The sequence below is a fragment of the Candoia aspera genome, chromosome 4 (assembly GCF_035149785.1).
Source record: "Candoia aspera isolate rCanAsp1 chromosome 4, rCanAsp1.hap2, whole genome shotgun sequence".
NCBI classification, from domain to species: domain Eukaryota; kingdom Metazoa; phylum Chordata; class Lepidosauria; order Squamata; family Boidae; genus Candoia; species Candoia aspera.
In genome coordinates this window covers 116,858,195-117,133,653 of record NC_086156.1, presented here as the reverse complement: position 1 = coordinate 117,133,653, position 275,459 = coordinate 116,858,195, and the positions used below count along the sequence as shown (strand labels likewise).

The 275,459-nt window shown below is 49.1% G+C and overlaps 12 protein-coding genes and 11 non-coding genes across 24 annotated transcripts; 13 read left to right on the top strand and 10 right to left on the bottom strand.

Moving 5' to 3' along the window:
- Positions 1 to 10,455: 10,455 nt before the first annotated feature.
- TRAPPC1 (trafficking protein particle complex subunit 1) lies at positions 10,456 to 13,925 on the bottom strand. The gene is made up of 5 exons (XM_063301645.1): positions 13,776 to 13,925; positions 13,483 to 13,581; positions 11,651 to 11,721; positions 11,350 to 11,488; positions 10,456 to 10,626 (listed from the first exon to the last, which is right to left on the bottom strand). The coding sequence occupies exons 2-5, from the start codon at positions 13,579 to 13,581 to the stop codon at positions 10,498 to 10,500; spliced, it is 438 nt and encodes a 145-aa protein (XP_063157715.1). The 5' UTR covers positions 13,776 to 13,925; the 3' UTR covers positions 10,456 to 10,497.
- A 1,015-nt stretch (positions 13,926 to 14,940) lies between these two features.
- Positions 14,941 to 37,783, top strand: CNTROB (centrobin, centriole duplication and spindle assembly protein). The gene is made up of 19 exons (XM_063301644.1): positions 14,941 to 15,378; positions 15,470 to 15,560; positions 16,945 to 17,023; positions 18,862 to 19,027; positions 22,776 to 22,892; positions 23,758 to 23,874; positions 24,039 to 24,137; positions 24,542 to 24,757; positions 28,119 to 28,265; positions 28,622 to 28,755; positions 30,786 to 30,911; positions 31,632 to 31,812; positions 32,241 to 32,598; positions 34,823 to 34,986; positions 35,783 to 35,876; positions 36,111 to 36,287; positions 36,385 to 36,520; positions 36,705 to 36,783; positions 36,970 to 37,783. Exons 1-19 carry the CDS (start codon positions 15,037 to 15,039, stop codon positions 37,105 to 37,107), a joined length of 2,961 nt encoding a protein of 986 aa, XP_063157714.1. The 5' UTR covers positions 14,941 to 15,036; the 3' UTR covers positions 37,108 to 37,783.
- Positions 37,784 to 46,556: 8,773 nt separating this feature from the next.
- Positions 46,557 to 64,818, top strand: GUCY2D (guanylate cyclase 2D, retinal). Its single transcript, XM_063301671.1, has 18 exons — positions 46,557 to 47,444; positions 51,787 to 52,088; positions 52,858 to 53,212; positions 53,388 to 53,472; positions 53,623 to 53,719; positions 54,510 to 54,617; positions 56,281 to 56,361; positions 57,066 to 57,242; positions 57,967 to 58,123; positions 59,059 to 59,208; positions 59,983 to 60,131; positions 60,221 to 60,384; positions 61,861 to 62,053; positions 62,782 to 62,956; positions 63,119 to 63,217; positions 63,642 to 63,736; positions 64,050 to 64,135; positions 64,698 to 64,818. The coding sequence occupies exons 1-18, from the start codon at positions 46,736 to 46,738 to the stop codon at positions 64,783 to 64,785; spliced, it is 3,270 nt and encodes a 1,089-aa protein (XP_063157741.1). The 5' UTR covers positions 46,557 to 46,735; the 3' UTR covers positions 64,786 to 64,818.
- A 7,598-nt stretch (positions 64,819 to 72,416) lies between these two features.
- On the top strand, positions 72,417 to 85,327 carry LOC134495966 (hydroperoxide isomerase ALOXE3-like). Its single transcript, XM_063301673.1, has 14 exons — positions 72,417 to 72,577; positions 73,929 to 74,133; positions 75,309 to 75,390; positions 75,785 to 75,907; positions 78,482 to 78,585; positions 78,858 to 79,030; positions 79,130 to 79,273; positions 80,526 to 80,723; positions 81,921 to 82,007; positions 82,105 to 82,274; positions 82,800 to 82,921; positions 83,193 to 83,293; positions 83,701 to 83,871; positions 84,994 to 85,327. The coding sequence occupies exons 1-14, from the start codon at positions 72,431 to 72,433 to the stop codon at positions 85,210 to 85,212; spliced, it is 2,046 nt and encodes a 681-aa protein (XP_063157743.1). The 5' UTR covers positions 72,417 to 72,430; the 3' UTR covers positions 85,213 to 85,327.
- A 4,442-nt stretch (positions 85,328 to 89,769) lies between these two features.
- On the bottom strand, positions 89,770 to 104,147 carry LOC134497247 (hydroperoxide isomerase ALOXE3-like). The gene is made up of 14 exons (XM_063302915.1): positions 103,986 to 104,147; positions 101,935 to 102,139; positions 100,996 to 101,080; positions 99,194 to 99,316; positions 98,328 to 98,431; positions 97,587 to 97,759; positions 96,675 to 96,818; positions 94,135 to 94,338; positions 93,628 to 93,714; positions 92,774 to 92,943; positions 91,989 to 92,110; positions 91,723 to 91,823; positions 90,964 to 91,134; positions 89,770 to 90,144 (listed from the first exon to the last, which is right to left on the bottom strand). The coding sequence occupies exons 1-14, from the start codon at positions 104,145 to 104,147 to the stop codon at positions 89,965 to 89,967; spliced, it is 2,031 nt and encodes a 676-aa protein (XP_063158985.1). The 3' UTR covers positions 89,770 to 89,964.
- A 9,433-nt stretch (positions 104,148 to 113,580) lies between these two features.
- ALOXE3 (arachidonate lipoxygenase 3) lies at positions 113,581 to 128,904 on the bottom strand. The gene is made up of 14 exons (XM_063301669.1): positions 128,720 to 128,904; positions 128,018 to 128,222; positions 127,457 to 127,541; positions 126,430 to 126,552; positions 125,630 to 125,733; positions 122,369 to 122,541; positions 121,848 to 121,991; positions 120,867 to 121,070; positions 120,196 to 120,282; positions 119,441 to 119,610; positions 117,219 to 117,340; positions 116,086 to 116,186; positions 115,290 to 115,460; positions 113,581 to 113,833 (listed from the first exon to the last, which is right to left on the bottom strand). The coding sequence occupies exons 1-14, from the start codon at positions 128,864 to 128,866 to the stop codon at positions 113,654 to 113,656; spliced, it is 2,016 nt and encodes a 671-aa protein (XP_063157739.1). The 5' UTR covers positions 128,867 to 128,904; the 3' UTR covers positions 113,581 to 113,653.
- A 4,176-nt stretch (positions 128,905 to 133,080) lies between these two features.
- Positions 133,081 to 165,488, bottom strand: LOC134495962 (polyunsaturated fatty acid lipoxygenase ALOX15B-like). Of its 2 annotated transcripts, XM_063301668.1 has the most exons (16): positions 165,356 to 165,488; positions 156,519 to 156,663; positions 153,167 to 153,327; positions 148,657 to 148,863; positions 146,846 to 147,050; positions 146,313 to 146,397; positions 144,793 to 144,915; positions 143,369 to 143,472; positions 141,898 to 142,070; positions 141,444 to 141,587; positions 140,381 to 140,584; positions 139,551 to 139,637; positions 138,018 to 138,187; positions 137,065 to 137,287; positions 135,769 to 135,939; positions 133,081 to 135,520 (listed from the first exon to the last, which is right to left on the bottom strand). In XM_063301668.1, the coding sequence occupies exons 2-16, from the start codon at positions 156,604 to 156,606 to the stop codon at positions 135,341 to 135,343; spliced, it is 2,325 nt and encodes a 774-aa protein (XP_063157738.1). In that variant the 5' UTR covers positions 156,607 to 156,663; positions 165,356 to 165,488; the 3' UTR covers positions 133,081 to 135,340. The 2 variants fall into 2 exon arrangements, with proteins under 2 accessions (XP_063157738.1, XP_063157737.1); XM_063301667.1 differs by lacking the exon at positions 165,356 to 165,488 and having other exon boundaries at positions 156,519 to 156,703.
- Positions 165,489 to 169,611: 4,123 nt separating this feature from the next.
- LOC134497245 (hydroperoxide isomerase ALOXE3-like) lies at positions 169,612 to 189,642 on the bottom strand. The gene is made up of 14 exons (XM_063302914.1): positions 189,457 to 189,642; positions 184,432 to 184,636; positions 182,349 to 182,430; positions 181,192 to 181,314; positions 179,587 to 179,690; positions 178,850 to 179,022; positions 177,744 to 177,887; positions 177,340 to 177,543; positions 176,659 to 176,745; positions 175,622 to 175,791; positions 174,218 to 174,339; positions 171,810 to 171,910; positions 170,424 to 170,594; positions 169,612 to 169,791 (listed from the first exon to the last, which is right to left on the bottom strand). Exons 1-14 carry the CDS (start codon positions 189,640 to 189,642, stop codon positions 169,612 to 169,614), a joined length of 2,052 nt encoding a protein of 683 aa, XP_063158984.1.
- Positions 189,643 to 200,294: 10,652 nt separating this feature from the next.
- Positions 200,295 to 200,366, bottom strand: TRNAQ-CUG (transfer RNA glutamine (anticodon CUG)). The gene has a single exon. It is a non-coding gene; the product is annotated as a tRNA-Gln (tRNA).
- A 1,347-nt stretch (positions 200,367 to 201,713) lies between these two features.
- TRNAQ-CUG (transfer RNA glutamine (anticodon CUG)) lies at positions 201,714 to 201,785 on the top strand. The gene has a single exon. It is a non-coding gene; the product is annotated as a tRNA-Gln (tRNA).
- Positions 201,786 to 209,632: 7,847 nt separating this feature from the next.
- On the bottom strand, positions 209,633 to 212,237 carry HES7 (hes family bHLH transcription factor 7). Its single transcript, XM_063303135.1, has 3 exons — positions 212,032 to 212,237; positions 211,251 to 211,338; positions 209,633 to 210,415 (listed from the first exon to the last, which is right to left on the bottom strand). Exons 1-3 carry the CDS (start codon positions 212,125 to 212,127, stop codon positions 210,012 to 210,014), a joined length of 588 nt encoding a protein of 195 aa, XP_063159205.1. The 5' UTR covers positions 212,128 to 212,237; the 3' UTR covers positions 209,633 to 210,011.
- A 2,087-nt stretch (positions 212,238 to 214,324) lies between these two features.
- On the top strand, positions 214,325 to 214,395 carry TRNAG-GCC (transfer RNA glycine (anticodon GCC)). Its single transcript has one exon. It is a non-coding gene; the product is annotated as a tRNA-Gly (tRNA).
- Positions 214,396 to 214,879: 484 nt separating this feature from the next.
- Positions 214,880 to 214,950, bottom strand: TRNAG-GCC (transfer RNA glycine (anticodon GCC)). Its single transcript has one exon. It is a non-coding gene; the product is annotated as a tRNA-Gly (tRNA).
- A 2,337-nt stretch (positions 214,951 to 217,287) lies between these two features.
- On the top strand, positions 217,288 to 217,358 carry TRNAG-GCC (transfer RNA glycine (anticodon GCC)). Its single transcript has one exon. It is a non-coding gene; the product is annotated as a tRNA-Gly (tRNA).
- Positions 217,359 to 220,148: 2,790 nt separating this feature from the next.
- TRNAS-CGA (transfer RNA serine (anticodon CGA)) lies at positions 220,149 to 220,230 on the top strand. Its single transcript has one exon. It is a non-coding gene; the product is annotated as a tRNA-Ser (tRNA).
- An 11,267-nt stretch (positions 220,231 to 231,497) lies between these two features.
- On the top strand, positions 231,498 to 231,568 carry TRNAG-GCC (transfer RNA glycine (anticodon GCC)). The gene has a single exon. It is a non-coding gene; the product is annotated as a tRNA-Gly (tRNA).
- A 536-nt stretch (positions 231,569 to 232,104) lies between these two features.
- On the bottom strand, positions 232,105 to 232,178 carry TRNAT-AGU (transfer RNA threonine (anticodon AGU)). Its single transcript has one exon. It is a non-coding gene; the product is annotated as a tRNA-Thr (tRNA).
- Positions 232,179 to 232,538: 360 nt separating this feature from the next.
- Positions 232,539 to 232,610, top strand: TRNAA-CGC (transfer RNA alanine (anticodon CGC)). Its single transcript has one exon. It is a non-coding gene; the product is annotated as a tRNA-Ala (tRNA).
- A 905-nt stretch (positions 232,611 to 233,515) lies between these two features.
- TRNAS-UGA (transfer RNA serine (anticodon UGA)) lies at positions 233,516 to 233,597 on the bottom strand. Its single transcript has one exon. It is a non-coding gene; the product is annotated as a tRNA-Ser (tRNA).
- Positions 233,598 to 235,032: 1,435 nt separating this feature from the next.
- Positions 235,033 to 238,788, top strand: TMEM107 (transmembrane protein 107). Its single transcript, XM_063302913.1, has 4 exons — positions 235,033 to 235,243; positions 235,899 to 235,992; positions 236,904 to 236,971; positions 238,572 to 238,788. The coding sequence occupies exons 2-4, from the start codon at positions 235,906 to 235,908 to the stop codon at positions 238,786 to 238,788; spliced, it is 372 nt and encodes a 123-aa protein (XP_063158983.1). The 5' UTR covers positions 235,033 to 235,243; positions 235,899 to 235,905.
- Positions 238,789 to 241,766: 2,978 nt separating this feature from the next.
- AURKB (aurora kinase B) lies at positions 241,767 to 252,831 on the top strand. Its single transcript, XM_063302912.1, has 10 exons — positions 241,767 to 241,851; positions 242,295 to 242,391; positions 247,276 to 247,345; positions 247,821 to 247,974; positions 248,187 to 248,250; positions 248,388 to 248,585; positions 248,927 to 249,065; positions 249,356 to 249,504; positions 249,643 to 249,817; positions 252,223 to 252,831. The coding sequence occupies exons 1-10, from the start codon at positions 241,767 to 241,769 to the stop codon at positions 252,427 to 252,429; spliced, it is 1,338 nt and encodes a 445-aa protein (XP_063158982.1). The 3' UTR covers positions 252,430 to 252,831.
- Positions 245,038 to 245,167, top strand: LOC134498133 (U8 small nucleolar RNA). The gene has a single exon (XR_010068000.1). It is a non-coding gene; the product is annotated as a U8 small nucleolar RNA (small nucleolar RNA).
- Positions 252,832 to 254,921: 2,090 nt separating the features above from the next.
- Positions 254,922 to 269,565, top strand: VAMP2 (vesicle associated membrane protein 2). The gene is made up of 5 exons (XM_063301643.1): positions 254,922 to 255,038; positions 263,109 to 263,229; positions 265,282 to 265,440; positions 266,423 to 266,474; positions 267,236 to 269,565. Coding segments are annotated over exons 1-5 (351 nt in total). The 5' UTR covers positions 254,922 to 255,036; the 3' UTR covers positions 267,253 to 269,565.
- Positions 269,566 to 275,459: the final 5,894 nt, after the last annotated feature.

The window sequence follows — 275,459 nt, the reverse complement described above, 5'->3', positions numbered from 1 at the left end:
CTATCCCTGCACCCGAGGATGGGCGCTGCAGCTCACAAAAGCTGCTGCCTTGGATTAAAATGGGCTAGTTGGAAAAGGTCCTATAGGACCCCTCCTGATTTTCTGCCACCATGGGATAAGGTGACTCTCCTCCTGCAATTCAATTTAATTCAATTTAACTCAATTAATTCAAGTCCAAGTGAAGTCAATTTATAAATGTTATATTATATACAGGATATTTCAATTTGGATGCTGCCTGATGCTGTCTGCAATGTCTACAACAGTGTTCCTCAACCTTAGCAGCTTTAAAGATGTGTGGACCTCAACTCCCAGAATTCCCCAGCCAGCATCACTGGCTGGGGAATTCTGGGAGTTGAAGTCCACACATCTTTAAAGTTGCTAAGGTTGAGGAACACTGATCTGCTGCCTGCTTAAAGCCAAGACTAAAGAGACTCACTCCCGCAAAAGAGGAGGTCACAACTCCCGTTGGGGGGTGATATAAATTTAAATAAGAAGTAAATAAATAAATAAAACAGGAGTAAAGCTCCATTAGCTGCATTTATTAAGGCACCGCCTTTCGAAGGAAGAAATGGCTCCTTGGGGACAGCTAAGGCTGGAATTAAACTTGTTCCCCTGGAAAAATAAATGGCTTCAGTTAATCACTCGCATGGAAGAATTCACTCAATGTGTTCGCCCTTAAAAATAAAAATTGCATGCCGGAGCTCTTGATGGCTATCACAACATTCCTTATCTGCTCTTAATGAAAGTAAAATTAAAACAGATGCTTAAGACAGTTGTCTGTAATGGGAAAGGGCCTGCCAGAAGTAACACCATTAAGTAATTTTTTTTTTAAATGACATAAAAATAGCAATGAGGGGGGATCTGTAATTAATGTCTCCTTCCCCTTCCGAGTACAGAAACCGACTTAATTAATAATGGTGCTTCAGGAAACAGTAAAACAATAACATACCAGAATTTGGTGGCGGGGTGGGGGGAGAGGGAGAGAGTTTTAATGAACAGGGTAGGATCTTCTGAAAGTCTTTTAAGACATCTTACCAATCTGGAAGTGGTATGCTACCACCGCAATGCTGTTTTAAGTAAGAAATTTAAAAACCCTCCCAGGCTGGGAGAAAAAGAGAGGAACTGCATAGAAGACGGAATGGCTATGGGGGCAGGGCACCATGGGTCCTGGAACTGGAGGGATTAAATCGTTGAGTCTGCAAATGGGTCCTGCTTGAAGAGCAGGTGGAAACTCTGGCCAGGGGCGGCTCTGCACCACCTTTGTCCTGTGTACCAGCTGTGCCCATTCCTGGACTGGGGGACCTGCTCAGTCGCTCACCCCTCAGTCACCTCCTGACTGGACTATTGCAACATGCTCTACAAGGGGCTGCCCTTGAAGACCATCAGAAGCTTCCACTGGTCCTGAGTGCAGAGAGAGATGGGCCTTCCTCCTCATGCCCGTGGAACACCGGTGCTCTGCAAGCTGCACATAGTGTTTTCTGGGTGCTGTTCAAAGGGCTGGTTATTGCCCATGAAGCCCTGCGTGGCATAGGACGGGGTGATTTGGAGGGTCACCTTCTCTTCACCCCTCTACATGCCCCAGCAGGGAGGGCACACTCTGGCTCCTTCACTGACATAATGTCACTTGTGGGACCCAGGAGATGTGCCTTCTCAGTGGGGGCTCCTGCCCTCTGGAGCGATCTCCAGTGGAACCCACAGTCTGCCTCTGGTCGCGGTGAATTAACAGAGGGAAAAATTGGGGGTGTTCCAGGCCAAATGGGAAAGGATGAGATGGTCATTAGGATTTTTTCCTCCTCACAAGGAAGGAGGTTCAGACTAGATGTCAGGCTTGTTCCTGACCAATGTTTCTCGACCTTGGCCACTTTAAGACGAGTGGACTTCAACTCCCAGGATTCCCCAGCCAGCATGGCTGGCTGGGGAATCCTGGGAGTTGAAGTCCACACGTCTTAAAGTGGCCAAGGTCAAGAAATACTGTTCCCGACTGTGCAAGCTCAGTCAGTGGAATGACACAGCCCAAGCCACCACCTTGACTCTTTTGACGCCCCCTGTGGATGCTTAAATCTACGTGGCACTCAGATCCGTGTATATAAAAACACTCCTTTTGGATGCTACTCTGTCTAAATCTAACACAGTAAATAAATGTCAATCACCTGAACACATCGCATCTAAAGGGGAAGAGGATGCAAAATCAAACCACGGCCCTTGGCGTGGCCTTTATTCGGAAGAAGGCCCTGGCCCTTGGGGACCCACTCCATGCAGTCCCTGCCCTGGGTCTCTCTGGAGGTCTCTCCCATAGAAAAGGACAAATGCAACCTTGGGGGAAGGGCTGGAGGGGGTTAGCAGCATGAGGGCACATAATCAATCAATCAATCAATCAATCAATCAATCAATCAATCAGTAGAATAGGCGGCTTAAGAAAGCGATTTCCCTCCTGCACAAAAGAGGGCAAAATGTTTTGGTGTTGCCCCGTGGGGGCACACTGGGGTCAGAAAAGGGGTGCTACCAGAGGCATGACTCCAAAGCCACAGGAGGACGCTTGTGCTTCTAACGCAGGGGCCTATACCTTTAAGCTATCTGGTAGTGCAAAGCACACACACACACACACATGCACACGCACAAACTCACTCTCTCTTGTAACCAGCCCATCGGCATGCCCCCAGGTGACCTAAGCAAGGAAAGCTGTCTCCCATCCTGCAATCCCCGGTCACCTGCAGACGGTCTTGACTCACCATACGTGAGGATGTGAAGGGCCACCGAGGACCGCGTGTGCGCTTGAGACCCTGCGTTTAGGCAAAGCTTCCCTCTTTAGGCACAAGCGTGACCTGGTCCTTCCACAGCCTTCCCAACCTTGTGTCTCCTCCTCCGCACAATACCCAAAGCCCCGGGCAGCAGCTTCGTTTCTTGCATTTGAACTGAAATGAGTTACTTTAGGCCAAGCCAACAGAGATAATCCGTCCTCGCTTTCAAAAGGGGAGCAGAGCAGGGAAGCGTTCCTGTTAATCTCCTTTTAAGCCTCTCTTGTGGGTTGGGGCACCGCCAAGCTGGTGGTGGGAGGCTGGTGGCGGCGGTGTGAATTTCCCTTCCTTAGCCCTAACGCAGTCTGCTGTGGTCACCAAAAGCATGAAACTCTGGTCACAGGTTGACGGATTCATGTGGTGGGGAACAAATCCAGCTGGTAGGCTGGATGGATTACCCGCTCAGGCTCGCGGCAGCACCCCACCACGCTTGCAGACGTTCAAACTGAGAGGCCCAGAGTTCTCGGACGCGCACGTGAATCAACGGGCTCCCCGCAGGGGAACATGGAGGACCAGATGGGTGCCTTGGGAGGACATTTCCTAATGGAAATATTTCTTTACGTATTTCTCCACCATTTGAAGTTGCAGGAGGAAAACTTATGTCCGAACCCCACTCCCAAGCCTGTAGCGGGGGCGTTGGCTGGAGCTGTCCCAGCCAAGGTTGGATGATGCAATAAATCTTGAGTGGGCCTCCCCATTTTTCTAGCCCCCTATAGTTTTCCCCTTCTGAAACCCTCCAGGCGTGGGGATCACCCCTACAATGCCCAATCTCAGCAGAACAGCCTCAGCTTGTGGAAGATGCCCGAAGTAACTCCCACTTTCCGAGATTTCAAATTCTCCTCTCCATCCTTCTCTCTCTCCAATTCTGGAGAGTTTTGCAAGGCAGGTGCTCCATAGCAGTGTTTCTCAGCCTCGGCAACTTTAAGGTAGGTGGACTTCAACTCCCAGAATTCCCCAGCCACTGGCTGGGGAATTCTGGGAGTTGAAGTCCACACCTCTTAAAGTTGCCGAGGCTGAGAAACACTGCTCTATAGCCTAGCGAAAATGGCATCTTTGCTTGAAAGGCAACTCGGTTTGGCTGGTTGAAGCTTTTGCTTTAGAAAATGGTGGATTCCCGTCAGCAAAATCTGAGTGATTTTGAACGATTCCTCGCAGGGCTGGTTCTTTTTAAATGCCTCTGGATTCTTGGTGCTATTAAATCCAGAGGCATTTAAATCCGATCGGTTGCATTACTGCCATTACTTATTTCATGTTTAATGAACCCACGCAGGCCTGCTGCTCTATTTGGTTGGAAATGTGTTATCGAAATTAATAGTTTCCAGATTAATACTGGGTTTTCTAAGGCTCATTTGCCTTCCAGAAAGATATTGTGTCTTCCTCTCATTTCTCTTCCCTTCCTCTGGTTTCTTCATCCCCGTTTTTAATTTTAGATCCTAAATCCCTCTAAGTATAGGCTTCCATTTGGAACTGTGCTCACCATTATAAATAAATACTTACAATATATATATATATTTAAATGAACATGTTCTTTTAGTGGCAAGGAAGGGGGAAAAAAGCACAAACAGCCAGCCATCAGCAAAGGAAAGGACTAATTAAGGACTCTTTCGGCAACAGCATGGCTGGGACGGCCGTGGCAGAAATCTTCAGAAAACTTAGTAACAGCTTTTGGCTAATCAGTCCAGCTGCCAGGGCAGACTGCAGCAAACAAATGCTAAAATTCTTTTTAATTTTTGCTCTGTCGGGATTCCTGCTTTCTGGTTCTTGTATGGCTTGTTGGTTGGAAGTGGCAATTAAGTTTTATCAATGGAGTGCTGTTTTCTACCGTTTTATAAATTGTTGCTTGTTAAGAAACCAAAATGGAAAGTCATGGAAGGAACCCATCGCACGTCATCTGGATTGCAAACTGAGCAGACGAACGGTCTGTTCCGGAAAATAGAAGGAAATGAGGCTTGCTACACTGCCTCTTCCTTCAGTACAGGTAGTCCTTGCTTAACGACCACAATTGGGACTGGAATTTTGGTTGCTAGGCGAATCAGTCATTAAGCGAATCTGACCCAATGTTACAACCTTTTGTGGTGGTCGTTAAGCAAAACATGTGGCCATTAAACAAATCACACAGTTCCCCATTGATTTTTTTTTTGCCAAAAGCTGGCCGGGAAGGTTGAAAATGGCAATCATGTGATCGCATGACACTGTGACGGTCATAAATGCAAACAGGTTGCCAAGCGCCCAAATCGTGCTCACATGACCAAAGGGATGCTGTGACGGTTGTGTGAGGACCAGTCATAAATTGTTTTTTTCAGCACTGTTGTAAGTCTGAACCATCACTAAATGAATGGTTGTTAAGCGAGGACTGCCTGTATCGGTGGTCAGATCCATCTCTGATGTGGTGAGGTGGCGACAGGTCAAGGCGTCCTTTGACCCCAATCCACCAGGCTGCTCTTTGATCTTTCTGAGCAAGAAAGATCCTGCTCAGATCCAGCCTGAGAATCTGGCTGCTTGCTATCGAACAGCAAATACCTTCTTTTCTTTCTGATATCCTGCCTTTCCCCTAAGAACTCACAGTTCTTAGCATTCTCCAGTTTTCCCCACAACCACCACCCTTTATGGTAGGTTGGGAGGAGAGGAGCGTGCGCTTCTGCGGCCGAGGGTGGATTTGAACCTGCGTCAGCACCACAGAATAGGGCTTGGTGCGTTTTCCAAAAGCAGACAGATTTTTCTGGCAGGAGAGGAAAAGCTAAAACAAAATCCTACCGGCAGCAAACCCAGTAATTCATTAATGAACGGGTTCGCGGGTCTTTCACGAGATCAGAACCGGCCGTTCGAGCTGGCCCACTGGCTACGCTGAAGCCGCACCGGGCAGCTGGCAAAAGAGGCAATTCACGCCAAGAAAGCCAAACCAGGGAAAAGCTCTTCCCAGCTAACAGCCGCCCAGGTGGAAGCCAGGAGTATCAAGCCCCTTTCTGCAGACAGCACCCCTGGACCAGGGCTTCTCCGGACACGGGTTCAAAGGGAAACCGTGCTTTTGGGCGCAGGAGCGGGCAGCTTGCCTGGCCCTCTCTCTCTGTCTGGGAAGAGCAGCGGCATTCACAGCTTCCCTCCTGCAGACAAAGGACCTCCCTTCGCAACCCTGGTTTGGGGCTCCCCGCTTGTTCGCCTCACACCAGATGTCTCTGGTTTCTTCCCAATCCAGGCCCTTGGCCAGCGCCAGCCGTTTCATGGGCCCTGCTGACGTCTCCATCGGTCCTCCCCCACTGGTGTCCTCCAGGTGGGTTGGATTGCAATGCCCATCATTCTGCAGCCAGCCTGGCCCAGGCCATCTGGCGCACCCTCCCACAAGACCCCCCCCCCATGACCATGCCCCCTTTATTGCTTGCTTATGTATCTCTTGCTGGGCTGATCCTTTGGCATGTCCAAGCCCCCAAAGCCTGGTGTGTTCAGAAACCCGTTTCCCAGGGAAGGGAAGCTGTTCTGCCTGTAGCAAACGCCTTTTCTTGCCTTACCTTCCACCTGGGTAATCTTCAGCCCCTCCCCGCTCAGAATGTGGAATAAATTGGCACCGACTGCAAGTCAAAGCGGAGGGCTGAGGCCTCTGAGTGCTCAGGATGGGGGCGGCTGGGGACCGAGGATGTGGCTGAACTCCAGCCTAACCCAGCGCCTTTCAACCCTGGCCAGGAAATCTGGTCCCCCTGGAGGATGAACCTCACTTGGACAGGAAAAGATCTCCAGCGCCCGAGAGGGAAAAGCAACACACCTCTTTCTTGAGTTTTGGGAAGCTTTCCCACCCCAACTCCTGCAGATGGGACACTTAAAAAAAACATTCTAGCCCGCTGCCATGCTCCCTCTGGCTCACCCAGACTCCCGCTGCCCTTTACCTGTGTCTCATGCTGGTCCAGTTCCTCCCCGCTTCTTCCACTGTCAACCCAGCCTCCAGAAGGTAGCTCTCCAGCTGCCGCTTCTCCATCAGGCCCTTGGGGGCCCCCAGCACCTGAGCAGAATTCAGGGCCTCCCCATCGTGCCCCAGAGGGGCCCCTGCGTTCCTTAGGCTTCGCCGCTGGACGCTCTCACCTCGCCCTTTGCTCTTCCTGGCCAGGCCATAGAGATCCTCCATGCTGTGTTTGCCCCCTCCTCCAATAGCCCCCCGCCCCAGAGGGGCTGCCCCCCCCCGGGAAGAACTGGCAAACATAAGGCCCCAACAGGAGCGGGTGGGAGGCAGCCTTGGGGAAGGACCAGCACCGTGGACAGCAGCCTCAGCTTCCGCAGTGCTTGATATCCGGAGACTGCTCCCCTCACTGCCTGCCTCCCCCAACCTGCAGGGGGGACACGTGGGGGATTTGTAGGGCTGGCAGCTGTTGATGTGCGGCCTCTGGCCTGGCATTCTCCGTTGGGTCCTCTGCTTCCCCTCCCCTCCCCTCCTTTCAACTGCCTAATCCTTCTTGCCAGGGATGGTCCTTTTCTTTTTGGGGTGGATTATTAACCCATTGGGGATTCTTTTACACATGGGCAGGGTGTTCTGTAAGGTATGGTAAAAAAAAGTCCAGATGGCTACTATGAGGGTGCGACTGACACTCCACCTGTTTTCTATGAGCAACATGGGGGGCGAGAGTGGGGAACGGTCCAGCCTTCCCTCTCAAGGCAAACACAGTCTTGGGGGTCTCATGGCCTGCCTCTGAAAGCAGCTATGTCAGGGGTGGGAGGGGAACTTGCCACACACACATGCCGTTCTTCTCTCAGTTGTCCTGTTTATTGTCATGGTGCTTACAGGCAGGTGATTTATGCTTAATTCCAGTAGATAAAGTGGCCTTGGCTTAACAAACTATACAGATACAGTTCTAGAAGCCCAGTGTAGCTTTCCGGAACCTCTTGTCTGTTTTCCTCCCTCCCTCCCTGACTCAGGCAGCTTCACCGGTACTTTCACTTTTGGGGTCACTCAAAGCTTGTGCGGGGGGGGGGGGAGCGGGAAAAAGGAAAATGAACTTTTTCTGGGGCTCCTTGGATTCTGGCACCTTTGTCTATCTTTGCCAATGTCCTCCAAAAGCTGGGGAGACATCTGCAGTCAGTTTGCTCAGCAGATCGCTCCCCTGATCTCCTGCTGCATCTTCAACCACAGATTCCACCTCCACCTGTTCCTCGATGCAGGCAAGATCTCCAGGCATGCTCTATGGAAACGACTCCAGAAGCCTCCACGGATCTCCAGGGCTTACTACTTCTGCCTTTTATGTATTTCCTGCTAAAAGACAGACATGCTCCAGATGGTTCAGTCAGGCACAAGGCTTCCTGGGGCCTCTGTGGTCATGAGCCTGGCTTTGGCACACAGAACATTCCTTCAGCCTGGAGACCATCCCATTGTCCCATGTCCATCAGAGCAACTGGACCTGTCACCAGCTGTTTGAAGCTACAGGTGCAGATTTCAAATGGTTAAAATCCCTGGGCCCAACCACCGGCAGAGTTCACAGACGTTGATGTTGACATCTGGGGCTTTATAGGAATTAAAGCTGGAGAATTGTGAAAAATTTAATGCTTCTCAGAGTGAGCAGAGCACCCAAGCGCTTGGCTGAGTGCCACCTGGCCTGTTTGCTGGGATCAGAGGGCGTGCGGTGGGAGGAAGAGAAAAGGGGAGAGTAATGTGTAGTGAGGCTCAGATCCAAGGGGAAGAGCAACATTCTGGATTCCCTTCGCTGGTAAGCATGAGGAGAAACCCCAAATCATCCTGATTTCCCTGTCACCTTTCAAAATACCAATCTTAATGGCTCCAGACCATGAGTAACTCTTGCATAAGACCCTTCGCAGGGGGCTGTGTGCCAGAAATTTCTGCAACATAAAAATAAAAAAAATTGGAGGATGGGAGATCAAAGGCCTCAGCTCACACAGAGCAACGCGCAAGCTCCCCATTGAACAGGAAACCGAGAACAGATTAAGCCTCAATTATGCACTGCAGCAACTCAGAAAGGCATCCACAGATGCATTTTTTAAGGAAAGAGAACTACTAACCCGCCCAGACTCAACCACACATATTCAGGTGACCAAAACGTCTTCCAGAAAACATAAAAGCAGAGGGGTCAAGAACATGAGATCTTGAGCTGCACAGCAGAGACTGCACTGTGAGTTAGGGGCCCATGGCCAAGATTTCAACACTTCATTCACGGGAGAGACCGACATTCTCTGCGCAAGGCTCTTCCTCTCTGATGTGGGAATTAAATTATTTTGTTTCAGGAGCCACCCCATGGCATCCCCCCAGCGCCATCCACAAGGACTCAAGTCCCCGAAGGTTGTCACCTCTCTCGCGCTCTCTCTCTGAGATTGGTCGGGGTATTCCCAAGGCAGATCCATCAGCCTCTGGATCCAAGCGATCGGCCACCTTTCCTCAAGGGAACATGATCTGGCCGCCTCTCCAGGCCCAGCGCAGAACTCTGAACGGGTTGAGAGCCACCCACAAACACAGCACCGCAGCTCCCCAGCCGCACAGAACCATTCATGACGAAAAGGGGAGATGGAGCATCTTCGCTTTTGATCAACGTGTATTCAAGAGGCTGGAAATAAGCTGGGCTCTGAGCCCCCAGAGCGAAAGACGCTTGGAATGAAAAGACACGCGCAAAGGCATCACCTGGCCACATTTACCACTTTTCTCAGCAAAGCCGCAAGACAGCATTTAGTTTCCAGCCTGGAGGCACAGCTGCTGAAGGCTTTCATTTTCTGTTTATGGACCTCTAAGCCCAAGGAAGCAAAAAAGCAGAACAAAATACCCCCGGGCTGTGTAAAAACTTGCGAGCTATTTTTCAATGTGCTTCAATACCGTTCCTTTTCACAACCTGTTTGTTAGAATCAGCAGGGCAGGAACGCCACTTTCCCAGGGAGCACTCAGTGGGGCTGTGCTAAGGGAGGCATCCGAGGGGCCGATATCCACCGCAGGAATGGTTCAGAGAACAGTGCCAACAATTAGGCAGCCTGCAGGACGCGCGTCCTGTCTAGAGCGGTGTTCTCAACCTCAGCAACTTGAAGGTGGGTGGACTCCAACTCCCAGAACTCCCCCAGCCAGCATCCGGCTCTGGGAGTTGGAGCCCACCCACCTTCAAGTTGCTGAGGTTGAGAACGCCGGTCTAGAGGAGCAGAGATCAAAATCATTTTTAAAGAGAAGGAAAGGAATCACTGATGCTTAAATCATGAACATGAGAAAAACGTTAACCCCGCCCCCAAATCACTTTTCAGCCTTTGGTGTTCTCTTCTTCCCAGCAATGGAAGAACCGCATCACCAACTCATCTTTTGGCAAGATGCGCCGGGAGAGGAAGGCATGGGCTGCATCTCCCGAAGTCCCAGCAGCCTCTGGGGTACGTCACGCCCAGGCTGGGAAAACCCTGAAACGTCTGTGGATGGGAAGAGAGACCAGGAGCCGTGAGCCAAAAAGGGCGGTCCCGATGGCCAAGACGGTGCGTAACCAGAGGAGCACGGTCAGGACATCTTGGAGTAACCGAGATCCAATTAAAAAACCAGAAAAGTCTATGCCACCGTAAACAGAGCGATACCCAGCTACGGGGCAACATCCAGATCCAAAAGCCGGAAGAGCTGTCCTTCAGGAGGGAAACTGCTCCTGGAGACAACTCCTGTTGAGAGGTATACAAGCTGGTCCACGCGCACGAGTATCACGGGAGATAACGCGGCTTGCTCACGCTCACCGTAGTCCTTGGGGCGGTCAGGAAAAAAGAGCTAGCCAGCACGAGCCGAGAAGAAGGGCAGGGCGCGGACGAAGCTGTCCAGCTTGCTGCGGAAAAGCTCACTCTGGATGGTCTCGTTCAAGTTGCAGAGAGGGTTTTTGACCACGTACTCCACGTAAATCTAAGGAGAGACGAGCAGCAGGCCAGGCGGCGGGTAAGCAGAGATCCCTTCTCCCCAAGCCCACTCAAACGGCCCTCAGAGAGATGGAAAACGGAGCAGGAGCACCACCTTCCAAACAAGTGTCCCCAGTTTTATCTCTTCCTCATTATGCAGGAACTTCAGTTTACAACCTTCCCAGCAGGAATTAAACAGAAGCTTTTAATTCTGCTTGTTAAGATTACCCGGCCATTTTAAACGAGAGTACAAAAACATTTCCTAAATGTGCTAATGCTCGATTTTTTTTTTAAAAAGAGGCTTTTTCCAATTTTCTCAGCAGTCATATCTAAGGAAACACCCACCAACAATTTTCCATGGCAAAGGGAATCCCTTTTTATCCCTTAAAGCTTTGAATAATTCGGCCATTATGTCTGCCTGCTGTTTATGATACTGCAATTTTTACCGAAAGCCACCCTGAGCGATGCTTAGGCACCAAGCCTGGGAAGAAAGTCCCATGCATGCTGTTGAGGATAAGTGCCTATTACTGCCTGGCCTCCATGGAAGCAAGCTTTGTGCGACTCAGCATCACAGGTAGCGAGCAGTCAAGGGCAGCGCTGAATAAAAGTGTTGCTGCTCTGTCAGGCCAGTGCACCTAGATTCACCAGCCGCTACTACCACCTGTGCATGACAAGGTTATCCCAGGAAGGGGAGGAAGTGTTGCAGGGGAGACAGAACAGAAATCCTCACATAGCTGTAGATCTGGTGCAGGATGTCCTGGATGTTGCCCACTCCCAAGTCCGTGTTCATGACCACCTTGAGCCCGGTGGGCGTCTCGTAATAGTGCAGCTTGTACTTGCTGGTCTGGAAGGAGAGGAAGCCATCCTTCCTGGGGGTGCTGAGATTAAGGCAAACGGGAGGAAAATGTGGCGGTCTTCACCGTCCCACCAGCTCTCGGTCTAGAAAGTGTGGCTTTGGGTACTATGAAGAAACCCCCCCATGGAAGCCATCTCCCAACCTGCCATTGATTGCCCAATGGGGGAAAGGATACATGTCCACAGGGCTCATTTTGCTAACAAAGGAACGGATGGAGAAGAGCATCCCGTACATCAGCTTGAACTCCTGGGACGGGGAGGGGGAGGAGAGGATGAGCAGAGAGGAAAGGGATGAGAGGCCTTTAGCATCATTCTGCAGCAAGTCAGTGCGAGTTTATTCAGATTAGGACAATTCAGCTTTTTCAGCTCCATCACACACACAGGAAATTGCGCCATTATGTTTTTCCAAGCTTTAAAGGTTTCCATCCCTGCTTAACACAGTAGACAGACAAAAACGACTTAAGGCTCCGCAGATGCACTCAGTGCCCAGCTGGGACTGGTGCTCAGAAATTCTTAGGAGACTCTCTGCCAGTGTTAATCTTTCCCCCGCTGAACATGATGCTGCAGCACCGTGTCGTCTACTTCTCCTGATCAGGATGCTGTTGTGGGAAAAACCGGCGACATACACGCATACATACACGCATACATAAATCTTGTATGGAGTACAGGACCCAGAACCATGAATTAAAATTATAGGATGGCAGATTGCAAGCCAATGTGGGAAAAAGAACTTCCTCACAATTAGGGCAGTTCAAGGGTGAAACCAATGATCCAGGGGGGACGGGTTCCTCTTCAGCGGATGCGTCAAGCAGGGTGGCCAGCCATCCGAGGAATGTTTTGATTTGGAACCCTGCACTGGGCAGGGTGGTGGACTCACCGGCTACACTGCCCCATCCAAGTCTGGATCTACGATTCTACTTGCACACCCTTCCTCTGTCCTTCAAACGCAAAATAAAGAGCGGTAGCCAAAGCAGCTCTTATACCTGGCTGAAAGCAAAAGCACAAGGCTAAGCCGTTGCTCCTCTTGCCTCTGAGAGCCAGAAAGGGTAGCTGGGCATGTAAGCACCGCATGCAATCAGCTTAACGTTTTTAATCCATCAACAGCTAAGCCATGCTCGCTTGGAACGAAAGCAAATTTGTGAAGGATTCGTATCAGACGGGATCAGCAGAGGTGAGCTTGCCCAACTAGAAAGACACCTAAAACCCAGGCCAGACTGAAATAAACTATCTGTAAGCGTTGAAGCTTAAAAATCGGCTTTGGAGATGCCTGGCTCCGCCTAGAGGAACTAGAACTCCCATCATCCCCCTGCCCCACAGCAACTGGCCATGTTGGCTGGGGATTAGGGTTGGCCGGATTCTCCTTGGTTTGGAATGCGCTTTTAATGGCCCTGTACCCCAGGTCCGACCAGGCCAACCCCGCTGGCATCCAGCAAAGTGCTAACCGAGGGTGCTGGACAGCCCTTGTGGACTCACGGATGTCAGTCCCCGCCCTGCAGTGGGGGTTTATTTCTGCGACAGGTTCAATAGCCCCGACACCTCAAAAGGCCCTGGGTGGGCTTACAAGAAGTTAACGTTATAAATGCAACGGACTGAATCGACCTTATAGCGAAAACCGCAGTTATACATAACGCACCGAGACTCCCCTAAGATGGGGGCTGCTAAAACGTGGGAAGGGTTGAAGGTCCAGTGAAATAAAGGCGCCTTTCAAGACGGCGATGGGCTTGGAGGCTGCATGCCTTTAGCCCAGTGTTTGTCCACCTTGGGAACTTCAAGATGCCTGGACTTCAACTCCCAGAATTCCCCAGCCAGCCATGCTGGCTGGGGAATTCTGGGAGCTGAAGTCCAGGCATCTTGAAGTTCCCAAGGTGGACAAACACTGACCTATTGTAACGAAAGCGAGTCAAGAAATGGGAGCGCATACCGGACCCGCAGCGGGGCCTGGCGGAGGCCCCTGAGCGCGTGCAGAGGGCCTCGCCGCCCCCCCACCCCGCGCGCGGCTCAGGCTCACCTCCTCTTTGGAAATGCCGGCCTGCTTCTTCCGGTTCCACTCGCTGTAGTGCAAGCAGGCGCCATTGCGGTCGAAGAGGTAGAGGTTGTGCACCGTCATCTGGGGAGGGAGGGAAGCGGGGCAGCGAGGCCCCCGTTGAGGCCAGAGGGCAGGAGAGGCCGCGCCGCGCGTTCCCACCCCAGACAGCCCCAAAGCCACCGAGGGGTATAAATGCGGTAATGAAAATGATAACGCCACCACCGCCCCCCGCGCGGTCAGGCGTCTCGGGGCCAGAAAGGACCGCCCGGGCCTACCTCGGCCGCGGCGCCTCGCCTCTCCGGTCTCTATGACAACCCCGACGTCTTTAACTTCCGGGAGGGGTGGTGCGTGCCTAGGCAGTGCCGTGACCCCTCTCGCTGATTGGCTGCTGGCGCGCGGGCGGACGTCCCCGCTCAGCTCGCCCCCTTTCCGAGCATGCGCCGTGGTCGCCCTTTCCACTGCCCACCGGACGGGAGGACTTGCCCGAAAGGAATATGGCGGCATCGGCTTCACCCCGCACCCGCCCTGAGGCCTTGCCCGGCGCTGCGCGGGGGCGAGGGAGCAAAGTGGGGCCCCCTGCGAGGACCGGCGCGGCAGCCTAGAGCCTGGCGGGGGAGCAAAGTGGGGCTCAAGGCGAGGACCCAAGGCGGGGACGCTAAAGTACCGGGGAGGAGGCGCCCGAGCCCCGAGAAGGGGCTCCTCCAGGTGGGGGAGGGGGCGCGGTTTACCTCCGGGGTGGGGGAGGGGCCTGCGGGAGGACCTCCCCCGCGTTGGCGCCCTCCAGATGTGCGGGACTCCAACTCCCATAACCTCCCAGGCAGCGTGGCCGCGCTCGCCGGGGATGATGGGAGTTGGAGTCCAACGCGGTGGGACAGCTGAGGAGGGTCAAGGGGGAGGCTGTGAGGTGAGATGGAGTAAACGGGAAGGCTTCTTGGAGTCCAGAGCAGGGTTGGGGGGGGATCGCACCAACTGCTCTGTAACCCCTTTCTTCCAGGATCTTTTTCTCCGCTTTTATAACTTCCCATCCAGGGATTTCCTGGTGGTCTCCCATCCTCCCCCCCAACTGAGCTTTTCCAGGTTGGCTAGGTGACGCTGTGCCTGGCTGAGGAGGAACCTGGGAGTAAATGAAGAAGAGGCGCCCTCACCGGGGCAGTGGCTTTATCTCCCCCCCACCCCCTGTGGCTGCCCAATTCCACCCGAGGCTTCCGGGCAGCCAAGCCGAAGCGCCGACCTGCATTCCCATTCCTGGAGGCTGGCAATATGAATGGTGTTTAAAACATCCAGGGGAAGGCAGGAGTTGTCTGCCTGCCTTCTTCCTTTGAGCTCCGAATTTCAAGCTCTCTTTTTCTTCTCCTAGGACCGGCTTGGGGAGCTCACACGTGCCCCCTACTTTCCCGGTGGCTCCAGCCTCCTTTGGCTGTCCGGCCCAAACGTGCTGCCCACCGGCGTTCGGGGCTCCATTATGACAGCAGCTCCGGCCTTCTGAGCCCAGAATGCTGGCCCTGGCCACAGCCCTCCTTTCAGAACCCCGGGACCATGGCTGAGAAGCGCGTCGGCCGGGCTCTGAGCACTTCCCTCCGGAGCGACGATCTCTTGAGCGACATGGAGCTGCTGCCGGCGTCAGACCCCCCCACCCCCGGGCAGCAGGTGCCCTGTTCTCAGCCGGCTACCCCGTATACCTCCAAAGTGACCACCCAGCTCTACGCCTCCCTTCAGCAGAGCAGACAGGCCGAGGCTCAGGCCCGTTCTCGCCTGGAGAGCCAGCACAGCTCAGCCCTGGCCCGGAAAGCCGTGGAGGCTGACGTCGATCTGGATGCTCTGGCGGAAGAGCTGAGCCACCGGCTTTCGGCCGGCGTGGAGGCCAGCGCGTTTAGGCAGGTAAGGCCCCCTCCTTCAGGAAGTGACTCCTGGGATGACGACAGCTGGATTGCCAGAAGGCTCAATGGCTGAGTCCCTTCCCCTCTTGCAGGGTGCCGCGACTGAGTCCCGCCACATTTCGGAGATGGAGAACGTGCGGAGCCACCTACAGAATATGCTGCGGGGATCCAGAGATGCGCACGGTGAGCGTGGGGAAGGGGGGGATGGCTTGGCTGCCGTGGGGAATGAAGAACTAAACGAAACCCTTGTTCCATTTCTACGGCTGCCTGAGAACAGATGTTTTCTAAGAGAAGTATACAAAACAAAACGAGGTTTCTCAATTTAATGCCCTTCCCATGAGCTGGACTGTGATACTCTTCATTCCCCAGCCCAACATGTGAGAAGGCACCAGGCCAGGGAAGGCTGAAATGCATTAACAAAAGTACAGCACTCGGTCATTAAAAGCTGAATACAGTAAACCAGTGTTTCCCAGCCTTGGCAACTTTAAGCCGTGTGGACTTCAACTCCCAGAATTCCCCAGCCAGCCATGCTTTAGTACAGGCTAAACCCTTGCCAAGGTTGGGAAACACTGTACTAAAGCGTGGCTGGCTGGGGAATTCTGGGAGTTGAAGTCCACACGGCTTAAAGTTGCCCAGGTTGAGAAACACTGCTGTAAACACTCCATCAAATCCAGTGTAAAGCTTTTTTTCTGTAGGAGACAAAACGATTAGGGAAGCCCAGCATAGCTTTATTTCAAACGCTTCGGCGTCTTTAATAATCTTGAACCAACTGTCTCACATATAGCTTGCAGTCTGTTGAGCGAACTGAATTCCCAACGGTTAGGAATGCATTTCTTTTAGCTCCTAATTTGCTTTATGGGGTCCAAGGGCCACTAACTCTAGGCTTCTGTTCTCTTGGGATGGTAAAAAAAACAAACAAACCCTGGGAGAACCTCACACTTCACCCCCCCAAAGTGAAGCACGACTTGATGCTAAAATGGGGGGAGGGGCAGCAGTTCTGGCTATGCAGGTAGACCTCACTTAACAACCATTTGTTTAGTGACAGTTTGGACCTATGATGGTCGTGGAAAAAATGATCCTCACGCTTAACGACCGTCACAGTGTCCCCCTGGTCACGTGATCATGATCTGGGCGCTTGGCAACTGGTTCGCATTTATGACCGTCACAGCATCCCACGTTCAAGTGATCACCATTTTTGACTCTCCTGGCCGGCTTCTGGCAAGCAAAATCCATGGGGAACCACGTGATTCACTTAACAACCACATGGTTCACTTAACACCCACGGCGGTTCGCTTAATGGCTGCCACAAAAAAGGTCGTAAAATCGGGTATGATTCACTTAACGACCGCGTCGCTTAGCGGCCAAAATTACGGTCCCCGTTGTGGTTGTTAAGCTAGGACTACCTGAAGTGATTTGTTGGAGGCTTGCGATCAGTTGCAGTAGGATCCCTTAAGTCTTTGGTCTTGCACTCCCCTCCTCTCCTGCTCCATTAAGGGTTGCAGGGGAAGTACTTGTGAAAGCCACCCTGCTTGCTTTCAGCTGTCCCTGTTCCTCTCTCTTCTCGCAGGGGGTCCCACTGCCATGCTGGAGACCTTGGAGCGGAAAGATGACTCTTTTGAGAGTGACAGCACGGCTGCTCTGCTCAAGTAAGGTGGTCTTAGCGCAGTAGGTGGTCTCTTACTGTAGAGCAGGGTTTCTCAACCTCGGCAACTTTCAGATGGGTGGACTTCAACTCCCAGAATTCATCTGAAAGTTGCCGAAGTTGAGAAACCCTGGTGAGGAGAGTAAGGAAGATGACCTTGATAGAAATAGGCAGGAACCGTTACCCAAGAGGGGCTGAAACATTTTTTCAGCCCAGAGCAACAGGATAACATTTGGAAACGGCTCAGGCAGATGCCTCCCTGATTCGCTGGCGGTAAGAAGGAAGAGGAGGGCCAGCACAATTGCCTGCAAGGTTCTGCTACAGGTGGTCCTCACTTAATAACCACAATTGGGACTGGCAACTTGGTCGCTAAGCGATGGGGTCGTTAAGTGAAACATCACATGACCGATCCCAGCTTACGTCAGTTCCTCTGCGGCTGTTAAGCAAACGACACGTGATTGTTAAGTGTGACATCACATGACCACCACTTGCAACTTGCTGCTGGCTTCCCCGTTGACTTTGCTTGTCGGAAGCTGGCTGCGAAGGCCGCACGTGGCGATCGTGTGACCGTGGGACGCTGCGACCATTGTAAATGGGCGCCTGTTGCCAAGCACCTGAATTGCAGTCATGTGACCATGGAGACGCGACCGTCGCTAAGTTTGAGGAACGGTTGTAAACCTACTTTTTCAGCGCTGTTGTAAGTTTGAATGGTCACTAAACAGGGCAGTCGTTAACCAAGGACTACCTGTATTAGAGCCAATCTCAATAAAAGTAGTTTTGGCCTTCCTGTGAAGTGAGTTTCCTGGTCTGGTCTACCTACTGGGGCTGATTCTTAGCGGAGAAAGAATTTGGCATTTTCTGGGCCTAAAAAACTGAAGATTTGAACATCTTTCTCTCTGGTTCCCTTTGGCACAGCAAGCCACCTGTTTGCTCACAGTGACCAATGGGTAAGACCCTTCCCTCCCCTCTGGCAGAGCAACGGGCACATTCAAAAGCAGCATCTGCATTTGTACCAAAGGCCCAGGCTGGGTTCACGTGGCATGTTAAATCATGAGTGGTTTAGGAAGCCTTATGATTTAACTTAGCACGTTATACGCAAGTTAGAGATGGCAGCTTTGGGGGCAGTTCCTTGGAAGCAGCTTGCCCTTCCTTTTGTGAGGGGTACTTTTGATTTCCCACTGACCCTGCTTAGCTTCTGAGGTGGGGGTCAAAAAAGTCAAGATGGCGCCACAACTGTGGGATCGAAGCTCCGCGATGCTCGTCCAAAGGGGCAGGGCTTCGACCCCACGGTTGTGGTGCCATCTCGGTGTTTTTGGCCCCCTCCCTGCCCACACCCATTTGGGGATCAGCCCCAGCTGAGTCTGGCCACCTGGTGTGGCTTTACACAGGGTGCTTAACGTCAGACGTGGGTCCCAAGCCAGAAGGCTTGGGTTCGTTTTTCAGCCACATCCAAGCCAGCCACGTTTCAGCTTACTCCTGTGTGTGAGTCCCGCCCCAGCAGAGGAACTGCATCGCAGGGGAGCCTCCCCCAGATGTGCTAGAACGCAACATTTGTAGTTGGCACGCTGGAGTATTCGGTGAGCAGATGAGAAGGCACCCAGCGGGAGACAGCGTAAGGCCGGTAGCTGGGATCAAGGCCCAGGAGAAGGGGAAGAGGATGGTGGCCCTCGGGGTGGCTAGGAGAGGTTCCATCCAGGCCAAGAATTCAGGATGTGGTTTTCAAGGCAGAGACGCTGGAAGCTCGGGAGAACCGTCTTTATCCTGCCCTTCCCAGCCGTGCAGGGTGGCCGAGGAACGGCAGTCCCTTTTCCTCGCTAAGGCGCTTCTTCTGGGTTTGTTCAGTGCCCGTCCTCTGCACGAAGTCTCCCCTCCGGGATCCCTGACGGGCTTTGAGGAGCTGTTTCCCCGCTATACCAGCCTGCACCTGGGCCACTTCCATGAGCAGCCCCTGCACCTGGATCCCCACTTGCTGAAAGACACGTTGGAGAAGGAGCAGGCCCGGCGGAAGGTGAGTCGGGCCAGGGGACCGCCTGTGGGTTGCAGAGGATGGGGGCTAAGCAAGGGCATGAGGTGGCTAGGCCACGATCCCCTGAGTTGGGTGAGAACGGCTAGAGTTGTTTGGGGTGCCTTCTTTGCCCTAAGCTTTTTCAGGTGGGGGAGTTCGGCAGGCAGAGGCTTACCCAGCAGCCTCTGCTCGCCCACATTGCACCGGAGCCCCTCCTAACCGCTATGGTGATTGCTTTGCACCACCAGCCGAAGCGTTCCTGAAGGCTGGACCAGGATGGCTTAGGGGAGGTCATGTGATCTGGACATTAAGCAAAGCTCCTTGGCTCAGCAGGTGGAGTGACCTCTAATGACCTTTTTGTGTTTCCAGCCACTTGCTCCCCCCTCCTTCCACTTGCGGTCGGGGAAGAATCTCTCCTCTCCCTGTGGGAAACAAGGGAAGCAGCCTAGCTAAATTGAGCAAGCTCTCTGGCAGCGACGTTTAATCTCACCTTGCTCCCCGTGGCTCTAACGTTGAGCATGCCAGAAAAAGAGAAGATGCTGCAGACAGTGCCTTAACCACCAAGAGAAAATAACCAGGAATTAGGGAGCCCCCAAAGGGTTGTTGGGGAAATACAAACTTTTTCCAAAGAATCGGAAAAGCTTGCCTTCCCCAGGTGGAAAGTAACATTCAGACAGCCACCTGCTTAGTTCCCTTCCTTCCTCTTAATGTTGCACATGCAAAACCAAGATTATTCATATCCTTAGAAATGTAGAATTTGGGATCTTAGGTGGAAATTGGCATTAAGATATGACAACTTGTAAGAATAGCCCATAAAGCTGCAAAGAGACATTTGTAAACACAACAGCAGTGATTTCAGGCTGTCCAGCCCCTGAGCGGGACCCCCAAGGATATATGTGGCAGTTTATCTCCTTTCTCCATCCTCATCCCCAATTGGGAGCCCCAATTATGGGCTTCATAATGGAGGTTGTAAAACCTGGCTGTGTCATGTTCACGTTCATCGCACTTGCTTAGGGCTGAGCTTGCGAGAGGCAGTAAGGGACTCCAAGTTTTTCTCATGAAATCTGGGTTTATGTTGTTGCACAAATTACACACTGTTCTGCGCAAGAACACAACCTTTGGTTTGTTGTAGGAGGAGAGCCGTATTAGTCTAAGGTAGCCAAAGATCACTTTACGCCTTTTAATAACATTGATGAGTCTAAAAAGGTGCTGCCAGACTCCTGATTTTTAACCTTTGATTGAGTAACTGGAAAATATTTGCCCCACCTTGGTTAGTGTGGGGTTAGGTTCTTGCTCATTTCACAAGACCACACTGGTGTAGAAAAAGTTACCTTTTTACCACTCTTTAAACTGTAGGTGTGCTGACTTTTTGGAGACCCACTGATTTCTTTTATGCTTGCAAACTCAAGCGTGCCTTCTTGAGTGCCCTTAGAAAATCAGGATGCTCCTAATTGCATGCAAATGCTTTGCTGGATCAGACCACGGCCCTCCTGGTCCAACACACTCATTTTTATTTATTTGCGTAATTTATATCCTGGCACATTCCCATAAAATGATCACAGTTATGCGTATAGGTATCTTAGCTTAGCTTGTATTCAGTCTCTCAACTTTTATTTATTTTCTATCCCTCCTTTATTATTTTTTTTATAAATGACTCAAGGCGGCGAACATTCCCAATACTCCTGCCTCCTTCTATTTTTCCCCACAACAACAATCCTGTGAGGTGAGTTGGGCTGAGAGAGGGGGACTGGCCCAAGGCCACCCAGCCGGCTTTCGTGCCTAAGGCAGGACTAGAACTCACCACCTCCTGGTTTCTAGCCCGTTCCCTGAACCACTAGACCCAACTGGCTCTCTTGTTCTCAAACCTACAGAATCTCATTTTCCTTATTACGCATTCCTCCACCTGTATGTCCCATTACTTTTCAAAGCGTGGGTAATGTGTGGCTGGGGATATACAGAGTGGGATCCCAGGAGGTGGCACTGGCATTCTACAGACATTGCCTGTGGGGCACTGAAAGGGCCCTAACCTTGCAGGAGTTGCTGCCAAACGCCTCGTGCAGCTTTAAGCTGCTTGCTGTGGAGCGGGGCGGAGAGCCGGCCAGCACCCCCGGCTCCATTTAGGCCTGTAAGCCTATCAGGATCTAGCCTGCCTTCTCTGGCCCAGGTGCCATTAGGGGCCCTGAGAGAAGCTGCAGGCTCTTGCTGCTACTCTTCCAGAAGTGTCTCTTCCTGCCAGGGGGAAACAGCTGGGGAACTCGAGGATCGTGTTGAAGTCAAGGGTTGACTCCTGTCTGACAGTTGGCCGTGCAATATATGACGCAGGAATCATCCCTACCCTGGAATTGTTTGGCCCATCCTTACACAGAGACAAAGCCATTCCATCTTGGAAGGATTAGTCTGATGTGTCTGTTGCTCCCTATCCAGACCATGGACTGGGTTGGCACTTCTGTGGCATCCCCTCTTCTGTGCGGGACTCAGTTACATAAATGGGTATCGTCAGCACACTGACGATTACCTGACCCTGTGCCGATGGACGATCCCTTCCAGATGTTTCATGTAGATGTTAAAGAAGTGGGGCAAAGAGAGCCATGGGGCACACCCTAGAACAGAGGTCTGCAGGCAGAGCTCTTGTCTCTACCCCAGCTGGAATCGACCCCTAAGGAAAGAAGAGAGCCACCAAAGAGCAGTGCTCCCCACTTCAGTCTCTCAGAACCAATCCAAAAGGGTACCGCGGCTCTGATGGAGTTTTTAAAGGCTAATAAAAGAACTCCAGGCAGCTAACAACAACCTTGCAAAGTAGAAGCGTGAACCAAAAAGAAACTTGCACATTAAGCTTAATTACTTTCAGAAAATAATTCAGTCTTCACACACAGGAATTAGATGGAGAGAGAAAAAAAAGGTAGCTTACATTTATTCAGTAGATCTGGATGCAAATAGCTTCATAGTGGAAAGCACTTACTCATCACTGGTTCTTTGCAGACACTTTCTATGGAAATAGAAAGTCTGCATGCAAGCGAGATGAGAGGTCGGGAGCTGCATTCGGCAGCACCTCCTGCTTGCATGTCTGCCCAAGAGGTAATGGAGATGGTTAATCCCCAAACCCAAGGAGGAGGAGGAAGTGGAAATCAGGTGACCCACGTGACATCCCACAAGCACAATAGAGATGCGTTTGCTAGAGCGACACCCTTATGCTTATGAGACAATGCTGAGTTGACCCCCGATAATTCCAACAGGCTGATGGTACCAAAAATACATTTCCCCCAGTCCCCGTCTCTCCAGAGTTTCCATGCTGAAGCCCAGCTGATGAGTGACAGTAGTTTTGTTCTGGCACCTTCAAGGAAAATACTTCCAGGGAGCCAAGTCATGGGTATATTAAAAGCAAGTGAACCCCCTGCCCAAAAAATACCAACCATCACGCAGTCACGAAGGCGTTTTGACTGCGTTGTTCCTGGGAACCTGGCAAGAAAAGTCTCACTTTGGCCTCATTTGCATAATGATGTCACAATGCCCCTGAACATTAATGTGGCTTTCTTGCGCCCTGTGCTCAGGAATAGAAACCTTGAAAACCTGCAGAGTCTTTTTTTTAAAGAAAAATTCGTGTTTCCGTCCCTCGTGGGTGCAGGGTAACTTGGGCGGAGTGCCAGGGGTGGTGTCCGAAGCCACGTGCCGCTGCCCCTCCCAGCCTCCCTCAGCTCCTTCCATCCTGCTGCAACCGGTCTGACTCTCTCCCCCCGTCCCCCACCTTTCTCAGCACTGCGAGCGGCACATCCAGGCTGTCCAGAACCGTATCCTGGAGTTGCAGCAGCAGCTGGCTGTGGCCGTCTCGGCTGACAAGAGGAAAGACGGCATGATAGAGCAGCTGGATAAGGTGAGCCCTCCGCCGGGCGAGGGGGGCGGAAGGGGAGGAGGCCAGTGGAGAAGGACCTGCACGAGAGCCACGGGGAGCCTTGGCCGAGAGGATGGTTGTCTGCGGTTTGGCTCAGCACAGGGGCTCTTCAGCAAACCTTGGCTGAACGTCGTGTGGCTAAGGGAGCAATTTCAGAGAGCCTTTCCCCGAAATTTTTACTTGCCTGCCTCGGCCTGGATCCACACGTGGTGCTGAGGCTGAGCTTATCCAGTCACGGCTGAGCGAATAAGCTGTCGCTGGCTGGGTTCGTATAATAAGGTCAAACAATCCACCGGCTGGCTGGGGAATTCTGGGGGCTGAAGTCCACACGTCTCAAAGCAGCTAAGTTTGAAAGATACAGCCCCAGACTGTTCTGCGAACGCTGGGCTGCTTCCGAGAACATTGCCCCGTCGCCCCTGGGCTGTTCCCAAGATCAGGCTCCCGTGGGCCTTTCTGGCTCTCCAGCAACACCTCCTCTGCTCTAGCAGCAGCCAGGCATCCACTCGCTCCCAGCTGCTGCCTTACTTCCGACCTCGGGCCCTCCTGGCGTCCGAGAAGCCCCCGCATGGCTGATTTTTCCCTTGCCTTTAGCAAGTCTCACTTGCACCATCACTGGCTATCGATGCCAGAACATTACCCTCTTCCCTGTCTTTCAGACCCAGGAGCCCGCACAATGTCTGTCTTCCTTGACCCTGGATTACACCTCCCATCCACCCCAATCGTGGCTGTGCCATCTGGGGGTCGTGAGAGGTGCAGCCTCTCTCCCCTGGCATCAGGCTTTCCCAGAAGATAAGGAAAACGGCCAGGGCGTTGTTTCTAAGCAGACCTCCCTTTCTTCCCTCTTCAGACTCTGGCCAAGGTGGTGGACGGCTGGAACCAGCACGAGGCCGAGCGGACAGCGGCGCTGCGCAGGCTGCAGACCGAGAAGGAGGCTGCGGAGCAGGCCCTCGGGAGGCAGAAAGAGGTGGGTCTTCTTCCGCAGGGCTCGGTCGTAAGGCCTCCCGTCAACCCCTGCTCCTGAGCACGGGGGGCCACCAGGCGTCTCTCTTCTTTGTGGCTGCCCCGGGGGTAGTTCAATGCCAGTTTGGTTTCTCCTGCTGTAGAAATGCCTGCTTTGTTCTTCTTTAGAAAATAGCAGAGATGGAAGGGCGCCTCCAGCAAGTCTCGTCTGCCCTCAGCCGAGAACAGCAGGTGGCCAGCCAGTGCTGCAAGGAGAAGGCGGCCTTGGTAAGAGCAGGCTCCTGGGAGTGAAGGTGGTGGCTTAGGCTGAGGCTGGCCTGCTTTGGCTTGCATTAAAGCAGTGTTTCTCGGCCTCGGCCGCTTTAAGGTGGGTGGACTTCAACTCCCAGAATTCCCCAGCCAGTGGCTGGGGAATTCTGGGAGTTGAAGTCCACCCACCTTAAAGCGGCCGAGGCCGAGAAACACCGCACTGAAGGTTTAGCCAACCGTTGCAATTTGTAAACCGATGGCTCAGCCGTGTCATGTGAACCCAGCCAACTATGGGTTGTTCAGTAAACCATGCTTAAGCCTAAACGGTGAGAGCTAAGAATAAGGCTTTCATCTTCAAAGGCGGGGCACCAGCTGCCCAAACCTGAGTCCTGTCCTCCCCCTCCTCACTCCCCCCACCCCAGGAGGAGGAGAAGGCCTCTCTGTCGTGCAGGTTGGACATGGAGCGCACCCGTGTGCAGAGCCTGGAGGCCGAGTGGGACCTGGAGCGGCGCCAGCAGGACGTCCTGCGTGCGACCCTGGAGGATCAGCAGAGGAGTTGGGCCCAGCGGGAGAGGCAGCTGGAGCAGCAGCACCAGGCTGCGCAGGAGGAGAGCCGCGCCCATCTCGATAAGGAGAAGGTGGGGGCGCAGGTCTCTTCCCCGCCCGCCTGGTCTGGGGGGCCCCCCTCCGCGTTCAGAATCGGAATTTGCTTCGATTCATAAGAACTCAGCCCAAGCTGCTTGCTACCCTCTTTGCAACCTTGCTCCTTTTCTCTTGCTTATAGGTGGGTGCAGGAGGGAGTTGACCCTCTCGTAGGTTGACTCCCGAGGAGGCCTGCTGGCCTCTGGGCTGCTTGGTGACGAGAAAGACAATATCCTGAAGCTAAGTTGTAAGAGAGCGGGCCCATAGAATTCGCTTCTTTTGTGGAATCCTTGGTGCTCTCTGATCATGGTGGTTCGATTGCGGACGTTTCGTTACCCAACTAGGAAACGTCCTCAGTGCGAGGGAGGGCGGGCTTTGCTCCCTGTTGGTATCCAGTGGCTTGCCCTGCCCGCGTCGGTGGGGGTGGGGGTCTTCTCCTTGGGAGTTCTTGATTGGGGTCTTGTTTTAGAGTATTGTTTGTCTCCTTGGTATTGCATAAAACCAATATTCTAATCAAGGAACTACCAAGGAGACAAACAATCAAGCAGACAACAATACTCTAATCAAGAACTACCAAGGAGAAAACCACACCCCACCAACACTGGCAGGACAAGCTACCAGATATCAACAGGGAGCAAAGCCCACCCTCCCTCGCACTGATGGTGTTGCCTAGTTGGGTCATGAAACGTCTGCAAGCCAACAATCAAGCTAGAGAGCGCCAGGGACTCCCCAGTTCAACCCTGAGCCACAGATTCGCTCTTCCATTGGCCAGCTTCTTTTCTTGCATTCTTTTAATATTGCCTTGTGAACATGGCAGCTTTTTCACTCACCTTCTTTCTTCCGCCGGGGTCTCGGTGCTCTTGAGTCTCTTCCAGAACAGGCTCCCTAATTCCTGCTCCGGTTCTTAACCGTCCTCTTGCCTTCCTTTATCACTGCAGCTGGGGAAAGCGGGCTTCCAGGAGGAGAAAGGGGCCCCGCCCGCCCGCCCTTTTTGCAGGGTGATGGCCTTTCCTGGCCAGGCTGCCCCTGGCCCCACCCTGAAACCAGGAACTCCTGGGCTGCTGCCACGGGGAAGGCCTGCTTTGCGATGGAGCCCCAGGTCTGGGAGGAGTTGCAGCTGCTTGGGCCTCTCGGCGCGGGGAAGAACCGGCAGCCCTCCCAGACAGTGAGTGGTGGGGCGGCCGGGCCTCTCCTTGTCCTTTTAAATAGCTTTGTTTTATAAATTGAGGGTGAAGAGACTATCTGATCTGAGGGTTCAGGCCTGAGAACGAGGTTAGACTCATGGTGATTAGTGGGGCAGTTCCTTGGGTCCCTTCGCTGCCTTTCACGTTTTAAGGATCCTCGCCTCCGCTCTCCTGGGAAAGTTCCTGGTCCTCAGTGATGCAGAGAACGGCTTGTTCTGTTAGCGTTTTCTGTTCCAGGAGCGGTTTTGAACAGAGGAGCTTGCCGGTTTGTGATTTACGGCTCCTCCGTGTAGCTTCAGACAGCTTCCTGGAAGCTTTTAAGAAGTTGCTTAAAGAGAACAGCGCTCTTTATCGGCTGAGCCGGGCTGGGGGATCTGCACGGAATGTGAAAATATAATGCCAGGTTGTGTGTGTGGATGTGGATTTTCTAAACTGGTCCTTCTAGATAAACTGTTATCATCACCCTCAACTATCCTGGATATGGGCTGGCTGGGGATACTGGGCGCTGTAGTCCAGGACTTCTGGAAGGGGGGGTGTTTGCTTAAGGTGCATTTTCTCCTTGAGTAAAGGAGGCCACATGGATTGGCGCATGGATCTGCCTCTGAGGTTGGGGAGGCGATCCGCAGAGTGCTTCCGCAGGCCTGACCTGTAGCCTCAGATCTTGGAAGTAGCCGGTCACCCTTGTGACTGGGGCCGGCTCGGGCCTCGGCAGCCTACCTTCAGTTTCCAAGCCTGAAATGGAGCAGGGCAGGAAAAAGGAAGACGGGGGTTTTGTGCTTTTGAAAACGACACCCCCACACGGCGCAGCCGGGCAGGGCCAGGCAAGGGGACTTCTCCTCTCGCTTAGATCAAAGTCAGGGAACTCCTGAATATCTGAAGTAATCCCACTTGTGATTTTCAGGGATTTTTATAGTATAGGGGAGCCGGTTTGGGGTAGTGGTTAAAGCACCAGGCTAGAAACCGGGGGACGGTGAGTTTGAGTCCCTCCTTAGGCATGAAGCCAGCTGGGTGACCTCGGGCCGGTCCTTCCCTCTCAGCCCTGGGAAGGAGGCAAAGGGAAAACTCGTCCAAAAATTTGCCAGGAAAACTGCAGGGACTCGTCCAGGCGCTCGCCAGGAGCCAAGGCTGGCTTGAAGGCACAAAAATAAATTACAGTACAGACCAAAGAATACAGACATAGTTAGGTCAGTCATCTCCTTTCCTAACCAAAAAAGGTTCCTGTGCCTTTAACGTATCCCTGAATGTAAGATTCAACAGGTATACCAATGTGGGAAAATCTGCTCCTGTTAAGTGTGCTGTTTGCAGCTGTTGGATGACTTGCATACATTTAAAATCTGAGTAAAGAAGGCAGCATTGGCCTCATGTTGAATATCCTGTCATTGGGCTGGACCCAGACAGCCTTGGCATTAAATGTGCTGAAATTATTCGCTGTTGCAGTTCAGGCTGTTATACCTTCTCTCAGGATGCAGTTCCAGTGGCATTTAATAAACTCACAAGCCACCCTTACCTTGTTCTGCAAGATGCGTGGAAATCAATCTTTCTTTTCTCACATTATGGGTTTTAGGTTTATTACAGGTAGTCCTCACTTAACAATCATTCTTTTAACAATGGTTAAGACTTATATGATGGTGCTGAAAAAAACCAACTTACGGCCAGTCCTCACACTTACGACTGTCGCAGCGTCCCCCAATGTCCCGTGATCACAATTTGGGCACTTGGCAACCGGTTCGCATTTATGACCGTCGCAGCATCCTGTGGTCACGTGATCGCCATTTTTGACCTTCCCGGCCAGCTTCTGGCAAGCAAAATCAATGGGGAACCGCATGATTTGCTTAATGACCACATGGTTCGCTTAACACCCATGGTGATTCACTTAAAGACCACCACAAAAAAGGTCATAAAATTGGGTCGGGTTTGCTTAATGACCGCTTTGCTTAGCAACTGAAATTCTGGTCTCAGTTGTGGTTGTTAAGCGAGGACTGCCTGTAATGAGCTTCATCTTGTGTTGTCCCTCATGGTCACGCCAACTCTGGGCCACAGAAAACTTGCTTTCCTTCTCAAGGCAGACATAAATAGGCGCAGCCCTCCAGGCTCCTTCCCTGTGAGAAAGAGCCATCCCGGGGTCCAGGGCCCCACAGCTTCCCCATCTTGTCCCCCGCTTCTCTCTGTCTAGATGGTGGCCCAGCGGGAAGCTCAGAAGGCTCTGGACGCTCAACGGGTCTTGGCCACGGTGCAGTCAGAAATGCAGGGGCTCCAGGGAGAACTGGAGGCTGTGCGCCGCGACAGAGACACCCTGAAGATGGAAATGAGCTTGTTGAAGGTAACCGTGTGGATTCTCCCACGCACAAAGGCTGGTTTGGGATCGAGAAGGGGAGGAATAGATCAGCCTGGGCGCTTTGTTGAAATTCCTGCTACTTTGCAGGGAGGAAGGCATGTCTTATTCAGGGGAAGAAGCCTTGTCCTCCACACCCCATTTTGCTGCAGTCGTTAAGGGACCAACGTCGGATCTTGGGTGGAACTCATCACCCCCCTCGCCCCGGTCCTCAGGCACCTTTAACCCACGGGCTTGGTTTTGGCCGGAAGCCGGCAAGATGGGCCTCGCTGGACACCTAGAGGAGCGGGAGCCGTCGATCCTGGGAATGTACGATCAGCGCGTTCCTTCCCTTCTCCTTGCAGGCACGTTTCGAGGCCCAGAAGGCCAAGCTGGAGTCGGAGCTGAAGGTGGCCTTAGAGCAGCGAGTGACGGAGCGCCTGGCAGAGGTTCACGAGGACAGTTTGCGCCAAATGAGCGCTACGCGGGAGCAGCACAGGTGGGAAGGCTTTGCCCGTCCCCTCTTTGCTCCCGGGGGCCACGGCCTCCCAGCACCCATGACCTTTCTTTGCTGCTTTGGTTTGGCTGGTAGTTCGCATCCTTTTTAAAATGAGATGGCTGGGGTCTCCCTGGAAAGCCCCCCCCGGCCCCAAATCTTGATCTTATTTTCACTAGAGCCGCCTTGGGCATTTTCCCCCTTGCAACGTTAAGATGCGTGCTTATTTCTTTTTTCAAAAGTCCAGGCTGTTGGGGCCAGAGTTCTCCCATCTGTGAACTGGGCAGGAGGTGTACCCAAGGTCACTCTTTCCTGCCCTTCTGCCTGCAGCTCTTCCCTGCTTGCCCTTCGTTAGCTCTGTGTACTCCTAAAACGCTCCTGCCTGTCTTGATGTTTTGTAACCTTTAACTGGGCGAAACGGTGCATCGTAGGACAACCGTTTTTGAACCAAGGTACCTCAAACAGGCTAACTTACTTACAGGATGCATCCAAAATCCAGGACCCGTGACTCCCGCGGAATGGAAATTTGGCAAATTTTATGGAAGATTTTATGACATAAAGTTGAGCACAAGACATTTTATGACATAATGCACGATGTCATAAAACATTTCCTGTGGTCAACTCCTGATGTTTGCCTGTGCTGTGCAGTTCAGTATGAATGACACGGGCTATTTTCAAGGCAGAGCCGTCTCTGAAGGTCGCCCTGGATTTTTAAGAACTTTTCCAGTGAAGGCAGGACGTTAGAAGCTCTGCCCTTGTTGAAGGCACTGGGGAATCTGGTGAGGAAATATCTCTGAAACGGTGACCCAACAGGCCACGGGTTGTCTAGCGAAGCCTAAATTTTGCACACTCTTCATCAGGATTTGAAGAGGTGGCTGCAGGCCTGGCCGGACAACATCGCAGCGTCTCTGGCTGGCTGGATTGGCTGCAAGTTGTGGTTCAGCGACACAAAAAGCCACAAATCCCCCCTCCCTTCTTTAGATACAGGGTAGTGGAAAGGTGTTGTGTAAAACAGTGGATGAAGTCAGGCTATAAACCAGCCTTTCTCAGCCTTTTTATCCTGGAGGAACCCTTGAAATAATTTTCAGGTCTCGGGGAACCCCTGCCTAAAAATGACCAGAAATGACTTCACCGTACAATTTACTTCTAGCTTACACGATCCGCTTTTTGTGACAAAATTTACAACACCAGCAAAGCGGTGGGTCAGCAGCTTAGCCGTGGTATGTAAAAATTCCACGCCCGGCTCCAGCATTGTGCAGTGTGTGAAATCCAAAAAGCAGTGCTTGCTTTTTTTCAGTCACGACTTCCTCTGGAAGCCCAGTTGAGAATGCAGGACCTGAGGGGCCTTGTGCTCCTTCATCAGCACTAATGGATGATTTACTGATTCATTTATCCTTACGATTTATTTATCCTTTCATCGCTCAGATGTCCTTAAACCTTCCCTGTTCTTTGGGGCTGCAACGGAGCAGCTCCACACCCACCAAGGAGAACCTCTGCGCCGTGTTGCTCAGACCACCTGAATTCAGATGCTACAATGTGGTGGTGTTGCACGTATTCCTTTCCTCCATCTGTTGCTGCTGATTTGGGATTAACCTCAAGGCTTTAGAGAAGACTGGAGGGGGCTCAAAACTTTATCTAAAGGATTTATCCCCTACTCTGCCCCGAAGGGTTTTGAGAGATGCATGAGCATTAGTAAAAACAAGAAGTCCACACCCTGGTTTGTATTTTAAGATGGGGGGAAAAAACCTCATTTGAGAAATTAACAAGGAATCCTCGCTACGATCTCCTTTATTTTTTAGGCCTGGACAACAGAATGGAGGTAATATCACAGTGCAATCACAGGCTGCTTGCTAGGCAGGGTCTAAAATCATGTTTTGAGTAAGGAGAAGCGATCCTTATTTCTAAGTAAAGTCTTTCTAATTCTTTTAGAGAGAAGACGGGTTCTCTCACGGCTCATTAGTTGCAACTTTCTGGGATCTGCGAGAGGCATTTGCTTTGTGGAAAAGGCCTCTTTTTTTCCCCCCCCTTTGCAGGAAGCAGCTGTTAGAACTGAGCAGCCACCATGAGAAAGAGCTGGCCAAACAGCTCGCTCAGTTCAAATCTGATCTGGCCGAGAGGGAGGAGCGCCAGAAGCACCTTGCTGAGGACTATGAGCAGAGGTATCCTTCCCAGCGGTGGGGTGCTGTTGGGATGCCAGCAAAAGCTCTTCCTTGGGTCTGGAGGGAAGGAGGCGTGGGAAGGGAGCTTCTCAAGAGTCTGAGACCAAAAATGCCTCTTCTTTAGAAACATTAAGGGTGAGCAGGCCATTTTGGGGGCACTTTTTAAAGCCATGGCCGCTGTAATCTATGGTTTTAGGCTGGTTCCTGCTGGAACAAAACGACTTTGTTTGGGTACATATAGTCCTCGCTTAACAACCATTCATTTAGTGACAGTTTGGACTTATGATGGTGCTGAAAAAACGACTTACAACTGGTCCTCACTTATGACCATCGCAGCATCCCTACGGTCACGTGATCACGATTTGGGTACTTGGCAACTGGCTCACATTTATGACTGTCGCAGCATCCCTTGGTCACGTGATCGCCATTTTCAACCTTCCTGGCCAGCTTCTGGCAAGCAAAATCAATGGGGAACATGTGACCACAGGGTTCGCTTAACGCCCACAGTGATTCGCTTAATGACCGCTGCAAAAAGGTTGTAAAATTGGGTCGGATTCACTTAATGACTGCTTTGCTTAGCCACCAAAATTCTGGTCCCAATTGTGGTCGTTAAGCGAGGACTACCTGTGCTTGAGTTGGGAAAACGTATTTGAGAGCATGGCTGCTGCCAGCCATCTTCCTGTTTGGGGCCAGCTGATCCCCCCCTTCTCACCTGTCCAGGACCTCCAAGCAGCAGGAAGAGTTGCGGGAGCTAAAAGCGAAGTACCGGCGGCTTGAGGCCCAGCGAGCAGAGACGGTCAGCCAGTTCCAGGCCATGATGCAGGCGCACTGGAACGAGGCCCTGCGCCTCTTCGCCACCAGCAGCGCTTCCCTGCAGCCTTCTCCCAAAGCCCAGCGGCAGGTGAGGCCCTGCAGCCTTGTGCCTGTTCTCTCGCGCAGTGTCAGGTTTCCTGGTCCTGTAACCCTAACCGGGGGCCCCAGTGAGTTGGGGAAGCTGAGCTGGCTCTGAGAGCGAGCTGAGAAATGGGGCGTTTCTGGCTTGAGTTTTCCCTGCCCGTTGAATTCATGGAGGGACCCCTCCCTGCTCGGCTTTGCCTTCCCTTTCTAATTACACTCGGGAGGTCCTAATTCTGGCCTGCTTTAAGGGGTTGTTGGAGGAAGGACCTCAGCAAGATATTGTAAAATTGAGGTATTATCTTGCCTTCCAGTGGGCCTCTTACAAAACTTGTTGGACTGCAGAATGGTGCAACAGCATGTCCTATTTATAACACGTTCAGCAGTGCTTGGATGAACTGGCATTTTCTTTCACCCGCCTCCCTTGCTGTCCAGGAGGCTGTCGCTGAGCCAGAAGCCACCTCCAAGCCGGAGTTTCAGCAGCCCTCCTGTTCGCTGAAGAAGACCCAGAAGGCGGAGCCTCTCGGCAGCAATCCGGGCGCGGGCGATTGCAGGGAGATGGCGTGGGCCAAGGCGGTGCCTCTTCAGCCCGTCGTCCAGCAGAGCCAGCTTCAGGGGGCTCCCGAAGGCTCCGAAAAGCCCGCGCAGGGTTCTTCCCGGCATTTTCTTCCCCTGATGCCCGACGTGGGCCGCCTCTCCTCCGAATTCAGCCACGTTCTCAATTCCAGCCTCCTCAGCCAGCAGGGCTTCCAGCAGCTGGACCCTCAGGTGGACACCACCGTTGCCGGAGCAGGTGTGCAAGCAACGGCTGAAAATGGTTTGATGGAAGCGGCCGCAACAGCAGGGCCGGTCACGTATTGTCCCTTCAACTTGTCCAACCAAACGGCGGCCTGCCTGTTTCCACCTGCCCGAAGGGCGGCCTTTTTGTTCTTTCCAGCCCAGCCAGAGGTTGCAGAGAGATTACGTACAGGGCTCAGGGCGCTGTCTACCTGTCAGCAGGATGACGCCCTGAAACCTGAGCTGATTGGGACCAGCTTTGGGGTGCAGGGGGAAGCTGGCGAGAGAAAGAGTTCGAAAATGGGCCGGATCTGGCTGGGGGCTGCCATGAGAAAAATCTCCCCCCCAGTCCCCCCAATGCCGCTCTGTGGCAGAGGGAGACGGGCAGCCACTTGGAATGTCCCCGACTGCTCCACTGTGAGCCCCCCTCCTGCCTCCTGGTCCGCCGTGCACACGTCACACACAAACACACACTGATGCAACAACACAAGAAGAGAGCAAAGATAGGCCTGCAGACACGTTACCTTGCTGCATAGAAGGAAGAGGCGCCTCATACGGCTGCTGCTGGTGGCAGGTTGGCCCATTCCTCAGGTTCTTCCTGCCGGGTTTAAATGCTGTTCGGGTGGGATTGGCCTGTCGTGGCATCTGCTTACCTTGCCCCCTCAGCCTGCAGTAGCCGAGGGCAGCCTTGGCAGCAGAGCCGGCTTTCTCCCCGCTCTTAAAATGACTGATTCAAAATGGGTCTGGTGCTCTCCATCGGGGCTCCTCGTAATGCCCTTGTTGTTTATTTGTTTAGTCGCTTCCGACTCTTCGTGACTTCATGGACCAGCCCATGCCAGAGCTTCCTGTCGGTCGTCAGCACCCCCAGCTCCCCCAGGGACGAGTCCGTCACCTCTAGAATATCATCCATCCATCTTGCCCTTGGTCGGCCCCTCTTCCTTTTGCCTTCCACTCTCCCCAGCATCAGCATCTTCTCCAGGGTGTCCTGTCTTCTCATTATGTGGCCAAAGTATTTCAGTTTTGCCTTTAATATAATTCCCTCAAGTGAGCAGTCTGGCTTTATTTCCTGGAGGATTAATTGCTATTAATTGCTACCCACTATTGGTACCCATTGTTGTTTATTCGTCCAGTCGCTTCCGACTCTTCGTGACTTCATGGACCAGCCCACGCCAGAGCTTCCTGTCGGTCGTCAGCACCCCCAGCTCCCCCAGGGACGAGTCCGTCACCTCTAGAATATCATCCATCCATCTTGCCCTTGGTCGGCCCCTCTTCCTTTTGCCTTCCACTCTCCCCAGCATCAGCATCTTCTCCAGGGTGTCCTGTCTTCTCATTATGTGGCCAAAGTATTTCAGTTTTGCCTTTAATATAATTCCCTCAAGTGAGCAGTCTGGCTTTATTTCCTGGAGGATTAATTGCTATTAATTGCTACCCACTATTGGTACCCATTGTTGTTTATTCGTCCAGTCGCTTCCGACTCTTCGTGACTTCATGGACCAGCCCACGCCAGAGCTTCCTGTCGGTCGTCAGCACCCCCAGCTCCCCCAGGGACGAGTCCGTCACCTCTAGAATATCATCCATCCATCTTGCCCTTGGTCGGCCCCTCTTCCTTTTGCCTTCCACTCTCCCTAGCATCAGCATCTTCTCCAGGGTCTCCTGTCTTCTCATTATGTGGCCAAAGTACTTCAGTTTTGCCTTTAATATCGTTCCCTCAAGTGAGCAGTCTGGCTTTATTTCCTGGAGGATGGACTGGTTGGATCTTCTGGCAGTCCAAGGCACTCTCAGAATTTTCCTCCAACACCACAGTTCAAAAGCATCGATCTTCCTTCGCTCAGCCTTCCTGATGGTCCAGCTCTCGCAGCCATATGTTACTACGGGGAACACCATTGCTTTAACTATGCGGGCCTTTGTTGTCAGTGTGATGTCTCTGCTCTTGACTATTTTATCGAGATTTGTCATTGCTCTTCTCCCAAGGATTAAGCGTCTTCTGATTTCCTGACTGCAGTCAGCATCTGCAGTAATCTTTGCACCTAGGAATACAAAGTCTTTCACTGCTTCTACATTTTCTCCCTGTATTTGCCAGTTATCAATCAACATGCCCTATGGCAGGTATAAATCTGATCGTGGGTGCGGTGCGGCCAGTGAACAGGGCAGAAAATGGGCCTGGTTTTGTAGCTGAACAGAGATCGCAACCCGAGCCTTCCCTTTCTTCTTTTGTCCTCCTTCCCCTTCTCCATTTTCAGGTTTGATTTTCCACCCGGAAAACCTCGCAGAACACCCCTTTGCAGATGAGAGGGATGACTCTGGTCCTGAGTTGGCTGGAAATGAAAGTGAGGTCACTCAGCCCAGCACGGCAGAGAGTGGTGCTCAAGGGCCACAGCTGGACTTAAATTATTACATGCGCCTGGTAAGAGTCCATGTCCTTGCCTGTAGGGAGGGAAGCGTGCGTGTGTGTAAGGCCAGCTGGCTGGATGGGTAGCAGAATTCTAGATCATTGTTTATCAACCTCAGCATGTGTGGACTTCAACTCCCAGAATTCCCTAGTCAAGAACAAGCGTCGTTGGATCGGAGTGATGCCACACACACAATAACATCAGTGCAGACATGATGCAATTACGTGCCTACATAATTTCAGCATCTGTGCCATGACATCATGGCACGAGGGGTGTCACGCTCTCCCCCTCCTCCTGTGAACACCCAGCATCTTCAGGTCTGGGGCTTTGCTAGGTTACAACAAGAAAGTGTCGTGCCCAATTGCCAGGCGTCTTTAGTAAAATGTGGCTTTGGAATCTAGATACTTAACACAAAGTGCTTGATACATTGATCAAATTTCAGTTTTAAGTATCCCATGTGTGTTGCACAAAGATTGGCTTTGAAGTGGCTGAACCATATTACAGAGCGGTGTTTCTCAACCTTTGCTGGCTGCGGGATTTTGGGAGTTGAGGTCCACACAGCTTAAAGTGGCCAAGGTTGAGAAACACTGTTATACAGCAAGCTTTAAAAGGCAAGAATAGGCTGTCTTTTCTCCCTGAAAACTCCAACTTTTATCCACCCTAAGTGTGCAATGTTTATTATTTTTCTTTACAGTGTTGGCTTCTTTCTTTTTTTCTGGGGTCTGATCATTGGCCTTGAGAGGGGTGGGGTGGGGGAAGCTGAGGTCTGCATCCTTAACTCTTGTCCAACTGCGACCCCCCTCCTGCCAGCTTCTGGACCGTACCACGTTTGAAAGCAATGCTCCGCAGCAGGAGAGGTGTTCCGCAGACAGCCCACCATGTACCACGAATCGGATGCAGATGGGTAAGCACCAGCCCAGCCTCCTCCCCTTTCCCAGGCAGGAGCTCTTCGGTTGTCTTCTAGCCCCAACGTGGGCAGGGGCCGAGGGATCAGAATGCTTGGCACGGTGCGCACTGTGTGGATTTGGGTAGCAGCCAGCGTGAAGAGGGACGCTTTGCCTGGAGGGTGCACCAAACTCTTGATGGCATTTAGGTCTGTCGTCCCTCCCCCCTGAAGATTTCTTGACTACCCCCTCAGGTAGTTCGCAGTCTTACCACGAACGGTCCACGGCCCTCTGGGATCCGGCGCAGCCATCCTTCAACACGATTCGCATCCAGCCGCCCAGCAGCGCCGCCGTCCACAAAACCAAAGTGCCGAAGGCCGGACCGGTGTGTTTAAGCCTGGAGCCAGTCAGTCCCTCCAAGCAGAATGTCGGTGCGTGCTCATCCCAGGAGGAGCGGCGAAGGCCTCCGAGTGTGTCCGGTTGGCGAAGGTTAGGGTTCCAGGCTGACTCTTCTCTTTCCCTCCCCAGCCCACGAGGAAGGGATCCTGTCGCCAAAACACGTGGCGGCAGTCTCGCGCCTTCTGAAGCAGTACCAGGCCAAGGGGAGGCCGGTGCCCTCGACTGACGAGCTCTATAAATACTTACACGGTTTAGGCCAGAACGGGTAAGGCGGAAGGAGAGGGTCTCCGCTCGGGCCCAGCGCATTCCGGGTGAGGCCCTTGCCCCCCTTGAGCTCTGTGGGGCATAGGAAGGGGACGGCTCCACCTTTTAGAGGGGGAGAGAGCCCAGCGGGTTCGGGACCCTAACCCTGATGGCTCTCCTCCTGCGTTTTGGGATTGCATATCCAGTCCAGAAGCAAAAGGCGACGGGAGCCTGCCAGCACGCCGGAACCTTGATCCCAAATTGACCGAATCGATGAGAAAAGAGGTAACGTTTTCCCCTTCAGGTGAGGCAGGCCAAGACTGTGACATAAGTGCAAATTCCTCTTTTCCTGGAGCAGGGACCGGCTTGGGAAAACAGCCAAGGGCCCCAACCCCGAGCAAGGCATGGCGAGGAAACCCTGATCGGTCCCCCCAGGAGAGCAGCTGCATCTCTCTCTCTTTCCTTCCTCAGGGCCCCCCCAGCCGGCGGTCGGGCAGCTCAGGACCCGGGCGCGAGAAGTCACATGCGGCTGGGAAGGCCGGGAAGAAGCTTTCCGGTTCGCTGGCCTCCCACCCTCGCAGCAGCAGAGGAGGAGGCGCCTGGAGATAACGGCTTTGCGGCCGGGCCGTCTCTCTTTGACCCAGTTTGCCATTTTGTCTCCATCTCTTGCCCGGTTTGAGGAAAATGCCTTTTGTCACCAGCTTTACTATCAACTCAGCTAGGAATCTAAAATACTGCCTAAAATAAGGCTGAGAGCGGTCCTGCAGAAGTTTGTTTTACTTGAACGCTTTGCCTCGCTCTCACAGAGGCAGAAATGGGAGTGACAGGAGAGGCGTCCGTGTTTTAAAATTCTTCTCAACGGGAGATGCTGCCAGACCCTTGTAGGACCCAGCTCTCAGGGTCTCTGCGTCTCATCCTTTTGCGTTCCCCTGTTCCCTTCCTGAGGTCTGTCTCTCCAGTCCATTTGCTGAAGAAATCCTGGGAAAGAAGGCTGCTTCCCCTACAGCTTAGTTCCACGTGTCCCCAAGCAAGATGCTCTCTAGTGTGAACTTATGGGATACGCACCTCCTGTCTTCCTAAAACCACCTGTGCTCCTTCCCCTGATATTTCCCTGCATCCTGACACTGGTTGGAGTGCTTTCTTCTGGATGCGCAGTTTTAGAAACACCTGGCTTAGCATTATATGTTCGCTCTTTTTTGCAGAGTTAATTATTTTTGTAAAAAGTTATTTTCTAAATAAATGGAATTGTGAGTTATTTTTAAGCAAAGGACTCCCCCCCCCCCTTCCTGTCATTGGCACTGATGGTATTTTCCGCAACACGTAAGCTTCCAAGCCTGTTAAGGGTCCCCTCCAAAATACTTTTTGAAAAACTGGTCTGTCAAAATTGGGGGTCTTAGGGAAAATAATTAACTTCCACTCTTACTGGCGCAGTCCTGCTGAGGTTTAAATCCTTAGATGTTGATTTAGCTCCCTTGGAGATGCAAAGTTAGAGATCCCGTTTTTTTCAGCGTTTACACACAACATTTGCTTGCTTCCTTCCTCCCTCCCCTGCACCTTGCAAGCATTGGCAAGATGCACGCACACACAAGTAGTCCTTGCTTAACAACTGTTTAACAATGGTCTGAAGTTACAACGGCTTTGGAAGCAGTGCTTTACAACCTGTACTCACACTTACGACCTTCACAAACTGTTGTACCACCCCCACGGTCACATGATCGCAATTCGGGCACTTGGTAGCCAGCTCGCTTTTACAACCAGTTGCAGCATCCTGCGGTCACATGATCACGATTTGCAACCTTTTTTGCTGGACAATGGGGAAGCTGGATTCACTTAGTGACCGGTGTTTCGCTTAACAACCAGGACAACCTGTATTCTTGGTGCTCCAGCAACTTGCCTGCATGCTTTTGTATCCTTCAACTTGCATAGGCTGCCTTCAGATACCCCCCTTTGCATGACACCACATTTGAGCAAGCATGCTCAACTTGAACAAGGTGTGGTTGGATGAATACACATTTCCATTAGGCAAGCGCACATTAAATGATAGTCGACTTTATTGCAATTAATCATGTTCTCGACATTTAAATGAGCTTTCCCTGGGACTTACGTGGTGTATCACCGGGGGGTGACCCATCTCGGGCTGAGCGGCCCGCTGCTGAGCTGTGCGCTTTTCCTTGTCTGTTTCCTTCGCTCCCTTCTGTGCTACGTCAGCCTCCAAGGATGTTAAGAGGAACAGAATCTCGGAGGCTGGAGTAAAAAGGGTTTTCCCTTTTGTCATCCCAACTGTGCCGTGTGGGAGGCTTGGGTTTAGACGACGAGACCCCCGTGCTTTCACATCTGCAGATGTTTAGGTGCAAATGCCACCTCCCATATCGTACCTTCCTATTTTCAGGGTGTTTCTGTGAAACCAGGTTCTGCCAAAGATGCAGCTCGGAGCCCCCGGCACGATGGTAATAGAGGAAGCTGCTGAACCAAGGATGGATGTCTTCCAGAAAGAGTCTCCTGCAGAAGTATTAATCTTCTGCAAGCCAAGCTGGGCTATGTGTGAAAGGAATAGGCTCTGCCTGATCTTGAAATGCCGGCTAGATGGGCCACTCCAGATCCCACCCCTGCGTTGCTTCGCATGTCCTCTGGTTACCTGGCAGCCATGCAAAAACCCCAGCATTTTGGACTTGCCGTGCGCGCCTCAACCTCTTCTGCGTCATCTTGCACCTTTCTCTTGCAAGCCGCCTCTGCTGGCTGTGTCCGGATCTGCGTGAGCAGCCAAGCAGCACTTTCTCGAACGGGCTTTCTTTCCAAATCTCTGGCCAATTCGTCGCCTCTTAGCCCACGGCTCCATTCTCCCCAGTTGCCCGGCAGAACCTGTTGTCCTGGCTTCCCCTCCTCCCATCGCATCTCTTCACCCTTCTGCACCCCTCCTTTGCCCCCCATACTTAGCTTTGCATGCACGCTGCTCTACTTCCCTTGCCCTTGGGTTCTGCCACCATGCAAACGTTGAACATCTCCTGCTGGGTCAACCTGTTCCTTCATCTCCACCTCCTTGCTCCATCTAGACTGCCCACGTCTCTCACCCTGGCCGCGGGGTTATTGCGTCTCTCCTGCCAGCCTGTCAGTCCAGTCTACCTTCCCCCTCCATGAGGATCTAATCTGATTAGCTATTAAGGGACTGTTGAACGTGGATTATGGGTTTAAAAAAACCCACTCTGCTTCCCCTCCTCCACGAACACCAGCCTGGAAGCTTGCAAGCACCCGTCCACTGCTCCACTCTGCTCCTTGGATCCAAAAAAGACCTGCATCCAGTGGCCACCACTGCCCCATATCCTGTGCCCCACAAGGAAGAACTGGGGGAGGGAAGAAGCCCTGAAACACTCAGCAACCCCCCATTTTCTCCAAGCCAGTCTCCCCAAATGGGGGATGAGTGCTGGAATTGATTTTTGGCTTTTGCCTTTCCTTGGACTCCCTTCCTCCCTTCCTCCCTTCCCATTATTCTGATTTGATTTCCTAAGAACGATTCTCTTGGATTTTATCAAGTGGATTTTTTGCTTGGTTTTTTTGGAACCATTGAGGCTCGGTAAGAGATGTGTAGCGTAACAAGCCTGATACTTTGGCTCTGGACTAAGGATCATGATGGACCTGGGAACTAGCAGTTATGGCTTATACAAGGAAAAGGGTAGGGGGGAGACCAGAATAGTTTTTTTAGTTTTTTTCACAGCCTGAACAAACGGGGAGGCCAAGAACAGGGCAGCGGCAGCCTTTTTATTGTTCACGCCCCAGCGCTTGGTCAACATTTGGCCTTTTCTCTTGCGCCTTCATGCACCCGGCATAAGTCTGCTGCTCCGAAAAATTTAATCTGTGTGTGTGTCTGTTGGGAAATGTGTTTTGCTTGGACTGGGCGATGGAACCAGAAGGGGAGGGAATTGAGAAAGGTGACCTTTTAAAAGGGGGAATGTCTGTGGATTTGAGGGCCTTCTGATGGAACTAAGAGTGTCGGCAGTAACAGAACGGAGGGAGGGTAAGCCGCAGGAAAGGCGTCATGCAGAAAAGGTGGCACTGTCCTGCTAGACGGAGAAAGGATGCGGTGGTGCTGGGGATCCGTTTTATGTCCAAATCAAGGCTTGTATATATTCGACTCTCTTCAACCCCCCGAGGCGATATAATGAAGTTGTATAGTGAATAGTGTGTATCCCTTCTCTGCAATTGTTACCCTTCCGTTTTCGATAGCAAAGTCCTCTAGCTTGGCAGTTATGGGAGGTAACATCTCCCACATCTGGAAGGCTTCGGTTGAAACAAAACCCCTGCCTTATTCCGACCTATGTTGACGTGACAAGAACTAGCAGGTTGTTCTTTTTCAAGCAGGGCCCAAGATGGCCCAGGCTCTGTGAAACTTTCCAGGCCTGCTCCTTTTGACGTGTGTGTTGGTCTGCCTATGCTTTTCCGTCTGTTTTTGTCTGTGTGCCTTTCTATCAGCCCAAACCAACCAAGCCTTCCTTTTTCTGGTCTTCTCTCTCTTTCCATTCCTGTAATTCTGAGAAGTTGGTCCCACTTGGCCAAGGGGATGTGGGTGACGGTGTTCCAGTGGTGAAGAGGGACCTTCACTGCAGGGAGCATCTGCTCATGTGTTAGCCTCCTACTTTACAAATGTACTCTTTCTTCTGTAGGGTTAATCTTACCCCTTGGCTGTTTGGGCTCACACACTGTGCTACATCATGGTTTTTAATCATAGGTGGTTGATTAACCCACAGCATCTCACTATACACAGTCAAACCACCTTATGCCCGTAGGAAGCCAGAAGGCTTCTTTTAAACTTCCTTTTATTAGACGAAGAAAGTTTCTAAGAGCAACCGAGATCTTCTTTTATGATCCCATCAGGTAAAATGTTGCAGTGCATGATATCCAGAGGACACCAAATGGAAGGAGGCTTCCATAGAAAATATTTCGGGGACCTAGGATCCTAATTGCTATTAGACATGGTTTTATTAAATGTGACATTTCATAGTTGTTGCTGGAAGTCTTAGGAAATCAAGGAAACTGGAGCAATAGTTTATTTCCTGCTGTTATGAGGTTACTGAAGAATTGGAAATAGCAGTCAAATCATTTCCCAACGACCCAGAAACAATGATCTCGGTTAGGTTACCCTCCCTATTGTCATTAACTCCTGCTAACTTTATAAACATGCCCATGCAGTTTCCATGGCAAAACTGTAGAAATTATTTGCCAGAATGTCACATTCTGGGATTTTCTTTAACTGTCCAATCTACAGCCCTGTGATTCTCTGGTGGTCTCCCATGCCCACCCACATATTCACCAAGTCTGTCCCTGCTTAGGTTCCCAACCAAGACATGGTCAGCCAAGTTCTTCCACAATTCTTCTCTCCGTGGGAGAGAAAGCCAGCTTGACAAGCATTGTGACCAGTTAATTGGCCCGGTTTGCAGGTCATTTTGATGCCAACTGCATTCTCTACAGGATTGGAAATGGGTATTGGTGGGAAGTCTCAGCAGATTTTAGGACTTGGCCAACCCAGCCTGGACTTGGAAGCTAAGTAGTAGATTAATGCTTGGTTGGGAAGGAGAGTCCCAAGGAACTTAGGTAGATCTGGATCTTGAAAAAGTCCTGAAAAAAATGTAGCGGTGAACCACTTCCATGCTGTGGCCAAGAAAACTGCATGAATGTGTCCCAGGGTCATGAGGAGTTGAGCTTGGAAGTCATAGCAGGTGCACTCAGTTGACCTTGGCTGATCTGAGAAAGCTAAGCAGGGTCAGATCCAGGGAGTGCCTGGCTATACTGTGGTTACGGGCTAGACATGGACCTCATAAAACAGACACAAACATTCTAGAAGAAGGTATTGTTGCCGAGAGCACAGAACGGTCGCAGCTCAGTTTAAAAACATATTTTCCTTATAGATGAGAAAGCTCTACAGCAGGAGGAATCTTAGCCTCAGTGACTTTGCGCTTGATAATTGGCTGTTAAATACTCAGTGTGGTGTCTTGTCCCTCTCCTCCCCATCCCTGAAATGTAGGAATGGTCCTGGGATCAATGTATTCTGAACCCTAATGCAAAGTTACTAACGTGGTGCTGACGCCACTCTCCTGGGAGGTTATTTAAAGGGGGGTTAGACACATATTTGGAGGACAAATCTATCAAAGGCTAGAACTCTTGAAGAAGATTCCACGTTACCTCTGGGGGAGGGAGCAGATGCCACCAAATACCACTTGCAGGGGGACAGTGGCAGGACAGGGGAACATCTCCATTGCCTTCCAGAGAAGACCCTGGAAGCATCTGGTAGGTTGCCATGAGAAGCCAATCCTGAACTAGGATGGGCCTTGGCCTGATCAAACAGGGCTAGTCTTAGGTTCTAAGGTTTTGATAACGAGTTATTGTTATCTGTTTGAAGGGCATTGTGGCTCTCGCTCTACCCTCTCTGCTGCACAGCCACTGTTGTGGAATGGGTGGCCTTTTACGGAGAGAGAGTTATTTTAGTCTCATTGGTGTCCAGGCCTGGGTAAAATAAGATCTCAAGGGACAGATTAACTCCTTAAATCTCCCTGAAAGGATTCTCATTTATCCAAGCTCATTTAGAAGGTGGGTCAGGCTCTATTTAAAAGTAAAATAGCCTTTACTCATAACCAGGACCCAGGGTAAGACAGGAATGCTAAGGTTATCAATCCTGAACATCTTGATGGATTCCTGCTTTCCTTCGTGGTTTTCTGGGGTCTCAGCAGCTACCAAATGCTCCTGAAGGCTGCTAAATTGAGAGGGGTTCGGTTAACACATTTAGAGGCCTTTCCATGCCGTGGGGTTGAAGCAATCTTCACCCATCCTGGAATTGGCAGAAAGCTATACTGGCAAGATACTCGTCCCTGTTTTCAATCCCTGGCCTTTACTGCCTTGTTTCCAGATTCTCCTCCAAGGTTACATGGGAGAAGATGCCGCGGTGACAGCTAAAGGCAGTTTAAGTTGGTCTCACTCCTGAGCTGGGGATGAGATGAACACAGCTTTGATGGAGGGCAGCAAGAAAAAAAAAAAAAAAGTTTTCCAGGTCATGTTTGTGCACACATTACGGCCAAGCAGCATTTATTTATTTATTTATCTATCTATCTATCAATCAAATTTGTCACCGCCCATCTCCTCCGACCGGAGGGACTCTGGGCGGTTTACAACACAGAATAAATATACAATAAAAACTCAAATAAATACACAGTAAAAATCCAATGAAATCCCATGAAAACCACAACAATTTGGTTTTACTGTCTTACAGCATCACGGTCTTTGGGTCTTATCAAAGAGTCCACAATCACGTGCTAAATCCAGTCCTGGCCAAATCGAGCAGGAGTTCTATGGTGGGTTTCTTCTGTGAAAAAAAAAATCAGCAGTGATGAATGGGCTGAGGTCTTCCCATCAGCATCATAGCCTTCTATGCATGCAGGGGAATTTCTTTTGGCGGTGTGGAATCATTCCCACCAAAGCCATCTTTGTATAAAGTGACCCAAGCGGTTGTTCTTACTCTGAAGATAGTCAAAGCATCTTCGGAAAGTCCTACTTTGATAAGGCTATTACGCCCAGGAATGTGTTGTTCTGAAGGCACATCTTTTCTGGGATCGGTCCGTGCCTTGTTTTGATCGAACCATTTCCTCCCTAGTACAGTTAATTCTTCTTAGTTGTATCTCAGATATACAGCCCCTCGTTTTCCTTGGTAAAAACTCCTGCCATGTTTACCTTGCAATATGCCCCTTTCATCGAAAGCAGTGTTTCTCAACCTGGGCAGCTTGAAGATGGGTGGACTCCAACTCCCAGAATTCCCCAGCCAGCCTTGCTGGCTGGGGAATTCTGGGAGATGGAGTCCACCCATCTTCAAGCTGCCCAGGTTGAGAAATGCTGATCTAAAGACTGGGTCATATGGCTTAGCTGTCTGCATGTTTACTCAGCTGAATCTTGGAGCTGTCTCTGGTGGGGCATGTTGCCTCCAGAGCTAATCTATCCCTGGCTAATCAACGGGTGGTGAAGAACGGGTGGTGGCCAAGCCATCCAAGGAAGCTGTGATCCCATAGGACCATCCAAGATGGAAAGCTGCCCATGTGTGAGCTGGTCCAAACACAAAACTTTTTCTTTGTACTACAGCTCTGGGTCACCACCTCCTATAGGCTTCCGCGTCAAGACCTGTTGAGTTCCCAATCACGTCAAAGAGGCAAAACTTAAAGAACATCCACAGCAGGAGTGGAGACATTAATAGGCAAGGCCCACCCTTTGGAGAAGAATCGTTTTGGGTTTTTTTTCTGTTTTTGGGGTTGCGTTATGCCTTTTTTTAATCTGTTCAGTCGTGTCTGATTCTCAGAGGCTGCCTGGACACCTCCCTGCAGTTTTCTTGGCAAGGTTTTTCAGGAATGGTTTGCCATTGCCTGCTCCCTAGGGCTGAGAGAGAGGGACTGGCCCAAGGCCTCCCAGCTGGCTTTGTGCCTAAGCTGGGACTAGAACTCACGGCCTCCCGGTTTCTAGCCTGATGCCTTAACACTGGCAGCTTGAAGATGTGTGGACTTTCCTGGCTGGGGAATTCTGGGAGTTGAAGTCCATACCTCTTCAAGTTGCCAAGGTTGAGACACACCATGCACAACTACTACAGCAAGCTGGTTCTCTTGTGTTATGCCTATTCTAGGGCAAACACTACAGATGTGATATCTTCCTGTCTTTAAATAATCTAAATAACTAAACTCCTATCATCAGATGGTGGGTAACTGCAGCCAGTTTTTAGCCATCATTGTCAGGGCCAAAAAGGGAGGTTTAGCCACAGGACCAATGTGCAGATCTGGGGTGTTATGTAACCCTAATGGAACAGCATCATTCTGACCGGCTGTGCTTGTTCTCATGACTGAAGACACAATTAGAAAATTTGTCAGTGTAGTTTTGTCTTCCGTTTGAGGAAGGTGCAATGTCTGAATTGGGACTGAACATGTTCTCTGACTCAAGCTGTTCTATTTACGACAAAGAGGCTGGGCTGTGAGGGATGGGCAGCTTGTCTCAGACCTGTCTGCATGATGGGCAACTATCTTGTCATCCGATGTCATTCGGTGTCGGCCTCATGGAGTAAACCAGACAGGAATCACGACCAGATGAGCTAATTCTACTTTATTGTAAAGCTACATTGACAGAATCTGGCAAGTCTGAAAGTACAATCCTCCCACTGTCTCCTTTACAGCCCAATAACTTAGGGAGGGTCCCTTCTGAGCCTCTTTCTCTACCCATTAGGCAGCTGAGGGCTACGTCCTCTCTTATCCGACCGTTCCCTTGGCAGCGTCTCTTCGCCCTGTCTCCCAAGGCCTTTCCCACATACCATTACATTTAGTTCCCTAAAAGAGGCAGGCAAATGGTCCTCAGAGAAAAACAAAGCAGGAGTGTGCACCAGGGGGAGGGCAAAAAAGTCAAGACAGCAAGTTCAGTTGTGCAGTCACTGTCACCATCTTGATTTTTTGGTTCCCCCCCCCCCCCCATCTCCATAGACACCTCTGGCGTGGAGTGTTGGAGACGGCTTGTGCAGGGCTAGACAGAATACAATGACTTTGGGCCAGTCCTCTCTCAATCCAGCTTCACAGGGCTGTTATTGTGCGGAGAAAACTTCTGACCCACCATTGGCTGGTGGTCTTCAAGAGGAAGAAAGTTCCCTACTCTGGGGTGGTAGGGATGGAAAGGGATGTTTTCCACCTCTGATGAAATTTGAAAGGATGGCCAAATCCCAGAAAATCTGGCAGCCAGGTGAACCCATGGTGACTGACCCCAAAGACAATATGATTTTGAGAGGCTGAAGATGGTGACTTATGGTGGGAAGGTGACTGGTTTGGGTGGGACACTAACATCATCTTTGTAATAGGAGCAAAAGAGATGTTTGATATAGCTGACGTTTGACATATGTTCAGTTTACCCAGCTTCCTGTAGGTAAAATACTGTTTTCCAATATAATAAAATAAGCTGCAGGAGTAGGAAAAATAGGAGGAAGAACACTGAATTATTCTCCAGCCTGCTCTGATGTTCCTCTTGTCTTTCTTTTCCAGCTTCATTCTTCCCTTCCTTTCTCTTCCTTTCTCTCCCTCTTTTGACGATGAAGAACAGCCCTTAATCAAGCTGATGGCAGCAGATGGACCCAAAGATTTCTGGGCCTGGTCCCTGAGGAACTGAAGCTCTGTGAGCTTTGCCTTCTCCCACTTCCCTTCCTCGCCTCTTCCACCGCATCATTTGATAAGTCTACAACAACAATATGATGCTAGTTTGGCTGGGCGTCCTTCTCCGGCTTTCCAACCACCCCAGGTGGGCCTATTGTAGAGGGCCTCCTTGGTGGGCCCTTCTGTTCTGGCCCTTGGTTCTTTGCCTTCCTCTCAGTATCCACGCAGCTACCTTCAAAGTTGGTGTGATGGGTCCCTGGCACTGTGACTCCATCTACGCCAGAGCCTATCCTGATGCAGCAGCTAAATTGGCCATTACCCGGATCAACAAGGACCCAACCTTAAACAAGGGATATTGGTTTGATTACATCCTCCTCAGTGAAGACTGCCAGACATCCAAGGCCCTTGTGGACTTTGTCAATGCAGAACATTATGCCTCTGGTTTTGTAGGGCCAGTTAACCCAGCGACCTGTCAGGCAGCTGGGTTGCTGGGCAAAACATGGAACAAGCCCATCTTCTCCTGGGCTTGCTTGACTGATGATGCTGAGGCTGAACGTTTTGGCACTTTTGTCCGGCCATTACCACAGGCCTCTGCTGTGCTCTACACTGTGCTTAAGTACTTCCAATGGGCTCATGTGGCTGTGATTACCTCTGAGGAAGACCTCTGGGTAGAAGTGGGACAAGGCCTAGCTGACTCATTGCGGAACTTGGGCCTGCCCGTCACTACAGTGACCGCCATGGAAGATGAACCTGGTGGGGTGGAGGATGCCCTCCAGAAGATAAAGATGGCCCACAATGTACGAGGTATGGTTGCAATGGGCAGGTGTGCCTCATGAAGAGGGAGAGATCTAACATAAGTGTGTTAAACCCTAGGTTTGAAAGATCTGGAGTCTGTCTCTTCTGAGTAAAGGGCTACAGGTCAGCTTATGGTGCCTTCTGAGATGCAGAAGCCCAGCTTGATTGTTTCTCCACTTCTGGCTTGACTTGGACTGTTCAAGCTCCTCATTTACTCAAAAAACTATCACAGGAAGAAGATTGAAACCTACTTTTCCTTGATCCAAAGCCACAGGAAGGCTGATTCTAGTAGAACATTAGGGGGGAAAAACTTTCTTCTTAGTAAGAGAAGTTGGACAGTGGGACCACTGGGCCAGAAAGTGGTGGGTTCCCTGTTGTTGAAAGCCTTCAGACAGAATGAACAGCCACCTGTGATTTGAATTTCAAGTCTGGTGGGGTTGAACTCAGTGGCTGCATGGATCCCTTCTGACTCTGGGATTCTATAGAAGTTGGTTTATATGATGAGAAGCATGCTAGGTGACTCATTTCCATGTTTAAGCAGCTGCTTTGTCAGTCAAGGGAGCCTATCCTCTACCCAGTGCAGGAATCCAAATTCAAACATCTCCGAGAGGTGGCTGTCCAGCCTTCGTTGCAACTCTACCAATGAAGAGGAACCCACTACCACTCTCTGGTTCCATAGGGCCATTGCTAACCTGACTTGTTCTTAGGATGGTTCTAATGTTCCATCAGTATTTGCTCCCACCTATTTCAAACCATTGTTCTGTGTTCTGCCCTCTGGAAAGACAGGCAAGAGGTCTTGGCCCTCTTCTTTGTGGCGTCCTTTCAGTGCTGCTTATCTCACTTCTGTTCTGAAGACTAAAAAAATATTTAACGTCTCCAGTTTCATCTCCTAAGGCTTCTTTCCAGGCTTTTGATCAGCCTCGGTGCCATTTTCTGCATTCCTTCCCATTTTTCTGGGTCTTCCCTTGCCATAGGGAAGAGTCTGTTTATATCAGTGTTTCGCCACCGTGGGAACTTTAAGATGGGTGGACTTCAACTCTCAGAATTTCCCAGGGAGTTCTGGGAGTTGAAGTCCACCATCTTAAAGTTCTCAAGGTTGAGCACACTGATTTATATGGATGTGATCCTCCTTCCTTCTCCTTCTCTAGAAGGAGGTGGGGTCCCCATTGGGCAAGACCATTATGAAGGGAAAAAGCTGGGAGGGCTGTCTGCAAGTGGGGTCAAAAAAGTCAAGGTGGAGTCTTGACCACATGACGGAAGCCAGGAGTGTTGCACCTAAGAAAGCGTGGGGCTTCCATCATGCAGGCACGGCCACCATGTTGACTTTTTTGACTCCACCCTCTGCAGACACCCTTGAGAAGTGTATGAAAAAGGAGAAAGGAGAGATTCTAGGCTGAAATGATTTTTTAAAAGTTAAAAGGGGAGCTAGAGTAGCACCTTCTCGGCTTCCTCTGCTTGGTGGAGAGCCTCATTGAAGATGTCAAGAAACAGTTTGTTCTGTCTTAAAACTACAAAAAAGGTGGAGTGCAGAGTTGTTAACAAATATAGCAAGTGTATGATTTTAATTCAGTGAAGTTTGTCTATCTCATCCACCCTGCTGCTTATTTAGGGGTTCAATTCCTATGTGCAGCTTTCGTGGGTACTTTATGTACCTTAAAGTTTGAGAAGTGGTGGAATGAAGTTACGTTTTATGTGCAGTAGCAGAGAGGATGTATTTAGTTATTTCTTTAAAAAGTTTATATAGCTGCCCGTATTATAACCACAACCCTGGGTGACTCACAAGACAATAAAAACAGCAACCACCCAACCAATCAAAATAAAAGCTCAATAAAAGCTCAATAAATGCTGAATAAAAACTCAATGAAAACTCAATAAAAGCTCAATAAATGATGAATAAAAACTCAATAAAAACTCAAAAGCTCAATAAATGCTGAATAAAAACTCCACAAAAGCTCAATAAATGCTGAATAAAAACTCAATAAAAGCTCAATAAATACTGAATAAAAACTCAATAAACGCTGAATAAAAACTCAAAAACTCAAAAGCTCAATAAATGCTGAATAAAAACTCAATAAAAGCTCAATAAATGATGAATAAAAACTCAATAAAAACTCAAAAGCTCAATAAATGCTGAATTAAAACTCAATAAAAGCTCAATAAATGCTGAATAAAAACAATAAAAGCTCAATAAATGCTGAATTAAAATTCAATAAATGCTGAATAAAAACTCAATAAAAGCTCAATAAAAACTCAATAAAAGCTCAGTAAAAGCTCAATAAAAGCTCAATAGAAACTTATGGAGCCTGGGGCAACACTCTGCCATACATCAACATACCACCTTGCTGGGCCCAAGCCTCATCCTACCCCAATGCTTGTGGGAAGAACCAGCTCTTCAAGGTCTTCCGGAGGGCAAGGAGGGTGGGGGCCTTCCAGATCTCTGGGGGAAGGGTGTTCCATAGGGCAGAGGCCATTATGGAGAAAGCACACTTCCTGGGTCCCACTAGATGACAACACACATGTGCGTGTGGAAGGCTGCTCATAAGAGAGAAGAGTGCTTATGTTAAGGAAACCTATTCCAAATTAGGCTGTTGCCCCACCTAGCTCAAGAACATAGCATCAGAGATTTGGAAGGGGCCTCAGAGGTCATCTAGTCCAACCTTCCGCTCAACGATCTCTCTCACATCTGGGCGACACAGGCCTGTGGCTTAGCTGCGACCCCAGTTTGCAGCCCATGCGCTCTCCGAGAGTTTTGGACACATCCACAAAGCTTTCTTGGAAGCAGTATGAAGATGGCTTACCGTTGCCCTTTTCTGGGATGCGTTTTGACCTCCAAGTCTAGCACAGAGCTCTGGGGTGCCCTAGGGGCTTCCGCCCAAGTCCTAGCCAACATCACCCAGGATGCCAAGGTCTTGAAAGGCATTTTAGTGGCAACCAGAAGAAATACCAATGATAAACTTACTATTCTTTCGTAAAAATTTATTGCCCTTTTGAAGACAGCTTCACATCCTTACAGACAGAACTCTAAGCAGATCTACAGGAAGTGCGGGGGGACTTCTCTGCCTCTTCTTCCAGCTGGACAGATGATGTCTTTGTCTTGGCCAAAGTATTTTAGTTCCCTTTGCAGCCCCAGAGGTTTCCCACAGGGGGAAGGATGGGGCAGACCCCCAAAACAATGCTTTTCTTGCCCCCGAGATCCAATTATTTGGAGAGCCTTCCTCCCTCCTCCTAGAAGCTGGAAGCTGGAAGGTGTTGCTTTGGTGCAATGACAAAATGCCGATCAGGCGCATCTCGGGACTTCACTGAGATCCAGACCTCTGTCTGGTGGCATCTCAGAGCTTGAAGGGGACCTGGTGGGGCTTTGGGACTTGAGTTTGCCTGGAATCAACATTCTGGGCGGAGAGCCTGAGATGGATGCACTTAGCAAGGACACAGGGGCCTAATTTCTTTATTATCCCTGAAGATGGAGATTCGGCTTTGATAAACTCTCTTAATCTTCTCACCTTCCCCACTTTTTTTTTCTTCGCCCAATCCTCCTCCTCCTCCTCCTCCTCCTCCTTATCCTTGTCTACGTTCTCCTCCATCTTCTCCTTCTCCTTGTCTATCTTCTCCAACTTCTCCTTCTCCTTCTCCTCCTCCACCTTCTCCTCCTCCTCCTCCTCCTCCTCCTCCTTATCCTTGTCTACCTTCTCCTCCATCTTCTCCTTCTCCTTGTCTATCTTCTCCACCTTCTCCTTCTCCTTCTCCTTCTCCTTCTCCTTCTCCTTCTCCTTCTCCACCTTCTCCTTCTCCTTCTCCTTCTCCTTCTCCTTCTCCTTCTCCTCCTCCTCCTCCTCCTCCTCCTCCTCCTCCTTATCCTTGTCTACGTTCTCCTCCATCTTCTCCTTCTCCTTGTCTATCTTCTCCAACTTCTCCTTCTCCTTCTCCTTCTCCTCCTCCACCTTCTCCTCCTCCTCCTCCTCCTTATCCTTGTCTACGTTCTCCTCCATCTTCTCCTTCTCCTTGTCTATCTTCTCCAACTTCTCCTTCTCCTCCTCCTCCTCCTCCTCCTCCTCCTCCTCCTCCTCCTCCTCCTCCTCCTCCTCCTTATCCTTGTCTACCTTCTCCTCCACCTTCTCCTTCTCCTTCTCCTTCTCCTCCTTATCCATGTCTACCTTCTCCTCCATCTTCTCCTTCTCCTTGTCTATCTTCTCCACCTTCTCCTTCTCCTTCTCCTCCTTCTCCCCCTTCTCCTCCTCCTTCTCCTTGTCTACCTTCTCCTCCATCTTCTCCTTATCCTTGTCTATCTTCTCCACCTTCTCCTTCTCCTTCTCCTTCTCCTTCTCCTTCTCCTTTTCCCCCATTTCCTATACAGCGGTCATCATGTGTATGCACTCTGTCCTGCTGGGTGGGGAGGAGCAGCGTCTCCTGTTGGAGAAGGCCACAGAGATGGACATGACAGAAGGGAGCTACGTCTTCATCCCCTACGATGCCCTGACCTACAGCATGCCCTACCAGAAGGAGGCCTACACGGTGCTGGATGACAACATCAAATTGCGCCAGGCGTACGACGCCGTGCTTACGGTCACCATGGATTCCCCAGAACGCTCCTTCCGGCAGGCCTTTGAAGAGGCTCAGGAGAAGAGAGAGGTCCCTGGCCACCTTAGTGCTGCCAAGGTGCCTGCCTGAGAAGGGAGGACATGATGCTGGGTGGTGGAAAGAAGCACTGACCTGTTGGGGTCAGAGAGGCTGTGCAAAAAAGCTCTTTCTTAGTCATGAAATCTGGCACAGAATTCAGCTTCCATTAAGTTTAAGATTCTAAGTTGGAAGTAAACAAAGAGAGGAGATTTTTAGCCTGTACAGGTAGTTCTTGCTTAACAGCCATTCATTTAGTGATGGTTTGGACTTAGGATGATGCTGAAAAAACCGACTTACGCCTGGTCCTCACACTTACAACCATCACAGCATCCTCATGGCCACGTGATCACAATTTGGGTGCTTGGCAACTGGTTCACATTTATGATCATTGCAGCATCCTGTGGTCATGTGATCGCCATTTTCAACCTTCCCAGCCGGCTTCCGGCAAGCAAAATCAATAGGGAACTACGTGATTCGCTTAACAACTTCATGGTTTGCTTAACGCCTACAGTGATTCACTTAACAACCATCGCAAAAAAGGTTGTAAAATCAGGTTGGATTCACGTCATGGCTGCTTCGCTTAGCGACCAAAATTCGATTCCCCATTGTGGTTGTTAAGTGAGGACTACCTGTAGTCTTGTGAACATCACTTCAGAGGCGTCTCTCATTCCTGGGGAACCTTCAGACACTAGGACACATGGGCGAGTAATGCCCCTGTGCTTGCAGAGTGAGCAAAATGTACGAGGCAAAGCAAATCCTTCATTTGTGTAGTGAAAAGACTCTGAGCTCTTTTCCCTCCTCTTTTCAGGCACATCCTCTCTTTGGCACCATTTTTAACTCCATCTACTTCCTGGCCAAGGCTGTGGAAAACGCTCGTCTGGCTGGCAAGAGGGTGGTGGGCACCAGCGTTGCCGACCACGCCAAGAATTTTGAGCTGGAAGGGTTTAGCCAGACCGTGTCAGCTGACGAAAGCCGAGGCGCTGGGCTCCCTTACGTCATCCTGGACACGGATGGAAGGAGCAACCATCTTCAGCCCACCTACCAAGTCGACCTGGCCGCTGGGATCTTGCACTACCTGGGACATGCCATCCACTGGCCTCGCCACGCCGGGCCAGCTTCGGACTCCCGTTGTTGGTTCGACCCAGCCACCATTTGTACTGGGGGTGAGTGTGGTAGCCCAGTGGGATGGAACGGGTGTAGCTGCCAAAAAGTGCAGCTCCCAGGTGGCCGGTGGCTCCGTAATCCACCACCGGAAATGGAGTGCGGTGCATAATCCAGTTGGCAGTAGTGAAGGTGGGCCTCGGGCCAAAGGAAATGACAGAGTTTTCCTTCTTCCAGGGGTGGAAGTTGGTTTTCTTATCCTTTTCTTCCTGGTGGTCGCTGGCTTGTTCCTGGGTGGATCTGCCCTAGGATACTGTCTTCGGTGAGTTTCACATAAGCCTGTCTCATGATTCCCCACTCTAGAATGGTTATTGGCAGTCAGTCTGGACAGGGTCAGCGCCTGCAGGTTTAGGATATGGGTGGGCATTTGTAACGTCCGACATTCCAGCTGCTCTTCCCTTGTTCTTCACAGACGCCGGTTTCTGCATGCCCAGCTAATGAAGGGACCCAACAAGATTGTCCTGACCATGGATGACTTGACTTTCATCAATGCCCAGAACAGCAGGAAGGTGAGTGAGGTTTTATGCAATAACCTGGAGGAGAATACAGGTAGTCCTCGACTTATGACCGTTCGTTTAATGATGGTCTGAAGTTACAACGGCCTCGGAATGGGTGCTTTACAGCCTGTGAAGCACTTCCAAGCATCACTAAATATTACACGACAACCCCCCCATGGTCACATGATTGCATTTTGGATGCTCAGCAACCGGCTCGCATTTACAACCTGTTGCAGCATTCCGTGGTCACATGATCATGTTTTGCAACTTTTTTGCTGTTTTCCAGCAAAAAATGCCCATTGGGGAAGCTGGATTAGCTTAATGACCATGGTGATTCACTTAACTAATGGCCCATGATTCGCTTAATGACCCATGATTCGCTTAACGACCGCCGTGAAAATGGTCATAAAATTGGGTCCAGTCATGTGGTAATTTGACTTACGACTGCAATGACTTATGATGGAAATTCTGGTCCCAATTGTGGTTGTAAGTCGAGGACTACCTGTACAAGCCATTGGGGGACAGGAAGCCTGTCCAGCATTCCCAAGTCAGAGGCAGGGCAAAGCGAATACTAACTGACTCAGGTCAATGGAATGAGGTTGCATCAAAAGAACATAGTTATTGGCCTTGCAACACTGGTAGAGATGGCCAAGTTTGGGACCATCAGGATGCAGCTATTCACCAAAAGTTACGTCCATAGTAATAGTAATAGTAATCCCCTTTCTTGTTCTTGAATGTTGCTCAATGACATTATTTCAGAAGGTTCTGTAGCTAACCATGCTCTGTCCAATTCCTCCCCCAGAAGGTGGGCGACAGCCGCTCCAGTCTTGCGGGCAAGACCTCGGTGGACCGGAAGAGCTTCAAGAGCGTGACGGCTGATCTGGAAAACTCCAACTTAGCTGTGGTTGAGGTGAACACAAGTTCCTCCCTGCGCTGTCCCACCTTCTTCCAGCCTTGGAAGGCTGGGGAGGAGGGAGGGCTCACTGGAGTGGGCTCGAAGGACCCTCCGACACAAAGCCGTTTCCTGCAAAGGCTGGGGTCCCTGCTTGCTCCCCTGCCCAGCAGCCTATTGTGGGGCAGAGCCAGCCTGATGTCAGCCTGACATCCTGGTACCGTGGGAATACCAAGAAGAAGGCACAAATCCGGAGCTTGCCATCCGTAATGGGAAAGTCATGGAGGGTCTCGGTCTGAGCCTCGGTCGCTCCGCTGTGGGCTGCCCCAGGGCTTGGTCCCCTCCTCCTGACGTCTAGATGAAACCCCTTGGTTAGGCCATCCATCAGTGTGGAGTGAGCTGTCGTCCATGCACCAAGGACACGTGATCGTAGTTGCCACCATGGCTGAACTGGAGACGCTGTGGAATTTTAGGACCACGTCTAAAGGCCGCCAGGGACCGGACGGGCTCCCGTTTCCTTCTTGTCAAAGTAGGGAGAGTAACAAAACCACCTTTAATCCTCTTCTACTTCTTGGATCCTGCTGGCTCGGCTTTGCCCGCCTGGGTCGGGGATTTTAACTCAGTTCCTCTGGTTTCCTTCCAAAAATCCGCCGCTTCTTCCTTCTCTGGCTCTTTCATGACAAGGGGCCGGTGTCTGCTTTCCTTCTTTCTGGCTTCTTTTGAGAACCCTCGTCCAGCCTTTCTCAACCTTTTGACCCTGGAGGGACCCTTGAAATATTTCTCAGGCCTCGGGGAACCCCTGCCCGTCCAGGCTCAGATATAGGCTGGAAGTTACAAAATGATTACAGGTAGCCCTCACTTAATGACCATTCATTTAGTGACAGTTCAGACTTCAGAGGGTGCTGAAGATACCAACTTACAGCCAGTGCTCACACTTACGACTGTTGCAGCATCCCCATGCTCACGTGATCATGATTTGGGCGCTTGGCAACTGGTTCTCATTTATGACCATCACAGCATCTTGTGGTCATGTGATTGCCATTTTTGACCTGCCTGGCTGATTTCTGGCAAGCAAAATCAGTGGGGAACCGCATGATTTGCTTAATAACCACGTGGTTTGCTTAACAACTGCAGTGATTCGCTTAATGACCACCGCAAAAAAGGTCGTAAAATCAGGTTGGATTTGCTTAATGACCACTTCACTTAGCAACGGAAATTCCGGTCTTGTGATCATTAAGCGAGGACTACCTGTATATTTGTTTCCTGGGTAGGCCTGTCTATGTGCATTAACAGTGTTCTTAAACTAAAAATAAAGAATGAAACTTACCTCTTTAATGTGAAGTTGCCCAAACTTGGAACAATTTTTTAAATTTTTTATTTATTTATTTAATTTTTATCCCGCCTTTATTATTTTTATGAATAACTCAAGGCGGCGAACATACCTAATACTCCTTCCTCCTCCTATTTTCCCCCCAACAGCAACCCTGTGAGGTGAGTTGGGCTGAGAGAGAGCGACTGGCCCAAGGTCACCCAGCCACAATAAATCGTGATCTCCCAGGGACCCCCTAGTGACCTCTCACGGAACCTGAGGGTGCCATGCAACCCTGGTTGAGAAACCCTGATCTAAGTGACTGAGGGTAACCATTTATGCCCTTCCTTGTTCCGCCTTCCCCGCCTTTAGGGTGACTGGGTATGGCTGAAAAAATTCCCAGGAGGAAAAAACACTGAAATCAAACCAGCCACCCAAAGGATGTTTTGCAAGGTGAGTTCTGGGTATCTTTCATTCAAAGGTGAGCAGAGAGGGGGTTAGGGGGCAGTGGCAAGGAGAGATGCAGTAGATAATAATTCCTGGTTGACGGGTCAAAGTGGCTTCCTGAGCCTTTCCCCATTTCTCCCCCCTCCCCCCGGGCTTGGGCTAATCCGCCAAGGAATTTCAGCTGGTAGGAAGGATCTCTCTGCCCTTTCTTTCAACTGTGGCGCTCTGCATTGAGTAACAGATTTTGGACAGTCAGTCAAGGGGGAACTGCACTGATTTCTGCAACCAACCATCTGGGCTTTGCCCTGCAGCTGAGTTGGGGCATTCTCCTCCCCGTCCTTGAGTCAGCAGAAAACTCAGTCGGCACTTGTCCCTGCCGTTGCTGATCCCTCGCCTGCCTCTGTGGTCTTCCAGGGGAACAGCCGATGAAGCCTACAAGGTTCTGTGCATCTTGAGGCTGTTCTTGGGCAGGGCTGGCGTGAAACACTACTTTAAGCTCAGTACCCTTAAGGATGCCTTAAGGCTGTTTGAGGCACGGACTGAGGTCGAATTATGCAGACACGAGAGAAAAAATAGGTGGCCAGGACTCTGGTGGTAAGGTGCAAGTAGGGACACGGCCTTAAGACGAAACACTCCCCAGCCATTCCCGTCATGCTGGGTGATGGGGGCCCCTCACTTCTTCATTCCCTTTTGTTCTTCCTCATCTTCAGCTGCAGGACCTGAGGCACGAGAATGTGAACCTTTTCCTGGGTATCTTCCACGACTGTGGGATTTTTGCTATGGTCTCAGAGCACTGCGCGCGCGGGAGTCTTGAGGACCTTCTAAACAATGAGGACACAAAGCTGGACTGGATGTTCAAGTCGTCGTTGCTGCTGGACCTTATCAAGGTGCCTGGGGAAGAGAGATCTAGCCGTCCTGAGATCCAGCTTAGGAGGAAAATGAGGCTGGGATGAGGATTATTCACTCACACTGAGAAAGGGGTTGGTGCCTCCTGAAGGTGCGTCGTAGGAGGATTGACACAGCCAGGGAATCAATGGGTCCTTTCTGCAGTAGCCACCAGAAGGCTTGAAGAAAGCTCTCAGTTCTTGCTTTCAACCACCATCATTCAGGGACTGTGGGCATCGGAAGATCATAAGATAAGTATTCAAGATCATCATCAAGGCTTCACCATGGAAAGATCTACCTGTCATGACAAGAGATGGTTTTAAGAGGGAGAACCTGTAGAAAGACCCACTGATAGTTAAAAATATTTTTTAGGATGACCAGAATGCTCCATTCCTCAGACTAAAATTGTATAATCTCCTTATATAATTGTAAAGATCTCCCCGGTCAGAAAGTACAGGTAGTCCTCGTTTAGCGACTGCCTTGCTTAGCAACCGTTCGCAGTTACGACGGTGATGAAAAAGTAACTTTCTGACCAATCCTTGCAATTACAGCCTTCGCAAGCCTGTAAAGAGAAGGAAAGCTGAAAGATCATAAGCAGAGTCATGGTTTCACTTAGTGACTGCTTTGCTTAATGACTGAATTGCTGGTCCTAATTGTGGTCGCTAAATGAAGACTAACGGTATTGAGACATTTGCAAGACCACTCACCTGTTCTTTTCTCCTCCAGGGAATGAAGTATTTGCATCATCATGAAGTTGTTCATGGCCGGCTGAAGTCTCGGAACTGCGTGGTGGATGGCCGCTTCGTCCTCAAAGTCACTGATCATGGATGCAATGAATTGTTGGAGGCCCAGAAAATTATCCGACAACCTCTGAAGCCTGAGGGTTAGCAGAAGACGGGAATCAGAAGGGAATTAGATGGGCCGATAAAGTGTCTAGGACAGAGTTCCTCAACCTTGGCAACTCTAAGCTGTGCGGACTTCAACTCCCAGAATTCCCCAGCCAATTTTGGGTGATGCTGATTGTCCAACATCGAATCACAGCTGATTAAGTTGCCAAGTGACAGCAAAGACAATGAGCTGAGCCAGCAAGAATCCCTCCCTTTCTCTCTCCATCCCACCATTTTCTCTCTCTATCCCTCTCTCTCTCTTTATCTTTGGGCTCCTTGGTATTTTTGGAAACATGCCCTGAGTTGTGAAGGAGGCTGAATGCTCCAGTGCCCAGAAACTGATTATCCACAAATCCAAAGATTTAAACTCCTCCTGGTTGGGTCTTGTTCATAATTATTTTAAAGGTTGCTTAGAGTATTTTATTGTCAACATCTCCCAACTGTGAACATCTGCTGGGGAGGTCACAGCATAAATGTCACAAATTGCATCATTTGCACAATGACTTGATTGTGGCTTGAACTCTTATCACCCAGGCTCTCGGCCCATTGCCTTTTGGATGTGCTGAACCAATTCCCACGATACATACGTCAGTATAGCCAATGGCTACAGCAGCTGGGAGTTGAAGTCCAAGATAGTTTATCAGGTGGAGGAAAGCTGGCCTACCAGACTGTTGGAAAGGAGAAAAATCTAGATGGAACAGAACCTAGATAGGTAGATAAATAGATAAACATTGCCAATGGCGTCCCTGGACTTAAAGCTCCAGCTTTCTTTCAACTTGATCCTAGAGAGAAAGACTATCCTAAAGGGACGGACACTCAGTGGGATTTCTCAATGTGCATAAATGGGGGATAGGGGCAGAAAGTTCCATGGGGAGGGTGTGATGAGAACAGAATTAAGGAAGTTATTGGAAATTTGCATTTATTCTACCAGACCGGTTCTGGACCGCCCCGGAGTTGCTGAGGAATCCGTTGCTGGAACGAAAAGGCACCTTCTGGGGAGATGTCTACAGTATTTCCATAATCATTCAAGAAGTTATATGTCGTGCTGCCCCTTACTGTATGCTGGATATGACCCCTGAAGGTATTTAGAGGGTAGCGATGAACAGAGAGGGCAGACACGGGGGTTCGGCTCACTGTCCTGGCACGTGGGCTGGGGACAGACCAGCAGACTGTCGCCCAGGTTCTCTTAGACGTGGGAGTCTCATCACAGCTGACTGCGTCCGCTCTGCTGGCTTGGATTGAGACAGAAGGCCGGCCCATTTTGCCTTCCGACTTCATCCCTGGCTAAGGGTGGTCCCCCGGTCTTCTTCCCAGTTCAGTGCTGGGAAAACTGGGTGCCCCATTTATGCTCTGCCAAACGTCTATACTTCCCTTCCCTGCAACCTGGTTTTACTACGGTTGTTTTACCTATTCAAGTTTTTGCAAACTTTAAAGTCTGCTGTTTCCTGCACGAGGAAGTTCGCGATGAACTTGTGACACAATCGCAAGAATTTAGGCTATCAGCCGAGGTATCAGACGATACGTCACAGATAGACCTGTCATGCATGCATCTGAATTTCTGGGAACACACATGGTTGGCCTGACTATAAATTCACAGACTTTCATTTGGCAAGAAATGAGACATCACACAAGTTAAGAAAAGAGGTACAGTGTAATACCAGAAAGAGCTGAATTTATTTATATTATCCAAATGGACAGGTTTAGCTTTGGCTGTATAGAGAAATGTGGCCCTTCAGAGTTCCTAGCACCAGCTGGGGTATTTCTTTGGTGGGATATCTGAATCAAGGTGGTGATGGAATGTGTGTGGCAGGTGGCTTGACCAGAGCAAAAGTGAGTTTTGTCTTTGTCCAAGCAGAGATCATCAAGAAAGTGGAAAAACCACCACCTCTGTGCCGTCCCTCTGTTTCTGTAGACCAAGCTCCAATGGAGTGCATTCAGCTGATGAAAGAATGCTGGAGTGAACAGCCAGAAAGAAGACCGAATATCAGTCAGATTTTTGACCAGGTGACTGGAGCTCAGGGATGGTGGCTGGCACACCAGGATCCCGGAGGGAAAGAGTTGGCTCCTAATTCTCTTCTGTTCTTCTCCCACAGTTTAAGAACATCAACAAAGGTCGGAAGACCAATATCATTGACTCCATGCTACGCATGCTGGAGCAGTATTCTAGCAATTTGGAGGACTTGATCCGGGAGAGGACGGAAGAGTTAGAGATTGAGAAGCAGAAGACGGACAAGTTGTTAACACAGATGCTGCCCCCGTGAGTCTGTCAAAATCCAAGGGAGCTCTAGCAGGGAGGGTGGAGACCATGTCCCGACTGCAGAAGTCCACTTACGTTCCTACAGAATTATAGGAATCTAGAATTTCAGGGCACCATTTAGGCCGCTGAGGCCAACAACCTGCTCAGTGTAGGGATCCAAATTAAAGCAGAAAGCGGTTCAGACTCCACCAGAACATATGCAGGGAAGGGGGACCCACCTCCTTCCTGGGTCAGTAGTCCCTCTGTTGAACTGCTTAGCTGGGATCTCCAGTAACTTTAATCCACGATTCCCTGCCCTGCATTCAGAAACTATGGGAACAGATCCTGATTTTCAGATCTCGGGTGTTTGAAGAGTGATGTTCTATCCCACCTCCTGCTGGCCTTGTCTTCTCAAGACTAAACATTCAGGGGCATCTGCAGGGGGAGTGGGTCAAAAAAGTCAAGATGGCAGCCAGAACAGTAGGTTCAAAGCTCTGCCCCTCTTTTACATAGGTCACATGTGTGATGCACATAAAAAGCAGTTGGGGCTTTGATTGCATGGTCAGGACTGCCATCTTGACTTCTTCACTGCCCCCATGGATGCCCCTGTAAACATGCCCAGTTCCTTCCGTCTCTCTCCAGTACTTCTTGCCTGAACCCCTCCTGGTTTGTTTGAATCTTTCTTAAAATTCTGTGTCCAGAAATGGGACAGATACTTGAGGTGAGGTCTTAAAGTGGAACTATAATCCCCATGCTTTTGTAAGTTCTTCTTGATGGAGCCAGATTTGCATTTGCCTTTTTGCAAGCATAGCAGACCTCTGATTCATATCTCAAAAGGAATTTACAAAGCCAGGTATCCTTTATGCTATAGCTTTGCATTTCAGTTCTGTTTCCTAATTAATTAACTTTGCATTTATATTAAATTTCATTCTGCTATTTTTAACCCATTCCTCTGATCTCTCAAGTTTGTTTTGAATTCTATTTCTATCTTCTATGATATTGGCCATTCAATTTTGTATTTTCTGCCAATTTGATAAGCATTCCCTCCATCCCTTCATCAAAATCATTAATAAAATATTGAAGGATATAAGATACAAAACAGAACCATGTGGCATCCCACCCTGTATCTCTCTCTGTTTTGATGAGGAACCACTGGTTACCATTCCTTGAGCATCATGTTTGATCCAAATACGTATCCAGTTGATTCACATGCTGGTTTAGCAATCTCTGGGATACTTTGCCAAATGGTTTGCTATAATCAAGATATATTGCATCTACAGCATTCCCACATTCTATTAAGGAAGTTAATCTATTGAAAAATGCAATCAGTACATGCTGGCTAAGAATTTTGGAAGGTACTAGGATGAGCAAGGCCACCTTTCAGGAATACAATATTTTTGCAAAAGTGTCAATCGTTTGTTGGGTATCTGCAATCTGATCTGTTTTCTGCAGACCTAAAGAGGTATCAACTGCCATTTATGCTTGTAATCTCTTCAGTTCTGTGGCTGAGGCCCTGAAGACAGGTGTGCCAGTGGAACCAGAGTATTTTGAAGAGGTGACCTTATATTTTAGCGACATTGTGGGCTTCACCACCATCTCAGCCATGAGTGAGCCCATTGAGGTGGTCGACCTTCTCAACGATCTTTACACCCTCTTTGATGCCATCATCGGCTCCCATGACGTCTATAAGGTGAAGATGGATCACCCTTGTTTGCTATCATTGTTATGGGCAGAAGACGGCTATAGGCTCGGTGGAGGCAGGGATGGGGGGAAGAGAATACTAGGTGGTCTTGATGCTTGGTAGTATTGTTCAAGGATCATATTGTCTGCACACTGGCTTTTCAGTTAGTTGATGAATCTTGGAAGTGAAGATGTAGACCTGGGGGCCTAGATTTCCACAAAGTGAGTGGCGGGGGGGGACGTTAGGAAAAAAGAGGACAGTGGTGCCTGTCCTCCTGGGCCACCTTGGCTGTCTGGCAACTGAAACACCTCTTTCCTTTCCAATTCAATCTCTGTTAGTATGACAGATTATGGAAAGGTTGATAAAGAACTGGGAGGAATGTTAGACATAAACAACCAGCAGAAAAGAAGGGGGTTTGTTAGGAGCTTATAAGCAGCAGCCCAGTTCCGGCTACAAAAAGCTCAGGAAGAAATGATCAAAAACGTCCAAAGAGACTCTGCCTTGATGACTTAATGGGTAAATGAGGGCTGAGAAGTTCCTAATGTGGTTTCCAGGATTTTGTACTTTACGCCCAACCCTTGCATTAAAACGCTGAAATCTGGGTAAGTCTTGCTTGTGCGACTGGGTGCTGCGGTGAGGGCTTGACACCTCACTTCCTGCCTGTCTTCTGGAGCTGAGCTGAGTTCCCCCTTCTAAGATCTTGTGGCCGTTTTCCCCGCTCCTGTTCTGACCGGCAGGTAGAAACCATTGGCGATGCCTATATGGTGGCTTCAGGACTGCCGAAACGGAACGGGAACCGACACGCGGGTGAGATTGCCAACATGGCCCTAGATATTCTCAGTGCGGTTGGCACTTTCAAGATGCGCCACATGCCAGAGGTACCCGTTCGGATACGCATCGGCCTGCACTCCGGTAGGTCATCACGAATGGCAAGGCTGAAGGGCTTCCCTTTTCTGTGGCTCTCCGCCTTTCCCTTCTCATCCTTAAAAAAAATGCACAGCATGGCGGTTGAACACCGCTACTGATGTTTAAGCATATCCGACTGACAACCAATCTGTACGATGTCCTCAACAGGGCCCTGTGTGGCGGGCGTGGTGGGACTGACAATGCCACGCTACTGTCTCTTTGGGGACACGGTCAACACGGCCTCGCGGATGGAGTCCACCGGCCTTCGTGAGTAACGCATGCTTGTGTTGGAAGATGCTTGCCGATTGACCCGCCAAGAGTCTGCAGGGAAAACCACCTAGGGAACATGGCTGAACGTGCTTTGCAAATCCAGACGCAATCTTCTGCCTTGGGCAACACAGCTTTGTTGATTGCAGAGGGTTGTGGATCATCCTGTTCTTTGGCTGTCCTCCAGGAGTGCCTGAAAGGCAGTGCCAAAAAAGTTGTTGATGGTGTGACTGCACAATCGAAGCCCTGCTTCTTTTTATCTGCGTTGCAGGCACCATCTTGACTTTTCTGAACCTCCCTGCAGCACCCCTGCATTTGTGGTTTGCCAAACCCTGTCTAGACTTGGTTGTTGAGTGCTTCAAACTCTGTGCGTTTCACAGCATGTGTTGTTGGTACAGTATGTGTATATATATATATTTTGCAGCTTATCGAATCCATGTCAACTTGCGCACAGTTGAGATCTTGCATTCACTCCAGGAAGGTTTTAAGCTTGATCTACGAGGGAAAACAGAGCTGAAGGTATCAAAATTCTACCTGGAAAAGTGCACATTAAGCAATAGCTCAGAGAGAGAGAGAGAGGGAGAAGGAGAATGAGAGAGATGAAAAAGTTTGCACATTGTATATCAGAAAAGGGCAATCAAAAACAAGCCACTAAGGAAGAAATAACGAAAGTGCCTGCAAACTTGCAGGCAAATTTTTGAGAAGATACGAAAAAATACATTACATGATATTGCTGCAGCAGGATGAAACCAACTTGAGGGTGGAAAATATGAGCAGTGGGTTAAAACCAGACAGGGTTACCTCGATCTGATGCATCTCGCTTCCTCTTTAGGGAAAAGGCACGGAAGACACTTATTGGCTGATTGGTCGGGATGGCTTTACCAAGCCCATCCCTACTCCCCCAGACCTGAAGCCAGGGTAAGAGGTCACCTTCTTTGGAGCAGGATGGGGATCAAAGAGATTTATGGAATCATAGCCTCAGGAGTTGGACATTTAGTCCAACCCACTGCTGAGCACAGGGATCCTCCCAGACAAACAGCTGCCCAGACTTTGCTTCAACGCCTCCAGTGATGGAGCCCCCGTGACTCCAGATGGAAGCTGTTTCACTGCTTCAGGTCTCACAGCCTGGAACTTCCTCCTTATTTCGAGTTGGGATCTCTTGCTGTCTCCAAAACTTCCACTTGTTGGTTCTTGTTCTACTCCCAGGCCCTCTAGTGACTCAATCCACACCCCCTGCCCTGTGATATCCCTTGGAAGTATTGGAAGTCGCTCTTTGAGTGAGATGGGAGATGACAAAACTTGAAATATAAACAAACAAACAAAGACGGCTAACATGTCTCCCCTCAACTGTTTTTCTCTGGGCTAAACACACCCAGTTTCTTTAAATGTCCTCTATAGGATTCAACCTCCAAGCCCCTCACCATCTTCGTCACGCTTCTTTGTGGTCCAGACATTCCTGAGTTTGCTCTCTTCCCTTCAGGGCAAGCAGCCACGGGATAAGGTTGGATGAAATTCCCAAGGAAAGACAGAAGAAGCTGCAGAAAGCTCGTCAGGGACAGCAAGTATAGCCCGAGGAGAAGACCGTAGCACGAGGCCCGTTGTGATGGCGGTGAGACCGTGGTGGGGGAATGAAATGCGTACCACGGTTGCATTCTTTAGTCCTTCGTATAGTATAGTTCATTCCTGATTAGCCATTAGGCCTTATCAAAGTACAGGATATAGATCATAACACATCAGCGAGACTGTATGTAAAAACAGAATAAAAGAAACAAATTAGGTAACAAAAAGAATAAAAACACAAATCGTATTTCTGAATCACCCCTACGGTTCACCCCAACCAGGCTCACACGTGCAGATCTCAACTGAACTGTTTTATTCAAATAACGGGCCGTATTATATGTAATTTTCGGATTCTGCCCACATGTGAAATATGTTGTTTTAATAAAAGGCCGTTCGTCTAATGTGCGGCCCTAGACACTGACCTCCCTCTTCCTTATACGGTTGACATTCAGATAATATGTGTGTGACATCTTCTATCTCTGGAGCTTTGCAAATACAAGTATGTCCGTTATAGGGCACTTGGTTAAATCTTCCATATTTAACCTCTGTGTCCAGCTGCTTGGATCTTGCTGGGTAAATCCAGCCCTCAGATGTTTAGGCATTTCTGTGTTCAGATACCCAGCAGTTTGGAGGGTATGTTTTTAGCGGTTCATACGTCTCCAGGTGCCGACCTTACTAAGGATGGCTGTATCTTCCTGTGCTTCTGTATCCAGGTCCTTTGTGCTGCAATCTTTTTAGCTTCTTCTCCGGTTGTACAAGAGACAGGAGGACCACAGCTCCTAACTAAATTTCTCACTTGTACAATCCAAGAAGTCTCTAACGGAGTTTTTGTCTGTTCTAACGGACAATTTTGGGAGTCTGTCAGTTTCCATAGCATTAATATTGCACCAGTAACTGTGTGCCCTGATTTTGGACAAAGAACAAATTGTATAAATTCCCAATTCAGCTCTAACTGCAGCAGCTGAAGTCCTTTTATCCATACCCAATATACTGCTCAGATTTTCTTTCTTTCTTTCTTTCTTTCTTTCTTTCTTTCTTTCTTTCTTTCTTTCTTTCTTTCTTTCTTTCTCTCTCTCTTTCTCTCTTTCTCTCTTTCTTTCTTTCTTTCTTTCTTTCTTTCTTTCTCTCTCTCTCTCTCTCTCTCTTTCTCTCTTTCTTTCTTCTTTCTTTCTCTCTCTCTCTCTCTCTTTCTTTCTTTCTTTCTTTCTTTCTTTCTTATCCCACCTTTCTTATTTTTTTTAATAAATGCTGTGATTGTGTTTGTTCTAATAGTGGCACATGCTTTAAGCCCCAAACTTCAGCTCCCTAGAAGAGCACAGGGGTAAACTTGGCCTTGCATACTTTGTCAACTGGCACTAAGGCACCTGGGTAGCTGTGTTTTTTTAAATCTGAGCAATAAATTCACCCATGCCTTGCTCTTAGTGAGCTCCTTTGATGAGGAGGAAGCCAGGATCCAGTCTCAGAGAAAAATACCTCTAGGTAAGGAAATGTGTTGGAAAGGAAGCTTGTTCTGTTGGTCGACCATCTAATAGCCATCTATGGCTATGGTGTCGTTTCCCAGAGACTTTGATTTCTTCATAATCAGAGTTATTGTGACAGTCGGAGCCAAGTCTTCTTAACAGCCTATGCAACCCTACTTGTGAATGTGATAATAATACCATATCGTCAGTGTACAACGAGGTGTTACTCTGTGCGTTTAGTGCTTTAGGCATGCATACTCCAGGTTCCTTCGTCAGTCCTGGTAGGTGGCTAACATATAGTCTGAATAACGGTGGTGCAAGTTTGCGCCTTTGTCTTACCCCTTGATCCTATTTGTTACGGCTCCATTACAGATAGTCCTCACTTAACAACCATTTGTTTAGTGATGGTTTGGACTTACAGTGGTGTTGAAAAAAACGACTTATGACTGGTTCTCACACTTATGACCATTGCAGTGTCCCCGGGGTCACCTGATCACGATTTGGGCCCTTGGCAGCCGGTTCACATTTATGACCATTGCAGCATCCTGGGGTCAGTGATTGCCATTTTCAACCTTCCCGGCCAGCTTCCGGCAAGCAAAATCAATGGGGAACTGTGTGATTCACTTAACAACCACGTGGTTCACTTAGTGCCCACAGCGATTTGCTTAACACCACCACCACCACCACAAAAAAGGTCGTAAAATCAGGTCAGATTTGCTTAATGGCCACTTTGCTTAGCAACCAAAATTCCAGTCCCAATTGTGGTCGTTAAGCGAGGACCCCAAACCGCACTCTCAAACAAGTGCTTGTGTAAAGGGCTTTGTTGAGTGCCAGCAGTCTGGGTTCCCTTTTGCGGGCAGGCAAATATTATTCCTCCATAATATTTCTCTGTTTACTGTGTCAAGTGCTGCACTAAGATCCATAAAGGCAACGAACAGCTGTTTCCCCTTAACTGACATATTTTGTAATTAGGTGGGTCAAGGCAAACCAGTTGTCAATGGTGGATCGACTCTGTCTGAACCCTGCTTGTTCCTCTGCAAGAACACCCTTTCCATCTACCCAGCTCTCAGCTCTGCTCAAGGGGAGCCTAGCTTATATTTTAGCCACGATATCTATCCGACTAATGGGCCTGTAGTCGCAAGGGTCCTTTTTATCCCCTTTTTTATATATGGGAACTACTATTGCCATCTTCCACCCAACTGGGATAAATATACGTGTGAATAAACCTGCCAGTAGAGGCCCCCACTAGTCGGGGTTTAGCCCTTGCTTGAAAGCAATCAGAATAATTTAGAGCTCCTTCCCTTTCTGTGCCATGGAATAAAGCCTCCTCTTTTTTATTTCAAGCTTGTTTATTTATCTATTTTGTACACACACACACACACACACACACAGTATATATTAGAAGATTATGACCTCCATCCTGGAGGTTTTTACAGGCTGCACCTTCTTTTCACACAACCCCCCACCCCCCAATGCAGGGATGGAAGAAGCTGCTTTCATAATCCTGATTTCCTCATTTTGTTATAGCATGTGACTTCCCCCAGAAACGTTCCATTCCCCAAGCCAGGGAGATATGATCTAATGCATCCTTTCCCAGAAAGGTCCTTTAGGTCATCTCCCAGCAGCATCTTAATTCTGGTGTGGAGTGAGGCTGTGTAATGATCTGTGAGAGTGTCCTTGAGAGACTGGAGGAAGGGAGGCTTCCTCCAGATAAGGGAACGGTCAGATAAGAGGCGGCTGAGCCCGCAGCAGGAACGGGGGCCTGGCAAACATCGCAGAAGGGACCCTCCCTGGTTTCTGGGGCTGTAAAAGCGAGGGGGAGAGCTGTCCTTTCAGACTTGCAAGACTGACGTCAGCCCTCAGAGGCAGTCCAGACAAGAAGTTCCAACCATGAACACGACCCTTTATTGTAAGGTTACGGTAATAAAATCTTGCAAGTCTGAAAGTACTTCTCTCCCACCTCACCTTTATCTCTCAAGAAACTAGGGAGGGTCCCTTCTGGGACGTTTCCCATGCCCCCTCTTACCTTTTTAAATTTAAATTTAAATTTAAAAAATAATGATTGAATTCACAAAAAAACAGTGATAAAAGACAATGCAAACGAAACGCAGGAAGGAAAAGGAAAATAACGAAAAAGAGAATAGAAAGTGCAAGAGAAAAGAAGGAAAGAAAAAAAGAGGAGAAAGGGGAAAAAATTGAAAAAGAGGAAAGAAATATTTAAAGAAGTGACTTCCGATCCTCATCACAGGTACAAACTTAGTAATTCTTCACCCCTTATAAGGTTACATGCATGTATCTCTTCTGCCCGTGACCATACACAAATCCATAAATCATTAACATTTCAGTCCTGGTATCAGCACAAAGTCCATAAGAGTTCTCACAATATTTTAAAAACACTTCTTAGTTTAACCTTGGTCAGACAAGCAACTTTGTACTCCTTCGTTTTGCTTCTAATGATCTTGACCTTTAATTCATTCAGATGTTGTCACAGGATCTGATCTCTCTTCAGTTTTCCTTTTCTCATCTCAAAGGCTTCTTTGAGGCTTTAGCAAATCTGTAAATCCAGTAAGTGGTCATTATCCAGGTCATTCTCTTGGCTTCCCATTTGTATTTGCCCTTTAACTGTCATCTCTGTCTTGTAATCCTCTTTTTAAAATTTTCCAATATTTCAACAATTGCTTTATATTTTAATATTTCCACATCAGATGAGATTTGTTTCGGTATTTTATCCAGTAGATCTTTCCAAGTATTCTCTTTCACAGCTGTCGTTTCTTCGTTAACATCGTTTGGACATGGTCTGCCCATAGAAGCAGACATCATTGCTGGCATTGTAGCTGCTAGTTTCTGTCCCTGTTCTTCAAATATCTCCTGGACTATTTCAAATGTCACATCATTTTCTGTCATTTTGTCTCAATGCTGACCAAAGACAAAAGGCAAGCCTGTTTCTCTCTTTTTTTAATTTTTAATTTTTCCTTTTATGCCTGGAATCTTTAGTCTCCTTTAGTGTCCAATTTCTGAAACCATAACGTCTTGAATTTCTGTTATGACACAAGGCAGGCTAAACAATTTAGTTCCCACAAAGGTGCTGTTTATTTACATAATTCTTTCCAAAATCTTACAGCAAAAATCCTAATATTGTCTGCTCCCTTAACTGGTTTATAACTTTCTTGGATTAAAGTCTCATTTAACTTTTTGCTGTTTGTTTCAAATTCTTTAAATTCTTAAGCTTATAATTAATTTGGGTGAGCTGAAGATAAGCTCGCCCGATGAAGACTTTTCAAACTTGTTCTGAAGATCTCTAATAGCCTCAAGATGGTTAAATAGGTAATTTTCAGAAATGACTAGAAAATGAGGTTAGCGAACCCAGTGTCCTTTAAAAGGCTCTGTTATGGTTGGGAGCATGATGGCTTCCCTTTGTTTCCTGCCACTCAGACCTGTGGGAAACCACTATCCTGTGGTCTCCTTGCAAGGAGCAGCCATCTGGAGCACAGGTAGGTGATCTCCCATCCTGTCCTTATCTGGAGATGTTTGATGGGACCAGTCTACCACTGGTCCTTCGGTTGTGACTGCAACATTGTCTCTGCTTGTTTGGAGGTGTGCTACCTCGCCATTCCTCACCCAGAAGTCAATATGTTCTGCCTCTTATTTGAGCATTGCTTAGTTGTCTCCTCCTCCTCCTCGTGTCTCTCAAGGACATTCTCCCAGACCATTACAGGCTGGAAGGTGCCAGGCTGGGGAAGGCTGACATGGAATGTTGCGATGTAGAGAGGAGAGGTCTGAGGAAGCCCAAACTTTTTAATGAACTAACTTCATTGATCTTGTTTTACCAGATCAACCAGCTCCCAGGATTTGTGGCCTGCCACTGCTCGTGTTTTCTGATGAAGCGTTTTCAGCAAATCTGCAAGAAGAGGATGAATCCACAACTGGGCAGGCAACCATCCCATAGTAATCAAAAGGGACGCATCCCTTTCCATGCCGTATCTTCTGTTACTTCCAAGCTTCTAGTGGGTGATGGAACTTTGGCCGCTCTAGGACTTGTTATTTACCATTGTGAAAAACAGTGAGGTGCATTCTGGGATTTTGGCCAACCTGGTCTTCATAATTTGGGCTCTTTAGATCAGGGCCAAGTGCATGATGGGACTTTGGCCAAGCAAAGAATGGCTGTTGTTCTTGACTCTTGTGGGAGACTTGGCTACCTTTTTACAAGGACAGATACCTGGATTCTATAATATTGCTAAGAAGTCAGGATTAATGCAGGAGAAAGCCTATCCCAACCTCCCAGTGCGGCTGTCTCCAGGGAAGACTCATATTTCCTTAGCAAAGAGGGCATGATGTGGAGAGCAATGCGTAACAATGGAAGGTGGTGATTTCAGGGAAACTGCAGAGGGATGAACCTGCTGGAACTGACAGTGGATGGCTTTGGTTCTGTCTGGCACAACCCATCTACATTAGCAATACAGGGGTGAACAATGTCTACTGCGGTCACAACACAGCACAAACAGACCTTCAGGGAGGATACATTGACGGTCTTCTGATTTTCTAGAAGAAACAAATTCCATATGGAGATGAAACTGGAATTGAGATGTGCCTGACAATTGTGTAGTGAATGGACCAATGTTCGTGGACACCGATGTTCATAGAATGTTGAAATTCAGGTCCAACGGCTGACCATTAGATGTCAGTGTTGCCGCAAGGGAATATTTATGGCAATAAAAAATGGGCTTAAGAGCTAATTTCCTCTTCCAAGTCAGGAGTCTGAGTTGAATCGAATTGAATTGAATCTCCACCCCAAAAGCAGCTGTAGAAGGGGGCAGTTAGGGCAGAGGAATAGGAAGGGGCTGTGCCTCAACCCTTCCATGATTCACGAATGTAGTCTTTGACTATTTGGAGGAGGACCAGGAGAACAGGAAAACATATTCTTATATTTTTAAATATAACAACTTGAGGTGGCTGATCATTCTATACCAACCCGGCAGGCACCCCGGATGCAATGGGCTTCTTCCAGAATTTCTATGATGACTTGTAATTTTGAAGACTGCAGTCCAGTTCCTGCAGCAATTTTCAAACTTGGCAACTTTACGATGGGTGGACTTCAACTCCCAGAATTCCCCATGAAGTCCACACTTCTTAGTTCCCAAGCTTGAAAAACACTGTGAGAGTAGGGAAGGCCACTCCACAACAATGGATGATAAAAAAAGAATGTCAGGCTTACCTTTATCTAAGCCATGACAAAGGTGATTGGAAGCTACCTTCAGCTATTCAGCTAGGACAATAGTTTCAAACTCACGGCTAAAATTATTCCCTGGGTGATTCCTCTCTGTCTGAATTTCAAAGTTTGCTATATTGCATGGGTTTCTAAATATACAGATATATAAGATTATATTTTCTTGAAGAGAAAATATTTTGCTAAGAGGAGCAGACCCCTACTTCCTTACTGGGCATAGATGGTCCAGCTTCAGAATCCCTGTTATTGTCATGCATATCCTGTGTGGGAAATGTACGTTTTCTTTACTCTTATTAATGGGGTTGTCTATTTCATTGACTTAAATACATTTTTCAAGGCTGCTGTGCTACTGTTGTGGTTGCTTTCAGTTTGAGCAAGTAGACTGAGCCACCGCAGGACTCATGGTGGGACTGAAGAGGATGAGGGGTAGGTGTGTGTATGTGTGTTTGAGAGATCACATGGATTGTATGGAGATCCTAGAAGACACACTCCAAGTGCTAACCTCAAAAGTGAACCTACAACACGTTCTCCTTCAGATCTTTGAAGCACAATCGTTCAGAATTCCTGCAATATCTCAGATGTACCTTTTTGGAGGCCAAACACCTAGAGACGTGGCTTTCACCTGTCGTTTGCGCATCCAACCCATCCTTAAGAGGTGCTGTTGGGGTGGGGGAGACATTTGGAGGAGACCTCCTCCCTTCACCATGCCCCCATGTCAGCTAGCGCTTTCACAAGGTGCCAATATTGTTCCTCTTTTTCTAGGCTTCTGTTCCTGCTTGCCGATCATCTCAAGGATGGGTGGTGAGCAATTTGATGCAATAGGGTGGAGCTGATCTGGGAGAAGAGGTGGGGTTGTCTCCTTATGAGGACAAGTTGGCCCTGTTTTATACTGTAGGCTCCATCCTGCAAACTGTGGCAGGTTGCAGGAACTGGATGCAGAAGCCCGTCTGCAGCAAACCAATCTCCATCATGGCGACTTACAATGTTCGGGTTGCAACAGGCAACTTTCTCCATTCAGGCACCTTCGATGTAATTTCCCTCACCTTGGTGGGCACTCATGGCGAGAGTCCGAAAACCATTCTTAACACCCGGAGTCCTGATTTCTCCCGAGGAAAGGTGAGTTCTGAAGGACGGAATGCCTGGGTCCTAGACAGATGCCTTAAAATTTAGATCTTCTCACCTTTCCCTTGGAGGGCTGCAGGGTGATAGCGTGTGTGGTAGGAAATCTCTTCAAAGCATTCGACACACACACACACAGACACACACACACAGACACACACAACCTGCTAGTGCACAAAGCAAACCAAGGTACATGTTTGTTTGTTTGTTTCCCCTCTTGCAAATAAACGTAGCTGCAGGGATGTGAGTTTTAGCTAGCTGTCTATATGCCGGATATCCAGCTCTGCTTCAAAACTTTTCAGGTTCCAGCGTGGGTAAGTGCTCAACTCTTTGTGTTTTAATTTTCAGGCTTCACCGTTTTCATTTTTAGGGGAATGCCACGGGCAGAGGATGGGCTTCGGCAGTAGAAACATTGCGACAGGGTGCAATTTTGAGACATGAATTGACAACATTTCTTCCTGTGCAAATCATGCAAGCCTGTGCATGCCTGCTCAAGGGTAAAGTGAGCTTGGTGAAGCTCCCTTACCGATTTAAAAAGGAGGCTATTTCTTCCTTTCTCCCCGATGGCCTCTGTGTAAATCTGGGGTGCGTTCTCTCCTGCAGGACAAGCCAAAATGGCCGGGGAGGGCCTTGCCAGCAACCAGCGGGGAGGGACATGCCCACAGGAGCCTCCAGTCATTGTAGGGACCGGTACATCCCTGCCTCTGACTTCATCATTACTGGTATCACTGAGGGAGGTGTTTTTAATTGGTTGTACAGCCAGAACTGTGTTGGGAAAAGAAAAGAGGAGCACCACAATTTGTAGACCAGAACAGCTAAATGTGAATGTCTGCAGCCTTTGGAATGGGCTGGGAATGAGGCCACGGGGTCATTATGGAGACAGGTCCTTGAAAGATGGTTAGGGAAGCCATCTAGCAGGCTGTAAGGATATGCCCTTTCTTTCCTTCTTTGCATTTGCTGAACCCATGGCGAAACCTTGGTTCCTGTTGATTATTTCTGCTCAGGGCAGCATCTGTTGTGAAATTTTTTCTTCTTGCCTTTGAGGTTTCTGTTGCAAGCGGTGTTTCTTTTTTAAAGATTCGTATTTATTTCTTACTTCACAACATTTTGGTTCCAATATAAGGTGGATTGAGAACACATCACCACACCTACACACTAGTTTTTTCTCATCACAATCAAAATCTGTGATTCACTACCACCAAAGGTTGCCAGGTTAAGCAGAAGATGGAAGGGTGACTAGGTCCAACAGGAAGGTCACCCCTAGAGAACCAGTTGAGGTTCCTCTGACTCAGGATGTCCTCTCCTATTTTCCATGATGCCTCTGGATGCTCCAAATCGTCACCTGCAGGAGAGTGAATACAAAATCACTTGTGAGCACCACCTGGGAGAAATCCTTCTTCTCCACCTCCAGAAATGTGCTTTGATTAAACATCTTTCAAACAACTGGTATTGTAATTTTGTCATCGTGACATCGGCCAAAGGGGAGACCTACCATTTTCCCTGCTACCAGTGGATAGAGGACTCTCAGCCATTAGAGCTCAGAGAGGGAACCGGTAAGTAGGCCTACTCAAGGGAAAGAGGAGGTGGTCATGATCCTCAGGTTGCTGTTTACACTCAGCAAAGTCAACAAGGCATGGAAGTCATGCATGTGCACAGTAGGCAAGGGAAGGCAAGTGCCATCAAGAGCATCACCACACAGATGGCAGGGGTTATGTCATCTACGTGAGTCCCTGACACAAATTAAGGAATCATGGCTTCTTGGAGGCAAAGCGGTTCATGTAAATCCTGTAAGCTGCACTTACGAGAGCTCTCAATGGACAGGATCAACGGCTACTTGATCGGATGGCGTTTTCTCAACCTCTTTAGGAGCAAAAGATGAAACGGCCATGAGAAAGAAATGGGGCTGCATTTTGTTACATGCTGAAAGGACACCCTCAGTTGCAAATTAAAAGGGATCCGGAACCACCCAATGCTAGTCTAAGTGGGTGCCTTCCCAAAGTTAAGGTGGTGTTAGAAGGTGGAGGAAGAGGTGGCCATAAATGATCCCTCCTTGTCTTGATGGCCGTTGGGATAGGGGAAGAATGAGGGAGCTGTTAAGGAGGGGCTTTTAGAAAAGATTCCTCAGTCCTGAGAAAGAGTGAGAAAGAAACTCAAGGTAACCCCACCTTGATTCTCTTTAGTATAAGATGGGGCAGAAAGAAACTTGGAGAGGCTTGCAAGATTTTGTTCTACTACCTTTCTCAACCAAGAGCCTTCCAGGAATCTGTCTGTTTCTTGACCTGGGCTACCCCCAAGGGTTGGGAAGCCATGAGAACCTCAAGTACAAATGATTTGAATTACGTTATTGGCAGGAGTTACCGAAGCAATTGATGCAGCTGACATAATTCATGCCATCTGTGCAATGATGTCAACACACATGTGATATATGGCCCCCTCCTCCCCCGCCAGGGACACCCATGCTGATGGCTACATCCACCTTCTGAATGCCAGTTGAGTGGGGCATCCTGTGACCTCGCGTCTGGTTTGTGGACTTCCCCTGGGGACCCCTTGTTGGCCATGATGGGAACAAATGCAGCAGATGTTTGGTCTGACCCATTGGGCCTTCCTCCATTCATTCCCTGGTCTCCTTTGACCTTCTCCAGATGACGTCAGGGTCTACTTTCAGGGATCTCCTGAGGGAACAGCTGGTTCCTTTTGGTAACCTCCACCTTTGTTGCTATCCCCCCAGCGAAGATACCTGCCATGGATAGTTTGCCCAGGCTGCAGCAACATCGGAAGGAAGAGCTTCAGCGCAGACAGAATACGTACCAGTGAGTGCAATTTTGAGGCTGCCCAGAGGTATCCATGGGGTTGGGGTAGAAAAAATGAAGATTGAAACTCAACAGATGCAAGGAAGGGCTGGAGTGCATGATCATGGTCACCATCTTGACCTTTTTGACCCACCACAAGGGGCCCCTGATGCTGCTGGTTCAAACCCTGGGTCTCAGAGAAGCAAGGAATGAGTGTGTGTTTGTGTATGCGCGCATCCTAATGTCCAATGACATGAAAACAGCCTTCCCAAATTCTGATTCATCCTCCTTGTAAGCAGTGAAATTGGAGGCGCCATTTTCCCAAATATTTTTCAGTAGGAAAGAAAAAGTTCTTTTTTGACCTCCCCTCATGGAATCCTCTGATGCCACGTAATACTAATGTTTGCTGTTTTAGGTGGAAGGAGTTCGCTCCAGGCGTCCCTTACTGTCTGGATGTCAACTCTGTGGAGGAACTGGAGACAGACGTCAAATTTTCTTGCATCAAAGCTGCCGTCTTCAACAAAAACTTCAAAGCCAAGTAAGTTTTGGGCAGGAAACAAAAGATCTTAGCTCGCCTTGGGTCCCTGATGAACGTTATTTTTAAATGATGGAATTTGAAATGACTGTATTATATTGCTGGTTTGGAGTACCAAAATACCTTGGTCAGTGTTGAGTGGAGGATACAGCCAAAGTAGATCCTTATGGGCAACAGAGTTGGGTCAGGGGAAATCCAAAGGGACTTCTACAGGCAGAGAGGAAGGAGCTGCAACTTGTAGTACTGAAGAAGTCGGTGGCCTGTATTTGGGAGATGGTGAAATACTAGCTGTATCCTTCAGTGGGAAAATGCCAGCCTAGTTTCTCTCTTATTTTTTTTATGGCAATTTTATTTAACATTACAATTAAAAAGATAAAAACGAATGCAAACTAAAAATATAAAAGAAAGAGAAAGAGAAAGAAAAATAGAAAAGAAAAAAAGAATATAGTAAAGAAAAAGAAAATATATAGAGCATGATTTCCCTCTTCATCACAACAAGTATCAGTTATTTTAATAACTTCTCTTAAAATACAACAAATGATCTCTTCTTCCCATATCCCATTTCTTATCTAGAAAGAAATCCTTAAAACCTCGTCATTCAGTCCTGGTGAGCAAAAGTCCATTAAGGGTTACCAGAGATAACAACATATCCATTTTAACCTTGATCAAATAAACCCACTTTATATTCCTGCCTTTTACTTTTAATTATCTTGATCTTTGATCCCTTCATATAATGTCCGAGAACTTGATTTCTTTTCATTTTTCTTTGTCCCTTCTCACAAAAATACTTCAAGTTAAAGTTAACAAGTCTCTTTTGCAAACCCAACATAGGAAAGTGAACCCAGTTGCTCTTTTGGTTTGTTATTTGTATATCTTTTTTAATTATTAAGACATCAACTGCTTTCATTTGTCTATCCAGCGCAGCATCTTTTTCCATATCATTCTTATAGCCTGTCATTTTAAAATCCACTTTCAAATCAATCTCAATCTTGTCTGGTAAAATTTGTTCCTCTTCCATAAAAACTTTTAAAGACACTCTAATGGCAGACACTCTTAAAATTGGCTTCTGAGTCCCTTGTTCACTGATATCCTTCAATATGTCCAATGTTAAAGTATTTTGCTCCATTCTGAATTAGTACCTTAAATTTAAGTGTTCTTCTCCTTTAATTGTAATCTTTAGTTCCTTCTGGTTCCCTCTAGTGTCCAACCTCCGAAGTCCCATCCTATCATGGTTTTTTTTAAGAATTAAAAACAACAGCATTTTCCAACAGAAATGATTCTTGTAATTAATTTCAAAATCTTATTTCAGATCCACCTGGACCCCTTGGTCCCTTTGCAACTTTCCAAAATCGACGTTCGAATCACCCTTTTGCTGTTTATTCCAAAGATTTTTTTAAAAGTCCTTAAACTTGTATTTAAAACTTCTTTCGCTATGGATTGAAGGAAACTCACCTGGTGCTGTAAAAATAGTCATTCCAAAGGTTCCTAATAACTAAAAAGCAGGTAACAAGCAATTTCCAAAAGTGATTAGAAAAAAAAGAAGTAAGCGAACCCAGCATCCTTTTGAAGGCACCAACTGTGGTTTAAGCAAAGATGGCTGTTCCCTCATCTCTCAGAGCTCTAAACCCACCAGAGACTGCTGTCTTGTGGTCTCCCTGTGAGGTGCAACTGTCTGGAGCACTTGTGGGCAATCCCAAATCCTCTCCTTGTCCAGAAAGGAATTCCGAAGAGCTGGTCCACTCTCCAGCTCTTCATTCCACCGCAGTTGTTGGTTCTGTTCTCGGCATACCCATCTTCAGTTCGCCATTTCTTCCCCGGAAGTCTTTTTTCTCAAAGTACTTCCCGGAAGTAGTTTTTCTCAAATGACACTTTCCCAATGTTTTTTGGGGAGGTTCTGTAGTCCAAACACATTTGGAGACTACTAAATTGGGGCTGGTTGGCATGGAGCTGTTCAAAGAAGGCTTCCTGGAATGTCTTGCCAAAGCCCCAGGAATCTGAAGACTCAAGTCCACTGAGGACACCTCAACAGCACCGCAACATCATGCTGGGTGCTATTATTCTGAAGCAATCAAGAGATTGTAGCCTCACTGTCTTCCCAGATCTCCAAGGAATACGAGTTCAGAGCCAAGGAATCTCTCCTTGGGAGCTACAGGTCTACTTAAGAGAAAGACCGTGCTCATGAGGGGCCCTTCCTTTTCCTGAGTCTAGATCAGAGTTTTTCAATCTTGGCAGTTTTAGGATGTGTGGACTTCAACTTCAATATGCTGGTTGGCTTGCAAATGATCCAGCAGAGGGGCATCTTATAATATGATATGACGCAAGGAGAGAGGTAGCTGCAGCTCAGTTGGCTTGGAATAAGGTGAACTTTTCCGCATGGAAGTCACGGTCACAAGAATGTTCTACCTACTCTGTTGGTAGCTCACGATGTCTCCCTGTGATGGACTGCATGTCCTTTGCGCCACACGTTCTCAAGGTGGATGACCTAAACATGTTGTGGAAGGGGCTCGTCCCAATAGGAGGAATATCTGACAGGCAGGGAGACTGGTCTAAGCAATCCTGCTTTTCTACTACTTCTAGGCAAGTGGAACTCAAGCTGAGAGGGTATTCAGATAGTCAAGAATCCTGGGGGAAATTGGAGGACATCAAAAAAGTTTTCTGGTTCAACAAGACAGAGATGTCAGGTAATTTGGGGGCCTAGCTAGCTGCTAAAAGCCTATTAGAAGTGGCATCTGATAGATCTTCAATCTGCTAATCTCAGAACCCTCTTAGTCCCCAGATTTCTCTGTTCTACCAGTGTGGTAGAGCCCAAGAATCCTGCATGTGAATTCCCCTGGTGGAACCTGCCCAGTTTAACTTTGATTCCAGAGAGGGGGATACTGAACTGGATTCCAGTTCATTGGGCCATCCAATCTTTTGGGAAGCCAAATCCTCCCCTTGATATTCTTTGTTCCAGAACACGTCACGGAGCATTGGAAGAGGGACGAATTCTTTGGCTACCAATTCTTAAATGGACTGAACCCAAACATCATCCAGTTATGCACCAAGATCCCGTCTAATTTCCCTGTGACCCAAGAGATGGTAGCCAGGTCTCTTGGAGATTGCACCACCCTGCAGAAGGAGCTGAATGTAAGGAAGCTGGTGCTACACGCTTTAAGGGCCCTTCTAGGGGCACCTCCCCTTCCCAACCACTTCCACGTCTGAGTTTCTCCTGCTTTGCCTCTGCAGAAGCAAAGGATTTTCATTGCGGACTACCGCATCTTGGAGGGTGTTAGTCCAGGGCTGAATAATGGACATCTTCAGCATATAGCAGCTCCACTGTGTTTGCTACACTTGTCATCGGAAGGGCATCTCATGCCTCTTGCCATCCAGGTATGAGTTGGGTTATTGGAGACCAGGAGGTTGTTAGAGGGTTGTTGTAGGGATACAACTGGGAGGGAGGAAAGGCTGACCTCCCATGCTGTAGTGGTGTTGAGTGGGAACACTCTCTGTCCGGTGCCATAGGCTCATCGAACACAGGGGTGTCCACAGGACAGGGTCAAAAAGTCACAGTGGCAGCTATGGCTGCCCAAGTGAAGCTCTGCTCCTTTTTGACATGCATCCAGATGTGCAACACGCATTGGTCCAGGGGTTAAGGCGCTGGGCTAGGAACCAGGAGGCTGAGAGTTCTAGTCCCACCTTAGGCACGAAAGCCGGCTGGGTGACCTTGGGCCAGTCCCTCTCTCTCAGCCCAAGAGCCAATCAGGCGTGGTGGGAGAGTTCTAGTCCCGCCTTAGGCACGAAAGCCGGCTGGGTGCCCTTGGGCCAGCCCCTCTTCTCTCAGCCCAACCCACCTCACAGGGTTGCTGTTGTTGGGAAAAGAGGAGGAGGGAGGAGTGTAAGGTATATTTGCCCCTTGAGTTATTTATAAAAATAATAAAGGCGGGATAAAAATTAAAGAAAGAAAATAAATTAAAAGGGTTAATTATAACATTAAACAAAATACCATTTAAAAGGGACAGGGCTTCAATCGTCTGGTAGCAGCCTCTTTTGTGAGTTTTCTGACCCCCCTTCGTGCACGATGAACAAACAGACGGATCGTCGAGCGAATCAACCCGGAGTTCTCACTTGAGGGACAAATGACCAGGCTCAAATTATCCTCCTTTGGACACATGATGCGAAGACCCAGAACCGTTAATCTGATTTGGATCATCCAGTCGATTTGATCCAAACGGTCAAATGGATTTGGACTGAGCCGTCCCAGTAGGACCAATTCAGATTCAAAACGATGAAAACCCGAGTGCCCGTCTGCAGAGATTGTTAAGACTGCTCCAGAGCAAATAAAATTGATTCGGATGTATCTGATGCGATTTGGCAATTCAGACTGAATCAGGGATCTGAGCTGGGAAGTTATTTTGAGGAGGAGAATTAATCGCCCTTGAATCAAATCCTTGCTCGGCCGTTGTATTCAGCAGCCCAAGGGGAAATTCGACTGCTGCACCTGGGTCTGTCCCGTGCTGGTTGAAAGGACAGGTGCTGAGTCACAAGCCCCCAGTCTCTTTAACTGATATATTTATTTCAGAAGTTGTTTACACACACACATACACACCCCTTCTGACGGATCAGCCTCTGCTCCTTTTCACAGCTCAGCCAGTCTTCCAACTCACCCATCTTCCTGCCCAGTGACCCTGAATGGGACTGGATCCTGGCCAAGACCTGGGTGCGCAATGCCGACTTCCATGTGCACCAGGCCATGACCCACCTGCTCCGGACGCACCTCATCGCGGAGGTGTTCACCCTGGCAACTCTCCACCAACTTCCGATGTGCCATCCTCTCTACAAGGTGGAACTCCATTTGTCAAGCATGGTAGAAATCATGCGCTTTGGTTCAAATCTTGGTTCACTCAGGGTACCTTCCCTGCCAGCCCATAGTTTTCAGCAGTTAATGTGGCTTTACAGCAGGAGGATCGCATTAGCTTCCTTCTACTGGGTTTGGTAGTTTGATGGATGTCCTGCTGCGTCTGAAGGTTTGAATGATCTGCCATCTTTTGTGATGAGGTAATACAGCCTTCTGGAGAAGGGCATGGACTTTCCAAAGGAAGAGGCACACGACTCTCGTTGACACGACTGTAGATGGGTCTGCCTTTTCAGTTCTGCGTTGCACAGCCAGTCCGGCATGAAATTACAGGTAGTCCTCACTTAACCACAGTTGGGACCAGAATTTCGGTTGCTAAATGAAGCGGTCATTAAGCAAATCCAACCCAATCTGACCACCGTTTTTGCTGCGGTTGTTAAGTGAATCACCGCAGGCGTTAAGTGAACTACGTGGTCGTTAAGCAAATCATGCGGTTCCTGATTGATTTTGCTGGCTGGGAAGGCTGAAAATGGTGATCATGTGACCACGGGATGCTGCGACGGTCATAAATGTGAACCAAGTGCCCAAATTGTGATCACGTGAGTGCGGGGATGCTGTGACAGTCGTAAGTTTGAGTAAGTAAGCCATAAGTCAGTTTTCCCAGGATCATTGTAAGTCCGAACTGTCACTAAACAAATGGTCATTAAGCGGGGACTACCTGTAGTTACTTGCTGCCTGACAACATGCTGGGAAGAAGTCCTGCCTTTCTCTACCCTTTTCTTCGGCCTGGCCGGTTTCTCCTTTTTAAGCCTGTAATGTGGGCAGTCCTTAGGAAATACTCAGAAGCTCCCAGGAGGAGGAGGAGGAACTTGGCTTGTACACACGAAACTTGGCTTGTACACATGAAACCAGCAGAACTGAAACCAAGTTCATTCTGCTGCAGAATTTACTACGTTCCTTTTCTGGGGAAAGCATTTGAACTCGACACAGACCAAGCAGGTCACCTGGTGAGGAAGCCACCTCCCTTAACCTGTCCATGGCTGACGGCTGGGGACGATGGGGAACGCAATCCAATATATTTGGTGCCAGGCTGAGAAAGGCTGGTGTGAGACTGTGCCCTGTAGAAGTCTGGACGAGGTGGTACCAGGGAGGAAAATGCTTTGCCTCTCAATCTTTCCTCGGCAGCTCCTGATCCCTCACACCCGCTATACCCTTCACATCAACACCCTGGCCCGGACTCTCCTTGCTGCAAGAGGGGGAGTGTTTGACAAGGTAAGCTGGCCGGCAGCCCGCCAGACCAGACATGCCTTCAAGAGGTTCACCGGCTCCATCTGACGACGGGGGTTCCCTGTTCCTGTTTTCCTTCTAGGCAACGGGCACCGGTTTTGAGGGCTTGGTCCAGCTGTTGCAAAAGGGGACGGCGGCCATGACATATTCCTCCCTTTGTCTCCCAGAAGACATCGAGGCTCGGGGAGTGTCTTCCCTGCCCAACTATCACTACCGAGATGATGGTCTGAAGATCTGGGCAGCAGTAGAGAGGTTTGTTTGTTTATTTATTTGTCAAAATTTTCATCACAATTTACAGTTGTTTACAATAAAAAAGTTTGCAATAAAAAAAAGGTTAGGCCAGGAGGAGATGGGAGCACACAGGACCAAGGACTGGGCCCGATTTTGGCCCACGGGGAAGTTTAAGGCAAATTGGAAGGACGTATTTAGGGTTGGAGAAAGCAATTCGAGCATTGTGTGGGTCTTAAAAGGGGGACATGGGGGCAGAGGATATTACTGATGTGGGACACCAAAGAAACAACAACAACAACATATGCAGATGTAAGAAGGTTGCACAGACTGAATGTTTAGAAAAGGTTCTTTGGAAACTTGTTAAGCATTACGACCTACCAGCCCCAAAGGACTGGTGGAATCTCAGTATTGAAAACGTGCTTGGAAGTGGGTTATTGGTTGGGAATCAAGGAAATTTGGAATCCTTGACCTTCCTCTAAGCCAAAGTTGGAAGTTCTCAAGTCATTCCTGTAGAATTAATCTTTCCTCTTTGGTTCTTTCTCTCAGCTTTGTCTCCGGCGTTGTTGATTTGTATTACAAAGTGGATTGTTCGGTCCAGCAAGATTTGGAGCTGCAGTCCTGGATAGGCGAGATTTTTCAGAAAGGCTTCCTGGCACGGACATCTTCTGGTAGGGACCAGTGCTTTAATAAGATGTTGAGTGAGTGTAGGTGAGCTTCAGATAGCAATATCAATTGGGTCATGTTGGATTAAAAGTTCACCTGGAAGTCAGCTGAAAGCTGATTGTTTACAATGGATCGGTAAATAAATAAATGGGCAGGGGAATTTGCTGATTCTGGGGTGAAGTGGACTCAAATCAGTGTTGAGTCTCAGCGACCACATAGATGCATTTTCTCCTGAACAATTCAGTGTTTCCTGGTTTTCCTTCCCTATGTTCCCAGGCATCCCTTCCTCATTCAGGACTGTGAAAGAACTCACAAAGTTCCTGACCATGGTGATTTACACCTGCTCAGCCCAGCATGCCGCTGTGAACAGTGGACAGGTAGGAGCAAGCGTACCTGCAATCAGGTAAATCCGGTCAGGGTCCTTAACTTGCCTAGCCGTACCCTATAGACTCCGCTAGGTGGCAGCACTGAATCGTCGTTGGTTGATCTTGAAATGCTAAGCAGGGGCAGATCTGGTGAGGACTTGGATGGGAAAGCCCCTGGAAGTTCTAGGAGAACTAGGAGACTAGGCCGGGAAGGGAAAAAGCAGAAGAAGGTAATGGGAGATGATTTCCCATCATGTTGCAAGAAAAATTCCGGGTCATCCTTGGAGGCACCAGAAGTCTAGGGAACTTCCCTTGCAGAATCATGCAGCTGGAAGGGATCATCACTGAGGACCGGGATGTGGGATGTAACCTAGCAGGGACCATTTGGTGTTGTTAATTCTTGGAATGTTGGATTGCAGTTTGATATCGGTGCCTGGATGCCCAACTTCCCCTCCTCCATGAGGAAGCCCCCCCCGGAGAGCAAGGGCCAAGCAAGTCTGAAGAGCTACAAAGATACCATCCCAGCAATCAACATCACAGCCAGCATCCTGAGCACCCTGTGGCTGCTCAGTGCCCCTCCAGGAGACTTTGTGAGTGCATCCACCCCCTCCAGAAACTGAGGCCAAGATGACATGGGCATGAAAACAGCAAGGCCCACCTCCCTGATGCTTCATTGCCATGGGGGGAAGGCCACAGTGGTGGAGCACCTTGCTAAGGAGGACCCCTAGGGCAATGCCTGGCAGCTCCAGGTAGGCTGTGCAGTGGTCCTCTGAGAAGATCTACTCAGTGCCCGAATGACAATAACAGGCTAAAGTCTAAACAGTAATGACAGGAATGAGTTGGTGGACCCAACCATCCATCCCAGCATAAGGCAACGCTTGCAGACCAGGCCAGACTCTGCACAAGTAGATGGTGCTGTGATAATGGCCATAAGTATGACATGAAGTTGGGTTAAGGAGAAGTGCAGGATGGAAGGTTGTTTTCAAAGACCAGCTGGTCAAGGTGCTTGTTCCAGAAGTGAATAAAGTTTCCGTGGCTGCAAATGCAGTTTTAAGTTGCTTGAATGCACCTCTAGTTTCCAGATAATGGGAAACAAATCATTCCACTTCGTTCTGTCCGCCCGGTGTCCATATCTGGGCACCACCCTTGAAGGAAGATTTGGAGAACCCGGAACAGCTTTAGAGAAGAGAAATGAGGCTGATCAGGACTAGAAACCAAGTCCTCCAAGGAGAAATGGAAGGCACTGGGATGGTTGGCTCTGGAAGAGAAGGTGGGGTGACGTGGGGAGGGGGAATAGGATAGCCCCCTTGAAGGTCATCCCAGACTACAGAATATGCAATAATGGATTCAGGTTCTAGGGAGGCAGAATCTCCTGGAATGTGAGGAAAAACCACTTCATAGTGAGAAGTAGTTTGACAGTGGAACTGATGACCCAGAGAAATGGTGACCGCTCTTCCGTTAGGTGCCTTCAGGTGGACGCTGGACAACCCCCTGTCCGGGATGCTTTAGTTTGGACACCTGCGGTCAGCAAGGTTGGGCTCCATGGCCTCAGTGGCCCTTCTGTGGCTCAAGGGAAGGACTTCATTGGATGAATAATTCCCTCCCCCTCCTCCTCCTCTTCCTCCCCCTCCTCCTCCTCTTCCTCCCCCTCCTCCTCCTCTTCCTCCCCCTCCTCCTCCTCTTCCTCCCCCTCCTCCTCCCTTCTTCTGCAGATTCCCTTGGGTCGATACCCTGACGTGCACTTCACCGAGAAGGCCCCTAAAAAACTCATCGCAGCCTTTCAAGACGACCTGGACAGGATTTCCAAGGAAATCAAGAAGAGGAATAAATCGCTCACCGAGAAGCAGCCCCTCACCAAGAGGGATGAGTCTGTCCTTATCAGTTACAAATACCTCTATCCTCACGAGATAGAGAACAGTGTCAGCATTTAAGCAGAGGGGAGGCACTCCCTTCTGGGGGAGACTTCAAGCAAGCTGGATACTATTAAACGTTTTAGCACGGAGCTCCTGAGCATAGAAAGAGTGTAAACTCTAGCAGCAAATATTTAGCAAGCAGATAGGCTTCAAGAGGAGGTGGTTTCTATATTGTATTAATGGGAGGAAAGAGACGGTTGGAAAGACGCAAGAGAAAGCGGGCTAAATTGTTAGAGCTAGGGGCAAGTTTTGCTGTGGTAAAATGCAAGGTCAGCCTGACCACTACTACTCCTGCTACTTGTTGTTGTTGTTGTTGTTGTTGTTATTATTATTATTATTATTATTATTATTATTTTGTCTTTGGGCTTCTCGGTAACCAATCCCGTTTTCACCCGTCTGTCGTTCCTTGTTGCTTAATTATAAATACATCCAAATTGGCATAGGTTCTTTGCTTTGTGGGCTTGAGCACTGACAATAAAGCATCACAAAACGACAACCTCCTAGTGTGCAGTTGATCTTCTTAGCTAGATCTCTATTTGTGCAGGAAGGACCGCACTCCTTCCTCCTATTTTCTCCAGCAGCCACCTGAGAGGTAGGTCGGGCTGAGGGAGAGGGACAGTCCAGGGTCACCTGGTGGATTTCCACCGTTGAGAATGGACTGGAACCTGGGTGTCCCTTGATCCCAATCCGACACTTACCCGTTTTGCCCTTTGGGCCGAGACCAGTGGGATGTGGGTGTTCCAGAACAAGCAGGTGGTGCTTCTCCTATTGACGTTCTTGGGGATTAACTTCTGGGCAGCAAAGTCAGCAATGGCTTAACTCAAGCTCACCACAGGAAATCCTTTTTGCAGTCAAGTGAAGTCATACTGGTTGGGGTCAGGGGGTCCACCCAGCTGGGGTCCTCAGCAGGTGGCAGCAGGTGGTCTCGTCTGGGATAGGAAGCAAAGCTGGGTCAGGCCTGGTTAGGACTTGGATGGGAGGCACCAGGGAATCCCGGGGTGTCAGAGTGAGAAGGTGAAATCCACCCCGGAAAAAACTAAGGGCAAAGGAATTCCATGCAATCGCCAAGAAAACATCCCTGGAGGCCCCAGCAGCTCCGCTGAACTCAAAGGAAGTGTACAAACTTTTTTCAACATCCAGAGGTGTTTTCCTGGCAGACAATATGGCGGCAGGGGGCTTCTGGTGTGAGTCATGGCTGACTGGAGATGTCTCTGTGAAAGAGTGGAGATGGCGACTGCTGTGTAGAAGGAAAGACCGGAGGGTAGACTGGTCCTTCCAATTTCTCTGAAGAAGGAGAGATTGGGAGATCACCCACAGGTGCTCTGAATGAATGGCAGCTCCTCACGAGGAGACCGTAAAACAGCGGTCTCCCATGGGTTTGAGTGCCAGGAGCCAAGGGAGAAGACATGTTCCCTCTCAGCAGCAGAGGAGCCTTTCATAAGCCAGCCGAACTCACTTTCTAATCACATTCGGAAATGTTCAATTCAACCACCTGATGGATTAGAGACCTTCAAAACAGTGAGCTTAATTTGACACCTGGTGAGTTTTACCTTCTTCGGTGTTAAGAAATTTTAAAGAGAGTTTCAAAAATTTAACATAATATACAATTGGCGAAAAGCAGGGGAAAAAAAGATTTGCTTTGAGAGAGTTTTAAATGGATTGGGAGGCCAGAGAGATTTGGAATATGGGCTATTTTTGCTGCAGGGCTTGGAAAAACAAGTATGTAATTAAATAATATAGGGACGCGGTGGCGCTGCGGGTTAAACCGCTGAGCTGTCGATCGGAAGGTCGGCGGTTCGAAACCGCGCAGCGGGGTGAGCTCCTGTTGCTCATCCCAGCTCCTGCTCACCTAGCAGTTCGAAAACATGCAAATGTGAGTAGATCAATAGGTACCGCTTCAGCGGGAAGGTAACGGCGTTCCGAGTTGTCATGCTGGCCACATGACCCGGAAGTGTCTATGACGCCGGCTCCATGGCTTAGAAACGGAGATGAGCACCGCCCCCTAGAGTTGGATTCGACTGGACTTTACGTCAAGGGAAACCTTTACCTTTACCTAATTAAATAATACACTCATGGAAAATGACTGAAATGAAACTAAACCCTTATTAGGAACTGAGGTTTGATGAAAGGTTGCAAATGGACACTAGAGGGAACTAAAGGACCAGGCAGAAAAGAGTTAAAATGGCTAAGCCAGCTATAACATTTTCTTAAAGAGTTTTTTTTGTAACATGGATTAAGATATTAATAACCAATATTTCAGGAAGGATACAGATTTCAATGGATAAACTTTTAGAAGATGACAAGAAAGATTTTTAAAAAAACCTTTACCTGACATAGACTTTACAGAGTTTGAAGGCATGGAAGGCAAGGAAATTGAGATTACCAAAATGGGAATATAAAAGACAAATTAGGAAAAGGATCTGGACATGGAACAGCTGCAGCAAGAAATCCTGCATAATGGGATCTACAAAGTAGATTGGTGAAAGCTTTGAAGACTCCTTTTAGATACCAAAGAGTGATGAAAGATCAAATCTTGCAATGCCATAGGAAGGATTTAAAGGTCAAGATTGTGCAGAGCAAAAAGAAGGAATATGAAGTTGGACTATTTGACCGGGGATAAACTGTTTGTTGGATATTTCTGGTAATAACTCCTAATGGACTTTTTGCTGAACCAGGATTGAAAAGATGATGATTTCTGGATTGCGTATAGATAAAAGTTAGGCTATGGGGAGAAGAGTTTTTTTTAATTTATAACTTTAAAGGAGGGTTTTTTCTTCTACTTTTTTTCTTTTTTTCCTTTTAGTTTACTTCGTATTAGTTTTTACTATGTTTATTAAAAACGTTAATAAAATTATTTAAAATAGACAATATGGCAGCAAGAGGGGAGACTGAGAGCTGCTCTGTGGGGTACCTATGCCTTGCTTACATCCCCTTTGCGATGCACATAAAAAAGGGATGGGCTGTATGGTGGCGGTGGCTGCCATCTTGACTTTTTTGACCCCCCCATTCATGCCCCCCTCCAGAGATGATTCTGGAGCAGATCATAAAGAGATCAGTCTGTAAGCAACAGCGTGGGCATTACCTGACATGCATTTGTCAAGAACAAATCTTGCGAAAACAACCTTATATTTTTGGATTGGGTAATTTCCTTAGTAGGCAACAGGCATGCTGATGATATAACATATTTGCATTTCACCTAAGCATTTGTTGAAGTATCTCATTAGCAAGCTAATTAAATGTGGGTTGAATGGCATGACAAGTGAAGAGATTAACTGGAATATGAAACTGAAAGCTTTACCAACAGTCACAAGCCGCAGGTGAATTGCCAAGGCTGCAAAAAAGGCTGAATGTGGATTCAGTTGTTGCTTTAGCAGAGGTGTGGTTTCCAAATTTTGGGATGCCTCTACTTTATTCTATTCTGGTTGCTCCCACTTTGAGAGTTTTTTCTAGTTCTGGGCACCACATTTGAAGAAGGATTCGAAGAAAGTGCGACAGGGGCACCCTTGCAGAGAAAAACTATATTCAGGGGACTAGAAATGGAATGGTGTGAAGAGGAATGGAAGGATTTAATTGTGTATTTCTTAGATGCATATCCCTTCTTTATTTCAGGACCTCAAGGGGGTATACATAGCATTTCTTCTCCCCAGTATTCCCCACAACTACGTGCTGTGAGGTAGGTTGGGCTGAAATAAAGTATTTGACCAGGTGAAAATGATGGCCCACCATTGACTTGTCCTCCATGAATGTGTCCCAAATGAACTAACCCTTAGCCAGATCCAGCAGAACAAGTCTTATGACTTTGTAGGACCATCGATTTTTGGGAAGTTCAAGGTTACGAACGAACATTGTCTCGGTTGTGCCAAATAGTCCTTCCCTTGCTTTGAACCAGGATTCCTGGTCTCTTCTATGCTCCCCCAGTTCCAGATTTGTTCTACTTTTGCGTGTGTGTGCTGTGTGTATCTTGGCTGTGGAGGATGTAGGCAGATAATCACATCTGGAGGACTAGGTATGTTCAGGAAGAGATGGTAAAGAACTGAAGCAAATGGAGAAATCCTACTTCGCCGAGCTTAAAAATGCAAACTTGGAAGTCCTGGAATTTGAAAAAAATATTTTTTTTAATGAGTCAGCAGCGGCTGAAAGAACAGGAAGCGGAGAAGGAATTCATGACCAGACCCTGCAATGGAGGGATATACTGTAAACAGTGCCTTTTAAGCAGCAATGAAGATGGGAAGCCATCCACCAAGCTACACAGAAGATCCAATGCAGTCAGAAAGCAGCTGCTTTTCATGTGGCATACAATTGAACAAGAAAAGCTACATCCACAAGTCGGTTGCCCCTGTACCAGATCAAGCTGGAGCTGAAACAGCACTGGGGGTGACGGAAGATGATGGCACCTGTCAGTCCTGAAGCAATGAATGGGGCGGGAAAAGTAGATAAGAGGAATAGCTTCTAGTGAGGGACCCGGATGGTAGCTGAGCTAGGACTGAGCCTTTCTCTCAGGGGTGTCCCCAAGGAAGGAGTCAAAAATGTCAAGATGGTGCCCACACCATGCAGTCAAAGCCCATGCCTTTTTCACATCTGTCATAGCCATTCAAACAGTCTTCTGTTTTCCACAGCCAGATTTCTGGACATTGTTAGGCCAAGGTCCACCTCAGCCTAGCCAGCCCACACGTGGTGTCCCAACAATTGCCCAGTGTCTTCCAATGGGAGATCCTTAATGACTCGGTTGGCTGAGGAGCCTCATTGCACATCAGGCTGGGTGGCAGGTCCTTAGATGGATATGCTGTTCTCTATTTCAGGAGGGTTGAGATAATTGTATGGCATCAGCAGGCGCCTGTTCCTTTCCTCGATTTCCTTGGAGATCTTGGCCAGATGTTTTTGGAAAGCAGCAATAACCTTCTTGGGGCCTTCCTCCGTGAAATGTTCATCAGGGTAGTAACCCAGAGGTCTCTGGAAGGAGATGAAAGAAGACCACGGTGAGGTCCCATCTTTGTAGACCTGGGGAACCCTCTTCTTGAGGAAGTCAGTCTACCTAGGGACAGCAGAACCCTCAGCTGAAGGGAGATGCCTGGTGGTCATGAGAAGTATCCCCTTTGGAGCAGATATTCTGGAGTTGGGGCTCTATCAGTTTGAGGGAAATGCCTTAGAGCAAGGAAACCATCCCAGTGAGGGCCATCTCCTGGGATCCCTTGAAGGAAACATCTCCCCTCCTTGGGGGGTGATAACATTTGATAAATAAATTGTGTTCCTGGGGAATCCAGGAGAGATGGGGAACACGTCTTGATAAGAATAAAAGGGACGTTGCTTCTTGGCACACAGAGCAAGTTGCAGACTTTCTTTGCACCTCCCATTATATTTAAATATTACATTTATATGTCCTACCCTTCTCCCAAAGAATTCTAAGTGAGCCACATGGTTCCCCGGTTTCCATTTTATCTTTGTAACAACCCATGAGACTGAGAGGCTATGACTGAATTCAGACTTCACTCTAAGGCATGGTTTGTTCAGCTGTGGTTTATTAACAAAACCAGAATTGATTGGGCTTGTAAACCATGGTTTACAAATGACAGTGCCTGGACTGACATGCCACATTAAACCAAACCAACAAGAGCCACAAAAACTTATTACAGCGTAACCTGATTTGTGAATCTTGGCTGTGGGATTATCTAGAAGCCTCATGGCTAGATTACAGAGTGGGATCCTCAGTCCTTCCCCTCTGCGGCCTGCCTAGTTTGGATCTTTACAGGGTGCAGAAGAATTCATGCTTACTTTGTCCCCCGGTTCCCTGCTGAGAAGCCATAAGATGAGCAACATTTGGCAGCTGGTGCTGACGTCCGGCAAGGTCTCCAGGACGTCCGCAAAAGTCACATTGCCCTTGCATGCTGGGGGAGGCCTCCGCATGGTGGAAGGGTAGTTGGGCATCCAGGCCCCAAAATCAAACTGGAGAAGAATGGAAACTGGAGGTCAGAGCACCCCCAAACCAATGAGCCATTCCTTAGCTCCCACCTGGAAAGAGAAGGTTGCTGAGGAGGCCTAGAAGGGAGGGATCCTTTGGCGACCTGGGACGCTTTCTACAACCAAGGATCTCCCTCTTCCATACTGTAGCTCCTTCTGAAAATGAGATGTTTTTCCAAGCTGTCAAATGATATCAGGAAGTTTGCAGGGAGATGAAAGAGCAGGGGAGCCCTATTCCATTTTCCAGGATTCAACCACCTGTTGCTAACAGATGTTCTGTCCAATTTCTTCTGTCCTCACCCTGGGAAACGATTGGTGGTTTTGACAGTTGCACATCAGGTAGAGACACCACATTTCTCCACCTCCAAGCTTGAGTCATGTTTCTTACACCCATTCTTCATGTGTGTGGTGAGGTTTCCACCAATGATATCATATGGCTACCCTGGAGTTTACCTTCTGTAATATCTAGACAGCTTGGGAAGGCATTGGGTTGGGGAAAGGGGACATATGGACGGTTCAACCTCCACTACCCTTCCATAGATTTATGGAACAAGAAAAGAGGGTCCTCCAGACCTGGGCATTGTTGACACTGGCATGGTGGACGGAGCAGGTGAAGACCACCATTGTCAGGTACCTGGTTAACTCAGCAATAGTTCCTAGGTGTGCAGGGAAACCTGGAAGAACAAAAATTATTGGTGGGGAGGGATGGGCTAAAGGGTAATGCAATTCCCTCCATTCATCTGGCCTGCTATTCCCTTCCAGAATTGCACCAGGCAATTCTTGATTTTACACCTTGATGGCAGAAAAGCTGTGGTGGAACTGAGGGAAAAGAATTTTACCAGAGGATTGTCGCTGATAGAAACATTTCTCGAAGATTTCAGCCACCCAGGCCTGCAGCTCCATGTCCTTCTCCACAGCAGTGTCACTTGGGTAATAATGGCTGATAACTCCAGATACAAAGCTGCAAAGATGCAAAGCGTGGAGGGGTGGGGGAACAGACGGGGCATCAGTCCCAAGGTATGAAAGAGAAACTGGCATTCTCCTAAGCAGCAAGAACTTACGATAAGTAAAGATACCATAGAAAAGCTAAGAGGACATTATGAAAGAATTCTACTGACTGCAGTGTATTAAACACAAGCTCTACTTATACTGATCTCTGTTTAAGTTCCTTGTGCCTTTTTCCGAGCCCATAGATATTAACCTCTCTTACCCATCATGGCTTCTGTTAATCAAAGCTTGCACATAACACTTTTTCGTAAAAGAGAAAAAATGTAGACTAGGTTACCAGCTTTGGCTATATTCAACATTGCCTGCTCATAGTGAGGAATGATACCCATCAGTTTTGGCATATGTTGGTCAGGAAACCACAAGTGCAATCGAAGTCCATTTTTATCCCAAATGTGCTCACCTATTCCATGCAACCTAGGACCTCTAATCTAGAGATTGCCTTGAACCAAGATACTGTGATCTGCATCCCCTTATGGTATACTGAAACACACTTGGGATATGGGATGTAGGATGTCCCTTATCAAGCCTGGAATTCAGTGATTTGAGGATGGGGGTGCAGATAGACCTTGCTGGCTATATTCTCATCCTCCCCCATTCCCTTCTGCTGGGACCACACCTCTCTATAGCACCCCAGAGCTTCAACCCATCCTCCTTGTAATAGTAGTTGGGCAATGATTCGACTCCTCTGTCCCGGAGATCGTCAGGGAGGCAGAGAGTGGAGTAGGTCAGCTGCGAAAGTCCCCTGGCCACCAGCTGCGACAGACCCTGGAAACCTGTGCCCATCACCTGGAAAGAAAGAAGAAAGAAAGAAAGGAAGAAGAAAGAAGAAAGAAAGAAAGAAAGAAAGAAAGAAAGAAAGAAAGAAAGAAAGAAAGAAAGAAAGAAAACATTTGTAATAGACCTTCTCAGTGTAAAAAATGAATACAGGTAGTCCTTGCTTAAAAACCACAACTGGGACTGGAATTTTGGTTACTAAGCAAAGTGGTCATTAAGCAAATCTGACCAGACAATCTTTTTTGCGGTAGTCATTAAGCGAACCACTGCAGTCGTTAAGCGAATCACAGGGTTGTTATGCAAATCTTGTAGTTCCTCGTTGATTTTGCTTGCTGGAAGCTGGCTGGGAAGGTTGAAAATGGTGATCACGTGACCCATGGGATGCCGTGATGGTTGTAAGCGTGAGGACCAGTCGTAAGTCAGTTTTTTAGCGCCGTTGTAAATCTGAACCATCACTAAATGAACGCTCATTAAGTGAGGACCACCTGTAGTGCCTTCCATCTTCCATTTTTTGACATACACATACCTTCCAGACACCCCTGCTTTGTATGCCTGGAACACAAAGATATCTCTTTTCCCCCCATAACATCATTGGAAATGGGAACCTGCCCTTCCCTTCCCTTCCCTTCCCTTCCTGTCTGGTGCAGTTCCACCTGGGATCAGGATGATCAAGGGCAAGCAGGATCCATCCTTTACCTTATCAAGCATCCCACTGGGGCCGAGGAGGTTCGCCCTGCCAAGGACATTGATATGCAGTGTGTAGCGGAAGTGCGGGACTAGCAGCTGCGGGAAAGGAAACCACAAGCAGGTCAGACAAGAAATGAGGCAAGTTTTATGGAGTACCTAGGAGATCTGCCCTCTCTCTGCACCCCTCCCGAGGATACCTTGACTTCTACAGCAGTATTTCTCAACCTTGGCAGCTTGGAGATGTGTGGACTTCAACTCCCAGAATTCCCCAGCCTGGCTGGGGAATTCTGGGAGTTGAAGTCCACACATCTCCAAGCTGCCAAGGTTGAGAAATACTGCTCTAGAGATTTGTGGGTGGGTTACTTGAGGTGCCTTGAGCCGGTGAGCAGTGGCTCACCAAATCCGGTGGACCTCTTTGCCATCACGTAGCCAGGATGTTTGTTTCATCCCTGACCATTCGACGGTGCTGACCCCTCCCTATGGCTGAGGCTTTCTTTCCTCCCCACACATACACACCTTGTGTACTGGATGGCACCGGGGAAGCTGCCGGAGGGTGGCCAACAGGAAGACTTCCATGACCAGGTGAGTGTAAAGCAGGTGGGTGAGCATCTCATGGATGTAAAATGTGCTGTTGCGAACCCAAAACTTGGCCAGCGCCCAGTCCCACTCAGAATCAGTGGGTAGGAAAATGGGGCTCTGTGGTCCAGGTCGCTGAGTCAGCTGGAACGAGAAGGAACTCTTGAGATCCCTGCTTTTTCAAAGATCCTCTGGAGGAAGTAGAACGGTGTCCAATCTCCACTCAAGTCGACTCGAACTCACTCAATCTCAGTCGGTCAAATATCTGATGGTGTACAGTCCACCCTCCCTTAAGCTCTCAGATCAGAGAGATGCAGATGTTACATTACGCCACGTCCCCACGGACAAGGTTTTACATGACTGCCAGCCTCACCCCCTTTGCAGGGAAGGAAATTGGTTTATTTTTATACAGCGTATATCCTGCATGGTGTTTTCAGTTGCCCTGTCCACCAGGAGGCAAGCACTAAGTGACAGGTTCCTCCTGTTTGGGACTCGTCAGATGTAGGTGGCCAGATGTTATTTTATAGGGTTCAAACTCTCTACCAGGGATTGAACTCGTGGGCCTCTGCACCTTAGATGACAATCTGCAGTGCATTAGAAGTAAAACCCTGTACGCAGGGGCATGACATAACAAAACATCTGTATCTCTTTGCTTGGACAACTTAAGGAAAGGTGGGCTGTTTATACCATTTTGTGTTGGAAGTCCTGGCAAATCCAGCATGCCTCATTAGCATGTGAATTAGCATGTAAATTGAGTTGTCCCACAATGCAACTCTGAGGAAGCTGTTCGTTGCCATTCCTACTTCCTCTTTCTCTCTTCCTCCTTCTTCCACCCAGGGGGAAGCAAGCATGTTGCTCTGCTCTCCATTCATCAGGGCCATGTGCTCGGGCCTTGATGAAGGATCCTGCCCCTTTCTTCCACACAGCCCTTGGCAGCACAATGGGGCTGAGGGTTTAGGGCAAACTAAGTATTTAGAAAGAAAAGAAGAACAAAGGAACTTCATCTTTTCCACCAAGATGGATGTAACAGAAGCAACAATAAAGTCAGTAAGAATTCTTTTACTTATCTTAACCTAATCTGTCTAAGCGTGTGATTCTTTATGCTTGGGAGGGCTGAAGTGTGTAAGATCAATAACCTGTATTTCTCTGGCATGCTCATTGACGCTATCTAAGATAATTTTCTTTTTCTGCGCCAGCTTCTCAGCTGTGTTATAAGCTCTGCTCCGTTTCAGTGATTCTAGCAAGCCACTAAATTGGCTTCATCTTGATAGATTTTTTTCTGCAACACCCTCTGAGGAAAAGGATCTGGATAGCTTCTCAAGCGAATGCAAATATTTTCGGGTTGCATCTTTTGCGGAATCCGACTTCCCTATGTGATTGAAAACAATATATTTCAAAAGGGCCTCGGATTGCTATGGCAGGGCAGAGAATTGACCAAACCAGGGCTGTGCCAGGTTTAAGGAATTTTCTACCTATCTTTTGACTGCTTTATTCCTTGACTGATACATTAAAAACTGCTTAGAATTTTCTTCATTTAAATCACTGCTCTTTGGTGGTAGAGAAGACAGAGAAAGGAAGGATCACCTCCCTCTTCATTCAAGAGAGAGCAGCTTCTTTGAGCTGGAGAACAGCTGCAAGATGAATTGATGCTTGACCCAGGAGAGAAAGTAGATACTCTTCCAGCAGGAGACAGATACTTCCCTAACTTGGCCAATTTAAAACCCATTTTTTTTTCAAGAAACTTACATTGTTTCACAAGGAAAGCTCTTTCATTTAGTAGATGGTGAAGCACATAATAGTGGAAATTAAAAATAAATATGATTAACAACCTTCAAAATTTGTAGTGGAAAAGAGAAATAGGTCCAGAAGAAACAATTCTGGAAGTTTCCAGTATTGGTGATTAAAAGTCCTAGCAACTGTATTGCATTTATTCATTGCAAAGGTCCTACCAAGAACCATGCAAGTTTTTTTAGCCGTGGATCAGAAAATTACAGCTAGAGATTTAGTCAAATTTTATATCCTTTGTTAGATGGTAAAGGATTCCTCTCTCCTAGCTATTTTAATAAAGCTTTCAATCCAAGCCCAATTAATTTATGCTGTCTTTATTGAAGAGGCTAGGTACTGATCTTGAAACCTAAGCGTTGATAAACCATGTCAATATTTGGATGGGAGACCACTAGAAAATCCCAGGCTTGATTGGGACGTTGAAAAACATTTCAGAAGGAGGCAAGGGCAGAGAACTTTCACAGTGTTCCATCACCGAGGACGTAACTTTATAATGGAGCATGTTTCTCCTTGTTCAAAAATCCTTTTTTAAGTGCCTTTTTATTGTGTAATTTTATATCTTTTTAAGATATGCATTTCTGCTACGAGAGCTAAGTCTGTTCTCTATGCAGCCCCAGGTGACAATAAAACGGTTCTTCCAAGCAACGGGCATGACCCAGAGGGAGAAAGGAGCTTTAGTGAACAGGAGATCCTACCTGAATCGCGATGGGCATCATCTCCCCCCACGGAGTGAGGTGGAGGAGGCAGAGAGGAGCTGAGACGTGCTGGGGGCACCCGTTGATTCTTGTGGCCGGGATGCCGTCCAGAATCTGGCAGTCTATGAGGAAGATGTGGCCTTCCTAAAAGTCACAAGCAAAGTGTCTGAAATGGGGGAGGTGGAAGAGGGGACCTGGAAACAACTTTGCGCTTCCCAAATGAAAGATGTGGGTTTCTCTCAAACTGCCACCGTCCCTTCCCTTCCCTTCCCTTCCAGCTTCAGATCTAAATAATTGGACTGTTTGCAGTGAAGGAGCCTGATCAATCCACCATCTCTGGGGGAAAAGAATTAAATCAGGAGTACTTGGGGACTATCCAAGATTCATATGTTGGGTGCTAGAGGAAAGACGTCGGTTTGGGCCCAGTCTCTCAAAATCAGTCTGGTACCAGCTCCAGGTAATGAATAACAGCCTTCTTCTTTTCAGCGGGGCAGACGTTGAACTGTTTCCCATAGAAATGGGGCCCCAATGGATAACCAAAAGAGTCCATTTGGGATTTCCTGTCTCAGAACCCAACACCTTGGCCTCACCACTATATGAGGCAGTGAAGGTGTTGGACTGGACTGGGGAGGTCCCTCTCAACCACAAAAGCACCCTGGGTGACTTTCAGCTGGGGCTTCTCCCTCAACCCACCCTACCTCACAGGGGTGTTGTGGGAAAAAGGGGTGGAGGGAGAGTTAGGTATGCGATCTATGAAACCTCTAGAAGCTGAGTTCAACTCAGGGGAGATGTTGGCTTTCTATCACCTCTTGAGCAGAAGACCTTCTCCAAAACAGCATTCGGCTGTGCTTTGTGGAGCTGGTGCGGGCATATGCATCCTGGCTGGGTGTGTTGGTGTGTCCCTCATCTTACCTTCACCTCTTTATCCAGGGTGGTGTGGGTCCCCAAGGATTCGGCCACCATCTCCTGTGTAACTGGGAACTTAGCCGGAATCTCTGGGCATCGCTGAATGATCCCTGGGCTCGCGCCATTGAGATATTGGTAGCCAAAGAAGGCGTCTTCATCCCAGTGCTTGCTGACATATTCTGGGGACACAGAGATGTCCTTGAAAGGTCAGCGGGAGGGCTGGATTTCTAGGACAAGAAAGAGTTTGGCTGACTGTCCTCCAGGACAATATTCATAAAGCTCCGTCCCTCCCGTTTGAAAACTAGATCTCATGGTAAGTCTGCTTACGCGGCAGGGTTCCTGGGCCATCGCAGAAAACATTCCGAATCTGCAATGGGTGCAGAATTAAAATTTCGAAGAGTCTCAGCTTTTCCTTTCTTTGAAAGCCAAGTTATCTGGAAGCAGCCCCTCCCCTTAGAATCACTCTCATGATTCTAAGTTTCTAGTCCACATGGGTAGGAAACTGTGCCTGGAAATTCACCAGCTGTTCCAACACCAATGCTCGAAGCTGAAGATGGGCTGAAGGTTCTGTGGTCCTCACTCTGCTGAGTATACACAAGGCCAGGGTTGTCCACAGGGCAGTGTTTCTCAGCCTGAAGATGGGTGGACTTCAACTCCCAGAGTTCCCCAGCCAGCCACAGTACAATTGTGACTCTGTGAAGTGCCCTGCAGACGACCCGGGAAATAAGGCCGGGTGAGAAGACTGACCTGAGGTTGGGGTTCGATAGAACCAAAAGCACCTTCGGATGTCGTCCAATTTCTTCCAGGCCTTTTTATAGTTCAGCAACCCTTTTAGCTTCAACTCAAATTCCCTAGCATTGAAAAAGGGAAAATAAATATAAGGGAGACAGATTCCTCCTCTCCTCCCACCCTCTGTTCCCTGGCGCAGGAAGAGCCAACAGGCTTTCAGGAAATATGACCAAGTTTTCTCTGGCTGGGATGCAGGAAGGGGGAAAATTCCCTCTGCAGAGTTTCATCTAACATGCAGTTGGCTGGGATCGGGAAAAGGCTGAGCTGAGCTCAACTCCTGGTGTTGAGGAGAGACCAGTGTTTCTCGACCTTGGCAGCTTGAAGATGGGTGGACTTCAACTCCCAGAATTCCCCAGCCAGTGGTGGACTTCAACTCCCAGAATTCCCCAGCCAGTGGTGGACTTCAACTCCCAGAATTCCCCAGCCAGTGGTGGACTTCAACTCCCAGAATTCCCCAGCCAGCTTGCTGGCTGGGGAATTCTGGGAGTTGAAGTCCACCCATCTTCAAGCTGCCAAGGTCGAGAAACACTGACATAGACAGAAATATTAGAAATACAAATGCTGGCGAGGTCTGCTGATTAAAAGGAAGGCTTGATCCTGGGTTTTGGAAATTGAACTCAAAGCCCCAAACAGACCTATTAACCACAATATTATTCATTATCCCACCATCCACCTTCACAGCATTTCCTTCGTTGGCTGCAGAGATTTTACAAAACTTGCGGAAAACTGATCCAACCACGGCAGCGGATCGAACAGGACTTTTTCCCTGCAAGCCGCGCAGAATTCTTGGATTCTCCTCCTGCTCCATCCCAACGTGTACGTACGCGGCCGTCCGGTGGATTTGGAAGGCCCTGGATTCGGTGCTTGGATATTGATCGTTCAGGTGTAGTTGGTCCACAGAATCAACATCTAGGCATTTGGGCCATCCTGGCTGGTAGTCTTTATACCTGTGGCAAAGAGACACCGGAAAGGATTTGAGGATGAATAAAGAAGCAAATTTCTCCCCCTTTGGGATGCTTTCTGTTCAGAATGATCTTTTGGCTTTCCCAGTACAGGTAGTCCTTGCTTAACAACCACAGTTGAGACTGGAATTTCAGTTGCTAAGTGAAGTGGTCATTAAGTGAATCCAACTCGATTTTGTGACCTTTTTTGCGGCAAGCGTTAAGCGAATCACCACAGGAGTTAAGTGAACCATGTGGTCATTAAGTGAATCACGCGGTCCCCCACTGATTTTGCTTGCCAGTAACCAGCCAGGAAGGTCAAAAATGACCACAGGATGCTGCGATGGTCATAAATGCGAACCGGTTGCCATGCGCCCACATTGTGATCATGTGACCGTGGGGATGCTGCAATGGTTGTAAGTGTGAGGAGTGGTTGTAAGTCTGTTTTTTCAGCACTGTTGTATGTCCAAACTGTCACTAAATGAATGGTTGTTAAGCGAGGACTACCTGTACAGGCAGAACATTAATGCTGAAGATGGGGTCATTTCCTTCCTCCTTTATTTATTTATTTAGTCAATTTATATGCCCCCCCATCCCCATAAATGACTATTTGTCCTTTTCTATAAAAGTTTTGCTCTTCAGTAGCACATACAGGAACATCGATGCGGTTTGAGGCAGGGTGCTTCCAGAAAAATGGTTTCTGGAGCTAACGATCAAAAGAATTGCTCCACCTTTTCCATTTTTATATTTTTCCCCCATTAGCAGTGGGAGAACAAGGCTGAGCTCAAATGGAGATGGGCTTCATCTCAATCCCTGTAAAATTGTCCCAGATGTGAGAATGGCAATCGCTGCACTGAACTGCCTCTAAATGTTGTCTCCTCCTCCTTGGCTTGTCCTCAGCATATATATGATTGCACTTTTTTCCCCCTCTTGTCTTGTAAAAATAGGCCTTAGGGATATCAGCGACCCTTTGCAAGCATCAGAAATGGAGAAGAACATGGAATACACATTTTCCTATTAAAAATCAGGATTCTGGCAGCACCTTTTCCCACGAACCAATTTGATTAACTTGGAAATTGTGGGCAGCTCAAATTGGTGTGCAAAGCTTTACATGAGTGTTTCTCAATCTCAGTGAGTTTAAGACCTGTGGACTTCAACTCCCAGAATTCCCCAGCCAGCCAAGCTGGCTGGGGAATTCTGGGAGTTGAAGTCCATAAGTCATAAACTCCCTGTAATTGAGAAACACTGATTTAAATGACTACATCACTCCTTCATGTTTATTTATTAGCACATAGTCTTCTTTCCCTGGGGAAGCACACCTGCTGGGCTCCAGGTAGCCAACTCCAGACAGGTTTGATTCTAATTCCCCTCATTCTTAGCCAGATTCTGCTTTGCGGGGTATTGGGGGAGAAAGAAGTAATCAGTGATGGCATTTTGCAGACCTGAATCTGATACTGATGCCCAGATCTCAACCAACTCTGTGAAGCAGTGAGAGTAAGCGTCTGAAACTCCGCACCAAAAATTGGATTCCTTGGATAGTTTTTATGGCCTCAGGATTTTAAAAGACACTGGAGTGTGTGCCTTTGTGCATGCATGCAAGGGGGAGTGTTTAAATCTATTTGTGAAGAATCACACCCTTTTAAATATTTACAGGTGGCCTTAGCATTTTAGATAAGCTGACTCACCTATAGGCTTCCTGTTTTGCTAGTAGTTCGTACCTCCGATGCTCTAGCAGCAATTGATTATTTGCATCCATGTGAACAATTTTAGCTGCAAAAAAAGGAGAGGAGAAAATTGGCCTGTTGGAGTGATTTGTAACCTGCCTGCTTTGTTTTCTTCCTTCTGCCACGCTGAAAGAAGAGAAGTTCAAAATATCATTATCCTCTTCTATGTTAAAGAAATTAATTGTGACTGTAACTTATGTTGGAGCCCAGTTTCGGGGCAGCTGCATAGCCCTTGAATCTCCCCAATCGCTTTGTGCTTTTGAACAGCTGTCACCAAAGGCAGAAATTCCACTGGAAAAGCTTTCTGGGTCTCTCAAAAAGGCCTTTGCGTTATTGTCAGTTGGAATTCATGTCAGCTGTCCCTACAGTTTTTCTTATGCTGCATTCAGGTCATTTTAACTGTGTTTTGATCTGTTGGTTGTCTAGAGCCTTAATGGTGGGATGGGTGGCTGTACAAACCAAATAAATCAAATAATAAATTTCTGTACCAGGAAGGACAAAATTATACCTGCAGATTCCTGCCTGTCTTGTGGTAGAAGCTGGAGGCAATCCAAGGATCCTTGACAATGCTTCTCCTCTAGATCAGCACAAACTGCAGAGGATCCATTTCTGACACTTCTTAATAAATCATCCCCTGGTTTTGTGACTATCTTCACCCACTAGGGAAGTCTTCAGAAATAAATGTGACAAAGCCGCTGAGCCACATCTGGACTATTCATTATATAGAACTGTTTCTCAACCTCGACACGTTTAAGACGTGTGGACTTCAACTCCCAGAATTCCCCAGCTGGCTGGGGAATTCTGGGAGTTGAAGTCCACACGTCTTAAACGTGTCGAGGTTGAGAAACACTGCTCTAGGGCCTCCTTCCACAAGCCTCGTAGAAGATGCGAAGGTCTCACCGGTCCCTTCTCGGAGCTGCAAGGTGGAGTAGCCCAGGATCCACTGGTAGCAAGGGAAATGGTTCGTCTGCCCGTGGGGCGTCTCCACTTCAATGAAGCTGCAGTTCCAGTCTGTGCAGGGGAAAAACTTGTAGGCCTCCTTATGGAGATGGACCAGCAGAAGCGCCCCCAACTCCTTTGGAGTTTCAACCACAAATTCCTCAACCTGCGAAACCAAAGAGGAAAGTTTAAATGTATCTGGCAGCTGGAGAGTGGCTTCCCCCACTTGGGTGCCTTCCAGGTACCCTGGACTCCAGTCCCCATCAGCTCCCGCCATTGCTGGCTGAAATCCAGGATCAGCTATGAGGTTTGTTAGATGACAGCAGGCCACTGCACTCCTTCCGCTTAACCTACCTTACAGGGCTGTTGTTTTGGGGTTCAGCTGGACGGTAGGATCAACTATGTCGGTTGGGTTAAGCTCCACTGAGGAAAGTTAGGATGCAAATAAATAGGAAAATCTCCTTTCGGTTGAGGTTGGGACTACATAGACGCAATCACACAGATTTTTTGCCCACAGCGTGGAAGAAGGTTGCTTTGCCAGATGTGCACTTTTCAACTTCCCCGCCTAATCTAAGTCCTGGGCGTTCACTGTGGTCTCCCATCCAAGTCTTAGGCAGGCTGAACTGATTTGCTTCATAGATAAATCTCTCTCTATTTTCAACAAGCAAACAAACCAAAATTCAGCTAGGCTCCCTTGATACAGGGTTTGTATCATGCCATATCAGGTACAAAGCCCGCAGCGTCTGGCAGAGGCGCCCTAATTTTGGGCCTTCTTCTTTTCACTGCAAAACTTGACTTATTGCCGAACCCCAGAATGTATTTCTTCAATCACATGGAAGGTGCATGGCTTGGACAGACCTTTAGGGAGAGCTGCCTGTCAAGTGGTAGACAGATATATGCATTGCAGCAGAGATACCTGCAAGACCATCCCTTCCCATCCATCATATCCTTCCTGGGGGAGAGGAGGGAAATACAAGAACACGCACATAACAGAGCTTGGATTATGTCCGACCTTTCCTCCACAAATAAAAAACACGTCACAGACGTAAGTGGTGGAACAAGATTCAAGTTCTGTTCAGATCTGCTATAAGAAGGGAAAATTGCACCATTCTTAGGCTAAGGAGAAAAAAAAATCTCCAGCTCAGGTATTGTTAGCAAGAATGGAGAATTTGCTCCTCACAGCCCCTTATTTGTGGGTGGCAAACTTGGAGGGGGGGGAATAGATTTCAGCACAAAATGGGACCCAAATATTTTAAAGTTTGGCTCAGCTCTTTGTATGCTGGTAATACAAGCAGCTACTTGAATCTTAAGGAGTCTGACAGCGTCTTTTCAGGCTAACAAGTGTAATCCAAAGGCAGAAGCTTTCGCGAGCTCACGAAAGCTTCTGCCTTTGAATTACATTTGTTAATCTGAAAAGACGCTGTCAGACTCCTGATTTCGGGGTACCACGGACTAACTTGGCTCTTCTCCTATAATGCCTACAAGGAGAAGCACAACATTCAGCCCCATGGAGCAGAAATCCATAAAGCATCTGATGGAGTGAGCTGTGGTCCCCGTAAGCTTCTGCCTTTTTATAAAATTGGACACCGTAGTCAGAAATGGAGTTCCCGGACTCTTCCTGAATTTTGGCTAGCCTAGGCTAAGACATCTTCCTTCTACAAAACCTCTCCTTGAAGAGCAATAACAGGGTAAGATTAGCAGAGGATCATCTCTTCTCCTTCATCCTGTGGAGCAAGATCTGCCTGTTTTCTCAAAAAGATGGAGGCTATCCGACAGCCCAAGGCTCAGCCTGTTTTACGAGATTTGTGGATCTGGCTTGCAAATGTCAGACAACCACAAGACGTCGGCCAAAAGAGTGTCTCCTTTGCTGCCATCTAGCATGGCAAAGCAGATCTCACTCCTGAAGAACCCCCTGCCGGTCTGCAGGAATGAGGCAAAGGATGATGGGAGCTGTAGTAACCTCTGGAGGCTCGAAGGCTGCCTCCCACATTACCAAACTTCCAAGTACTTACTTCTCCGGGAGAAAAATCCTTCCCATATTTATCCAGCCGAACCTTGGGACTCTCCCCGTGAGTTCCCACCAAGGTGATGGAGATGGAATCCATGGTCCCGCCATACCAGTAGTTGCCAGTGGCCACTCGGATTTTGTAGGTGACCTTGAGAACTTCTGCCATGGTGGCCAGTGACCCTGATGGAGAAAGAAGGAAAGAGGAGAAAAAGAGAGGGAGAGAGAGGAAGGGAAAGAAAAAATATCACCACAAAAGTTTTGCCTTCTTTTAGCTCCTGAAATTTCTCAGTATGAACAAGAAAAGCAGCAAGTTCACCCACTGGTGTGCCTTGGAGGGATGAAGCTGGTTGTCCTGGTCATGAGGCTGCTGGATGGGGCCCGCCCTTCTCTGCCACACCTTTGTCCCTCCAGTGACAAATGCAACTGCTCCCTGGCAGACAGGAAGGGCCACAGCACGAGGCAAAGGCATCTGATGAATGCTGGAAGAAACCAGGTGCCAAGGTTCCTAGAAGACAGCTAAGCGCTTCCTACAATATATAATCATCAAGGCAGAAGGTTTCCCTGAGGGTCTTTGGTCCAACCCTCTGCTCAATGCATGATCTGCAGTCCAGGACGAAAGCATGAGCGCGCCTCCGGGATCTCCACCAAAAAGCGTCTGCCACCTCTTGAAGCACATGGAAGTCCCTTGTCCAGCAGCACTCACCATTCTGAGATTTTCCCTAAGGGCTCACTGCAATTCCTTAGCAATTTCACTTACTGGTGTAATCCTGTTCACTCCATCTTCCTCTCCCAAGTGAAACGTAACCAGCTCTTTCAACCATTCCTTACTGGACTTTGTCGACAAACATGTCACCATAGAGTCCTGGGTGCTCTCTGAGCCTTGTCGTTTTCTTGCAGACATTTCATTGCCAGACTAGGCAACATCTTCAGTGCGAGGAGGGAGTAGGCCTTGCTTTCAGTTTATATGCCGTCATATGAACTGAGAGCAAGGCCCACTCCCTCCTCGTACTGAAGATGTTGCCTAGTCTGGCAATGAAACGTCTGCAAGAAAACAGCCAGGCTCAGAGAGCACCAAGGACTCCCCAGTTCAACCCTGAGCTACAAATACTCGCTTCAATTGGAAACACTTCACCATTCAACTTGCCCGCTTTTATGACACTTGCAGCAGATAACCATCTGGCATCCAGAATTGGATGCTGATGTGGATTTGGCTGGTTGAGAATGGAGTGAAACCATGATTTCTGGAGTCCTTGAGTTGTGGTTAAGGCAGCCAAAGACTGAGGAGACTTCCGGTGAGGACACGGTGAGCTAGATGTCCTTGAAGGAGCGTGGATGGCAATGCAGCGGAGATCAGTGGCCAGAGAGTGGATCCTGGCCAGCAAAACCTCTCCTGATAAAGGAGAAATCGTGAGATTGCCCACATGTACTCTAGATAGCTACTCCTTCCAAGTAGCCTGCATGGACTGAGGTTTTTGCGGTCTTCTGGTGAGCTGACTGGCTGGGAGTTGTGGGATTCCAACTAAGCTCACAGTTGTATTGTAGCCTATATGGACCCAAAGTTCAGCCAAGCCTTATTTCTTAATCACTTTTGGAATTATTTCTTTACTGCTTTTCAAGTATTAAGAACCTTTGGAATGACAAATTTCATGCCATTCACTGGGTGAGTTTCCTTCCATCTTTGATGAAAGAAGTTTTAAGTATGAGTTTAAGGACATGGAAATATTCTTTTGGGAGGAATAAACAGCAAAAGGGTGATTAAAGTGTTGATTTTGGAAAGTTATAGTCCAGTTGGATTTGAAATAAGAGCTTGAAATTAATTAAAAGAATCCTTCCCATGGGAAATGGCTGTTGTTTTGAATTTGGGGGAAAAGAACGTGATAGGATGGGACTTTGAAGGTTGGACACTAGAGGGAGCCAGAAGGAATCAACAATTACAATTAAAGGAGAAGAACACTTACATTTGATTTGCTAACACAAATTGGAGCAAAATACTTTAACTCTTGATGTATTGAAGGATATTTTTGAATAATGGACTCAGAAGTCAATTTTAATAGTGTCTGCCATCATATATAGACTGTGTGTAAATGATGTTGTGGAAGATGAACAAGTGCTACCAGACAAGACTAAAATAGATTTAAATGTGGATTTAAAAATGACAGGCTACAAGAATGACCTGGAAAAAAATGATATACTGAAATCGGCTGATGTTTTAATAATTAAAGGGACATATTACACTGGACATACAAAACAGAGCAGCTTTTAATAATTAAAAGGGACATACATAATAACAAACCAGAAGAATGACTTGGATAATTTTCCTGTATTGGATTTACAAATGAGACCTGTTAAATCTGTTGAAGTTTTGAAAGACTTGGGAGAAGGGACAAAAAAAAAAAAGGAAAAGAAATCAGTTCTAGGATATTATTTGAAGGGATTAAGGACCAAGATTGTTAAAAGTAAATGGAAGGAGTATAAAGTTGGGTTATTTGATCAAGGTTAAAACAGATGTTGTTATTTCTGGTAATCCTTAATAGACTTTTGCTGGCAACAGGATTGAATGACGAGGTTTTATATTTGTTTATAGATAAAAGATGAGATATGGGAAGAAGAGATATTTTGCTGTATTTTAAGGGAAGTTGATCAGTTACTAAAATTGTTTATACTTGTTATGATGAAGGGGGAAGTCATTTCTTTACACATTTCTCTACTTTTACTTTACTACACAGGTAGTCCTCAACTTAACAGTCACAACTGGGACCAGAATTCCTGTCATAAGTCATTGTGGTTGTAAGTCAACTCACCATGGGGCCTGATTTTATGACCATTTTTACAACAGTTGTTAAGTGAATCATGGCCTCTTTCTTTTCTATTTTTTTCTTCCTTTTCTGCACTTTTTATTTTCTCTTTCTATTCCTTTATTTCTTTTTAGTTTGTATTAGTTCTTATCTTTTAACTATAATGTTCAATAAAATTATTATTTAAAAAAAGGCAGCCAAAGACTGCATGGCCCTATCTATCTGTTGCATCAGACATACAGCCTGGGTTCCCATTTGGCTCGCGACCTGTTAAGAGCCTTCTGCATGGCTCCCTTTCAAAACATAGATATATATTTTTAAAACCTACATGCAATCTTTGATGTTAATTGCCATTGAACTGAATTTTAGGGCCTAGACTTCAGTTGCCCAAAAGATTTTGAAACCTGATTTTGTCTCCTTGGGTGGACCCCTCCTAGCTTTGCATTGTTGCAAAATCTGATAAACATTCTCTTTTTTTTTTTTGCTCCCAGTTATGCCAGTCGAAAAGAGCATTTTGAGCAAGGAGTGAAAATTGCTCTGCTTGTCGGGATCTTCCACTGGCTTGACCCAGAGCCATTTGGGAGCCAGTGCTGGGCAGGGCCACTGGCCCAGCTATCCATTTAGTCTGCTGACACATTATTACAGCAGAAGCCTGAAGGATTTCATGGCGTGGCCAAATGCCCAGTTATTTAATTCTGCAGCTCTGCTCTGAGAGATCCCGGAGAGGGAAGCCAACATGCCATGCTGCATCAGCCAATTTCATGCTGCCTAATGCTAAAACCAGAAGTAGTCCTCGCTTAACGACTATTTGTTTAGCAACGGTTCAGACTTATGAGGGTGCTAAAACCTGACTTATGGCCGGTCCTTGCACCGTCATGGTCACGTGATCACAATTCAGGCACTTGGCAACCAGTTCACATTTACAACCATCGCAGTGTCCTGCAGTCACAGGATCGCCATTTTCAACCTTCCCAGCTGGCTTCCGGCAAGCAAAATCAATGGGGAACTGTGGTTCATTTAACAACCAGGCAGATCAGTTAATGACCATGTGCTTTTCTTAACCATCATGTGGTTTGCTTAACGACCACCACAAAAATCATAAAAATCAGGTTGGATTCGCTTAACAACCACAATGCTTAGCGAACAAAATTCTGGTCCCAACTGTGGTAATTAAGTGAGAACTACCTTTAGATTTTTCCAGCAGGCCGGCACACCGTGAAAGAGCCCCTACTCCAGGCTGGGGCACTATGAATGACCCTGAAAATAACCCGTGGCTTTGGAGGTGTCCAGATGAAGCTTTCCTTTCTGCTTGGAAGCTGCTGTGGCCAACACTCTGTAATGGTAGGTGGGAATGACCGTGGGAGACAGGGGGAAGAGCTGCAGACGAGGCAACAGTCGGATAAGAGGCAGCTGAGCCCACAGCAGGAACGGGGGCCTGGCAAACATCTCAGAAGGGACCCTCCCTAGTTTCTGGGGCTGTAAAAGCGAGGGGGAGAGATGTACTTTCAGACTTGCAAGATTGATGTCAGCCTTGCGAGGCAGTCCAGACTGCAAGCAGCCCCAGATGAAATAATTCTACTCTATTGTAAAGTTACACTAACAGAATTTTGCAAGTCTGAAAGTACTTCTCTCCCCTCTTGCCTTTATGCCTAGAAAGAAACTAGGGAGGGTCCCTTCTGAGACGTTTCCCACATCCCCATTCCTTCTGCATGTAAATGTGGTTTATCTCTGTCTTTCTACTGATGGCTGATTTGTCTGAATGCCAAGCTTTTTTTTTTAGATTTTTTAATCCACCTTAATTATTTTTATAATTAACTCAAGGCCATGAACATACCTATATACTCCTTCCTCCTCCTATTTTCCCCACAACAACAACCCTGTGAGCTGAGTTGGGCCGAGAGAGAGGGTTAGGGTTAGCCCAAAGTCACCCAGCCGGCTTTCGTGCCTAAGGCAGGACTAGAACTCTCCGTTTCCTGGTTTTTAGCCCGTTGCCTTAACCACTAGACCAAACTGGAATTCCAGGAATTCCCTAGTGTTTTGGGATTCATCTTAGTCTAGGATGCTCACAGTTTCCCAGTTGAAACTATGGTTGAGTCTGTCCATTAAGGAGTTGTGAGATTAAGGAAATTCCTTAATTAAGGAGTTAAATTTTGAGATTAAATTTTGAGATTAAGGAGTTGTGAGATTAAGTTTCCTTAATGATTAAGGAAACTCCTTAATCTCACACCTTCATTTTGTTCAGCTCCTTCCTTCTCTGGATCTTCAAGACTATTGGCCTAGATTTGCTTCTGGCCCGCTGGACAGACAGGCAGCAAATTTAAACCACCCAACCAGAACTGTGAGAGCAGATTTGTGGCATGGCCTTCTTCCAGGATCTCCCAGCCAAAAAGACAATTTGGAGCTGGATCGAAATCCAACAAGCCCAGCCGGTGGACAGATGCTGAGCCAGCGGGTGCTGCTGCAATAAAGGATTGAAATAGGCAGCACTTTGACCTCCCTTGTCTCTGGGATTTCTATCAGCCTGTTCATTCCCCCCTTTCCTATTCCAGCACTTGCCCTCTGTGTCCACCTAAGCAGTGATGCTCAAGCTTGAATCTTGGACATTCAAAGATGGCAAGGGGAGATGGAAAAACAGCCTGAAAGAGGTGCAAATTCTAGAATGCCCAGTTGCAAATATTTTGCTTAATTATACCTGGAAAAGCAGACTACCTCATTCCATTGTGAGATGAAAGCATCATTTTTCTTGCTTGGGGATGGAAGGCCAAGCCCTAAAAGAATCTTTTAAGATATTGAGAGCCGATCAGGAAAGTCTCTAGCCATTCTTTTGTCATCACTGTTCACTTATTTTTAAGTGAGTAGGAAGCAAATGAGGATCTAAGCCAGTGATTCCCAACTTGAGCAACTTTAAGATGTGTGGACTTCAACTCCCAGAGTTCCCCAGCCAGCCAGGACATCTTAAAGGAGCTGAGGTTGAGGAACACTGATCTAAGCAACAGCCCATCATTGTTTCTTGTCCAAGGCCTCCTTTTGCCTGGGGTGTGTTGTATGCAACTCTGACAATGGGTGCAGGCAACTTCTTGCTTTCTTGAGAGATCAACCTGGGTGGCCACAAGGGATCCTGGGTTTGGATGCATCTTTGGCTCAAAGCAGCTTGGGGCAATGTTGTGTTCCCAGTTTTGCCAGCTGTGGAATGCGAATAAGTGACACGGCATCACGGTGACGACTAGCAAGCACTTCAGGTGCCGAGCCAAGGAACACAGCGAGGAGAGGACAGAAGAATGAAACAAGGCTTGGCAGGCCATACCTTTTGATTTTACATTTTCTCTCTTATTCCCTCTCCAGTTTAACAACTCTAAACCAGGTTTTATTGAAGGCTTCTGGCCCAAGGATGGCTGAGAGGGTTTCTCTCTTCTTCACGGGTTTTAAAGAGCAGCCTCAAATCTGTTGGAAGTCCTGGCAAATCCAGCATGCCACATTTGCATGTGAATTAGCATGTAAATTGAGTTGTCCCACAATGCAACTCTGAGGAAGCTGTTCGTTGCCACTCCCATTTCCTCTTTCTCTCTTTCCCCTTCTTCCACCCAGGGAGAAGCAAGCATGTTGCTCTGCTCTCCATTCATCTGCTCGGGCCTTGATGAAGGATTCTGCCCCTTTCTTCCATGCAGCTCTTGGCAGCTGTAGGGCTGAGAGTTTAGGGCAAACAAAGTATTTAGGAAGAAAAGAAGAACAAAGGAACTTCATCTTTTCCACCAAGATGGATGTAACAGAACAACAAAAAATAAAGTCAGTAAGATTCTTTTTATTTCTTAACCTAATCTGTCTAAGTGTGTGATTCTTTATGCTTGGGAGGGCTGAATGTGTAAGATCAATAACCTGTGTTTCTCTGGCATGCTCACTGAAGCTATCTAAGATAATTTTCTTTTTCTGTGCCAGCTTCTAAGCTGTGTTATAAACTCTGCTCCATTTCAGTGGTTCTAGCAGACCACTAAATTGGCTTCAAAATCACAGGCAGCAGCAGGCTGAATCAAAGATGTTTCCTTCTTCAAATTGTGCCCAATGCACCTGGAATTTAATGTTTTAGGCACCCTCCACTCCTCCCTTTGACTTTATTAAACCTTGTTTGGGAATAGGAACTCAGCCTTCCCTGATAAAGGGCCCTCTGGGAGTTTTGACTGCAATGTCCATCTTCCCAACCAGAGCAACACATCAGGCTGGGGGTGTGTGCACAGCTGCCCTGGATCCATCACAGAGGGGCTGAGCCCAATTATGCATCAGCATTTTGTTATTCCCCTTTTTTTTTTGGCAGGGGAGGGGGAAGCTGAGAAGGCAAAAAGGAACTGGATGATGATGATGTGCAAATAAAGCGAAGTCCTGGAATCAAACTATGGTTAACACTAGCCAAGCTTCGTATGTTGCCTGAAGGTAGCTGCTGGGTCTAACTGGAGGTTGGCAGGGGATGATGGGAGTTGTCATCACAGACAGAGCCTATCAGGCAGGGAAAGGCTTGTAAAAAATCTATGTAAGCCTCAAATACTTTGGAGCTTTTTTTTTTCACCTGACCAAGACTGATACCCTTGCCCATTCCTACTGTGGATGATGGGAGGCAGAAGAATGTGGGAAGCATCTGGAAGTGTTTCTCAACCTTGGCCACTTTAAGGTGTGTGGACCTCAACTCCCAGAATTCCCCAGCCAGCAAAGGCTGGCTGGGGAATTCTGGGAGTTGAAGTCCACACACCTTAAAGTGGCCAAGGTTGAGAAACACTGGTCTGGAGTGAGCACACTTGGCGTGGCCACACACCATGGCAATTCCACAAGGCAACCGCCTGGATGTGACCGACGGAGGATTGTGGCTCTCCCAGGACAACTTAGCCCACACTTCAAAATGTGATATTCGCAGACTGAACGATGCAACGCAGGCGGAGAGGGAATTTGCGCAGGGCTTCCGAATGGGGCAATGCTTGTGCTGGGGAACTGGACCGAACCCCAGGTTGCTTGCATTTGACTAAGATGGAGCCCTGCCAGTGCTGGGACACCACAGCAAAGCCAGACTGGAAGGAGTGGCTGGAAGCGAGAAGCCCAGAGATCCCATTGGTCATTTCTTAGGTCTTCTGAGATGACCCTGAGTGGAAGGAGGTGGCCAAAGCCTGTTTCCAAAAGGAAGGGCCCATCAGAACATCTCCAGTGTCCTTTCCTCAGCCTTTCAAGGAGCTTGGATTCCAGCTGTCCTCATTCCCCCCACCCCAAAGGCGGGCTCTGAAGGACAAGATGCCTTGCAAGCCCCAGTTCTCTGCACTCTGAATGTGGGTCTGACGCCACCTGGATGGGAGACCTCTGGCATTCACGGGTCTCAGTTCTGTGATTTCTATAAGAAGATCCCAGAGACGGTTTCTGCACAGGGGCAGATTGGAAACCCACACACTTGCCTCTCCCGGCGCAGATGGACTGCCCCAGAAGCTGGAGGATCCATAGCCGTGATGATTTGCGACCAAGGGCAAATGTCTCATCCTCTGTGCATTTATCCAACTGCCCTTAAAAGCATCTAAGCCAGACTTCTACACTGCTGAGCTAGATACAATTCACACCGCACAGCCATCATAGCTACCGGGGAAGATGGCTGGGGCAGGGATGGGAATTGTTGGCCAGTACAGTGCTTCTTAACCTTGGCCACTTTAAGATGTGTGGACTTCAACTCCCAGAATTCCCCAGCCAGAATCACTAGCTGGGGAATTCTGGGAGTTGAAGTCCACACATCTTGAAGTTGTTAAGGTTAAGAAACACTGTTCTAGAGAGTGCCAGGTTGGGGGAGAATAATCCAAGCTATTGTCCACCACCACAACTTGGGAAGGCCTTAAATGCATTCATTATGGATTCTATGCTTCCTTTCTTTATTTTTGGTCACCTGCCCATCTGCTTCATAGGATGGCTCCAGTTTCCAGCATCACAACAGAGGGAGGAAAGTGTCTTCTTTGCTCTCAGGATTGGCTGAATCTGTGATCTGCAGATCAAGAACCGCCCCTCCTTGGGCTGGTCTGTCTGTTGAATCCTGCTGGATCCAACAGGCTTTGGGTTCCAACTACCACGTGCAAGAAAAACAAGTTTTTTTTCCTTGCTGATCTTGCCAGCTGTCGTCATTCCTCCTCTTTTTCAGCCCTGCCTGCCTGTCCACCTTGAATCTGGAGCAGTTTCTTGCCAGAATAATCCAATTTTAATAGATTCCACCAGGCGTTTTTACCTATGTAACAGCACCAAGCTTGCCCTGGGAAACCTGCTCATTAAATGAGCAAAACATTGCAGGGGGTGAGTAAAAACAGATGACGGAGCAGGGAAAAATTAAAGGCTTCCATCAAGGATCTCCTCATCTCCATCTGACAGAAGATGCAAAGAAAGAGCAGCTCACAAAAATGGTGGAACCTTGTTTACCATGTACTGATCCGCTGGAGGAGGAGGAGGAGGAGGAGGAGGAGGATTCTTGTTATTTACCATTACTAAGCTGGCATTACTAGTCCTGATGACATAGACTTTAAAAATACAGGGCGATTATTAAACATACAAAAAAGAGAACCAGTCTGGGTTGACTTTCCAAAATTAAGAGCATTAGTTTTGCAACAGAGACAATCCCTTTTCCTTCCACATTTAGGATACATCTTGGGATTTCTTTGAATCTTTTGTTCTGCTTCACGCTCCAGCCCATCCTTCCCCTCCTCCCAGCTCCCACAATAAGCAGCCGAATGTCCCTACCCCCAGCCCCCAGCCTCCTTCCCCCAGATCTTTTGCAGAAAGGCAGATTTCTCTGATGGACGAAACATGGCCTCCACGTTGCACGGTGAAGGTACAATACCTTCTGCCTTCTGCAGAGCTGGGCGGTGTTGCCCGATAGCTATATGGAGACGCTGTTCTGGATTAGTGAAGGGTTCAGGTAGAGATAGCCGATGGGCAGGGCCTTGTTTCTTTCCTCAATTTCTTGAGAGATTTCAGCCAGGCGTTTCTGGAAGGCAGCTATCAGATTCTTCGGCATCTGCTCGGTGAAATGTTCTTCAGGGTAGTGGCCCAGGGGTCTCTGGAAGAGAAAAAGAGGGAGAGGGAAGAGAATGTCACATTTGGAGGCAAAAGAGAGCAAATCTTCAAAGCCATAATCTCTAGGGTGGTACCACGTTGGCCTTTTTGCAAAAAAACTAAATTGCACCCAGCATATCAAATCACTGTGGAAACTTTTATTAAGCATAAGTGAGAGCATCCAGTTGATCTGGAATTGCTAAGCAGGACCAGACCTGGTTACAGTTTGGATGGGAGACCAACATACTACATGGAGGTGACCAGGAGCTGAGCTTGACCTGAAGAGGACTTGACCTTAAGTGATCATCTCAAGAAGTAGTGCATTATCCACAAAACCTTCAGCTGAGTTGAAATATGGTATACAGGTAGTCCTCGACTTATGACCACAACTGGGACTGGAACTTCCATTGCTAAGTGAGGCACCATTGCAAATGGTGATCACATGATGCCAGAATACTGCAACCATCGTAAGTGTGAGCCAGTCGCCAAGCAACTGAATTTTGATCACATGACCCCAGGGATGCTGTGACAGTCATAAGTGCGAGGACTGGTCATAAGTCAATTTTTTTAGCACTGTCGTAACTTTGAACGGTTGCTAAATGAATGATCATAAATCAAGGACTACTGTAATTTTGATACCTGACAGAATCTTAGAGGCTGGGTTTGTATAAAATATATGGAATGTAAAATATTATTAAAGTCTTACTTTGTGCTAATCTTCAACTTTTTGTGGGAATCCTGTTCTATCACTGTTGCAACAATTTACATTCCAGGACCCTGGAATGCCAAATCCCAGAATGTTATGGATGTGTTTGGGTAGGATTCTTAAATTACAGAATCCAGCATTATTGTGAGTCAGTTGTATTCCAGTGTTGCCTTACTGTTCTATCTTTCTACCTATTTGTGGGCAATATTTCCATTTAAAATGCAGTTTTGGTATCATCTTATCTAGAGCTAAATAGCAAAACTCCACTCTTGACAAGTGTTTTTGAGGCTCCTGTGCTTTTCATTTGAAGCTTTCTCCTATCACTTTCTCTTCAATGAGAGGAAGGTATAACTGAATTTTCCCTTAACGTGCTGTTATTTAGAAAAAAAGAAACAAGGGGGAAGGGATAATTAAACTCCCCTTTATAAACAAAGATTATTAATCTGTAGTCCTTCAGAGTGTCGAACAGGAAGCAATAAAAGACATAGAATGACAGAGGAAACTGTTAAATAACACTGCAGGGAATCCTGGCTGAACAGGACTTGCAAAGAGCATTATAAACGATTGTGGTGGGGTAAACACTACTGAGTCCACACACCTGGAAATGAGTAAGGCTGTGAAACACCCATCTGTGCAAACCACAGCTTTTCAGGTGTAGAACCTGGGACACAAAGGCCATCCGTTCCTACTCTTTGGGGACATAAGGCCACCATTCCATTTACCCCTCCGCCTTTGCTATCATCTTCTGACTTACCAGGTCCCCTGGCTCATAGCTGACGATGGACAGCAGTGACAGAAGGGCACACGTGGAGTTGACTTCAGGGAAAGTCTCCAAGATGCTTTTCAAGGAGGCCTTGCCCTTGATGGTAGGAGGAGGCTGCCTCAAAGTGGCCGGCGTGTTGGGCATCCACGCAGCGAAGTCGAACTGTCACAACACACAAGGAACACAAAACGGGAGGGTCTATAGAAGGTGAGACTGGACCTTTGGCTGTGGGCACCACAAACAGAGAGGAACCAAGGCAGGAATGGGGGCAGCTAGGGGTGAAGGCGAGGTTGCCCCAGGAAGCCATCAACTCGAAGCCAAGGCCAGAGCAACACCAGCTGGTCTGAAGATGTGAGTCCAGGGCTAAACCAGAATGCAGACCTGCTGTCATGCCCAGCTCGCAGGAGGTCTCAGCAGTGGGCAGCAAGGGGACATAGCAGTGCAGAAATCCTTCTCTTCTTGATATTTCAGGAGATGCTGAAGGGCACGCTACAGCGGGGTTTCTCAACCTTGGCTACTTGAAGATGGGTGGACTTCAACTCCCAGAATTCCCCAGCCAGCCATGCTGGCTGGGGAATTCTGGGAGTAGAAGTCCACATGTCGTAAAGTTGCCAAGGTCAAGAACCCATGCTGGCTGGGGAATTCTGGGAGTTGAAGTCCACCCATCTTCAAGTGGCCAAGGTTGAGAAACCCGGCTCTGCAGCTAGTCTGGCAGATCCTGCATAATCCCAGTGGCAAAGGATGGAGATCAAGGGAAGAAAACCGACTCACAAAAGGCATCTCCTACCTGCCCACTGTTGACCGCCGAATGCCGGGCAGAGCTGTTGAAGATGACCATAGTGAGGAACTTGGTCAGCTGAGCTCTGCTCTCCAAGGTGGATGGGACACCTGTTGGGGGTAGACAGGAAGTTGGGCACCCTCCAATTCAAAACACCGTCCAACAAAGTTACATTGACCACCATCAGGAGGACACTACATGACCACTGTCATCCCATTTGGGACTCATCCGACATACATAGCCAGGCGTTACTCTATGGGATTCGAATAACATCTGGATATCTCCATCTGATGAGTCCCAAACAGGACAAAACCAACCACATTGTGCCCAGCTCCTGATGGTCAATGTAACTGAAAACACCACACAGGGTATACAGTGTGTTAAAATAGAGAAATCCCCCCACTCCAAGTTGGGGGGGATGGAAGTCATGTAAAACGTTGCACGTGGGGACACGATGCAATATAACATCTGTATCTCTGAGAGCTTAAGGGAAGGAGGACTGTATATCCTATTCTGACAGATGTCCAAGAAAGGCATACAGGTAGTCCTCGTTTAGCAACCACTATTGGGACCGGCAACTTGGTTGTTAAGCGAAGCAGTCGCTAAGTGAAACCATGGCTGTGCTTATGATCTTACTTCAGCTTTCCTTTGCTTTACAGACCTGCGAAGGTCATAAACGTGAAGATGATTAGTCATAAAGTTACTTTTTCACCACCATTGTAACTATGGACGGTCACTAAACGAGGCAGTCACTAAATGAGGAGTACCTGTATATTATTCAGTTTGGTTTGTGCATGTATATTTCCTTTTCTCTAGAAAATGGAGAAGAGGCAAGGAAAATGATGGGTAGAGGAGGGAAGGGAAGCACCAATCGCTGGGGACCTACCACAAAGGTAGTCAAGCAAAGGTCCTCCTTTTAGCAGGAAGCATTAGGAGCATCAATGTTGATGGTGCATCTTCTTTCAGGCCATAATTTTGTCTGCTCAGCAAGGGATCGTTACTGAACCCAGCCAAGCAGAGTTGGCGTGGAGGAAGCATTCTTCAACTTGGTTCCCCCCATGTGAGTTCGACCCTCTAATGGGGGAATTCAGAGAGTTTCCCAAGAGGGGGCCAGGATGGTGACGGCTGGTGGGGAATATTACCTGAGGATGCCCTACTCAGGAAAGCCTCAGTGAAGATCTCATGAATCCAGGCCTGTAGCTCAGGATCCTTCTTCACGGCCTCATCTGATTTGTAGTAGAGTCCAACGATGCCAGAGACAAACCTGAAAATTACCCAAGCAAAATGGAGAAATGGAGTTATTTCTGATCCGAAATCCCAAGACTTCTTGGAGACTCGACAGCAGCATGAGGAACAGAAACCTGACAGATGTATCCAGGCAACTTTGGACTAGGGAAAAGCTCAGTTGTTGTTATCCTGCCCTCTGAGAACATCGCAAAGGGAGTGGAGACCTGTCAGGGGAAGTAGAGACTATTACCCTAAGGCCCAGGGATCCTTAAGGAGCCACCAAGGAGATCTTTCCAGGAAATTATAGTTTGTCAAGGTAACTTCTGACCCAAAAAAACCAGTAACTGAAAATCTTTTAAACCGGTTTAACTGTTTGCATTAATTTTTTAGCTTGCCAGGTGTTTTCTTAATCATCACCTTTGCTAATTAAAGAGGGGAACAAAGTTTTGGTGCAGGCCATCCATTCGGCTGAACTTGCAGGAACGCATCCGGAAGATGCAAGAGGGGAGATGTGGCTTTAGGACAGAACTTGACTTCCATAATTAATACCTTCCACCCCAAATAATTGGGGAACAGTGCTTGATCTCCCTTGCCTTTCTCATCCTCATTTGGCATGTCTTTCCTCCAGTTTCTTCCCTTTGAGGTTGAGCAGACTGTGACACAGACGCCAGGTGTGCCTGAAACTACTTTGATTAAGATTGGCTATGCTGTATTAATTTAAATTGAAGTGGTTTGGGGCACACCTGGCGTCTGTGTCACAGTCTGGTCGACCTTGCAGGGCTGACATTACCAGACATCTCCACCCAAGGACCTAGCATCAGTTAAAAGTCAGTCATGGACCCCTGTAAACCCCTAACATGGGGCAGCTGGGTGGGTCTCTTTGTGGGGGGCCCATGTTGCAAAAAGGAGAAAAAAAGAGGTGTTTGGGGGATCTTTTTGCAGCGGGGAAGCTCTGTGGAGACGACAGGGTTTCCATGCCCCACTGGAAGGAGTTTGCCTGCCATCCTTGGCAACTAGCATGTCTGCTTCGAAAGGAAACTTGGGCTGGTTTAGCTGGATTAAATTGGCTAAAACTCTACTTGCCCCTCTGGCAAGGGATCAATGGGTGGGCATCAATTTCCAGTTCTCTTCCTTGCTTTCTTGGGTGCAATGGGAGCACTGAGAAATTTGGTTTATTCTAGTGGCATGGAAACAGCAGTAATGTGGAAATGCTCTAACAATGAGCGTCAGCTTCTACAGCCGAAAAAGTACTGAATGCAGTTTCATTTAGAACTTGTTACCTTTTCACCCTCTGCTTTCGCTCACTGCTTCCACCTAGAACTGTGGTTGAAGGTGCAAAGCACCGGGTTGAAAAAGGGATGAGATGATATTGCACCACTTGGACAAGCCTCAGTGTGGAGCCTAATTCAGGGGAATGGAGGCTTTGCAGCCAGGCAGCTTCACCCTGTTACAAATGCCCAGATTTTTCTTCCAACACCCCAACAATGCACACACTGTGTACTAAAACAGAGGGCTGGGGGGGCTGTCTAGCAGTTTTTTAATTTTCTTTTTTGTGTGGTGTGAGGGATCTCTTTTAGTCACTCCCAGACCTGCAGTGGCTTGTGACAGGACACTGATTATTTTTTGTATGTTCTTGTTCATCAGGTTAGCTCACTGTGTTCTCAGCGTTCCAAATTTGACTAGAGGGAAAGATTGTGGACCACAAACACATTCCTTTGGAGAGATTTTTGGAGTTGGACACCTGCGCAGAGCCAGGTAAGAGGGACAAGACATTATAGGCAGGAAAAGTTGAGATATTCATGTCCCTTCTGCTTCAGGATATTTCAGAGCTGTGTTTCTCAAACTTGGCCACTTGAAGATGTGTGGACTTCAATTCCCCAAGCTGGCTGGGGCATTCTGGGAACTGAAGTCCACACATCTTCAAGTGGCCAAGTTTGAGAAACACTGTTTTAGACTACGTAAACCCTCTCCAGCTTTGAATTTGGAGAACTGAAGATGGTTGGGTGGGTTTCACTTCCCTACATGGTGGGTACAAAAGCGATCAAAGGCACAGAGAGCTCTGTTTTCAGCCAGGCAGAGCCATATTTACTCCTGCTGAAGACAGTCCCAAAATCCCAACTCCCCAAAACTCACTCACTTCTCAATAGCGTTCCAGATCTTCATCCCATCGTCCCGAAAGTAGTAGTTGGTTAGGGAGGTGACTCCCCTTTCTTCAAGGTCATCGGGGAGGCACAGCGATGTGTAGTTGGAAGCCTCCACCCCTTTGGCTAGGAGTTTCAACATGCCATCCCGGCCCGTTGCGGTGGCCTGGAGAATGGGGGATACGAGGTCAACAGCCATGAAAACTGAATCATCTTCTACAGAAGGCTGAAACAGACTCATCAGATGGTGTCTTGGGAGTGACCTACTGGGTCCCCCTCTCTTCCCGTGACGAGTTAGACATGGCATCCTTTAGTTCCACTGGTAAAAACTGAAGGGACTCACCCATTGGGGTGGAGACCATCTGAGCAGTAACTGCTGTATTTCAGAAATGGGTTGGTTTCTCACGCAGGTCTTCTATTCCATGGAACCTAAATCTGCTGATTCCTTGGCCACGTTTCCTGTCTATTAGAACATCCTGGTCTTTGACTACTTCTATATTTCCAACTATGCTTAGGAGAATTACACTTCTACATCTATCTAATTATGAAGAGTACTGCAGAGCAGCGTTTCTCAACCTTGCCAACTTTAAGAGGGGTGGACGTCAAGCCTTGCTGGCTGGGGAATTCTGGGAGTTGACGTCCACCCCTCTTAAAGTTGCCAAGGTTGAGAAACGCTGGTTTGGAGGAACATATACAGAAATGCAGAGCCTATCAAAGGGAGGCATTTCTGTTGTCAAAATATCTCTCTCACCTTATCAAATACCCCTCCTGGCTGGATGAGATCAGTCCGAGCAAGGGTATTAATATGGAGGGTATAACGAGTATGGGGTATCAGAAGCTGTAAGAAAGGAAGGAAGGAAGGAAGATGAAAGGGATACAAATTAGGCTTCACCACGGAATACAGTTTTATTCTATCTGCCTCCTAACAATGAGTTCTACCAAATTTCATAGAATCATAGACCTGGAAAAGTCAGGGATGTCCATGGGCTGTGGTCATATGTGACATGCCTAAAACCCAGGCAGAACTTTGATTGTACCATTATGGCCAGCATCTTGACTTTTTTTCACCATACCCCGCAGACCGTCCTGATTATGATCATCTTGTTCAATCCAGCTGGCTGGGGAAGTCTGGGAGGTGAAGTCCACCCATCTTCAAGTGGCCAAGTTTGGCCTAGACCAGAAAGGCCTTTTTAAGGCCAACCTAGTGGGGTGATCCCACAGTCCCTGGCTTTTCAAAATCTCCATGGTCCTCTCTCCAGGTTTGTTTTGAAAGCAACAACAACAACAACATCTTAAGAAGCAAAACAAAGATTTTAGTTCGTTCAAAAGAAATCCGTAGCTCCCTCAAGATTATCTCTGGGAACCACCGACATGTGCACCAGACCAACCACGTGCTGGGACACCCATTCTCAAGACAATTACCTTGTAAATAGGATGACACATTGGCAACTGCCGGAGGGTGGCCATGGTGTAGACTTCACAGTGAAAATGAGCTTCAAGAAGGTGGGTGTTGACTTCATGGACATGAAAGTTGGCCATTCTCACCCAGATCTTGGCTAAAGTCCAGTCCCATTTACGGTCTGTGGGCAGGAAGATGGGACTGTCCAGGCCAGGGGTCTGGCTGAGCTGTGAGGAGAGGGAAACAGTATTTCAGCACATTCATCCACATGCAACAGCTCTGTGGATCCATTTGGTTTCCAGTTTTCCAGTCCTTAATTGTAACAGATTCCAAAGCCTTCTACTGTATATGCCCTGCTAAAAAGGGACCTCTCTGAAAGCTGATTCTCTTCTAACTTGGATACTGTAATAAATTAAGAATTATTCCTCAGCATTGGAGCGACAGTCTCCAGGTTACACAAGCATTCTGTTCATGAAACCCTTGCGTAAACCCATTTCTGCACATGTCAGATCATGTGCCGAGATAGGCGCAAAACAGCTGTTGCACCCAGGGCTTAAAGTTGGGTGTGTGCAACTCAGGACTTGCCAATCCCAGAAAAGAGTTTATGGTGTATGGTACTATCAAAGGCAGATCTGCCCAGCTTTAAAAATTTAACAGTTCTATCCACCGGGCTCCCTAATTGGTTGGTTTCAGATTTTTGGCCAGGGAATTCAGAAATGATGGGTGTGTGCATATTTACTGGTTGTGCCTAAGCCAAGTTCCCTAGCAGGCTTTGGGCTGTATGGTGACTTCCTAGAGACCCAGTCAAGAGGGTGCACAGATGCAGGAGAAAAAACCCTGTTCAACCATCTATCTCACTGTTTCTCAATCTTGGCTGCTTTAAGATGTGTGGACTTCAACTCCCAGAATTCCCCAGCCAGCATGGCTGGCTGGGGAATTCTGGGAGTTGAAGTCCACACATCTTAAACTTGCCAATGTTGAGAAACACTGATCTATCCTGTTACCTGGATAGCTATAGGCATCATCTTCCCATCTGAGCTGAAGTGCAACAGGCAAAGTGGGGCTGCAAGATACTGGTGCTTCCCGTTCAATCTGCACGTAGGGATGTCCTCCAGGATCTTGTAGTCAACGATGAAGATGTTCCCTTTCTGGGTGGGAGAGAGAGTGAATTGAGCCTAGGTCTGTCAACTTCGGAAAACCCAGTTCTCACAATTGGGAACTGGAGGTTCCCAGGCCCTTTTCTCTTTGCAGCAATCATATGAGCCAAATCCCATGTTATTCCCATTTTTGAGAAGGGGGAATGGGCATTGACGAACCTATCTAGGGCTCTGCCATGAATTGGTGGCTAAGGAAACAATTGGAGACCTGACTCCCAAATTCAGATTCTGTCTGAGCTTCTATTTACCGTGCTACAGCTCAGATCTTTATGAGGACATCTCCTGGTGAGGTTTCCAGCGGCCAAAGGAATGTATGAACCCCCAAACCATCTATCTTCTCCAACCCATCAGAGGTGCACATACGTTACCTTCAGCTCTTCCTTGAGCGTGGTGGATTTTCCCAAACTACCAGCCACCATTTCCTCCGTCACAGGGAAATTAGTTGGGATCTGGGTGCATTTCCGGAGCAGGACAGGATTGACTCCATTCAGATATTGATAGCCAAAAAAATCATCATCCATCCAGTGATCCATGACATGTTCTGGATTTATAAAAAAGCTGTTTTAAGGAGGTTGTGAGTCCCTATTTGCTACAGCTTTATGTTTACGCATTTAAAAAGGAAAGAAAGCGAAGCATAGGGTGCTGGGGTGGGTTGCAAGGGAGAGGTTGATCTGCATTTCTTGCCATTGGGGGGAGTGTTTTTTTTGTTTAAAGCAAGGGGGGGGGAAATATCAGAAGCATCCTTCTCATGCCTTCATCGCAGAAAAGACGTCACAGAAACGAAAGGCCAGAAAGCCACAACCCAAGTGAACAAGCAACGCATCTACAGTAAAAAAAGAAAAAAAAACAGTGTTTGGGGGTCTGTGGCTTAGAAAGAAAGGAGAAAAATAGAAAGTGGGATGGAAATGCATACAATGGTATGTGGAGTGGAGAAAGTAGGAAAGGAAAAGTTCTCTCTCTCTTTTTCCTAATCTCCTGGGATAAGCCAATCAAGCTAAATGTTGGGAATACGGGAGAGAAAAAAAAAGAAACATTTCTCCCTCCCCCCTCTGTCTCTCTCTCTCATCTATATCTAACTATCTAACTATCATCTATAGATTTAAGGGACTGGACTTAGTAGATAGGGTCCCGGAAGAACTCTGGACAGAAGTTGGCAGCATTGTTCAGGAGGCGGCAACAAAATACATCCCAAAGAAAGAGAAAACCAAGAAGGTCAAAGGGCTGTCTGCTGAGACACTAGAAGTAGCCCAAGAAAGAAGGAAAGCAAAAGGCAACAGCGATAGGGGGAGATATGCCCAATTAAAGGCAAAATTCCAGAGGTTAGCCAGAAGAGGAATTATTCCTTATTTAAAAATAAGGAATTATTTTTAAACAAGCAATGCGCGGAAGTGGAAGAAGACAATAGAATAGGAAGGACAAGAGACCTCTTCCAGAAAATTAGAAACATCGGAGGTAAATTCCAGGCAAAAATGGGCATGATCAAAAACAAAGATGGCAAGGACCTAACAGAAGAAGAAGAGATCAAGAAAAGGTGGCAAGAACATACAGAAAACCTGTATAGGAAGGATAACAATATCGGGGATAGCTTTGATGGTGTGGTCAGTGAGCTAGAGCCAGACATCCTGAAGAGTGAGCTTGAATGGGCCTTAAGAAGCATTGCTAATAACAAGGCAACAGGAGACGATGGCATCCCAGCTGAACTGCTCAAAATCTCGCAAGAGGATGCTGTCAAGGTGATGCATGCTATATGCCAGCAAATTTGGAAAACACAAGAATGGCCATCAGACTGGAAAAAATCAACTTATATCCCCATACCAAAAAAGGGAAACGCTAAAGAATGTTCAAACTATCGAACAGTGGCACTCATTTCACATGCCAGTAAGGTAATGCTCAAGATCCTGCAAGGTAGACTTCAGCAGTTCATGGAGTGAGAATTGCCAGACGTACAAGCTGGGTTTAGAAAAGGCAGAGGAACTAGGGACCAAATTGCCAATATCCGCTGGATAATGGAAAAAGCCAGGGAGTTTCAGAAAAACACCTATTTCTGTTTTATTGACTATTCTAAAGCCTTTGACTGTGTGGACCGTAACAAATTGTGGCAAGTTCTTAGTGGTATGGGGATACCAAGTCATCTTGTCTGCCTCCTGAAGAATCTGTATAACGACCAAGTAGCAACGGTAAGAACAGGCCACGGAACAACGGACTGGTTTAAGATTGGGAAAGGAGTACGGCAGGGCTGTATACTCTCACCCTACCTATTCAACTTGTATGCAGAACACATCCTGCAACAAGCTGGGCTTGAGGAATCCAAGGCTGCAGTTAAAATCTCTGGAAGGAACATTAACAATCTCAGATATGCAGATGATACCACTTTGATGGCTGAAAGTGAAGAGGAACTGAGGAGCCTTATGATGAAGGTGAAAGAAGAAAGTGCAAAAGCTGGCTTGCAGCTAAACCTCAAAAAAACCAAGATTATGGCAACCAGCTTGATTGATAACTGGCAAATAGAGGGAGAAAATGTAGAAGCAGTGAAAGACTTTGTATTCCTAGGTGCAAAGATTACTGCAGATGCTGACTGCAGTCAGGAAATCAGAAGATGCTTAATCCTTGGGAGAAGAGCAATGACAAATCTCAATAAAATAGTCAAGAGCAGAGACATCACACTGACAACAAAGGTCCGCATAGTTAAAGCAATGGTGCTCCCCGTAGTAACATATGGCTGCGAGAGCTGGACCATCAGGAAGGCTGAGCGAAGGAAGATCGATGCTTTTGAACTGTGGTGTTGGAGGAAAATCCTGAGAGTGCCTTGGACTGCAGGAAGATCAAACCAGTCCATCCTCCAGGAAATAAAGCCAGACTGCTCACTTGAGGGAATGACATTAAAGGCAAAACTGAAGTACTTTGGCCGCATAATGAGAAGACAGGACAGCCTGGAGAAGATGCTGATGCTGGGGAGAGTGGAGGGCAAAAGGAAGAGGGGCCGACCAAGGGCAAGGTGGATGGATGACATACAAGAGGTGACGGACTCGTCCCTGGGGGAGCTGGGGGTGTTGACAGCCGACAGGAAGCTCTGGCCTGGCTGGTCCATGAAGTCACGAAGAGTCGGAAGCGACTGAACGAATAAACAACAAGCTATCATCTATATCTATCTATCTATCTATCTATCTATCTATCTATCTATCTATCTATCTATCTATCTATCTATCATCACCTATCTCTATCATTTATCTATCTATCTGGAAATTGCAACCACGAGATGTGGAAGTCATTGCTGGCGTGGCCAGCTTTGGAAGATCGTATCATCAACCCCACGGTCACCAGGAAAAAGGGGATTTGAGAAATTTATGAAAATACGGTTGTTCCTTGTCCGGTGTTTCCAAAATTCCAGTGCTGGAGGAATTGCTCACCTCTGGACCCCAGAATAATCTGTCTGCCCTGCGTGTCTGCCGATCACCCAGATGACTGACCGACATCACAGGCAGACAGACCGTTACACCCAGCGAGTCGGGCCCCTTGATCCAAAAGCCGGCTTGGGGGAAAATAGGCGAGTCAGACGGGCGGATGCCACGGCTAACAGCCCACGGCGGAGAGCTGCCTCGTTCTGGTCCGCTTGACAAAGGGAGACCCACCTGTGACGGGAGTTTTGTGGAACCAAAAGATTTTGCGGAGATCGTCTAGGTTCTCCCAGGACTCCGCGAGGTGGGAGAAGCCCTTCAGTCTCAGCTCCAGCTCCCTGCGAGGAAGGACCGCCACGGTGAGCTGGGAACGGTGGGCGGCACCTTGACGCCCACCAGCTAGGCAGGCAATTCCGATCCCGGGGGCATGGCCAGGATGAATGATGCCAATGCCGCAACCAGAACCCACTGCTGAAGAGCCACGCTGTTGGAAAGCCTTCCCATTCCCCGTAAGCACCTAAACTCAGACAAGCATACGTTGACACTCTTTTTTCCCTCTGTGCCCTCTTCATCTGCCCCAGCTGAGGAGTGAAACAGGCTGGCATTCTCCTTAGCAAAGTTATGGCCTATTCTCTAGCTCAGTGTTTCTCAACCTTGGCAACTTGAAGATGGTTGGACTTCAACTCCCAGGATCCCCCAGCCAGCCATGCTGGCTGGGGGATTCTGGGAGTTGAAGTCCAACCATCTTCAAGTTGCCAAGGTTGAGAAACACTGCAATAATCTTAAATTATAATTTAATAACAGTCCATTGGATGCGGTCAAACAGAGGCTGGACCGCCCTCTGGGATCTTCACTTTGAACTCCTGCGCTTGGAGGAGGGTCAGATTAGATGGCCTCAAGGGAACCTTTCCAGTCGAGGATCCTCTGCCTTTCCAATGAGAAAGATGCTATTCTCTCTCTCTTACTAGGAGAGAGCTGGAAGGCTGCAGCAGAAGCAGAAGCCTTCACCACGGCCCGCCACCCCAGTTACTCACGACTTCAAGGTGCGCATGGCAAAGATGGTGCTTTTGCTGAGCAAATACTTGGAATTCGAATGCAGGTCGTCGGTGGTGTTGGCGTCGACGCACCTTGGCCAGCCTGGGGCATAGGTCTTCCAGCTGTAATGAGAAAATGCAGACAAAAGGAAGTTTTAGAACACAGACGAAGCTATGGAACTCCTTGCCACAGGATATGATGGCTGAAAAGATTATTCTTTGGGGGAATTCTGTCACTGGCTCTTCCGCAACCTGATGGTCTCCAGAGACACTGGATTGCAAGGCTGCTGGTGTCAAGGAATTGTGGAAGCCCAAAATGACAGCAGGGGTGGGCGCCAGGTTGGAGGCCCAAGCACGTGACTCCAGCAAATCTTTCCGTTTTAATGTCTCCTTTGAATGCTCAGAGAGGCAGCCACAGATGTAGCTTTATCATTTCAGTCTCCTTTGTGCTGCACACACACACACACACACACGCAGACACACACACACACACTCCATTCACTTCAATGTCCACACTGAAATCCTTGGCAGACTTGCTTATGATTTTTGTTTAAGATTTTTTTATCCTGCCTTTATTATTTTGATAAATAACTCAAGGTGGGGAACATTCCCAATACTCCTTCCTCCTCCTCTTTTCCACACAACAACAACCCTGTGAGGTGGGTTGGGCTGAGAGAGGGATTGGCCTAAAGTCACCCAGCCGGCTTTCGTGCCTATGGCGGGACTAGAGCTCGCCGCCTCCTGGTTTCTAGCCTGGTGCCTTCACCACTAGATCCAACTGGCTCTTATGCAATCATGACTTTTGCTGTAACTGGCAGAGCTTGGGGTTTACCTAATTCAGGCCCCAAGTGGGAGGGTAAATCTGAAAGCTCCCTCGTGCAAAGCATCCATTCCCCCCCTTAGGAGGCTAGCTCCTCGAGCAAGTGGCAGTTTCTCCCAGCATCCCTCCTTCTTCAGGCACTCAGCCCCTGAGATCCAGCTGAGCAGCTGGCAGGTGCGAGAGGGAGGGGCCGGCCGCCTTGCTCACCCGTAGCATTCCTGACGCTTGTCCAGCTCTTTCTGGCGATGTTCAAGCAGGAGAGGTTTCTCCAAGTCATCATCCACCGTTTTGGCTGCCAGAAAGGAGAGCCATTGGGGTCAGAGGGCGGAGGTTGCCTGCAGAGGCAGTCCGCTTTGCCATCCGTGGGCCCAGCCTTCCCTAACGCGCCAGGGTGGCCTTCAGACACTGGGACCCCACTGGATGCTCAGGTCACCGTTCCGACCTGTTCCACCGGCTAAGGCTAAGTCCAAGTCCTGAATCCAACCTGGCCCCCTGCAGTATACCGGACATAGCTTATCCCCAGCCAGCCAGGGCGCTGGGGATGCTGGTTACTGCAATACCACACACCTGGGTGGCTTCAGGTGGGAAGGGCTGTCCTGGCCCAGCCCTTCTGCGTTGGGACCTCTCTCCTGGGAAGCAGGGAGAGAAGGGAAGGGCAGCGTCTGGGTCCCAAAGCTGGCACCACCCTCTGCCGTATCTTGCAGGCCCCTCTGCGGAGCACTCATCTGCCTTCTCCCCTCCCTCCCAGGCAGAAGAAAGAGGCCCTACCTGTCCCTTCCCGCAGGAGCAGGGAGCAGTACCCCTCCAGCCACTGATAGGAGGGGAAGTGGTACGTCTCCCCGCGCGGCGCCTTCACCCGGACGTAGTTACAGAACCAGCTGTCTTTGGGGAAAAACAGGTAGGGCTCCTTGTGAAGGCGGACCAGCAGGAGGGGGCCCAGATCCTGCTCGCACGGCACCACGTACTCGTCCACCTGGATGCAGGAGACAGTCCCCAAAGGGGCTCAGGCACTGTGGGATAGAGAGACTTCCGGCTTCTGGACAGGGCAGGAGAGGAGAACAAGGACTGATGGAAACTGGGGGTGTCATTTACCCCTTTTAAGGCTTCTATTGGCTTCTCCTCTGCTCCACTCCTACAGTTGTCAATCAAGCAACCATCACAACATCGATGTGAGCCCTCCTCCCCGGGAGAGCAAGCCTAACTCCTTCCGCTCTCTGGGGTGGGACCAAAGGGGTTGCATAAACGTTTGACGCCCCTCCCAGTTTCCAGACCCGATTCCGCTTGTTTCCATTTTGCAATCGAGGGGGATTCCTTTCCAGCCCCTGACTTGATGAACTGGCCCAACCCAGGATTAGTGATTAGGTTTATTATTATTGATAGGCATCAGAAAGTGACAAAAGATTGGCCAATCTGCTCTCTGCCACCCACCCCAGAGCCTCTTTTTAATCCCCGCCCGCCGGGCATACTCACAGCTCCCGGAACAAAATCTTTCCCGAGCTTGTCCAGGCGCTGCTTGGCGCTTTCTGCCCGTTCCCCCACCAGCGTGATGGAGATGCTGCTGTAGGTGCCCGCCAGAACCGTCTCGCCGGTGGCCACGTGGACTTTGTAAACCGCCATCTGGAAAGCTGGGAGAGGACGCACCGAGCACAGCCAGGGAAGAAGGATTTGTGCTGAGCCGATGACCGGACGGGCCGGAACACCCGCAGCAGCTCCTCCCCAAGAGGGCTTGTGCGCCGCACCTGCCGCGGATAATCTGGCCGCCTCCTGCGCCCGGGGCGAGAACCGCAGGTGTGAAACGGGGCCGGTGCCCGGCTTGGTGGCACAGGCCTGCATTTGCTGCTGTTGCTCCGGAAGGAAGACCCGCGTGCCGTTAGTGCAAAACCACGCTGGCTACTATTGCCCCGCCCTGGCGTTTCCACAGCGGAGAAGGCGGGTGCCATCTCTTTGGTGGGCTATCAGGGCATGCAGCGCGCCCCGCTCTCCCACAACCACAGGTGTTGTGGCGTCGGACACCTTGCTCAGCTGAGCGCCAGCCACGCCGGAAACACTGGCCGCCTTCCAGCGAGTCAAGGCGCAACCACCTTTCCCTTCAGCCCCAGTGGGTTGGAGGCTCTACCCGAAAAGGGCGAGCCCTTGGTCTCCCTTCTTCCCCGCTGCGCCCCAAGACCCCAGGCTGGAGATCTCGTTCTCTTCCTCCCTTTCCTTTGCCTCTGCACCGAAAATAAGGAGGCGGGGGGAGAGGGCAGGGGAACAGCAGCTTTGTAATTCAACGGGCGTAATGCTGGGCAACCCTCGTCGTATCCTTCCGAGAAGCCATCCGCCCGTCGGCCAGGCAGGGCGCGCAGTCTGGGAAGCGCAGATCGCTCTGGGCTGGGAGAGCAGAGCCCGCAGCGATTTCCAGGGAGTTACGGGGCAAGACAGGCATATGTGGAGAACAAGGAGGGTTATTTTTGGAAAAGTGTTTTTTGCAGCTCAACAATCACTGCGCAGTTTGGGATCCAGGAGAAACCCCCGAGCCCTGTTTTTCTAGTTTCAGCTTGGTTTTTCTGAGGATGAGGCCTCCCACCGGGCCCTGCTGGTGAGTTTTCCCCAGCAATCCGGACCCAGTCGCGACGCCCCCCGCCCCCGTCCTCATGGGCTTGTGTTCCTGAAAAGTGTCCAGAAACTCCCAGCAGAAACCGGAGCACCGATGCGCAGGCAGGAGAGAGCAATCGCGCCACCTGGAGGTCACAGAGGGTAAAACCTGACGCTGTGTTCCCTCCAGGTCCCTCGGTCCCCAGTCCTTTGCGGGAGTGCGGGTCATTTTTAAATTTTTAGTTTTCAACATTCGTTTTTCTCCCTCAGAGGATTTTGATCATCTGAGTTATCGTTTGCAGATTTTAAAAAGTTATTCTCCAATCTATGGTGCAGATTTTGATTCCAAGGTGAAGATGCTCACAAGTCCTACTGGATTCCTGGTGATTTCATGGATGCATTGGCAACAGTACAATGGCTGATCACTGCCTTCCTCTGGGACATCTTTTCATCCTCCCAGGCTTGCCCTGAGATTTCCTGGTGGCCTCCCACCCAAGCCCTAACCAGTTTTTGCTTGCTTACCAAGATGAACAGGTTGGCCAGGTTCTGCCTCCTGCTGGGGGCAATTAACATTTATTAGAATTTCTGAACGCCTAATTCAGCCTTTCCCAAACTCCCAGAATTTCCAGGCAGCCTATACTCATGCTGACTTGGGAATTCGGAGAGCGACAACTTGGGAGGGACCACAAGGTTGGAGGAGAAAGATTAGAAATTTGCTGTATTACCAGGTGCTTTTTCTTTTGATTTCCTGCGCAGAATAAAGCCTTCATTCTGCTTTCTCTTTCTACTTTCAGCATAGACTGAACAACACAGATAGCTGGTTCCTGTCCATTTAGGCCTCACTGGATGAAATACATCAATGGTCTTCCTGGTCCATTGTACCAGGATAGTGGTTCCCAATTATTCCTTGGCTGAATATTAAGATGCTGGCCCTCAAGACAGTCACCCAGAGAGCTCAACCTTCAGACCTGTTTAGCTTTGAGAAATGATAGAATGGAAGGGACCCAACGAGGTCATGAGGAGCAATCCCAGACGTATGACAACTAATAGGAACAGCTGGTGAAGTTAAGAAGTGGGTGCTATTAAGTAAAGGAGGGTAGCAGAAGCAGACCCAATCTTCCAAATTCTAGATATATATTTCTTCTCATCCGTTTATTTTCTTAGGGCACTTTTGTGTAAGTAATGCTGTTGAGTTTTAACTGGCACACATAAGGAGAACAGTGTACAGTTTTAGATCTAAGATGTATTTTTATTTTAAATATATATATGTCATGAGCACTGATGGTGAGCAGGAGGGGGCCCCTATCCAGGGGGGAAAACGCATGCGTAGCTTAGAGACTTTGAGCTGTCATTCAAAGAGACCCAGAACAGACCCACCTTGACTTTGGGGGTTTATCTGTCTGGGTTTTCCCACGCTTCTTCAGTTGGGTAGGATTTTCTGTCTACTGTAGCATTAATAAAGCACTAGAGACCTATTCCTCGTCTCGGTGTGGTTCCTGCTTGTCAGGACAATATATGTACTTTTCCATGTATTAAAAGTATAGTAATTTCCACACACACCGGAAAAGGAAGACAACAAAAACACCCTTAAGAACAAGCAGCCCTTAATTATGAATTACTTGCAACTCCTCTCTGAAACCCGCCTTCAAGATGCCATATATTTACTTCGTTTTTAAAATGTTCTGCAAAATATGCTCTGCATTATTTAAAGTCATGCCGTATTTTGCAACCTAATACAACTTCAAATAATTTAGCGAGCTTCAGAAAACACCCTAGGCATGGCTAACAGAGAACCCTGGCAAAACAAACATCCCTGGGTTCTCAGCAACCATTACACAAATGATTTTATATTTTCCTTGTTTAAAAGCTCAATCTGAGGCTCAAAGCTGAGGCCATTAAGAGCGCCATCCTTCTTAATCATGCGACTTGGAGTTTAAAGTTGGGCTAACTTCAAGTAGATGATGTTGCCAATTCCCATCTTCTGTGGCCAGCTTGTTCAGGTACGCTGATTTACCTACCCCTTACCATTTCAACCCCTTGGGAAGAGTTGTTCCCAGCCAGGGGGGTGTCAAAAGAGAGAGCCAGGGGGGTGTCAAAAGAGGGCAGCCATCTAATCGAGTTACAGAAATATCTAAATTATAATACATTATTCTCTTGCTAGTAATTATATATATAAATCTGTTATTTCTATTCCATAATGTTATTACAAAAAAACCATAATCATTACTTCATCTTTTTCAACCTCTAACGAACAGTCCACAGTTGCCATGATTCTATAAAACCAACAGTATTTTTGTCTCTTATCAAGTCCGTTAATTTAGTCCTTAGGGCTAAGTCCAATAGCTTAATTATCCCGTCCTCTGCTGATGGTGCCCGTGGGTCTTTCCAACATTGAGCATGCAACATTCTGGCGGCCGTCGTCATATATAGCCGCAGATTTCCATGATCCTTCTCCGATCCTTCATCCATAATAGCTAATAGGAACAGTTCTGGTTTCTTTGCTATCCTAATTTTTAATATTTTCTGAATTGAAATATCCATCTGATTCCAAAATTCTTTCACTTTTCCACAGCTCCACCAAAGATGGTAAAATGTTCCTACTCCTTGAGAACATTCCCAAGAAAGATTTGGTACATTTCTGAAGATTTTTGACAGTTTATCGGGTGTTAAATACCAGCGGAACATCATTTTATAGAAGTTTTCTTTTAAACTACAACTTAACGTAAATTTTAATCCTTTTGACATTTTTTCCCATTGATCCAATTTAATACTATAACCAAAATTTCTGGCCCATTTTACCAGGCACTCCTTAACTTGATCATCTTCCTGGTTCAGTTGTAATAATAGCTTATACATTTTAGTGACCGTGTGTTGATTGTTCATACATAATTGTTTCTCCAGGGTTGATATTTCATTTACAAATCTAGTTATTTTTGTCTAGTTTACAGCGTTCAAACAGTTGCCTATAGCTAAACCAGTGACATACATATCCCCCCGTCTCCAGTTTTTCTCATTTTCAATACTGGTTCTCCCCCCTCAAAAATTACCAGGTCTTTATACCGTAGCCATTTTCCCACACGCTCTTGCCTTGCAAATGCCTCTTGAGGAGACAACCACATAGGAACATCAGTCTAGATTTCTATTTATCCCAGACCCTTAATGACGCCTTTCTAATATAATGATTTTTAAATTCCTTGTTTATCTTAGCTTTATCGTACCATAAGTATGCATGCCATCCGAGTATCAACTCATGCCTCTCCAGCTGTGACATTTTTTTTATTTTCCAGCATTATCCAGTCTTTAATCCACATAAAACAGCATGCCTCGAAATATAATCTTAGGTCTGGTAGCCCCAACCCCCCTCATTATTTTGCATCCTGTAGTAATTTAAATTTAATTCTAGGTTTTTTACCCTGCCAAATAAAATTTGAGATATCCTTTTGCCATTGTTTGAGTATCACATCAGCAGAAATAATTGGTATTGTCTGGAAAAGAAACAGCATTTTAGGTAGTATGTTCATTTTAATTACAGAAATCCTCCCCAAAAGGGATAAATGTAAATTCTTCCATCTTATAAAATCTTTTTTCACTTAGTTCCAAATTTTATTACAGTTATTTTGAAACAATTCAATATTTTTAGTAGTCAGAACTACTACTAAACATTTTATCTTTTTCTCAATCTTAAACCCCATTTTTCTCATCAACAATTCTTGATTATTAGGTGTCATATTTAGTTAACATTTTCATTTTTTGTTTATTCACTTTAAATCCTGCCAGGGATCCATACTCTTTTAATTTTTTCATTACATATTCAGCCGATTCCACTGGGTCCTGTATTAGTAAAACTAAATTGTCAGCAAAGGCCCTGAACTTGAAAACCTCCTTTTTAATTTTTAGCCCTTTTATTCGCTTATCGCCTCTAATATCCCTATTAAAAACCTCCAAGACTAAAATAAAAAGCAGAGGTGATAGGGGGCATCCTTGCCTAGTTCCTTTTTCAATCTTACAGGCTTCTGTCATTTCCTCATTCACAATTATATTTGCGTCTTATACACTGATCTAATTCCCTGAATAAACGATGCTCCGAATTCCATGTTCTCCAATCCTTTAAACATAAAAAGCCAATTCAAATTATCAAATGCTTTCTCAGCATCTAAAAATATAAGGGCCATTTGACAATTGCTATGATACTGTAAATATTCTGTAGTGCCCAACACAATTCTTATATTATCTTTTGTCTTTCGGGTAAAAATCCACATTGGTCCTGATGAATAACCATCTGCAAAATTATTTTCAACCCTTCTGTTAGTATCAATGCAAATACAGTCACTATTTAACAATGATATTGGTCTATAATTTCTAATCGAGGAAGGGTCCTCTCCTTCTCTTAGTATAAGGCTAGTATTTGCTTCTTTCCATGTATCTGGTATAGGTAATCCTGAAAGAATTGAATTCATTAATTCCTTAAAAGGTCCGATATCTATTCACTGAAACATTTATAATATTTTGCAGAGAATCCATCTGGTCCTGGTGTTTTTCCTAGCTTATGTTTCTTTATAGCTTCTAAAATTTCCGATTCCGTGATAGGGTTATTCAATATTAGTCTCTGATTTTCTGGAAGTTTTGGAAGTTTTTGATTCACTAAATACTCTTCAATTTTCTCTACTGAAATTGCCTGTTTTTGATATAGATTGGAGAAAAAATTATAAAAACACTTTTTAATTTTATTTTCCACTAATTCTGTATTACCTGGACGGGCCGGGACACCCACAGCTGCTTGGTTGGGCGGGAGTCATTCTTTTTTCTTCTTTTTGTATGTATAAATGTGCAAGCAGTTTGTACAAGTGTGGTTACTTTTTCTTTTTTTCTTTTTCTCTTTTTTTCTTTTTCCCCCTTCTTTTGAGTTCTCTTATGTTTGGGGTCATTAAAGTTGGTTAATATTGTGTTGAATGATTTGTATTTAAAAATTTTGTGTTTGCTTGTTGTTTTTTCCTGTCTTTTTTTGTTTGTTTTAGTTTTTGAAAACAACAAAGTTTATATTTTAAAAAAGAGGGCGGCCATCACCACCCCCCTTCGTTATGCAGAAGTTTGACTGCATAGTTGCACCTGCCATCTTGATTTTCCGGGCAGATACCCCAGTTCCCAGGCCGAGCCATCCCCTGTGGGAGGCCAGCTACCTCTTCCCAAACAGGCCACTCTCTTTGGGACCCACCAGTGCGTAAAACATTTGCAGAATGGAAGAATTAATAGCAGACCCAAAGTAAGCATCCTCAATTCTTAGGCCACTGAATCCACCAGGTTTTTGGTAACGAGCCTCAGCAAACATTCTTGTGCTGCAAAAAGGCTGTTTTTCAGTTTTACAGAATTGCAGCCCGAAGACAGAGGACCGGGCGTCCCAAACGTGAGGTGTCTACAGTTCTAGGTGAGCTGCAGAAGGAATCCTGCTGGATTGGTAAATCCGGATGGGCTGAAATCGTCCACACTAGACTGTCTGGTTCACCTTCTCTGCCCCCAGGCCTAGATAGAGACACTGTTCTCAACGTAGGGTGGGTCGAGGTAGTTGTAGGGAAGAGGCAACGACTTGTTCCGCTGGTTAATCTCCTCTGAAATGTCAGCCATGCAATTCTGAAAGACCCCTATCAGCCTGTGGGCTTCCTCTTCGACAAAATATTTGTCTGGGAAGAACCCTAAAGGTCTCTGGAAGAGATCCACCGTAGAAACATTAAAGCACAAAAACACATCGGGTTCCCCAAATGCCCGTTGGCTTTGCATTTTACATGCATGGCTCAGTTGCGAAAGCTTGAACCCCAAATTTGCACCCTGGCATCAGGACACATATTTTGAGGTCATCCTGGTCATCCTTCATCTTGATGGGTCGACCAGAAACCCTGGTCCATTTCAACTCCAAATCTTCTCCCCTCCCAAATAGGAGCCCTGTCACTTACCCGATCCCCGGCTTCTTGGCTCAGGAGCCACAGGGAAGAGAGGGCAATGCAGGTGATGTTGACCGGAGGAATTGTATCGAGGATCCCCTCCAGGGTTGCAGAGCCCTTCACAGTTGGCGGGGGTCTCCTCATGGCCGGGGGGATGTTTGGCATCCATGCACCAAAGTCAAACTGAGGACAGGGAAAGGGCAGGGTGAGCTGATCCTTACAATACCCACCCTGCATGGCACATGTGGACACATGCCAAGGTGCAGGGGGCAATTTGCAGCCTGTTAGACCAGATACCATTCCCCGTCATCCAAGATGGCACTGCTGAAATTTGGTGCCCAAATGTTCCAAGTTTGAGAGCGTGGGTATCTCAGGGAGGGGGTGGTTATCTGTTTCCTGGGCAAATTTCAGCTTGTTTGGGGTGTTTTTCAGGGCTCGGGGGCTGAAAATGAGAAACTTCTGGCTCTTTACAGACACTTAACCCACCTGCAATGGGTTCAAAAATGACAGCTTAGTCCCTTTGGATCACCCAAATGCCTCCTGTGGCCATCCAGAAGATGGTGAAGGTCCTCCCTTGAGGACCATACCAGCTCCAAGGTTGCCCAACACAGTGCTTTATCCTAAAGCTGGGCTAGCAGAACACAACTGTTGGTTCACACAACATGTGGGCACTCAGATTGGGCTTCCTGAAATAAACTCAGCCACCAATATTTTCGCCTAAACTGACTTGGTTTGTGAAGCCCACCACTAAAAAGGAGAGTTGTGCAGGAAGATGTTTTCTGCCATGGATTGAATGATGGCTTCACAATACTTAAGATTAAACCTGCTGGAATCCATGTTTGTGTGGTGATTAATTTAATTCTTACTGAGTCACCTCTGCGCAGGACCAAATCTGAACCCAACGTTGTGTTAATTAGTCAGAGGTGGTCCACTGACACCCAAATACCACCTTCTCCCGGGACGTCCAGTGATGATCATTGGCTTCAAACTGGTTGGCTCGACTGGGCGATCAAAGCCCCACCCCGTTTCTATGTGTACACAATGCCTGTAATGCATGTTACAAAGGGGTGGGGCTTTGATTGTCTAGTTGTGTCCACCATTTTGAAGCCAATGACAATCGCAGCAGATGCCCCTGCCTTCTCTGTTGCTAGATCCAAAGCTTTTCCTGACCTGGACTGCAGAACAATGTCCATCACCATCTGAAAGCAAAGCAGAACTATAATTCCATCATGCAACCTGATGAAGGGTTAGCCATGAAATTGGGCCAGGTCAGAGCAGGTCATCTGTCCAGGGTGGGATGGTTCTCACCTGCCCACTATTGACAGCAGCATGTTGCGCTGAACAGGTAAAAATGACCATTGTCAGGAATTTTGTGAGCTCCTCCATGGTCCCCAGAGATGAGGGAGCCCCCGATGCCTCTCTGCTTTGGAAGGCTTCCGTGAAAATCTCCAGAATCCAAGCCTGGAGCTCAGAGTCACCTCGGACACGGTCATCATTCCGATAATAGAACCTGACAAGTCCTGTCACAAAGCTGCAACACAAAAGTTCGTGAGCTGGAAGGTCTCCCCAGCTTGAATCTCTAAGACAGCCTTCCACCAACCTGGTGGTCCCCAGATGTGTGGGACTTCAACTCCCAGAATCCCCAGCTAACCTAGGCAAAAGGTGAGAGATTCAAGTCCATCAGGTTCCAACATGTGGGAAAAGTAGGTGTAGATTTTCTGAAGGGAGCTTGGATTGGCTGAGGACCAAAACTGACCCATCAGAATTAGCCAAAAGAGGCCTCCCTTCCTCCTTGTCCCTATTCAGGATTCCTGATTGTGTTGACTACATCATTTAGTCTCTCCCTGGTTCTTCCCTGCAAAAGCTAAGCCAACCTTGACTGGGCTTAGAACTGACTAATACTTGGATCATGAAATCCCCAGGCTGGAGGCTAGACCCGGGAGTCAAAAAAAAAAAAATCCCACAAGGCCAAGGCAAAAAGGCTAACGAAGTCAGCAGGAGTCAGGCTCAACTTGAGGGAGATGTTCACTTGGTCCCACTATGTGGCACCTCTGCATTGACCTGGGCTAATGTAAAAAAGCTAAGCAGGGTTGAAAGGGGTTAGATTTTGGATCGGAGGCTATCAGGAAATCCCAGGCCGGAAGCTGGAAAACACTTGGAAGAAGGAAATAGCAAGACATTTCCATTTTGTTGCCAAGAGAACCCTGCGGTGATGTCCGTGGAGACATCAGAAAGTGTACAAACTCAAGACCAGACCTCACCTCTCTATAGCAGCCCAGATCTTTGTGGCATCATCCCGGTAATAATAGTTGGCAACAGAGTCAACTCCGCGAGCCTTGATGTCATCCGGCAGGCAGAGGGAAGCATAGGTCAGCTGGTGAGCCCCTTTTCCTACCAAGGCGCTGATTCCTTCGAATCCTGCCGAGGTGGCCTGAAAGATGGAGAGCATTGAATCATATACTTTATTCTTGCTAATACAATGTTTCAGCCTGGAGAGAACAGAATCATTCTCTCAAACCCTGGGTTACACAAAATGAGTATTTGGCTTTCAAGATCCATATTTCTCTCTCAAGCTCAGTATTTCTTTCCCAAGCTCAATATTTCTCTCCCAAGCTCAATATTTCTCTCTCAAGCTCAATATTTCTCTCCCAAGCTCAATATTTCTCTCGCAAGCTCAATATTTCTCTCTCAAGCTCAATATTTCTCTCCCAAGCTCAATATTTCTCTCGCAAGCTCAATATTTCTCTCTCAAGCTCAATATTTCTCTCCCAAGCTCAATATTTCTCTCCCAAGCTACTGATTCCCTCCCGAGGTGAGAAGAAACCCAGAAGCAGATGTACCTAGCAGAGAAAATACAGTTGGGTGCTACCTGGAGTGGTCACTGAATCCACAAGATGGGAAAATGTGGAACTTCAATACATGAATTATTTCCATTCCAATTCTTTCAGAATCATGAATCACAAAAACAATTCACTTAACCCTTGTGGGTTCAGCATTATATCCTTAAATGTTTGGTTTCTTTTGCCATACTGCAAATTATTTGAAGCATCTGAAAATCTTCAGTCAAAATCAGCAATTGAACAGTTTTGCAGCGCAAAAAAAAAAAAAAAAGGCAGATTCAAATTCAGTGAAATTCTGCTGAATTCCAAAATGTTTCTTTTAGGCAGTTTTTATTTCACAGAGATTAAAATAATGGGAGAATGTTTGGCTTCAGACAAATCTGCTTGCAAAAATCAAATATACATTCTCTTTAATTTTTTTCTTAAGGTGCAACATTGGTAGTCATGGATATTACTGGATTTGGCTGCTGAGTGTAAGAAAATATAAATATGTATTTTCATTTGACAGTGTAACGATACAAGATTTCCCTGACATTGAACTGAACACAAAAAGGTTTCTTAATTATCAGTTTTTTCTATTTCCAAACATGACTGTTTGGATTCTGATTTTGACAGATCTGCAACATTTTGATCAATGTATTGGGTGAAGCTGTGTTATGGTGGATGTGTCTTTCTCCTTCTCCTGGACTGGAACCTCATGAAGTTGGCAATAATATCTGAATGCTTCATCCGATGTTGATTTTAACTTGGTATGTTTTAAATGAGCCTTAACTCTTATTTGCACTTTTGCACAAACAGCTTATTTATGCTGTGTCCAAATAAACTTTCTACTGAATGCAAACCTTTCTCAAAGGCCTGGCTGCTCTGCTTGCAGAATCCCAAATGGAAGGAGCGGAGAGGTGCAGGGGTGAAAACAGGCTGGATGGAGAAACTGAGCCAGAAGGACCATCTTACCTGATCCATCATTCCACCTTTCTGGATCAGCCGGATCCTGGCTAATATGTTGATCTGGAGGGTGTACCTTAGGTGTGGAATAAGGAGCTGCAGAGGAGGAGTAAAAGCTATTAGATCCTTCAGCTGTTGGGTTGGAGAAGATTCTTGGATGCCAAGGAGTTCAACTGGGAAGCTAATGATTCAGAACTTCTAACAGGGGGCAACATGGTGGCCGACACAGTCAGTGAATGACCAAACCAAATGCAGACAACAGGTCTGGGCCTGCCAGGTGAGCAGGAAACCTGGATCTGCACACTCAGAATAGATGGAGATTGGGACAGAGACGAAACCTGAATGCTGGCCTGTTCCTGAGGCTCAAAATGGGGAGCCTGCCTGGTGGGACACAGCTCTCCAGCACACAGGACAATTTAGCAGCATGGACATTCCCTCCCCCTTTCCCCAATTTCCATCTGCACCAAAAGACATACCCCCTTAATTCCCTTAAATTTTATATAGACATGACATCATGGGGCGTTGGTCCAACTTGAAAAGATGGAGGTGGCCATATTTCAATTTAGAATATATTGGGCTTTAGGAAAGATGCCCAGGGAGGAAGATCAACAGAATAATTCCTTGTTCCTTCAGGGAAGAGTGGATGATATTATTTGGACAGGATGTCCCCTGTTATGTTGTACCTCATACCACATTGTGCATGAAGGTTCGTTGTATGTTTCAGACCGCTCAGAAACCCTTGCATTACGGGAAAGCTAGAGAAATCCAATGACAAGACTCCTGTTTGTGTGCATCACAACTTGTGTGAAAAAACAGCAGTCTGTCTCCCCATATCATACCTTGAAAACTGGGTGGCACATGGGTAGCTGCCGCAGAGTGGCCATAGTGAAGACCTCGGCCATCAGGTGGGTCCGCAGGAGGTGGGAGATGTTCTGGTGGATGTGGAAGTCGGCGTTGCGGACCCACATCTTAGCCAGGGTCCAATCCCACAGGGGGTCACTGGGAAGGAAGATGGGGCTCTCGGGACCCGGGATTTGGCTGAGCTACAGGAAGGAAGAGGGGAAACAACGGCAGATGTAGGCCGGCACCCTAAAGACGCTCCCTGGAAATTTTTTACCAGCCATCCTTTGGAATACATTATTTCTTAAGAAGACTGTTTTTACTGTATCACTTTACTGTTTTTACCACTTTATTGTATTTTAATTTAACATTTTTATTCCTATCTTATGTAACCCACCCACAGTTGCTCTCTGAGTGAGATGGGCAGGGAATAAATTTGATGAAGTAAAAATAAATAAACAAAAGAGATCAGCCGGGAGTTGGAAAAGCTTTAGTTCATAGCCCTGCAGATCACTAACTGCTCTGCCAGAGAACCATTTTTAGCAGGGCTGATCGGACCCTTTCAGTACAAGGGTGAGCCCAACGTTTTGATTTTACCTGTCTCAAATTTAAAACACCCAGTCTGGGGCTAAACACAGGTGGTTCCACGCATTTGTCAGCCCCTAAGTAGACCAGATCAGGAAATCAACTCCACAGAGAGGCTAAAACTACTTTTATTGAGACTGGCTCTAATAACAGCGCCTTGCAGGTCTGATTGGCTGGACCTCCTCCGCCTTCCTATAGCTCAGCAAATTAGGGACGTCTCCGCCTGAGCTTGCTCCAGACTTAAAACCGGTTTCAGCCCCTTTCCCATAATGGTTCCTTCCCCTTCCCATCAAGGCCATCTTCCTTACTCTCTGTCACGAGTGCCTCAAGCTCAAAGCAGGCTGCTTCAAACTTGAGATGGCTGGAATCAGAACGTTCTGCCCACCACCTCTTGGGACCTTCCTTGAGAAGACCACTCGGTTGATTAGAACAAGCAGACCTCCCAAGCGATCCACAGCACTTGGGCGCTTCATTTACCTGGATTGCAATTGGCACAAAGCTTCCAGAAGGCGTCTGGTAGAAGAGGCACAAAGGGGCGGCCAGATACTGCTGTTCACCTAGGATTGTGTTAGTCGGGATATCCTGTAAGATCTTGTAGTCCACAATGAAGAGGTTCCCCTTCTTTAAAAAGAGGAGAGAATGAGGCTGGGTGGGTGTGTGTTTCTGTGTCCTGGCTATCATCTGAAAACCAGCCAGCCTTCACTGTCAAAATGCACCCCATAACTAGATTTTTCTGTGCCACCGGCGTCCATGGGGAGAGTCCAAGAAGTCAAGATGGGGGTTTCAGTGGTGCAGGCTCGGCCACCATCTTGCCTGTTTGGACTTTCCCTGTGGACGCCCCAGTTCCTCCACCGAGAAAGCCACTCGGGCATTCCCACCTTGGTGGGAAACACAACCGCAGTTCACCAGGGCAAGTTAGAAACCAAACCACCTGCGTTTCTTCCTGGAGGGTGGTGGATTTTCCGAGGGACTCGGCAACCATCTCCTGGGTCACAGGGAAGTTGGCCGGGATCTCGGTACACTTCTCAATCACCACGGGGTTGACACCATTCAAATACTGGTAGCCAAAGAAAGCGTCTTCTTTCCAGTGATCTGCAACGTATTCTGGAGACGCAGAGAGGGTCAAAAGCAAAAGGTGGCTGACTTTCTGCTGGGCTATGAAGACGCTGATGAAGCAGGGAGGTTCCTGAATGGAGAATTCTTGGAAGGTTAAAAACACTGTCTTCCTCCATTCTCGCCAAAGGGAGAAGTACGTTATGAGGGAGCACGCTGGGATCTTGGATCCAATTTGAATACAAATACAATTTGGGGGATTAACGGCTTGGTGTTTCATATAATTCAGGTTGGGGTCCTTGGAAGAGGAGAAGGTCAAGGGCTCAGATTTTAGGCCAAAGGCCTGCTTACAGAGTCACAACCAGGGCAACAAACACGTGAAAGCTGCAGTGGTACAATTTGCTGCCCTTTCACAACATCCATGGTGACCGCCTTTCCCTTCCTAATAGCAGGGGCAGCTTAGCCTGGGCTGCGCGTGCCCATTTTATCTTTGGTGAATTCTGGAATTTTATCTTTGTCGTGAGAAGAAGGATTTTGGGAGCAGAAACTAATCAGCATCTTGGCTGCCACCACAGATCACAGAACCTGGTGTAATGGTCTGTGCGAGTGACCTTGGGAGACAGGAGGAAAAGCTGCAGAGTAGGCAATGGTCAGACAAGAGGCAGCTGAGCCCACAGAAGGAAAAGGGGCGCGGGAAGCATCTCCGAAGGGATCCTCCCTAGTTTCTTGGAGTGTGAAGGCGAGGAGGGAGAGACATACTTTCAGACTTGCAAGATGGATGTCAGTCTTGTGAAGTAGCACACCCAGAAGTACTAGCTCTGACTTTATGCTAAGGTTCTATCAGCAGTATCTTGCAGCACAACTTGCCCCCTCCCTCCTCTTTACAGTCCCAGAAACTAGGGAGGGTCCCTTCTGAAATGTTTGCCACATCCACATTCCTTCTGCGGACTCAGCTGCTTCTTTATCTGACCGTTGCCAATCTGCAGCTCTTCCTCCTGTCTCCCAAGGTCATTCCCACACTGGGAATATACTCGGTTAGGAAAAAAAATTAGGCAGCCACTCAATTCTGGAGCTCAGTGTTCTGTTTTCCAAAATAATCCCCATGCCCAATGTATTTCTTTCATAGCCACTGTTTATGTCTGTGGCCTTCCCACGTGAGGTGAAAGGTGAAAGGTCCCCTGGGCAAGCACCGAGTCATGTCTGACCCTTTGGGGGGACACTGCTTTCGTGACGTTTTCTTGGCAGTCTATAACATTGCCTTCCCCAGTCATCACCTTCCCCAGCAAGCTGGGTACTTCCCATATCGTTCCATATTTATCCTTCTCAACTACCTGCAGAGGGATACCAACCTGAAACTAAGGTTTTATTGAACCAGAAAATCTTGCGGATGTCCTCCAACTTCTTCCATGAGTGACGGTAGTTCATTAATCCCTTTAACCTCATCTCCAACTTTCTGAGGATCAACAGAGAAATGGAATACTGAGTTAGCCTGGATCACACTTCAATGGCCAGATCCGGGTAACAGCTGTTACTTGTCTGAGTGAAGAAAGAATAAATGCTAAGCTAAAAAAAATTGGATTCAGATGCATCCGTTGATACAGAGGATTTTAAAGACTAATATTCAACTGAAGCCAGAACTTTTCCTTTTAGGACTGGCGGACAAAGAGTTATCAAAAGGCCGCGGAAGACCATTTCAGCAGGTGATTACCGCGGGGAGATGATGATGTGCCCAGAGGTGGACAGATGGGGCAGCGCCCACCACGGAGGAGACGGCTGGTGACACTGATGGATGGATCTTGCTGAGAGGGATAAACTAACTTCTTGATTAAAGACACTATCTACATTTATTGGTGACTGGAAACCTGTTAGGGACTTTTTGCGTAAAAATGAATAAATACGGACCTGTGATTTATAGCTTTGGTGCTTAGACGGGATAGATGATGGAGTCACGATGTGACTTTAGAGAGAGAGAGGTGAAAACACAATTGCACTTATAGCTGCTGTGAAGATCGGAAGCTACTGCTTTGCACCTTTTTTCTTCCTTTCCTATTTTTCTTCAACTTTTTCCCCTTTTCTTGCACTTTTTCCTTCTCTTTGCTTGCTGCCTTTTTCTTTTTTCTTCCTCACTTTCTATCGGTTTGTATTAGTTTTTTACCTTCTCTTTTAAAAGTTTTAACGAAAATTATATATAAGAAACAATAAAGGCTCTGAATGGTCTGATTCAGGAGACTGGGATGTATCTTCAACAGCCACCTGCTTTTACAGTGCTGAGTTCATGGTTCAAGACCTCTTGAATTCAGAACCCCCCAAACAAAAGGCATCAGACAAGCAAATAGAAATATACCATCTCCTTAGAGCTGGGGCCCTTCCCCCCTTCTTTGCAGCAAATACCCAAAACAAGGAGCTGAGTCGTAAATGCCTTTGCACACAGGGGCAATGACATCATTTTGTGATCACGTGACTGCGGGACGCTGCAACCGGTCGTAAAAGCGAGCCAGCTGCCAAGCACCCAATATGCACTCAAGTGACCACAGGGGAGGGAGCGGGGTATGATGGTTTGCGACGTTCAGAAGTGTTTTCCAGGCTGTAAAGCACCCATGCTTACAGGCCGTCGTAACTTTGGACCGTCATTAAATGAATGGTCATAAGTTGAGGACGACCTGTACCCTGCAGATACCAGGGTGGGCGAGCCGGGCATGAGAGAGAAAGGTGAGGCGAGAACAGAAGCAAACTCAGATGCCAGCTGGTTTTGCTACGAGTGCTCAGGACTCACGTCAGTTTCGAGCGGACCATGAAGGTGCTCATCTTCGTCAAGGAGAACTTGATGTTGGTGTTCATCTCTTCAACGGTCTCCACTGCCACGCACCGGGGTAAACCGGGGGCAAACTGGGCCCACCTGGTGTTTCAAATGGAGATATTAAATTCATTTTCAGTGTCGTTTTCGAAAACATGCCCATGTGAGTAGATTAATAGGTACCACTTCAGCGGGCAGGTAACGGCATTCCGTTTAGTCATGCCGGCCACATGACCACGGAGGAAGTGTCTACGGACAAACGTCGGCTCTTTGGCTTTGAAACGCAGATGAGCACCGCCCCCTAGAGTCGGACACGACTGGACGTAATGTCAAGGGAAACCTTTCACAGAGGGAATGACTTTGTGCCAGAGATGCACCATTGGGTGACAAGAGACTTTGACATGATGCAATGTTTTTCCATAAGAAAGGAACAAGATCCAAGTAAGTGGAATCTGCAACAGAATGTTGCGGGGTAGCATTAAGATGCCTTCCTATTAAGATGCTGGCTGGCCAGCCACGGCCTTTCTTAAGAAACTCAACTCCATTCCATCTCCTCCCTCCTTTCCATTCCTAATTAACAGAAACTTAGCATTCAGTGGCCACTGAACCAAACCAAATCCAAAACCGCTAGGGAATTGCTGGCATTCAGACAAATCAGCCATCAATACACATAGAGATAAACCGCATTTATACACCATTCAAAGAGACAATTAAAAAAAAACTAGGAAGGACATAAAAAGATAGTGAGATCAGCGCCAGGCAAACGATCAGGCAGAAAACGATGCTCTAATTAATTACACCCCCACCGACACGGGCAGGGCAAGCTACTGGATATAAACAGGAGCAAAGCCCACCCTCCCTTGCACTGATGGTGTTGCCTAGTTGGCTTGCAGATGTAATGAAACGACTGCAAGCTAACAACTAAGAGAGTAAAAGGGACTCCACTGAATCATGATTTGGGGATCCCCCCCAATAAATTCTTCTGCAAACAGCCAGTTCTTATGCATGGCTATTGCACCTTCTGTAAACAAGAACGCTGGTAGGCTGAATGCTGGAAATCAAAGGAATTTATTTTATAAATGCACAAGGCTACACAACTCAAACCCCTGTGACCGAGCTCTTCCTCGGCCCTGGTCTACAGCTGCAATATGCCCCAGCCAAGATGGCGAGGGAGGAAGAGCATTGCCGTTTCTCACTTCTGGAAGGCGCTGACTGCCAGGAAGCTGCATGAATACAATTTAAGCCCTGCCCTTGCCAAGCGCAGCCCTTTCCCGCCCGGCGCTTCACTCTTTTAACATCTCCTGCCCTGAATGTGGCTCAAATAAAGGGAACGCAGGAAGTGAGTCACTCTGCATCTCAATGAGCAAATTTGCTGCTTGTCTGGGTCTGTCGAAGAGTATTCGCAAGATTGTTTGCACAGAGGCCCCAAAAGGTGTGTGTGTGTGTGTGTGTGTGAGCCTCTTGTGTCAAAAGGGATGGATTGATGGAGAGAGGCCTACCTGTATGTGTCCTGTCTGTTCCTCAGTTCTTCCACTCTGTGCCCCAGAAGCCAGGGGTTATTGCCATCATCACAGATTAATTTGCCTGGGAGAGGTGAAAGCGAAGGAAAATTTGCTTTGCACACAAGGGTTTGAATGCCCCTTGCATTTCTCCCAGCAGAGTTCTCAGATCCACCAGGAGGGGTGCTGGCAAACTCTGCGGGTGGGTCCTCGCTCCCTTAGGGGGCCTCCTTTTTCCAAAAAGTGGGCCGTGACGCTCCTCGGAGCCCGGGACCAGCAAGAGGGGTTGAGCTGGGAAGACCAGGCTCAAGGATCTCATTCAACGTTCTGTCTCTGCCCAAACCACCTTGCAAGGCGGACAAAATGTTGGGGGTACAAAATGAGGGGTCACCTTCCCAACATCCTGAGCTTCCAAAGGAGGCACTGTGTTACCATAAACAATACATAATTAGGGGCTCTGAAGATGATTTTTTTTAAAAAAAATCCAAGAGACTCAGCTGGCGGACGGGGAGGAGTGGGCTGGCTGTTCTCACCTGTCCCCTCTCTTAGCTCCAGGGTCTGGTGACCCTCAATCCACTGGTAGCAGGGAAAGTGGAAGGTCTCATTATCCGGAGTGGTCAGCTGGACAAAGTCACAGAACCAAGAGTCTTCTGGAAAAAACTGGTAGGGCTCCTTATGAAGCCGGACAAAGAGGAGGGGGCCCAGGTCACGATCGCTCAAGATTTCATAGTCATCCACCTTTTGGAAGAAAAGAGCCTGTTGCTGGTGGAAGGCACCACCAGTTGGACATCAGCCTGTTGAGCACCCACTAAGCCGCAAAGGCCCAAACTAGGGAAAAGATGGTGGAGCAGAGGCCCAGGGAGGCTTTCTCTGGCTGAGAAGTGCCCCTGCAGGAGTTTAGGGGACAGGTGTGTAGACCTGAAGCCTTCTTACTATCCCAACCTGGTGCCCTCCAGGATCATGGAGTAAGTGTTGGAAGGAACCCTGGAGATCATCTGGTCCAACCACCTGCCTAGTCCACGAATCCATACGTAGAACATTCCTGTCCAATGGTCATCCAGCCTCTTTAGCCGGCTGACAAAGGAGAGGCCACCACTTCCTGTCCCATTGCTGAACAGCTCTTAAGACATTCCTCCTGATCTCCAACCAAAATCTATTAATTTGGAATTGAAACTCATTCTTTCTCATCCTGACCAAGCCTGTCCCATCTGCTGTCTGACAGTCCTTCAGGAAGATACAGGCAGTCCTCAACTTACGACCATTCATTTAGCGACCGTTCAAAGTTATGACAGCACTGAAAAAAGGGACTTTGTGCCTTCCCAGCTGGCTTCCGACAAGCAAAATCAATGGAGAACTGCATGAGTCACTTAACAACCACAGCAAAAAAAAGTTGTGAAATCAGGTGCAGTTGTATGATGTCTCGCTTAATGACTGCACTGCTTAATAATGAATTTTCTGGTCCCTACAGTATTGTGGTTCTAAGTCGAGGACTACCTGTAGTTTTTATGTCTCCCTGCAGCTTTCTCTTCCTGCAAGCTAAGCATATCTCATGCCTCCGACCATTCCTTAAACGACTTTCCTTCCGGGCCCTTAACTCTTTCGGCTGCTCTCCTCTGGATGTGAACCAGTTTCCCCGTGCCTTTACTAAAAGGCAGTGCTCAGGACTAGATGCAGTGTTCTAGGCGCAGTCTGCCCAGTGCAAAACGAAGAGGAGCTGTCACTTTTCTTAATACTGATGCTGTATTTCTATTGCCGCTGCCTAGGATGGCATTTGCTTCTTTTGCAGCTGCGTCACACAACTGGCTCAGGTTCAGCTTATGAGTCACTGAGAACCAGATCCTTTTCACATGCCCTACTGCCCGGTCTATTCCCCCAGCTCATGCCTTCAATTTTTTTCCCCAGCCAGACTTTCCATCTGTCTGTCCTAAAACCTATCTTGGTGTTTTCTGCTCATTCTTCTGGCTCGCTAAAAAAAAATCCTCCTATATCCTGGGCTCTAAGGTGCTTGCTATTCTGGCATCCTTCTGTCATTTGCAGATTTAATAACCACATTTCATAACCCTTCCTACGTCATTTAGAAATATGGCGACCAGCCGGGAACCTAATGGAGCGTGGTGCTGCGTGGAACCACCGATATTTGCTCACGGGGCAGACTTGTTCAACCAGGTTGGGAATAGTCAGGCTCTGGATGGTCTTCTGCAACCTGATGCCCTCAGACAGCTGGGGCATTGTGGAAATTGCTGTCAAACTGGGGCATTATGGAAATTGCAGCTCAGCCTTGCAGAGCTGCAAGCACTCGAGACGGCCCCCTTCCCTCTCTCATCGAACAATGCACTTATCTTACCGCTCCGGGGGTGAAGTCCTTCCCGGTCATATCCAAGAGCTGCTTGGGACTTTCCCCCTTTAAGCCCACCACGGTGATGGAGATGGCGTCGAACGTTCCCGAGCCCCAAAGCTTTCCGGTGGCCACTCGGACTCTGTACAGCAACGGTGACATTTCTCCCCTGCTGGACTGAGCTCGCCAATTTCTCCAGAAACCCTTCTTTTCACGCTTTGGAGGCAAAAGGTGAGACAGGGATAGTGTGATTGAGAAAGCAGAAACTTATCTAACTGGAATCCAAAGAGCCGAACTCTCCCCAGAAATCTGGCCTCAAGGAGGCATCTCAACAATGATCCATATTCTGCAAACTTGACCAGTTGTGCTCACCAATAAAATGGTGGTCTCAGCGTAGGACACTATCCAGCAGAACTTGGTGACTGCAGCAAGCAATCGCTAGGGTCCCACCCCCACCCCGGGACATCCTATTCCTTTTAGCAAAAGGAATGAGCTGTTTTCAAAAAAGAACTGCTTATCTCAGGCTGTTGTCCTAACCACTCTTTTTTTTTCACTTCTGTGAATTATTTCAATTCCAGCCGGTCATTTTAAGGTAAGAACATTATAATTTCAAGAACTGCTCCCTGGATGTGCATGTTTTTCCTCCTCCCTCCTCATCTTTGTTTCCTTTTGTGGTGTTGCTCCAGACAGGAGACAGGAGGCTTTTATCAGTAGCATTATCTTCCATCAAAGAATTCTGGGTTTTTTTTTTCAGAGGATGGAGTGACATCTTTTAAGTAAATTTTTAAAAAAATCTTTCAATTACATTGCCCACAAAAGGACAATCGAAACAGAAATCCTTGACAGTAGTGTAGGTGCAACAAATTTTGCAGGAGAAGCAGAGTGGAAGGACACAGGCAGCACAGGAAGTGTTGGAAGACCTGGCAAATCCAGCATGCCTCATTTGCATGTGGATTAACATGTAAATTGAGTTGTCCCACAGTGCAACTCTGAGGCAGCTGTTGGTTGCCACTCCCACTTCCTCTCTCTCTCTTCCTCCTTCTCCACCAAAAGCCAGCACAGGGATGTGTGCTGCTCTCCTCCATTCTGGGCACCACGTGGTGGGCCTGGAATTCCCCTTTCTTCCCCGCAGCTCTTGGCAGCTGTAGGGCTGAGAGTTTAGGGCAAACAAAGTATTTAGAAAGGAAAGAAGAACAAAGGAACTTCATCTTTTCCGCCAAGATGGATGTAACAGAAGCAACAATAAAGTCAGTAAGAATTATTTTACTTATCTTAACCTAATCTGTCTAAGCGTGTGATTCTTTATGCTTGGGAGGGCTGAATGTGTAAGAGCAATAACCTGTGTTTCTCTGGCATGCTCGCTGAAGCTATCTAAGATAATTTTCTTTTTCTGTGCCAGCTTCTCAGCTGTTATAAGCTCTGCTCCGTTTTGGTGGGTCTAGCAGGCCAGCTAAATTGGCTTCACACAGGAAGGTGGCCTCACCAAGCCTCTGCCTTTTTATCTGTCTAGCCACCAGGAGAAGCCAGCAAGACTTCAAAATGAAATTGTGTGCATCAATATCTGGTCACACAAATAATGCCAATTAGGTGATTCCCCATTTTTGGGATGACCTCAACTCCCAATTCCCAGGATGGGCGAATTTAATCCAGGTGACCATTATATCTACTACTGTGGGCAAGAATCCCTTGGAAGAAATAGAGTGGCCCTCACAGTCAATAAAAGAGTGGGAAAAGCAGTACTGGGGTTCAACCTCAGAAACGACAGAATGATCTCAGTCCGAATCCAAGGCAAACCATTCAACGTCGCAGTAATCCAAGTCCGTGCCCCAACCGCTGATGCCGGAGAAGCCGAAGTTGACCGTTCTGTGAAGACCTGAAACACCTTCCAGAACTAACACCAAAAAAAGATGTCCTTTTCATCACGGGGGATTGGAACACTAAAGTAGGAAGTCAGGAAATAAATGGAATAACAGGCAAGTCCGGCCTTGGAGTACAAAATGAAGCAGGGCGCAGGCTAGTAGAGTTTTGTCAAGAGAACACGCTGGTCACAGCAAACACAAGAGAGGACTCTACACATGGGCATCGCCAGATGGTCAATACTGAAATCAGACTGATTATGTGCTTTGCAGCCAAAGATGGAGAAGCTTATATGGTCAGTAAAAACAAGACCTGGGGCTGACTGTGGCTCAGATCACGAGCTTCTTATTGCAAAATTTAGGCTTAAATTGAAGAACGTAGGGAAAACCACTTGACCGTTCAGGAATGACCTAAATCACATCCCCTGTGAATATACAGTGGAGGTGGTGAATAGATTTAAGGGACTAGATCTGGTAGACAGGCTGCCTGAAGAACTATGGGCGGAGGTTCATAACGTTGTACGGAGGCAGCAACTAAAACCATGCCAAAGAAAAAAGAAATGCAAGAAAGCAAAGTGGCTGTCTGATGGGGCTTGACAAACAGCTAAGGAAAGAAGGAACGCCAAAAGCAAGGAGAAAGGGAAAGAGATAACCAACTGAATGCAGATTTCCAGAGAATAGCGAGAGATAAGGAAGCCTCCTTAGATGAACAATGCAAAGAAATTGAGGAAAACAATAGAATGGCGAAGACTAGAGATCTCTTCAAGGAAATTGGAGATATCGAGGGAATGTTTTGTGCAAAGAGGAGCATGATAAAGGACAAAAAAGGCAGGGACCGAACAGAAGCGGAAGAGATTAAGAAGAGGTGGCAAGAAGACACAGAAGAACCATACAAGAAAGATCTTAATGTCCCTGATGACCACGATGGTGCGGTCACTGGCCTTGAGCCGGACATCCGAGAGAGCGAAGTCAAGTGGGCCTTAGGAAGCATTGCTAACAACAAAGCCAACCGAGGTGACGGTATTCCAGCTGAGCTATTCAAAATCCTAAAAGGTGATGCTGTTAAGGTGCTGCACTCAACAGGCCAACCAATTTGGAAAGCTCAGCACCGGCCACAGGATTGGAAACGGTCAGTTTACGTCCCAGTTCCAAAGAAGGGCGATGCCAAAGAATGTTCAACCTACTGCACAATTGTGCTCATTTCACACGCGGGCAAGGTTGTGCTCAAAATCCTACAAGCCGGGCTTCAGCGACATATGAACCAAGGACTACCAGAAGCACAAGCTGGGTTTCGAAGAGGCAGGGGAACGAGAGATCAACCTGCCAACATCCGCTGGACCATGGAGAAAGCAAGAGAATTCCAGAAGAACATCGACTTCTGCTTCATTGACTACGCTAAAGCCTTTGATGGTGTGGATCACAACAAACGGTGGGAAATTCTTAAAGAGATGGGAGTACCGGACCACCTTTCCTGTCTCCCGAGAAACCTGTATGCAGGTCAGGGAGCAACAGTTAGAACCGGACACGGAACAACCGATTGGTTCAAAATTGGGAAAGGAGTACGACAGGGCTGTATTTTGTCACCCTGCTTATTCAGCTTACATGCAGAGTGCGTCATGAGAAATGCCAGGCTGGATAACTCACCAGCCGGAATTAAGATTGCCGGGAGAAATATCAACAACCTCAGATAAGCGGACGATACCGCCCTAAAGGCAGAAAGTGAAGAGGAACAAAGAGCCTCTTGATGAGGGTGAGAGAGGAGAGTGCAAAAGCTGGCTTGAAACTCAACGTTACAAAGACTAAGATCATGGCATCTGGCCCCACCACTTCCTGGCAAATAGAAAGGGAAGAAATGGAAGCACTGACAGATTTTATTTTCTTGGGCTCCAAGATCACCGCAGACGGTGACTGCAGCCATGAAATTAAAAGGCGCCTGCTCCTTGGGAGGACAGCTATGGCAAACCCAGACAGCGTATTAAAAAGCAGAGACATCACCTTGTCGACAAAAGTCTGTATAATCAAAGCTATGGTTTTCCCAGTAGGGATGTATGGCTGTGAGAGTTGGACCATAAGGAAGGCTGAGCCCCGAAGAATGGATGCTTTTGAACTGTGGTGCTGGAGAAGACTCTTGAGAGTCCCTTGGACTGCAAGGAGGTCAAATCAGTCAATCCTACAGGAAATCAACCCTGACTGTTCATTGGAAGGACAGATGCTGAAGCTCAAATACTTTGGCCACCTAATGCGAAGAAGGGACTCACTGGAAAGGACCCTGATGCTGGGAAAGACCGAAGGCAGAAGGAGAAGGGGACGGCAGAGGATGAGATGGTTAGATGGCATCACCAATGCAATGAACATGAATCTGAGTAAACTCCAGGAGACAGTGGAGGACAGGAAGGCCTGGCATGCTGTGGTCCATGGGGTCACGAAGAGTCGGACACGACTTAACAACTGAACAGCCACAACAACGTCTCCCAAGGACCAGGAGCTCCCTATTATTGACCAAGGCTTCTTCCTGGAGATTCTACAAACTGCGTCTCCTGCCCACGAAGGCTAGATCCCAGCTCACAAAACCAGCCCTAACTGCCCTCGATTTCAAGAGGAGAATTTCAGCAATCCTTTCCAGAATGCAAATACTCTCTTGTAAGAAAAACAGATAAAGTTACCTGCAGTTCCTCCTGCAAACACGTGGCTTTCCCCAGCAGCGGGAAGCCACATCCTTGAGTCCCCTGGAATCTGGCAGGGACCTTAGCATCTCTGAGCATCATCCGGTTCAAACTGGGGCTCTTGAAGGAAGCCAACTTTCTCCCCCAGTCAACACCGTAGGCTGCAGAAACAGGACATTTTTTAAAAGACCCTCGGTCGTCCGCGGACCATTTCCGGCTTCGGAAAACAATGCACTGCTTCATTGCAGTGGGAAAAGCCCCTTTTGAACATTCTCCACATTTTTTGGCTGGAAAGCCAAGAAGCAAAGGAACTTTTGACACCAAATGGCAAACAGCATGTTGACTTTGCCTGCTTCCTGCCAGGAACTCATTTGTGCTCTGTGCTGTTGAGCTATTGTATCATTGCTGCAATAACCATTTTTATCATCCTCTATTATTCCTAAATCAATCGCCTTTCATAGTATTTATTCACAAGGTTCATTCAGTCAGGAAGAGAGAGTGGGAGAGGAAAAGCTGTTTTTAAGACTGCATCCTGCTGCCTTGATCATTTTTAAAAATGAAAAAGAAAAACCCTAACTAAGAACAATTATGTGGAGCCCTGCTCTCTGAGCCCGGCTGTTGGCTTGCAGACGTTTCATGACCCAACTAGGCAACACCATCAGTGCGAGGGAGGGTGGGCTTTGCTCCCTGTTGATATCCGGTAGCTTGCCCTGCCCGTGTCGGTGGGCGTGTGGTTTCCTCCTTGGTAGTGCCTCACTTAGGGTATTGTTTGTCTGGTGTTAATCCCTGCTTATCTGGGTATTGGCTGCTGGAGAGGATACATTCTGGCCTTTCTCTTTCCCTCTTAGCTTTTTTATTGTCTCTTTTGAATGGCGTCTCTTTTGAATGGTGCCCACGTGTTGTGAGAGTAAGTAGTTTTGAGATTAAGGAGTTTCCTTAGTCATTCTCACAACTCCTTAACGAGATTAAGTTTCCTTACTCTCACCTCCTTAATCTCAAAATGATTTTAATCTCAAATGATTACTCCTTAATCTCACAACTTAATCTCAAAATTTAACTCCTTAATTAAGGAGGTTCCTTAATCTCACAACTCCTTAACAGACAGACTCAGCCGTAGTTTCAACTGGGAAACGGTGAGCATCCTAGACCAAGCTGAATCCAAAAATATTTGGGAATTCCTGAGAGCTTGGCATTCAGACACATCGGCCATCAATAGACACATAGAGATGAACCACAGTTACACGCCGTTCAAAAGAGACAATAAAAAAGCTAAGAGGGAAAGAGAAAGGCCAGAATGTATCCTCTCCAGCAGCCAACACCCAGATAAGCAGGGATTAACACCAGACCAACAGTACCCTAAGTGAGGCACTACCAAGGAGGAAACCACACGCCCACCGACACGGGCAGGGCAAGCTACCGGATATCAACAGGGAGCAAAGCCCACCCTCCCTCGCACTGATGGTGTTGCCTAGTTGGGTGATGAAACGTCTGCAAGCCAACAACCAGGCTCAGAGAGCACCAGGCACTCCACAATTCAACCCTTACAGATATATATATATATATATATGTCACAGGCAGAAGAGGTGAAAATAACATCCACCTAGTTTTAGTTTCAGAACCTCAAATCCCAATGAACTTAATAAAGACCACACTGCAAATTCCCAAAAGCTATCAAGTTCTTCTATTTTCTGCAGCATTAACCGGTTGGCACAAGGCTGCTTTGGCAAATCCCTCCGCCCACTTCTTGTATACACGCCCATTGTTTTGGCTGTGGAGCCTTCAGAGTGTTATTCCAACCTCCATTTATTTTAAACAAAACAGAAAATTGCTCCTTAGCTAAGCCTGGCAAAGGGACCTTCCCAGATGGCTAACAGTGAGGGCAAAAATCAAAGGTTACCCCCCCTTTTTTTTTGGCAGGGCAGCAGGTAATGTTAACACGATTTTGCCCCAAGAACATTTCATCAGCCCAATACAATTCCCACGTCTCTAGCAGCTGAATCTGCGAAGAGAAAATATTCTGCAACAGAATCCATTTAAATCCAACTGAAACCGAGCTGCGTTCGTTGAGGCCGGCGACCGCTTGAACTCCAGGCCAGTAAGACCTCCGGAAACATCTTGCTGTTTTGGAAAATTTGCCAGATGCTTCCAGAAAGCTCAGCAACAGGACAGTGGTTGGCGGATAGTGCAGAGTGCTGGAAAGCGTTTGGCCGGAGGGATCAGAAAGAAGGGCACCAGGCATTTGTACAAAAATAGTTGTATTTACAGAAAAACACTGATCATAAATAGTTCCACCTCGAGAGCCCTAGAGGGGCACAAAAGCTTCTTAAATACAACAAGCCACATTCACAAGGACACGCACGCCAGAGAGGCTGCTGCAAAGAGGAGGAGGGAAGAGCTGGCTCTGGCGAAGCTGGCTTATTCAGAGTCAAATTGGCAAGCAAGCCCGGATAGTGTTGGTTTCCCATATACGGTCATTCTTTCCACACCCCAGCCTGAGGACAATTAAGTCTGAACTATTCACCCTGCCAAAACGATTTTTTACTATGGTTCTCTGCAGCTTCCAGCAGAAAAAAACAAATACTAGTAAGACTGGCCCATTAATCTATCTGAACAGCCCGCATTTGGTTTGTTTAAACATCATAAATCATTACTGAAAGAACTTCAGGGGAGAAGTTCTTGTGTTTGAGTTAAGACTATGAGAGATAACAGCCCGGAGAGATTCCAAGCTACAGGTAGTCCTCGTTTAACAACCATTCATTTAGTGACAGTTCTGACTTACAACAGTGCTGGGAAAACCGACTTAAGACCAGTCCTCACACTTATGACCGTTGCAGCGTCCCTGAGGTCCTGTGATCACGATTTGAGTGCTTGGCAACTGGTTCACATTTATGATCGTTGCAATCTCCTGTAGTCATGTTATCTCCATTTTTAACCTTCCCAGCCAGCTTCTGGCAAGCAAAATCAATAGGGAATTGCGTGATTTGCTTAACAAACACATGGTTTGCTTAACACCTGTGGAGTTTTGTTTAACAACTGCCACAAAAAAAGGCCATAAAATTGGGTCAGATTTGCTTAATGACTGCTTTGCTTAGCAACCGAAATCCTGGTCCCAACTGTGGTCGTTAAGTGAGGACTACCTGCATCAGCAGCCTGAAATTCCACAGATCTGGCTTTTTCCCAGCATGGAGAAAAATAGGATTTCCCCTGTTGGATGTTTGCCTGTCACATTAGAAAAATGACTCACCCAAGAGGATATGCACTGTAAGTGAAAATTCAAGCATGGTACAGGAATTGATGAAGAACATTGCTCCTTTAGGCTGTTTGATTTCTTGCCAAGAATAAGATGCCTTACCTCTGGCTGGCATCTTGCCGAAAACTCGGTGGGCCCCACTGAGAACCATCCAAGGCCCCTGCAACTTCTGGAGCACTTTGAACTGCATTTCTGGACTCTTTGGGCAAAGAAGGATTCAGGGAAACTCAGTAGGGATCCGGCCTTCCTAGATGGACAAAAACGTCCCAGAGAGAATTTTTTTCCAACTTTAAATGCTCATGTTGAAATTGCAAAAGCGCTTTCACTTTTTTCCTTGACATCCAATACTAGCTTTCTTGGTCATCTCCCATCCAGTGCTAACCAGGTTTGATCCTCTGAGTCTCCAAGTACAGACAAGTCTGGACATTTACGGAGAGGCAGATAGTGATCCAGTCAACCCTGTTTCACTGCAATTCTGCAAATCTAATTTCACTTTCAAGGAACTTATTGACTTGGGCATATACAGGCACAGAGAGCCAGTCTGATTAAGGGGCTGGGCTGGGAGGGGGGAATCTTGAGAGCCAGGCCTGCCTTGGGCACAGGAGCCAGCTGGGTGGCTTGGTGGCAGTCCCTCTTCTCAGCCACTTCTGAAAAAGGCTGCCAAGAAAACTGCATAGACTTGTCCGTGGAGCCAAGTCTGACTTGAAGGCACAAATATATTTAGCCACAAGACTGCACTGCAAAGCTCCGTTCCTGTCACTGCTGGGGCACCCGAAGTAATAAAGATGACGATGGTGATAACGATTAGCTGTCCCTGTTGAATTTCTGCCCCTCCTGCAACGGCGCGCGGCTTCTCTCTGCAGAGCACACGCTGGCCCTTACCTTGCAGGGTTCCCGGCTGGCTCTCCAGGCCTGCCCGGAGGTGCTGCAGATCTAGCCGATCGTCTCCCGGTTCCTTTCAACAAGCTGAAGGCGCGGCCAACCCGCGGAGACGGTTACGCCTGGAGGGGAAGGAAAACAGGGCCAGGGCCCGTCTGTCGTTCTGCGCAGGAGCTTCTCTGGGCTCCCGGGCAGCCCAGGGGCCCCTACATCGGCCCTGCCGCCCACGGGGGAGCAGGGTATTGCTCCTCGGCCCTTCTCCAAGGCGGCGCCCCCTGCAAGCTTGCAAGCGCCAACTCTGGCACCCACCGGGCCCCGCCGCAACGCGCAGGGCCCCTCCCAACCCCTCTCCCCGCCGGGCGCGATCCCGCCCAGGGCTGCGCTTGGGCGGAGGCGGCGACGCCACCGGCGAGGAAAGGGGGAGCCCGCCGGAGGACTCCCCGCCTCCCGCCGCGCCCACCCTCGGGAGCCCAGGGCCCGGGCCCGGCGCCGCCCGGGAGCCGCTCACCCGCCGCCGCCCGCTGCCAGCACGAGGCGCCGCGGCGGGAGGGTCCCGAAGGCGGGCAGGAGAGGCGCCCAGTCCGCGGCCGCTGCCACCTGCCCGGCCGCCTCTGCGCCGGCGAGCAGCTGGCCGGGCGCTCCACCTGGGAAGGGCGCGGCGGCCCCGCCCCGCCCCACCCCGCCCCACCCCGCCCCGCCCCCGCCTGCCCCGCCGCGCCGCGCCGGCCGGCCGGCCGACCCGCGGGTCCCTTCGCGCGGCTCTGAGCAGCCGCGCCTCGGGGAGCGCGACCCGGCAGCGCGACGGGCTCCGGCGGCCGGACGGGCGGAAAGTCCAGGGCGCGAGGGAGGGAGGGAGGGAGGGAGGCAGGGAGGGAGGGCGCCGCCGCCTGCGGACCTTCCGGAGCCCCTCGACTCCGGAGCGGAAAGGACGGCAGCTTTCCTCCCCGAAGACTTTCTGAGCCCTGGAGCTTCCTCGTGGTCTCCCCTCCAGAGCCGACCTGTTAAGCGCCAGCCGGGGTCGGATTTGAGTCTCGCTGGGTTAACAGGAGATTTTACTTTTACACTCCACCCACACACACACACACACCACTCCGTTGGAGGTGGCCTGTCTTCTGGGTGACCCAGGACTCCAACAGCAGAAGAAGCGGTGGGGCGGAAGGACTTCAGCGTGGGTCCAAGGTGAAAGAAGCCCTCTGAAGGTAGTTGCAGGATGCCATTTGATGAAACTGTATCTCTTCAAAGGAAGAAAGAGCCCGTTGGCATCTGAAAGGGGGGCAAGGGTGACCACAGGGTCTGATAAAAAAATTAAAATGCACCGTCGTGGCTGCCATCTTGACTTTTTTTACCAGAACCTGCAGACACCCCAGAAGGCAGGTAAGAACCTCTGCTTTGGGAAATAAACATCAAGACAGAGGATGGTACTATGGCTTGGGACCATAGTTGCTGTAAACTGAATATGAGCCAGCAGCGTGGTGTGGCTGCAGAAAAGGCAAACACCATCTTAGGCTCCATCAACATAAGTAGAGTTTCTGAATCGTAGGAGTTGGCCTACGATTCAGGCCTGCCAAGAGTGCTGTGTTTATGGCATACCTTTTTGGAGGGTAGTTGAAATTGGAATTCCTAAGCAGAAAATACAGAGTAGGGCCACTGTGGTAAGAACCTGGTAGCCAGAAAGCTGTTGTTTCTGATAACAGGCATTTTACTGTAGGGTAAATATAACCAAGTGACAGGAAAGACTTTAACTTCTTGATGATCTGTAACTCAGTTTTCTCTAATCTCTCTTTGAAGTTTTCCTCTTGTTTTGAGGTTCAGTTTTATCTGTTGTGGCCTGGATCACGCTGTTTGTCTGCATCTATGCTTTGCATTGCATTGCCTTGTGATCTAGCAGTTCACAACCCACTCAAGCCGTTTTGGGGTAGTATGTGTGCTGGTATCTTCATGCAACCAGTGGCTTCCACAAAAATTTCTGCCTTAATTTACCAGCTGTTTTCTTGCTGCAGGAGACTAGCAGTTGGGTATGGCTTGTACAAGCCAGGTGTCTTTCCAGACTATCTCATGTTTTGACAGGGTAAATTCTTTAATAGATTGTGGGAATGTGGTAGACATAATATATCTTGGATTTAGCAAAGCATTTGACAAAGGACCTGTGATCTGCTGATGGTGTGTCAATTAAGTAAACATGTAGTTGGCTCAAAATCATATTCAAAAAGTGCTTGTCCATGGCTTTTCCTCAAGTTTGAGTGGGGTGCCATAAGGAACGGTGCTAGGTCCTCCATTCTTTCATATTTTCATTTATGACTCAAATGAAGATGTGGAGGGAAGGTGTATCACATTTACAGATGACACAAAATTGGGTAGAAAGCTTAATAGAGAAATAAAATTCAAAACTATCTTAATAGATTGGAAAATTGGGCTGAGAATAACAGTGACATGTAATATAAATGTGCACATTTCATTCGGGAAACAACAAACAAATGCACAGGTACAGGGTGAGAAAGATACACCTTGACAATGTTGCTTGTTTACAAGGTCTTGAAGTAGTATTGACTGCAAAATGAATATGAGCCAGCAGTGTGATAGGGCAGCAAAAACAGGAAATATGATTTTAGGCTGCATCGACAAAGGATCCAAATCACGGGAGGTCATTTTTCTACTTTATTCTGTCCTGGTCAGAGCCACTTCAAGTCCTATGTCCAGGCCCAGGCACCTTTGTAAAGAACCAGTTTGATGACAGCCAGTTTTGTATATATGGTAGTTAAAGGGCTGGCTCAGAAACCAGGAGGCGGTGAGTTCTAGTCGCACCTTAGGCATGAAGGCCAGCTGGGTGACCTTGGGCCAGTCCCTCTCTCTCAGCCCAACCCACCTCACAGGGTTGTTGTTGTGGGGAAAAGAGGAGGAGGAGGGAATATTGGGTATGTTTGCCACCTTGGGTTATTTATAAAAATATAAGGATAAGAAATATAAGAATGAGAATCTGGACCAGGTTTGGAATCAAGGGCTGGAACCTTAACCCTGCAAAGAGAAATTGAAAGAACTGGACTATTTAGCTCTGGAGGTTGGGGATGTGGGAACAGGACACTCCCCTGAAATACCAAGGAGGTCAGAGACCGGTCCAGGGGGCAAGATGCAGAAGAGTGGACTGAAGTTGCAGGAAGGCTGATCCCCAAGGAATGGTAGGGAGCGCTTCCTGGGAGTAAGACCGGCTGGAGCGTGGAAGCAAGGGACGGGGGAAGCGACGGTCTCCCCTTTGCCGGAGGCATTCAGGCAGAGGCTGGAGAGCCCTTTTGTCAGGTTGCTTTTGAGAGGGGTTCCTGCCCTGAGCAAGGGGTGGGCTGGATGGCCTCAAGGGTTCCTTCCCACTCATGGATCCTATGATTTCAAGGGCCCTGTGGGTGAAGGTTGGACTGAACCCTAGGAAGCAGCAGATGGTTGCAGAGGAGGAGAGAGGCAGTAAATCAACCAGATGGGACCGGAGGAGAATCAGCAGCTTTTGACCCTAAGCCATGGTGATGTCAAAATGACAATTTCAACAGAATGGGAGGATTTCTTCATGACGCCTGTTGCAAGAATGCAAATCACATGATGTCATGATGCAAGAACCTGCTTCATCGGCTTATCTGGGGATGTTGCAGGGGTGTGGGCTGGGAGGGGGTCAAAAAAGTCACGATGGCGGCAGCAATGCAACAGCTGGCTGGGGAATTCTGGGAGTTGAAATCCACACATCTTAAAGTTGTCAGGGTTGAGAACCACTGGTATAAACCATCGTATGGCTATTGTGATGGCCCGGTTTTCATTTCGTGCTAAGACATGGGTTCCCCAGATAACGCTGGGCCACTTTTAGCCAGCCCTTTTAGCCACGTCTGGTCTGCTGGTTGTGTGTGCATTGAGCTTAAACCAATCTCCTGTCTCCATACCCAAACGCAGGTTCAGAGGAATGCAATGCAGGCTGCAACTGGAAGATGCTATCAGTTGAACCATCTCTTCCGGCTGTGGCTTCTTCCCACAATCTAGTTCCTCCCTGACACTGGTTAGAAAAGTACAGCCCTTCCCAATGGTATGTATCTGCAGGGAAGAGACAAGATCCTCTTGGGCAACACCCTTCTGTTCACGAGAAGGTGCTAGATCTTTGTGGGGTGAAGCCAAAGACTTGAATAATTCAGCCCCTGCTGAAAGCTTCCGGGAAACCTGGTTGTGTCAGCACCCTTCTCCTCCTCCTGTACACCGTGCTCCTGGGTCAGATCTTCCAGTTAACAGGTGTACCTGTCTGCGAGTCAAAGGCACGGGAGGGGGAACATCGTCGGAGTGTGAAATCGTACTGTTTGGACTATCTTGCAGGGCCAAGGTCGTTTGTGAGGAGCCACGAGACACAGCTGCAGATTCTTACACTAACTGGCACGAGAGGGAGGGGTGCATACCTGAGAAGGGGAGTGGGGGCGGATTTGAATCCACTGAAGACGTTTAACGGGGTAAAAGCGCGGGATTTTCCATTTGCAACTTTTTCCTCTGTACTGAATGCTTTGCATCACTCAAGAGAATTCTAAGTAAATGCTTATGAGCCGGATTTAAGGGGAAGGTGTTCCAGTCATCACACTGTATTTGCCTATATTCAGACAGAGTGCTCCTGAACGCAGAGGGTCATTGTGGCTAGCATGCCGTAGCTTGTGGACAGACCCGTCTATCTTCTACGAAGTTGGAGACATCCACTGTCTGAACATGCTGGATGTCCTAACTGCCAGGAAACACGCTGAGACAAGGAACCGGTCTCTAATGTTTTATTGCTTGTACATAACAGGAATCCTAACAAACTGAAGAAGCGTGGGAAAACCCCAGCCATATAAACCCCAAAGGTTAAGGCGGTCCCGATCTGTGTCTCTTTGAATGGCTGAACAGTTCCTCAGTGCTACGCATGCGCTTAACAGTCTGGGTGGGAGCCCCCCGCTCACCATCCTCACTCATGACACTGGACTACAGCTTCACCCCGCCTCCGGGCAGCATGGTGAAAGGCCAGGCTGGCTGTGGATTGTAGGTGGTCGGAATCTAACCGTTTGAGTGCATCAGGTTAAGAAAGTCCCATCTAACTTTTTAAAGCCTTGTGGAGCGTTCCTGGTGAATCTTGGCAAGGCCTGTCTCCAAGGATGCCAAAACAGGTGAGCATCCAGATGTAGCTCCAGATTAAAGCAGGACCACTGCCACCTTTTCAGCCTGGAACCAAGCAGAGGCGGTGGCAATAAATGCTATTGAAAAGCGAAGCCAGTATGGAGGAGGGGGCTGGAATGAACCACTTGGGGATCTGCATCCCCCCACAGGGGTAGATGCTTTCCCCACTCCGCCTGTTCTCTGGCCCCACCAGCAAACCACTGCATCCTGTGGCAGTGAATTCCACAGATTCCTTCCGCCCTGCGTGTGAAAAAGGGCTCGTTGGTCATCCTTCTCTCTCTCTCTCTCTGCACCCTCTTTCAAATGCCTTGACTCCTCCATTTGCCTTCAGCCGTCCACACATTCTCACGTCCAGCGCCTTGTCGCCCGAGATCTGGTTTTGTTTTATGAAACAGGCCCTGCTAACAGGCCTACCAGGTTTCTAAAGCTTAAGATGTGTTGCGTGTCTGATCTGAAGGCAGATTGTTTGCTGTTGCTGCAACACAGATCCTCTGCGGATCATGATTACAGGTAGTCCTTCACTTACGACCACAATTGGGACCGGAATCTCTGTCACTAAGCGAGGGAGTTAAGTGAGTCATGCTCAGTTTTAGAACCTTTTTTGCAGTGGTCATTAAGCAAATCCGGCTTCCTCCATTGACTTTGCTTGTGGGAAGCTGGCTGGGAAGGTTGCAAATGGCAATCGCGTGACCCCGGGACACCGCAACCGTTGTAAATAATGCCCATTGCCAAGTGCCTGAATTTTGATCACATGACCGCAGGGATGTTGAGACAGTTGTAAGTGCTAGGACCAGTCATAAGTCATTTTTTTCAGCATCGCCGTAACTTCGAACAGTCGCTAAAGGAGTGGTCATAAGTCGAGGAGTACCTGTAATTTTTTTCCTCCTGATTTCACAGAGTCAGCTCAGCTTTTCCCAAGCTGATGAGCTGGATTGACTGAATCCTTGGCCTGATTCCCAGCAAACAGGGTTCTTACAATCCAAACAGGGACACAACCCACCAAAAAAGGGGGAATGGCTTTGATTTTAGGGGTGTGGTCACCGTTTCAATTTTTTTTCCCTGCACACGCGCGCACACACACACACGCATGGACACCCCATCTCCTGAGGTCACCAGCTTGGAACAGACTGTATTGGGTTGAAAAGAGGAAGGCTGTAGCATCCTTGGATGCCTGCCTCCTTAGCGTGGCTATTTTCAGGTTTCTGAGAAAGAAGAAATTGGAAGCAACTGAGAGGTCAAATGACTTCCTCCCAAGGTTCTTCAGAGTCCACCTTCTGCATCTTCCAACATCCTGTTTCACTTCCTGTCCTGGCTGCTGCCTCAGCAGCTTTCTGCTACATGATTCCCTTCTTTGTCTCTGCGTTTTCTCCTGCAAACCAGCCGTGTGCCGTTTTCTGATGCTGCCAAAAAGGCCTTGAGCTTGCTCTGTCAAAGAAGAGCCCTGGAAGTTAGGTGGAGGAGGTTGCCTTGGCGATGGCGAGATGTAGGGCAGGTGGAACATGGTGATGGGTCAGACAAGGGACAACCACACCTTGCATTTCCCAGGGATCAGTTTTCTTTTTCCCAATAAACCACCTGCTTTTCCATCCTTCTCTCCATTTCAGGTTGGCATCGGGTCAACACTGATGGCCGTCAACCAAAGGTCCTATCTTAGCCAGGAGGGCGGTGTTGCTAGGTCTTACCAGGCAGGCAGAAGAGAAGGTCTGGGGGAAGGCGGGCCTGCAGATAGCCGAGCTCTGAACCCCAAAGGGCTTTAAAGGTGACCCCCAGCATCTTAACTGCACCCAGAAGCCAACCAGCTCAAAAGAGGTATGATCTGGGCGTGTTGAGGCCCTTCCATAGCTCCTCCAGCTGCTGGATTCTGGACCAGCTGTAGCTTCCAAGGGCAACCCCATGTGGAGTGTGCTGCCGTGGTCCAACCTAGAGGCGACTGAAGTGCGCACATTTGTGAGCAAAGCCTCCCTTTCCAGAAGTTCGTAATTGGCCCACGCAATTGTGAAGGCCCTCCTGGCCACGGCGGCCACCTACTCTTCGAGCAGGAGCTGTGAATCCAGCCAGACCCCCAGCTGACAAGCCAGCTCTGTGTGAGATGCTACCTTAATCCAGAACTAAACATGCCAGAATTGGATGGTTTACCAGAGGGTGGGCTGATGCTTCACCCTGTTTTGCACTGCATCACACTGTTAGTGCAACTTGTGATCTACCAAGACACCCAGGTCCTTTGCACACGCAGTGCTGCCCCCTGGGGACCCCCCTCCCTTTCCTTTTGATATTCACTTCCCCAGCGCAGCACTTTGCACCAGCCCCTGCTGGTTTCTGCCCTTTGCGCTGGTTTGCGCAAATCCTGCTAAATCTTGATACTCTCCTCTTAGATATTTGCTGTCCCCCAATTTTACATCATCCCCATATTTCATAACTGCATTTTCTAACCCCTCATCCAAGCCGTTTACAATTGTGTTGAGCCGTTTCCACTCCCTTCAGGAGGAAATTGTCCAGAATGTGCAATAAGCAAGTGATTTTAGCTTCTTTGCAAGTCAAGATCCTGTTTCATTTTAAAAAGAAGAACAAAAATTGATCCCCGGGAACCTTCTATCATAGATTAAACTGGCCTAGAAATCTTTGAACCGTGCTGGTAAATTACGCAAGGAAAAGTTACTCAGCATTGTTAGAACGAAGTATAATCAGAATTCTTTCATATAGCAGCCTCGGAATATTTGGCAGGATTGCTCTAAAATCCACACAAAAACAGTATTGTTGTGCCATTTTCTTATGCAAATATTTCTCTCGATCTTCCACATCCAAAACTTTAAAAAATTAATAAGAATAATCTAGAATTTGCACTTGGGCAAGATGAAGTGATTACCAAACTCCCACCTGCAAGCTGACTTTAAAATAATGCTTACCTGGGAATGTGAAACTTCCACATCTTGTAATCTGGTGCACCAAAAAATTAAACAATGCTGGTGGTCTAAATCCTGATTTACCTCTGCAGTTGACAGGCTAAAGATCCTGGGTGAAAAGCCAATGGAGGGTTGAAGGTAGAGGATCATTGGTGTAATGTACAGTGTAATCTCGCAAGATGATGCTGTCAAGGCGATGCATGCCATATGCCAGCAAATCTGGCAAACACAGGAATGGCCATCAGATTGGAAAAAATCAACTTATATCCCCATACCAAAAAAGGGAAACACCAAAGAATGTTCAAATTATCGAACAGTGGCACTCATTTCACATGCCAGTAAGGTAATGCTCAAGATCCTGCAAGGTAGACTTCAGCAATTCATGGAGCGAGAATTGCCAGATGTGCAAGCTGGGTTTAGAAAAGGCAGAGGAACTAGGGACCAAATTGCCAATATCCTATGGATAATGGAAAAAGCCAGGGAGTTTCAGAAAAACACCATTTCTGTTTTATTGACTATTCTAAAGCCTTTGACTGTGTGGACCATAACAAATTGTGGCAAGTTCTTAGTGGTATGGGGATACCAAGTCATCTTGTCTGCCTCCTGAAGAATCTGTATAACGACCAAGTAGCAACAGTAAGAACAGACCACGGAACAACGGACTGGTTTAAGATTGGGAAAGGAGTACGGCAGGGCTGTATCCTCTCACCCTGCCTATTCAACTTGTACGCAGAACACATCATGCGACAAGCTGGCCTTGAGGAATCCAAGGCTGGAGTTAAAATCTCTGGAAGAAACATTAACAATCTCAGATATGCAGATGATACCACTTTGATGGCTGAAAGCGAAGAGGAACTGAGGAGCCTTGTGATGAAGGTGAAAGAAGAAAGTGCAAAAGCTGGCTTGCAGCTAAACCTCAAAAAAACCAAGATGATGGCAACCAGCTTGATTGATAACTGGCAAATAGAGGAAGAAAATGTAGAAGCAGTGAAAGACTTTGTATTCCTAGGTGCGAAGATTACTGCGGATGCTGACTGCAGTCAGGAAATCAGAAGACGCTTAATCCTTGGGAGAAGAGCAATGACAAATCTCGATAAAATAGTTAAGAGCAGAGACATCACACTGACAACAAAGGCCCGCATAGTTAAAGCAATGGTGTTCCCCGTAGTAAGATATGGCTGCGAGAGCTGGACCATAAGGAAGGCTGAGCGAAGGAAGATCGATGCTTTTGAACTGTGGTGTTGGAGGAAAATTCTGAGAGTGCCTTGGACTGCCAGAAGATCAAACCAGTCCATCCTCCAGGAAATAACGCCAGACTGCTCACTTGAGGGAACGATATTAAAGGCAAAACTGAAATACTTTGGCCACACAATGAGAAGACAGGACACCCTGGAGAAGGTGCTGATGCTAGGGAGAGTGGAGGGCAAAAGGAAGAGGGGCCGACCAAGGGCAAGATGGACGGATGATATTCTGGAGGTGACGGACTCGTCCCTGGGGGAGCTGGGGGTGTTGACAGCCGACAGGAAGCTCTGGCCTGGGCTGGTCCATGGAGTCACGAAGAGTCGGAGGCGACTGAACGAACAAACAACAACATATCTACACAAATGCACGCTGACCACACACCACTCAGGAAGACAGAACACAACAAAGGAAAGAGCAAGTCAGCTATGATTGTGACACTTGAGGATCATTCACAGGAATTGTGACTGAACTTTTAACTCCTTCAGTGCAGGATTTTCACATACCAGTGGGTGAGTTCACACAGTATGCTTTGACCGGGTCAGTTACAGATTGGGCATTGTGTTTGCACAGGAGGCAAAAGTGTGAGTTAATTTTCCTTCCTTCCTTCCTTCCTTCCTTCCTTCCTTCCTTCCTTCCTTCCTTCCTTCCTTCCTTCCTTCCTTCCTTCCTTCCTTCCTTCCTTCCGAGTAAGGAGGGAAATACTGCTTTAAGACTGGGGCATCTAAAGACAACTTAAACCTGTCTTATTCCTGGGCTGGGAACATTCATTCATTCATTCGATTTATATAGTATGTGATGCAAGAGGCAGGCAATGCCATGGGGCAGAAAGACAAAAGAGGGTGCCAGGGATTCAGTGCCAATGGGGAAAGACCCCATCCATGCAGATCCGCTTCCTTGTTCATTACAAGGCAGATTAACCAGCAGGCAGGTAAGATCAAGAATGACAAAACCAGACATTATATCTTGTGCATTGTGTTTCCCATAATTATCGGATGTCTGGTGAGGGGAGGAGAATGGAATGGAAAAGCCGCAGGTGCGCTAGGAAAGCGAGACAGATCAGTCCACCTCCCACCATTGCTCTGCCTCATTTTATAGGCAGGGAAACAAACAGGAAGGAAGGAAGGAAGGAAGGAAGGAAGGAAGGAAGGAAGGAAAGATAAAGACTAGGCTGACCATGCGTCCCGTTTTGAATGGGACAGTCCTGTTTTTTTAACATTTCCAGACAGTCCCGTTGTTTTAATATAAATGTCCATTTTGTCCCGTTTTCTTAAAAACCTTACTTAAAAATTTGACAGTTCCCGCGAACCTGTCAGAATGCAGTCTGACTTTGAGTGGAAGGAGGGGGAGCTCAGCAGAAATGGGGAAAAAGCCACAGAGCTCAACCTGGCAGGAAACCTAAAAAGAAGGAAACAGGATTGGCTGATAGGCGGTGATCAGAGGGCAAGCCGATCGGCTCCTGCCTTGAAATGGCGGGAAGAAAAGAACGCAAAAGCACGGCCAGAGGAGGAATGGCTTGTCGGGGACAACTGATTGCAGCCCAGCCTTGCCTCTCGCAAACGAAGGAATCTGAAGATTCCCAGCCCGAGAAAACCAGGGAAGTTCCTGCCTGCTAATCCAGCCCATCGCCCAGCCCTGCCCCATTCAGCCATCCCAGTGTCCCGTTTTAACCCGGTCCCGTTTTGCCATCCCAATGTCCCATTTTTGTCTCAAGGAGATATGGTCAGCCTAATAAAGACTTTACTAGGTAAAGGTAAAGGTTTCCCTTGACGTAAAGTCCAGTCGTGTCCGACTCTAGGGGGCGGTGCTCATCTCCGTTTCAAAGCCTTGGAGCCGGCGTTGTCCATAGGACACTTCCGGGTCATGTGGCCAGCATGACTCACGGAACGCCATTACCTTCCCGCCGAAGCGGTACCAATTAATCTACTCACATTTGCATGTTTTCGAACTGCTTGGTGTGCAGAAGCTGGGACGAGCAACGGGAGCTCACCCCGCCGCGCGGTTTCGAACCGCCGACCTTCCGATCGACAGCTCAGCGGTTTAACCCGCAGTGCCACCGCGTCCCTCTTAAAGACTTTACTAGATACAGATAAAATACAAAATATAGTGTTGCTTTTTTTTTCTAAACCAGAAGAAATATAAGTGCATGCAGGAAGCATTCAGCATGGGTGTGAAGGAGAAACTGAATTTTTGGGGCACGTGCCATTCAAACCATGCACGCTCACTGTGGCTGGTTGTAAATATCACGTTTGCAATCGGGGGCTCCCACGGGGTCAAAAAAATTCCAGATGATGGTGGCAACTTGGAGATTGAAGTTATTGCACACTGGCGACCACCATCTTGACTTTGGTGACCCCCTCCTGCCCGCAGATTGATTGCAATAAATGTCAGCCTCGTCCAAATGACTGCAGAACGAAAGGGCTCATGATTTCAGGAGAATAAACGCAACAGCACAACAGCAAAGCCACACACAGGTTTTGCATTCTCCAATCGTGTCACCATCAGGAGGGACAGGTCAGTGTAAAATACAGACTTGAAATATCTTCTAAGAGGAAAGTCACGCCCCATTGCTTAAAACAGGGTTCATTTCCTTAGGAGAAAACCCTTGGCATTTCCAGCTTCAAAAAAGCCCCTCATGTCCTGTCACCAAATGATTTACAACAGACTTCCTCAAACAGTTCCTTCTATTTTCATGGGAGAGGGAGCGATCTACAACGTCCACCCTCTGGGGATGATGGGATTTGATGTCCAACACATCTAACAAGCACCATGGTGGGGAATGCTACTTCAGATAATGCCTCCAGCTGAAGAGTTGCAATCATTTCTTCTTCGGCTCTCGGCTCCTCTGCCTCTTCTGTTGCATTTACGATTCCCAGAGGTGAAATCCGTGCATCTCTGGATCTCTGGTGCCGAAATGCATTTGGATGGTGGAGCTATTCGGATCTCCCCGTTTTAAAAGAAAATGGGCAGGAACGATCATTGAGAGCTAGAAACATGTACAGCGTTACTGATTCAGGGTCCTATATCGTCGTGCTGTTTTCTATATTGGGTGGGTAGAGGTAGGTGTAAGGCAGTGTTAGGGCCTTGTTCCTGGTCTCGATCACCTCCGATATGTGGGCGAGGTCGTCCTGGAAAGCTGTTATCAGCAGCTTTGGGGCTTCCTCAACAAAGTGTTCCTCGTCGTAAGAGCCCAGCGATTTCTTCAGAAGGGGAAGAGAGAAAGGGGGGAATTACTTAATCTGAACACGAGGGCAAATGCCGGAGATTGTGAAACACCCCCAGGCGTCTTCATCCATGCCCTCGACATTGTGCAACCCTCAGATCACAGGCACTGTCTGAAATTAACTCCTAGGGAAAAGCAGAAGAACGGGGTGCCTGTCTGTGGGTGCCGGAGTAGCCGGCATTTCTCCTCTACCACATCTGGCCAGCTGCTGTCTTCCATGCCTTAACCCCGCTCTCCCCCTACCACGGCCGTTGCCTGCTGCACTGCAAGGCCAAAGGGCCACAGCTTACCCTCCCATTGGCTGAATTGCTGTGATGTCACAGGATTCCACAAATCTAACCAATGAGAGGCAGAGGTGGGTGTCAGGAAGGCACTGGGGAAGTTTGGCAAAGTGGTTAGTGCCACTGAAAAAGAAAGATTTTGGGGGAAAGAGCCGTCAAGGACCCCAAAGCTGATGGGCGGAAGGTGGGTAGAGGTCAAGATTTAGGGCGAGGCGGGGCTTATGGGGTTGGGGGCTGTTGCTCAAAGCGGGAGAAAGGCTAAATTGCATATTTTGGGTCAGACTGTGCATCCCGATTCAGGGCGAGGGTTCGACTCCGCCATGCTCACCATGTCGAATGCCTCGCTGCGCAGGACCCAGAGGACGGAGAGGACCTGGCTGGTCACATTCATTTCAGGGATGGTGTCCAGGAACTCTTCCAGGGTGATGGTGGCTTTCATCTGGGGCGGGGGCTTCCTCATGGAGGAAGGCAGATTGGGCATGAACGCCCCCATTTCAAACTGCGTCCCAGAGAGAAGGGCAAAACAATGTGAAACAGTTGTCTATATCCATAGGTAATAGAAAACCATGTGCCATCCCTTCAAATCTCATTTCATTTTAGGCATGAAAAACGAACTATATACTCCTAAAACGCTCCTGTCTGTTTGATACTTTGTAACCTTTAGCTGGGGGAAACGGTGCATTGTAGGGCAACCATTTTCAAACCAAGTACCTCAAATGGGCTAACTTACAGAATGCATCCAAAATCTGGGACCCGTGACTTCCATGGAGTTGGAATTTGGCAAATTTTATAGAACATTTTATGTCATAATACAAAATGTCACAAAACACTTCCTGTGGTCAATTCCTGATGCTTGCCTGGGCTATGCAGTTCAATATGAATGACATGAGCTATTTTCAAGGCAGAGCCATCCCTGAATGTCCCCCTGGATTTTTAAGAATTTTTCCAGTACATTAGAAGCTCTGCCCTTGTTGAAGGCATTGAGGAATCTGGTAAGGAAATATCTCTGGAAGGATGGCCCAGTGGGTCACGGCTTGTCTAGTGATCCCTATAAAGCCCCACAGTGGATCCCTGCCTGCAAAACGAAGGCTAGCATGTTCAGAAATACTATTGTGGTATTTCTCAGCTGCTATGTATTTTAATTTTTGAATACGCATCTGTTTTTACTTTTCTTTTAATACGGTTAGCCACCCAGAGTCATTTATGGAGATGGGCAGCCGATAAATTGATTCAATCGATCAGTCAATCAAACCATCACACACATTAGTATAAGCAGCAACAGGAATACATTTGGCCAGGGTCTGGCCAAAAAAAGTCAAGGTGGCGGCCACCACAGTGCCAGTGCAGTTGTGCCTGTTTTGATATGGACTAAGGCTTTATTGAGAGAGAAGGGATAAGAATTGGATCGCAAAAGAGGTGGAGGAAGGAAGAGTGAATGGGCTGAGAAGGAGGGGAAGAACAAGAAAGTTATGGGTGGGTGGAGATGGCGGGATTCTCAGAAGGAGAGAGAGAGAGGTCTAAAGGCAATGTCTGAAGAGGTGCATAGAGGGTTTCTCAACTTCGGCAATTTGAAGAGGTGTGGACCTCAACTCCCAGAATTCCCCAGCCAGCCTTGCTGGCTGGGGAATTCTGGGAGTTGAAGTCCACACCTCTTCAAGTTGCCAAGGTCGAGAAACACTGGTGTAGCAAGTGGGGGTGGTATAAACGTACATACCTGCCCACCATTCACTGCGGCGTGGTAAGCTGAGCATGTGAAGATCACCATGGTCAGGAACTTGATGAGTTCTGGGACAGAACGGAGGGAGGAAGGAATTCCTGCAAGGAGAGAGGAGAAGAGGAGCATCTAACATACGCCACGGGCAAAGGAAGGAATAGCGAGCTAAGATTCAGGCGGGCAGATGCATCATGTTCCCTGTGCATTTGCTGCTCGATGCATCTCTTTGCATCCTCAGCTTGTTCACACAGCTCCTGTTGCCCATCCATCCATCCATCCATCCATCCATCCATCCCTGGTGTTCTGGCTGCTTGGTTAACACAGGAGTTCTTCAGGGCTGCCTGGGTCAAAAGGGCCAAGATGGCACCCACTCACGCCATCGCAGCCCCGGGTGGATGTATCTGAGATACAGCTCGGGAAGCCAACGCCCCAAGCAACTCTGTTGTTACAGGGTATGATGACAGAAACTTGAAAGCCAGACCCGCTGGGTGGGCGGGATGCAGCGCGGAAAAGAAGCCTTTTTCTCACGGGCTGTGCAGAGCCAAGGTGAAAAGGACCTTAGTTTCATTCTTTATCACCAGTGCTTCCCTATAATCTGCTGCTGGGTGTGTAGAAGGCAATAACTGCATCTTCTTTTAGTTTGAGGCATGAACAGATATGGACGTACATGTCTGAAAGGAAGTTCGGGACTACCCCATTCATTTTTCTGGCAGGAAAGTCAGGGCTAGGAATATCTCTTCCCTTTCTGCTTCAGAGTCGGCGGTTTCAAACTTATTCAAGTCGCACAACCTGCTACAGGTAGTCCTCACTTAACGACCGCAATCGGGATCAGATTCCCATTGCGGTCATTAAGCGAATCAGACCCAATTTTATGACCTTTTTGTGGTGGTTGTTAAGCGAATCACTGGGCGTTAAGCACACCACCTGGTCATTAAATGAATCACACAGTTCCACATTGATTTTGCTTGCCAGAAGCTGGCTGGGAAAGTAGAAAATGGTGATCACGTGACTACGGGATGCTGCAACAGTCATAAATGCAAACCGGTTACTAGGCACCCAAATTGTGATCATGTGACCATGGGGATACTGCGACGGTTGTAAGTGTGAGGAACAGTCGTAAGTCAGTTTTCCAGCACCGTCGTAAGTCAGAACCATCACTAAACAAATGGTTGCTAAGTGAGGACTACCTGTAGTTTTTGTTTTTTGTTTTAATTCCAGAACCCCAATCAAGAGGCAAAGCTCCAGTGATAGGAAACTGGCAATGATTTTTTTCCTAATGCTTAGGGGAAAAAGTGCTGTGGACGCTCTTGGGGCTTGCATTTGAGCAAAACAAATTTTATTTTGCCCTTAGTTCCTCATGGACCAAATTCTCATGGAATCCAATTTGAAAACCCTTCCCTCTAGAGCAGTGTTTCTCAGCCTGGGCAGTTTTCAGATGGGTAGACTTGAGCTCCCAGAATTCTCCAGCCAGCATGAGAAACACTGTTCTGGAACATCTCAAGATCTGCCCCTGCAAATCAATATTTAAGTACTGTATTAGGTCTCCTACCATTTGCCCCGAGAGAGAGAATCCAAAATTTAGTTCACGATAATTACCGGTAGTCACACAAGTCTGCAGTTACAGCCTTCTGTCTCCTTTCTAGAGCAGATGCAGTTGGGGAAAGATGTTTGCAACCAGACGGTGGCAGTTAAAATATAAAGTTATATGCTTCTTGTAGGAAAAGCATCCTTGTGTCCAGAATAGGGCACAGCATGCTTTCTCAACCTGTTTTCCCTGGAAAAACCTTGAAATATTTTTCAGGCCTCGGGGAACCCCAGCCCATTCAGGCTCAAACGCCGGCCAGAAGTTACAGAATTATTCTATTCATTTCGTGGCTGGGCCTGTCTGTGTGCACTAACAGTGTTCTTAAACTGAAAATAAAGCAGGAAACGTACCTCTTTAATGTGAAGTGGCCCGAATTGGAAATAATTTTTAAAATAAGTTGTGATCTCCCAGGGAACCCCTAGGGACCTCTCGCTGGATCTGACTGAGCTGAGAATCCCTGGACTATCGTTAGCTTAGAAAGATTTCATTCCTATTAGGTATGCTGTTATTTGATCTTTCCAAGAACTTCCTTCCTCCACATTTATTCCAACTCGCCACGAAATATTTCGGTGATCCAGAAGAATCACCATGGCTTGTTGCAACAGGATGACCAGGGAGATACGAACGTACAGAAAGGAAATACGGTATTACAATGCAAAGGATGCTGGTGCATTGCGATGCATGGAATCTCTCTCCGGACAAGGAATTTGGCATTCTGGGGCAGAGTAAAAGGAGGAAGGGCTTGGAAGAGGATTTCAAGGGGGTGTGATGGATTCTGTTGAAGCAGCAGGAACAGCAAAATAAAATAAAACATTTCTCGCACCTGACGCCTCTTTGCTCAGGAACCCTTTGGCGAAGACCTCGCCCACCCAGGCCTGAAGTTCGCCGTCACTTTGGACAGAGGAATCATTTCTGTAGTAGATGCCAACGATGCCAGAGACAAAGCTGCGGGAGGGAGAAGGAAAAAGGGTAGCTGACCGTACGTCCCGTTTTGAACGGGACAGTCCCGTTTTGCTAACGTTTCCCGACCGTCCCGTTGTTTTAACACAAATGTCCATTTTGTCCCGTTTTTTAAAAACATTGGAGCCGTTATTGGGAAAAGCGGGAAGAAATTGAAATTGAAAAGGAGGCTGACTTGGCAGTAGTTCTCAATCTGGCGGGAAACCCAGAGTGGAACGCAGGAACAGCTGATTGGCGGGGAGCAAGAGGGAGTTGCTGCCACCAGTCAGCGCAGGGGAAGCCTGTCGGAAAAGGGTGCCCAGCAGAAAAGAAGCCGACTGGTCTTGGACCAAAACAGCGGGAAGAAAATAAAATAAAAGGGCATGCCAGAGAGGAACAGGTTGTCGGGGAAAACCATTCACTAGACCCCTCCGTTCCTGTCCTCCTGTCCCAGCTCGGCGCTGCCCTCAGCCCTCCTGTGCTTCTCCAGCCTGCTGCCGCCTCATTCCTGTCCTCCCGTCCCAACTCGCCGCCACCCTCAGCCCTCCTGCCACCTCTCTGCCCAGTGCCACCCCTGCGCCAGCCTCTCTGGACCCAGCCAGTGCCGAACCTCCCCCTCCTGCACCTTCCCTGCTTACTGTCAATGACGTTTTTTATCGTCTTTTTCGTGAATGCGGAATATTGCATAAGTTTAACCCTGCCCTGTTTTGCCATCCCAATGTCCCGTTTTTGTCTCAAGGAACTATGGTCAGCCTAAAAAAGGGTCCGTCTGTATTTTGAACATCGCTTCGTCTATTCATGTTTTTCATTTTAGCTGTTCAAGTATTTATTGACTGTTTTTAGCTCTGTTGGACTCCGTCCAGAGTCGCTTGCCTTGCGAGATGGGCAGCTACATAAATTGGACGGGTAAATAAATAAATGAGGGTTTAGCGGCTGCCTCCTTTTCCACGCCCGACGGTTAGCAGAGTTTATGATTTGGCCCAGGTGTGTGAGTTGGAGAGGTGGGGCTCTAGATGCAGCTGTTGCTGGGAACATTGGGGTTGAAGTCCGTGGCTCCAAACTGCTTCCTCCTGGAGATGGCTTGAATCCAGCATCCTAGCAATCCCCGTCAATTAGGAGGAATTACGTTGGAGGAACCTGGCTAATTTTCGGCCCCTTCCAAGGGACCCGTCTACAATAGCTGTTCCCCTGGTTCAGGCTGGCCAGGAAGACTTAGACCAGGCTTGGATGAAGCCGGGTTGGAGAAGGGGGGGCTGCCCCACCCAGCACTCCGTCCAAGGTCCCACACCTTTTGATGGCATCCCAGATCTTCAGGCCATCGTCCCTGTAGTAGTAATGCAGCAGGGAGCCCACGCCCCGGGCCTCGATGTCATCCGGAAGGCAAAGGTGGGTGTAAGTCAGGCCATCCATGGCTTTCTGTAGAAGCACAGCCAATCCCTGGCGCCCAATGGCAATGGCCTGCGGAAAGAGGAGAGCCGGAGGTGTCCCGGGCCAGTTCAAAAAAGTCAAGATGGTGGTGTGATCCAAGCCCCGCCCCTTTTTACAACCACAAAGCAAGTGAAAAAGGGAAGCATGGTCGTGGCCACCATCTTGACTTTTTTGACCCCTTCCTGCGGACAACCTTGAGGAGAGCCGTGTCAAAAGAGACGGGGGACGTTCCGGGTGACATGCTTTCAAATTTCCCCCCTTTCGCCTTCCTTGCAGAGCATCCATACCTGGCATTCCTTTCAGAATGTCATCAGCACCACAACCCTGTGAGGTAGGAAGAGAGCGCTTGGCCCAAAGTTAGCTGCTGTTCCTTAGAAGGTCTTAACCCAGATATGCCTTTTTCCCAGCACCTAATTCTTCTGTTTCGCTGCTTCCCCCACACAGATCCAGCTGTTGCAAACCCAGCAGCGTCCTACATGTCTCTGTTTCATGCTAGCCTTTCCAAGCCCTGATATCCTAGTTAACTGTTGGCTTAGCATGAGGAGACCCAGGTCCCAGTCTATCCTCAGCTCCCTGAGGGATGGGCAGGCATTGCTTTCTCCCTCTGATCTACCTTACAGGGTTGTTGTTGTGGAGATCAGTTGGAGGTGGGAGTGCCCCCACCTCCTGCAAGAAGCAGCTGTGGCCCTTCTGGTGGGACATCATGGGCACATTAATCTAACATAGTTATATGGGAGGGGGAGATGTTGGCACTCCCTCACACACAGTCCTTTTCAGCAGAAGCCATTCACACGTTTGGATTTGGGGTCACCCAGGATCAGCTAACTCCTTCTTCCATAGAGCCCGTCATGCCCTGCCAGCCTGCGCTCCCTAGATGTGCCCTGGATGCCCACTTACCTTATCAAAGGTGCCTCCTTGGCTGATCAGGTAAGTCCTCGCCAACACGTTGATATGGATGGAATAACGGAGGTGAGGGATCAGAAGCTGGAGCAGGAAACAGGCATCAAACTATAGCTCAGCATACTGCAGTTGGATTAATCTCCTTTCTGCTGCTCCCCACTGGCTGCACCACAGCCCCTCCTCAGTATAGGTAGTCCTTGACTTACGACCATTCGTTTAGTGGCCATTCCAAGTTACGACGACACTGAAAAAGTGACTTAACAACCAGTCCTCACGCTTACAACCGTCACAGCGTCCCCATGGTCACACGATTGTGATTTGGGTGCTTGGCAATCGTCACGCATGTATGACGGTTGCAACATCCCACGATCACATGATCACCATTTGCGACCTTCCCAGCTGGCTTGTGATGAGCAAAGTCAACAGGGAAGCTGGCAGGGAAGGTCGCAAGTCATGGTCATGTGATGTCTCACTTAACAACCGTGGCAAAAAAAGTTGTAAAATTGGGTGCGGTCACATGGTGTCTCGCTTAATGACTGCATGACAAATTTTCCGGTCCCTATTGTGGTCGTAAGTCGAGGACTACCTGTACAGCTGCTTGCAGAGTTTTCCTCCCTTGCCGACCCTTTTGCCCCCCACCCACAAAGAAAGCCCCCACCTCTGCCTTCCAACTCTCACCTTGTACAACGGGTGGCACATTGGGAGCTGCCTCAGGGTGGCCACCGTGAAGACCTCGGCCATCAGGTGGCTGCGGAGGAGGTGGGCAATCACCTCGTGGGTATGGAACTCGGAGTTGCGCACCCAGGTCTTGGCTAAGGTCCAGATCCACTCTTTGTCGGTGGGCAAGAAAATGGGGCTTTGAGGACCAGGGTGCTGGCTGAGCTAGGGTGAGACAGGAAGGGAAAGCTGCGTTGGGGAGACTTGGTGGATGAGAGACGGCCCCTTACCAGGAGACCTTGCCCAACGAGAGAGTTGGAGAAGACGTCTTCCAGGAGCCACCAGGCTGACTGGAAGGAAGACCCTCTGAGCTTCCCTCTGAGGATGCATCTGCTTGGTTGGTTTTGAAGAAATGGTTTCCTTACCTGGATAGCCAGAGGAAGGACTTCTCCGCTGGGCTTCTGGTGGAGCAAACAGAGGGGAGCGGCAACATACTGCTGCTTGTTGTTCAGTAAAACTGTGGGGATGTTCTCCAGGACCTTGTAGTCTACCAAGTATATGGTTCCTTTCTGCAAACAGATTAAAAACCGTTAGCCGTTGGGCCGGGCTGTTCAAGTGGGCTGTGAGCTGAACCTCCACCTGGAGCAGTAAGGAACAGATTGGCACCTCCCTTGATTTGGCCAAGAAGATGGACAAGGGAGTGTTTTGTTGGTGAGTGACCTATCTCAGGAAAAAAAGTGTGTTTATGAAAGTTACATACAAAGAGGAGTAATTGTCACATTAGGTCAGGGATGTCCGCAGGGTGAGGTCGAAAAGGTTAAGATGGCGGCTGTGATGGTGCGACTGAAGCCCTGCTTGTTTTTATGGGTGTAAGGCTTCAATCGCACCATCACAGCCACCATCTTTACCACACCCTGTGGACACCTCGGCATTAGGGAAATGTACAGGTAGTTCTCACTTAACAACCATTCATTTCGTGATGGTTCAGACTTACAACGGTGCTGAAAAAACCAACTTATGACCAGTTCTCACACTATCACAGTGTCCCCGCGGTGATCACAATTTGGGCACTTGGCAACCAGTTTGCATCTATGACCTCTGCAAGCAAAATCAACGGGGAACTGCATGATTCGCTTAACAACCTCACGGTCCACTTAACACCTGCGGTGATTCGCTTAACAACTGCTGCAAAAAAGGTCATAAAATTGGGTCAGGTTCACTTAATGACCACTTTGCTTAGCAACTGAAATTCCAGTCCCAATTGAGGTCATTAAGTGAGGACTACCTATATGTTTAAAAAGCCCGCATAGAAAAAATTATTTAGTGAAGAATAGCCTGCTTAGTTCAGAAAAGTGTATTAAGTGTTTGTCTTTTATTTTTTTGTCTGTTGTTAGGTTTGCTCAATAGCTGCTCAGCGTTTTAAAGAAGAATTTGTTGACAATGACACGCCAACACACACAGGCACACCCTGCCGTGGGGCGGCCCCTGAGCCTTAGAAGAGCAGAGGGCCCCAAGGGTGGAAAGGAATCACCTTCAGCTCTTCCTTGAGTGTTGTAGATCTCCCTAAAGTCCCAATCACCATCTCCTGGGTGACGGGGAAATTTTCCGGGATCTTGGTGCATTTCTGGATCATGATGGGGTTGATTCCATTCAGAAACTGGTACCCAAAGAAATCATCATCTTTCCAGTGCTTAAACACGTGCTCTGCAGAAAGGCACAAGAAAGGGAGGCCAGGATGATGAACGTCATAACTGAAAATGGCTGGAAAATGCGCAAGTTATCCCTACCAGTGGGTTCTCCTCCAGTGTAGCTCTTTCAATAGAATTCTTTGGAACAGGGGTTCTCAAACGTGGCAACTTTAAGATGTGAGGACCTCAGCTCCCAGAATTCCCCAGCCAGCATGCTTTAAGATGTGTGGACCTCAGCTCCCAGAATTCCCCAGCCAGCATGCTTTAAGATGTGTGGACCTCAGCTCCCAGAATTCCCCAGCCAGCATGAGCTTGAGAAACACTGGGCTAAACAAATGTAGGATTTAATAAAACCTAAGATGCCTTTTAATAAAATCTGCTAGCTGGAATTGGAGCCACCAGACTCCTGATTTTTTGTCACCCAAAACTAACATGGCTCTCCTCCTGCAAGGCCCACTCTTAGAAACGAGGGGCTTTTCCTTCTCGAGCAAGGCTGGGCCCCCAGTTCTGGGCGAACGCAGTTGCGCAAGGGTGGACGTGTCGCTGTCAGACGCGGGCGGCGCCCGGGCCCATCACTGACCTGAGACGGGAGTGTGGTAGAACCAGAAGATCTTGCGAATGTCCTCCAGCCTCTCCCAGGAATAAGGTTTGTCGAGGAACCCCTTCATTTTGGCCTCAAACAGGCTGACAGGGAGACAGAGAGAAGGATGCGGATTATTTCTGCCGGAAAGAAGGCTAGAAAGGGATGGGGCGAGAGAACAAGGGTCCTAGCTAGCTGGTTCAGGGAACATGTGGTGCTGCGTGTTCTGGATGGATGGATGGATGGAAGACCAAGATAGACAGACAGACTGACAGACAGACGATAAATAGATAGAAGACGGAGATAGACTGACAGACGATAGATATGTTGGTTGGTTCAGCGAAGTTTTGATGTTGCCTGCACAACCTGTATTATGATGGTGATGATGATGATGATGATGATTCCCAGTGACTCTGGGCATCCTATATTAATGCAGGAAATGTCCTCATTCATTCATTCATTCATTCATCCATTCATTCTTTACACCATGCCTTGCTTCCAGGAGTCTGAGCTAACAGACGTAGCACTCTGTCTTCCCATTCAATTTTTACAACAGCCCAGCGAGGGAGACTGGGCTGAGAGAGAAGGCAACTGGTCCAAAGTCACCCAGTCAGCTTTCAGGGTTGAGGGTGGACTTGACCTGGATCTCTAGGCCAACCCTGTAGCTAACTACAGAATGTCCCCCAGGCATCTAGAGCTGGGGTGCTTAAACTGGGTCCTCCTCCCCATACGCTGTGGGGTGAAGTTCCCAGGATCTATCCGAAAGTTGCTCTCAGATTGTACATTTCAATACCACAGAAAACGATGAAACACACGGGAAGCAATCGTAGTACAGGGAGTCCTCGCTTAGCGACCATTCATTTAGGGATGGTTCAGACTTACCAGGGTGCTGAAAAAACTGACTTGCGGCCAGTCCTCACATTTTTGACTGTCACAGCATCCCCACAGTCACATGGTCACAATCTGGGTTCTTGGCAACCGGTTCGCATTTACGACCGTCACAGCATCCTGTAGTCACGTGATCACCATTTTTTACCTTCCCAGCCGGCATCCGGCAAGCAAAATCAATGGGGAGCCACGTGATTCACTTAACCATGTGGTTCACTTAACGGCGCCACAAAAAAGGTCATAAAATCAGGTCAGATTCACTTAGCAACCAAAATTCCTATCCCAATTTTGGTCGTTAAGCGAGGACTACCTGTAACTGATATAATAGTAATCAAAGTAATTCATCTGCCTGTATACTTACTGAAATAAAAGCAGATTTCCTTTTTCGCCTGCCCCTCCCTGCTCCCTCTGCCTGTCCAGAGACCCTCCCTGCTAATCTGGCCCTGCCCTGCATGGATCCTGGTTTCCCAGAGCAGCTGGGCAAAGACAGAGCAAGGAAAGGTAAAAAGGCTCCCGAGCTGAGTTGGACTCCTGGGGACTGCGTGGAGAAGAATGCTGATCTGCTGGGGTTCTGCCTTCTCCAGGAGGACCTTCCCCTCTCTCCAACAAGCCCCGGCATTTCCTAGTGGTCTCCCATCCAGTTCTGAAGCAGGGCCGCCCAGCCCAGATGAGGCCAGCCAGGGGACTTGTGAGTAAAACCCGGTCTCCAACACTTACGCAGTCGTCCCACGCCCGAAAAAGGCAGTTGACTTGGGGAAGGAGTATTGAATGTTGTACTCCGTTGTGGCTATGGTGTCGATATCAGCACACCAGGGTATACCCGGGAGGTATTCCTTCCACCTGTGTAGAGAAATTGTCCTTTTTTGTATTTTTGCTTTTACTTTTGCATGCTTGCATTTGTAAGCCCCCAAGAATCTCAGCCTCAGGAGGGCACTTTATTCTTTCTCTCTCCATTGCTCTTGCACAACGTATGTACGTAACTATGGATTAGACCAGTTTCTCAACCTCGGGAGCTTCAAGATGGGTGGACTTCAGCTTCCAGAACTCCCCCACGAATGCCGGGAGTTGAAATCCACCCATCTTGAAGCTCCTACATAAATTGTGCAAGAGCAATGGAGAGAGAAAGAATAAAGTGCCCTCTGATTACACAGGCAAATATTTTGGGCAGTGAACCCCAAGGTGATCCCATACACCAATGCCCATGCTGGCTTAGGGTGATGGGAGCTGTAGTCCAAGATCTTGGGCAGGCACCAGTTAAGGAAGGCAAGGCCACATGTTCCTCTTGACCAGGAATGGGGTTCTTGTAGGTATCCCTCTGAACTACAACTCCCAGCATCCTCTCCATTGGCTATAGAGTAGCCGGGAGTTCTAGGGGCTAGAACCATAGAGTGGCAGAATAGGAAGGGATCTTGGAGAATGTCTAGCCCAGCGTTTCTCAAACTCGGCAACTTTAAGAGGGGTGGACTTCAACTCCCAGCATTCCCCAGCCAGCATGATCTAGTCCAACGATGTACTAGAATGGACTGCTACAAATTGAGAACGAAGACGGGTCATAAGTCAGCTTATGGGGGCCCCCAGTCCTCCCCCACCCAGCATCTACTTTCTTGAGCGTAAATCCCATTGAATGCAACTCTACTTCTGAGTGGTTGTAAGGCTGTGCTGTGGCAGGTAACAACTCTCATCTGCAGGTTGCTCTTTGGTTGCCTTTAGCACCAGAATGTACAACGAAAGAGACTTCTGGATGGTGGCTGTTTCTCATGGTGGTTGCATTGGCATGCAAAACCTTTGCTGCAATGGGACCAGACATGGACCCTTGGATGCTAGATTTTTAAAATGACCACCCTCAGAGTCTACCAGTTTTCATCCTGACTCACCCATATTTGCTGTGTTTCACTTGCAGCTCTTCCTGGCGATGCCTCCGCTGAAGACTGTGAGTATCGTCTGAAGATGTGTAAGCTATAGGTAAAAAAGGAAGAAAATCAGGAGGGACTAGGGGCTTTTCCAAAGGTAGTCCTCAACTTACGACCATTTGTTTAGCGACCATTCAAAGTTATAACGGTGCTGAAAAAAGTGACTTGTGGACAGTCCTCACACTTACGACCTTTGCTGCATCCCCACAGCCACAAGGTCAAAATTCGGGTGCTTGGTAACCAGCACGTGTTTCCAACAGTTGCGGCGTCTCAGGGTCATGTGATCGCCATTTGCAACCTTCCCAGCCGGCTTCTGACAAGCAAAGCCAATTGACAACTGTGTGATTCACTTAACGACCATGGCAAAAAAGGCCATAAACCACTTAACAATGGATTTTCCGGTCCCCATTGTGGTCATAAGTCAAGGAATGCCTGTACTCTCCTTCTGTGAGGCTCTTTGGCAGGGGCCAAAAATGATGCTTGTGCGTTTCTCACTGAGTTTTCTTCAGCAAGATTTATTGAAAAGAAAGGGAGGGGTTGATGAGAATTCCAGCAACTGAACTGTTTCCCCTTTGGAACCAACGCATCGCCCCCTGTATTAGGACGGAGGCTCTTGGATTTTCTTTCTAACAACCTTCCTATGATTCTGCAGGGAGGCTGGTCTTTTCATCGATAAAGGAGAAGCCTGCAAAGGGCGTGTACATCAATTGGGGAACTGCTTCTGAGAAGCGTCCGTGGGAGCTGGTGGCTTTCCTTAGAACGACAAAAGCAGCATCGTGGTATCATGCCGTAGGCTCCGTCCCCGTCGCGCATGCATGCAACACAACGGTGCACATACAAAAAGGGGGGGCGGTGTTGTGTCACGATGCTGCAACGCACCTTTTGTCAACACCCTCCCGACCTGTCGTGGATGCCGCTGCCAGCTCTTACGCCTGGCATCCCTCCTTCCCAGTTCTCTGAATAAGCCTCCAAACCAGTAGGGCCCTAGCTGAGCAGGATTGCTGTACCCATCATCCATGCAGGATTAATCCCAATACAGCCAAGAAACATCTGGTTGGGTGGGGAAGGTTTTGCTTGCCTGTCATGCTGGAATCCAGGGAATGTGGGAGAATCAGAAGACCTGGAGAGAGACGCTTCTTCACACAGCGACTTAGTTAATCGGTGGGAGGGACAGACTCCAAACTTAGATGGGCTTGATGTGGAATCAGACAAGATTCACACACTCCAAGGCGATTGCTGGTTGCTGTCCCAGCTTTATATTACAGCCTCCTAACGGTCACTGACCGGTTGTCGGGGAACCTAAATGAGAGGGAGCTATTAGGTAGTCCTTGCTTAATGACCACTCATTTAGTGGCAGTTCGGACTTACAATGGTGCTGAAAAAGCCGACTTACGACCAGTCTTCACACTTAACAACCATTGCAGTGTCCCATGGTCATGTGATCGCCATTTTCGACCTTTTTGGCTGGCTTCTGGCAAGCAAAATCAATGGGGAATGCGTGATTCACTTAATGACCACGTGGCTCGCTTAACATTTGTGGTGATTCACTTAACAACCAACAGAAAAAAGGTCATAAAATTGGGTCGGATTCGCTTAATGACCGCTTTGCTTAGCCCCTGAAATTCTGGTCCCAATTGTGGTCGTTAAGCAAGGACTACCTGTACTTTCGGTCTTGTTTGTAAGCCTCCCTTGGACATCTAGTTTATTTATTTAAATTTCAAATTTCGTCACCGCCTATCTCACACGAAGCAACTCTGGGCGGTTTACAATAAAGCTAAAAACAAATACCAATTGAAGTACACTAAAAAGCCGTACTTCTAAAATACAAATATAAAATATAAAATCCAAGATGGCTGACCACCATGGGGCCAGAATGGTGGGACAGATGGGAACAACCCTCTGGGGTGTTCTGAAGGTCTTGGAGGAAGGTCACAGTGAGAAGAGAGTGCATTGTGCCATTGGGCGTGTGAGTGCAGAAGGCCACTAATTTTGACTCCTGTGTCTGATTTTTGTCTCCTGTTCCACGCCAGCTTAGATGAACCCTCACCTTTTCCTTCTCTGAAAGCGACAGTACAGTAACCCTCAATCCACTGGTAACAGGGGAAGGTATAGTCCTCCCCCTGTGGGGACGTCACCTGGACGGCATTGCAATACCAGCTGCTCTGGGGAAAACACGAATAGGGTTCCTTATGCAGGAGAATCAGAAGGATGGGTCCCAGCTCGTGATCGCACAGGATGTCCACTTTATGCACCTGTTGGAGAAGTAAAGAGAAAGATCGTGGTCCAAGTAGGAGGAGAAATGTGGTCACGCTACGTATGGTCCGTGGCGTTCATGCCAGAGGTTCAGTCACAGATTAAGATTCAATCCCAGCCTCAAGACATTGCAACCCGTCTTTCCACATCAGCATGCGCATCCTCCTGGGGAGGTTGGATCTGGGTCTTCTTGGAGGTTGCTGCCAAAAAGGGTTTCCAGGACCAAGGAGCACCCTGTTCTTTCTGCATCTGGGGGGCATCATTCCCAAATTGGGGCGAACTTCCCTACAGAACAACACTTTGTCAACCTGTGAATGTTTGTGAGCTTTCTGTGATGCCAGCTCAGCTCATCTGACCAGGGTTGCTTCAGCGGCAGACATGAGGCTGATATTTAAGCCACATCACTTCACAAGGCTGTCAGGTCCAGGGTCCTGAAGACAAGGCCTAGGAGGACAGGCTGAGCAAAGTGAGAGTGCTCAGTCTGAAGAAAAGAAAACTGAAGAGAGACGCAATAGCCACGTTCGGGTATCTGCAGGAAAACCACGGGGAAGACAGTCAAGAATTACTGCCCATGGCCACAGACACTAGGACCAGAAATAATGGGTATAAGTTGCAGCTCTCTATATTTTGCTAAAATATAAGGGGAAATGTCCTGATGGTCAGACACCATCCTTGGAATTTTTAAAGAAGAGCCTGCACATTGCGGAGGTGGCCCTGAATGATCCTTGTGGCCTCTTCCATGCCTCAATCCTAGGATTTGTTGGTTTTTTCCCCCAGCACCTTGTGAGATAGCTGGCTGTCCAGGCCATCCAGGCTCTGCTTGAACACCTCCAGGGAAGAGAAGCCAACCAGTTTTCTGTCTCATTGTTTCCACTATCCAGCGGTTCTTGGTTTTCCCTGCCTTCCTTCCATGACCACCTACTTCACACTAAGCCAAGGAGACCAAAGATCTTCAGTTCAACTGAACTCCACCGCCAGAGCAAGTTCCCAGTCATGCAACTGACCAAAAAGCAACCTTGCCAAATCCAGCAAAGGAGAGATCCAATTCTGATCATTATCCTAACACAACCGCACCAAGCCAGATCACCCTTGATCTGCCATGCGGGGTGGCCTCACAATGCTCTCCATGGCAAGAAGTCCCCAGCTGGGTCCTGCCGGAGTCATCATGGGAGGAACCCCAGGGTCAGGCTCAAGGCTCCAAGGTTGGCTTCACTTCAACTGGAAATCAGGTTCACAGAGGGTGTTAAGTCATAAGCTGGGGCACACAGATTTTACTGGTTTATTTATTGATTAATGTATCCGCCCATCTCAAGCTCCTGAGTGTGGGTGGTTCAAAAACTAGAATGAGTAACGCAGCATTACATCAAAGCTGAGATTCTTAAGACGCAATCTAACCGTGCATGTTGGGTTCCACCAACAACCTGGCAAAGGCTTTCAGGAAGGCTAATAGGGTCGGGACCATCTGGTAGCAGGCTGTTCCATAAAACAGGCGCCCCAACAGAGAAAGCACACTTCCTGGGTGCAGGTAGGTAGCCCTGTTTCATGCTGGCTGGGGAATTCTGGGAGTTGAAGTCCACACATCTTCAAGTTGCCAGGTTGAGAAACACTGTGCCCCAAGGCCTTGGTCAAACAGTCCCACAGAGCAACTGGGGTGGACTGGTCAAACAGGACCTTCTCCGTGGGATGAGGAGCTGGCGTGGAGAACTGCCACGCTAACAAAGAGCAATCTGTTCATGTTGAGGGACTGATGGAGACATCCCCCAATTCCAGGTAGCATTACCACTGTCCCAAGGCAAAAACCAGATCTAGTGTGGACACCCCCACTCAAGTGAGTCAGGCCCTTAATAACTGGATCAGGTCCATGGATGCTTTGAAGGCCATGTGGACCCAGCCAGAGCCCTCTAAAGCTTTCAGTGGGGACAATTCCTGTCCTGGCCAGTCTCTGGAAAACTTGCACCCCAGCCTTCCTAAGCCAGATTAACCCATTTTCCTCCTGCTGGGGCTGGTTGGGGGTAATGGGAGTTGTAGTCTAACCCAATTCCCATCACCCCTAACCAGCCCTGGCAGGAGGAAAATTCTACTTGCAATTCTCTCCAGATGTAGGAGTAATACCCAGAAGTCCATTTTCTGCTCATTTCTAGACCCAGTTTCACCACTCATTTTCTCAGTTTACTTACACACACACACACACAATGTATATGCAGAAAAGTGTGGAACCGTTTCTCTTTCTGAAATCAAGCAGGGGTGTTGATGGAACAGCCTTTGATTTTCACTCCACATCAATAAAACCTTTCCTCATATTGTACTGTTTGCCACTGGGAAAATCCATCAATATAATCCCTTAATTAGTTAAAAGCCTGTTGATTGACAGGCCTGCGAAAGCTCTTCTGCTGTGAATTGCCAAATTCTTATTAGGGGACATTTTAATTTTGTTGAAGGAAAGTCCGCTGCCACCCATGAAACAAATCCAATTTATAGCTAAGGTCAGCTGGGCTCTTTTCTCAAAATGGATCCCTTAATAGTGTATTGGAAGCATTTCCGGAGAAGGAGGAAGAAGAGGAGGAGGAGAAAGGAAGAAGAGGGGAGGGGAGCAGCAGATATTCTATCCGAAGGCCTTGTCATTGGTACACAGTACAAATGGGAGCACCAATTCACACAATCCCCACTGGAGGAGCACATCTCCAAAGGGAATGGGGAAGTGTGAATGGGCCATCAGAGATTCAGAACGACAGCAGGCTTATTTGCAGCCTCTGCTTCCCCTCCCCTGAAAAGCAGAGTCTTTTAGCTGGGAGGAACCCTGGCAGCGTGGCAGGTCCACACCAGCTTTGCAGACCAAGACCCCCCGGCGGATGAAGAGCATCCTCTTGCAGAATCAAGATCCGGCGGCACCCGGAAAGCCTCTCCCAGCATCAAGAAAGGATGGAGGGAGGAAAGGCCAGCTCTTCTGCACACGCTCTTCCTACCTTCCCGTGAGTCAGCCCAGATGCCCACTGCCTGTCATCCAGTAATTGGATCGATATTTTTCATACCAAGGAAATCAGTTTAATGCAAGGCCAAGGGTTGCTTCAGCTCGCCTTACACGCTCCTCATTCCTGGCCGAAAAAAAAAACAAGGAGTGAAGCAAGAGGCGATATTCCATTGGATCGTCTGCCTTCTCCCACTCCCTCTCAGAGCTTTCAATGGGGCCTGTGCCATTTTATGGGCAAAGGGACACAGCCAAGCTGTGGCTCGCAAGACTACCAGCAAGGGCAGAAAACCCAGGTCTTCGCCTGGAGCTGAAAAACAGAAAAATGAAAACCATACCAAAGTTGGCTGCCGTGAAAGAGAAGACCATCTCCTGCATAATCTGCAGCCCCTGCAGGTCATAATGTTTGGGGAGGAGTCTGCTGGGAGAGGTGCCCCATCAGGTATCAGGGTTCTAAACCATTTCAGGCAGTGTTTCTCAACCTTGGCCACTTGAAGACGGGTGGACTCCAACTCCCAGAATTCCCCAGCCAGCATGGCTGGCTGGGGAATTCTGGGAGTTGGAGTCCACCCGTCTTCAAGCTGCCCAGGTTGAGAAATGCTGATCTAAAGACTGGGTCATATGGCTTAGTTGTCTGCATGTTTACTCAGCTGAACCTTGGAGCTGTCTCTGGTGGGGCATGTTGCCTCCAGAGCTAATCTATCCCTGGCTAATCAACGGGTGGTGAAGAACGGGTGGTGGCCAAGTCATCCAAGGAAGCTGTGACGGGCATGAGCTGGTCCAAACATAAATCACTTAATGACTGCTTTGCTTAGCAACCAAAGGTCACAATTGTGGTCATTAAGCAAGGACTACCTGTACCCATGTGGAACAAGGGTTGGCCAGAGAGATGCAGACTTCTTGTTCACCATCTCAGAGGTCTGGAGTTGACAGTGCTTCCCCTAAGCCCTCACTCAAATAGTATTGCGGTGTGGACCTCTCCCCAGGTTGAAGCTTCACGTGGATGTGAATGATTTTGCCCTGAAGGGGGTGGTAAATCCTTTGCGGTGGATGACTGAGCTCCCACTTCTGGTCATTGTTCAGGACTTCTTCACTGCCAGGAACACTTCTGCTGGACAGCAAGGATGCAAAGAGGAGGTAAGGTGAGCTTCGCCCTAAAGCTTTCACTTGCGCTTGGTTGCGTTCACTTTTAGACTTGTGCCATCCGTGGTCCTGAAGCCACCCTACAACCTCTTCCATCGTCCAAAAAGGATCCAAAATCCAAGAGACACAGCATCAGAATTGGCTTTCCATGTGATTTTGTCAATTATCTTTCCCATCTCACGGAGCCACTAGAAAATCCCACAGAGCATGTTGGAATACCATGGATTCCTCAAGTCTCTGGGAATGGACCATTCTACTAGGACTTGTATCTCTGTGGAATTCAGTCAGCAGCCGTTCAGACACTTGAAAACTTGATCTGTCGGTGTCAGTGGGGTCACAGAAAGCCCCCCCCATGCAGAGCCTCTTCTGTTTGTCCAGTTGCAAAACCCAGATCCATGTACATCCTGCCACATACATTGGGCTACTGATAGCCTGAGAGAGCTCCATGATTGTCCTAATGACCATGAAGTCCCAAGGCAACCCCACCAAGGCTGAAGTCTAGTAAGTCCACCATCCTTGGTTACTCCAAGTCCACTGTTAAGATCACCTCAGCCAGCCTGGCAAAGAAGATGACTGTGAAATGTGGTGAGCAATACATCTGCCACATCCACATCTTGTCTCTCTGGACCCCAACTAGGCATATATCTATTCCAGGAGCTAAGATATCATTCTCCCAACTTCCTTCTCTTTGGACCTAAACCCCCGTCTTACCGATCCTTGAGAGCAGCTCATTCCAGCCTGGTTCAGAAGGCCCTTGGGGCTTTCTCCACCGGTGCCCACCAAGGTGATGGAGATCGAATCAAAAGTGCCAGTCAAAAGACCTTGCCCCGTCGTCACTTGAACCTTGTAGATCACCGGTTTGCTTGGCTGGCCCTGGAAAGTTCCATTTTGTGCCATCCTGCTCATGGCATCAAGGCAAGTGGGCACCAGAAAGAAGAAGTGGAGAACGTGCCTCCCAGGAGTGATGATGCAGAGAAGAAAAGATCTGTTTTTGGAGCCGGCTCTTCTCCTTGTGAGTTACACCCAAATGCCTCCAGGCAAACTCAGAGTAAGGGCTCCTCCTCCTCTCCTCCTCCTCCTCCTCTCTGTTTTTGCCACAACCCCTGGCCCAGTGCACAGCTGAGATCCATCCTCCTGTCACGAGAGGAGAACTCTGCAGAGTGGTCGACGGGGGCCAAGGTTGACCACCCTCGTCTCCCTGGCGGGTGGGGACACCACAGCATGAGTAGGGAGATACTGATAGGAGGGATGCATCTGATAACCCTCTAGGGCAGCCTTCCTCAACCTTTTGACCCTGCAGGAACCCTTGAAATACTTTTCAGCCCTTGGGGAAGGAGCCCCTGCACGTTCAGGCTCAAACAGAGGCCGGAAGTTACCAAATTATGATATTCGTTTCCTGGGTAGGCCTGTATATACGCATTAACGGTGTTCTTAAAATAAAATAAAACAGGTGTTAAAGCTACAGGGTTGGAGAAGAAGCAACTGCATCCAGTCAACAAGCCAAAGCTGATTGGCTTTGTAATCCTTTTCGCTTCCCCAAATGTCCGCCCTCTCAGATTTTTACTGATGAATATTCACCTCCTCTCCTTTCCAGCTATTTATTTTTCTTCAACCCCTAGGGCAGGGTTCCTCAACCAGGGTTCCGTGAGAGGTCCCTAGGGGTTCCCTGGGAGATCATGATTTATTTTAAAAATTATTTCAAATTCGGGCCACTTCACATTAAAGAGGTGACTTTCATTCTTTATTCTTATTCTTAGTTTATTTGCTCATTTGTTTTCCGAGGTGAACTCAAGCCACTCACAGTCCTGGTCTGGGGCTATCAACTGATATTCATTGTGCATTTCTAATTGATCACCTCTGTTCGAATGTCATTCGGGGTAGAAATGACGTTCAAATGGGCTCTTTAAAACCTTTGCGTATCGCCTTTCCTCCCACTTTTAAGGAAACCGCAAGTGTGCTTTTTTAGGACGGGCCTACCTGCCAAGAATCACATTTCTTCTTTTTCAATGCGGTGCCCTCTAGAAATGTTGGACTACAATGCCCATCATTCTAACATCATCAGCCTCGCTGTGATTATTGGTCCTCTGAATCTCCAGATGACAAACACTTCAAATAAAAATGTCCATTGCAATAAATGCCTGCCAGGCAAATTCTTTCCACCTTAATCTTTCTGTATCAAAATCACATTTGCCCAATCCAATAAAAGCTTAGCTTAAACTAAGAACATCAGCTACCTGGGAAACTTGATTCTTTTTGTTTTGACCTTCTGAGGTGTCTTGGCCCCCAGGGAAAATCGTGGTGGTCTGAATGTCAGTCAGAACAAGTAAAACTTGTCCAATAAAGACAACCACATTGAGACATTTTCCAATAATTGTTTTCTTTGGCCCAGCCTACAAGGGCCATTTTAGTTCTCATAAACAGATGTGGACAGATGTGGAAGCTAAATCAGAGTGAGGTGGGGAGCATTGCCCTCACTCTGAACAGGCTTTCTAATAACAGACTTGGCCATCAGTTGACATCACAGAGCCCTCACTCAGATTGATTTGATCAGCTTCCCCAATCAAGTGCCGGCTACACGCATCGTGGCCAGAACTCCCAGTTCCCAGCCAACATGGCCGAAATCTGGCTGGGCATTATGGGACTGTCACAACCCATCCGAAAGTTGGTCCTTAAAGACAGAGGACAGAAGCGCCAAAGAAACTGAAGCGACATGGAAGCTCCAGGTAGCAATTTCTGAGCAAGCTTCTTAGAACTGCACAAGTGATCTTCTTCTTTGGCTCCACTCTTGCTCCAGGCAATTATCCAGGTTGCCTTTTTCAGAGGAGTGCATCAGTTCATGGTAAATAGTAAACAATCCCCTATAATTGTCCGTGTTCAGCCTGTTCTGCAATGTGTCCGGTAATTTGATTTAATGTGCTCAGTTAGGTAATATCAAGGAGAGAAGGAACTTCACTGTCATGCAAAACCCACAAATCTCATGTTTGTCCACCATGCCTGGAAACTTTGGCACGAGAGCCTCAAGGGGGATGTTTTCTTTACTCCAGGAAAAGAATTGGTTTCTCTCTTCTGTGGTTCTGCTCCGCCTCTTGAATACCTTCTTGGCCACGGTGGTGGTCCCTTCCATCAGTCCCCCTTGTCCATCTGGTCCGGATGCCGGCCACCTTACACCAGGCTTCCTTTGGGATGGCTGGGAACCGCTGCAATGAAGGGCAGGGCAGGAAATGGTGGTGAAGATCCAGTTAAATTCCCCTCAGGATGACTCAGTGACTCAGTTCTCCTCCATTTGAGAGCTGCTCTGAATGGTTGGCATATTTGATCAAAGAAGCATTTCCCCTGGCCGCCCAACTGGCCAGTGACTTGAAAGGCTGAATGCTTTTACAGCTATGGTAGTTATGTCTTCCCTGGGCCCGAGGCATGACCTGGCTCGCTTGGGCCGAAGGCAGAAGAGAGCTTCTCAAAAACAAGACACTGGAATTGCAATGGCACATCATTGCAAAGAGGGGAGAGGGGGAAAGATCAGGGACAGCTTTTGAAATTGATGGGGATGCACAGGATGTTTTCCAGTGAGGGACATGTACAGAAAATGGACATAACCACCATCACCTGATCGGCAGAAAGTTAGAAAGATTAAGTATAAACGGAACTCTGGCTTAGAAGAGAAGCTAAAAGCAAGAAAAAGGAGAAAAGAAAAAAAAAGGGGGCATTTGGGCTCTGTCAGGAGGAAAAGGGAGGCGAAGGAAGGGGTGGGCCCGCTGCCCAGGGGAGGTGGGAGGGCAGGAACAGGTGAGGAGGAGAGAGCAGCTGCTCAGCCCCAGCGTGGCCTTGGTCTTCTCTGCAGAGAGGCACTCGGCCCGGCAGAGCCGTTGGCCTAAGGAGGGAAGGGCAACCCGAGGTGAGGAAAGGGAGGACAGGGGCACGTGGCCGGCATGAATGAGCTTTCAGGCTCCGGGACCAGGCCGGTTCCATCTAAGAGTCTTGAGGGCGCCTGCGGATCCCGTCCCAGAGCCCTTCACTGTGTTTTGGGGGAAATCATGGAGGCTGGCGTAGCGCCGGACGACTGGATCGGGCGAGCCTTACTCCCATTTTCAACACGGGGGGAAAAAGAGGAGCACTGGTCTGCTTGATGATACCAGGCAAAACTAGAACAGATTATTAAGCTGTTAGATTCTGAGCATTTAGAAAACAATGACCCAGCATGGGTGCATCAAGGATAAGTCATGCCAAACCAATCTGACAGCAATTTTTGATGAATGACCAATTTAGTTGACCATGGGGATGTGGTAAACATAGTATATCTTGACTTCAGAAAAGCATTTGACAAAGCCTCCCATGAGTAGGCTGACCATACATCCCGTTTTGAACAGGACAGTCCTGTTTTTTTAACATGTCCAGACCGTCCTGTTGTTTTAATATAAATGTCCATTTTGTCCCATTTTCTTAAAAACCCTACTTAAAAATTTGAAAGTTCCCGCGAATCTGTCAGAATGCACTCTGACTTTGACTGGAAGGAGGGGGAGCTCAGCAGAAGCGGCAGGAAAAAAGCCACACAGTTCAACCGGGGGGAAACCTAAAAAGAAAAAAACAGGATCGGCTGATAGGCGGTGATCAAAGGGCAAGTGATTGGCCCCTGCCTTGAAACTGCAGGAAGGAAAGAACGTAAAAGCACGGGCAGAGGAGGAACAGCTTGTCGGGGACAACCGTACACTAGACTCTCCAGCCCAGCCTTGCCTCTTGCAAACGAAGGAATCCGAAGATTCCCAGTCCAAGAAAACCGGAGAAGTTCCTGCCTGCCGATCCAGCCCATTGCCCAGCCCTGCCCCGTTCTGCCATCCAAATGTCCCGTTTTTGTCTCAAGGAAATATGGTCCACCTACCCTGAGATACTAGTAAGAAGGATGGGAAAATGTGGGCTGGACTATGATATCATTAGATTGATACAGAGGTGGTTAAACCATTGTACCATCAAGAGCTGCACTTTAAGGTGGAAGCTGGTATTAGGGTGAGTATTGCAGGGTTCCATTTTAAATGACTTGGGTTAGAAAGTGTGATTATTAAATATGCAGATGACCCAAACACCTTAAAAGACTGCATCAAGATTCAGGAAGAACTTGACAAGCTGGCCAGTGGGCAGAAGCCAACAAGGTAAACCAAACAGGGACAAATGCGAAGTCCTGAATTTGGGTAAGAAAAATCAAAGGCATGAATAAAGGAGTGGGGCTACTCCAAGCAGCATTACATGCCAAAAAAGATCTCGGTGTTTTGATAGCACCGCACTTTAGGAAGGACTTTGACAAACTGCTTTGTACGTCTGCAGATGTGCACTTTTTTAGCTGACTATAAATGGGAATTTGGGGTTGTGTTGAACGGAGATGGTCCGTTTCGGAGACTAAACACGAAGTGTGCTCCATGGGAGTTCACTAGTTTGTGGGAATATCCTAAAAAAAAAAACGTCTTAGCCAAGAAGTACTGTTTTGTTTAGCACCAGCCAAAATGGAGGTCCTAAAACTTTCAAGCTCCCCACACAACTTTTCGCCAAGGGAGATATTGCAAACCACAGGAGAGGAAATGAAGAAAACGGTCGCAGCCCGGCTCCAGTTCCAACAATATTGTTCAAGGACAGAGCTGAAGATGAAATGACTTTCCGCCCTTGATGTTTCACGGCAAACCAGGATGGCCTTTGGTGGCAGGGAGTACCTACGGCTGAAACACAAAAATCAGATGTCCAGTCCCGCTGCAGAACTAAAGCTGCTGCTCTAACTTTCAGCCTTCCAGGTCTGTTGGACGACTCCCAGCTGACAGGATGAACTGGGACGGCTGGGAGATGCAAATCAAGTTAGGGACAAAAAGGCTGTGGCCGCCCACCTGGGGCCGAATAAGGACATCTTCTGAATGAAGCAAGAGTCTGCACTGGCTGCTCCTCCAAAGCCTGACAGGAACAAACAACACTGCAGAGGAGGTGAAAATATATTCATTCCTGCTCCCCGTGCAAACGGCTTGAAACACAGGAAGCAGTCCCACACTCCCTCGGCAAGAGTTGTGATTGTGCCAATGTGGGTTGCATCATTGTCTTACCCTTAGAGGCAGCTTGCGGGCTGCACCCTGTTGTGATCCTTGCTGTGTTACAGCAGATCTGCGCTGGCATAAAGAAGGAATGTAGGAACCTTATACTGTGCCCCGCAAGAAAATCCAATGTTTTCATAGGTTTTTTTTATCTAGGGCAGTGTTTCTCAAAGTTGGCAACTTTAAGACATGTGGACTTCAACTCCCAGAATTCCCCAGCCGGCTAGGGAATTCTGGGAGTTGAAGTCCACATGTCTTAAAGTTGCTAACTTTGAGAAACACTGATGTAGGGGTAGTGGGTGACTGGCCTTTTCTATATAATGTAGGACCCTTATCCCCAAGTCAAAGCAAAGCTGCAACACGTGGGAATTTAGCTGCCCAAAATTTTATCCCCGCACCATCAGTGCTACTAAACTAGATTCCCAACCCATGAGTGGGACATCCAGGAGGGAGGCAGGGAGTCAAAAAAGTCAAGATGGCAATGCCACCAAAAAAGGTGGTAGAGCTTTGATGACAGGGTCAGGGTGCCATCTTGACTACAGCTAGCCTTGTTCTTAATGAATTATTTGGGCCTCTTTTTAAACGGGGTTCCATAACTGGTTTCTCCCTTTCCTCATTTCCAAAAATAAGAAAGAATCCAAACTGAATTAGGGATTTTATAGTCACGGAGATGAAAATTGGTTTAAAAGGGGGGTGGGGTGGGGTTCCTGTTTGTTTGTTTTTTAATCATTTGGGGCTCAATGGAGAACTGTGTGGGGTTTTTATCTTGGTTGGAAGTTGCATTTCTGTACCAGAAATATAAATATAGATTTTGTAATGGTTTTATGCTGTCTTTACTGTATGTCTTTTGGCCACGCATGATGGGTCACGGACCACAATAAAGTTCTGCGCGCACACACGCCTGTATTTTGCATCACTGAAGTTGACTCAGGACTGCTGTATTTCAAAGCAACATACCTTAAAGACGAAATTGTCTAATCAACCTGGGCTGGCATCAGGTTTTAAAACGTTAAAAGCATCACATGACGTGACAAGAAAGAATGACACGGATCGGTCCAGAAGCGTGAGAATGAAGCAGACTCTCTTGTGGAAATGACAACGGGTCAGCCGTACCGCACGATGATCGATCCTCAATTAGTTACCAGAAAATACCCAGAGAAACAGATGATGTAGCTCAGTTCAAAAGTTTTAGAAATGATTCACAGCGCATTGAAGCCCTTGGAAGGCAGCCAAAGAGGCCTTTGTCCTGCAGCAGGTTCATAGAATCATAGACACATAGGGTTGGAAGGCACCTTGGGATCATCTAGTCCAACCCCCTGCCCAGTACAGGAATCCTCAGATCGTCCTGCACAAATAGCTGTCTAACCTTTGCTTGGAAATCTCCAGTGATGACGCCCCCAGGACTCCAGGAGGGAGGCTCTTCCATTGCTCAGATGTTCTCACAGTCAGGAGGTTCCTCCGACTTTTACATCTGGATCCCCCTCTGAAAAGCTTCCACCTGTTGGTTCTGGCTCTACCCTTGGGCCCTTTGGAGGATAAATCTACCCCCTCTTCCCTGGGACAGCCCTTCAAGGATTGGAAAACTGCCTTTAGGTTCCTTCTGTTCTTTAGGCTAAACACATCCAGGTCCTTTTACCATTCTTTGTAGGGATCAGCCCCCAAGCCCATCTTCGTTGTTCTTCTCTGCCCTCTTTCCAATTCCTTGGCATCCTGCCTGTAGCGAGGTGACCAAAATCGGATAGAAGATTCCATGTGCGGCTTGACCACGGCAGCCTACAGCATGGACTCCCCATGATCCATCTCTCTTGACACAGCCCAAGATCACATTAGCTCTTTTGGCAGCTGTGGCACGCTGCTGGCTCCATCCTCTCCACTGAACTGCATGTTGTTGGATCAGGCCCAATGTTCAAGTCCCTCAAGATCTTCTTGAACCTTGAGCTTGTCTTCTGACTGATTTGAACTGATAATAATGACGATGATGATGACGACGATAAGTATTGTGTCTGTCTGTGTGTGCGTGCGTGGTATATTCACTTAGCACTTTCATGATTTAGTAGTTTAATATCTTATTCACAAAGTTTTATAACTGAAAGAATGGGTTTTAAGTATTTAAAATGTTTAGCATTCTGCTACTTATCTGCAGGGTGTATCTTAGTTTAATCCACTTTGTTTCTACCAGTCATCTAGAAAATGTTTATGTAACTTTACCTGAGCAATTTATCTCATTGACAAAACTGTATAAAATGCGGTTATCATTTCTGTAACGTATTTGAATTCCTTTAAAAATAGCTCAAACCAGCAGATTCAGAAAGGGGTCCCCTCCGCTGGAGGCCTTCAAACAGAAGCTGGATAAGCAAAACATTTTAGCAGACCCTGCGCTGAACAGGGGTGGATTAGATGACCTCTGGGATCTTTTCCAACTCTGTGATGCTATGGCAAAAGAATCCATTTTCCTGGTTTCGGGGCTAAAGGCAAAAGATGTGGGGGTTCAGTTTAGGTTTTTAAAACTAAAAACCTTTAAAAAGTTTAACCGTTGTGTTTTAGCCCAAGGAAACATGATTTTGGAAACAAGGAACAGTCGGTGATGAATGAAATGCCTGTGAATTCTAACCATGACAAAACACACACACACACACACACAGACTGATGTCCCTCCAGTTTCTTCAGGCAACCTGTGGCAGTTTTATTCTAGTTTAGGTTTGGGATACAGAAGTGGGATACAGAAGTGATCTAGGATGGTCTTCCTCAAGTCTGCTGGCCTCCAGATGTGTGGCTGGCCAATGGCCATCCTGGCTGGGAATTCTGGAACCTGTGGTCCTGAGACATCTGGAACGCTGAGCTAAGGGGCAAGAGGATAGTTGTGTTGTCCTCTGCTTGCTGGGCCATCTCCGCTGTTAGGATTTGCAAGCTGCCTCAGCAAAAGTCACATCTGAAGAGCGGCGCGTCCATTTTCAAGATAAAACAAAAATGAATGAAACAGAAGCTTTGGACAAAGAAGACAAGATGGCAGGCCCTGTGGCTCCCCCAGGAGCCTTTGCCAATGTTTCTCAACCTCAGCCACTTTAAGATGCGTGGACTTCAACTCCCAGAATTCCCCAGCCAATTCTGGGAGTTGAAGTCCACGCATCTTAAAGTGGCTGAGATTGAGAAACACTGCTTTGGACTTTCAGAGAAGGACCATATCCTCCTTGTAGCCAAATGGCATGGATCCAGCTCTTGTTAAATTCCTCCGCCTCCACCAGGGATGATTAAACCGTCATACCAGTTGCCATGTGAAAAGATTCACGTCTCCTGGAACTTCCTCCAGGTCCACCTGCCGCTCGTGAGTGTGCAGCCGTCTAATCGCAGGGTGGCTAATGAAGCATCCAGTGATCTCCTTGGGACCACGTGGCCCAGGGGGCGAAAAGCCATGACTCATCAGCTTGGAAGAAAGGCAGCCCAGGCTGAACCTGAGCCAGCTGCCTTCGGGAATTTGCAGGTGGGCTCCTACCTTCCCAGCCTCTCCTTTGTTCAACGCGTTGTACAGGAGAGGGGAGCTGACCACAAACTTTTCCAAGCCCAGGTGACTCCTAAAGAATCTGATCTGCGTTGCTCACCTGGAATTCCAGATGGGTTGGGGAATAATACCCGGATTTCAGCCACGGTGGGTGTCATAGCCCAGCCCACCTGAAAAGGCCCAGTTGGAGAAGGAGGCTGGTGGTTGCAATCTGCCGCAATGGCCCTGCGTTCGCCTCGGAAAATAAGTTTTAGGCCGTTCCGCTGATAAAAGATCCTGATGATGCTCCTGTGCGCAAATAAAGTCATCCCTGAGATTAATTGGCCGGGCCTATTTGTGCGTGACTTTGGGAAGGATCTACAAATGCAGTGGAAGAGAAAATAATGTGACAAGGAGGCCCTCTTTTGTCTGCAGCATCCCTGGATAAATCGCAAGGATTCTGGTTGGTTTGCTTTTGAAGGATTTTTGGACGGCTGGATTCTTCTCCGTTGCTTGACAATCATCTGTCCTCCAATGGAGCGTTTGGCCAGGCCACGCCTGATGCTCAGCGTCATCGCTGGCCAGAAGCTCTCGCAAAGGGAGGAAGAGCAAGTGCACTTAGTAGTTAAAGGAAGTTGAAGCTGAGCAATAAATTTGGGCACATTGGAATTTCACACACGTGGGCTCCTGCACAGCTTGGAGCATGCAGTTTGGACAGGAATGAGCAAAGGTGCTAGAGGAGCCATGCTGGCTGGGGAATCCTGGGAGTTGAAGTCCACATTTCTTAAAGTTGCCAAGGTTGAGAAACACCACTCCAAACAGAATACAATTCTTTAGATACCATCACTTAAACAATGACATTTATTATGCCCATATGCTGCCTCCTTTCCACACTATTAGGGAAGACCACGGCTGGTTTTCATTCTCTCTCCTTCCCAGGGTCACCCAAGGCGTGATTTTATTCACACTTAGTCCATCTTCACTACCACCCATGTTCTCAAACCTCCCTAGCATGTTCCTTTTTCCTGTCTGCAATCCTACAAACCAAGGATCACCTCCTGCAGGTGTCCACCAACCAGATGTGCTCCAGATGCCACCCGAGAATTGGAATTCCGACCGGCTGAGACAGTCCCAGGTCCTGGAAGGCTGCCCATCAACAACTGTATTTGGTTGCTGGATGTCTAGCCTGCCTTTCCTTCAGAAGCTCCAGTTTGATACACTTTCCCCTCCTCCTGTTTTTCCAACAACTGCCCAGTGAGGTAGGCCACTGGGGTTGAGCGACGGTTGGAACATCGTGCAGTTGGCTTAGTCAAATCCAGGGCAGGAATTTCCTCGAGACAAACAATGTTGATAAACCTCAAGGGAACCCCCGTATTTCAGAAACAATGGACAACGGATGAGTCGCCGGGGGCCAAAAACAAGACACATGCCTTGTCTCTGATGGCCTTGAGGATCCCTTGCTGAAGGCACGTAGGCTTTTGCTGTTGATACCAACAGATGGGTGATTCTTCTGTCTGGGCAGCCTTTATGGCTTTTTGACTGACAGGTTGACTGCATGATTAATTTTTTGGTGGACATAAGAATACCTAAAAGTGTAAAAACAATTTACTATAAACCAGTTTTTCCCAACCGTGGCAACTGGAAGACTTCAACTCCCAGAATTCCCCAGCCAGTTCTGGGAGTTGAAGTCCACACGTCTTCAAGTTGCCACGGTTGGGGAAAAACTGCTGTAAAGTGTGAAAAGCAACTTAAAAACAATAAAGGTAGAGCTTTCCTCTAGGGTGACCTGGTTCTTTGCAGAGGGGCCCTTCTCATTAATGCATTGCGTCACTTCTGAATTTCCATGTGCACTTTATTTACCCACAACGTCCTTCAGTTTAAATCTTTTTATGCAGATTGTTGTTTCTGCAACTGGTTGGTTTCGTTGTTTGCTACACGGCAAGCATTAAAACAATGCCCTTGCCGTAAAAGACTTAGCCAAGCTAAATACTTTCTAGGTCAGCAAAAGAAGGGGCAGGTCCCACCGAGATTCGAACTCGGATCGCTGGATTCAGAGTCCAGAGTGCTCACCATTACACCATGGGACCCTGGCGGGTGGCCGGTGGCACCACCGCTCGCCCCCCCCCGCCGTAGAGAAGGAGGCGGAGACGCCACCAGCCAATGGCGTCGCGGCTGTTTTGCATTTTCCGTTCTTCGCTCGCTCGGCTTTTGAGAACAAAAGGAAAGGTGGGCGGGCTTTCACGCGTGGGCGGGCGTAGGCCCGTTGCTTGGGAGAAGTGGGCGGAGCCTTTCCCCCTCGCTCCAGCTTTTCCACCCCCCCACCCCGAGTCGGGTTAACCCTTGACTTCCCAGGCTGGAATTCATTCTTCTTCCTCCTTTTTCCTCCCCGCCCGGAATAATTCAGATTTTTCTCTCTCCCCGCCACCCCTCCATTCCGATTTCTTTTCCGCTTCTCCCCTTTTTCTCCCAGGTTCCCGGAAATCGGTCGGCGCGGCGGCGGCCCCCCAGGTTTGTTTTACGCTTTGCGAGCCTTGCTGAAAATTGGGGGCGGAAAATGGAAAAGGGGAGATGGCGGTGCAGGAAGGCGGTCGGGCGAACCCGGGAGAAACCCGCTGGGGGAAAGAATTGCGGGGCTTGCATCCTTAAAACGAGGGAAGGGGGGATGCATCCTCTTTGCAGCGTTCTCTGGAACTGCAGCGGGTTGCAAAAAGAATGATCCGGAGGTTCTGATCGGCGCACCCTACGACAACCCTGCGAGGAAGGGCATCCGGGCCGGCTGGTCACTGAGGTCAAGGAGAATCAGCCTGAGGCTGGGTTTGTTGCCCTGGGCAGAGGTCAGCTGGAGAGGATCCTGGAAAGGTGCTACTTGGACAAGAGGTGTTCAGAGGCATAGTGGATTTGGCCCTGGGGAAGGGGTAAGGCTAGATGACCTCTAAGACCCTTCTAACTTCACGAATCTAGGGGCCACTCTCTGATTTTTTCCAGGGTGCAGGCCTCAAAAGCTTCATCATTCTAGACCTGCGTTTCTCAACCTTGGCCACTTTAAGCTGGGTGGGCTTCAACTCCCAGAATTCCCCAGCCAGCCATGCTGGCTGGGGAATCCTGGGAGTTGAAGTCCACCCAGCTTAAAGTGGCCAAGGTTGAGAAACACAGGTCTAGACATTTAAAACAAAACAATTGTTTCCAGATTTTGGCAGTGCGATGGGATGCCCAGGATGCGGAGAAGGGAATAGGAGGGAAAAGGATTACAGGGCAAGGCAGTATTTTTCAAACCTGGCAACTTTGTCTGGGCTTCAACTCCCAGAATTCCCCAGCAAGCTGAGCGAGAAATTAAGGGTGAATGCAAAACAGCCACGATGCCATTGGCTGGTGGCATCTCCGCCTCCTTCTCTACGGCGGGGGAGCAAGCGGTGGTGCCACCGGCCACCCGCCAGGGTCCCATGGTGTAATGGTGAGCACTCTGGACTCTGAATCCAGCGATCCAAGTTCAAATCTCGGTGGGACCTGCCCCTTCTTTTGCTGACCTAGAAAGTATTTAGCTTGGCTAAGTCTTTTACGGCAAGGGCATTGTTTTAATGCTTGCCGTGTAGCAAACAACGAAACCAACCAGTTGCAGAAACAACAATCTGCATAAAAAGATTTAAACTGAAGGACGTTGTGGGTAAATAAAGTGCACATGGAAATTCAGAAGTGACGCAATGCATTAATGAGAAGGGCCCCTCTGCAAAGAACCAGGTCACCCTAGAGGAAAGTAAGTTGTTTTTTACAATTTACAGCAGTTTTTTCCAGCCTTGGCAACTTGAAGATGTGTGGACTTCAACTCCCAGAATTTCCCAGCCTTGCCAATTTTAAGAAACACTGGTCCAGGAGAAGTCCGAAACATGAGAATGAGACTCAGAGGAACACTGCCTTAATTACGCTAGGTATAAGTTGATCTGGAGACTGGCTGGGAGTTGAAGTCCACATATCTTAAAGTTGCCAAGGTTGAGAAATGCTGGGTGAGAGAATCACTGATTAGGTTCCAAGATTGACAAGCAGACCATGAGGAGAGAAAATCTGGAGTTTCATCAACTTTTCCCTAACCTGCTGCCCTGCAGATTTGCAGGAGTTACAACTCTGACAAAATTTCACACATGGCTGACAAGGGAATCTGGGGGTTGATGCCCAGCCTATCTGCCAAGGAGCCATTTGAGGCCAGCCAGATTTCTCTCTCTCTAAAAGGGATTTCAGGAAGTGGGGATTTTTTCTCTCTCACCCCACTTTTTCCAAATTAAAGGGGGTGTCCTATTTTTAGCTCGGGTCACCTTTATGGAGGGTGCCAAGGGGGCTGGAGTTTGCCCCTTAGTACAGCCTTTTCCTAAGAACTCCAAGTCCTATTATCCCCTGCCAGCACAAGTGCTCCAGCCAGAAGCAACAGAAGTTGGGGAGCAGCATATCGGAAAAGAAGCTGATGCAGAGACGTTTTGGCCTCTAGGTGGGGATGATGGGATCAGCAGTCCAACCTTTGGGGGTGGTAGTAACCCAGGGAAGTCTGGCTGAACAGGCTCCTTTCTAACACCCACCTGTTACATTTTGCAAGGATGGCAAACCTAGGAAACCAGAAGCACTTACTTGGTTTTCTGGAAGGATCTTTTGGGCTAGTAGGGTAATATAACAAAGCCTCGAAAGCCTGTCAAAGCCATTCTCCAGATCAACTTATACCTAGCGTAATTAAGGCAGTGTTCCTCTGAGTCTCATTCTCATGTTTCGACCTTATCTTAGACCAGTGTTTTTCAAACTTGACATGGCTAGGGCATTCTGGGAGTTGAAGTCCACATATCTTAAAGTTGCCAAGGTTGAGAAAACTGCAGGTAGTCCTTGCTTAACAACCATTCAGTGATGGCTTAGTGACGGTTTTGACTTACGACGGTGCTGGGAAAACCGACTTATGACCGGTCCTCACACTTACAACTGTTGCAGCGTCCCTATGGTCACATGACCATGGTATGCGTGCTTAGCCAGTTCACATTTATGACCGTCACAGCATCCCATGGCCATGTGATCGCCATTTTCGACCTCCCCGCCAGCTTCTGGCAAGAAAAATCAATGGGGAACCACGCGATTACTTAATGACCACGTGGTTCACTTAATGCCCGCTGTGATTTGCTTAAGAGCTGCTGCAAAAAAGGTTGTAAAATTGGGTTGGATTTGCTTGATGACTGCTTCGCTTAGCAACCAAAATGCCGGTCCCAATTGTGGTCATTAAGCGAGGACTACCTGTGCTTTGACAGAAGGCAGCAGGCCAATTTTCCACTGCCAGATAGATTAGTTAGTGTAAGAGGTTTTTTTTTTCCTATCCACCCAGCAGCCACACGGGGGCGCAGTAAAATCACCAATGGCTCCCTTTGAATTCAATCAGCTGTTGTTTTGCCAGTCAGGGATTCTGGGAAATTTTGCCCAGCTGGTCGGATCCTCCCTGAGCAAAAACTTGAAGTTGCTTTTGTGGAACCGTTCAGGTATGGAAGCTAAGAAGGGTCTGGTTTGGCTCGTATTTGGATGGGAGACCTCTAGGAATCTCCCTGGCTGCAGGCCAGATGGGGAGGTTGAAAAAAATCCCCAGAAAGAAAGCGTTCAAGTTGTGGCCAAGGAGATGGCATGGAAGGGGGTCCCTGAGGGTCTGGGGGGAGCCTAGGGCCGTGCCAGATGTGACGGACTTTTTTACGATGACCAACTGGCATCGTTTCTTTTCCGAGTGTGATGTCCTTCTCTCTCGACCTGCAGCATGGATGCTGCCCAGCGAGAAGCTGCCGTCTGGTGCGTAGTGCAGTCCGGCACGCTGATGATGGAGTACTTGCGAGCCCGGGGGGAAGCCTCTTCCGCAGCAGCCTCCCGGCGCCGGTGGGCGTTCCTGCGCTCCCTGAGGCAGGGGGGGTGCGAGGACGACCGGGAAGACGAGGTCGAGGAGGAGAAAGAGGAGGAGGAGGAGGAGGAGGAAGTGGAGGAAGAGGAGGAAGTGGAGGAGGAGGAGGTCTTCCTCACGAGGCAGTCCTCCAGCGCCGGATTCAGGCGCGGCGGACGCCTCCGTTCGGTGGAGAGGCGGTTCTGGGCCCGGCCCCGGAGCACCGAGTGGTGGGACCGCACGGTGCTGGAGACCTGGGACGATAGCAAGTGGCTGCAGAACTTCCGGATGCGCAAGTCGACCTTCTTGGAGCTCTGTGCCCGGCTGTCTCCGGCGCTGCAGCGCCAGAAGACGCGGATGAGGATCCCCCTCAGCGTGGAGAAGCGGGTGGCCATCGCCATCTGGAAGCTGGCCACCTCGGTCTGCTACCGCGACGTGGGTAACCAGTTCGGAGTGGGCAGGTCCACCGCCGGCTCGGTGGTGCTGGAAGTCTGCCGCGCCATTCAGAGGGTGCTGATGCGCTCCACGGTGAACGTGGGGAACAGCCTGGCGGACATCCTCCGGGGCTTTGAGGCAAGGGGCTTCCCCAACTGCGCTGGGGTGGTGGGCACCACCCACATGCCTATCCTGTGCCCCCCTCACCAAGCATCGGAGTACGTCAACACCAAAGGCTACTATTCAATGGCCTTGCAAGCTCTGGTGGACCATCAGGGGAAGTTCACCCATCTGAGTGCTGGGTGGCCAGGGAAGACCCACGAAGCCAAGATCTTTAACAAGTCCACCTTGTTCACCAAAGGGCAGGAAGGGACCCTCTTTGCTCCTGGCCCCGTGGAGGTAAATGGGGTATCTGTCCCCCGAGTCATCCTAGGAGGACCAGCCTACCCTCTCCTTCCATGGCTGATGGTCCCTTACACTGAAGACCTGGATGAGGCCAGGGAGTCCTTCAACGCCACCTTGAGCCGCTGTCAAGAACCTCTGGAGGAGGCCTTCAGCCGGCTGAAGGGCCGGTGGCGGTGCCTGACCGGGCGCAACGATTGCGCCGTGGAGAACCTTCCCCGCCTCATCTCGGCCTGCTGCGTCCTGCACAACATCTGCGAGGAGAAAGGGGAAGCCTACGAGGAGAAGTGGGAAGCCGAGGCCAAGCAGCTGGCTGCCACCTTCGAACAGCCGCTCCAGCGCCCCGACACACGCATCAAACCTGCCACGCGGTCAGAAAAGGTGAGGGAGGCCCTTTGCGCCTACATGGCCAGCAAGGTGTGAGAAACAGGGAGGCCAGCCACAGCTGCAAGAGCTTTGGAGAGAACTTGGGGAGACTGGCGTGAACTGAGCCCTTGCACCCAGGGTGCGGCCAGGCGTCCACCCCAGAGCCGCACCGAGGCTTCGGCATAGCGTTAAGCTGGCAGATCGTGACCTTGCAATTGATTTTGGTGTGAGGAGTCAGGAAGGTGTAAGGTAGGGAATCCACAGAGCACTGGTTCTCAACCTTGGCCGCTTTAAGGTGTGTGGACTTCAACTCCCAGAATTCCCATGCTGGCTGGGGAATTCTGGGAGTTGAAGTCCACACATCTTAAAGCGCCCAAGGTTGAGAAACACTGCCTTACAGGACTTTGTCTTTCAACAAGTAGGTGTGAGTCATTAGATTATTTTGGCACCGTTCAGACTTGTTTTGCAAAGTGGATTAACCACTCCAGTGCTGTTTATCTGCCTCCACATGGACTCACGCCTTTATTTAGTGCTTAATTCGTATTAGCGGGTGATTGAGGTTACACATGGGCCTAGAGCCAAAAACGGCAATTGGGCACCCTGGGCTCCCTGTTGCTGTTGAACCCAGCTCAAGCCCAGGTTTGTATCCATGTCAAGCCGGTTAACAGCCTTCCCCAGCTAGTGTCCTCTCCGTGGGCTGGGCTGAGAGCGCCCCTGGAAAGTTGGGGCCAAGTTTCCTGTATGTTCCTCGAGGGAAATGCCCGACTCCAGATCAGTGCTGGTGTTTGTCTCATTCCTTCCTGAGTTGCTGGGAGTCGGGCGGTATATAAATTTAAGGAATTATTACTATTAATCAAAGCTATTTTCAGCAGTATCAGGAAAGGGTCAAAAAAGTCAAGATGGCAGCTGCGGCTGTGTAATTGAAGCCCCCTTCTTACAATGCCCATTAAAAAGGGGCGGGCTTCAGTCACGGCCAGCATCTTGACAATTTTTTTTAATCTTCCCTCGGGACACCCCTGGCTATTTTTATATTGGGCATTTTCCGTTACCGCATAATTCATTTCTGGCCTTAAAAATCCACAGCTGCATTTGCACAGCAGAGTTAATCTGGGTATCCAAGCCACGCACAGGTTTCATTGTAAAACTCCCAGAGTCGCTGTTTGAGTGCGATGGGCGGTGACTAAATTTGAAATGTAAATAACTATAAATAAATAAATTCAGTTAATTCCCATATTGCTCTTCCTCTTCCCCAACTAGCCCATTTTCTGGGTTTGCATTGTGCATTAAACCATAAACCAAACAGGACAAATGAAACCACAATCACCGTTGAAGAGTTAAAGCCAACCGATTCTTTACTGACATCTCTCCTAAACCAGCCATATATCAGTTTCCCAGATGTGGGTACGCGGCTCACAAAAGAGAGAGAGGCAAAGCATTTTTTTTTACCATTCTCCTCTTCTCCAGCTTGAGTTCAGGCTCAGCTCCCCAAATTCCAGCTGCAGAGCCAGGTAAGAGACCATGAAGATATCAGAGATCAGACAAGCCATATTGAGACATCTCAAAACTTAAGCCTACAAGGCTTGTGCGATGGGAAGGTTGCCTGCCTGTGCAGAAATGAAAAAACACTTTTCCTCCATGACACTCAGCGTGTCAAGGGGGCACAACCAAAAGTGATGGAAAAATTCCAAAAGGACTTCTCAGATGGGTCAACCAGAGAGCAAATAAATATAGGGTTAAGTGCAAAAATACACATCCTGGGACAAAGACCCTTAACTTCACATCCTCACTGATGGAGTTGTCTGTAACTCCACACAGAAGCGATCTCGGGGTCATTCTTGGTGACAACGTTGTGTGCGTCTGTTGGAAAAAGGCAAATTCTGGGCTAGGGATTGGAAACTAAAAGGGTAGTGTTGTGATGCCATCAGACACACCTACAGCAGTGGGCATGCTGGCTGGGGAATTCTGGGAGTTGAAGTCCGCACGGCTTAAAGTTGCTGAGATTGAGAAACATTGATTTATTGTATGTCTGAACCGGGGGACTGTGGATAAGAGCTGGAAAAATGCAGAAGAGGACAACCAGCCCCCTTTTTCAATTCAAAAAAGCTGAAATGTTTGGGCTCCTTAGCTTGGCAAAAGGGGACAGAAGGGAGCTGCGACTGAGATGCGGAAGTGAAAGATGAGTGGAAGGAGTGGAAGATTAAAAACTGACCAAAAGATGCTATTCTTCATGCAGCACATCACGAACCTATGGGCTTCACAACCACAAGGTGTGGGGATGGGCACGCCCTGGTTGGCTTGAAACAGGGATTGGAGAAATTCCTACAGGACAGATGTTTTGAGGTCCCTCAGCCTTGAAGACTCCATGGCACCTCCAAGTTGGGGGCAGATGCCTCCAAATCTTACTTGCAGGAGAGCAACTGCAGGAGAAGGGAAGGTCTCCATCTCTGGCTTATGAGCACCCCAGACAGCTGGTTGGCCACCAGGGGAAACAAAATGCCGGGCTCTTCTTTTGAGGCAAACATCCATCACTTCTGGAAAACTTTCAGGGTGATAGGAGAAACACCTACAAAGCCTCCCCCCAAAATGATACATAAATATATTATTGCTTTGCTCAATACAGACGCATCCAGGCAAAATCAGTCCGATTTCAGTCAGTGGGACTTAAATCTTTGTCCCATTGAATTCAGTGGGACTGCTGCATGTTCATCTGGAAGAATCTAATCCAACGTTTCTCAGCCTCAGCAACTTTAAGATGCATGGACTTCAATTCCCCGAATTGGCTGGCTGGGGAATTCTGGGAGTTGAAGTCCACACATCTTCAAGTTGCCAAGTTTGAAAAACACTGATCTGACCTATAGTTTTCAACAGAAGGAAACTGCCTGTAAGCATTGCTGAATGAAACAAAATTTTACAAGCCACAACAAGCATGCAAAAAAAAAAAAAAAATCTAAAAATTTGGACAGAAAAACTAAAAGAACATTTGAATTTTAAAAAGAATCAATAGATCTTCTACAAGCACATGTAAACCCACATGCTTGCAAACAGGTACATAGGGAAATTCAAGTACAGTCCATTTTGCACATACAAAAGTTTACTTTAAACTTTAAACGAATTAAAAGTAACTTTAAATTCGACAGACAACGGATACGGTTGAAGAGGTATGGAAACCAGATTTCCTGCATATTGCGTGTGAATGTCTTCTGTCTAAGTTGATTACCCCATCAGTAGCTCTGTAAAAGATACAGCTATAGATCGTCGATTAACAAGTCATCTTTCTACAGGAGTTTTAAAAATCCCCCATTTATCAGCCATATACATTTGTTCCTTTCTCCCCTGCCCTATACATTTCAAGTCATCCCTTTTTCTGGCTCTAGAACCCTAGCAGCACAGGATAAGACAAAAGTACATTACTATTTCTTCCAACCAGAGCCGTGTCCTGAAACAATATTAAAATATATTTACACACCGTATAATGCTATCAAAACCCAATCGAGTGAGAAAACCCTTTCAACCTACCTCCCCAGCATTCTAGTCCTGGTGTTAATTTTCTCAGCAAAGGCCTCCCCAGCTGGTGTGGAGCGCAGATGTGCTACTGAAAGAACTACACAAAGGGGCCACCACCGAGGAGGACCCACTTCTCATAACTACTCTGTGCGGCTTTAAAACTGCAAAGCATTCAGAGTTTGGAGCTGACTTGCAGCTGCTGGATTGATTTCTCAGTCATTGAGAAATCGGTGTTTCTCAGCCTTGGCAGCTTGAAGATGCGTGGACTTCAACTCCCAGAATTCCCCAGCCAGCATGGCTGGCTGGGGAATACTGGGAATTGAAGTCCACGCATCTTCAACTTGTCAAGGTTGAGAAACGCCGAATTAGATTGATGCAATGCCTTTTGTTTGGGAGCTCAAAGTGGCAGATGTAGCATGCCTTCCTATTTCCCCCCAGAACTACCACCCTGTGAAGTAGGTTAGGCTGGCCCAAAGTCCCTCCTTGCCTCACACCTCTTTGGAGAGAGGGTCCTGCCCTTGGCTCAAGAATTTAGCAGGCTGCTTTTCCAACAGTTGTTTACTTACCTGCAAAACTTCATGGAATCCAGGATTCTAAATCGACAAGTTCTCACCTCCTATAAAGCCGACCCTTGTTCACGAAGCATGCATTTTACAGATTTCACTCTATCAAGTTTATGCTAAACTGCAGCACGTCTCAACCCTGGCACCTTTAAGAGGGGTGGACTTCAACTCCCAGAATTCCCCAGCCACCCTGGAGGGCTGTGCGCACTAGCATTTAAACCCTTTAAAAGCAACTTCTGAAAGAAAAGAATTTTTGAAAGAAATGAACCCAGCACTAGGTGTATGTGAGTTCCCAGATTATGCTAAACCTTCATTTTCAAAACCAGGGAGTACGGATGAAGCCAACTGACTGTGCATAAACCAGGGTTTCTAAATCACTCCAATGGCTAGGACCCCACAACGCATTCAGCCAGACAAACCGTCACCTGGCTCTGGGCAATGTGTGAATCCAAGCCACTAGTCCCTATGAAATCAGCCAGCAGGAGAACCTTTCATGACAGCTGTAAATTGCAACATCACCGTTTGGGATTTTATTCTTGAAGGAGCCAAAAGGACGGGCCGAGGGGGGAGGGAATATCTTTGCTCTAGGGCCAAGGACGCCAGAAAGGGGGCAGCGGGGAGATGCTTTGGGCCAAGGCATCGTTTTTGGGAGGGTGGGGGTGTCTCTGTTGGCTCCCCAGTCGTCCCGTGCTGGAGGAAGGCAGGTCTGAGCTCGGGAAAGTTCTGTTTAGCTGCAACAGTGAGCAGAAAGCCTCGGGGGTCCTGGCCGGCGATCCCTCGGAGGAAGAGCCGGGAGAAAGCATGGCAAAGCTCCAGTCCTGGGGTGACAGTTCCGCCTTGGATGCGAGATAAACATGCAGCGTCTCCCATAAGTGGCTCTGGAGCGACGGGTGAGTTTGCTGGATGAAGGCCGCCAGGTGCCCAAAACACGCCCGGAAGCCCATGGCGTAGCAGGTCTGCAGGCCGCTGTCTTCCGAGGGATCCCCTCCTGGAAGAGTGCAATCGGAGAGCCGGGGAGAAGGCTGGTCACGCCAAGCACCGGGCGATTCGGCCCCAACCGCCCCCTTCTTACTCCTCAGGGAGGGGGGGCTTTTCGGCTTAAGACAACCGAAAAGGCATTGCAGAAGGGTGGCCGGCGAAAACAGGAGCCACGTGGTGCCCCCCCAGGAACCACCGGCAAAGGTGGGAAGGCTTGAGGCCAGCCATTCCCAGCCTGGTGCCCTCTGGAAAATTCTTCCCCAGCAACATGGGGACCAGGGATTAGACGAGAGAGGAGGCCGAAAGCACTAAAACTGATTGGGGCCTACTTTTTATTTCTTTATTATTAAATCATTATCCCCCCCCCCCCCGCTTTTTACATGAACACTCCAGGCAGCTCACACTACTATGGAGAGAGGGGTGTGTGCACTAATCGTGCCCTGGAGGTGAGCCCTGTTCTTACTCTGCACATCCTCCCGTGCAGTGTTTCTCAACCTCAGCCCCTTTAAGCTGGGTGGACTTCAACTCCCAGAATTCCCCAGCCAGCATGGCTGGCTGGGGAATTCTGGGAGTTGAAGTCCACCCAGCTTAAAGGGGCTGAGGTTGAGAAACACTGCCCTAGTGCTTGCCCCTCACCCAAATGAAACATGCTAACAACTGAAAACAGCTTTTTCCAATAGCTCCATTTGCCAACTTCTAGAAATTTGGGGAGCTGACCCCCGGTTGGGGATGGCACACAGAAAGGGCATGCATTTTAAGTTTCCTTCTCTTTTTTTTGCTTTTCATGCTTTGATTCAGCTCCCATGCATATTTTCCTTCCCAGCCACCATGCAGGTGAATTGTACCCTGGGGTTTAGCCATGTTCCTCTCCTGCAGGTATCCCACAGCAAGCTCCAGAATCTCGGCCTTCTCCACTTTGGGATTCTTCAGGGCCTGTAAATAAAAGAGGTCCGAGGAGATGGCTGAAGGGGCAACCCCATTGAAAGGAGGCAGGCACGCCTACCAAATGCCTGATGTTGCCTGCTCAGTGGAACCTCCATATCCATGAGCAGTACATCTGTGTCCCATTTGCTGGGAGAAAAAAGAGTGGAAGCTTCAAACAGGGGAATGAGGAACATGTGATGAGACAAATCCAGCAGGGCGTTTAGATCTGCATCAGTGTTTTTTCAAACTCGGCCGCTTTCAGATATGTGGACTTCCAGATGTGTGGACTTCAACTCCCAGAATTCCCCAGCCAGCCATGTCACAATATATACTCTACCAACTCAGTGCCCCTTAACCAACCACAGATGTTCCTCTATGGGGAAATTGCTGCCAAGGAAGAAATGACCACACAAATACCTGATCAAGTGTCCGGGGCCACCTATTTCTCTGCCATTTTTATGGATACCACCTTTAAGAGCTGGGTCAGGTAGAGCAATAGCTCCATCTGCTGGCCGTTAAAGAAATAACTCTATCATCCACTTCAATGCACTTGGAGGAGGTCCAATGAACTCTACGGAAATCTAAAGAGCACATAATTAATCTGGACTGCAGATCAGCTCTTATAACTTTGTGGAGATGCCCTACACCACACTTGCAGGTGGGGGGAGAGGGGACAAGCCTCAGGGGGCATCACTCACTGACCTGGCAGTGGGTTCTCTGCAGGAGAAGTAGGCGCAGCTCCTCCAGGTTCCTATTGATGCGGTCCCGGCGGCGTTTCTCCACCAGGGGCTTCAGCATCTAGGCACAGAAAGAATTGGGGGGTTGACCCCTGGATGGGGTGGGCTGTACACACACATGGGGGCCTGCGCGTGCCTGCTTGCCAGTGCCCTTTTCCACCAGTGGATTGCCACGGGCAATTCTAAATGCACCAGAAAATTCAGATTTGGGCAATCCTCTGACCATCCCTTGTGGATTTAACCTTTGCACTCTGCACCCAAAGAAGAGATGGAGAGTCCCTTGGTTGGCTGCCCACCTAACACCTTGTCCTATAAGAGGGCACATGGGCGGGGTTCACACAATCAACCACCCCTGCAATCAATCCCTTAGCTCAGTGTCTCTCAACCTCGGCAACTTTGAGACTTGTGGATTTCAACTCCCAGAATTCCCCAGCCAGCCATGCAATTCTGGGAGTTGAAGCCCACAGGTCTTATGAAACACGGCCTTGAAAAAAGGCACTTTAGGCATACAGAGAACACCCAAATCACAACCATGTGGAAAATCAGGAGGCTTTCCTAAACCATCTGCAATCCAAAGCCTGGTTACTGGAAAATAAAGTTCTATCCCAGGAATAGATTTCGCGCAGGAGTCGGAAACGACTTGATGGCAAATAATCAGTCAATCAACCCAGCCAAAGATGATCGTGGGGAAAGGCCAGCGCTTTTTGCCTGCCCCCCTCGGGTTCCCGGGCCAGGGACTCCCCTTCCCCTTCCCGGTTATCTTAATCGTGGTTTGCCGAGGAAGCCCCCAATCTTCGAACGCGAAGCGGGCGCCGCGGTCCTGGCGGGGTCTCACCCCCGCGAAGCCAGAGGAGCGCAACGTGGGAACGAGCTTTCCCGCGGCCTCCCTCGGCCCGCCGGGCGCTGCGCCCTCGGAAGCCCCGGTACCTTTCTCACCCCTCCTGCCTGCGAGGTCTCGGTGGCCAGCATCCTCAGCCCCGCGGCCGCCTCTTCCCCGGAGATGCGCCGAGTGAGGCAGCCGCCCGCGCCGCCCCTTTAATCCCTCGCCCGCCCCGCCCCGCCCGGGGGCCCGGAGGTGTGAAAAGGCCGCGGCTCCTTGCACGCCCCCCCGCTCCGATTGGGAAAGGGGGAGAGGGGTCGTGCGCAGGGCAAAGAGGGTCCTCAGGGGTCTTGTTCCTTCGCACACGTACACGTGCTTAAGCACGCATTCACACGAGCGCGGGCCTCCCCAATCAAGAGGAAGAGAGCTGAAAGTCTTACCCCATCTTCCCACCCTCCCGTTTGCGTTTTTTTCCAAACCCCGTCTCGCTCTCTTCTGGAGAAAGCCCCCATCTTCTCTTTGCCAAATCCACCGCGCGGCATTGGCTGGGTGCGTTCACACGAGACATCCGTGGTTTACTCCACCCAGGTTTCTCGGCTGGCGCGGCGCTTCTAAATTCGAAATTAAGGCGGCGGCGGGGTGTGCGCGACCAGCTCAGCTACAATGGGGTTTGCCGGTTGGTCTGTCGTGGGAACTCAACCCCCCGCCCCCGAGTCAGGAGTTCAGGGTGAATTGATATAATTCGGGATAATAATCGGCCTGTAGACAGGGAGCGGCCCGGGCGAGGAAAATGCCAAGAGCGGTGTAACTTAGCTAAGGCAGCCCTCTCTTTCGTGGCGGGGGGGAGGCACTTTCTAACGCCCCCTCCCCCGAACACCTTTCATAGTCTTCGCTTGCATGAGAACGCCCAAACTCGTTTGTTTTGCCCTCCACCACAGTTGTCCAGCGAAGCAGACCCCTTCAACTCCGGGCAAGGCGGATGGGAGTTGTAGTCCCACGCGCCCGGAAAGTAGTTGGCTGTAGAAGAGGCTCGGGACGGAGGGGCGGGGGCGAGAGACACGGCCCGGAGCCTGAGGCTGGGCATCTGTTCTGCCTTGGGTCCGCTCTGCCGGCTTTCTTTTATCTTTGCTGTCTATCATCTATCCACCTTTCTATCATCTGTCTATCATCTATCTTTCACCTGTCTTTCATCTGTCTATCATCTATCCATCTTTCCTCTACCTATCTATCTCTATTTTGGAAGAAGCCAATGGCGGATTACGTTTCTGCTTGTAGTGTGGCCAGGGAAACTGCAGGTCCATGAAGTCATCAGGAGCTGAACTCCAGTTGGAGGAAACTTATCCCCTTTTTCAAGAATAGAAAAAAGGGGGGAAAGAACCCCCAGACATGGAGGGATGCACAATAAGAGGACGAATCGCCAAGGCCGTCTCCGGGTGGTGCATTGGTGGTTCAGTGGTAGAATTCTCGCCTGCCACGCGGGAGGCCCGGGTTCGATTCCCGGCCAATGCAGCTGGCATTTTGACCCAGGGATCCATTTTTCTCGAAAAATACATGTTACCAGACGTGAGATGGTTCACAGGGGAATTGTATTTGCTCAGCCGTCTTCCCTCCGTGCCTCTAGACCCACAGAGATCTGTGAAGCAGAAAAAAATCATTTTATTGTACGTTATTACAAGGGAATTTCAAGGAGGCTGTGAGTTCTAGTCCTGTCTTAGGCACGAAAGCCGGCTGGCTGACCTTGGGCCAGTCCCTCTCTCTCAGCCCAACTCGGTGCAATGAGGACTAGCCTCCTTGTGGGGCACCCTGGGCAACGTGGCTTGTCACGGCTAAATAGTCCACACATCTGGCTGCTGGACCTCACAAGGATTTCCCAGCAAGAAAAAAAAAGCAGCATGAACACCGAACTGTTATGCCATACGGTTAAAAAAAAAACAAGTGAATTAAAAATAAATAAAACCAGTTGGAAAGGAAACAAATAGGGCAAAAGCCTCGTTGCATTGGCCGGGAATCGAACCCGGGCCTCCCGCGTGGCAGGCGAGAATTCTACCACTGAACCACCAATGCGCAGTGGAGAACAGCTGGATGGCCCCTTTGATGGAGTAAAAAAGCCAGCGTTTGCCAAGTTACGAAGGTGAAGCGTCTCTTTGGCGAAAAAGGAATAACGATTACAAATATTCGCTTGGTACATTTACGGTATGAGGTATTGTCTGCCTGCGGGCTGCATAAGCGGGCCTGGGGGCGTCCAAAGCAACGGACGCCACGCTCCAAAAGCTTTCAGCTCCGATGGGTAGCTTTATTTACAGTTCATAAAGATTCCTCCACGCTGTACCTATCAGGCCGGCAAGACTCGAACCCGCGCCTCTGAGCAAGTGCAAAATGCGCCTCGCCCACCCGATCCCTCCGGACGCCGCTCTGCGCATCTGGGCCCAGTGGGGAGGGCCTCCCGCTCCTTCTGGGGCTTGGCGGTCTCCCCTCGCCGCGATTCGGGTTCCACCCTCGCTCGCCCGGCGCTGGCCCATCTCACACGCGCGTGCGACGCCCCTCCGCCCAGCTGTCGCCCACCAAACTGCGCGGCGGGCGGGCGCGCTGGGCGTGTGAAGGCTCGTGTGAGCTTCCAGCGAGGTGCGAAGCCGTCCCCCCGGGGGTTCATCAAAGGACAGGCGACTTTTGACACCGGGGCGTGTGGAAGACTTTCCCAGGGTCTCAGAAGGGGCGGGGAAGGGCCCCAGCTCCTGGCACATTTGCTGGGGGTGGGGGGAAGGGGGAGCATCAGGTGGCGCGTGAAGGAGCACGCAGTCCCGCTGCTCCCCCGTTGCAAGCGCACAAACTCAGCTACAGAGAGGCGAGAGTGTTTCTGAGCTGGTGCAAAGCGCCTTTCTCTTCTCCTGCCCGCTACGCCTATTTTGCCTGGTTATGTTCCCGGCCCACCCAATACGCCACTTTCTTTTTAGTCGTTTCTTTTTAGTGTTTCGCTGTCGCTTTCCAAAGATGCGCCGTGAATAAAAGACCAGAAGCTCCCTCGGGGCGAGCTTGACCCCTGGTCGGCCAAGCGCTGCACCGCTGCTTTCCTCTGGGCCATTTTGGCAACTTTCCCCATTGCCCTCCATCGGGGGGGTTCCCGGTGGCCTCCCATCCACGTCCTATCGAGGTCCGGCACGGCTGTGCTTTTCTAGACCAGCCAAGGAGGGTGGTGCGGCGGGCGCTAGTCCCTAAGAAACGGGCCGCGCCTAGTTGGGGGGCGAAAACTCTGGGGAGCGGGGCTTAGGGTGCAAATGCAGGCAGGCCCCGAAGTGTTTTGCAGGGGCGGGCTAGGAAGGCAAGAGAGACGGATGCAAGGAAGGATTTAAGCTTCTGTAAACAAACGCTAGCGTATTTTAGGCTAGCGTAACAGGCTGGGCAATCCATATACACGTGTTTTGCTCTGTGTTGTTACTCACATTCCATCAACTAAGACCGGGTAGAGCCAGGCCTGGCTGGCTGGAGAGTTGACTACAGGAGAATCCCCAGGGAGAACGGTCAAAAGAGTCAAGATGGTGACTTTTGAACATGCCGCATGTACGGCTTCGAAAGCGTGGTTCGAATCTTGACCATCTGGAATCCTGTTGACGCCCTCCCTGCAGGCACCCCGGGTGACTTCTCCAGAGGAGGTCCAGATGCAGGTTCCCTCCTCAGCCACAGAAACTTGTGGGGTGACTCTGGGGGTGGGTGGGTTGTGAGGATAAAATCAAGGGAGGGGGCTCTCCAAGCTTCCTGCCCTGCGTGCGCAGCCGGTGGATGAGTTTGCTCCCTCCCGCTCCAAAGTCTGGGAAAAGCCCCCGCGCGACGGGAGGGCCAGGCCTGGCCTCGCCTTTGATTGGCCGGCTTACCCCTCCCCGGGGCCCGGCGCCCATGGGCCTGCACCGCCCCCCCCCCACACACACACACACGGCACCTGCCAGGGACGCCTCCCGGGCAAAGTAGCGGGTGGCGCGGTCAGCTGCACTTTGAACCCCAACGCGCAAGCGTCCAAAACTCACACCCCGAGGGCTCTTCCCACGGCAAAGTTACCCCTCTCTAACCGGGTTCAGAATCTGGGCGATGCGCCCGGTGTTCTCGGGGGTCGCGATCTGGCGGAGCCCTCCCGGGCGAGGGTTGGCGTCACAGGAGCGTGCAAAATGCGTCGAGCAGGTCGGCGGCGGACCGTGCGAACGCAGCTGCGTGTCAGCCGAAGCCTCTCTCCCCCCCCCTCGCCCCGCCACCCACCCCCCTCCGTTTGCCACCTGAGCGGGTTTTGCAGACTTTTTTTTTTCAGAAAAAAATAAATAAATCTCTCTGCTGGTGAATCGGTTGGTGCAATGTCGGGCCAGGCTCCAGCTCCAACTGCGTGGGATTTGAACGCGGGAAATCCAGCTGTTTTCCCGAGCATTGGTGGTTCAGTGGTAGAATTCTCGCCTGCCACGCGGGAGGCCCGGGTTCGATTCCCGGCCAATGCAACGTGTTCTTTTTCTTCAGTGTTGTGACACAGTAACACAATAGTGGTGTCACTATTGCCGGGACTGTTTAAAGTGCTCGCTGCGAATGCGCCCGTTTCTTTTATCTGCCCCCTCCCCTTCCCTCTCTGAAGAATCGCCCCTAAAGCGCTTTCCAAAAAGTGGGGAGGGGAGCGTCCCCCGCTTTCTCAACCCCTCTCCCAGCGAGGCTGCGGCGCGCGCGGAAACAGCTGGGCTGCGCTGCAAATCGGCCTCCGGAGCGAGGCGGAGAGAAGGGAAACTTTCTTGCAGCTGCGCTTGGCAGCAGCGCCCTCCGCCTCCCCACAGCCCCCCCCCCCGCCGGTATTTTCCACCCCCACCCCCCACTTTTGGCCCGATATTGACACCCTGAGCTCCATCGCCTTTCTCTGCCCTGGGAACGAGATTGCGTTCCCAAGGCCAAACGGCGGCTCCTCCGGCTTTTCGGGGCGGGGGGGGGTGAAAATTCACAACTGGGACCGCTCCAAATCCCCTTCGACACGCTTCAGCGAATGGGGGCATTTAGCCCCCTGCAAGAAAGGCGTGGCTTACAGGGAGCTGGGGGGGCAGGGGAGCCGGGGAGCGGCCGGTCCAAACACGCTGCCTGCACCCGGGTTCATACCGTTACTCTCCATGACACAGGCTGGCAGGTCCACCCCAGCAAACTCCCCCCCCCCCGCCCAACCATCCCCAGTGCAAAGCTTCCGTGGTGATCAACAGTGAGATAATCTCCTTTTTTGGCTAGGGAGGGGTCCATGCTACTCTCGGCAATCTCCTCGCATGTGGATGGAGTGAAGTGATGCCGTCTCTTTTTATTTGTTAAGGCCAGACGACGATGACAATAACAATAACAGTAATATACATGGTAGGTCCTTACCCCACGAAGCTTGGGGCCCAACATTTGGTGCAGGAGAAGTTCCGGGAAAATTAAGGCTGGATGCAAGGAAGGATTTAGGCTTCTGTAAACAAACGCTTGCATTTAGGCTAGCGTAACAGGCTGGGCAATCCATATACACGTGTTTTGCTCTGCTTTGTTACATTCCAAGATCCACCAGCTAAGACCGGGTAGAGCCAGGCCTGGCTGGCTGGAGAGTTGACTACAGGGGAATCCCCAGGGAGAACGGTCAAAAGAGTCAAGATGGTGACTTTTGAACATGCCGCATGTACGGCTTCGAAAGCGTGGTTCGAATCTTGACCATCTGGAATCCTGTTGACGCCCTCCCTGCAGGCACCCCGGGTGACTTCTCCAGAGGAGGTCCAGATGCAGGTTCCCTCCTCAGCCACAGAAACTTGTGGGGTGACGCTGGGGAGTTGTGACGATAAAACGAAAGGAGATCAGCTCCCAAAAAATGATGAAAAGAGCCAGTGGGTAGGTGGAGCTGTTTATGGACGGCTATGAAGATGGTCTGGGTGGGACCCCCAGCCGGAAGCAATAAAGGGGACATCAAGGCCAGGGCAGAATGGGTTGTGGGGTGGGGGAGGACCAGCTGGCTGGGGAGAAGACTCATCCCAGGGTGGGCCTGGGGGCCCTTGGCTTCTCCCCTGCCCAATGCCCGAGCTTCTGGGGACCAACACCGGAGGCCTCCCTGAGAAGAGCGTCCAAGCGAGGAGGGGATGGATGGATCAGAGGGCAGCTACGCGTGGCTAATGAAACCGGGGAGGGGAGGAGGGGGTTGTGTCCAGTGGGGAACAAAGGCCTCCCGGAACGGGGCTGAGACCCCTGGCGATGGTGGCGGTCAAGCCTGCAGAGTTCAAGGGCCATGAAAGGTTTAATTAACGGGAGGGGTGACCCCAATAAATGCCCTCTTCCTGGGACTTCAGGGGGGCACAGATCAAAGGCAGCCCACCACTCCAAAGCCAGAAGAGAGGCTTGACTGCACCTGGTCTTCAGGTCCTCCTTCGCCCTTCCAGATGTGTGGGGACTACAACTCCCACAATTCTTTTGTCTGGGCATCTTCTGAGTTGTAACCCCTTGTACTGGTGTAAGACCGCAACACATGGATTGAGTTGAGGAATTGAACTGGATTGGATTGACTTGACTTGAATTGGTTGGGTTGAGCTGAGCTGTAACCCCAACACCCTTGGAGGGCCCTCACTTGGCTCAGACGGGGCTACTGCACAGAGACCATCCTCAGCTCTACCCAGCCGTTGGGTTCACACAACAAACCAGCCCCAGGTTAGTATGCTGTGTAAACGCAGCCCTCCTGTGAGACTTTTGCTTACACTGTATTGCAGTTATCTCAACCTTGGCAACTTGGAGATGGGTGGACTTCAACTCCCAGAATTCCCCAGCCAGCCATGCTGGCTGGGGAATTCTGGGAGTTGAAGTCCACCCATCTCCAAGTTGCCAAGGTTGAGAAACACTGCAAGTAGTCCTCGCTTAACAACCATTTGCTTAGTGATGGTTTGGACTTATAACGGTGCTGGGAAAACCAACTTATGACCAGTCCTCACAATTACAACCGTTGCAGCGTCCCTGCGGTATGGGCCGTCTTGCCTCTGGAATGGAATTCAGTAAACTAAATTGGAGTAATAATAACAGAGGTCTTGCCACAAGAGACTAGACCTCATCAAGGAGGTAAATGACCCACTGGGACTCCCCCACCTTAGATTGCAGGAGTACGGGCTCCCAACAACACTCCTCAAATTATTTTTTGCATGAAAGGGGGGCTTTAGGTGGGGGCATCTTCCTGACATGCTAGCTTTCTATGGGCAGTTCAGTGAAGGGAAGATGGCTTGGAGAACAGCTGTATGTTCTTTTTTTTTCCCCAGACAGCTGTGATGGCCGAGTGGTTAAGGCGTTGGACTCGAAATCCAATAGGGTTTCCCTGCGCAGGTTCGAATCCTGCTCACAGCGCGAAGCCTGTCTTCTTCTGAGAAGTCCCTCCTTTTGGGACTTCAGCAAAGAGAGCAGCCTATTCTGCTTGAATCAAGCCAAAATCTTTCATTTATTACCCTCCCTCCGACACACACACATCCTAAATGCAAAACAAATAATTTAACTCACTCGGCTTCCTTCCCATGCCAGAATTTAAAGACAAGGGATCACGAAGCTAGGCCAGTGATGGGCCTGGCCTTGATTTAATTCAATGGGAGGAGAAATGCACTCTGCATGCGCCTAGAGGTCCTCTCCCCCTTAGACATTCGTTTTCAGAACTTTTCTCTCTTTCGAGCCCAAACAAAGCACCCTCAGGAAGTCCCTTAAAACGCAGTTGTGCCAACCGGCTTGGGGAGCTCGAGGAGGTGGTGAGTTCGTGAGGTGGCTTCATTGCCCATGCCCATAACTGTCTCTGCTACTCTTTTATGGGTAATTTTGATTGGTGATTTTGATTGGTGATTTAATTGATGATTTGTTTAATGGTTAGGGTTTTTTTTATGATTCCTTTTTATTGTAAGCCACCCAGAGCCTCAAAATCTGTGAGACGGGTATATAAATATGATAAATCAATAAATATAAATAAACTTGGTGATGTTTTAAATCTGCGCATTCCATCCCTAAAACCACAATAAAAACGTATTCCAAGCAACATTCATTTTCAGAACAGCAACTCCTATCAACTCCAGTTAGACAAGTCCCTAATTTTAAAACACCTATGGCTATTCAGTGGCAGGAGAAATGCACTCTGTGTGCGCCTAGAGGTCCTCTCCCCCCTAGACTTTTTGTGGGGATTTTGGGATGGATGTGAAAGAGGCAGGGTGTCTTTGCTCTGGAGTCAACAATCACACTTTACACATTACTCGAGAGTCTGATGGAAGTAAATGCTCTCTGCACGCACTCTGAATCTCTGCCCCAGCTTTTCCGGGGCCTGGAAATGAGACTGTAGCAAGGAATCAGATCCCATGAAGCCTTTCCCCAAAGGAAACCCTTTGTGATGCTCACACTTTTGAAATTGAAATGCGGTGGGCACTGGGGGCCGAGCCAGCTCCCAGGTGTTCCAGGGAAGTGGGGCAGAGTTAGAAGCTTTTCCCTCGGGAAAGACCCACCTTTTTCTCTCCCACCCCGTCTTTATGGCAGAGCCGCAAAGGTGGCCTTTGATCCAGACGGTTCGTCTTCGCACCCGGCAGTCAGCCACAAATCAAGCAGTCCCCGCTCCAAGGCCTTCTGCTGTCCACGCGCCTCCTGGGGGTATCTGGAGGGGACCGAGAGACCCCCAGCCAGTTTCCCTGCCTCCCTCCCTGAATTTCAAAGCTTCAAAAACAGGCAGGGGTTGGGACTTGATGGATGCCCGTTGCCTTTCACCTCCTGCCTGGCAGGCCGAAATGCCACAGATGCAGCTTTTGTTGGCAAGGGGTTGTGTTGCGCATAGAACATTCTGCAGAGCTGCCCTGCTTGGTTTCCTCGTCATACAAGTATCTGGCTTGTTTTCAATGCAATTTTAGAGTCCAGTGATCTCCGGCGAGCTGGCTGGGACAGGGTTGGGCGATCATGGCTGGGGGCCGAAATCCTCCCCTGAATAGAAGGCGAGGCCTTTCAAAACTGGATTAAGGAGGGCCCTCAAAGGGGAAAATCCCTTTAGTTGGCTTCTTCTTTTAGTGGCCTTTGTGGCTGCCGGACTTTGGGAAGGAATTATCCGATTAGCGCTAAATGAAATAGTTCATTCCGGTGCCTCCTGTCTCCTTGGTGTGATCAGTAAATAGGGCAGCTAATAATTCACATTTCTTCGAGGAAGGGAGGGAGGGAGGAGATGGGAATGAGAGGAAAGGAAGGAAGGAAGGAAGGAAGGAAGGAAGGAAGGAAGGAAGGAAGGAGATGGGAATGAGAGGAAGGAGGGAAGGAAGGAAGGAGACGGGAATGAGAGGAAGGAAGGAAGGAAGGAAGGAAGGAAGGAAGGAAGGAAGGAAGGAAGGAAGGAAGGAAGGAAGGAGATGGGAATGAGAGGAAGGAAGGAAGGAAGGAATGAGAGGAAGGAGGGAAGGAAGGAAGGAGACGGGAATGAGAGGAAGGAAGGAGGGAGGGAGGGAGGGAGGGAACAGGGTGCAAAAAGGAGTAATGTGTGGAAATGGATGGTTTCTATAAGCCACTGTTTTTAAAACTTTCTTCTCTCAGGACCCCTTCCTGTTACTGACCATACTAGAAACTGAAATCACAAGGGCCTTTAAGCTTGAACAGCGTGTCTCTCCCGGACTCCAGCGGGCCCCCAAATGCCTCTCCAAACCTGCTTGGAGTGACTTCCCCCCTCTCTGCTCTGGGGTGGGAGCCCTGCTGCTAACTTTTCCAGAGGCTTCCCTTCTACCGCATTTGCATCCTGTCTTCCACCCCTTCTGAATCCCGCAGGGCCAAAGTCCTAAGCGGGAGTTTCTCAGCCACAGCCATCTTAAGCAGCCTGGACCTCAGTTCACAAAATCCCCCCTGTCCCCTTCGCTGTGGTGCGCAGGTGAGACACGCGGGGTGTTTTCCGGGTCCTTAGCCCCCCAAGGCATAAGGTCATGGTGGAGGGTGAGGGCGGGGTGGGGTTAGAAAACATTTTCTGATCTGCTTTTGCTGTTAATCCTGCCAACCTGGTGATGAAGACCGAGTTCTGTTATGCAGACCTTCCCCACATCCTCCTGCTCCTGCCTGTCTGAATGGTTTCCCTGGGAAAGGAGCGGGGGGGGGGGGGGAGGAGATGCTTGGCTGGGAAGCGGCAGGTTGTGTCCAATACACCCCCTTCACCTACTGGGGTGCTTCCTTCTTGACTTTCCCCCTTGAAGGGACCCGTGAGGTGCTGTGTTTTAACACCAAGCCCTTCTCAGATTTTACGGGCTGCAGCTGAGGCAAGGTGGGGAGGGGGCAAGGCAGATGTTCAACCCTCTGGGGACAAAAGGCAGTTGGAGGCCAGGGACCACGTCTTCTGCGCCAAGAAGTGTCAATGCAAAGGCTTTTGAAGAGCCCTGCAGACTGAGCAGTCCGTGTTTCCCACGGAAAAGTTATGTGTGTGGGTGGGGGAGGGCGGAGGGGGAGAGGAAGGATGAGGAAGAAATCCAACTACCTTTTGGAATCCCCCCAGACTAAGGGCTCTCCCTTCCTCTGCTCTGCAACCGTTCATTTTCAGAGGTAGACTGCCTTGGAACGTGGAGGTTCTACAGAAGCCAGCTACTGCCGATGGGCCTCACCTCTTCCAGAAATTCCCCCTTTGACCCACATGAGGCTGTGACCCTCATTTTCTTTGATTAAACTTTGATGATGATGATGTAGTCTTTAATCCAACCTTTCCCTTAAAAAGCACAGGGTGGAATGCAGGCCCTTTCTCTCACTACCCTTAATTCCAGATGTGTACAGATGGGCTCCGTTGCTCAAGAAGGAAGACACTGCACTTGGAGCCAAACTCTACAACCCCCATGAACTACATCCAGACTTGGAATCCGGGATCCCCCCAACTCAGACAGCAAGGAAGGAAAATGAGCAGCAGAACGGATTTCCCACGATGCACAAGCTAACATGGTGGGTTAAGTAAGCCACAATTGCTTGAGTTCATGCAAGCTGCCTCCTAAACAGAACAATCACAATTCAGCATGACACAGAAAGCTTCTGAACTCACTGTGTCTGTGCTCAAAAATCTGATCTTCCATTACTGCATATTGCCAGGGCCGCACCTAGTGGGGAGCAACTGGGGCATGTGCCCAGGGCGCCGCACTGGGGGAGTGCCAAAATGAGTGCTGGGGGGCGCCAAAATGGGCACAGAATCCATGTTTGCCCCCGGGTGACACAGACCCTAGTTGCAGGCCTGCGTATTGCACCCATTTGCCGGAAAAGCCAGACTAAGCCTTCTGTTGGGCCTGCTAATCTGGGTAAAGAGAAGCCCAGATCCGATCACCTTATGGAAGAAACCCAGAAATTGGGGTGGGAGGGATACTTCTATAGAATACATGGTGTGGGGTCCCCTAATATCAGCGCCGGAAGCTGAATGCCACCAGCTAATGTGCCAAAAAGCACCATCTTGATTGAGACATTAAAGCACATTCCTTGGCTGCACTTCGCCTACTGATCTCCTGGACAGGCCGTCATAAATTTTGGAGCCCCTACCTCTGCCTGTCGGATCATTTTTAGAAGACCTCTTTGCATAATTGCATGGTTATGTCGTCCACTTGCTCTACAAAGAAAAGCATTTTAAATCTTGAACTGATGGACAGTTTTCATGGTAAGCCAACCTGAACGATTCATAAGATGGGCAGGACCTAATTTTTTTTTTTAATAAATACAGACAGGTATCAGGAGGCAGGGGGAAATGCAGGGAGGGTAAACACTCCAAGATTTGCAAAAATAAAATAAATAAAATAAAATAAAATACTGGAAGAGTCCAGTAAGAAATGAACATATTTTTGGATGTGGGTTACTGCAACTCATAATAAAAGAGAAGACAATGGTGGAATAGATCAGTGTTTCTCAACCTTGGCAATTTTAAGATGGGTGGACTTCAACTCCCAGAATTGGCTGGCTGGGGAATTCTGGGAGTTGAAGTCCACCCATCTTAAAGTTGCCAAGGTCAAGAAACTCTGGAGTAGAGTATCCGGAATACGAACATTCAACATTCCAGGAATTTCTGAACTGTTTGACGCATAAATTTAGAATGGTGCATTTAAAGAGGACCAGGAAGTATTACTCTGTTTGAGGAACAACAGACATTTATTCATTTAAAAATTGCAGAATTAGGCCAGAACCAAGAACCCTAACTCCTAATCCTCTAGGATTGCTCTCAAGGAAGGCTCAGCAACCCTCTTCCCTTGGCAATTTCCCAGGAACTGATATTAATTTCAGATACACTGCCTTGGAATAGTGAGGCTCCATTCAGCAGTTGTAACAACTAGCTGTTGATTGAGCAATACACAATTAATTTACCTTTCCTTTTCTGAATGCAAAAAACATTTCAGACAGCAGCCCAGTGGGTGAGACCGTATCCTAATTCTAGAAGCGAATGGCACGGATGTGCAAAGCAACTGGTTTTCTTTCAGCTCATCCTGAACCTGCTGCCAATCCAGGGACTCCTAAAAATGCTGATATGGATGAAAAAGGGTCAAACCTCTATGTGTGATTCACAGTCTCTGCCCTGATCCGCCCTTTTCACTCCCCTTCCAAATTGAAGGCCCAGGACGGATCCTCTGAACTTTCCTGTGCTTGTGGGAAAGTTCTCATCTTTTTATTTGAAGTTGTTTTCCAACTTCAGGCCCTTCTTCTGGGGGTGCCTGTCAGTTCTGACACCTCTGTTTTTATGGCAGGGGCAAGAATTGCTGCACGCAGCAGTTTCCCACAATCTGGTTGCCATCCTCTAATGATGGGACCACAATAAAAGGTTATAAAAGGCCTGATGTTCTGGAGAAATGACACCCAACCCCCTCCCATCTCTCCCCTCCTGTGCTCGTTCATACAGGAGGGCCCCCCATCTGCTACTGGAATAGGGGTGTGTCTGAAGGTGTCTCCCCAGTAAATATACTTCCCATTTGAACAGCCTTGCACAAATGAAAACATTCTCCCCTTCTCGTTGCGCAGTGTGCATTCCACTCCAGGGCAGTGTTTCTCAAGCTAAGCAACTTTAAGAGGCATGGACTTCAACTCCCAGAATCCCCCAGCCTGCATGCTGGCTGGGGAATTCTAGGAGTTGAAGTCCACACATCTTCAAGCTGCCAAGTCTGGAATACACCGAGGTAACGTCAATGTGCACAATCTTTTGGCTCTAAAAAAACAGGGGCCATTGTCTTCTCTCCTGGATTCCAAACATTATTATTTTCTGTTCTAATTTAGAATTGCTCACTGACAATAGATGAGGGGCAAGTCTTGTACCTTTCCACAAAGGTCACTTGCAAGCATCTGCAGGACCTGGAGCAAAGCCGGATAAAAACAAAATTAAAATTGCCCCCTTTTTCATGGCTCAACTAATTCCAGTTCCTTTGATTCCAGCCTACCTTAGCCAAAAGAGTCAGAATGAACATGAATCATGGAAGGAAAGAAAGAAAGAAAGAAAGAAAGAAAGAAAGAAAGAAAGAAAGAAAGAAAGAAGAAAGAAAGAAAGAAAGAAAGAAAGAAAGAAAGAAAGAAAGAAAGAAAGAAAGAAAGAAAGAAAGAAGGCAGAGGAAGGAAGGAAGGAAGGAAGGAAGGAAGGAAGGAAGGAAGGAAGGAAGGAGATGGATGGGGGAAGGAAGGAAGGAAGCTGTTGAAACATTCCAGCAAAAACGTCAGGATAATGGAAATTTGAAAACATGCACAAAAACATTTTCAAACTTGCAACAACTCTAAATCTGGTTTATCATGACTTTTGGGGAGAAATGCCTTGTCCGCCCCCTTCCCCCGCTGCCAAAGGATGTGTGGTATTTTTGTCGCTTGATTGTTGTGCATCATCAGTATTTGATCACTGCCAGTTGCTTGCTTCAGTCAAAGACCCTGATGTATTTTTCTGCATTTGTGCATTTGTGTGCGTTTATGATGGGTTTTGTAGTCTGAGAAGCGCATCACCCATTCTCTACTATATCTTCCAGCCCATGCACTGTGTCCTTTTGAGGAAGTCATCTAGCACTTTCCCATCCCACTTCCATGTTTATTTTCTTTAATTAAGGAATTTAGTGATTTGTAGGAAAAAAACCCCCACAAAATAAAAACTCAAGTAGGGCTGATAAATCTTAATGAAAGTACAAAGTATCTATCTATTACACTGGGAACAGCAAGAACCAAAGAGGCAATAGTCTGCTATTTTCCCCCAGAGATAGACTGCCCCTGATCCTGGAAGTTCTGTGTAACTGTGGCAACTTTGTGAAAGGCAAAGACCCCTTTGAGCTGATAACTATGTGGGAATGTACATTCAGTTTTCCTGGCTTTAATCTGGAAGCGTTCAGCAATAATTCTGGAACATCCTCTTCTGGAATATTCTTTTCCCCCAACTTTCTGGAAAGCTTTTATCTCGTCTCTTCTTAAAGCAGGGAGTGTTGTAATTTCTAATGTTATAGGAGAGGGAGAAAAAATTCTGTCTCTCTCTCTCTCTTTCTCCATTCTCTACCCTGACATAATTTCATAAACCTTGGGTCATGTCGCTCTGCTCACAATTCTCTTTTCATCAAAAAGATCAGCCAGGATGATGATTTTGCATTTGTAACCAGCCGTGCTTTGGCACAAACTAGCAACAAGGCAAAGGCAATTTCAGCCTGCGCTAGCAAGGCCTGTATTGCAATCATTAAAATTATAATAATTATTACGCATTTTGGGAAGCAGTAGGATGTGCTTGCTTCTGCTGGAGGATGGACACGACGGCTCTCAGGCACTTGTTAAATACTTGATGGGGTCTTGACAAAAGAGAGGAGATTTAAGCCCACCCTCCAGCGAGGAACACACAGGGGGACTTTGGGGCAATCATTCTACGCAGGAGGCAATTTATTGTTGCTGTTGTTGTGAGGATACAGTCAGGGGAGGCTCTAGTTTTGAGCGGCCAGAGAAAAAGTCAAGATATTAAAGCAATCAATTTGTCCCTCGGTCAGGTTCACACAACACATTCAGCAGCCCTGCAGTTCCGCTCGGTTAGCATGTTGGGGAAACCACTATTCCCGTGGCTCAGGGCAGTGTTTCTCAACCTTGGCGGCTTGAAGATGTGTGGACTACAACTCCCAGAATTCCTGGCTGGCTGGGGAATTCTGGGAGTTGAAGTCCACACATCTTCAAGCCGCCAAGGTTGAGAAACACTGGTTTAGGGTCACACGAAATCAGAATCACACGTGTAACAAACCGGGATTAAAACAAACCCTGGCTTAGCACGAAATGAAAGACTCTGTCCCGGTGCTGATTCAACTTGTTAAAACTAAAACGCGTCTGCCTTCTCTTGAACACGTTCACCGTCCTGTTGGGAAAAAGTTTCCCAAGTTTTCTCCCCAGTTCTGCGCTCAGTGGGGCGTCCTCCTTCCAGGGGTGACCGGCGGGTGGGCTCACCCCCTGCTTGATTCGGAGTTTTTACGGCGGGGTTTCCTCGGAGGCTCCAACTTGGGAACCTCAACCCAAGGGTTGGAAACTCAACCGGCAGAGCCGCATTGCAACCCGGCCGGGCTGCTGGCAGGCCACAAGGAGGGCGGGGCGAGGCCGGGGCAGGGGCAGGGGCAGGGGCCGGGGCCGGGGCAGGGTCCGCGGGGGCCTCTGCCAGGCGGCCCCGCGGGAGGGAGGTCCCCCACCTGCACGTGCGCCCGACACGCGCCAGCTCCCCGGCCGGTCAGGGAGGCAGATCAAAGGCGGGGCGGGCCTGGCAGGGGGCTATAAAAGGGTCTCCCGGCCGGGCCCCCGCGCAGATCAAGCTCCGGCTCGCCCGAGGTCCACCGGCCAACCCCGCACCTCCCGGGCTGCCCCGACCCGCGGGAGGAAGATGACGAGTCCGAAATGGGAAGTCAAGGAGGAGAAGAAGGTACCCACCCGCGCGCGTGGGGAGGCGCTTTACGCCGCGGCTGCGGGCTGCCCCGGCTCACGGCGCGCTCTTTCTCGCCCCCTCCCCTTCTCCCCCGCCCGGCCCCCCGCAGCTGCTGAAGCCCCTGATGGAGAAGCGGCGGCGGGAGCGCATGAACCGCAGCCTCGCCCGCCTGCGCGTCTTGCTGCTGGAGGCCACGCGGGACGAGGTAAGGGCGCGCGCCGCCGCCCCCGTCGGGACCCCCCCCCGCCCCGGGAGGGAGCCGGCAGAGCTACAGAGTTTCGTTTCATGCCACCTTCCCCCCTTCTCTTTCTGCCCCCCCGCCCCGCCCCTCTTCTCTCGTCTCGGGCTGTTTCTCTTTCTCCGCAGAGACTTAAGAACCCCAAAGTGGAGAAGGCCGAGATTCTGCAGAAGACCGTCCACTTCTTGAAGACGCAGCCGCCTTCAGGTATTTCTCCAACCCCCTTTTCCCCTCCCTCCCTCCTTCCCTCCCCTCCTCAGATGGAAAGAGGGAAGAAATCTTCGCAGGGGCAAAGAACTGCCCGGGTGTTTAGGGAAAACTCCCCTGCTGTAGAAAGATACCTCCCAGGGGACTGAGGGCTCCTGGGTCAGCCCAGCTGCCTCTGAGCTGGCCATCCCAGAGCGGGACTTCAACTCCCAAACCCATCCCCTTTGGCCAGCCGTTGATCCCTGGGGAGCCGCCTTAGCAAAGCCTCTTCGGGTTCCCTGTCAGCGTTATCCTGAGTGATGAGCTGAACGCTGGCCAAAAAGGTAAGAAAGCGAAGTTTTTCCCCAGCTCAGAAATGAGAAAAATTGTGCCTTTCCAACTCTGCCACCGTGAAATGCATACAGACCAGGCTGCGGACGAGGGTGATGTGTGAGGCTGGTGCCTGTGGTGAAGAAGTACTGAAAGCACTTTCTAGAAGCTTGTCTAGAAAGCTTCTAGAGCTCCTGCTAGCTGGGGGGATTCTGGGAGTTGAAGTCCACACAGCTTAAAGTTGCCGAGTTTCAGAAAAACACCGCCTGGGAAGAACATTCTCTCCTTCCCTCGCGCAGGCGGGACCTGGGCCGGCCTCCTCTGCTGCCCCTTTCAAATTTGCCGGGGCACTGTCCGTTCAATGTGTCGGGCACCTGTATTGTTCTCTTTCTCTCTCCAATCAATTTCCTTTCTTCCCCCAATCCCCTTCTCTCTCTCTTTTTTTCCCCACTTAAATGCGACCTCAACGGTTTGGTATTATGGGGTAAGTGCAATGAGATCTGGGGGGTGGATTATGGGATGTGGCATTCCAGGGTCCTTAGAGAGGTACATTTCCAAATTGCCAATGAGAATTCTAAATCTATTTTCCTTCCTCCCTCCTTCCTTCCTCCCTCCCTTCCTTCCTCTCATTCCCATTTTCCTCCCTCCCTCCCTCCCTCCCTCTCATTCCCATCTTCCTCCCTTCCTCCCTCCCCCCCACCGCCCTGCCCTGCCCTTCCCATACAATGCAGAGGGGATCTCCAAGGAAGATGCCCTCCTTCAGAGGTACCACAGTGGGTATCAGGAATGCCTTGCACGAGCCACCCACTTTCTCCAGGTCAGCCCGGGGGTCTGTCCCGGCCAGAAAGCCTACTGCGTGGAGCGCATCTGCCACTGCATGGAGCAAATCACAGCACGTTCCCGGGCGGAGCCCCCCTGCGCCCCCCTGGCCTCCTCCAGCCCCAGATACGAACCCCGGCCGTGCTTCAGCCCCGACGTCTTTGGGGGGCGCGGTCCGCCTCTGGGGGGGGCGGCGTGCGTCCTACCCCCGCCCCCCGCCCCCTGCCCCGCCGGCCAAGGACTGCAGGCCTGTGGGTCCGGCCTGGCCCCGCCGGAGGGCTGCAGCAGAGCCCCACAGAGCGGACTCTTGGAAAGGTGGGGCGCCACGGGACTGAGCGTGTGGAGGCCTTGGCCCTGAGGAGACCCGCGTCTGCCTGGGAAACTTTCTCCAGATGCGCTGTCGGGTGTATTTGGTGGGCTTAAATAGCGCCAGAGACTTCTCAGGGGTGGTGGTGGGTTGTGTTATGTTGTGTGTGCGTGTGTGTGAGGGTTGTGGTTGTTTTTTGTCTTTTCCCCGCATCTCTTGGCACAAAGACAATTTTGGAAATGTCTTCCTTTGGGTATCTTCTCACTGGCCCAATCTGTTTAACTGAGACTATAAATATGGAAAAATGGTAACCCAGCAGCGTGTCTGATGGGGAAAAAAGAGAGGTGCGTTTTATTTCTTTGCATCTTGTGATTCTCCTGCGTTCTGCATTTCCATGTCTGTCCTAGCGTTGCGTTGCATTTTATCTTTAAAGAACCCCGTTGCAATATGCTCCTGAATCATCCTTGGATTTGAAATAAATGAGTTGGTTTTACCCGGACGAAAACAAAGTGTGCAGACGAGTGACCTCATTCTGGCTTCCGAGTGAATCATCATCCAGAGCTGTGCTCGCTGCCAGGTGCCAAAGGGCCTGGTGGAAGCTGCCCCGTTGCATCACACACGCACACGCACACGCACACGCACATGCAGAGACAGTTCATCCAGATGTGATGAAGGATCTGTGGAGCAGTAGTTACAAATGGGGAGGAAGGGGCCTGATGCCTTGCTGTGCAGGACAAGCTGGATCCCAGGGGACCGGGAAGATTAAACAGGGAGGGTGGGTAATAGAATAGGTGGAAAAACAGATTTAAAAAAATGATGTTACACAGTAATTTGCATCGCATTTATTCCCTATCGCATGGATTTTAACCACTTGCAAAAAAGAGCTGCAAGGGAACGCATTGGTGGTTCAGTGGTAGAATTCTCGCCTGCCACGCGGGAGGCCCGGGTTCGATTCCCGGCCAATGCAACTCACTTTTTCTTCTCGCCAGGCGCGTTGCAAAAAACAATCACATTTTCCCCCCTTTCCTCACAAATCTTCCCGCAACCAGGGCCCCAACCTCAGACGGTTTCCCCCCCTCCCACGTCGCATACCCAGGCCTGCCTTGACGCTGCAGGCGCTTCTCGCCATGCACGCCCTTCATCCCTCCGCGATTGATTTTTGCACGTTTGCACATAGGCCGCGATGGGGCCGGGGGGAGGGCGTGAGCAAGGCCGCACGAGGGCTTAGGAAGGGGGCCGAGGGTGCTTCCGCGCCAGAGAAGGAAAAGGCCTTTTGCTGCCTGCCCTAAAATGACGCAAGAGCAAGAAGAGACTTGCTGGAATAACCAAAAAGAAAAGCAAAAAGAGCGCATTTTTACGGGAGTCGCGAGGAACTGAAAGGGACGCCGCTGCTGTTTGCAGGACGGCGACGTTGCAACGGATTCGTGCAGGTTTTGCAGACGGGGAGCCGGAATCCGGGTCAATTTGGGGATTCGAGGGGTGCGGCGGGAGGAAAAACGCAAAAGGCACCGCTGGGATTCGAACCCAGGATCTCCTGTTTACTAGACAGGCGCTTTAACCAACTAAGCCACGGCGCCGCTCGGCGAGCCTTTCTCTCCTCCGCGATCTCAGTATGTAAAGGTATCGCCATCGCCATCTTCATCATCACCATCACCATCACCGTCCTCTTCCAAAAGTCCCCAGCTTTGCAGCGATGCGCCCGCAAGAGCAATTTAGGAAAAGCGGGGCGGAAAACCACCCCGCGAAGGGAGGAAGGGGCGACGTGCAAGGGTGGTTTCCTTCCCTCCCGTTGCACATGGCCATGCGACCTTGCCCCTGGTATCCGGCGGGGCTGGAAACGCGCTCTGGACGTGCTCAGGAGCTGCCCTGGCATTGCACCGGAGCGATGCGGGAGCAAGGCGCGTCAATAGCCGACCAAGCAGGCTCGAGCCAAGCAGGGGGATGTAGCTCAGTGGTAGAGCGCATGCTTCGCATGTATGAGGCCCCGGGTTCAATCCCCGGCATCTCCACTTTTGCCCTCGGACCCCGCCGCGAGGCTGCCCGCAGGAAAACGTCCCGCTTTACGGTGCTCCCGAATCTGAGGTTTTCCCGGGAAAAATGTGTTTTCCCCCAAGTTCCTGCCCGGCAGCGGTTGGGGAGGTTCAGGGCAGGCAGCGCCCCCCCGTGGTGGTGGAGGGGACTGCAGGCTCCACTCCGTCGCTTCCAGGCGAGCCGGAACTTCGCTCTCTTCGCCCGCAGGTGGCAGGGCCCGGGATGGGGACTGTATTCCAAAATATCTCGAGGGCAACTGGTTGGGGACCGTTGCAATCTTTCTCTCTCTCTCCCTCTCTCCCTCTCTCCTGTTTAAATCTTTTGCACCAAACCAATTGCATTCAACGAACCTTTGAAAAGTTTCTTCCATACTTCCACAATGCATTCTCAGTTTCGACCTGCAAGGACTTTTTAAATTACCTCTAGGCGTCCCTTCCGTTTATATCAGTGCTTTCCAAGCTTGGCAACGTTAAGAGGGGTGGACTTCAACTCCCAGAATTCCCCAGCCAGCATGATTTTGGTGTGAGGAGTCGGGAAGGTGCAGGGTAGGGAATCCATCGAGCTGGGTTCCTCAACCTTGGCGAGATGTGTGGACTTCAACTCCCAGAATTCTGCAGCCAGCCATGCTGGCTGAGGAATTCTGGGAGTTGAAGTCCACCCCTCTTAAAGTTGCCAAGCTTTAAAAATACTGGTTTATATTCAGCACCAAGGTGGATTCTTTCCGTTCTGCGACCCGCGGTCGTAAGATGGGAGCATTTCAACCTAATCGTGCGCTCCACCGGCGTAAGGGCGACCAGGAGAAAGACGGCCCGTTTTGCAACGCGAGTCCAAAGCGCAGAGAGGGAGGTCGCGTTTGCAGCCGACCCGGCGCGCAAAACGGAGGCGCTGTGAGCAGGATTCGAACCTGCGCGGGGAGCCCCCATTGGATTTCAAGTCCAACGCCTTAACCACTCGGCCATCACAGCTCGCTGCCTTCTATTTTTTTTTACGCCTTTCCCGAAGTGGATCATCTGCGATCTTTGTCACCCTCTTCCGCCTAGGCACAGTTTCCCTTCTCACCTGAGCGGATGTGATTTGTCAGTGCCTGGGGGAAATTAAAAAAGAACTCCGCAGATAAAAATGCTTCTTTTTAAAATCTCTCTTCGTTTTATCTCCTGGAAAAGGCACGCTTTTCCTCCCGTGTTTAAACATTGCTTATTCATTATAAAGGTTAGCCCGAGCAGCTTTCTTGCGATTCCCAATTTAATGCAAACAAAGGGAATCCCACCTTAATGCACTTTAATGCAAACAAGGGGATTCTTGCTTTCGGGGATCCTCGTTTAAATGCAGCAGAAGGAATCACGGGGGTGGGATGGGAGTGCAGGAAACCTTTGTTGCAGGGCAACGTCTGCCACTCCTTCCCCTGCTTGCTCCTAAGTTGGACGGATATCTATTCGCTCGCTTAAATATCTCGGGTGCCTCGCTCGAGTATTTTTCGCGGGGATGGTGGGGTGGAAATGTGCTGCTTTTGCGCGGAGAAAAAGAGGAAGCAGAGCAGTGCAGCAACGAAGAGGTTAAGGCGATGGGCAAGTGCCCGTAGCCAAGATGGCCGCCGGAGACGGAGGCTTCCAAGCTCTCGCGAGGCTGCGTGAAGCCCATCCCCGGAGGGAAAAGAGAGGCTGGGCCTAGGCGGTTGCCAGGAGCAACGGGGAGGCCTAACGACCAGGCCCGAAGCCTGAGGGATCGAGGGAGCTCGCTTGATCTGCGGGCGAGAGGCGGGTATACGAGGTGGCGGTGTGTTGTTGTCGGCTACCATGGGATTTGGGCGGGACTTTGTATTTTGGTTGCTTGGTCGCCCAGGTGGGAGGCTTGTCCTAGTAGGGCAAGAGAACATTTGTGGGGACCAAGAGCAAAATAAGGTGAAAAATGTGGCAGCGTTCACACGACATGCGAGATCGGGGTTGGTATGGTCACGTGCTCCGCGAACGCGGCCGGATTGGTTGATTTGAGGCCCCCTCTGGCGCAAACCCCGAAACGGGTTAACTCAGGTTAAGAGCGTTGTGTGAATGCGGCCTTTCATCTGCTGCAAAAACTGGAGGGATGCAGGCAGTTAAAACTGGCACAAATAGGCTCCTCTGCAAATTCCCACTGACTTGGGGGGGTGTTGAATGGTCTGTTTGTTGATTTATTAGCTGTACAGCCTGCCTTTCCTTCAGGAGCTCTCAGCGGCCTACACAGGACTCCCTCTTTTCCTTTTCCCCTGCAACAACAACCCTGCGAGGTAGGTTAGGCCGAGAGAAAGGAGCTGGCCCAAAGTCGCCCCATGAGCTTCCACAGCCGAGGATGGACCATGAACCTGCTAACAATTTAATAATAATAATAATAATAATTGTTAATGTTTCATTGATTTTCTTCCTTAGGCGCCTTGAAAACAACTTTGGGATCTCTGGAAGGGGGAATCAGCAGAGCGTCTTCCGCCCATCTGGATTTCCGCACCCCAGAGATGGCGGCCTTGAGCGAGCCATGATAAAATACCGCTTTTGAAGAGGCTGCGGGACTCGGTTGCCCTTGAGGAATCCGGCTGCTCCACTTCTCCCACAGAGCCTCTTCGGGCTGGGGTGCACAATTTAAAGTAGGCTACGAGGCAGAGAAAAGAGAACCCAATAAAACCACCAGCACATCCCCTTGGCCTACTCATAAAATTAGCAGGAGAAAAAACCCCATAAAACTCCATGATAACGTTTTTCAAGTGGTAAAGTGGGAGGGGTTCCTTTGAGTCAGTTTTTGGCTCCTGGCGACTGCCTGGACCAGTCCCTGCTGTTTCCTTGGCCAGGTTTTTCAGAAGTGGTTTGCCCTTGCCTCCTCCCTAGGGCTGAGAGAGGGAGACTGGCCCAGGGTCATGCTTCATGCCTAGGGCAGGACTGGAACTCATGATCATGAGAATCCCTTCTCTTCAGAAGAGGGTAATTTAAGCATCAGTGGAAAGTTATGCCATCAGAAGAGTCACCCCCAAAACCCCTTGCATCAAAAATAACTCACATGCTGGCACTACCACCTCGCATGAATTCGATGAGGATACTTTCTTGATGGGGAGTTCCTCCTGCCCATGGAATGTCTTTCGGTTCCCGCCGTTTCTGAATTTTAATTTTTGCTATGGTGGCTTGCTGTTTTAAATGCTGAACAACTGCAGGCGTTTGCTCACAATGAATTGCTGAATTGTGAAGGCAGAGACCTGGCTTCCTGCAGCCTGTGCTAAATGATGGATTCTCTTGCTCTTTTGCACGCAGGGAGAGAATGCCGTTGGTCAACGGGCTGGTTCCCTCTCGGTTCCTGACCCTCACAGCTCATCTGGTCATTGTCATCACCATCTTCTGGTCCAGGGTGAGTCTCATTCCTAGTTTCAGTTCATGTTCCCGAGCAGCCCTCCCAAATAGGCCCCCCTGGTCTCATTCTGCTTTTAAGAGGGTTCCTCTAAAGAGCACAGATACATTTTTGAGTCTTTGAGGATGGAGCTAGCTGAGATCTGTGAGGGGTCAGAAAGAGGCTAAGTGGATACAGGTAGTTCTTGACTTACGACCTTTTGTTTAATGACGGTTGGTCCAAAGTTACAGTGGTCTCGGGATGGGTGCTTTATGGCCCGTAAAGCGCTTCCGAGCATTGCAAAACATCAGACCCCCGCCTTGTGGTCACATGATTGCATTTCGGGCACTTGGCACCCGGCTCGCATTTACGACTGGTTGCAGCGCCCTGCAGTCACACGATCACGTTTTGTGACTTCTTTGCCATTTTCTGGTAAAAAAAACACCTACTGAGGAAGTTGGATTCACTTAACAGCCACCATAAAAATGGTCGTAAAATCGGGTCTGGTCACATGGTGACTCGACTTAACGACTGCAACAACTTACAGTGGAAATTCCAGTCCCAATTGTGGTTGTAAGTCGAGGACTACCTGTGTCCCTTTTTCCTTTGAGAAGAGTTGCTGTGCAGCCAGGTCTCCCGAACGCTTCCGCCCGTCTTGGATGCCTTCAGAAGCTCCTTGCCTCCCCCTTGGGCACCTGCTGGGGACACTGAAAAGAAGAAGGGGGTCTCCATCCACCCACCCTGCCCCTCTCTCCCTCCAGAAAATCTCTAGGCTTGAGTGGGTCGAGAAAAAGGTAGAGAGGCTGTGCTTTGCTGCCCAGCTCTCTGTGCTAAATGCCTGTAAAAACCAGGGGGAGAAAGAGCCTGGTAGCCCAACCCAGCTGTTCCTGCAGGCCGGCCTCTCTCCAGTGCCTTCTTTTATTTTTTTCCAGGAAAACAATGTCCGAGCTTCCCTCCCTCTTCAGTGTACCCAGGCGGAATATGACAGCCGAGACACCGAGTAAGTCCCTGTTCCTGGAGCTGCTGCAGCTAAAAATCACCTTTGTTGCAGTTTGGAAACGGCTTTGGAGAGAACAGCCCCTCCCTAACATCAGCCTCCCCTCTGAAACCACTAAGAGCTTTGTTTTGCTGCCCCGTGGGCTTCGCTCATTAGAGGTACGGTGGGAAGATGTCAGGCGATGGGGCCGTCTCGGCTGGGGCAGCCTGAATTTAAAACAGGCTCTCTCTTGAGAGCTGCCTGGTCCCAATGCCGCTTGCTTTCCGGTGAACGGAGACGACTGTTTTACTGTAAGAGGCTTTTCCAGAGTGTTTCGAAAAGATAATTCTGGGACCACGCTGAGCATTGCTGTCTCAACCGTTCCTCGCTTTCTCTGTCGTCTAACGAGAATGGCTGTCTGCGTGAGTCGCTGGGGAGCATGGGTGCCGGGCGATAGGAAGCCTAGCTGGCTGCGCTCGGGATCTGAGTCCCCGTTCGCTGCTCGATTTTTACAGATTTTATTGAATTTGCAAGGGGAGGAAGGAAAAAAAGAACCCCCTGGCTTGCTCTTAACAGAGGCCAGTCATTAACGCAGAACCAGTTTACAGATAGTGAGAAGGTAACTGGAAAAGCTTTCCATCCAGTAGCGCTGCCCTCCGTTCCAAGGGGGGGCGGGCAAAGTTGAGAGCAGATTACAGTATCTGTTGCTTTGGCCCACAGGAAATTTAATCATCTGTTGGCATTTTTAAAAAAGCTGAGAAACCGGGGAAGAGGGCAGCGCTCCTTCCTGTTTTCCTGTTTTCGCTAAGATGTATAGGCATGGTTGCGTGACATTAAAGACATAAAGGCGGGGACAGGGTATTCAAATGATTTGTCTGCTTTGCCCAATCCATCACAATTTAGGTGACAGTGTTTGCAGTCTAATATATTTGGAAGTTCTTCTGCAGCGCACCGAATCCCTTTGGTGGAAGCCTCTTGGTACTTTTTTTTTTTTTTTTTTAATAATCGCATGGCATAGCAGTTCGGTGTTCGTGCTGCTTTTTTTTTTTTCTTGCTGGGAAATCCTTGTGAGGTCCAGCAGCCAGATGTGTGGACTATTGAGCCGTGACAAACCATGTTGCCTGGGGTGCAGCACGAGGAGGCTGGTCTACCTTGCACCGAGTTGGGCTGAGAGCGCGCGACAGGCCCAAGGGCGCCCAGCCGGCTTTCCTGCCTAAGGTGGGACTAGAACTCTCAGCCTCCTGGTTTCTAGCCCAGCACCTTAACCACCAGACCAAACTGGTCCTCTTGGTACTATATCTATTATGGCACTCCCACATTTCAATGAGGGCAGTGCTTCTCAGCCTTGGCCACTGGAAGATGGGTGAACTTCAACCCCATGCTGGCTGGGGAATTCTGGGAGTTGAAGTCCACCCATCTTCCAGCGGCCAAGGTTGAGAAGCACTGCTCTAGGGCTACCTGATCTGGGTTGCCGAAGTCCAACATAACGAACTCCCTGCCCCTATCCGGGGCTCATCCAGATTGGCGCAGCTCTGATTTGATCCACACATTTTTTTTCAAGCTAAAACCAAGCTTGTGGAGATGATACTCGGCCTGTCTCCTCCAGCGGTTCTTCTCTCTCCAGGATGGTGGTGGCCCTGTCAGTAACCCTCGGGCTGTTTGTGGTGGAGCTGGCTGGCTTTCTCTCCGGGGTGTCCATGTTCAGCAATGTGCAAGGCCTCCTCTGTATCCTTTCCAAAGAGCACGGGGATCAGCCAAGGGGAAGCAGAGGGGGTGGGGTGCGGGGAGAGAACCCCCGTGAAAAGCAGCTTGGGAAGTTACTTGCAGGGGAGGAGAGCTGAGCCCCAAAATAAAGCGATTAAAGCAAATTGCCCAGAAGGTGATAAAGGCAAAGCTGGTCTTAGACGTGCAGAGCAGGGTGAATGTCGCTGCCTGGAACTGCCATGCCCAAAGTGCAGGCTCCGCTTCTGGTCCCCGCATCTCCAAGTCAGAAGGAAGATGATTATGATGATAGTTTATCGCATTTATATGCCATTCGACTTCCGGTGGCTCTGGGCAGTTGATCATTAAAGAATGATATTGATTAGCCCAGACATGAAACGGACACCTCAGGTTAGGGTCACTTGCTTTTATTAAAGGGATTGTTTCTGATAGTCACCACGATCACTCCTACAGCAGGGCGGCCTTCCCTTGGTGTGAAGGATTTCTTCGAGGTTGGGGCTTTGAGGCGGCATCTGGGGTCTCTAAAGTTTTCCCAGGTGTTGCTCAGCTAGGCGCCCTTTGGAACCTCTCCGGCATTTCTGTATCCCAGGACTTTGGCAACTTCCGGCAAACACTTTAGCTTAGAGACCACAAGCCGTTTTCTTAGAGGCCTCGGAGTTCGTTCCGTCCTTCTGGGCCGCCAAGAATCTTCCCATCTGTTCTGCTTTTCAGCTTCCCGTCTGACCCCGTTTCTCCAGTAGCTTCCTTTGTTTGAAGCTTTGGGCCCTTCTTCTTGCCCATTCTGCCCACTGCAAATTTTTCTCTACATTATGCTCTAAAATGCTTGCGTGGCATTTAATAATCAATATAAGTACAATCAGTGACTAGAAATGTTACAGTAACTGGTGTGGTGGTCAGTGAGTAAATGACTTAGATAAACCATATAGTAGTTGCACAAACCCTCCCTCCCTCCCTCCGCCCTGCGTCCTCCTTCCCTCCCTTCCTCTGCCCTGTGTCCATCCTTCCTCCCTCCCTCCCTCCCTTCCTCTGCCCTGTGTCCGTTCTCCCTCCCTCCCTCCCTCCCTCCGCCCTGCGTCCTCCTTCCCTCCCTTCCTCTGCCCTGTGTCCTCCCTCCCTTCCTCTGCCCTGTGTCCTCCCTCCCTCCCTCTGCCCTGTGTCCATCCTTCCTCCCTCCCTTCCTCCCTTCCTCTGCCCTGTGTCCGTTCTCCCTCCCTCCCTCCCTCCCTCCGCCCTGCGTCCTCCCTCCCTCCCTTCCTTCCTCCCTCCCTTCCTCCCTCCCTCCCTCTGCCCTGTGTCCGTCCTCCCTCCCTTCCTCCCTTCCTCTGCCCTGTGTCCGTCCTCCCTCCCTCCCTCCCTCTGCCCTGTGTCCTCCCTCCCTCCCTCCCTCCCTTCCTCCCTCCCTCTGCCCTGTGTCCTCCCTCCCTCCCTCCCTTCCTCTACCCTGTGTCCGTCCTCCCTCCCTCCCTTCCTCCCTCCCTCTGCCCTGTGTCCTCCCTCCCTCCCTCCCTTCCTCTGCCCTGTGTCCGTCCTCCCTCCCTTCCTCCCTCCCTTCCTCTGCCCTGTGTCCGTCCTCCCTCCCTCCCTCTGCCCTGTGTCCTCCCTCCCTCCCTCCCTCCCTTCCTCTGCCCTGTGTCCGTCCTCCCTCCCTCCCTCTGCCCTGTGTCCTCCCTTCCTCCCTCCCTCCCTCCCTCTGCCCTGTGTCCTCCCTCCCTCCCTTCCTCCCTCCCTCCCTCTGCCCTGTGTCTTCCCTTCCTCCCTCCCTCCCTTCCTCTGCCCTGTGTCCTCCCTTCCTCCCTCCCTCCCTCTGCCCTGTGTCCTCCCTCCCTCCCTTCCTCCCTCCCTCTGCCCTGTGTCCTCCCTCCCTCCCTCCCTCCCTTCCTCTGCCCTGTGTCCGTCCTCCCTCCCTCCCTCTGCCCTGTGTCCTCCCTTCCTCCCTCCCTCCCTCCCTCTGCCCTGTGTCCACCCTCCCTCCCTCCCTCCCTCCCTCCCTCCCTCTGCCCTGTGTCTTCCCTTCCTCCCTCCCTCCCTTCCTCTGCCCTGTGTCCTCCCTTCCTCCCTCCCTCTGCCCTGTGTCCTCCCTCCCTCCCTTCCTCCCTCCCTCTGCCCTGTGTCCTCCCTTCCTCCCTCCCTCCCTCCCTTCCTCTGCCCTGTGTCCGTCTTCCCTCCCTTCCTCCCTCCGCCCTGTGTCCACCCTCCCTCCCTCCCTCCCTCTGCCCTGTGTCTTCCCTTCCTCCCTCCCTCCCTTCCTCCCTCCCTCTGCCCTGTGTCCTCCCTCCCTCCCTCTCTTCCTCTGCCCTGTGTCCTCCCTTCCTCCCTCCCTCCCTCCCTTCCTCTGCCCTGTGTCCTCCCTCCCTTCCTCCCTCCGCCCTGTGTCCACCCTCCCTCCCTCCCTCCCTCCCTCTGCCCTGTGTCTTCCCTTCCTCCCTTCCTCCCTCCCTCCCTTCCTCTGCCCTGTGTCCTCCCTTCCTTCCTCCCTCCCTCCCTCTGCCCTGTGTCCTCCCTCCCTCCCTTCCTCCCTCCCTCTGCCCTGTGTCCTCCCTTCCTCCCTCCCTCCCTCCCTTCCTCTGCCCTGTGTCCGTCCTCCCTCCCTTCCTCCCTCTGCCCTCTGTCCTCCCTCCCTCCCTCCCTCCCTCCCTCCCTCTGCCCTGTGTCTGTCCTCCCTCCCTCCCTCTGCCCTGTGTCCTCCCTTCCTCCCTCCCTCCCTCTGCCCTGTGTCTTCCCTCCCTCCCTTCCTCCCTCCCTCTGCCCTGTGTCTTCCCTCCCTCCCTTCCTCCCTCCCTCTGCCCTGTGTCCTCCCTTCCTCCCTCCCTCCCTCCCTTCCTCTGCCCTGTGTCCGTCCTCCCTCCCTTCCTCCCTCCCTTCCTCTGCCCTGTGTCCGTCCGTCCTCCCTCCCTCCCTCGCTTGCTTTCCTTGGCAAAGCCTGCTTCAGTACAGCAGTGGTCAGAGCAGCTGACCCCAGAAGGAGATGGATTTGTGGAATGGGCCCCGTTACCAAGCTCCAAAGCTGTCAATGTCCCTCCAGGGAGTGGGTGTGGCGGCCTCCAGAGCGGTTGTTGCTCCGTGACCGGAATCCTCTCTTTCCCAGCAACTGCTGCTCATGCTGTGGCCGGAGTCACGCTGCTCTTCTTCCTGTTCGAACAGTGGGACAGCAGCCTGTACTGGTGGATCTTTGCGTTTTGCAGGTCAGCTGCGATCCCTGCAGGGACCCTGGGAGGGGGCCCGAGGGAGCTGGCCGGCCTGCGGGATCTTGCCCGTTTACTTATTTAAGTATTTATATTACCCCATCCCCGCCAAAAGGGGGAGAGTGTTAGGGGGTGGATTTGAGAATTGAAGAGAATGACTCGAGGGACCGCCTTCACACAGCAGGTTCCATTAAGCCCAGTCGTTGCGGTTCGGCGTGGAGCGGGAGCACGGCCCTTGCGCGCCCGGCCTTTAGGATCACCCCGCTCTGACCCTTGGAACGTGACTCATCTCCATCTTTGAAGTCAGAGACCGTTCCTCTGTCCTCCCTCCCCATCCAAACTAGATGGGAAGTCATGTCGTGTGAACGGCTGAAGTTTGCAGGCCGGCTGTCTAGGCAGGCCTCCCTCTTAGAAGGACCATTTCCCTGACGGTCCCCCGTTAGCTCTGGCTGCCCACTGCAGCGCTTCCATCTGCCTCTCCTTTTTCGTCTTTGAGCGCTGGGAGACGGTCACGTACTGGTACATCATGGGCTTTTGCAGGTAGGCCCCCGTCCCCGTGTGGGTGCCAATGTGGCTGTGAAGGCTTGGGGCCCCCCCAACTCAGGAAGGGGCATGCTCTTCTCTGGGGCACTGACCCCTCTCCGTCTGTTTTCACCCCCCTGCCCAGCGCCTTTCCCGCCGCTGTTGAGGTCCTGCTTTTCATCTCTGTCTTTGGACTGAAGAAGAAGCCACTGTAGAAAGGAGGGAACGGCTTCCGCCCTAGGAGACTTCTCGTTTGGATTATTCCAGGGAAGGGAAGAGGCCGGGAGAACCAGGAGAGGGATGTCCGATGCCCTTCTCAGAAGGCAGGAAGAAGAGGGGGGACTATCAACCTTCTGTTGTCTTCCGCTCCACCGCTGCCCGCCAGTCAGTCTACAGAAGCTGTAACAAGGCGGCTGGATCTTCTGCAGCGCCCTGACTTCCTTTGCCGGAAAGCTCTTGGGACTGTATCCATTATGGCACTCCCGCACGTCACTGAGGGCAGTGCTTCTCGACCTTGGCCGCTGGAAGATAGGTGGACTTCAACTCCCAGAATTCAATTCAACTCCCATGCTGGCTGGGGAATTCTGGGAGTTGAAGTCCACCCATCTTCCAGCGGCCAAGGTTGAGAAACACTGGTTTCTCAAGGCTTGAGAGACATCCTTTCCCTGAACAGGAGGGAGTAGTGATTGGCCATGGCAGCTCTAGGGCTACCTGATCTGGGTTGCCGAAGTCCAACAAAACAAACTCCCTGCCCCTATCCGGGGCTCATCCAGATTGGCGCAGCTCTGATTTGATCCACCCCCTTTTTTTTTTTCCAAGCTAAAATCGAGGATTTGCAGTGCCAGAATCTCTCTTGAATGGGGATTAAGATGCAGTCTGTCACTTCTGGGCTACTGATCAAAAGAGCAAGGTCCGGTCTCCGGAGGAAAGAAAACATACTACACGTATCAGTGTGCTTGATTAAGGGCAGAGGATGCTAGACGGTGCTACTCAACTGTTTTTATCTTAATAAATATCACCCATCTGATAAATGTCCAGGGTTGCTTGGATTGTCTGTGTTAGAAATGTTCTTGGTTTATGTGGATTCAGGGACACGTCTCCATGCCTTTCTTGCTGAGATCCTAACGAAGTTGAGGCTTGATCTGGTGGTGGTTCACCTGTCCAGTCGCTTCCAACCTTCGTGACTCCATGGACCAGCCCAGGCCAGAGCTTCCTGTCGGTCGTCAACGCCCCCAGCTCCCCCAGGGACGAGTCCGTCACCTCTAGAATATCATCCATCCATCTTGCCCTTGGTCGGCCCCTCTTCCTTTTGCCTTCCACTCTCCCCAGCATCAGCATCTTCTCAGGGTGTCCTGTCTTCTCATGATGTGGCCAAAGTGTTTCAGTTTTGCCTTTAATATCGTTCCCTCAAGTGAGCAGTCTGGCTTTATTCCCTGGAGGATGGACTGGTTTGATCTTCTGGCAGTCCAAGGCACTCTCAGGATTTTCCTCCAACACCACAGTTCCAAAGCATCCATCTTCCTTCGCTCAGCCTTCCTGATGGTCCAGCTCTCGCAGCTGGTTGAATAGCTTAAAATCATTTTTCCGACAGCTTCGTGTGGACAAGATTTCTTCCTTTTCCTGAGCTCTTGAAGCACCACACAGCCACTTTTCACAGCATGAAGCACAAGATGCAAACTTGGACCAAGAAACACTCAGAAGCTCCTTCCGTAGATTGTATCCTTCCTATGGGATCTGGCCTATTTTCCTCAGTATACTTCCCTCCCCTTTCTTTGTGATAAGGCCTGAACTGAAACCCGAATCAGTTAAGAAGGTGGAACCGTGTCCCCCGTAAGTTTGTCATCGGCCCCTTTAGATCCGAGATGGAGGCTGGGTGCTGTTGGGCCAAGCCACCCTTTGTCCTAGGGCTTCGGCGTCTGGAACCCGCATCCGCAGGCGTGTGATCGTTCCAGCCTCTCGGCGCCTTCAAAACTATGCAAACAAGTGCCTGGAGTCAGGCACGATGCAAGGATTAAGCAGGTGATGAAAGGCACTTCGCTCCTTCGTTTGGCCAAAGAAATCCACAGGTGACCCTGCTGCCTTTTTTCCCTGCGGCAATAAAGATTCTTTTATGTATTACAGGCTTCGGCCGTTAAAAAAGAGGATTGCTTTGCATTTTATTCTCGTGTGATGTGCTTACTGTATTTAATAAGCCATCCTGCGGGGCTGGGCATCTTTTTATTGGTATTTTATTGGTGTTAGCCACACCCAGCCGGCTGCTTGGCATCTCCCGGTGACCCCGAGTCAGCCCCCACCCCTGTTCTTGCACTTCCGGTTGCGCCTTCCCGGGTCGTCGTGGTGCTCTTTGGCCCCTTTTCCGGGACACCCGGACAACGACGGGAGCGGAGAAAGGACGCCAGGGGCGGGGCCGCCGGGTTGTCCTTCTCTCGAGCGAGACGTCACGTTTATGCAGATTGGGCGGCGCAAGGGTCCCTGGGAAATGAGACGGCGCCGCGAGTGGAAGAGGTTTTGACGGCAACCGAGGGAGGAGGGAGCCGGGCGAGGGGAGGAGTGAAGCCCGGCGGCGGCGGGGAAGGTCTCCTCGCGGGCGGTTGCCTGCGGGGCCACCGTGACCATACCGGCTGTTCCGCGAACAGCGGCCGCCGCGGCCAAAAGGGCTCGGCATCGTCAGTGAGGTATATCCTTACCTGTTCCTCCTCCGGGAGAACAGAAGATGATGAATGGAGAGGCATGAGACGTGATTAGAGTCTCCGCCAGGCGGGGAAGAGCAACGCCCCGTCGGCTCCCTTCTGATTTCGCTGACGGTCCCTACGTTCATGATGCGTGTTTCCAAAAGCAGACTGAGGCTGGACACTGGGGGAACTGCTTTAGGATGGGGGGTCGGGCTTAGGTTGTGTGAGTGTGCTTGTCAGGGAAGTCTTTTGTTAGTGACGTATTCATAAAGCCGTTCGTGCTTACTCGACAGTATCCTCTACAGCATTTTTTCTTGAGCTTGGTAAGGGTAAGTTCCGTGGGCTCCAGCTCCCAGAACTCCCCTGGCAGTATGCGCTTGCTGGGGAGTTCTGGGAGTCGGCGTTCGCGGAGCGTGACGCTGACCAGGTTGAGAAACGCTGCTCTGCGGTCCCCTGAGTCTCATGGAGCCAAATGGTCGGCTTGTTCCCCGAGGCGGCTTTCTTCTTCATTCTGATTGGCTAACGTGCGGAAACCGCCATTGGAGGTGCGGATTCTTCAACAATTGGGCCAACCGGTAGCTTCTGGCACAGGTCCAAGTCCCGCCCGTTTTTCTCTCTCGGTTCTGAGAGGGAGGCCGGGCCTTAGGTCAGGGACAAGGCAAGCAGCCACGCCCGAGGGGAGGGTTGCCCAATGGAGGCGGCGGAGTTAGCCGGCTTCAAGCAGTCAGCCAATAGGAAGCCGAGAGACCACCGCGCCAGGGCGAGGGGCGGTGCTTCACGTCACCAATGAGGCGACGCGTTTGTCGACGTACGTTTGGAACGTTGCGGGAGCCAATAGGGCTCCGGGAGGGAGATTTGAAAAGAGAAGCCCGGCGGGCCCTGGCGGCGGTTCCTCTGCCGGGGAAGCGGTAAGAGGCGCGGGAAGCGGGCATGGGCGGGCGGCGGCGGCGGCGGCGGCTCCGCGTTTGCTTCCCTCGAGTTACTGCGTGGGAGAAGGGCCGGCGAGGGCACGCTCGTCCTCTTGGCTTTTCCCAACCTGGTGCCCTCTGGCGGTGCAGGCATCGATCGGCTTCGCCGGGGGTTATGGGGGTGGTAGTCCAACGCGTACCGAGAGCGTCCGGGTTGGGGAAGGTTCTTTGATTTCGCCCTGGGGGTAGCGGCGCCTGCGGGCGTTGGCCTCTCTGCAGCCCGGAACCGCCTTCCCCCAACCGGCTGCCCTCCGAATGAACTGGACTACAACTCCCATCACCCCCCACCGACTATGCTGGGCGGCCGGCCAGGGAAGGTGCATCTGCAGGGCTGGGGAGCATTGGTTCGCTGGAGATGTACTGATAATTTTTCCCTAGACTTTGGGCGGTTTAGTGCAGATTAAAGGGAGCAGTAGCTATCAGTTGAAACCATAGCAAAAACATGGCCTCAATTAAACCGTCAGACAGAAATGGTGGATTCGGGCAATGTCCTGGCCTGGGGCTTGTGGGAAGACGCTGACCAGGCCGGGGCCACATACAGGCCCTGTTCCGGCATGGGGATGCTTCCTGCATCCCATAAGATGCCACTGTTTGATAGAGAAATCACCACCACCTGAGCATATTCTCTTTCCAATTATTTCCTGTTTTGCTAACTGCTCTGCTTATTTACCGAGGGAAAATGGGAACAGCCCCAAGAGTTTGCCAAACAGTCCCTTTGCAAGGTTTTTTTCACGCAAGGACCCTTTAGGGTATTTTACGAAGGCTCATGCATTTTTAGCTGGTGGCTTCCAACTGTGTTTATCTTTTCAGTCCCTTGCATCATTTTATAAGGGGGCTGTTACGGTAACCTCTTTACCTTCTGCCTTCTGCACCTCTGTAGGTGTTCTTCAGTTGCGGGGACATCTGTACGGTGTATTCAAGTTCTCACCTGGAGTGAGGATTGCCTCGCAGGAAATAAAAAGCTCACTGTTGGATGTGGGGGAGCTTACCTTGTCTTGGATATAAAGCTAATCCCACCCCCCCAAAGTCTTTCCCCGCTGATCCTTTCATTTATTTCTGAGCTACCTGTTTATCTATTTATTTTGTCTGTCATTCAGTCATCAGTTTTAGGACCCAGTCTCTGTTACCCAATGGCAGGGTCATACTCGGGGTCTTGATACTGAAGCTGTGCCACCTGGAACGCCCTTTCTGGCTTTGTGCTGGATATCCATCCTGTGTTGGTTCTCCATCTGGCATTGCTGTTCTGACACTGAAGAAGAATAAAACTCACCCTCATCATTCAGGATGGCAAACAAGGAAAACCTCAGCAGTATCTACAGTAGCCTTTCCACCGTAAGTTTTGCTCTCTCCCGGCAGGAAATTATGTGGGGGTGGGAATTCCGAATTCCATATGAGGTTGACGTGCCCTCTTTTTTAAAAAAAAAAATGACATCACTCTTATTTGAAGCTCTCTTGTGTAGTTGATATAGGAAAATAAATAATGCTTGAGCTCTTCCGTGCCCACGGAGTGTTGTAGATGAGAACCAGGAGCTTGATGCAGAAGACCAGTCTCCATCTTTAGTTTCTATGCGGGATATCTTGAGCAATCGCCCCATAACTTTATTTCCGTACCCTGTTTCTGCCGTGCCGGAGCGGCCGGGAAAAGGAGTACGCGGGCGCCTTCTACCCAGAAGCCAGGCATCTTTTCTCCGCCAGAGAAAGAGAGGCCCAAGTGTCTTCTCTTGGCCAATCTTCCGTGCAGCCATCACAGTGGGCCTTCCGTTCAAAAACAAAAACCCTGATTTACCAATCTGTCTCTCTCCTGCAGTACCGCTTCAACAGCCAGGCTGCCAGCCCGCACCGCCTTCCGTATAAGGATACCAGCACTCCATCCAGCACCTCCTCCAGCTCACTTCTGGTGCAGAGAGCCATCACTAACAGTGCAAAGTATGCCCCGAAAGTTGCCTGCGTCCAGAATCCAGGTAAGGCCTTACTTGGGTGACGGGGGTCTGGACACCGTGGGAACGTTGGTCTCGTCCTAGAGGCAATCATGGCCTTCAAATGCTCTTGATAGCAACCGGTGCTGACGGCCTGCAAACAGCAGAAGGCAGTGGGCTTCTGGAAGCTGTTGGGGGCTGTGAGTTGGGTTCTGTTTTGTGCTGCAATATTCTGGTTTTGCCTTCTGCCCCCCTAGTTATCCCAGGGAGGGTGCCTGTTGAACCCGCTTCTCTTGCTTTGCCCTTGGAGGAGGGCCCGGAGTGAGTATTTTTCCAGCGGCTTCCAAAAGGGGAATGCGCACTTGAACTTGCGGGGGGAGATCCAGCAGCGTCTCTGCCTCGCCTGGCTCAGTGGGGTTTTTCTGTGCCTTTCTTCCATTCTGCAACGTGGGCCTCAGGCCGAGGCGAGTGTTCACCATTGACGATTTTGAGATCGGGAGGCCGCTGGGCAAAGGGAAGTTTGGCAACGTTTACCTGGCCCGGGAGAAAGGCTCCAAGTTCATTGTGGCGCTGAAGGTGCTCTTCAAATCCCACATAGAGAAGGATGGGGTGGAGCACCAGCTGCGGCGGGAGATCGAGATCCAGTGTCACCTCAGGTACGGCGGGAGACGCGCCTTGCGGTTCAGACCTGGTTCTCGAAGGGTCGGGCTGTGACTCGGGGCTCTGGGTGGGCCAAGCCTCTGGCGACTTGTTCAGCGAACAGGCCGTGGCTGGGCGTGATGGGCGAATCCACCACAGAACAAGATTGCAGCTGTTTGGGGCTTTCAAAGCAGCCGGGTGTGGGCCAGTCTGCCTTCCGGCACAGGAAGGCAGGCAGGAAGGAAGGTGACCCAGCCCCACACTGCAGGGCTGCTGCAGCGCAAGATGGGGCCGGGTTGGCGAAAGCGGTTTTTTCTGCCCGCTGGGCTGCATTTTAATGTGTCCCCCCTTCTGGCAGTCACCCCAACATCCTGCGCCTGTACAACTATTTCCACGACAAGAAGCGCGTCTTTCTGATCCTGGAGTACGCCCCTCGCGGGGAGCTCTACAAGGAGCTGCAGAAGTACCGGCGTTTTGACGATAGGAGGACTGCCACGGTCAGCCCTGGAGGACCGGGGACCCGGGTGCCTCTGCCCTTGGGTTGGGGAGTTGGGTGGTTCTAGGCCCCATCTTTTGGCGCATCCCACCTGGGTTTGCTGGTGGCTGCAGGCCCCGGGGACCTCTCTCAATAACTCCTTTTAAGCTTGGGGTTTCTATCAAGGCTGTGGGTGTGGGCCAGTCTCCCTCACTCCCGAGTGCAGCAAGTGGGCAGTTTCGGTGGTCTAGGCCTCTGTTGGAGGGTGGCATCTCGGGGCCTCCCACAGCCCTCCTTCGCCTGTCTCTGCAGTACATGGAAGAGCTGGCCGATGCCCTTCTGTACTGCCACAACAAGAAGGTGATCCACCGCGATATCAAGCCCGAGAATCTGCTCATGGGGTTGAAGGGCGAGCTGAAGATCGCGGATTTCGGCTGGTCCGTGCACGCCCCCTCGCTCAGGTGGGTTATCCCCTGGGTCCGGTTCCGGCCATCCAAACTGGCTGCGGTGGGACATTGAGCGCAGATGCTCCTCCTGGCTGTCTCAGAGTCGCAACTTTCTGCTGAGTCCCCTTCCTTTCCCCCGATGCTGTTCCCCAGGAGGAAGACCTTGTGTGGGACCCTGGACTACTTGCCCCCCGAGATGGTCGAAGGCAAGGGCCACAACGAGAAAGTGGACCTCTGGTGCGTTGGGATCCTGTGCTATGAGTTCCTGGTGGGCAGTCCCCCCTTTGAGAGTGCGTCCCACACCGAGACCTACCAGCGTATTATATCGGTGAGCCTCCGCCTTGCTGGTGTTTGGGACACGGTTCTGCGCAGCATTGTCCTGTTTCCAAACGGGGCTGAGCAGTCAAGCTTGCACGGCCGGGGTGAGAGAGAACGGGCCATGAAGCCTAAATTCGGTAGTGCTGCTTGGTGATAAGATGTTAGGCTCTGGTGCTTGTGAACCAGGTTCCTCCTTTAGAAGGCAGAGCCACGATCAGGATCAGAGCCATACACACACACACACACACAGACATAAAATTTTAATTATTTGGTTTATGTCGTTTATTTTGTACAAGTCCATGTGGCCTCCTGTTTTCCCCATAACAACAACCCTGTGAGGTGGGTTGGACAGAGGGGAACTGGCTTTCACCCAGCTGGCTTTACTGCCTAAGGGAGGCCTAGAACTCACAGCTTCTTGGTTTCTAGCCCAGCATCTTTCCCGTTACACCAAACTGGCTGTCTTTATATTAATTTACATATTCCTATTGTTAATATATACAGGTAGTCCTCGCTTAACAACCACAATTGGGACCTGAATTTCAGTTGCTAAGTTAAGTGGTCATTAAGCACATCCAACCTGATTTTAGGACTTTTTTGTGGTGGTCGTTAAGCAAATCACAGGGGTCCCCTATTGATTTTGCTTGCCAGAAGCCAGCCAGGAAGGTCAAAAATGGCAATCACATGATCACAGGATGCTGCAATGGTTGTAAATGTGAACTGGTTGCCAAGTGCCCAAATTGTGATCATGTGACTGCGTGGGGATGCTGTGACGGCTTTAAGTGTGAGAACTGGTCACAAGTTGATTTTTTCAGCACCGTTTTAAGTCTGAACCATCACTAAATGAATGGTTATTAAGTGGACTACCTGTAAATCTCTATAGTTGTATAAATAGTATTTATACATATGTAAGTAAAATATAAATTTTATTTATACATGGTGAATATTTGGAAGTATATCTGTAAACCTAAGGATAATAATTTAAGCATTGCTATTCAATTTCTTTTAAAGAGACTTGTAACAATGGAGATAATTTTTTTTCAGTTACCGTTTTCTCAGTAATTCTTAATAATCAGGGCCTTATTTTAGAGGAGATTTATTGCCCAGGTTCCTCAAGTGTTACAAAAATTCTGCTGCGTACTTTATCTGGATGCCTTTTGCTGCCTGCAGCAAAAAAAAAACCCAACCTCTTGAGAAATTGAAGCTTCACTAAGGCCTGCTCCAATCTCCCTCCCTCCATTAATGGCTTGAATTCCCTTTGAAAGGTCTCTGAGCTGGTTGCCCTTAGAACTGCTGGTCATAAATTGATTTATTTCATGAGGGGCTTCCTTATTCTCTGCTTGGAAGAGACTTGCCTTCAGAGGACGTCAGGAGCGTAAAGCAGACTTCATTGTCAAAAAAAAGAAAAAAAAGAATGGGCAGTAAAATGCTAGGGAACCGCCTAATGTGGGCAGAGCATTGGGCAGGCGATCATCACCCACAGCACCCCTGTTGAACCTTCAAGGCTTCTGAGTACAGCAGTGTTTCTCAACCTTGGCAACTTGAAGACGTGTGGACTTCGACTCCCAGAATTCCCCAGCCAGCTTTGCTGGTTACCAGTAAGACTCCCAGAGTTCCCCAGCTGCACTGGTTACCAGTAAGCTTCCAGGTGTGGTTCAAGGTGCTGATGATCACCTGTAAAGTCCTTTGTGGTATGGGTCCTCAATATTTTTTCCTTCGGATGTCCTGTGTTCAACTGTTGTAAGCGGTCCGGAGTCGCTTGGCAAATGGGCAGCCAGGTGAATTGGGCCAATAAATAAATAAAGCCAACCAACAACACGGAAGGAACACAACTAGGCCAAGGCTGGAGGCCAGCCCTGGAAGTTGGGTGGATTCTCCATTTGGAGGAGCTTTTCCCCAAAAGAGGACCATATAGAGACCCCCACCGGTGGACGTGCTGTTCATGGTCTCTGGGGTGGGAAGAGGACAAAGCAATGAGTAGGGTGCCGCAAAGCTTCCTCCTTTCCCATCTTTTCTTCTGCGCAAACAGCTTTAACGGCAGGTGAGCATCTTGCAGTGACAAACAAAATAGCAGGTGGACGCCACCTGAGACAACAGGCTGTGTGTGATTTCTGGGCACCTCATGCCTGTTAAGTGTTAAACAGAAATTACCTTGCTAACTTTTCTGCTTTGGAACAAGGAAGGGTGTCCAGGGAAGTATCTCAAGGGTAGGAAGCCTGTATTCGCCCACGTTTGCCCGTGATGATCAGGTAACCAACTCACTTTTCACGCCCTTGCACCAACCACACTGCCTGGGTTTTCAGGCCCCCTGCTAGGTTAAAACGAGGCTCGCTAGTGTGGTTGGGCACCCAGCTTCTCCGAGTCTTCCTGTTGTGGTTGGGCACTCAACTTGGCTCTGCCCCCCTTCCTTCTGAACAGGTAGATCTCAAGTTCCCACCGTTTGTGGCAGAAGGTGCCCGGGATTTGATTTCGAAGCTGCTGCGTCATAACCCAGCTGAGCGCCTCCCGCTGCAAGCGGTGATGGAGCACCCTTGGGTGAAAGCCAATTCCAAGCGGGTGCTGCCCCCTGTCTTCAACCCGCTGCCCATGAACCAGCACGGCAAGGAGAAACTGGACACCAGCTGAGCATTGTCCCCAATGGATTGGGGTGCTGAGGTTTTTGGGGGGGCATTACTGCAGGGTATTGGGAGAGGGACTTCTTTTCTGGACTGCAAATACATTTGCTCCCCAAGATTCACACTTGAAGAGCTGACATGGACCGGGATCTGGTTTCTGAGTGCTTGGGAAACACTGTGTGTGGGCACCATCACCTGGAGGTATCCGAGGATTCACCCTTTTCCGTGCCCTGATGGCTGACCACCTTCGGAGTCCTCCTGGCACTGCCACCATGGTATCAAACATCTTGCAGGCCTTGGCCCTTGTTTTTTTTTTATGAATGAGCCAACCATTTCCCAAACGGTATGCCTGATCTTTTGTGTATATATTTTCTATGGAACTGCTGTAATTTTAATAAACTTTTCTTCCAGACCTGGCTGACTCTACTTTTTAGTTGTTCATCCTAGCCTATTTCTGGAATTTAGGCTTATGTTCCAAGAATGGTAGAAATGGAAGCTGTATAGATTAGCATTGGTGCTTGGCATAAGGTACTTTCAATTAACAATTGGAAGGATAAAACAAGGAATAGGAATTACTAAGTCTTGGACACTGCGTGAGGTGCTTTTAATAGAGATGCTTCATGTTTGTTTATGTATTGAATTTTATCACTGCCCATCTCCCCCCTGCCCCCCCCCCCACGAAAGAAGGGACTCTGGGCAGTTACTTGTTGCATCTTGTTCAAGCTGGCAATGGCAGTTCCATTCTGCTTTAGCAACTTAGGAATATAGCTTTTGGCTTTTCTGCTAGGAAAAGAACCTTGCACTGGCTATTTTGTGCACAGGTAAGCTCCCCGCTTTCAGAATTTGCATCCGTTTGTTGCATTTAGGGGATGTGGCGGCGCTGCAGGTTAAACCGCTGAGCTGCTGAGCCTGCCGATCGGAAGGTCGGCGGTTCGAATCCGCGTGACGAGGTGAGCTCCTGTTGCTAGTCCCAGCTCCTGCCAACCTAGCAGTTCAAAAACATGCAAATGTGAGTCGATTAATAGGTACTGCTTCAGCGGGCAGGTAACGGCGTTCCGTGTAGTCATGCCGGCCACATGACCACAGAGGAAGCATCTACGGACAAACGTCGGCTCTTCGGCTTTGAAACAGATGAGCACCGCCCCCTAGAGTCGGACACGACTGGACTTAATGTCAAGGGAAACCTTTACCTTTACTTTGTTGCATTTGGAGTTACTTCTCCATCCGACTTTTTAAAATTACAGGGGTACTTCAGGCCCTTATAGGGCTGAGTTGCTTTTCTTTAAATTACATTGTGTGTAGTTTAAAAAAACAGCTGCCTGTCATGCTATATAGTGTCATAAGAAACATGCACTATTGCTGTCATTTTACACAGCTATGCAAATAATGTATCTTTACCCATAGCAGCTGAGAGCAATTTTTTTTTCCATCTTGGCCGCACGGTTTTTAAAATGGTTCGGTGTGGGAGCACTGGCAGCCGTTTAAAGCAACATAGCCCAACCAGGCCAAAATGCTGAGCCCCTTAACACAGGGCTCCTCAACCTTGGCAACTCTAAGCTGTGCGGACTTCAACTCCCAGAATTCCCCAGCCAGCTGCTGGCCGGGGAATTCTGGGAGTTGAAGTCCGCACAGCTTAGAGTTGCCAAGGTTGAGCCCTGCCTTAACACACTAGAACAGGCTGGCTACGCAATCCTATATTTTGATTGTCTTTCAGAGCTGATAAAGTTGGAAACTCTGTTTCTGGATTGCAGAGCAGACCTTGGATGCTTGCTTCCAAGTAACAGTGGTTTATTCAGTAAACCCAGTTTTCTGGGGGGGCAGGGTACCCAGAATCAGGAACTATCCATACCCGCTGGGGTAGCCCAACCTGCTAGGCTAAAACTGGGCCGGTTGCCTCTGTTGCGGCTGTGTGTGTTGCGCAAACACAGCCCAGGTCTTTGCTCAGGAGCCGCCCTTCCCTTTTGCAACCCGGCGCCCTCCGTGGAGCCGGACTGCGCCCCCCAAAGCTGGCTGGGAATGGGGGGGTGAAGGCCCACGGGCGCCAAGTTGGCGCTGCCTGGCTTCAACGCCCGGCTTATTGACTAAACCCCGCTGGCCGGTTCCCACCGCCGGCGAAGCCCGAGCCCGGAGAAGCTGGATCGTGCAAAGCCAGGGCAACCATCTTTGCCTCCCGTGTTCTGCGAGCCAGGCTTTTTTTTTTCCTCATGGTTAATTTTGTGAGGAGAAGGGGTCAACCTGCCCCATTCTCAGGCGGGCCAAGGGGCAATTTTTGAGGGGGGGCGGCTTGGGAGAGCTGTTTCCCTTGGGAGGCTGCGTTGTTTTGATTCGTTTTGCTGCATCTTGGGGGGGCTTCCCTGTCCTCGCCCCGCCCAGGGCGCTCCAGCGAGGCAATGGGGGCGAGAAGCAGCCCGACCAACATGGCGACCGCCGCCTCCTCCTTCTCCTCCTCTCCGCCCCCTCCCCACCCTGAAATGCCCGGATGTGACAGCTCGGCCGCCATTTTCCTGCCTCCGCCGAGCGAGCAGCCTCATTCGGGGAGCGCGAGCCTCGCCGCCGCCGCCGCCGCCGCCGCCGCCACTGACCGCCCGCCCGGCCGCCTCAGCCAGCGTCCTCCGAGATGTAAGTAGCGCTGGATGCAACGCGGGGAGCGGCGTGCAATGCTCCCCGGCGTGCAGAAAGGCAGGTGCATGCAAGAACGCAGGGCTTTCTCGCAGCGGCTTAGCCACCCACGCCTCGGATTCCGAGGTGGTGGGGGGGTCGCGTGTGTTTTTCTGCGTGGGGAAGGGCCGTTGCAAGGAGATCGATCGCGGGCAAGGCTCCCCGGCTTGCATTGGAGTTCGTGCGTGGGGACCGACTCTCCCTCCCACGCCTTGTTTTGCCTGGGGGGAGAAGGGGCGCAGGACCGCCCGCCTTCGATCGGCAGGTCTAGGGCGTTGGTGGGGAAGGGGATAGGGAAAGCAAGCAAGCAAGAAAAAGAAAGGAAGAATGAATGAACAAACAAGCAAATAAACAGACCTCCCTGCCTCTTCTGCTGCAGGTGCACCCTTCCCTTCTCCCACCCTGCAGGCTAGGGCGGTCTGGCGGAGGGAGGGGGCTTCAGATCCGGGGGGAGGCTGGGCGGCCTCCTTCCACCCCCCCAAGAAAGACACACGGGGGGGGGCTTTCCTTTAAACGCTCTCCTCCTGCCCCCCCAACTCGCGCGGCCCCTCGGCCGGCGAATAAGCAGCGGCGCCCGAATGAATGAACAAAACGGAGGGCTGCCTTACGAGGCGCCCCCCTCCGAATCTCGAAGACGGGGGAGCTGAACTAAAAACCCTCCCGATAACGTTGCATTTTTATTTATCATCGCCAGGAATAAATGAGGTCATCTTACATGCCCTTCCCTTTCGCAAATGTGGAGGGGGGGGTTAAAAGGGGGGGGGAGGAAAGGGCGATGCTGCCTTTTTTAAGCAAAACCTCTTCTTTGCACATTAACGCTTGAGATCTTTAGTTTCCCTCTGAGCTTTACAGTCTCCCTCATGGATATCGATCCATGCATTTATTTCTCCCCCCCCCCGCCGCCCCTTTTCGTATTTTTTCCGTCTTTGGCTCTGCTCCACGGAAATACCGGGAGCGGTCAATGGGCACCTGCCAAGCCCCAAGAAAGAAAGGCGTGGGGAGAATCAAAAGCAGGGGAAAAAACAGCATTTTGGAAGAGTCTTTCCCCGCCCTATTTTGCATACAGGTGGAAAGTGGGCGTGTTATAAAGGGGGGGCTGTAAAAGCTCCGTTTTCTCCCCCTGCGAATGTGAAAGGTGCCGATGCATGGAAAATTGGGGGAGAGTCTTCAATAATGTTTGTTTTTTCCTGCCTCTCAGAAATCAACAGAAGGTCTGAAATGAAAGGATTTGGGACGAGGGGGTGTTTTTTTTGGGGGGGGTGGCTTTTTAAGGCAGATGCAGCCTTCTCCCATCTACCCTTTTGAGTATTTTTAGATTTTGCAAAGGCAGGCAGGCAGATGGGTGATGCTAAAAATATCCCCCCCCCCTTTTCAGGCAGTGACACTGCTTTGATTTCTATTTAACCTTTGTGGTTGGTGCTGATTTTTTCCCCTGCGTCTTGGGTGGGGGGTATGAGGATGGCTACCCTTTTTTGTGTTCTCAGTCACCCTGGCTGGTTGGTGGGAAACTCCCACTGGGCTCCAGGAACAATGCAAAAAACAGAATTTAGAAGGGGATGAAGATGCGTTTACTGGGGGGTGGTTTGGAAGTGGAATATGGGCAGAAAAACGGATATTTTGGACCTGCATAAAATGCAGGGGGAGGCAGAGCTAATTTGGGTGGGTGCATTGAGGGGTTATTTTATGTATGAGAACAAGGGGCTGTTTTTCAAGCGATGCTGCTGGGAATGACAATCTTTCCACATCTGGAGGGCCCCGAATTGGCGAATGGCTTCCGAAGAGGATGGGGGAAATGGGAGAGCCGATGAGGAGGTGGTCGATGCAGAGAAGCCATGTTTTGCTGGCTGAATGATTGAAAAATGGCCAGGGCGTGCTTGGGTCTAGGTGGGATGCAGAATTAAGTTGGAATGCTCCTGAATTTCTTAGCAGCTGGAAAATTCTTGGAGGTGTTGATGGCGGTCGCCCATGTCTTGTGGAAAAAGGCCGCCTGCCTCATGGGGAATGAATATTGTGGCCCTGGCCCAGGAAAGGCTATTAAATTATTCTAACCCAGTAATGAAAATTTGGAAAAGAATCAGCCACGCACATTGGCAATTTGGCCATGTTGGCATACACCAAAAAGCCAAAAACAAAACCCATGTGCCTGTTAATGCTTATTTATTTTGTGCCTAAATCACTACCGTTTCACTGCTTTTGTGGCAAACTTGGACCGTTTTGCTAAGAAAGGGGGGTAATGGAATGGCTGCATAAACACAAAATGCCCCGAGCAGGTGCTGAATCACCGCATCAGAACATTTTGGGGATGTACACATTCTCATTCCTGGCAATCTTCCTGCAGTTCCCCCTTTTTGCCACTTTCCTCATAACTCTTTAGAGTTAAAGAAAGGAAGCACCACTGAATAATGCCGTTATTTCCTTTTCTCAGAGGAAGCATTCCATTGCTTTCCATAATAATCTCTTCCTCCCCTTAGTGTTTTTCCAATCCTTGGGCCCTTTTTCTGCCCCTCTAGGGCTTCACCACCTGCTGCTGTGATCAGAATTTTCACCCTTAAAGAAGGCAGGCAGGCAGGCAGGCATAGATGCCGCCTTTCCATCCTCGAATGGCAGGGCTCTGGTTTGAGAGAGACTTTTAAATAACAAAAACAGCAGAACCCTTGCTTGGGGGTGCTGCGTTAGCCGGAGGAGGACGGAAGCTGGGATCCAACAGGCTGGAAGAAAGGGAGATTGGAAGGGGTTTTCAATTCAAACTGCAGAAATCTACCAAACCATCTTTTTCACCCCTCCTTGTTCCTTCCTTTCTGGAAAAGATAACAAACGAGCTGGGGGAAGTGATGTGATTTGTCCTTTGCCGGCTACGGGGAGGGTGGCATTCCAATTCGGCGGCTTCCTTGCGTGGCACAGCCGTGGGCGGATCTGCCTTAAGCGGTGTGGAATCTGGGCAGGCAGCTGGATCTACAGAAAGAAAAGAGGGGCGGGGGGGGGGGCAGGCTGATAGTGATGGCCGGCGAACAAAGCCTCTTGTTCTCAGCAGATAGCTAAGCGAGTTGATCCCAGCCTGGTTCCTCTTCTTTCCTTTTCTCAATTGTTTGCTGCCTTTCTCAACAAAGAGTTGCATTCTTCGTGGGCCTTTCTGAAGCCTGTGTCATACTCACGAGGCCCCTGACCCTAACCCTAAGTTTGAAAAGCTTAAGTTCGGCTTAAGCTTGTTGAAGTCCACACATCTTCAAGCTGCCGAGGTCGAGAAACACTGCCCCAGAAGAATTAATTGTTTCTAAGCCTGGCTTGCTCACCTGGAGGACTCAGGCACTCATCCTAGGAGAGCTCTGGCTTCCTCCCTCTTCCTGTTCTATTTCCCTCCCCGCCCCCCGCCCCTTTTTTTTCTTCTTCTTGTTTCCACATCTTTTTGGGGTTGGGTGACTGGAAATTTCCTTTTTCCTGTACGCCCATCAAAGTTGGCTGAAGCCATGCTTGTTCTACTTGGCCGTAGGAAACGGGTAAATATAGTATGTTCAGCCATCACATCCCCAATTAAATTAGGAGTGGCTGTAAACAGTGGAGAGCCACAAGTGGTGAACACCTGCCTGGGGCTCTTGACTGTGAATGGGAGGTTTCTGGCTTGCTTGGAAACTTAAATCTTAAATGCAATTCCCTATCCATATGAAAATATAGAAGGGTTTGATAGCGATTCTCAAAACTCCCTCTACTTCTGGGAGGTTTATGCCACGGATTGTGAGGACCCCCAGTTCAGAGAATGGAAGGATGGTGCTTCATGCATGTGGAACTAAACCCTCGTCCTCTGGTTTGATGGTGAGGACTAGTAACTTGAAGTGTGCGGTTTTGGGAAGAGAGGAAAGCTTGGGAGCAAAGGTTCAGCTCACGGCTGCAACCAGCCTGAAATGGTGGGCTGGAGGGTCTCTGCATTTCTCTGGGCTGGCTGGCAAGCATCGCTTTCTCCCGTGAAGTGTTCAGTCGGAGTGTTGGGATCCGTGGGGTGATGGCGCGTCTCAGGGTAAAAGCTGGCAGTGATCTCACAGTGGTGACCTCGTGCGCCAACCAGCTCGGAGCATCCTTAGTCATCCTCGAATAGAATAATTGAAATCCACAGCGCTCACGTAAGTCATGCCTGAGTCATCCTGTTAATTTCATCAGGTTTACTGCAAGCTCAACCAAATGTGGGTCCGGCTTTGTCTGGGCGAGGGAGAATGCAAATAGCTTCCCTTTGGGATAGACAGATCCATGCTGTTTCTTCCTTTTCTGTAGGTGCGTCCAGACAAATCCGGATTAGATCTGAAATCGTTCTGTTTGGACAAAATTTATTCCCGTTTCTTTTTTAGGTTTGGAAAGAATTGGGTATTTCTAGAGCTCACCCCCCCCCCCCCCTTTTGAGTGCTTTCAGAAATACGAGTTTTTTTCTGAACTGGAGGCAGTTTTTGCCCTGCTAAGTTTTTATGGGCAACCTGCTTTCTTTTCTTTGAGAAATGGCCATGAGGATTTCTAGTTCTTACTTCCTTTTCTTTGCGTGTCCTGCCTTACTATTGGGGCCGAAGTTAGAAATGCAAACCGGAAGACTAGCCTCCTGGAAGCCAATTCTGAGTTCTTTGCCAAAATTTGTCTCCTTAATGCCTGCCAGTTTTTGCCTTTCCTAAAATAATACGTCTAAGCGGGACTTTGGACTTATGGAATTCCTTTTTAGTGCTAAAAGTAAAAGAACGTTGCTGTCTTTTTTGAAATGGGAGCAAAACAGATTGGTCTGAATGTAATGTGCTGTATATTGTCTGTTTTAGTGTTTTTCAGCCTTGGCAACTTTAAGACGACGGGTGGACGTGTGAACTCCCCTGCTGGCTGGGGAATTCTGGGGGTTGAAGTCCACGCGTCTTAAAGTTGCCAAGGTTGAGAAACTTTCCCCCTGCTTTGCATAGGAACTTCTCAGCTCCATCTCCCCTCCACAAATTCAGAAGTTCACAAAAGCCTCTGCCTTTTAATACATCTTGAAATTTGGTAAAAGTACTACCAGACTCCTGAGTTTTCCCAGTTTCAGGAATTCAGAAAGCTAATAGGCTCCCCCCCATCCCCTTAGAAATTTCTACCTGGGCTGAAGCCACAAGCTGGATTTCATACACTTGAACATTTCTGCATGGAAAAAGTTAATTCCCTGCAGGTAGGGAATTACCAAGTCGGACAAAAGGATTTTAGCATGACTTTCTCCCTCAATTAGTAGAATCCCATGTTTACAGCATTCTGTGGAAAGGTGAACGGAAAAAAGAGCTGACTTTTTTGGGTCCCTGCGATTCCTTGAAACTCTTTGCACTTCTATTTTTCAAGCCCTTTTGGCCCTCTTAAAGCAAAGGCCCTGATACCTCTTGCAGGAACACATCACAGCCAGCAAATGGGAGATTTTGGGGAGCATGGCCTTCACGGGGCGGGTGAGCAGTGCCAGTCCTGGAGATGCGACCATCCATCTTCAGTTGATTGATGTTGCATGTAAGTGTGCAAAGGAATTGATTTCTGACTGAAAGGTGGTTCCTGGGGTTTTGAAATTCCCTTGTCCCGACTCTCCTGTGCATCTTGTGATCTAACGGATATTTCCAAAGGCTGCTTTTGGTAATTTGGGGACTACCACTACTACTAACATCTTTGGTTTGTTAATCCCTTTCCAGGGATTAAATCTAAAATCCTTCTTCTTAACACCATCCCTCTAATTACACACTCCTCCTTATACCCCCCTCCTATCTGAACAGCCCAGCGCCCTTTTACACAGCTGAAACTCTCAGAGGGGAGCTGTTGTTAAGTATTTTAAGAAACCCCTCTCCAAAATGGAGAAGAAATTCCAAGTTGCTTCTTTAAAATCACTACCATAAAAGGCTTGTTTGTTTGTTTGTTTGTTTATATTTCAAATTTCTGTCCCCGCCCATCTCCCCCAAAGGGGGACTCTTTGAGGCGGGGGGAGCTAGCGTTCTTATTGATGCAGAAAACCTGTTTTATTGTAAATTCACCGTGTGGCTAATAACATGTCTGTTGTATGTAAATAAAATTGGCTAATGAGAAAGGTATGTACGTAAGAATGACCAGCAGTGGGAACTAGACATTTCTTGGCCCCAAAGAACTTTATTCCATCTGCATTCTTCCCATTTTCCATGGTGGAATTCAAGATGCTGCATTTTCCTCTCTTGACCGCAGCTTGCCCAGAATATGGTCCAAGCATTTTATCTCTTGGGAACAGAGATAAGCAACAGGTTGCTGCACAGACTGTTTGGTGCATGGAATAGCCAGTTTTGGGTGCTCAAACATGCCTATTTTGGGACGAGGCAGAGGTATTCTGGGATCATAGAACTGTGCAGTTGGAAGGGATCAACCCACTGCAAGGCGCAGGCAAACTAATTAAGCCATCCTCAAGGGGTGGCTTTCCAGCCTCTTCTTAAAAACCTCCAGAAATGGGGAACCTCTCTAGGCCATTCTACTGTTGCTCAGATCTTCCCATCAGGAAGTCTTCCTTATATTTAGATGCAATGGTACGAAAAAAGCTAAGGGAAAGGAAGGGGCTGGGACATTTATTTATTTATTTATTTATATGATTTATAGAGCTGCCCATCTCACAGCAGTGACTCTGAGCACAGTACGGTACAAAGGTTAAAAACATGAGAGTATAAAGCCAGGACAGTCCAGTTAAATAATAACCCCAGTCAAAAACCCATCACCAACAGAGCTTGCCTAACTGCCTGGCCCAATCCCTGGGGGAACAGCCTGGTCTTCAGAGCCTTACCAGAGGCTAACAGGGTTGGGACCATCTGGATTTCTGGAGGGAGGCTGTTCCACAGGGCAGGCACAGCCACAGAGAAGGACCAGGTCGGAGGTCCAGCAAGATGGCATTGTGGGATGTAGGGACAGGCCAGCTTTTTGGGTGTGCTATGCTTGTTTTCAGGCAAGGTGGCTAAGGGAAAAGAAAGTGGTGGAAAGATTTGCAGGAAGGTGATATGTAGGCACACAAGGTGCATCATCCTCAATCTACAGGTAGTCCTCACTTAACCATTCTTTTAGTGATGGTTTGGACTTATGACGGTGCTTAAAAAACCGACTTACGACCAGTTCTCACACTTACGACCATCACAACAGTCACGCGATTACGATTTGGGCACCTGGCAACTGATTTGCATTTATGACAGTCGCGTGGTCACGTGGTTGCCATTTTTGACCTTCCCAGCCAGCTTCTGGCAAGCAAAACCAATGGGGGACCCCGTGATTTGCTTAACGTGTTTGTTAGGCAGTGATTTCCAGTTGGTGTCCTTTCTCTGCAGGCTGGAAGTTATGGGACAGCAGAGCTGGCCAAGTATTTTAAACTAATTGTAGAACAGTTGCTCCCCTCGTCTTCCAGAATTCTGGGAGTTGAAGTCCACCCGTCTTAAAGTTGCCAAGGTTGAAAAACGCTGCTCTGACTGCAGCAGCCTTCTGGGCTCCATAATTACCCAACTTTTTCATCCAGAGGGGATGAACATGCTGGAGGCTTCTGTTTCAGCCTCCCAAGAACCCTGTGAGACTCTTAGGATGGCCAGGAGAAGAGAGTGCCCCAAGCTATGGGTCTGATCAGGGATTTGAACTAACTCTGCCGGATCCCATTCACAAGACGGGGTCGAAGAAAGACTTTCTACTGCTTCCCAACCTTGGCAACGTCTAGATGGGTGGACTTCACCTCCCAGAATTCTCAGCAGTGGCCAGCTGGCTGGGGGATTCTGGGAACTTTCCCCTGGGAAAAACAAGGCTCGGACAGGTATCATCTGCCTGTGAGTTTTCTCTGAGATTGGATTAGCCTACAAATGGTTGTGGTGGATGGGCCCCAATTCGGCCTTTCAGACCTCACCGGCAGGCTAGGTTCCCAGTGCCGAGAAACCAGTGTGGGTTTGTCAGGCTCAGGTGGGTTTCCTAGCCCTGTGCCCAGTTTCCCTTCAGCAAGGGGGGGGGGTCTTGCATGACGATAAGCCCTTCTTGTTTTTAAGCTGTGTGGTGCAGGGGAGAATGACCCTCCTCCTCTCTTTTCAGGTCGGCTCCTGCTTCTGCGCCACCCGCTGCTGCCGGGGGAGAAGCGGGGGGTCCTCCCGCCCCACAACCCAACCTCTCCAGCAACAGGAGGCTCCAGCAAACGCAGGCTCAAGTCGATGAGGTGAGAAATAGGGCTGTGTTGCTGGGTGGGGAATTCTGGGAGTTGAAATCCCGACATCTTAAAGTTGCTGAGGTTGAGAGAGACTGTTCCAGAGGTAGAGAGCGTTGTGTGTGTGTGTGGGGGGCATCTGCCCCTGCTCTTTGGGAGGGGTGCAGAGCTGGAAGGCAGCAAGGTGCATCTTCCTATGAAGATCCTCAAATGGGTATTTGGCATTTATTCCGTTCCTTTGAAAGATCAGGGCAATCTCCTCCCTCCCCCTTTATTTTGGAGGTTGGATTTGCCTTAATTTTTTTTCCCCCCGTTTCACTCTTGGGTTTTTGGATTGGCTCATGGCAGTGTTAGTGTGCAATGTGGCTCATTTGCATCACACCCTTTTTTGTGCTGTGTCCTGTGTGAGGTTGTTCACCAATGAATTAAAAAAAAAACGAATCTGTGTGCCAAGGAGTTTAGAGTCAAAAGGTAGATGGGTGGGGGGAGATGAAAGGGGTGATGCAGAAGCTGAGGAATGTGTTTGCAGAGTGCCCTCAACCCCCCTCCTACTTATGGGTTTCCAAAAACACTTGGGAAATTCTCCTGGAGTAGCCAGGTCTTTGGTCTAACCCAACTTCAGGACTGCTTTCACATAACTTTGCCTGTTCTGGAGTAGCTCTCCAGCATCCTAGGTAGATGCTTGGCCATCACCAGCCGAGTAATTTGGTGGTTTAAGTTTGAGACCTTTTATACGGGTGGCCTGTGCTGCAGGTCTTCTTTTTTCTCACGTGTAACGTTGTTGGTGACTTAGGTAGGAGGACTGGATCCTCTGCAGGCCTGATTGCAGCTTCGCTGACTGAGCTGGGTTTGCACTGGGTTAGGGTGATCTCTGGCTGGCTCTTCCCAGGAATTTGAAATTTTATTATTATTTTTCCTCCCAAATGGTGGTAGAGAAAAGGTAAGCATTCTAAACCCTGGGTTTTGTCTGGGGGTGTCCCCTCCATTGAAATCCCATAAGCTCTTGGTTGCCACACCCTACAGAAATAGGAGGGAACCTCTGAACTGTGCCCACAATTAATTTTCTGCAATGTCTCCTCCTTTTTTTATTGATTGGTCTGTGCTATTGCCATCTATCTTTCCAACAGGCTGTAGGAAAGCAGAGGAATTAATGATAAATGTGTATATATTCCAGAAGATGAGAGTAGAATATTGCAGGTCCCTGCCCAGAAGCAATTTCAGTTTACATAAGGAGGCTGCAGCATCTTCCAGGATGAGGCCCTCTCCCGTCCCTCAGTGGTCCCGGGGGGCTGGGGAGGTCATGCTTCCAAGGGTATAAAATGCAATCAAGACCAAAATAGAATCTGATTTAATTTCAGCTATAGGCAAAAGGCCTCAGAATTAAACAGCATTAATATAATAACTCTCCCATCCGGTAGGTAACGTTTTTCTTGTTTTTGTCTCATTAAAATACTACAATTTACTAGCATGGTTAAGTTTGACGGTCCCTGGGAGCCACCACCAAATAAGTTGAATGAATGAATGAATGAATGAATGAATGAATGAAGCCAGCCAGCCAGCCAGCCAGCCAGCCAGCCAGCCAGCCAGCCAGCCCTGGGCTTCAAACTGTCGTCCAATGAAGGAAGGAGAAATGAAGGCCATCCGTGTCAGCTGGATTCCCTCTCCGTTTGTTGACCTTGGAATGAAAGTTCATTCCTCTGTTTTCAATGAACTCTTGGTTGGAAAACAACATTGAGTTCAATCCCCTGAGACAGGGGTGGGTTTAGGGGGAGCAGATGGGCGCTGGGGATCTCTGTGAGGGCTACAGGTCACCCACCCCTGCTTCAGGCCTGCCTTTCCTCTTTAGTGAGTTGAACCCTTTGGACTTGCCTAAATTCCTCGCTTAGCAGGGAGGAGGTGAGGTTAGCTGAGGTTGGCTTCTCCCAAGACTGAGTCCTTCTCCGAATCCTTGGATTTGGTGGAGGTGGCCACGGTGAGTCAACCTTCTGGACCTCGCTGGTGGTTCTGAATGTCCTCCCCTAAATCTCACCCTCTCCCTGGCTTCTCTTTCCCTCCATGCCCCAGGTAGTGGATATCATGCGAGTGAACGTGGACAAGGTCCTGGAGAGGGATCAGAAGCTTTCAGAGCTGGACGATCGTGCGGATGCCCTTCAAGCCGGAGCATCCCAGTTTGAAACCAGTGCCGCCAAGCTTAAGCGCAAATACTGGTGGAAGAACCTAAAGGTAAGATGGAGGGGAGGACTGTCCCCCTGCCCATCCCACTGGGAAACCCCTTTGCCTCCTTCCCTTTGTCCAAATGGTCAGCCTGGACTTGACTGAGACACCCTCTGGGGCTTTCCCTTGGAAGCGTGATCAACATTATAAGGAGAAGGCCTCTGAGCCTGGACAGGTTCCATCTTGGGGAGGTGGGGGTTATGTTTTTGGATCACTCCTATACGGAAGCGTGTCACAGTTGTTGATCAGATAGAAAATTCCCCTGGAAAAAAACTTCTCAAGGCAGCAGAAAAGGCATAGGAGCAAAAATGAAGAAGGCTTGGGTGAAGAGATCCCGGGAACCAGTTGTCTCAAAAGTGGGGAGAGGCCGTGGGGAGGGCACTCTGGCTCTTGGGAGGAATGCTGGACCTCCCTCCATGACCTTGGCGATCAACTAGATCTGTTTGCAGGTCTGTTGTTGCCAAGGCGGTCCATCAGGCACACTGGTGCTAAGCTGCATGGCGTCAGATTTGGGAGAAGTTACCAGAGGGTTAAGCTGATGAGGGCCCCACTTCCAAGCAGGCCCAGCCACAGGGTCCTGCTAGCCCTCTGGACGTATGCAGCTTCGGCATTCCTGCTCCTAGAGGCTGGGCTAACAAGGACTGGGAGCCCAGAGCCACTGGAGCAGTGTTGCTCAACCTTGGCAGCTTGAAGATGCGTGGACTTCAACTCCCAGAATTCCCCAGCCAGCTTGGTTGGCGGGGGAATTCTGGGAGTTGAAGTCCACGCATCTTCAAGCTGCCAAGGTTGAGAAACACTGCACTGGAGGACGCAGGCTTCCAAGACCATTCTTTGAAAAAGCTTTCTTTGCCTGTGATGTTCCTGGCATCGGGCTGGGGAATTCTGGGAGTTGAAGTCCACACATCTTAAAGTGGCCAAGTTTGAGAAACACCGATCTAGACCTTATTCAGTGCTTGCTTTCAATGTCCTCTTTCCTCCTTTCCCATTGCAGATGATGATAATTCTGGGGGTGATATGCGCCATTATCTTGATCATTATCATTGGTGAGTTGCACCTCAAACAGCGGGGTGGGCTGGGGGGGAAGCGCTGAAGAGGGACGGGGACGCGCCTGAGCTGCTTTCGGTTGGGTCCCCTCTGGAGTCCTGCTGGGAGTCAGTTGATGCTGCTGTTGCACAGCCCCTTCGTGTCGCTCCCCCTTTCTGTTTTCCAATTCTTAAGGTAGCAAGAGGTTGCCTGCTGCAGGGATTGCAACAAGAATTCGCCTTTTAAAATCCGGGCTTCTGAAACCATGCTTGATATGTTGCAGGGGAAAGGGGGACTGGATTTACTTGGGGATCAGGGGCCCTCCTCGTTGCTTCTGGACAGCACCTGCCTAGGGACGGGCTATGGGGAGCATGGAGATGGTCAAGAGTCAGAGGAGAAATAGCTTGGCTGGTTTTAAAAAAAAGAGAGATTGCAACCATCCTGACAATTTTCTGAGCAATCTTTGGGGTGAAGTTTTTCTCAACCTCAGCCACTTGAAGACATGTGGACTTCAACTCCCAGAATTCCCCAGCCAGCCCTGCTGGCTGGGGAATTCTGGGAGATGAAGTCCAGGCATCTTAAAGTTGCCATGGTTGAGAAACACTGCCCTAATCTGTAACGTGGCTTGGTGTAGCAAGTTTCATGAGGCCAGTTGTGGTTTCGGAAACAAACTATAGCTGAGCCCGGTCCCATGTGGCACGGCACAGCCAGCTGCCAAATGGGCTGTTGAATCGCTGGGATGATTAATTAGCCTTTTCCTTTCTTGTCTCCTCCTCTGCAGTTTACTTCAGCACTTAGTGGAACTCACCGAGTCATTTCCCATCCAGGAGCAGCGGCCGGGAGAGGCGCGAGGGGCGAAGTCTTCCAGGCCCGGCTTCCCCTCCATACACCCCCCTTCCCAGCCCACCCCCCCTCCCCGGTGTGTGTGAGTGCGTGTTGCGTGTGGATGTCTTGTAAATAGCCTGATTTGTTATTTATACATATACATATATACATATATATATATATATATACACATAAAATATATATATATTATATTATATTTTGTCTGTTTGTAGATTTCTATGTAGACTTTCTATGTGTCACAGAATCTCCTCCGGTCAGCCTCGAACTCGCCCGGTCCCCGTGGTTTTTCAGCGTCTTGATTTTTAACTAGAACCTTTAAGGACCAAGAATGCCTCCCGATTCTCACGTTCATTTCCCCTCTCCCCAGTTAGGTGGGCTCCTGACCCCTTTTCTTCTGCTATTCCCCGTTGCAACAGTGAGCGGTGCCCTTTCTTGGACTGTATTTTTCCCCTTGTCCTCTCTCTTCTTTCCCCACATCTCTGGAATCTGAGGATGCCCAGTCAGGAGCCGGCTAGATGGGGCATGGACTCTCGGCGGTCCCGGGCAAGTTCTCACCGTCCACAATCGCCACCAATTTGGTCTGCTCGGCCGTGTTGTTCATCCTCAGTTTCAGATTTGACCCTTTCTTCCTGGGCCTCAACCTTTGAGATCTTCTGTAACTTCCATCCATCCATCCATCCATCCAATTTGTACCCCTGCCCGTCTCACCTAAGCATCTCTGGGCAGTTCACAACATTCCTGGCGTTGGCGCCGTGTCTTGAAAGTAACCCGTGCCACGTCTTCTAATGCCTCCAATCTGAGGGACGGCACTGTCTGGAAATCCTGCAGCGGTCCCCCCCCTTCTTCGCCGCCACCTCTGAACAAGGCGTGGCGGCTGGTTTTACTGCCATTAATATTCGGTGTAGAAGCCACTTCTTTTTTTTAACAACAGCAACAAAGCAGAGCTCTGATTCTTACATTCCAGACCTCTTCTCTGAAGGAGACGAGGTTGTAGAAGGACGCTGCCCTCTGGGACCTCTTCTTGCAATCACTGCCTACTTGTAAGGACTTGCCTGCCTGCCTGCCTGCGTGTGTGCGTGTGAATGCATTCAGGGGCAACGAAGGAGGGGGCTCAAGGTTATTTCCTTGGAGAAGGGACAAAGCGATTTTGCTGAACTCGCTGTCAACCTTCAGCAGGTTGGTTGTGGAGAACTGGAGGGGAGGCATAATTGTGGCCTAATTCCGGGGCTAGGATAGACCCTTCCTGACCAAGCCTGAGAACTAAATTAAGGAGGCCCGCTGTGTCCTGATCTTGTAGTGGGATTATACGTTGTTTCTGTCCGCTCTTTCTGTTTCTGAATGGGCTGGCTGACCAAGGGGTGAGGTGGTTTGAACGGGGAAGCAGGAAATAGAGAAAGCTGAATGCGGATGGCTGTAAAAGGAACCCCCTCCTCTTTGTCTCCCCTCCCCGTTGGCACTGTCCAATCTTAGCCACTTTAAGCTTTGCAAACGTCGTAGTTGTGATATTGTGACGAGTGACGCCTTCTAAATCCCTGTTCAGCACAAACTGCCATCTTTCTTGGCCTGTTTATAATGTTGGCAATGTGTGAGGTTTTTTTAAACATACTTTTTGGTACACCCCCCCCTCCCTTCCTCCCAAGGAGGAGGAAACAACTGCATCCTGCCTATACCCGATTGCTCCCCGGGGCCGAGGAATTCCAAGGGGAAGGACAAAGGGCGACTTCCGGAAGGATTTGGGCAAGGCACGCACGGGGTCCTCGGGAGAGAACGCTTGGCCGAGATGCCATGCTGGGAAAAATGGATTGGGGGGGGTGAGCTGAGCTGACCTGGCTGGAAAGGGCAGGAGTGGGGAAGAAGGGAGAAGTTTGCGGGGGGTCCCGGAGCTCCCAATTTGGAGGGCTGAGGGAACAAGGAGGTCTTGGGAGGGCCCAGCAAAGACAACAAAGCCCGCCTGTGGCTTATTCTGGGATTGTGATCTGCTGGGGAAGCGGCTCCGGGTGAGGGGTTGACGATGGGGTGGGGAGGACCTTAAGGCCGCGCCTTGGGAAATGGACCGCAGCGTAGAGGAGGTCCTTGGCGCATCGTCTTCCATACATTGCGTAGGAGGAGAGCCGTCTCAAATCCACGGCAGCCAAAAACTGGGAGGAGTCGGGAGCCTTTTTTCAAACCAGTGTTGTTAAAAGGCGGAAGCTTTTGGGATCTGCAGCTCGCTCCATCCGATGTGTGGAGTGGCTAAACTGGGCATGGGGCGGGGGGAGGAAGGGAGGGCAGGTGGGTTAAGCGGATGCAGGTTACCTGTGAGACAGATGGCCAGACACACCTTAGCGGTCAGCAGTTGTCCTAGGTTAAAGACCCGTTGTGTGGGGGACCGTCCGTGATGGGCTGAAACCTTTGGAGCACACGCTCCATTGTGCGGAAGAAGGAAGTTGAGTCGCCTTTTAATAAAACGGTTTAATCTGAAAAGGGGCTCCTGGAATCCTCCTTGTAGATGGGGTAGAGCAGCGTTTCTCAAACTTGGCCACTTTAAGGCGGGTGGACTTCAACTCCCAGAATTCCCCAGCCAGGCTGGCTGGGGAATTCTGGGAGTTGGAGTCCACCCGCCTGGGGAATTCTGGGAGTTGAAGTCCACCCGCCTTAAAGTGGCCAAGTTTGAGAAACACTGGTGTAGAGAAGGGTGTGGGTTTGGGGGGGGGAGGGGCTATCTTCTCCAGTTGACCAGCAGGTGTCGCTGTTGATTTGTAACTTGCCCAAAGAGATGTAATAAAGAGCATAAAGGGGATAAAATGGATCCCAGCCAAAGCTGAAGCAGGTCCGAGGCATTTGTGGTAAGGAAGGTTCCTTCAGTTGCTGCCCAACCAGCCCTGCTCCTAAGCAGGAAGGGGTAAGATCCAATACGGATACAAGCAGGTGTTGACTATGCTGTGAAAAAAAATACTCATTGATATTTGGAGAAAAAACCTACAATAAATAAATGTCCTGTGGAAAATGCCCAAATTCTTGTTGTCTTTGTCTCTCTGTCTCCTAATTTGGTTTCTTTCGGTGCAAAAGGGCCCTCTGGCTTGTTAATAGGAAACAGGTAGTCCTCGCTCAGTGATGTTTCTTTAGCGACCGTCTGGAGTTATGATGGTGCTGAAAAAAACAACTTACAACCTTTCCTCACACTTAACGACCGTTGCAGCATCCCTGCGGTCACATGATCGAAATTTGGGCGCTTGGCAACCATTGCGCATTTACAATGGTTGCGGCAACTTGCAGCCACATAATTGCCATTTTCTACCTTCCCAGCTGGCTTCTGATAAGCAAAATCAGTAGGGAACTGTGTGATTCACTTAATGACCATATGGTTCACTTAACGACTGCTGCAAAAATGGTCATACACTCAGGACCAGATTCGCTTAACAACAGCATCGCTTAGCGACCTAAATTCCAGTCTCAGTTGTGATTGTTAAGCGAGGACTACCTGTATTTTTTTTTCCATGTCCCATCCCGCTGGAGGAACGTTAAAACCGAAGGCGGCCTGGAAATGTTAATAGCAACGGTGCCTTCGTTGTTGGCATGATGAGTGATTGGAATTACAGAAGACATTTCTGTGCTTTTGATTTCATCTAGAAAGAAAGAAAATATTGGGGACGATGTGCAATGTAGGTCACCCTTAGTTTTCCACTTCTATAAACGTCGCACGATTTGGTTAGCAACTGAACTGCATTCCCTGCAGCTAAGCACGTGTAACTCCTGTTTGCAAGAGACGCTTTCAGATTTTTTATGGGGGGGTCTTAGTTTTGCTCAGAATTAAAGAGGTGACTCAGAAACGGAACATGGGGTGATCGTATGCGAACACAACCGGGCTTTTGCCACGTAAGCAGCCATCAACTTTGTGGGAAATGGAAGGACCTCGTTTGGTTTGAGGACCTTGTTTCCTTCAGGAGGCCATGGAATGGCCAGGTCCCGCTGGATTCATCCAGCGATTCCCATTGTGGTTCAAAAATGGCTTGCTTGCTAAACCACAATTCTCGGGTCACAGAACCTGTTAACATGTGAGTATTAAATTTAGGGAAGGTTTTGCTAAGAGAATTTAAAACAGGTTCTTAACTGGTGCCCAAGGGTCCCTTGCGGGTCCATGGATAGATTTCAGGGCATCTGTGAACTTGGATGGGGAAAAAAACCCCACTTCATTTTCACTAAACCTCCAGCTGAAATGTACATTAGCTCGTTACTGATTTAATGGAACAGTAAAGAAGCACACGCTGTGTTATATATTTGTTATATTTTAAATGTTTTGGTAACTATCAGCATATTTGGTTTCCTTTGTAATGCAGCCTATGTTTTTTATTTTGCACGTTTAAATACATTTTTCTGAGAAGGGCCTGTGGTATAAAAATATTAAGGACCCGTGATTTAAAAGAGATAAAGTAGTCCTGAGCCAGCATTGAAAGGCTGCACCCGTTGCAGAGGTGAGGAGGGCGTGCATCCAGTGGAACATGGATCCTGATGGACTGGGCGGAGAACCGAACAGACCTTTGAATTTTGCAAATGCCTGCAGGGGGCGGAAAGCGTTGCAAAGCTCAGATGAACCAACCATGGGCAAATCTTGAATCACAAGCCTTGACTTAAGGTGCAAGAGAGTCAAATGGTTACTAGTTTTTTTTAAATGGCCTTTTGGCACCTACCTTGGGTAAAATGCTGTGATGTTGCAAAAACTTCTTGTTCTGCGCTAGCAAAAGTCTTCCTCAAGTCTTGATGATCACATGGGGAAACCCAGGTCATTTTCTTAGCAACTTGGGAAGTTACTGCCATTGCTTTTGAGAAAGATCTTCCAACCTGCCAGTCACAATCTACAACCCTTATATATCTGCCACACAAGAACTGCCCCTCTGGAAATCCCTAAATACTTTTATTAATTGAACACTTCTGATCCCCACCCCTTGTGGGTATCTAAGCTGACATATTGAACTTCAGCTTTCGTAGTTGCTAATGAATGCAGAGAATATGCACCGTGATCATAAATTATCTGGTGGGCATCTTGATTTGGTCAACCTGCATTTAAAAACTAGCAAAGGAGGCCTAGTCTCTTGTAGGCTGGCTTCACATGACGCAGGACTGGATGGGATAATTTATGGCGTGGTGTTTTTGCATAAACCTGGGCTGTTTGATTAATTCAGCGACCAGCTGTAATCCATGGGCAGTGATGAGTTGAATACAAAGGGTCAAATAGCAGTTGAATGCAAAAGTTAATCCCGCACCAGCAGCTTACTCCAGAGGGTCCAAACCATTTTGGGCTGGGGGGCACGCTGGAATTTGAGATGTGTGGTGGGCCCACGGCAGACATGGAGGTTATGCCCATGGACAAAATTGTTGGGGGGGGGATGGCTATAAAGCCCCAGTTCACTAGAGTGCTATATGGCTCCCGTAGTACCCCTCTCATGGGACACTCCCTCACCCTTTCAAATGAAGCTGCAACCTCCATTTTTATTTTTGACAAAAGCAGCCTTTGCAGCATGCAAATTGTTGGACCAACACCGCCCACCTTTTCAAGCCAGAAGGAAGTGGCAGCTGTGATCCTTTCTGGGTGCATTTATGGAGAAAAGAGAAGGGATGAAGTTGCCTCCCCCCCACCCCTTTGTGTGGAGCAGCTCGCTTTCTCTAAGGCTGAAAACAGCAAAACGTCACCGAGGCCGTGCCCAATCGCAGGGGGAGGAGAGCTGTTTTTCCAGTTGGCACAGGAGAGAACTGAACAGCTGGGCCCTGGAGCTTAGCTATTAATAATTTCAGTCCGACGGGAACAAGCTGTTCTCACCTCCTGACCCAGCTTGCTCTGCAGGGAATTCATCTGGTTCCACCACAGGGCGAGGTCGCCAAGTGGCGGTGGCTGGCGTGAAGAGGCTGGGTGGCACTCAACATGCCTGGGAAGGAGGCCCGGAGCAGATGGAGCCAGATTGAGGTGGGACAGCAGACATTGCCTGTTGGCAGGGAACGGCTAGAAGAAGGAATCCGATTCAAAAAAGGGAAAAGAGGGCTGTTTTCCCTATGGATGTCGTGGCCCCTTAGAAATCTGGCCCTTGAGTGCAAGAACAAAACCAGGACTCTGATCTATGATTGATTCTCAAATTCCGGTGTCAGTGGGAAAACCTCCCAAAAGAACTCCAATCAACTAGGTTCGATGGTTCAAAGAAAAGGTTTTATTTGTAACGCGTTTGCAAAGGTGGGTTCCTTCGTGTAAGAAGAAGGAACCCTGAACAAAACCAGCTCAAAGCTTTTATACCCTCTCTGCCGCCCCCCCCTTAGAGGGCTTGGCTTACAATGTCTTCTTTCGTCGTTGAGATCCATGTACGACCTCATGAATTCGAAACATTTACCCTTCTCATTTCACCCCCAGCTCACGCCGGTAAGGGCTAGAATACCCCCTTTCCTTGTCTTAGACAATGCAGACTTTTATTTAGGCCTTTAAAATATTTCTGCATTGCCAGACTCAAGGTAGTTTGCTGTACAGATCAGTGTTTCTCAACCTCAGCCTCAAGGCTGGCTGGGGAATTCTGGGAGCTGAAGTCCACACGTCTTAAAGTGGCCGAGGTTGAGAAACACTGGTATAGACATTCGGTTCAAATAGCAAAAGTCTGATTAAAACAACCCTTAAAATTCTATTCAAACAATGCATTTGAAAACCACGGCAAGGATAAAAACAGAGTACAGGTAGTCCTCCCTTAAGGACCACAATCAAGGCCAGAATTTTGGTTGCTAAGCAAAGCGGTCATTTAAGCGAATCTGACCTGATTTTACAACCTTTTTTGCGGCAGTCATTAACTGAATCACCACAGGCATTAAGCAAAGCACGTGGCCGTTACGTAAATCACGCGGTTTCCCACTGATTTTGCTTGCCAGAAGCCAGCCAGGAAGGTCAAAAATGGCAATCACGGGACGCTGCGACGGTCATAAACGTGAACCGGTTGCCAAGTGCTCCAACTGTGATCAAGTGACCATGGGGACGCTGCGACAGTCATAAGTGTGAGAACCATTTGTAAGTTGTTTTTTTCAACACCATTGTAAGTCTGAACCATCACTAAATGCATGGTTTTTAAGTGAGGACTACCTGTGGTACTAGCAGGAGGCTGAGCCAAGATTAAGGGATCTGAACGCTATATATATTGTCTTGGGCATGAATACGCTGAACGATTAAGTAGATGAACAGACGTCCAGGGCAGGAAAGGTCGGGCAAGCGGTGTATGTGGCCTGCCCACCCTTACAGCATGTAGCAGACAATATTCCTCTCGCCACCCGCAGGGATTAGCGAGCTGAATTAAAGATAATACCTTGGTTTATGTATCGCAACACCTGTTCTTGGATTTGTGGGGAGTGGGAATGGACAAACAATTAATTGAGACTGTTGCAGCTGTAACGACGACTTAGAAAAAGTGAAATGAGACACCAGTGGGGGGGGGGAATCAAAATGTGGGGTTTCTTTTCCCACCTACATCCATAACATTATGAGTATGGCTTACTTGTTCATGCATAAGGAGCCGAGCCCTTTGCACATTTCCTTCTTTTCTGAAAAAAGGTACAGGTTCCCTGAGTCAGACCGAATTCCTGGTGATTTCAGGCACATCCATCTTCATGCTATTTTTGGCAACAGGGCGGAAGTGGCTTGTCTGGGCCTTCTTTCGGAATGTAGTTAATGAGAGTAGAACCTCTGCATTTCCTGGTGGTCTTCTATCCAACCAGGCCCAACCCTGCTTCTCAAAAGCCTGGCTCTTAACAAATGAGGAATGACTACAGTGACCATGTGTCTTTTATTATAAAGGACAGTCCTTGATTTCAGAAACCTGTCCTTTAGATTGATTTGTTTTTCAAAACCTCTCTTTTGTCCTTTATTTTGGTCCTTTAACTTTTACCACACAAATGGTACCACTTACTGCATAGTCTTCCATATTCATGAGAAAAATAATGGAAATTGAATTGTCTTTTACATATGCTGTTTGGTTTGGTTTTATAAATTTACATATACTGTTTAGCTATTTTTACTAGAACATGTGTTTGTGTAAAGTTTTTTTTGGTTTTGCTCTTGAATTTTTTTTGTAAAGCAAGGTTATAAACATAAACAATTATATTTTGTATTATTTTATATTAAAGAGTCTCCCTTTGGGGAAGATGGGCGGTGACAGAAATTT

Excerpts from the sequence above, each read along its gene's own strand:
- TRAPPC1 (XM_063301645.1), bottom strand. The coding sequence starts at position 13,581 with ATGACGGTGCACAACCTCTACCTCTTCGACCGCAATGGCGCCTGCTTG. Across the intron at positions 11,489-11,650 it reads AAAATGAGCCCTGTGGACAT|GAAGGATGGCTTCCTCTCCT; the intron begins GTATCCTTTCCC and ends CAGCACCCCCAG. Across the intron at positions 10,627-11,349 it reads TGCACCAGATCTACAGCTAT|ATTTACGTGGAGTACGTGGT; the intron begins GTGAGGATTTCT and ends GTCTCTCCTTAG.
- CNTROB (XM_063301644.1), top strand. The coding sequence starts at position 15,037 with ATGGCTGAGAAGCGCGTCGGCCGGGCTCTGAGCACTTCCCTCCGGAGC. Across the intron at positions 31,813-32,240 it reads CTCCCAAAGCCCAGCGGCAG|GAGGCTGTCGCTGAGCCAGA; the intron begins GTGAGGCCCTGC and ends CTTGCTGTCCAG. Across the intron at positions 36,521-36,704 it reads CACGGTTTAGGCCAGAACGG|TCCAGAAGCAAAAGGCGACG; the intron begins GTAAGGCGGAAG and ends TTGCATATCCAG.
- GUCY2D (XM_063301671.1), top strand. The coding sequence starts at position 46,736 with ATGATGCTAGTTTGGCTGGGCGTCCTTCTCCGGCTTTCCAACCACCCC. Across the intron at positions 47,445-51,786 it reads GATGGCCCACAATGTACGAG|CGGTCATCATGTGTATGCAC; the intron begins GTATGGTTGCAA and ends TTTCCTATACAG. Across the intron at positions 63,737-64,049 it reads GAGGGAAAACAGAGCTGAAG|GGAAAAGGCACGGAAGACAC; the intron begins GTATCAAAATTC and ends CTTCCTCTTTAG.
- LOC134495966 (XM_063301673.1), top strand. The coding sequence starts at position 72,431 with ATGGCGACTTACAATGTTCGGGTTGCAACAGGCAACTTTCTCCATTCA. Across the intron at positions 80,724-81,920 it reads TGTGCCATCCTCTCTACAAG|CTCCTGATCCCTCACACCCG; the intron begins GTGGAACTCCAT and ends TTTCCTCGGCAG. Across the intron at positions 83,872-84,993 it reads GTGCCCCTCCAGGAGACTTT|ATTCCCTTGGGTCGATACCC; the intron begins GTGAGTGCATCC and ends CTTCTTCTGCAG.
- LOC134497247 (XM_063302915.1), bottom strand. The coding sequence starts at position 104,147 with ATGGCAGAAGTTCTCAAGGTCACCTACAAAATCCGAGTGGCCACTGGC. Across the intron at positions 96,819-97,586 it reads CCCTGGATAAAGAGGTGAAG|GAAGGCCACATCTTCCTCAT; the intron begins GTAAGATGAGGG and ends TGTGACTTTTAG. Across the intron at positions 91,135-91,722 it reads CCAGTGTCAACAATGCCCAG|TTTGATTTTGGGGCCTGGAT; the intron begins GTCTGGAGGACC and ends ATTCTTCTCCAG.
- ALOXE3 (XM_063301669.1), bottom strand. The coding sequence starts at position 128,866 with ATGGCGGTTTACAAAGTCCACGTGGCCACCGGCGAGACGGTTCTGGCG. Across the intron at positions 127,542-128,017 it reads GCTCCTGCGGGAAGGGACAG|CCAAAACGGTGGATGATGAC; the intron begins GTAGGGCCTCTT and ends CCTTTCTGGCAG. Across the intron at positions 117,341-119,440 it reads ATCTGGAACGCTATTGAGAA|GTTTGTCTCTGGCATCGTTG; the intron begins GTGAGTGAGTTT and ends GGTAATTTTCAG.
- LOC134495962 (XM_063301668.1), bottom strand. The coding sequence starts at position 156,606 with ATGCAGTTCAAAGTGCTCCAGAAGTTGCAGGGGCCTTGGATGGTTCTC. Across the intron at positions 146,398-146,845 it reads GGAGCTAAGAGAGGGGACAG|GCAAATTAATCTGTGATGAT; the intron begins GTGAGAACAGCC and ends CACCTCTCCCAG. Across the intron at positions 144,916-146,312 it reads AACAGACAGGACACATACAG|GTGGGCCCAGTTTGCCCCCG; the intron begins GTAGGCCTCTCT and ends TTGAAACACCAG.
- LOC134497245 (XM_063302914.1), bottom strand. The coding sequence starts at position 189,642 with ATGGCACAAAATGGAACTTTCCAGGGCCAGCCAAGCAAACCGGTGATC. Across the intron at positions 179,691-181,191 it reads TTCGGGCGTGGGACGACTGC|CCTGTTTGAGGCCAAAATGA; the intron begins GTAAGTGTTGGA and ends TCTCCCTGTCAG. Across the intron at positions 175,792-176,658 it reads AAGGAGGCACCTTTGATAAG|GCCATTGCCATTGGGCGCCA; the intron begins GTAAGTGGGCAT and ends CTCTTTCCGCAG.
- HES7 (XM_063303135.1), bottom strand. The coding sequence starts at position 212,127 with ATGCTGAAGCCCCTGGTGGAGAAACGCCGCCGGGACCGCATCAATAGG. Across the intron at positions 211,339-212,031 it reads TGCAGAGAACCCACTGCCAG|GCCCTGAAGAATCCCAAAGT; the intron begins GTCAGTGAGTGA and ends TTTTATTTACAG. Across the intron at positions 210,416-211,250 it reads GAACATGGCTAAACCCCAGG|GAGGGGATCCCTCGGAAGAC; the intron begins GTACAATTCACC and ends GCACTCTTCCAG.
- TMEM107 (XM_063302913.1), top strand. The coding sequence starts at position 235,906 with ATGCCGTTGGTCAACGGGCTGGTTCCCTCTCGGTTCCTGACCCTCACA. Across the intron at positions 235,993-236,903 it reads TCACCATCTTCTGGTCCAGG|GAAAACAATGTCCGAGCTTC; the intron begins GTGAGTCTCATT and ends ATTTTTTTCCAG. Across the intron at positions 236,972-238,571 it reads TATGACAGCCGAGACACCGA|GATGGTGGTGGCCCTGTCAG; the intron begins GTAAGTCCCTGT and ends TTCTCTCTCCAG.
- AURKB (XM_063302912.1), top strand. The coding sequence starts at position 241,767 with ATGCTGTGGCCGGAGTCACGCTGCTCTTCTTCCTGTTCGAACAGTGGG. Across the intron at positions 248,251-248,387 it reads CCCTTGGAGGAGGGCCCGGA|GCCGAGGCGAGTGTTCACCA; the intron begins GTGAGTATTTTT and ends CGTGGGCCTCAG. Across the intron at positions 248,586-248,926 it reads GAGATCCAGTGTCACCTCAG|TCACCCCAACATCCTGCGCC; the intron begins GTACGGCGGGAG and ends CCCTTCTGGCAG.
- VAMP2 (XM_063301643.1), top strand. Across the intron at positions 263,230-265,281 it reads CGCAGGCTCAAGTCGATGAG|GTAGTGGATATCATGCGAGT; the intron begins GTGAGAAATAGG and ends TCCATGCCCCAG. Across the intron at positions 265,441-266,422 it reads ACTGGTGGAAGAACCTAAAG|ATGATGATAATTCTGGGGGT; the intron begins GTAAGATGGAGG and ends TTCCCATTGCAG.